Here is a 288,358-nt window from a genome sequence, read left to right on the forward strand (position 1 = left end):
TTGCACTGGTTTTTAGAGAATAGATGTAAATGTACATGTACATCTTTTTTATGGTACTCATTCACATCATCTGTACATAATTCTTCCACAGTAACTTCAGCCCGAGTCTTTATCTTTGTAATAAGCAGTGTCAACTTTTCTTTAATTTTAACTTTGTGTCACAAAAGGTATTTTATCATGAAGCTGAAATAAATCATCTTCAAAAACAGCAAAGTATCAGTGTAGCTATGTATCATTTCTTCCAACTAATTCTCCAGGTAGCAGTTTTCTGCGCTCTTTCACCAAACACTAGCCAATTATGTTTACCATAGAAGCACTCCTCACTAAAGACACCATCAGTTGTTGTCCCTATACCACGCTATTCCAAAAACTGGGGCACATAGCATTTATTTTGATAATTCAGCTTCCATGTTGGCTATGTAAGATGTCATCCGCCTCAGCAACAGTACAAGATTTTTCTTGATGAACACTCTTCAAAGCGTAACTTTAAAGTTCATTTTCATCACAGGATACAGAAAGTGCAATATTACTTTTAAAAATACTCAATATTGTGAAGGAAAGTTGCCACTCACCATACGGGGGAGATGCTAAATTGAGGATAGGCACAACAAAAAGACTGCCAGAAATAAAGCTTTTGGCCAGTAAGACTGTAGTCAAAAATATATGACAGACACACACATACAGACACTCATGCAAATGCAACTCATGCACGCATGACTCACTGCTACTCAGCATCTCTGCTATATGGTGAGTGGCAACTTTCCTTTTCACAATATTGTTACATTACATCCTGGATTTTCCGTTGTTTGATTTTAAAAATAGTCACAATTTGCCATCATTTTCAGTTACTAGAACTATTTTCTTTTGTGCAGCTTTTTCAACAGAAAATAAGTTACAAGATCCATCTGAACAAAATCAATCATCTTCCAAATATTGCTTTATTTATTTCTGTCCATTGAATAGCGGCACATCAGTTCTGACCTTTATCAAATGCCGCAGCTGTACATCATTTTTCGTACTGTCCATCTTCACTGACGTTACAATTGGGTAACATGTTGTGTACCAATCATGTCCATTTGTTATATGATGTGTTGCACTACTGTCAAAATGCGACTCGTCACAGTCCAGTTTGTTTATGCCTACAGAAAAATTGGTGCATCCCAAGATTCAAAGTTTCTTCTGAGTTTTTAAAATGTGCATATGGTGACCATTTCTTGAACTTTCTGTTCAGGTGTCACAAGTTGGCAACATAGCACAGTCTTTTCTTTCATCCATGCTATGCACTCATTTGATCGTAAGCCCTTTTTCTTACATCTAAAAGAAACCTATCCTGTGTTGCATTGTTTTCATAAGTAACAAAATTTGCCGCGTGCAGAGCATTTTCTATCTTCATTCCTTTTATAATGAGGTTTTTTGTGATATTTACTTCAGCTGCAGTTTTATTAGGCCTTCATTGTTTTTTACTAACTTCCATTTTCAACTTCATTCTTATAGCAACACTTTCATCATTATGATGTGTTATTCTCAACTCATACGCCTGAAGTGAAAACCTGTAATCTAATTTTTGAGGCTCATGAATAACATAAATTTGTGTAGTGTACAGTGTGTTAAGTGATTTAATTCTACTTTTAAGTGTGTAACCTCTGTGGTAATGTGTGATAAGTGTGGATGATGTTGTAGGATAGTCAGAGAGGGAGTAGTATATGTCAATTGTGGGTTGGAGCTTCACTTGGTTGATGATTATGGGGAACTGATTGGGGGACTTAGTGAGGCTCTCCCATGGAACTGTATGCTCTGCAAGAAAGTCAAGAGAATCACTGAAGAGGAGGCAAAGATTTGTGTCCTCCAGGCTGAATTCAAACATGTGAATTTGGAACTAGATATGTTGAAGGGGAAAAAATCATTGGAACTGTGTAAAAGTAAAAAGGGAACAGCTCCTCAAATTCTTCATCTAAATTTGAGCTTACAATATCAAATAAATTGGACTTGTTACCTCATAGTAGAAGGGTAGAGCCTCATCCAGCTGTAGGTCACAGTAGTGGGTTGCAGAGTTTTAGCAAAGACGAAAGAAACTAAATGTAGGTCAGTACCAAAAAAGAATAGGAAGGAAAGAGTATTGCTGCTAGGTAGTGGCCATGGGAGGGGTGTAGCCCAGCTGGTACAGGATGTATTAGGAACATGGTGCCAGGTCACAAATATTGTGAAGCCCAATGCTAGCCTTAGCACAGGTAACTGAGGGAAATTGGAATATGTGCAAAGATTTTGACAAAGGATCAGATTACTGTTGTAGATGGAGCAAGGAACAAGAATGGTAATTGCAGCATTAGGGGCGACCTGGATGAAATAGGAGTAACAACTACACACACTAACATGAGTTTTGTGGAGGTCCTAAAGCACCATGACCAGCCCTGGGTAACAATGCTGTGAACCACGTGAACTCTGAGTTGAGCAGGCTGCTGCTGATTAAAATGAAGTCCCATATGAATGCAGTGCCTTTTGCTACAATTGGGAGATGGGATATAACTAGACTAGACATATTTTAGTGTAGACAAAGCTTACACTAGAACAGGAAAGGGCAAGAAAGCTGGCTGAGTTTCTTGCTGAAAATGTATGGAACACAGGGAAGGGGGAGTGGGGGGGGGGGGGGGGGGGGTGGCAGTGGCATCCTCACACAAAGCAAGATCCCTGTGGTTACTGGTGTCAGAGAAGCACCTTTTTTAGGTTATAATCAGGATTCAGGCACCCTGCTTTGAAAGAAATCAAAGTAACTGAAGAAGCCCACAAAATGCTTAAGAATGTACAGAAAAGTAAGGTCACCTTATTTAATTAGAATATTGGAGAATTGAGTAACAAGGTGGAAGAGCTTGATGTCCGCATGGAAAACTTAGAGACCAATAAAAAAATAGACATCCTGTGCCTGTCTGAGCACTACATAACCATAGGGTTAGATAAGTGACACCTAGGGGCAATAACCAGTGATAATAGTAACACATGGTGAGGACATAGTACACAGAGCAGAAACTTTAAATTTGTAGGTGTCCATAATGATGAGGCTTTAACCTGGAAAAAGAACATTTTGGAACTCCTAAAACCATTTAGTTCTGCCACGTTTGCACTTGGAATAATGGCAGATTTTTGGGAGAGACAAATCAGTGACACATTTTGCATATTTTCATTCTTAATGAAGCTCCTTGGGCTCCATAAATTGTGTACAAAGTTCGCCATCATCAATTGACATATGTAACAAAGACAGCTGAGTTTAAATATCATCAAATTTGGCTAGATGATCTTGGACACCACACTGCACTTCCCACAAAAATTTGGATAGATAAAAAAGCTACTCAGCAAGTGCTGAAAGGAGAATACATATCTAAAAGGTTATGTCAGAAATCAGTAATTCCAACAACAGTATGTAGTGAAACAAGAGATGGACAATCAGTTACTGAATAGGATAACATCTCTACTGAACTGAATGGAAGGACTTTAAATGAGTCACACATGGTATATATTTCATAATTGTTCCAGAAATATATAGAGAGGACAGTTACAAACAGTGTAAGAGAAAAACCACAGTAGTATTTTGAAAAATCAGTACCATAAAATTCAATAATATGAATCTGTTGCCAACTTCTTCTTTCAAAAACTAAGTAAATCACATGTTTTCTCAATAATAAAATCTCAAATGGATTTGATGGCATTTCCAATTGAGTGCCAAATATCACAAGTTCTGTCTTATCTGAAATATGTAATGCATTACTAATTCAAGGCATTTTTCCAGAGAAACTAAAAGCTGTCATTGTTAAAAACCTCTTTAAGATATGTGATTGGAGAGATGTCAATAACTACCAACCCATTTCCTTACTGACATCATTTTCCAAAATATTTGAGAAGCTGACATATTCTTGTATAGTATCTCACCTGAGCAACAATAGTATACTCAGCAAATCACAGTTTAGATTTCAGAAGAGTTGCTCTACTGATGACGCCATTTACATGTTCACTCACCAAATGTTACAAGCATTAAATAACAAAACAGAGCCGGTTGGTATTTTCAGTTATTTATCTAAGGCCTCTGATTGTTTATCTCCAAGATAAACAAAAGTTTTATGGGACTGATGGCACAGCAACCAACGGATAATGCCATATCCCACCAAAAAAATGCAGAAAGTTGTGCTTAGTAATTCAACCACGTGACTACATGGCTGAATTACTAAGCACAATTTTCTGCATTTTTTTGATGATATATGACATTATCCATTGGTTGCTGTACCATCAATCCCATAAAACAGGATATTACTCTAACTGGGGTGGAATCATATATAGGATTCCCCAAGGCTCAATCTTAGGTCCACTATTGTACCTCATCTATGTAAATGATCGTCTGTCTAATATGCAACAAGCAGATCTTGTTCTTTTTGCAGATGATATGCCTATTGTAATCAGTTCCAGCACACATACAGCAGCAGAAGAATTGATAAAAAAGATTCTTGAAACTATCATTGACAGCTTTCTGTGAATAGTATCACACTCAGGTTTAAAATGACACAACGTATTGTGTTTTGCACATCTATAGGCACTACACCAATGATAAAAGTAACACATGTTAAGGAGAAGGCAGGGGGAGGAAGGGTTAAAGAGGAAGGAAGAAGGGTGAAGGAAAAAGGTTGATGAGGTCTAGGAAATGGGGAGAGTTCAGGAAACTCACCCAGAACACCAGATCATGGGAGACTTGCTGGACGGGACAAGAAGGAGAGGCTGATTGTTGAAGAATGCTCCAGATGAGATTTGAAAAACTGAGAGCTTATACGAGGAAGGTAGGGTAATATGGAAGACAGAAATTACTGACTAAACATCATGCGCAAGTTAATAAGAGTGGCAAGGTACAGGCCTTGTATGTGGTAAGAGATTGAAAGGGGGGGGGAGAAGAGGGGGGAATAGACAGGTCATAAAATAAAAGGTATATAAAACTAACAGGGCATGAAGAAAGGAATAGTTACTAACAAGAAATGCTGGGACAGAAGAAATTAGCATAAATTAAGACCAGGTGGGTGGTGGGAACCAAGGACATGTTGTAATACCACCCAGAGTTCTGAGGAACTGGTGTCTGGCAGAAGAATCCAAATGGCAAGTCTGGTACAACAGACACCAAGGTCACGACTGTCATGCTGTAGGGCATGCCCTGCAACAGGATATCGTATATTGCCAGTATGCACACTCTCTGCCTGTACCCATTCATCCTTAATTATAACTTGGTGGTAATCATACCACCAACATAACAGCTGGTACATGGTGTGTTGTTTCACAGGTGGCTCTCCCTTTGATGGAATACGTATTGCCAGTTACAGAACTGGTATACGTGGTGGTAGGAGGATGCGTAGGTCACATCTTACAGTAGCAATCCTCAGGGGTAGGAGCCATAGGGTAGGAAAATGAATGTAGAAGGAGCACAGGATCTGACAAGGATATTGTGGAGATAGGGAGGTCGACAAGAAGCTTTTCTAGGTCTCATGCACAAAATGTTGGACAGAGTGGACCTCATTTCATGTCATGATTTTAGGAACTCCCCCAATTTCCTAGATTTCACCAGCCTTCAACCGTTCTGCCAGAAGAAGGAGCCTCTGAGTCCAAAAGCTTACAAATTTTGATACCTTTTTCATGTGTGTCCTCCTGCCACTGCTTGCGCTGTGGGTTTCTTACCTGTTGAATTACACTGTATAGTTTCAGAAATTGATTACTTTCATTCACAAAATATTATGAAATTTGTGTCAAAAGAAACCAATGCTTTTCTCCCAGTGAACATCATAAATTTTATGCAGTTTGATCAAAATATCTCTGGTGTCAAGATGGTGGCTTGATGTCAAGGAACAAAATTAGGCATTTATTCGCTTTCCCATTATCTTTCTTCCATGCAGCAAGACTGGTTTTCTAATTCTTAGAATGTTGTCCTGGTTTAATACACTCATTACACTCTAAGACTGTGTTTATTATAATTTGCTAGTTTCTCCCACTTTCTTCACCAGGCAGTTTTTAATTTTTTAACTTTTTGTCTGCCACTGCCCCATCTTTTGTACTTCTATAACATCAAGTTCTCATCCAGACCAGTGACGACTGTCACATTGTACGGCTGCAAACTTTACCAGCTGTGCTATGATGTTGACAGAATTATTCTAAAACCTCAAAAGTGTGATGATAGTGAAAAGTTCATCGAATATCCAAAGCTCATCTAACTGTTTCTATGATGTCATGTCACAACCTAAAACAGTATTAATATACACAATAATATTGAAAACACAAGTACTTTCACAGGTTTGTATAGGCTTAAACACACGCTTTTTCTTAAGGTAAAAAATTTTCTGTTTCCAGGTTTTGTGACCACTAGTCGAGACCTCTGCCCTGCATTAAAAAAACAGTAACAGAATTTGTCTTTGTATATCTTCTTTCCTGCTTCATCATGCAGCATGAAACAAAATTTTGTAATAAGTAATTGTAATTGAAATAAAGCACTTTATTTAAAAACTGAGTGTTTTTTCTCTCTTATTCAATGGGCATCTATAACTGCCGCAATATGAAGCTAAATTTGACATTTGAACTGTTTATTAGGTTTTCACAGTATGACTGATTAATGGTTGGAGTCCAGGCAGTGAGAACTATCACCAGAACATCATAGACATCAACATTTCTTTTTGTCAAATTATTATGGGCTGCAATTCTTAAATCAACAGAAACATACTACAACATAAAGAAATGTTTCTTGGGAGACAATTGGTGTCAGGTTGGCGGAAAAAGAAAATGTATTCACTTTATGACAGTAATTAGTCTGTAATGAGGTCAACATTTTGTTATTAGGTGCACGGAAATGTGTATGGTCAAAATGTGTCATCAAAATGCGTGCTGCTTTTTCAGTAATCTTATTAATATAAAATGGATACTGTGTATCACTGTGTGTGTGTGGGGGGAGGGGGGGGGGGAGGCATAAATGGAACTGAGAGACACTTTGAAATGTAAATGTTTCCACTGTGTAATCAACTGATGGGCAAAATTTGTTGCATTCAGTTGTGCTTCTTTAGAGCCCTTGATGAGTGAAAAGTTTTTCAGGTTTCTTGTTAACTACAGACTGGTGAAGTGAGTATGATTTATTTATTAATGAATGTGAAAAATAAGTCTCTAATTTGAGACATAAGTCCAGGATACTTGCATAAGATTCCAAACTGAAATGGCTGTAAAGAGGCGGTATCAATTTGTTGCAAAATTGGAGCTATGGACAAAAAGGAAATACAATGGAATCATTTACTCTCAGAGTTGGCTGGGCCCAATGTCCCTTATCCCAACTACAATAACTAATAATTGTAACATGCATATACCCAATGTCTTTAATTTATAGACTGTTCTACCATATGTCCTCTAAATTAAGCATAAACCTTGGTAATCATTATCACTTGGATAACATTATTTTACTACACTCAGTTACATTTTGACAATAATAGTCATAGGAAGTACAAATTTTGAATTAAGTATCCAAATGAAATAATTGAACTGTTGGTGAAAACATTATCATGCCAATATTGAAAACTGTACTGTGGAATGAATGATAAAAAGTGGAATGGGTAGAGAATGTTTGGCACCCGTACTCAAAGCTCCTTAATTCAAAAATGAAATGTGTTAGGAAAATGATATGGAAGAGCTAGAATGGCTACAGAGATAGCATTGAGTAGAAGCCACTTGAAAGCACCAATATAAACAGTAATGTTGTTGTTGTTGTTGTGGTCTTCAGTCCTGAGACTAGTTTGATGCAGCTCTCCATGCTACTCTATCCTGTGCAAGCTTCTTCATCTCCCAGTAACTACTGCAACCTACATCCTTCTGAATCTGCTTAGTGTATTCATCTCTTGGTCTCCCTCTGCGATTTTTACCCTCCACGTTGCCCTCCAATGCTAAATTTGTGATCCCTTGATGCCTCAAAACATGTCCTACCAACCGATCCCTTCTTCTAGTCAAGTTGTGCCACAAACTTCTCTTCTCCCCAATTCTATTCAATACCTCCTCATTAGTTACGTGATCTACCCACCTTGTCTTCAGCATTCTTCTGTAGCACCACATTTTGAAAGCTTCTATTCTCTTCTTGTCCAAACTAGTTATTGTCCATGTTTCACTTCCATACATGGCTACACTCCATACAAATACTTTCAGAAACGACTTCCTGACACTTAAATCTATACTCGACGTTAACAAATTTCTCTTCTTCAGAAACGATTTCCTTGCCATTGCCAGTCTACATTTTATATCCTCTCTACTTCGACCATCATCAGTTATTTTACTCCCCAAATAGCAAAACTCCTTTACTACTTTAAGTGTCTCATTTCCTAATTTAATTCCCTCAGCATCACCCGATTTAATTTGACTACATTCCATTATCCTCATTTTGCTTTTGTTGATGTTCATCTTATATCCTCCTTTCAAGACACTGTCCATTCTGTTCAACTGCTCTTCCAAGTCCTTTGCTGTCTCTAACAGAATTACAATGTCATCGGCGAACCTCAAAGTTTTTACTTCTTCTCCATGAATTTTAATACCTAATCCAAATTTTTCTTTTGTTTCCTTTACTGCTTGCTCAATATACAGATTGAATAACATCGGGGAGAGGCTACAACCCTGTCTCACTCCTTTCCCAACCACTTCTTCCCTTTCATGCCCCTCGACTCTTATAACTGCCACCTGGTTTCTGTACAAATTGTAAATAGCCTTTCGCTCCCTGTATTTTACCCCTGCCACCCTCAGAATTTGAAAGAGAGTATTCCAGTTAACTTTGTCAAAAGCTTTCTCTAAGTCTACAAATGCTAGAAACGTAGGTTTGCCTTTTCTTAATCTTTCTTCTAAGATGAGTCATAAGGTTAGTATTGCCTCACGTGTTCCAACATTTCTACGGAATCCAAACTGATCTTCCCCAAGGTCCACTTCTACCAGTTTTTCCATTCGTCTGTAAAGAATTCGTGTTAGTATTTTGCAGCCATGACTTATTAAACTGATAGTTCGGTAATTTTCACATCTTTCAACACCTGCTTTCTTTAGGATTGGAATTATTATATTCTTCTTGGAGTCTGAGGGTATTTCACCTGTCTCATACATCTTGCTCACCAGATGGTAGAGTTTTGTCAAGACTGGCTCTCCCAAGGCCATCAGTAGTTCTAATGAAATGTTGTCTACTCCCGGGGCCTTGTTTTGACTCAGGTCTTTCAGTGCTCTGTCAAACTCTTCATGCAGTATCTTATCTCCCATTTCGTCTTCATCTACATCCTCTTCCATTTCCATAATATTGTCCTCGAGTACATCGCCCTTGTATAAACACTCTATATACTCCTTCCACCTTTCTGCCTTCCCTTCTTTGCTTAGAACTGGGTTGCCATCTGAGCTCTTGATATTCATACAAGTGGTTCTCTTCTCTCCAAAGGTCTCTTTAATTTTCCTGTAGGCAGTATCTATCTTACCCCTAGTGAGACAAGCCTCTACATCCTTACATTTGTCCTCTAGCCATCCCTGCTTAGCCATTTTGCACTTCCTGTCAATCTCATTTTTGAGACGTTTGTATTCCTTTTTGCCTGCTTCATTTACTGCATTTTTATATTTTCTCCTTTCATCAATTAAATTCAATATTTCTTCTGTTACCCAAGGATTTCTATTAGCCCTCGTCTTTTTACCTACTTGATCGTCTGCTGCCTTCACTACTTCATCCCTCAGAGCTACCCATTCTTCTTCTACTGTATTTCTTTCCCCCATTCCTGTCAATTGTTCCCTTATGCTCTCCCTGAAACTCTCTACAACCTCTGGTTCTTTCAGTTTATCCAGGTCCCATCTCCTTAAATTCCCACCTTTTTGCAGTTTCTTCAGTTTCAATCTGCAGTTCATAACCAGTAGATTGTGGTCAGTAATGTATGACTTCTTAAAGCATGGAACACAAGTAATTAAACTCAAAAACAAATCTTACACTTTTGTCATGTTAAATATGTGTTAAATGGTAAGAGGTGATTAGCTAGTTCTACAAATTATTATCTGTCTGCTACTAGAGAAAACTCCCTTTCTGCCTCTCCATAATTTTTCATTTTTTCTCATCTTCCTGTCACTCTCTCCTTTTATAGCATTTGTAATTCACTGAAACTTTTTAATAAGTTTCAGCATAAAAGAGAACTCACAGTTTTATTGAATAAACTTGTGAAACAATAAATGACTTCAAATTATTTGAATGCAATAATAAAATTTTTATAAATATGTGCAGCAATGTTTATTTTTTTTATATATATATACAAAACAAATTCTTTTATATACACTTCTGTTACTTTGTACTATGAAGATATGCCTGAATAGAACTACACCGAAGATTCAGGCATGAAAATTAAATTATTTACATTCTAACAGAAGTTAGTACATTTTTGCTGTTAAAGGTATTGTCACATGAGATCAAAAGCAAACTTTCATGGCAGGATTACATGGAAGTACATCCACATTATGTGACTACCTTTACACAGTGCAATCATAATAATTACAAGCAAAAATGCTGACTCAAAAACAGTCTTGTATAATAGAGTGAGAAAAGCTATCAGCTGCTTGACAGAAAGTCAACCTGAATGTCGACACGATTCCCAGAAGCAATATCTGTTGCACTAGCGGTTACTTCAGTTCCTCCAAACACCATGCAAATCTGAATTTCTCTTGCAGGTCTCTCGGTGTGTGAAAGATCAAGTTTCAGTGTTCCACATCGTCTCACACCTGGCTCTGTCACATACTGGGGGAAAAAAAAATAAAAAAAAATTACAATACACTGCAAATGCTTGCATTACAATAAAATTGGCTGAGAAACAATCTACTTATATGCTTTTTTCTGCTTAAGGCAGCACCTCCCATAATGAAAATGATCCACATATAAGTTATTGTAGCAATAAACTGTAGAAGCACTGGTGTTTTGATTACACTCATCAAAGTAATCCACTCTGTAACACTGTGTCAACAGAAATAACATGTATTTTGGAACACCAGCTACAAAAATCAGAGGAATCCCCCCCTCCCCCTTGCCTCCAAAAACAGGGGAACATAATTACCTTTTTGGGAAGGAGGGACGGGCACAGAGGTCATTGGTCTGGTTTGATGTCACCTGGCAAGAATTCCCCTCTTGTGCCAACCTCTTCATTTAACAGTAGAAATAACACACAATGACTTCAATTATTCACTTGGTGTATTCCAATCTCTATCTTTACCTACAGGTTTTGCTCTCTGTTGCTCCCCGTAGTAACATGAAAATTATTTTCTGGTGCCTTAACACACATCCTATCTCCCTGTCCCTTCTTTCATACGCTGATTAAAATTACTTTGTGACAGACAGATTGCAGTAGCAGGGGGCAGTGTTGCCATTGTGTAGCCAGCCACACTCTACAAGGCACTGCTCATACCTACAAAACAGGCAATACAACAAACATGTATGACTCAGGAAAGGCAGGTGGCCAGTACCACTTGACTCACTGAAACTTCAAAACAAAGTAATTTTAATCAGAGTACAGTCAGTGTTTTGCACATATTCCTTTCTTGTCAATTTTGTGGAGTATCTTCTCATTTCATGTCTTCTAATTCAACTTAATTTTCAGTATTGTTCTGCAACACTGCAAACACTTTGATTATCTTCTTCTGGTTTTTCCACAGGCCATGATTCATTTCTATATAATGTTGTGCTCCAGATGTGCTTCCTCAGAAGAGTATTTCTCAAATTGAGGCCTATGTTTGATACAAGTAGACTTCTTTTAGTTCCTGTGCTAGCCTACTTCGTATCTCTAGTTATGCATTATTTTGCTTCCAAGATAGCACAACTGCTCCACTTCATCAACCACTTTCCCCTCAAGTTTTATGTTACCTTTATGGTTACTGCAATTTCTGCAACTCCACATTCTATCTTCAGTTTACTTAGTCCACATCCTGTGCTCATTGGACTCTCCATTACATTTAACGTGTCAGTACCAAATCTTATCATCAATAAGATGGATGGGGAGGCATTGGAGAGAATTAGTCAGAGATGGTACATGGGTAAGCATTACACCTGCTTCAGATCCAGAGATAAAGATAGTAGTTTTTCTCTCTTAGTCAATAAGCTTTTTCAGAAAAGTACAGTTTTTAATCACACCTAACATAGAGAGGGATATTAAATATGTATACAAATGAACACATAGTACAGTTGATTATACAGGGAGCTCTAAAATTGCCCTTACAAACTTCTACAACTTGTGGTGGGGACTGTGCAGAGAATATTCTGAATTGGAATTCATGTCCAGAAATGTATCATTTCTGTGCAGCAGCCATTTGAAAACATGTTTGCTAGATAGGCATGCAGCAGGGTAGTCATGGTGGGTGACTGCTTATGCCAGATCACCTGATGCCATCTGACATCTATCCAATTTCTCTGACCTGGTTTGAGCCTCATTCACATGTATTTAGATGCCTGTGAGCTTAGAGTAATATGGTTGAATATATGTTTTCAGAATAAACCAACATGACCTTTCTGCATGGCAAAGCTCACGCTAATGGAAAAACAGCTCGTCGTCTTTATCAAGATCATTACAGACAATATCCAGCTCCATCACATACCCTTTTCACCACAATTACACAGATGTTTTAATGTATTAAACAATAGACACTCTAGGTAGGAATATCATCAATGTACGAAAATACTGATTGCTACATTCCATAAAGAAGACACGTTAAGTTGCGGACAGGAACAATTAAATGACACTTACATAAAGCTTTTACTCAAAGCCTTCATCAGTAAAAGAGAGACACACGCCATCCATGTACATAAGCAAACACACCTCAGGCACACATGACTGCCAACTCCAGCATCTTGGGCCAGAGGGGGTGGGGAAGGGGAAGAAATAGTAGTGTACAGCTTTGGAGAGAGATGAACACTGTCTGGCGGTGTGTGCAGGGACTAGAATCCCAACAGGTGCAGCATTGTCAAGAGGTTGTGGGGCAGGGAGTGGAGGAAACAAGGAGCAAAAGAGGATAGGAGCAGGGAAAGATGAGCAGATGCATCGGCAGAGAGTGCCAAATAAACAGGCTGAGAGATGACAATGGAGAGGAGATGAGAGAACAGTGGTGGTGAAAACTGTTAGATGGAGGATGTGGGGACAGTATGTCACTGTATGTTGTGAACAGGATAATTATGGGAGAGGAGAAGGTGTTATAAGGATGACTCACATATGCACAGTTCAGAGAAGCTGGTGGTTGAGGGAAGGATCCAGATGGCTTGGGTAGTAAAGCAGCCATTGAAATCAAATGTGTTATGTTCAGCTGCATGTTGTACCACAGCGTTGTCTACTTTGTTCTTGGCCACAGTTTGGTGGTGGCCATTCATCCTGGTGGACAGCTGTTTGGTAGACATACCAATATGAAAACTGTGCAATGATTGCAGCAGAGCCAGTAAATGACATGGCTGCTTTGACAGTTGGCCCAGCCCCTGAGGGGGGTAGGATAAACCTGTGACAGTACAGGAAGTCCTGGGTGGGTGGATTGGGCTGGTTTTGCACTTGTGTCTTCCTCAGAGATATGATCCTTGTGGTTAGAGTTTGGGATTGGGAATGACGGAGGGGTGGACTAGGATGTTGTGGAGGTTGGGTGGGTAACAGAACACTGTTTTAGGAGGGGTGGGAAATATATTGGGTAGGATGTCCCTCATTTCACGTCACGATGACTGGTAATCAAAGCCCTAGCAAAGGATTGGTTCAATTGTTCCAGTCCAGGGTGGTACTGGGTAATGAAGGAGACACTCTCTGGTGTCTCAGTCCAACAATCTGGACAGCTCGCCACAAGTCATGAACGAAGATGACAGCCACTAGGTGAACCCCCTATAATCTTCGAGTGCTGCTGTCACCACCACAGTGCAGTGTGCGGGCCACGCCTGCCATTCCAGCGTATTGGCACTCAAGGGGGCTCCATAAAGCCGCCAGTGCATGGGCTCTGAGTCAGTCATGTTCTGACTGTGCTCTTATCCTCTATACCGTATGCATTGTTGTTGATTCTTGAATCTTGATATGTCTCAGCCCTCAATCTGGTTTACTCTATGGACTTGTCTACTGCCACATCTGTTCATGGTTGTTGTTGTTTTCATCATTTGCCATATCCATTTATGCTTGTTATTGTCATCCTTCATTGTCTTTCTGTGGGTTTGGGCAGCTCACCGTCAATGCCCTAAGCTGGTCGGCCTGTAGCTCCCGATCTGATTACAGTTACTAGAATTGGTGATGAGGTAAAAGGTTAATAGTGCATTATAGATGCGGAACTTGTACAGCTCATGGAACAGCAACAGCCACTCCTGGAGCAACAATTGCAACAGCAATTCCATCAAAAGTTCCAGCAGCAAACGGACCTTTTGTGTCAGGAAATTTAGCTACTATCTGACCGATTGCAGGTACAAAGTTCACAACACGCATTTGCAGCGGCTGTAACAGCACTTTTGCCACTTTTTGGATTTCAGATGACTCTCCAATGGTCAATCTTCCTCTCATGGGCTTCCCCAGAGATGGTTGGCTCCCCTTTCAAACCTGGTTGCCCTCACTTTTGAGGAAATGTGTCTATTGCTGTTGACCTACAATTCACAATGGTTCCATGTGGTTGCATCATGCCTTGAGTTCCACCAGTAACACAAGCAAGCTGGCCAGTCTTATCAATTGTGGGTGATGGATTTGCAAGGTCTGAGCCGTTGTTGCAATGTCGTGGTCCAATTGCCTCCTGATCCAGATGTTCCTCTGCAGCCCTCAAGCTCAATAACCCCCCCCCCCCGGGATGACATACTGAAAATCGTGCACTCTTTCAAGATTGCACAGGCAGAAAATGATCTCTGAGCAGCTAGCCTAGCCACGTCGGCACAACCAGTGGTATCTGCCTTCTTGTCCTGACTGCTTTGTGAGGCAACAATGGGCAGACTGCCCTGATCAAGGGCACACTGCACCCGTTGTGGCGAGGATGAACATCTCCGAACTGTCTACCGTCAGCTGTAAGGTCAGAGTAACCCTACTCCTAACTTGTGTCATGGGACAGTGCATGAGCTTCAGGCCATAGTTCCCCAGGGCAATCTTTGTTCCCCCAAGTTATTTATTCATCTCATGATTTTTTGTCAGGACATTCGTTTTCAAGTCGACATTTTTGGCCTGGATGCTTTCTCGCTGTTTGGGTTCTCCATCATGGACAAAGTTCAGGTCTTCTCTGACAGGGTTCCCTTCCAGGAAATTGGTGACCTTTGTGCCTCTTTCACATATTTTTGAGCCAGGCTTGGGCTGTGTCATTGATTTTGAGGCACATATTTCCGCATGTCCACATAAATTTTCTCAGCATGTTATAGTCTTAGGCGGAGATTTCAATTTACCAGATATAGACTGGGACACTCAGATGTTCAGGACGGTTGGTAGAGACAGAGCATCGAGTGACATTATACTGAGTGCACTATCCGAGAATTACCTTGAGCAATTTAACAGAGAACCGACTCGTGGAGATAACATCTTGGACCTACTGATAACAAACAGACCCGAACTTTTCGACTCTGTAAGTGCAGAACAGGGAATCAGTGATCATAAGGCCATTGCAGCATCCCTGAATATGGAAGTTAATAGGAATATAAAAAAAGGGAGGAAGATTTATCTGTTTAGCAAGAGTAATAGAAGGCAGATTTCAGACTACCTAACAGATCAAAACGAAAATTTCTGTTCTGACACTGACAATGTTGAGTGTTTATGGAAAAAGTTCAAGGCAATCGTAAAATGAGTTTTAGACAGGTACGTGCCGAGTAAAACTGTGAGGGACGGGAAAAACCCACCGTGGTTCAACAACAAAGTTAGGAAACTACTGTGAAAGCAAAGAGAGCTTCACTCCAAGTGTAAACGCAGCCAAAACCTCTCAGACAAACAGAAGCTAAACGATGTCAAAGTTAGTGTAAGGAGGGCTATGCGTGAAGCATTCAGTGAATTCATAAGTAAAATTCTATGTACCAACTTGACAGAAAATCCTAGGAAGTTCTGGTCTTACGATAAATCAGTAAGTGGCTCGAAACAGCATATCCAGACACTCTGGGATGATGATGGCATTGAAACAGAGGATGACACATGTAAAGCTGAAATACTAAACACCTTTTTCCAAATCTGTTTCACAGAAGAATACCGCACTGCAGTTCCTTCTCTAAATCCTCACACAAATGAAAAAATGGCTGACATCGAAATAAGTGTCCAAGGAATAGAAAAGCAACTGGAATCACTCAACAGAGGAAAATCCATTGGACCTGACGGGATACCAATTCAATTCTACACAGAGTACGCGAAAGAACTTGCCCCCTTCTAACAGCCGTGTACCGCAAGTCTCTAGAGGAAAGGAGGGTTCCAAGTGATTGGAAAAGAGCACAGGTAGTCCCAGTCTTCAAGAAGGGTCGTTGAGCAGATGCGCAAAACTATAGACCTGTATCTCTGACGTCGATCTGTTGTAGAATTTTAGAACATGTTTTTTGCTCGAGTATCATGTTGTTTTTGGAAACCCAGAATCTACTCTGTAGGAATCAATATGGATTCCGAAAACAGCGATCATGTGAGACTCAACTCGCTTTATTTGTTCATGAGACCCAGAAAATATTAGATACAGGCTCCCAGGTAGATGCTATTTTCCTTGACTTCCGGAAGGCATTCGATACAGTTCCACACTGTCGCCTGATAAACAAAGTAAGAGCCTATAGAATATCAGACCAGCTGTGTGGCTGGATTGAAGAGTTTTTAGCAAACAGAACACAGCATGTTGTTCTCAATGGAGATACGTCTACAGACGTTAAAGTAACCTCTGGCGTGTCACAGGGGAGTGTTATGGGACCATTTCTTTTCACAATATTTATAAATGACCTAGTAGATAGTGTCATAAGTTCCATGCACCTTTTCGCGGATGATGCTGTAGTATACAGAGAAGTTGCAGCATTAGAAAATTGTAGCGAAATGCAGGAAGATCTGCAGCAGATAGGCACTAGGTGCAGGGAGTGGCAACTGACCCTTAACATAGACAAATGTAATGTATTGCGAATACATAGAAAGAAGGATCCTTTATTGCATGATTATATGATAGCGGAACAAACACTGGTAGCAGTTACTTCTGTAAATTATCTGGGAGTATGCGTGCGGAATGATTTGAAGTGGAATGATCATATAAAATTAATTGTTGGTAAGGTGGGTACCAGGTTGAGATTCATTGGGAGAGTCCTTAGAAAATGTAGTCCATCAACAAAGCAGGTGGCTTACAAAACACTCGTTCGACCTATACTTGAGTATTGCTCATCAGTGTGGGATCCGTACCAGATCGGGTTGACGGAGGAGATAGAGAAGATCCAAAGAAGAGCGGCACGTTTTGTCACAGTGTTATTTGGTAACTGTGATAGCATTATGGAGATGTTTAGCAAACTCAAGTGGCAGACTCTGCAAGAGAGGCGCTCTGCATCGCCGTGTAGCCTGCTCGCCAGGTTTCGAGAGGGTGCGTTTCTGGACGAGGTATCGAATATATTGCTGCCCCCTACTTATACTTCCTGAGGAGGTTATGAATGTAAAATTGGAGAGATTCGAGGGCACACAGAGGTTTTCAGACAGTCGTTCTTCCCACGAACCGTACGCGACTGGAACAGAAAAGGGAGGTAATGACAGTGGCATGTAAAGTGCCCTCCACCACACACCGTTGGGTGGCTTTCAGAGTATAAATGTAGAATGTAGATGTAGATGTATATGCAGTGTGCCTGTTCTGTCATGCACATCCTTTTCTAGTCTCCTTATGGGCGGCCATTAAGCTCGAACCTGATCGCCTGCAGATGCTGGGGTCCTATTACCAGTCAAAACTAGTGCTTGGGCCATGCCTCTGGTCACAGTCTAGAAGCCTAATATTCCCTCCTGCTTTGTGGAGATTTTAAGTTGATGATCGATGCCCAATCTCTGGTGGAACCTATCCCCTACCACGTCAAGACCTCCTCTCAAAACCTGTTGAAGGTGAATGTTTTTCTACAATAGAACTTGCTGGTGCTTACTTATAGATTCCACTTGATGAGGAATCGCAATGCATTGTTGTCATTAATATGCCTTTTGGCTTATACAAATACAAGCGTTTGTCATTTGGGACCTGCTCCAGCAATCTTCCATAGATACCTGGAACAGTTAACAATGTCCATCCCAGCTTATACCAATTACCTGGATGACTTAATTGCTACTGGTGCTATGCGCAAAGACCACCTGCGTAACCTCTGTACCCTATTTACTAAGTTGCGTGATGCAGAGCTCAAGTGCCACTTGCACAAATGCCAGTTTTTCCAGGAACAAGTGCTCTACCTGGGCCACTTGCTCATCAAAGACGGGATTTAGCCCACTCACCATAATATTTCTGCTACTGACTCTCTCCCACATCCCCATAACCTCTAGGACTTTGCAGGACTTTTTTTGGGTGGAAAGTGAATTATGATTCTAAGATTCTTCTGTAAGCACCACACATTTTGCATTCTCTTAACCAATTGCAGAAGAAAGCGTGTTCCGTTTCAGTGGTCGGAGGCCTGTGAGCAGGTGTTCACACAGCTGAAATGCACATTATGTTCTGCACCTTGCCTTTCCCCCTTATCCCCATCATGCCCCCTTGCTTTGGTTGTGGACACTTCTCTCTATGCCATGGCTGCAGTGCTGGCACACCATTGTGATTATGGTATGGAGCAACCCATCAGCTATGTATCCAAAGCAATGACACCTGCCCAGTGCAATTACTCCCAGATCAAGAAAGAAGCATTGGTGATCATCTTTGCTGTGAATAAATATTATGTGTACCTATTTTGGTCTTAGTTTGCACTCATTACAGACCATAAACCACTCGTAGTACTCTTTGGGCCACTCTCTTGGCTTCCCGAGTGGATGGCTTAGAGGATCCAGCATGGGGCTCTTTTCCTTAGCTCCTACAACTACACCATCAAGTACAAGCCTACTGCACAACACACAAATGTCGATGCCCTCTCCTGTTTTCCCTCAGGGCCAGAGCCAGTGTTTGACCTTCTAGAGCTCTCCCGTTTTCACATCGACATGAAACGACAGCACACCTTGGATGGGTTTCCCATTACTGCTACTCACCTGGTGACAGACATGTGCCACTAATGTATCATTGGCCATTGCACACTATATCCTCCAAGGGTGGCCAGCTTATATTTCCAAGTTCGCTGCTCCCGAGCTCTGGGCCTGGGCTCGCCTCTCTCATTATGTGTCCGTCATCTCCAATGTGCTTCTGCTGGATGCGAGGACAGGTACCCACCGTGTTGTCGTCTCAACTACCTTATGCACTCACATCTTGGAACCACTCCAGCGTGGGTACTGGGGTACATCTCAGGTGAAAGCCCTTGCCAGGCAACATGTCTACTGGCCAGGACTGAACAAGGATGTGGAGGCTCAGTGCACCGCTGTTCTGCCTGTACTCAACATCAGGCTGTTCCACCCCAGTCTTTTCCCTCCTGGCCTACTCCCCATCCTCCTTGGGATTTCATCCATCTAGATTTTTCTGTCCGTTTCCTCAGCTCAATGTGGCTTATTGTTGTGGACACTTATTCAAACTACCTCTCCGTGGCCAGCATGGCGTCCCCCACCACTGCATTCACGCTCAATGCACTTTTACAGATTCTCACCATTGAAGGGCTCCTCCTCTCCATCGTCACTGATAATGCACCCCAATTCACTTCTACAGCCTCATACCCTTCTCCATCTCCTGGCACCCCAACCCAAGGAACCCCAGACCCAACACACTGGACGATACCCTCCTGATTCACTCATTTGGGCATGTTCCTATGGGGTAAAACCCTCATTGATGCCAGTTATGGTGGTGGCCAATCATGGGCGGCACCTTATGATGGTTGATACCCCAAGATGTTTGGAGTGTTGGAACACGAACCAACTCCGTCCCCGCCTCCAGCCTATCCCTCCAGCAGAGGATTACTCTCAGTTTCTCAGTTGGCGACCATGTCCTCACACATCCCTCCTCCTCGAGAGTACTATTTGTGCTCTAGCACACTGTCGGCAGCTCCTATAGGTGATAGGTGCATGTATGTAGTTTGAAACATCACCATTACCTCCATCTGCTCCATGGTCATCCACCATACTGCGGTTCCCCAGTGCAGTGCCTGATGACCCATGTTTCTTCTCCCAGCTGGCGGCTTCCATTGGTGGGACACCACATGTTCACCTCCCAAAGCATTGACCCAAGCATTTCATGCCCTATGCACCTATTTCAGGGGGGAGGAAGGGATATGCTGTCTTGGTCCAATAATTTGGACAGCCCACCAGCTGCTAGGCGGTGCCCATATAACCTGTGAGCACTGCTGTCACCACCACAGCACTGTGCATGGGCCACACCTGCCACATCAACCTAACAGCACTCTTAGGGGCCCTATAAACCTGGCAGTGCAGGGGCTCCATGTCAGTCATGTTCCAATCTGAGTGTGCTCTTGTGTTCTATACTATACGCATTATTGTTGGTTCTTGAATCTCGCTACGTCTTGGCCCATAACCCAGTTTATTCCGTGGGCTTGTCTACTGCCATATCCATTCATGGTTGTTGTTGTTGTCATCATTTGCCATATCCGTTTGTGGTTGTTGTTGTCATTCATAGCTGTTTATGTGTTGGTTTTGGCGACTCACCATCGATGCCCTTGGCATCATGGGTGTGTAGGGTATCACAGGGATGAGGAGGGAGATGGATTAAGGGAGATGTTCTGAGAAGAGCCTAAGGCTTTAAGCAGGGATTGGAGATTGTGTCGGACTTCTGGGTTGGGATCAATCTGGCAGAATTTTTATGTAGAGGACGCAGATTATTAGTGGAGGATATCTGCCAGGTAGTCACTGTGATTCATAACAACAATGGTGGAACCTTTGTCTACAGGTATGGTGATTAAGGCAGGATTTTTACCTTTTTGGTAAAAAGAAATGAACAGATAACTTTGTGTGTTCTTCAAAAAATTTGTAATTACAGTTTCATAAACTAATATTTACATATGTACAAACAGTAAAGAACATTCTTTATGTTTAACAGCCACAAAATAAAAGCCCATTGACGATGCTCAGGCTGCAGTGAAACATGTTTGGGATAGAAAACAAAATGTGTTTTGCTAAAGGCAGACCCCAAACAAAAACATATGTAGGGTAGTTCTGGCAGATAGATTGGCGGCAAAGAAATGCTTCCATTGCAGGGACTGGGAGAAGGAGAATAAGTCTTTGATAAATCCAGCAAGGTTAAATTTGGGTGTGGGGCTAAAGGTGAGGCTATTGGATAGGACTGGCACTTCTGTGGAGCTGAGGGGTTTGGTGGGAAGATTAACAACATAGGGTTGTGGTGGAAAGGTTAACACCAGTTTTATGGGAATATTTTGGCTCTGGATTTGGTGGAGAGTTGGTAGGGATTTTTTGGGGATATGGGCAAGCTGAAAAGGTCAACCATGCATGGTTTACCTGCTGGGAGGGGTGGATGAGGAGGAACACTGTGGGTATGATAGCGATTAGATAGCGGTGGCTTGAGGCGGCAATAGGATGTCAGCAGATTAGACAACTTATGGAGGTGGTGTCTCAAGTGCTCTTCCAGGTGCTGAAGAGCAAGGAATCCAATTTCAGAGATGTAATGTGTGCAGTAGAGATTGCAGAGTAATAGTCTCTTGCAGAGGGAACAGAGGTGGTTCTGGGATGCCTGTACCATGCAGATGCGGTGTTGCAGTACCAGGTATGTGAGGGTGAGACCATTTGGGGGGATTCCATGGTAAGGGCAGCATTTGAGAGACAGGAAGTAAGATTGGGTTTTAGCCAGGGAGTGGATACTTTTCTGACCTGGTGGAGAAAGATGGAGCAAGGGTCCACTGTGGCAGGAATTGTGTAAAGGAAACGTGAATGACACAGAAATGGGCAAAGTAGGTGTTGATGGATGTGAGAGGAGCTGGATAAGCGAAAAGAAGCGTAAAAATGCACAAAAATATGTGAAGACAGGTACAGATGCGTAAAATATGCACACATACGTAAAAATTCGCACTGATACGTAAAAATACCCAAAAATACATGAATCCACGTAAAAATATGCACAAATATGAAAAAAACATTAGATTACCTATCATCATGCCCAGAAACGAGTGACATCCTACACAAGATTTCCATTTCCTACGCTCCTAAAGTGATGTTCCATCGCTCACCCAATCTCTACAACATCCTAGTCAATCATTATGCCACTCTCATTCCGAGCACCTTGCCACAGGGATATGATCCTTGTGAGATGGGACTGCAACCCAGCTGCAAAACCTTCCCAATCCACCCACCCAGCAGTTCCTATTCCAGTCCTGTCACAGGTATATCCTACCCCATCAGGGGTCAGGCCAATTGTCAAAGCAGCCATGTCATTTCCTAGGTCTGCTGCAATCATTGCACACCTTTTTATATTGGTATGACTACCAACCATCTGTCCAACAGGATGAAAGGCCACAGCCAAACTGTAGCCAAGAGCAAAGTAGACCAACCTGGGGCACAACATGCAGCTGAACATAATACACTTGATTTTAATGGCTGCTTCACTACCTGAGTCATCCGAATCCTTCCCTCCACCACCAGTTTTTCTGATCTGTGCATAGGTGAGTTATCTTTACAACACATTCTCCACTTCCATAATTATTCCGGCCTCAACCTACAGTAACATACTTACCCACACCCTTCACCCAACAGTTTCCACCCCCTCTGTCCTATCATCTCCTCCCCATTCTCATCTCCCACTCTGTTTATTTTCCGTCCTCTGCCAATGCATCCACTTGGCTTTCCCCACTCTTCTGGTTTTTGCTCCTTTTTTTTGCTAACTTCCTGTCCCACAACCTCCTGATGCTGTGCCTGTTAGGATCCTGTTCCAAGCACACTCCACCAGACAGTTTTCGTCTCTCTCCCCACCCATACACTACTATCCCTTCCCCTTCTTCACCCCCTTTAAATTGCTGCGTGTATCCCGTGTGATGGTTGCATTCCGGCCTGACATGCTAGGGTTGGCTGTCGTGTATGCATGAGGTGTGCTTGCTTGTATATACGGATGGTGTGTGTCTCTATTTCACTGATGAAGACTGTGTCTTTTAATTGTGCTTGTTGGCAACTTAATGTATCTTCTTCACGGTTAGTAGCAATCTGTCTTTTCCCACGTTTTTTTAATCTGTTACTTATTTACTACTGAATGTATTCTCAATGCATTTTGCAGACACTATCCATAAATAATAGTGAAGGTATCTGCCAAATTATATCATTCTGTGGCACATAGTTTAGGAGAAATAGTGCCACAGGCATAAAGATGCACGAAAAACTAGCTTTTGAATTTAGAAACTGCTCATATATCTTGATGCCACAGTGTGGTCTCAGTAAGACAAATCACACATGTGTGTGTGAGTTGCATTTGCATGAGTGTGTACATGTGTGTTTGCCATCCAATTCTGACAAAGGTCTTACTGGCCAAAAGCTATATTTGTGACAGTCTTTTTGTTGTTCCTATCTACGACTCAGTATCTCCGCTATAAACTGATATACATTTCATGCTAGAGCAATATTCCAGCACATGTGAGACAGAAATCTTTTTCATAAATGAGCTGTGTTGTGGCTCGCGTTGGTGCCATTGGTAGGTTGGCATCATGTAATAGGGATAATCGCATCTCTATTTCTTCTTGTGTTTACTAGTGCCACTATGTTTGTTAGCGTTGTCTGTCTGCAAGTGGCAACAGCAGTGGTTATCGATATCTAGTACTGTGGTACTATCTTTTTAAGGACATCAAGTGTTTTCCAGGTTGGGTGTGTCATTAATTTGGTTGGGACAGAGCAGTAGTGAAGTCCGGCAGCTAGCATTATCTGTCTGTGAATGGCAGCAGCAGTGGTTATCGATATCTAGTACTGTGGTACTACCTTTGTAAGGATGTCAAGTGTTTTCCAGATCAGGTGTGTCATTAGTTCAGGTGGGACAGAGCAGCAGTGAGGTCCGGCAGCACGAGGACATGCCGGGACCGCTGGTGGCATGCAGGCACTAGCGGATCAAGGGGCTGTAGTTGCAAGGGCTACAACCTCATTGTCCACCGGACCCAGGATGTTTGAGTTGAGCGAACATTTTACCAGCAGTGAAACCTTCACTATTTTGAGATCATCCCATTTATTTGCACGTTGCTGCTCACAGGGTTGCTGAGATGAAGAGCAACGAGTGGAGTGATTGGAGTTGGCAAAATTAATTAGCCGTCCTCCTCTTATTATTATTAATCATTGAATTCCTTGTGTTTATTGATGAAGTTCAACCAGTGGTATTTTCCTCCTAGTGGCCGCTAATGCCCCAGTTACCAGCCCTGGGGATTAACGTATTTTCACAGCAGTGTACCTTTCCTCACCTTGCTGCTGCTGTCCAGTAAGGCATGTAGTTTGACAGCCTTTTTGATTGTGGTTCAGACATTTTGTTCTTTTGGACTACCTTGGTCATAGTGGTTACTTCTGCTTGTGGACATTGTAAACACCAGATTCTGAAGACGTAGATGTTAGGTAGAATTTGCAAGAGTGTTGGACTGCGTTTTAGCTGTCACTAGTTTTAGTTGCCATCCGGTTAAGTGAATACAACTCTTGGCTGCCTGTCTCATCAGTTACGAAGTTGAGCGACTTTCCCAGGCTGATCCTTGGAGCACTGTCTGAGTCCCACTTCTCTCTTGGTTTGATCAGATTATGACGATTGTAGTTTTTTTTTTCTAATATTTTAGTATGTCTTGGAGAAGTTTAACTGTTTTTAAGAATTTGCTATCCAGGCCTTCAATTGTTAAATTGTTTTTTGAGTTATTACTATTAGGGCCTTCAGCTGACAAATAATTTGAATTTCTGGTTGATAATGCCTTCAGCCATAAATGCTATTTGTCTAAATAATTTTCAATTAGTTATTGTCTCATAATAGTGAAATTATGATAATCATGTTTTTTAAAAAAATGTTTTAGAATCTCTTGGAGAAGTTAACTCTTCTTAAGAATTTACTATCCAGGTCTTCAGCCATTAAATCATTTTTTGAGTTACTACTATTGGGGCCTTCAGCCAAGAAATAATTTGAATTTCTGGTCAATAAGGCCTTCAGCCGTGAGTGCAACTTGCTTAAGAATTTTTTTATTAGACATTGTGTCTTAACAGTCAAATTTGGTAATAGTTCCTTATTGTCAACCTCATTTGCAATTGGTTCCAAATAAAGTGTACATGGGAAAAAAAGCCTTTCCCTAAGTGCCATATCTCAATAAGTGTACTGTAGTTTTCCTCAGTAAACCAAAGTTCACTACTTGTGTAACTAAATATTCATGATCACTCCTGACCATATATCCATGTATTACTAGTTTGAACAACAGGAAATCCTAGATGGAATAAGAGCAATATAAAGTATGATAGACTGTTACTCACTACATAGAGGTGGCCTAGAGTGGCACCATGCAGAGAGAAGATTGCTAAATATTATTGGACTAAATCCTTCATCAGATGTAGACAAAACACACACACACACACACACACACACTCACACACACACACACACACACACACACACACACACACACACACACACACCTCCACTGTCGTCTCCACTTGCTGAGACCCAACAGCAACTGCAGCAAGCAGAAATCTTGGCTGCGGTGGATAGTTTGAGTACAGAAAAACTGTGGGGTGAGAATGTAGAGAAACAGCTGGGTAGGTATGGGGAAGATGCTGTGGTGTTGCTTGTAGGACGTACAGGATGTGGCTGGGTCAGGATAGTTTACTGCTTGGTACAGTGTCAGAAAGCTCTGGCACCTGTAGATGACAGTAGCCTTGTGTGAGCATGAGTTACACACATGTGAATGTGTGAGTGTTTTGTCTACAACTGATGATGGAGTTAATCTGATAGTTGGTAATATCTACTGTCTCATTTCAATATGTCTGTCTGTTAATCAATACCTTCTCTATGTGATGGGTAGCACTATATCCTATTTTATATGTTATTAACCAATGAAAAATCCAGAATGGAGTGTAACAATATTATGGGAAGGGAATCTCCTACTCACCATATAGTGGAAATGCTGGTAGCAGATAGGCACAACGAAAAGACTCTCACAATTAAAGCTTTCGGCCATTAAGGCCTTTGTCAACGGTAGACACATACACACACACACATGCAATGTGTGTTATTATTAGTTCAAGTTATGACTATCTGATAAAAATTATCCAGACACCTGTTATTGGAAATTAATATGGGGCGTGTCCACCACTCATTTTTATGAAATCCTGAACTCTGCTGAGCACACTTTTAATAAGGTGTCTGATTGTCTGTGGAGGAATGACAGCCTATTCTTCCATATGATTCAAAACCAGAGAAGGCAGGGATGTCAGAAACTGATGTCAGGGATGAAGTCAATGCTGTAAATCAACCCAAAGGTGTTCCACTGGGTACAGGTCAGGACAATGGGCAGACCAGTCCATTTCAGAAATGTTATTGTCCATAAATTGTTGCCTCACAGCTGCTGCTTTATGACAGGGTGCATTGTCAGGCTGATGCAGTCATCATCTCTAAACTGTTTTTGTACTGTATTGGGTACAAAATGCTGTAAAGTATCTTCATATTATCCCACATTTGATGTTTTATTAAGTGCAATCAGGGGATTACACCCTAACTATGAAAGACACCCCCACACTATAACACGACCTCCTTTGTACCTCACTCTTGGTGCTACACATGGTGGCAGGGACATTCTCTAGTCATTCACCAAGCCCAGACCCTTTGATAGCACTGCCCCTGCATACAGTGTGCTTCATCACTCCAAATCACTTGCTTCATTTCGCCCATTGTATGGTGATATTGCTCTTTACACCACCTAAGGGTCATTTAGTATCGTTTACAGAAATGTGTACCTTATGAGTAGCTGCTTGACCATAGTACATCATTCCTTTTAACTTCCTACACACAATGTGCCAGCTGGATTATATTAACATCGTGGAACTCATGAGTGATTCCTTCCACTGATTTCATGTGATTTTTTACAACCACCCTCCACAATGCATCCAGTACATAAGGTCTGCCTGGTTTTGGTTTAGCTGTGGTTGTTGCTTCACATTTCCATATCACAATCACATAACCAACAGTCAACTTGGGCAATTTCAGAAGAGTCTAAATATCCCTGATTGATCTGTTACTCAAGGAACACCCAGCGACTAGTCCATGTTTGAAGGCATTGAGTTCTTCTAGTGACCAATTCTGTAGCTGCTGTTTTTCTAGAGACTAAACGATATTCCTTGCCTCCTTTTATACTGCTGGCTCCACTACTCGTGACATCTAGTGGTCAATTCTGCATTACATAGGGATTTCTAAATTCTTTTCACCAGACAGTGTACACCCAGTTTGACTGAATGTTAACCCTGTAGTTTTCACTAGAAACACCTTCTTTTTTTTTCTGGTAATCACGTGTGAACTTTAAACTTCCTACATTTAAAGGCAGTATAACTGCCAATGTCTGATAAATTATGGTGTAATATACATCACCAACAGTAGTGACCATCATCATACTTTCTTGATACACATCCACAGTTTTAATGTGAATATGCTGCATCAAATTCAGATAAAATTCCAAGCTTTTGATGACATACTCCATCATCATCATCAGGGACAAACTGAGCATCATGAACTGGTGAGGTATCCTCTTTTATATCCACAGCACATTCAAGGGTGGTGTCCACTACTTCCATAGATTTTGCTTGCGGTCTCTGTCTAACATTGCTCACAGCACTATCGATCGCATCAGATGGTGAACTCTGAAAAGTGTTCATCTGTATTTTATGCTTGTCACGTGCAAGCTTCCATGCATTTGTAAGTGCACAGATGGTGTTTCTATTGAAGCTGTTGTCACAAAGTCTAAGTTCAACTATGATGAGAGAAGAAGTTGAAATTAAACTTTGTGAAAACTTAAATAGAGACACCTGCTAAGCACTTAGTAATGCACAGAAGCGTGCATGTGACAAGAAAAAAACACATGGGAATACTTCTCACATTTCACTGCCCAACATGATGGATAGTGCTGCGAGCAATGCTAGGTAGAGAGTGCTAGCAAAATCTATGGATGTAAAGAGCACCGTCTTTGGAAGCACAATCATGACATAATGCAGCCCCTCAAGGTGTCATCCTGTGGGTATAAACAAGGGAAACTTGCCAGTTCAAGACAGTCGGTATTAGTCCCTGATGAAGATAACAATGGGCATCATCAAAAGCTTGGAATTTTATCTGAATTTGACACAACAAGTGAACCGAGAAAGTTTTATGCTAGGACTCTGCCTTGAAAAACTTCATAGCCATCAAGTGTGCATCATTTCCAATAACATCAGGCATCTCTTCCAGTTTAAATTCCTTACAAAAGGGATTGTGAGGGATACATGTGAAATGACTGAGCTGATAAACTCATCTGAACCAAAATAAATTAACATTGGAGACGCAGTAATAATTTTTGCTACATATTTTATTTTTCTTTTATACATGGAATAGGATGGGCAGGAGACGTGTATGTTTGCTATATATATTTTTGCTTTAATACATACATGCCATTAGGAGACACTTCCTATTTTTTATTGTGTCTGTCACAGCAGTATGAGATTATGGTTGGGAACAGCGAATTTTCATCACTCAGTATAACTGGCAACATATAAAATTAAAATATGGCAAACTACTACCATATCACTCTGAATAAATGCTATCAAATAATGAAAATTAACTGTTGGTTGGTCAGCCAATGCAGAGAAGCAAAGCAGAACATCTTCAATTTTCAGTATTAATTAATTTCTGTTTGCTTGTGACTTCGCTGTAGAAGTTGGTGGAATATGTACCGATACGTTGAAATCAGGTTTGGCAACTTTAATTAAACCCACACACACTTGTACTTGGAATGATGCTTTCAACAGCTTTTTTTAAATAAAGTAATTTGTGCTAAGATTAAAATCCCCAAGTCTAAGCTCATTAATTTTGGAAACAAATTGAATATTGGCTAAATGAAAACCAGAAAGAAATAAAGCACCAAACACTTAAATAAAATTCCTTGTGCAACCTGCTAAACAGCTTATTGTTTTGAGTGTGCTTCAGTAAATAACACAATAGTCAATATAATGCATTGCTTTTAAGTTATTTAGCATTGAAATTGGCCAAATACATCATTGTGCACACAAATTCAAGAAGCAGCCTGCCAGAGGTGGTGTTGCCAAATGTGTTCTTCATTTGGCTTCCTCAAACTGAACAAACATGGCTTTTGCTCACCTACCTTAAATTTAATTTATTGTTTCCAAAAAGGCACATTTTAACTGGTAATAAGTATTCCAATAAGTTGTAACTCATGGACCCAAAGATGTCTGTGCATTTCTGCTTCTCTTAACAGTTATTTCTCTGCACAACCTGCCGTGCAATGACTTTACAAGCTTTCCAGGCTTTTTCTGATCACCTTTATTTATAACTTGAACTGCATAATAGACTGGTTCCTATTTTCTTTCCCAAATTCAATTAAGCATTTAGATTCAGCTGAGAAATGGATTTACTTTTAAAGTAATAACACGCGTAACAATATGTGATCAAATTATGTGTCTTGCAACTGGGTTTTCACACAGGCTTGCTCATGCAAGTGATTAGCCTTACATGGTGAGAAAGATATTGTGGAGTGTGATGTTCTGAATTCTAACATAGCACATGTCAGTACAAGTCAGTACTCCAGCATTCATCGACTTAATTTCTAACTGCTGCCAACCTCAGTGATTTAACAGATGACACTATCATGCTGAAATCATGTTTTATGTGTCAATTGAGGAATAAATAATGTAATGGGTGTGTTTAAACATTAACATCTTTGTGATAAGCTTTCACAAAATTTGTTATTTTCATATGTAACTTATACCACAGTTCATGAGGCAACTATGTGTCTAAATGGTCACCACTGAAAGACAAACATAGCAATGTTCCCCTGGCACAACTGAGCACCACATAGTCCCTATCTTCCTTCTCCATTTCCTGCACTCCCTTAAGGCTGAACCTTCTCTTAGCAGTGACAAGTTAGAGGACTACCTGTTTTTGTAAATATGTAATTTAAAGTGCAAAGAAGGCATTTCAACAAAATTGTTTTTCTTTTTACAGAATTTGTACCTCCCAAAAAGTATTCTTGGATTCATGGTTAAATAGGGAAACTTTGAGGGAAGGAAGTTGTGGTAATTAAACTGATGCATCAACTATTTAAGAAGAAAAGGATACACAAACTGGTATTCCTTCAAAATATAATAATAAAGAAGATGTGAAAAAAAATCTGATGAAAGCTATTTGAAATCTGGATTCATGTGTACTGGCGAGTCAGATGCTCTTGTTGCTGTGTGTGTTTTGTGTCAAACAAAACTTGTGAACAGTTCTTTGATCACAGCCAAACTTCACGGGCACTAAGAAACAAATTGTGCTGATCACAAGGGAAAAAGATATTTACTTTTTAAAAACATAATGTGACTCAACAGAAAAGTCTAAACATCAAACAATTACTTTTTCAAAAACTGAAGATGTGACCAAAGCATCTTACTGTGTAAGTTACAGTACTGCACTTAATGAAGAAGCTTCTTCAATTGGAGAAAACCTTATTAAGGCAAATGTAGGAGACATATTACCATTGGTTATTAATTAGAGAAACACCAAAAAAAAGTGGTACATTTATATAACAATACTGTTTCATGATGCATCAAAAATCTTTTGGCTGCTATAGCAAAGGAGTTGATTTATTAACTTGGGCTTTGCAGTGAGTATGCACAGCAAACAGATGAATCCACAGAAGTTGCAGGACTAGCTCTACCACTAGTATTTGTACACTACACATCTGATAAAAGTATTGTGGAAGATTTATTCATGAGTGCATATTTATATGAAAAAACAACAAGAGAAGATATGTTGAACTATGTTAATGATTAATAAAAGAAGTGTTCTGATATTTGCTCAGATGGTGCTACAACCATGATCCAAAAAACCAAGAGAGCTGTATCACTTATACTGCAGGTAGCTACAAGAGCTGCCAGCAGCCACTGTACTTTGCATAAGCAAACTCTAGTAACAAAAGAATGACCACTGATTTAAATTATGTTATGGATGAAGTGGTCGAAATGATACAAGGTGGAATCCAAAATTTTTGGGACTGCTGCTGCCATCTGGAAAGTAGGAGTAGTAGATCTTTGCACTGCCAGGTGGTGAGAGCTGCATATCTAATGAGTCAGTGTGTAGAGTGACGTTCAGCTGGGAGGACATGTTGCGTGTCCACCGTCATTTCCATAATACTCTGTATTTGGTGTGTGGTGATTTATGATGGAAGGCACAGCATGTTGAAGTGGGCACAGACCTTCATCAGACCACATCTGATGTTCCAACCTTCTGGTCATGGGTTATCACCATCGACGAGAGCTGGATTTATGGTTATGACCCAGAGACAAAGCAACAATCGTCACAGTGGAAGAGCCCGGGCTATCCAAGACCAAAAAAATGTGAGACAGGTGAAGAGCAAAGTGAAGAACATGCTCATCATTTTCTTTGATACCAAGGGAATTGTACACAAAGAATTCATGCCACCCAACCAAACAGTGAATTCCACGTACTACTGAGACATTTTGCGATGACTCTGTTAAAATTTATGGCGACGACAGCCCGAACTTTGGTGTCAAGAGAACTGGCTGCTGCATCACGACAACACGCTCTGTCATACGTCCTTGCTCACCAGGATCTTTTTGGTAAAAAACAACATGGCAGTTGTACCCCACTCACGATACTCACCAGATTTGGCACCTTGCGACTTCGCACTATTCCCAAAACTGAAACTCATTGAAACGCCGTCATTTTGACACTCTAGAGGGGATTCAAGAACCATTGCTGGTGGTGATAAACACCGTCAAAGAACAGGACTTCCAGAAAACGTTTGTCCAGTGGCAGAACCACTGGGACCAGTGTGTATGTGCGGATGGGAACTACTTCGAGGGTGATGGTGACCATTAGTCCAAAGGTAAGGTTTTCAACAGATGGCAGCACCAGTCCCAAAAATTTTGGATAGCATCTTGTAAATTATGTAAAATTTCAACCACTGCAGGCCAGATTGTTTAAAATTTTGTGCGATGAAATGGGAAGTGAACACAAAACAGTTTTAGTACATACAGAAGCGTGATGGCTATCCAAAGGAAAAAGCACTAGTGGGGCCTTATGGACTTTGTACTGTGTTATTTACATTCTTTAATGTGCAAAATAACTAAGTATAATATTTTATTGAAGTTTTAATAAATCCTCTGTGGTTGATAAAACTCACATATCTGGCATCGTTATTATGGAAAATGGATTTTGAACCTAGGAATTATCCTGATTAATCTTCAGAAAATATTGCAAACAAATTTTTTCCAAGTCATGTAAATGCTCTTGATGTATTTTAAAATTTTCGCATAAATCAGGAAATAAATTTTCTGAAGAAAGCCAAAATTTCAATTTTCTCTCAAAAGATCCACTTTTGTCTCTTGTGTTAAGAATTATAACACTAGAATGAGATATTCACTCTGCAGCGGAGTGTGCGCTGATATGAAACTTCCTGGCAGATTAAAACTGTGTGCCGGACTGACACTCAAACTCGGAACCTTTGCCTTTCACGGGCAAGTGCTCCACCGACTGAGCTACTCAAGCATGACTCATGCCCTGTCCTCGCAGTACCTCGTCTCTTACCTTCCAAACTTAACAGAAGCTCTCCTGTGAACCTTGCAGAACTAGCACTCCTGAAAGAAAGGCCTGCGAAAGGCGAAGGTCCCGAGTTCGAGTCTCGGTCCGGCACACAGTTTTAATCTGCCAGGAAGTTTCAGATCAGTGCACATTCCACTGCAGAGTGAAAATCTCATTCTGGAAACATCCCCCAGGCTGTGGCTAAGCCATGTCTCCGCAATATCCTTTCTTTCAGGAGTGCTAGTTCTGCAAGGTTCACAGGAGAGCTTCTGTTAAGTTTGGAAGGTAGGAGACGAGGTACTGGCAGAAGTAAGCTGCGAGGATGGGGTGTGAGTCATGCTTGGGTAGCTCAGTTGGTGGAGCACTTGCCCGCGAAAGGCAAAGGTCCCGAGTTTGAGTATCAGTCCAGCACACAGTTTTAATCTGCCAGGAAGTTTCAATTATAACACTCTGTCCTTGTAAGGGCAAGTTAAAGTTTATGTGAAAATTTTAATATACATGTAGAGCATTTACATGACTTGGAAAAAATTCTTTTGCAATATTTTCTGAAGATTAATCAGGATAATTCCTTGGTTCAAAATCCATTTTCCATAATAACTATGCCAGCAGGCATAGTACAAGAGATTATCAAAAATAATTGACTTAGTAGGTGACTCTGATTTATAGCAAAAGCACAAAGGTCAGCCATAATGTAATTTCTGGGTGAATTTATCAGAAGAATAACTAAGCTTATCAAAACAATCTATTTTTGTTTTATTCTGTTTATCACTAAATATTTATGTGAAGCAGTATTTTCTTATTTTCCTGCAATAAAAACAAAGTTCAGGAACTGGCCTGACACTGCACGATGTATTAGAATTCAACTTTCTACTATTGTACATGATATCAAGAATATTTGCAATTTAAGGACCCATAATCACCAGAGCCATCATGGTCTCACTGCTATTATTTATGATTTAAAACTGAAGTAATCACTTATTAAAACATTTTTCGCATTTTTAAAAAATGTTATTAATTTCATTAACCTTCAAAATAAACAAGGTGTTTTATCAAAGTACCATGTTTCAAAATGTTCCCTCAGAGGCTAAGTTTAGGAACCTCTGTGCTTTGGTGAGTGGTTGTCTTTCCCTTATTTTATAATCTATATACATGTGCACTTTGCCAGAGATAAACACAGTTCTTATCTCAGGACTACAGTTGGCACAGTGCTTACCAATGAACCATCTCTAACCTCTCTCTGACATCTCCAACTTCTTCTTGTCCTCACTGCAGGTGGACCTCCTTCTTTCTGTGGTCCAATTGACCTGCCTTTCCTTTTTAACCTTCCCCATCCTATCCCTCTCTTCTCCCCAATGAAAGAACTATCAGTTCCAAGAACTAGGTAGTATGATCCTTTGACTTTTTTATGTCTTATTAGCAAAACTACACATTGTGCCTCCTGAAGGTAAGTAGTGGACATGAAGTCTGTCTCATAATTCTCACAAAGGAAATTCACAGATAGGCAACATCCCGCAGACTTAGTCCACAAATAGATTCTACATCTACATCTACATCTACATTTATACTCCGCAAGCCACCCAACAGTGTGTGACGGAGGGCACTTTACGTGCCATTGCCATTACCTCCCTTTCCTGTTCCAGTCGCATATGGTTCGCGGGAAGAACGACTGTCTGAAAGCCTCTGTGCGCGCTCTAATCTCTCTAATTTTACATTCGTGATCTCCTCGGGAGGTATAAGTAGGGGGAAGCAATATATTCGATGCCGCATCCAGAAACACACCCTCTCGAAACCTGGCGGGCAAGCTAAACCGCGATGCAAAGCGCCTCTCTTGCAGAGTCTGCCACTTGAGTTTGTTAAACATCTCCGTAACGCTATCACGGTTACCAAATAACCCTGTGACAAAACGTGCCGCTCTTCTTTGGATCTTCTCTATCTCCTCCGTCAACCCGATCTGGTACGGATCCCACACTGATGAGCAATACTCAAGTATAGGTCGAACGAGTGTTTTGTAAGCCACCTGCTTTGTTGATGGACTACATTTTCTAAGGACTCTCCCAATGAATCTCAACCTGGTACCCGCCTTACCAACAATTAATTTTATATGATCATTCCACTTCAAATCATTCCGCATGCATACTCCCAGATATTTTACAGAAGTAACTGCTAACAGTGTTTATTCCGCTATCATATAATCATACAATAAAGGATCCTTCTTTCTATGTATTCGCAATACATTAAATTTGTCTATGTTAAGGGTCAGTTGCCACTCCCTGCACCAAGTGCCTATCCGCTGCAGATCTTCCTGCATTTCGCTACAATTTTCTAATGCTGCAACTTCTCTGTATACTACAGCATCATCCGCGAAAAGCCGCATGGGACTACCGACACTATCTACTAGGTCATTTATATATATTGTGAAAAGAAATGGTCCCATAACACTCCCCTGTGGCACGCCAGAGGTTACTTTAACATCTGTAGACGTCTCTCCATTGATAACAACATGCTGTGTTCTGTTTGCTAAAAACTCTTCAATCCAGCCACACAGCTGGTCTGATATTCTATAGGCTCTTACTTTGTTTATCAGGCGACAGTGCGAAACTGTACCGAACGCCTTCCGGAAGTCAAGGAAAATGGCATCTACCTGGGAGCCTGTATCTAATATTTTCTGGGTCTCATGAACAAATAAAGCGAGTTGGGTCTCACACGATCGCTGTTTCCGGAATCCATGTTGATTCCTACAGAGTAGATTCTGGGTTTCCAAAAACGTCATGATACTCGAGCAAAAAACATGTTCTAAAATTCTAGAACAGATCGACGTCAGAGATACAGGTCTATAGTTTTACGCATCTGCTCGACGATCCTTCTTGAAGACTGGGACTACCTGTGCTCTTTTCCAATCATTTGGAACCTTCCGTTCCTCTAGAGACTTGCGGTACACGGCTGTTAGAAGGGGGGCAAGTTCTTTCGCGTACTCTGTGTAGAATCGAATTGGTATCCCGTCAGGTCCAGTGGACTTTCCTCTGTTGAGTGCTTCCAGTTGCTTTTCTATTCCTTGGACACTTATTTCGATGTCAGCCATTTTTTCGTTTGTGCGAGGATTTAGAGAAGGAACTGCAGTGCGGTCTTCCTCTGTGAAACAGCTTTGGAAAAATGTGTTTAGTATTTCAGCTTTACGCGTGTCATCCTCTGTTTCAATGCCATCATCATCCCGGAGTGTCTGGATATGCTGTTTCGAGCCACTTACTGATTTAACGTAAGACCAGAACTTCCTAGGATTTTCTATCAAGTCGGTACATAGAATTTTACTTTCGAATTCACTGAATGCTTCACACATAGCCCTCCTTACACTAACTTTGACATCGTTTAGCTTCTGTTTGTCTGAGAGGTTTTGGCTGCTTTTAAACTTAGAGTGAAGCTCTCTTTGTTTTCGCAGTAGTTTCCTAACTTTGTTGTTGTACCACGGTGGGTTTTTCCCGTCCCTCACAGTTTTACTCGGCACGTACCTGTCTAAAACGCATTTTACGATTGCCTTGAACTTTCTCCGTAAACACTCAACATTGTCAGTGTCAGAACAGAAATTTTCTTTTTGATCTGTTAGGTAGTCTGAAATCTGCCTTCTATTACTCTTGCTAAACAGATAAACCTTCCTCCCTTTTTTTATATTCCTACTAACTTCCATATTCAGGGATGCTGCAACGGCCTTATGATCACTGATTCCCTGTTCTGTACATACAGAGTCAAAAAGTTCAGGTCTGTTTGTTATCAGTAGGTCCAAGATGTTATCTCCACGAGTCAGTTCTCTGTTTAATTGCTCGAGGTAATTTTCAGATAGTGCACTCAGTATAATGTCACTCGATGCTCTGTCCCTACCACCCGTCCTAAACATCTGAGTGTCCCAGTCTATATCTGGTAAATTGAAATCTCCACCTAAGACTATAACATGCTGAGAAAATTTATGTGAAATGTATTCCAAATTTTCTCTCAGTAGTTCTGCCACTAATGCTGCTGAGTCGGGAGGTCGGTAAAAGGAGCCAATTATTAACCTAGCTCGGTTGTTGAGTGTAACCTCCACCCATAATAATTCACAGGAACTATCCACTTCTATTTCACTACAGGATAAACTACTACTAACAGCGACGAACACTCCACCACCGGTTGCATGCAGTCTATCCTTTCTAAACACCGTTTGTACCTTTGTAAAAATTTCAGTAGAATTTATCTCTGGCTTCAACCAGCTTTCTGTACCTATAACGATTTCGGCTTCGGTGCTTTCTATCAGCACTTGAAGTTCCGGTACTTTACCAACACAGCTTCGACAGTTTACAATTACAATACCGATTGCTGCTTGGTCCCCACATGTCCTGACTTTGCCCTGCACCCGTTGAGGCTGTTGCCCTTTCTGTACTTTCCCAAGGCCATCTAACCTAAAAAATGGCCCAGCCCACGCCACACAACCCCTGCTACCCGTGTAGCCACTTGTTGCGTGTAGTGGACTCCTGACCTATCCAGCGGAACCCGAAACCCCACCACCCCATGGCGCAAGTCGAGGAATCTGCAGCCCATATGGTCGCAGAACTGTCTCAGCCTCTGATTCAGACCCTCCACTCGGCTCTGTACCAAAGGTCCGCAGTCAGTCCTGTCGACGATGCTGCAGATGGTGAGCTCTGCTTTCATCCCACTAGCGAGACTGGCAGTCTTCACCAAATCAGATAGCCGCCGGAAGCCAGAGAGGATTTCCTCGGATCCATAGCGACACACATCATTGGTGCCGACATGAGCGACCACCTGCAGATGGGTGCACCCTGTACCCTACATGGCATCTGGAAGGACCCTTTCCACATCTGGAATGACTTCCCCCGGTATGCACACGGAGTGCACATTGGTTTTCTTCCCCTCTCTTGCTGCCATATCCCTAAGGGGCCCCATTACGCGCCTGATGTTGGAGCTCCCAACTACCAGTAAGCCCACCCTCTGTGACCGCCCGGATTTTGCAGACTAAGGGGCAACCTCTGGAACAGGACAAGCAGCCATGTCAGGCCAAAGATCAGTATCAGCCTGAGACAGAGCCTGAAACCGGTTCATCAGACAAACTGGAGAGGCCTTCCATTCAGCCCTCCGGAATGTCTTTCGACCCCTGCCACACCTTGAGACGACCTCCCACTCTACCACAGGTGAGGGATCAGCCTCAATGCGGGCAGTATCCCGGGCAACCACAGTTGTAGTCCGATCGGGGGATGCGTGGGACGAGCTGGCCGTCCCCGACAAACCCCCATCCGGAACCCCACAGTGATGCCCATTGGCAACAGCGTCAAGCTGTGTGACCGAAGCCAATACTGCCTGGAGCTGGGAGCGAAGGGATGCCAACTCAGCCTGCATCCGAACACAGCAGTTGCAGTCCCTATCCATGCTAAAAACTGTTGTGCAAAGAACGTCTGAACTAATCTACAGAGAGCGCAAACAAATCGACAAAATTTAAATGGTTATTAAAATACAAGATTGCCTAGTAAATGCAGTAATGCTGCTACTTGCGCACTGCTGACACACTGCTCGGTGGCGGAAGGAGACTACGTGATTTCACACTATTCAGGTACTAAAACGCGATGCTACAACTCTCAAATACTATAATACGCCAGAAGTTTATGAATTAAACAATGCAAGTACCAAAAACACGCAAAGAAATTAAGAATTAAACTATATAACAAATGAGTGAGCTAGGAGTATACGACTTGCTGCTGCAGCTGCTTATCCAACGGCGGCAGGGAGCACACTGACTGTGACCAACCGACACTGGCCGTTCAAAACAAAAACAGAAGACAAACGACTACGCGAATTTACACTATTCAGGTACTGAAACGCGATGCTACAACTCTCAAATACTATAATACGCCAGAAATTTATGAATTAGACAATGCAAGTATCAAAAACACGCAAAGAAATTAAGAATTAAACTATGTAGCAAATGAGTGAGCTAGGAGTATACGACTTGCTGCTGCAGCTGCATATCCAACGACGGCAGGGAGCACACTGACTGTGACCAACCGACACTGGCCGTTCAAAACAAAAACAGAAGACAAATGACTACGTGAATTTACACTATTCAGGTACTAAAACGCGATGCTACAACTCTCAAATACTATAATATGCCAGAATTTATGAATTAGACAATGCAAGTACCAAAAACACGCAAAGAAATTAAGAATTAAACTATGTAGCAAATGAGTGAGCTAAGAGTATATGACTTGCTGCTGCAGCTGCATATCCAACGACGACAGGGAACACACTTCTCATGGCATATACCTCCACACACCCAATCCGCCCACCACCCCCAAGAACCAGGTACAAAGAAGTGCCCCTTCATCACTGAGTACCACCCAGACTGAAACAACATTCTTTGTCAGGGCTTTGATGTACCATCATCATGCCCTGAAATGGAGGACATTCTGCCAAAGATGCTTCCCAGTCCCCCCAAAGTGGTGTTCCATTGCCCAACTTCCACAACATTCTAGTCGACTTTTATGCCATTCCCAATCTCAACCTGTTGCAAGAGGGATCATATCCCTGTGGAAGATCCAGGTGCAAGACCTGTCCAATCCACCACCCAGCACTTCCTTTTCCAGTCCTGGAATCATTGCACAACTCTTATGACTACCAACTAGTTGTTTAGAGGATGAAGGGTCACCACCAAGCTGTGACCAAGAGGAAAGTGGACCATGCTATGGAAGAACCTACAGCTGAATATAACATGCTCAGTTTCAATGGCTGCATCATAACCAGGCCCATCTGGATCCTCACCTCTGCCACAGTCTTTTAAACAAACTCTGTGGATAGGAGTCATCCTTACAAGTGCTGCCACAATCTGATACCTCCACACTCCACCAGACACCACTCTTCTCTCTCCCCTATTGTACACTGCTGTCTCCCTCTGTTCTCTGCCCCATTTCAGATTACTGCTTTCCTTCAAGGCATTGCTGCATTTTGGCCTGAGTGGTGAGAGATAGTGACATGTGCGCATGTCGTGTGCTAGCTTGTGTGAACATGTATGCGTTTTCTTTTCTGAAAAAGGCTTTGGCTAAAAGCTAAATGTTTAAAAGTCTTTTCAGTGTGCCTATTTGCAACTCAATGTGTCATTAACAGTAAACTCTTCCGGGCTAAGTTGCCGTGGTCGATCTGTAGAACTTCTTCTCCCTGATGTTTCGTTCTCAACTACGGAGAACATCTTCCGAGGTGAGTCAATGACTGGCTGCTAGGAGCTGGGGCCGCCGCTTATGTAGAGATCGTAGGGGGCGCCACCACACGTCACGTGGCGTTGATGTGCAGCTATCTCTGGCTATCGTCTGTTCTCTCGATTGCAGGCAATCGATTGTCACGTGATTGATGCAACGTCGACCGCCATATCTTATCCAATTTTAATCTTTCTTCTTTAAGATTAAAATTGTATTGATGTTTGTGGATTTCAATTGCCTCTCTATACATACGTGTATAATAGTGCGACGTCCTCGCTAGCACGCTTGTTTCACCAAATTTTATGTCGTGATCTCCATCCTTAAAAACATGTTCCGCTACTGCCGATTTGTCGATATGTCCCAAGCGACAGTTTCTTTTGTGCTACATCAACCGTGTATTGATGCTTCTTTTTGTAGTTCCTATGTAAACCCTGCCGCAACTACACGGAATTTTATATACCCCTGGGGTGGCTAGGGGGTGACGAGCATCTTTTGTTGATCTTAGGCATTCACTAATTTTCTTAGTAGGTCTAAAAATGGTCTCTACCTGAAACTTGGCTAGTACTTTTCCAATGCGATCCGTGATATTATGGATGAACGGAGGAAATACTTTTCCAGCTGATGGTTGTTGCTGTCTCCTATTTTTAGGCATTTTTCTATTTGGGTGAAGTGCTCGATTAATCTCGTTTTTCGTATAACCATTTTTCGCAAAGGCCATTCGTAAATGATTTAGTTCTTCTTGTAAGTAGCCTGGTTCACAAATATTATTGGCCCTATCCACTAGTGTTTTTATGATCCCCCTCTTTTGCCTAGGGTGGTGGTTTGAGTTCTTATGGAGGTAGCGATCGATATGTGTACCTTTCCTGTAGACCTTATGGCCTAAGGTCCCATCCGCCCGTTTGATAACTGATACATCCAAGAAGTTAAGTTGTCCATTCTTCTCCTTCTCCATAGTAAATTTAATCTTTGGGTTGATGCTATTTAAGTGTACCAGAAAATCATTCAAGTCTTCTTCCTCATGATTCCATATTACAAAGGTATCATCCACATACCGATACCACTTCGAGGGGCTTTTTTTGGCCAACTGCAATGCTTGATGTTCAAAATATTCCATGAATAAATTCGCAATTGCGGGACTTAGGGGGCTTCCCATGGCTACCCCATTGATCTGTTCATAAAATTCACCATCATACTGAAAATAGATTGAGGATAGACAGTGTTGGAACAAGGCTACTATATCAGTAGGGAACATATTGGCTGTATGGGAGAGAGCTTCATCAACTGGAACCATCGTGAACAAAGATACTATATCAAAACTGACAAGTATGTCATTAGGACCGACAGTAATTTCCCTCAATTTCTCAATGAAGTGTGGAGAGTGTCTTTGTTCACGATGGTTCCAGTTGATGAAGCTCTCTCCCATACAGCCAATATGTTCCCTACTGATATAGTAGCCTTGTTCCAACACTGTCTATCCTCAACCTATTTTCAGTACGATGGTGAATTTTATGAACAGATCGATGGGGTAGCCATGGGAAGCCCCCTAAGTCCCGCAATTGCGAATTTATTCATGGAATATTTTGAACATGAGGAAGAAGATTTTCTGGTACACTTAAATAGCATCAACCCAAAGATTAAATGTACTATGGAGAAGGAGAAGAATGGACAACTTAACTTCTTGGATGTATCAGTTATCAAACGGGCGGATGGGACCTTAGGCCATAAGGTCTACAGGAAAGGTACACATACCGATCGCTACCTCCATAAGAACTCAAACCACCACCCTAGGCAAAAGAGGGGGGTCATAAAAACACTAGTGGATAGGGCCAATAATATTTGTGAACCAGGCTACTTACAAGAAGAACTAAATCATTTACGAATGGCCTTTGCGAAAAATGGTTATACGAAAAACGAGATTAATCGAGCACTTCACCCAAATAGAAAAATGCCTAAAAATAGGAGACAGCAACAACCATCAGCTGGAAAAGTATTTCTTCCGTTCATCCATAATATCATGGATCGCATTAGAAAAGTACTAGCCAAGTTTCAGGTAGAGACCATTTTTAGACCTACTAAGAAAATTAGTGAATGCCTAAGATCAACAAAAGATGCTCGTCACCCCCTAGCCACCCCAGGGGTATATAAAATTCCGTGTAGTTGCGGCAGGGTTTACATAGGAACTACAAAAAGAAGCATCAATACACGGTTGACGTAGCACAAAAGAAACTGTCGCTTGGCACATATCGACAAATCGGCAGTAGCGGAACATGTTTTTAAGGATGGAGATCACGACATAAAATTTGGTGAAACAAGCGTGCTAGCGAGGACGTCGCACTATTATACACGTATGTATAGAGAGGCAATTGAAATCCACAAACATCAATACAATTTTAATCGTAAAGAAGAAGGATTAAAATTGGATAAGATATGGCGGTCGACGTTGCATCAATCACGTGACAATCGATTGCCTGCAATCGAGAGAACAGACGATAGCCAGAGATAGCTGCACATCAACGCCACATGACGTGTGGTGGCGCCCCCTACGATCTCTATATAAGCGGCGGCCCCAGCTCCTAGCAGCCAGTCGTCGACTCACCTCGGAAGATGTTCTCCGTAGTTGAGAACGAAACGTCAGGGAGAAGAAGTTCTACAGATCGACCACGGCAACTTAGCCCAGAAGAGTTTACTGATAAAGACGCCAGCCGTGAAAGCCTACATGGAATGATTCAATGTGTCATTATTTTTGCATTTTCATAATATTGCTTTTAATTTATTAAATGCATAAATTATATTGGCTTGGAAGTATGTGCAGGCAGAGATTATTCTTTTTATCTTTACTATTAAATAGTACTAACAAAATGATTTACCTTTGCATCTTCTGAATCTACACAATAAATATTAATTACTGCTGAAGACTGGTCAGATTTAGCAGGAGTATAGCGTCGAACAACTGCTTCTCCAACGTTGAGGGGCTGCTCTGCTTCAACAAACTTGTCCAGTACATCAGCACACCAACGGACACCATCCTTCTCAATGAGTTTTTCTATAAGGAAAAGCAGTTACATTTAAGCAAATGAAAATCACAACTGTATTTATTATTAAATAAAGAACAGACATATTACAAATATTGCAAAATTGTTATTAATGATCATATTCTGTAGAGACCAAGCACAAAATAATATGCTACAACAATTTTTGAACAAAATAAAAGCGTACATGGATTTGTAATGAGACAGTAAGAAACTTCCTTAGAGATATCATCAACAAATTACTTGGGGGGCATTTTAGGATCTTCCCATATATGGGCAGTGAGTTGGGTTCACACCTGTGTTTTTTAATCTACGAAAATTTCTATTTCTTCCTATTGTTTTCACCAAGCACTTATCCAAAGCTATTTCATTGCAAACTGATTTATAAATGCAATGAAAACTAAGTTTAATATTCCAAAACAGTTTCCAAATAAATACATTTTCCAAGCTGTTTGTATCATCATAAAGTTCTGTTTAGTATTTCACAGCATGCTTGAAGGACTCAGCTACTAATGTTCAAATGGATTAAAAAGTATTTCTTACATTGTTGTTCATATGAATATGAGGAACTGATCCCTCAAAATGAACTATGGAGCAATGAGTATAGATTTTAGTGTTCAGTTATTGAATGTGCTCTCATTTACTTTTGACTGTTGTTTCTCAGTCAGCCTAACATAATTTTTTGTGGCTTGCAATAAGTACCTTATGTAACAATCTTCTCAAACAGTTCTAGAAAAATAACAGTGATTCACAGGTTCCAGAAATAAATATTGTTTGTGTTTTACTATAGATGATGTGCCTTGCTGTGTAAAATTCACAAGTGTTCACACAAACAAAATGTAAATTGGATCAATACATTTAAGGATTGTTCAAAACCTCAGCTCAGGCTCCTTTGCAATTAGAAATTTGTCTCATTTTGTTGGCTCTAAATCAAACTGTGGTATATCAGGTCCAATAAACGTGTGAGCCACTGCAGCTGAGATAAAAGAAGTGTTTGATCAGGAAAATGTGCAATTTTGATAACCAGTTAGCATGCAGAGGACACCACAGTTCTAATAACATGGGTACATAAGGGAAAATTACAGCACTAGGTAAACACTGTCACAAATTGGTTTCTCAGTGCCACATCATTATGACTTGAGAGAATGATCCTATGGAAACAAAGAAATTGAAAGTGCAAATACAGAGTTGCAAAATATTTACAGGCAGTTTGAAAATGTAACATTTGTGAACATAAACAATTTGGGGAAAAGGTTCAACACAACACATGGTTTTCATCTAAATAGACATGGGGAAAAGTTATAGTAAAAAAAATTTTAGATGTAGTAAATAAAATCTCAAATGTGCAGTGTGATGGTACAGGAGTCATACCTCTCGTGGACAAGAAATGTGTGTTACCTGCAGACTCAAATTGTAAATCTGCTGTTAGTGAAGCTACAACCCTACAATACAAATGTGTGATTTTGATTTGTTGTGTAAGAGCAAACACCAGCATCAGAAGCAGCAACAGCAGCAGCAGCAACAACAACAACAACAGTAGCAGTAGCAGGGCCCGCAACAACTGGGGCAGCAGTACAGCACAGCTTAAGGAGGAAGCAAAAGCAAAATACATCTGTGTCACTCAATGACAGTTTTTTATGGTTTCAAGCCGGGAAAAAAATAAAATGTGAACAATCAGCCTGACAACTTAGAAGTAAGTCATAGTAACATCTTATTTCCAAACTTACAAGTAAAACAGAAAAATATGAACTTGGTTCTTTTTCATCAAAATGTACAGTCACTAACTAATAAAATAAAGTGAAATCCAAATCCTCTTAGTACACAAATTAAAAACTAACTCATTATTGTGTCTAACAGAATGTTGGCTTGATGAGGACAAGTTACATATTGTGTCCGTACCTAACTTTGTGCTAGGTGATTATTTCTGTAGAAAAATTCTTAAGCTTGGTGGCAGTTGTATATTCATAAGCAATAATATAACCTTTGTAAATATAAAATTTACTGTTGAACTAATGAAGGAAAAAGATGTAGAGCTGTCAGGAGTTGAGACAGTGGACACTAAACTAGCCATTATTTGTTTATACAGAGATCCAACTGGTGACATAAATACTTTCCTAAAAAGTTTAGAATGTTCAGTTAACATGCTAACACAAAGAAATAGAAGAGTTATTCTATGTGGTGATTTTAATATTGACTTTGCAAAGGACACCAAAGAAAAGAATGAATTACTGAATCTCTTGCAAACGTTTAACATGAAGTCTACTGTAGAAACAGCACCTCATATCACAAAGACTTCATCCACCATGATTGATCAGATATTTGTAAATTTAGAAATGAACTATAAAACAGAAACACTTAACACGGACTTTGGGGATCACACAGCTCAAAAACTCTCTCTGAGTACAGAAACTGAGCTGCAATTTAAACACTGCCTAACCACCACCAGTAAATGGAAATGAGCATTTGGCATCATTGGCCAGGAGGCCCCATACAGGGCAGGTTCAGCTGCCTTGGTGCAGGTCTTATTACATTTGACACCACACTGGTCAATCTGCGCACCAGATGGGGATGAAATGATGATGAAGACAACACAACACCCAGTCCCTGAGTGGAGAAAATCCATGACCCAGCCTGGAATCAAACCCGGGCCCCTTAGGATGGCTGTCCGTCACGCTAATAGAAAATACAGTAATGAAAATATAAATCACCTTCTCCATTACCTGATCACAGAAAACTGGGAAGAGATTTATAACTCCAAACACACAGATGGAAAATATAATAACTTTAACAGTAATTTTTCTACTATTTTGAATTGTGCTTCCCTCCAACACAGAGGAAAATATGTAAGTAAAACAAAAAATAAATGGATCAGTTTTGGGATTCCAGTATACTCAAACAAAAAAAGATTACTACACAGATTGTCCAAACAGCTCACGTAACCTGAATTTGATACTTATTACAAAATCTATAAAAAGATCTTCAAAAATGTTGTCAAACAAGCAAAAATAATGGCAAATTACATACATAAAAACTTCCACAAATAAGATGAGACCATATGGAACATTGTAAGGAAGGAAACTGGAGCAGAGCAGACAGATTTCCGTAATATTAACTGCCTAATGGAGAAGTCAGCTCTTATAACTGAACCTACAAAAACTGCAAATAAATGTAATTCCTACTTTACACAGATACCTGAATATCTTATAAATCAAAATTTACAGTGTACTCCCAGAAATCACTCCAGATGTGCTATAAATAATAAATCTATTTTTCTATACTCCACAAATGAAAAGGAAATACTTTCTATAATCAAAGAACTGAAGCCCAAATTCTCTGTTGGTACTGACAATATCCCTGACTACATCGTGAAGAAATGTGCTCCCCTCAGAGCTGGCAACTTGTTGACATCCGTAACTGTTCTCTATCAGAGGGGGTGTTCCCTGAAAAATTGAAGACAGCAAAATGAAAACCTCTCTTCAACAAAGGAATAAAAGCAGAAGTATCAAACTGCAGGCCTATTTCACTACTATCTGGTTTTTCCAAAATAATTGAAAAACTCTATTACAAAAGACTAATCAGTTTCATAGAAAAAAATAATAACTTCTCAAATACACAACACAGATTCCAAAAATCTAAATCTACTGAGACTGCTATTTTTGCATACCTAAATGAAGCCTTAAAAGCAATGGACAGCAAAGAACTTCTCTCAGCCATATTTCTAGACCTCTCCAAGGTATTTGATGTCATTAATCATAAGATCTTGCTTAAGAACCTTGAATCTGTAGGTATTAGAGGCCCAGACTATGAATGGATCAAATCATATCTCCAAAATAGATAGCAAGTAGTTGAGATTTCAATCCAAGAAGGGAACAAGATAAAGTCCTACTGCTCAGAAAAGCAGAGCATTAAGTACAGTGTACCCAAGGCTCCATTCTGGGACCAATTCTTTTTCTACTCTTTGAAAATGACTTGGGACCAAGTAGTCAAAACCATAACTACATAAAATTCGCAGATGACACAAATGTGATAGTAAAAGGAAGGACCAGAGAAGAATTTTTGCATGAGATTAAAAAGTGTACCACCCACATTATAGACTGGTTTTCGGGAAACAATTTAATAATGAACACAGAAAAAACAGTTACAATGTACTTACACACACTGCAAAATAAATGCTCACTAACACCAGACGTACAGTTGTTTACCAGAACCCTTGAAAATGTAAGCTCTACAAAATTTCTTGGAATATGGATCCAAGAAGATCTAAGATGGATCCAACATGCAAAATACATTACAAGTAAATTTAATACCCTATTTTACACTATCAAAATTCTTTCTGGTTGCACATCAAAAGAGACACTAAAAAATGTATACTTCACCCAGGTGGAATTGTTATTGCAATATGGCACAATCTTTAGGGGAAATGCACCTGCCAGCAAAAGTTGTTTTATTTGCCAAAAGAGAATTGTAAGAATCATAGAAAATTCTGCTGCAAGAAGCTAATGCAAGCCATCACTTAAGAAACATCACATCCTTTCACTAGCATGTCTATATATCTTACAAGTAATAATAATTGTTAGGAAAATCTTAGAAAATAGTAACAGTGTTGTATCGATTAACCAGAGTATCTATCTGTATAAGACGAGGAGAAAGCAGGATATACATGTTCAACATGCATATGCAACACTAAAACAGAATGGATCACTGCAAAGAGGAAACAGACTGTACAATAAGCTGCCTAATAACATTAAAACAATAAAAGACACTTCAAAATTTAAAACTGCTGTCCATAAATATTTATTGCAAAAGTGTTGTTATAGTATAGATGAATATCCTGGAACATAAAAATTTGTTCTGTCAATGTTCTGTACTTTGCATGTAAACCTGAACACCTTAACACAGAAGTGTGTCACCTTTTCTGTTTTACTTCAGTAATGGATATGGAACTTTTGAATTTCCATGTTATTTACTTATATGTTTATTTCCCTTAATAATGTGAACTTATTTAGAAATAGTGTGTAATTCTGAAATTTTCACAAAATATGCACCTATAGACTTTTCTCTTTCTTGGCATTACACATGTATTATGTGAACACTTGTATCATTATAAGATCACTGCCTTAATCATTTTAACCATGTATCATCTCATCTCCATTTTTGACTTGTCCTATATCACCATGTGTTTCTCTGCACACAATGTGTGATCTACAGGATTAATAAAATTACAACTACAAAACTACTTAGCAGTTCAAACTGCAGAAGCAGGCCATCAGAATGATGAGAAAGTCACAAAAGGCTCCACTGCATTAAAAAAAATTGGGTGTTCTGATATCAGGTGAAAACATTTTATTAAACTACACTTTTTATGAAGAAAAACATGGATCAATATGCAACGAACAGCTCCATACATTATCACCAAACCAAATACAGAAGTTGCTTGTACCTTGACAGAAAGTATAATGTTTTGACCCAAACCATTACGTTTTACCAATGAGTCAAATTGTATGATAAAATGCAAAAAGATCTCAAAAACATAAACGAACTACATAAATTTTAAAGTATGTTTAATAAAGATAGTTTTCACTCATTTAAAGAGTTAATGTAATAAAAATTATTACAAATAAATAATCAGGCTGATCAAAAACAAAAGAGACAAAAATTATATACTGCTTTTATAGATTAGAGGACCAATAAAAATATAATACAAAGAATGTTGGAACTATGCTTTTATGCCACGTAGGGGGGAAAACACACACACACACACACACACACACACACACACACACACACAGGGGGGGGGGGGGGGGGGAGAGGGAGAGAGAAAAAATTAAAAAGATTACAGGGATCTGATTGGAAACTCTTTGTTACTAATGACCTTAACATTGCTTTTGTGCCTGATTGTCCTGTTCAAGGGCATCTAAAGTTGTTGATGACCAGCTTTGCATTAGTTCTTTCAATAAAATTCACAGTAAGTTTAGAAGGCCATAGTCAACAGGAACCAGCTTTAAATGGTTACTCTAGGGATGTATACAATCATTTTGTTCACAAAGGGATCATGAGGATAAGATTAGAATAATTACTGCAAACACAGAGGCATTCAAAACAATCATTCTTCCCATGCTCCATACATTAATGGAACAGGAAGAAAGCCTAATAACTGGTACAATGGAATGTACCCTCTGACATGCACCTAGTGGTGGATTGCAGAGTATAGATGTAGAATAAGTTGCTCCTAATACCCAGAGAGCTTTGCTGCTTTAAAAGTAAAAGCAATAATAAATCAAACAATGGAAAATCAAGGATGGAATGTAACAATACCAAAGAAGGAAAGTTGCTACTCACCATATAGCGGAGATGCTGAGTCGCGATAGGCACAATAAAAAGATTCACGCAATTAAAGCTTTCGGCCATTAAGGCCTTTGTCAGCAGTAGACACACATACACACGCACACACAGCTTAGACTGCAGACATTTGAAAGCTTTAATTGTGTGAATCTTTTTATTGTGCCTATCATGACTCAGTAACAATAAATGATTTATCTGATCATGATGGTCAGTTCTTAACCCTTTAACTGCTCTGGACGTGTTAACGCACATGCCTTTGTACCTGTCCCTGTGAACTCTGAACGTGTTTACATGCTCCACCAGTCCTTCTACCTGGTACTCTGAATGTGTCTATGTGTAGACACATTCAGAGTACCAGGTAGAAGGTCTGGTGAAGCACGTAAACACGTTCAGAGTACACAGGAACAGGTACAAAGGCGTGCGTTAACACGTCCAGAGCAGTTAAAGGGTTAACAATAAATCACACCAACCAGATTGAGTCTTACAATACAAAATAAGTGCATAGGAAACATAACCACTGGCTGGGTAAGAGTATTTAGAACTCATTTATAGGGAGAACATTGGGAAGAGATTTACAAAGTAGACAGTGTTGATGAGTAATTTAACTGTTTCTTAAACATATTAGTTCAACATTTTCAGATGTGTTTTCCCCTAAAGGATAAAGTGTAACCAGAGACAAGGAACTGATACCCTGTGGTATTCAAGTTTACTTTGCTATCAAGAAAATTCTTCCTAATGCAGAGGGAAAGTTATAAGCAAAATTCAATACTGTTGCCATAAATATTGTAAAATCCTTCAGTCTATTATCAAACCAATAAAACACGTGTAATACATACAAAAATAAAACACTCACAGAACAATGCAAAAACAACTTGGAGGGTTAAGAGACAAGAAACAAACAAAACTGGCAAGGCAAGTAGCAAATGAGAAAATAATTAAATCAGTGGATATCAATATCAATGATTACGTCTTAACAGTCGCAACCCAACAACTAAATACAAATGCCTTGGATGTACATGAGAAGACACAGTTCATACAGTAAGAATATGTCATGATTTGTAAAAATTTGGCCAGGTTGAATCTGAAACCTGGATTTTATGCATTTTGTAAGCAATCACTTTAACTGTTTGGCTGTTGGAGCAGAACTATAAGCCAACCTCAAGCTTTCATTGTCACTGACGGGCTGTAATTTACACTGAGGTGATAAAAGTCATGGGATACCTCATTATATTGTGCTACACCTCCTTTCACCTGGTGTAGTGCAGCAACTCTATGTGGCATGGATTCAACAAGTCGTTGGAAGTCCCCGGCAGAAATATTGAGCCATTCTGTGTCTGTAGCTGTCCATAATTGCAACAGAGTTGTCAGTGCAGGATTATGTGCACAGACTGACTTCTCAATTATGTACCATAAATATTCAGTGGGATTCATGTCTGGTAATCTGGAGGGCCAAATCATTCACTCAAATTGTTAACAATGTTCTTCAAACCAATCATGAATTATTGTGGCCAGGTGACAGGGTGCATTGCCATGGGGATATAAAGTCCATGAATGGCTGAAAATGATCTCCAAGTAGCCCATAAACATTTCCAGTCAATGATCAATTCATCTGGATCAGAGGACCAATTCCATTACACATAAACACAGCCCACACCATTGTAGAGCCATCACCAGCTCGCACAGTGCCATGTTGGGTCAGTGGCTTCATAGGGTCTGCAACACACTCAAACACTACCATCAGCTCTTACCAACTGAAACTGGGGCTCATCTCACAAGGTCATGATTTTACAGTCTCTGCGATCCAGCTGATATTGTCACAAGCTCAGGAGAGGTGCTGTAGGTGATGTCGTGCTGTTAGCAAAGGAACTCAATCAGTCATCTGCTGCTATAGCCCATTAATGCCACATTTCACCACACTATCCTAACGGATATGTTCATTGTGCATCCCACATTGATTTCTGTGTTATGTCATGCAGTGTTGCTTGTCTGTTAGCACTGACAACTCTATGCAACAAACGCCACTGCTCTCATCGTTAAGTGAAGGCTGTCAGCCATGCATTGTCCATGTTGAGAGACACACTCTTAACACAGGATCTTGAAATACTAAAATCCCTAATGCTTTTCGAAATGGAATGTCCTAAGTGTCTAGTTCCAACTACCATTCCACATTCAAAGTCTGTTAATTCCTGTCATGTGGCCATAATGACATCAGAAATCTTTTCACATGAATCACCTGAGTACAAATGACAGCTCCACCCGCGAACTGCCCTTTTATACCTTGTGTACATGACACTACCACCATCTGTATATATCTATACCACTATTCAATGACTTTTGTCACCCTTCAGTATACAAACACTGCATCCAAATATTTCACCATTTGGGTGTGCATCCGTGACAGCAATATTTTATTTTCTGATCTTTCAGCTGCTAATTATACTGTCATCTTAAAGGTGAAAATAATACAATCCACTTATTTCCTATGTGGGAGTATCATCAATGGGGAAACAGATCTGGCAGAGGATTGTAGCTACCTTCCCACAGGGGATATATGACTTGAATTAAAATTGCTGAAATGAAATGATGTGACCAACTGGGGATAAAACCAAGGAAGATGCAATGACATGATATGGCATCAATGAAAACCACACAGAAACACTAATATGCAATGTGTAGCGTCGCAGAATAGTAAAGAGTTGGAAACGTGGAATATTCTCAAAGTTTCGTTGCCTATGCCGAGAGCCAGAGGCAGTAGGTAGGAGGATTGCACATATATCAGAATGTGTCGTCACGCAGGGGCAATGGCCTGATTACACACAACAGGCGAGAGAGAATTGCTTAGCACGCGGGTTTGTGTTAGACGGAGACTTTCGTAGAGTGCAAGACAGAGGTATAGCGTCAGCTGTATTGCATTTCACAACTTGGCGTAAGTCTGCCACAACAACATGTAACTCTGTCGCAAGAACACCTAAGGGGCGAGTACGACAGATAAGTCAGCACTATAAGTGGAATGAATGCGTTCATTACAAATGAGCATGACGTTAGGACGTCGCTAGTGCTTCCTTTAAATACGCCAGCTTTGATAGCAGCAAGGAACTTGCACTCACAGTTAGACTTGCAGTTAGATGTGTACTGGGTCGCTGCGTAGTGCTCAGCTCGGTGATCAACATGTTAATCTTTATTAAGGAGATGTTGCAGTAAAGGCAGCCCATCCAGCAGCAGACGTGAGGGGACAGTACTAGCTCTGGTCCTCTCTGCTGCCACTGTCAATCATCAACCCAGGATTAGCAGACATCGCGGCAGACTCGCTCGCCGCCAATGCTAACCACATCAGTGAGCCGTCGTCGAGATCGTGCGGGGCCTAGGCCCTGTGCATCCGCCATCACGACCGGGTGAGTCGACGACGCTGGGGGATTGGAGTCCGTTCCGCCTGTCCACCACGGACGAGTCACCAGGAGGAGCAGGGAAGAAGACGGGGTGGGATAGAGTACACTCCGCACTACGAGAACGCTTCTGGTGCTGACAGCGCCAGGGACTCCAACCCGGAGCCTCTTGCTGTCCGCAGCTGAGCCGCCGCCCAGCCGGGCGCCGCCAGCCACGCGCGACTGAAGTAAGAGCATTCCTCCGCCACGTCACAGCACACGGTGCTGCGCTAGCAAGACAGCGCGGTCCAGTTCTGGTGTCATCGCTACGAGTCAGCGAGGACTCGGGGAAGGTCGTTGATATCACCAAGCCACATTGTACTCGGCAGGAATAAAGTTGTTATGAATGAGTAGTGTTTCCTTGGCGTTTCTGACCCTTCTACAGCCATTTACTAGCATCCTGACAACTGGAGAGGTCACCGCTCGGCCATCCAGTCCACCGTAGGCAACCAGGACCACCGGGGCACCTACAGATTTGGTGTCAGTAGTGGTCGCGCCCACTGTCTACAGATTTGGTGTCAGAAGTGGTCGTGCCCACTGCCTACAAATGTTATGAATATATCATTACAAATTAATCCAAGTGCAGTTACAGGGGTATGCAATTAGAGTTGCCATTATTGAATATACTTTATACATTCAAATATTCATCATTAGAATGAAAGCAGTGCTGTAAACACAGTGCTAAAATTTTTCAAAGGATTTTACATCAGTAATTAGTTTTATATTTTCAGAAAGTTTGTAAAAAAAGTTTAAGTTCCACATGGAAGTGCCTTTTTGGCACTGGGATGTGTTAATATAAGTTAAATGTAGATTTTTGTTGTGTCTGATGTTACAATAATGAACTTAATAGTTTTCACAGTCTTCTATCCTTAACTACACATTTATTTTTAATAATGCAAGAGTCTCTGTAGTGTAGATACATGATAAAGGAAAAATAATTGAGATTTTAAATAGTGGTTTATATGAAACTTCACGTTTGCATCTTCTCATAATTCTAATGGCCTGTTTTACAGGCTGAAAGTACTGATTGCTATATTTCCCTAAAATAAGACCTCATGTTTTGGACAACAATGAAACTATGCATGACAAGCACTTTTTACTGTTGTATCACATAAAACAGTCACCCATCGTTTCATAGCCATCAATGAGTTTTTGCCACTAGAGGCACTCTTTGATTAGCACCAGCAGTAGTTTTGTTTATTCACACTCCATGGGAGTAGAAAGTGAGAATGCATTTGCTAATAGGCACATCATGTCTAGAGTTAATTTAGTGCAGTTAATAAGTCTCAAGCTCTTGCTTATTTTCAATATGTATCTGTAAGTAAATGTCTACTGTTCAGAATTATACAAGTATCAATAATTTGAGTGCTGTTATGGCTGATTACCTGAGCATATACAGAAGTAGTCTGTATAGTTACTGCCAAAGGCACTTCAAGATATTCAGCCTACAGAAACTAGAGAAAGAAGTATAAACTGTTGTGACCAACCACAGAATTTTAAGAAATTAAAATGAAGACTCCATTGGCACTGAAGGTTTGACAGTGTTACAACTTGCTGATGAATTACTGTCATTCTAGACTCACAAATTGGCACTCTGGTTTGTGCAGGTGGAAGTTAGTTTTCATTATGCAGGAATAACCACAGATTCTATGAAGCTTTCTCTAGTGGTCAGTCTGCTCAACCACCACTATATGGCCAAAGCAGAAGATGTAAGCACAGCACCGGATTTGTGCAGTAAGCTACAGATTGAGTTGATTTTCTGAGTGTCTGCATCACAAGAGGACTGTATGCGTCAAGTGTTAACACAAGAAGATGTTCCAGACAGGAAGTTATCGCAGTACCTTTAGCACCTATGCTGTGAAGTCAATGCAGGAACTGTACCTGACACATTACTTTGTAAACTCTGGGGTAGCCATCTTCCAGCTCAGGTTAAAGCCATGGTAACATCTCAGGCAGAAATTCCATTGGATGCTATCACATATCTGGCTGATAGGATTTAAGACCCAATAATTTTGCCATCAGTCAGTACACTAATGGCACTGTGCAACAGTACCTCTTGATTGGCACTGAGGCGGGTGGGTTATGTTTGGCTGTCAGATAAAGCAGATGCTCTGGCTAGTCAAATGACTCAATTGCTGAGTTGATGCAGTTACTGCAAGACTAGAGGTTGTTACTGCAGGAAGTCATGCATTTGTCCCAGAATGAACTCATCAGTTCTAATTTACACAGAGTAGTCAACTACAATATGTTGGTATCACTAAAAATTTGGGGATAAGGTGCACACATTCTCCTCACCTTGAATCTACACAAACACATACATGCATCCTAATGCCAGACAGTCTCTACATCCCTATGCTAGTGGGTGGAAGACCAGTTTTGAATATGGCTCAGACCTGTGCATTTTTCGAGGGATTTTTCTGTATAATTGTCAACCAGCTTTGTTCTGCCACTAACGGTCGATCAATAGCCACTTACGGAATGGATCATATTGAGCTGGACTTGGGGCTGCATTGTGCCTTTGTCTGGAATTTGTTATGAATGCCACAGAGCCTATAATTACAGCCAACTTCCTGGTTCAATGCCATCTTTACCTCATGCAGCAAATGAATGGCTGATCATCAGTGTCACCCGATTTTCTAGGCTGGATTCCAATGAAGTGCAGTGATTCACAGTGCCAACCTAGTGGGATAAGTCAGAACACTGTCCATTTTATCAAAACTACTGATGACCCCAGTACCCAAAAAGAGTGGTGCGTAGCACCTGTGTGGTGATTACCACGCACTGAATGCAACAGCAGTTCTGGACAGATGCCCAGAGCCAATACTGAGTGACTACAGTTCTGCTCTCAGCAGTGCAACTGTGTTTAGCATTCTGGACTGTGCAAAGGCTTTTACGCAAATTCCTGTAGCAAACAAAGGCAGTCCAAAGACTGCTATAATTACTCCATTTGCCTTAATTGAAAGTCTTTAAATGACATTTTTTTTTTTTTTTTTTTTGGGCAGTGCCAGTCAGTCATGGCAGAGGTTCACTGATTCTTTGCTGCAGGCACTGTCATTCTGCTTTGCATATTCGGATGATATATCTGTCTTTTCAGCCACAGCATTACAGCATTAGCAATGCCTGGAGGAGATGAGCAACACATTGTGGTGTTAACCACTACTAATTATGTGTCCAGTAAACCTCAGATCATCTGCAGGGTGATGACTGCTACCAGTGAAAGTGAAGATTCCATGGTAGGAAACCTTCAAGGAGCAATGCCGTTTCTTGGAGATGATGAATGTTTACCGTTGACATCTGCTCCACTAAGCTGACTTGCAAGAATCACCAACTTCAGCACTTACCGCCAAGACTAAAGGGAATCCGCCTATTCAATTGAAAGATGAAATGAACTCTGCTTTTAATGCAGTGATGCAAAGTCTAGCAAATGCTGCACTCCTGGTGCACCCTCCAGTTAACACACCATTCATGTTAATAGTTGATGCTGTTGGTGCAGTGATGCAGCAATAGGTCAATGGTGATTGACAACCATTTGCCTTCTTCTTCACAGTTGGAGGCCAGAGAATTTACAATATGTACCAATCACCCAAGCTGCTTATCTGTGGCTTCAGACAGAAAAACGACAAAATGTTCACCATGATAGTACAAGCACTTGGAATTTATTTTGCTCAATCCAGTACTGATATCTGCCACATTCTGAGTCAAAACAACATGGTCAACAAGTGTCTGTTGCGAGTTAATAGCATAACAAATTTTACTGATTTTGTTCAGCTCACAGACACACAATAATCTGATGAACTCACAAATCTGCTGCACAATGTACTGTCAAGCCTTCAATTACAACTTTCTGAAATTCCTAGCTCTGATGTTAAACTATATCTGACATTTCCTGTATATACAAATTGTAAGTGTAATGTAAACGTAATGTTGATGAGTCCCCAGCACATCAGATCTGTGATTTGACTTTGTATGTTATGGGATAGTAAAAATTCTGATTATGATTCTTTCCATTGGAAGATCTCCCTTGTTTCTGCCACCTGCACTCTGCATACATCCTTTAACAGCCTTCACAACCCATGCCATCCTGTCATTAGATCATTGACACACCTGGTGTCAAAACTTTTTGTCTGGCTTTGTTTGCAGAAGAATTGTCATCAGTGATGTTTTGAGTCCATATCCTGTTTCTAACAGTTAATGTTATCTACTGACTGCCATCAACTGTTTTATCCATTGGCCAGAAGCTATAGAAGTGCCTTCATTTCAAATTGCGTTTCCCGCTTTGGTTGTCCAGTACATATTAATACGGACAACAGCTGACAATTTGGATCAGTATTATTTAACCAACTAATAATAATAATAATAATAATGATAATAATAATAATAATAATAATAAAGATTTTATTGTCTTTAGGCCATTACAGCAATTGACAATGTCAAATGAAGTTACAATTTATAATACAGTGTGATAAGGTATTGACTACTGAAATATTTTAGCTTATATTACAATAAATGTAGAGTGGGTCATCTGTTGGATTACTGCATTTTACAGTCAAAGAATTCATTGATATCATAGAACGGGTGGGCAATAAACCATTCATGCAGTCTTTCTTTGAATGTATGTTCAGGAAGATCCTGTATAGCATGTGGCAGCTTATTATATAGTTTGTGCCCTGTGACTTCATAGCTATTTATTGATTTTGATAGTCTGTGGTAAGGCGTGTATATGTGTTTGATGCTTCTTGTGTTATAACAATGTACATTTTCTCTACGTTTCACATCTTGTAGGTTCTTCTTCGTAAAGATTAAGACATTGTATATATAGAGGTTTATTACTGTCATAATTTTTTGTTTAGTAAATGAGGGTTTGCAGTGAGCCTTATGTGAAGAATTTGTAATTATCCTAATGGCTTTCTTCTGCAATAATAGGATGTCATGTATATGACTACAGTTACCCGACAAGATAATGCCATAGGATATTATACTTTGGAAAAATGCAAAATAAGATGATCTGATGTATGTTTCAGGTACACAATTTCTGAGTTGTCTTAATAAATAAATTATTCTAGATAGCTTACTACTAATATAGTTTACATGTTGGCCCCAGGATAACGTTTTGTCTAAATAAACTCCCAGGAATTTAACAGAACTAGGGTCATCAGATAGTGAGTTTTATTTTCATTTAGCAGGAAACCATTTGCTCTGAACCAATATGCTGCATGAGTGAGTGTATTTTCAGCACAGGTTTTAAGATCATTAAGATTGTTACTGCTATGAAGAAAAGTCGTATCATCTGCATACAATACAGTGGTGGATCTAATAAACGAGGGGAGGTCATTGATCATCAGAAACAGGAAGGGCCCCAGTACAGATCCCTGAGGCACACCTACTTTAACATTTTCTATGTTTGACATTTCCTGACCAACACAAACTACCTGTTTACAGTTGTTGAGATAAGCTTTTAATAGTCTGAGACTGTTTCCTTTGATGCCGTAGAATTCTAGTTTCTCTGGTAGTGGCGTGTGCTCAACACAGTCGAAGGCCTTGCTTAGGTCACAGAATGAGACCTGAGCAAAGCCGTTGTTCTCAAAAACTTTGAGGATGTAACTGACTACCGTGTTGATTGCATCAATGGTCGACAGATTCTTCCTAAACCCGTATTGTGTAGCATTAATTATTCCTAGATTCTCAGAGTGAGATGATAATTGTTGGTACATGATGCATTCTATTACCTTGGAGAATGCGGGTACTATTAAAATAGGCCTGTAACTAGATGGAGAGTCTTTATCTCCCTTTTTGTATACTGGGACGATCCTAGACAGTTTTAACTCATCAGGAAAATATCCCTCAAGTAAGCACTTGTTTATGCAATGGGTTAAAGCATATGGAATGCAATCACACACTTTTTTTTGGCAGGTTGCATGATATGCCAAACTAAGCAAATTCTGTAAGCTCTCCATTACCAGACAGTCAGTTACCCCTCATCAAGCAATGACAGGGAAGAATGATGGCACTGTTCTTTAAAGGCTGCATAAATGTGTCATTCCATCAGCTGAGCAACAGTATTGCCTATGGTCTTTCTCATACTTTGCACTACTTACAAAATGGACTTAGATCAATTGGCAGTGGGGCTTATATATGGTGAAACCCTGCCCGGTGAATTCATTGATATGAGATCTGCACAACTACCGGATCATGATCCATCAGATTTGATTTATCACCTAAGGAACCACATGGCACACGTCCATTCACATGAAGCCTCCTGATATGGAACAGTACCTACCTTTGTGCATCACAACATGCAAGGTTATGTTGCATACAGACAGTTCAAACCATCTTCACAAACTTCATATATGAGCCCACATCTGGTTATCAGTGAAGGAGATCGAACACTGGATATAGCACAAAATGATAAAACTACTACTCTTTCAATAGACAGTAAAAGTAGTGTACTTATTTCCAGAAATGCTAACTACACTTGAGCCTCCAAACCATCCTCAGCCTCAAGCACAAGTTCTGCCACCAAAAACAGATGTACAATCTGAGTGAAGATGCATTCTCTTTGTCGAGTTCATCTTCCAGCAAGGTACATGGATGACAATCCACTTCTCCCTAGAGGGGTGGCGTAGTGAACAAAATTGTTGTCCACTGCAGTTCGTAGCCAACAGTGAGTTAACATGCCAGCAACCAGAGGCACTGTTTGTTTAGCATCAGTACTTGTTTCAGTTATTGATGGTAGACAGTGGGGGGTAGGCAATGAGAACTTCTTTGTTAAAACAGACACACATCATGCGTAGCATTAATTTATTGCAATGTATAAATCTCAATGTCATATGTATCTTTAATGAGTATCTATAAATAAATGTTTATTGTTCGGAGTTATAAGAGTTTGAATAATTTGAGTGCTATCATGGCTGATGTAGCTAAACACACACATTAGTAGTTCAGGCACTTACTGCCATATCTGCTCTGACACTGTTGACTCACTACAGCATAATTTAAGTGTCCAGACTGGTGGCAGATTTTGCTTAATTTTACATTCAAATATTCTATGCTCATTTCATTTTATTGATTTTCAGCCATATGCCTAAGAATTTAGTCTCTCTGCTGATATCAACTGGTTCATCATTGATACAGTAGTGGCACTGTTTACCTATTAATTCAGTTTACTTGATTTTTCACTTAGCAAAATTGTGATGTCACCAGCAAACATGATAGTTTTATAAACATTCACGTTTCACTTTATATCACTGATGTATAGAAGGAAGAGACATGGCCCCTTTAGTGATGCTTGTGTCAAGAAGACATATTAAATTAAATTATAGCCTGATGTGTAATAGTTTTAAGTTTTTTGTTAGTGTGTGTGATACTGGCTGCTTGTTTACAATTACTGTGAAAGAAATCAGTCCAGCTGTTAGACAGGCCTTGAATACTATATACAGTTAAAGCTTTGAAAGAAGAAGCTCAAATGATACACCATGTCAAAGGCTTTTGACAGAGCAGTAATATGGTGGACTTCTTAATTCTGAATTTTTCCATGGGCAGATGTGGACTCTGACCACAATTCACTGGTTATGAACTATAACCTAAAACTGAAGAAACTGCAAAATGGTAAGAATTTAAGGAGATGGGACCTGGATAAACTGAATGAACTGGAGGTTGTAGAGAGTTTCAGAGAGAGAATTAGGGAACGATTGACAATAATGGGGGAAAGAAATACAGTAGAAGAAGAATGGGTAGCTTTGAGAGATGAAATAGTGAAGGCAGCAGAGAATCAAGTACGTAAGAAGACAAGGGCTAGTAGATATCCTTGGGTAACAGGAGAGATATTGAATTTAATTGATGAAAGGAGAAAATATAAAAATGCAGTATATGAAGCAGGCAAAAAGTAATACAAATGTCTCAAAAATGAAATCGGTAGGAAGTGCAAAATTGCTAATTAGGAGTGGCTTGGGGACAAATGTAAGGATGTAGAAGCATATATCACTAGGAGTAAGATAGATACTGCCTACAGGAAAATTAAGGAGACCTTTGGAGAAAAGAGAACCACTTGTATGAATATCAAGAGCTCTGATGGAGAACCAGTTATAAGCAAAGAAGGGAAAGCAGAAAGGTGGAAGGAGTACATAGAGGTTATATACAAGGGTGATGTACTGAAGAGCAATATTATGGAAATGAAAGAAGATGTAGATAAAGATGAAATGTAAGATATGATACTGCATGATGAGTTTGATGGAGCACTGAAAGATCTGAGTCAAAACATGGCCCCGGGAGTAGACAACATTCCATTAGAACTACTGATAGCCTTGGGAGAGTCAGCCATGACAAAACACTTCAATCTGGAGAGCAACATGTATGAGACAGACGAAATACCCTCAGACTTCAAGAAGAATATAATAATTCCAATCCCAAAAAAAGCAGGTGTTGACAGGAGTGAAAATTACCAAAATATCAGTTTAATAAGTCATGTCTGCAAAATACTAACAATTCTTTACAGACAAATGGAAAAACTGGTAGAAGCCAACCTTGGGGAAGATCAGTTTGGATTCTGCAGAAATGTTGGAACATATGAGACAATACTGACCCTATGACTTATCTTAGAAGATAGATTAAGGAAAGGCAAACCTCAATTTCTAGCATTTGTAGACTTAGAGAAAGCTTTTGACAATGTTGACTGGAATATTCACCTTCAAATTCTGAAGGTAGCAGGGATCAAATACAGTGAACAAAAGGCTATTTACAATTTATACAGAAACCAGATGGCAGTTATAAGAGTCGAAGGGCATGAAAGAGAAGCAGTGGTTGGGAAGGGAGTGAAAAAGGGTTGTAGCTTATCCCCGATGTTATTCAATCTGTATAGTGAGCAAGCAGTAAAGGAAATGTAAAAAAATTGGACCAGGAATTAAAATCCATGGAGAAGAAATAAGAACTCTGAGGTTCGCCGATGACATTGCAATTCTGTCAGAGACAGCAAATGACCTGGAAGAGCAGTTGAAAGGAATGGACTGTGTTTTGAAAGGAGGATATAAAATGAACATCAACAAAAGCAAAACAAGGATAAGAGAATGTAGTCAAATTAAATCAGGTGATGCTGAAGGAATTAGATTAGGAAATGAGACACTTAAATTAGTAGATAAGTTTTTCTACTCAGGGAGCAAAATCACTGATTATGGTCGAAGTAGAGAGGTTATAAAATGCAGACTGGCAATAGCTAGTAAAGCGTTTTTGATGAAGAGAAATTTGTTAGCATCAAGTATAGATTTAAGTGTCAGGAAGTCTTTTCGGATAGTATTTGTATGGAGTGTAGCCATGTATGGAAGTGAAACATGGACAATAAATAGTTTAGACAAGAAGAGTATAGAGGTTTTTAAAATGTGGTGCTAAGGAAGAATGCTGAAGATTAGATGGATAGATCACATAACTAATGAGGAGACACTGAATAGAATTGGAGAGAAGAGGAATTTGTGGCATAACTTGACTAGAAGGTATCAGTTGGTAGGACATGTTCTGAGGCATCAATGGATCACCAGTTTAGTATTGGAGGGCAACATGGAGGGTAAAAATCATAGGGGGAGACCAATAGATGAATACACTAAGCAGATTCAGAAGGATGTAGGTTGCAGTAGGTACTTCGAGATGAAGCTTGAACAGAATAGGGTGGCATGGAGAGCTGCATCAAACCAGTCTCTGGACTGAAGACCACAAGAACAAGATGAGTCTAAAATAACTGAGTTAAATGTTTTCTTATCATGAGTCTAAAACAATCAAGTTAATCCTTTTATTGAATACTGTAAGTGTTCAACCGATTTATTTCATTCTACAGATGTTTTCTCCTGTTATGGGTTAACTATAATATCTATACAAATTGTGATGGTGGCTTGTGCCATATTCAAGTGTAACAACACATTTTGGGGTTCAATGAAAATCAAATAAAAAACAAATTGCTCCTTATGTTAACACTTTTCAGTGGAAACACAATTTGAAAGTGGAGGGTTATCAATAAAAGTGTTGAATTTTTTGTTCGATTTTTAATGCTTGAAAAAGTTTGGCAATTTTTCTTTTGTTTAGCATCTTATTGACATAAATTATATTATTCTGACTACAGCATTTGGTTAAAGTTCTTAAATAAATTCCATTCCCAATACTTCCTTTTACATTTGTGCTTAGAACTTGAACTAGCTGGTAATGAATACCACATTAAAATCTTTAGTGATGTGTTGAATGAAGCCTTCATAACTTGGAATTTATCTAAAGATATTACAGTAATGCATGTTACTAAGATAGAAACATCTGCTTCTGCTTTTATGTTGCATATTGATGAAAAGTTTAGAATGACATCTCTATATTTAAAACAAAGTAAATTTTAAAGTCTCCATAAAGTTTCAAAATAGGTTTCAATTGATTTAACAATATTAGGGAAGGGATAGACTTATATACTCCACAAAAAAGGCACACTGAATTACAGACAGACACAACACAAAGACTGTTACACATCTAGCTTTTGGCCAAAGCCTTCTTCAGACAAAATACACAAACAACAATGGAAAATCCATGATGGAATGTTTGCGTGAGTGTGTGTGTGTGTGTGTGTCTATTGTCTATTTTCAACAAGGCTTTGTTGGATGAAAGTTCATTTTGTGACACTCTTTTTGTTGTGCCTATCTGTGACTCATCATCTCTGCTGTATGGAAACTACAAGAACATTCGTACAAGCAAGCACACCTCACACACACACATGAGCAACATGTCTGGCAGCTCAGAACAGAATGCATTCCAGCCAGTCTGCAACTAACTCAACATATCATCTTTACAGTGAATAGCAATCTATCCTTTTCCTAATATTGTTGATAGTCCAACCTGGAGCTTCTAATGTTAAATTTCAGCAGATTTATATTGTTTGGCAGTTATTAAAATTATTCAAGAAAGGCTTAGTACACAGTAAACAGAAGCAACAATTAAGTTGAACTTCGAAATTTGGTTCACTCCTGTTCTTGGTCTATATAAATGATTTACTGGAACGTTAAAGGACTATCAAGAAACTTTACTGTTTGCTGAAGACACAATATACTGATAAAGGGCCCAAATACATACATGTCAGACACACTCAGGACAATAATAGAACACACTTACATCCGATTCACAACCAGGAGTTTAATCCTTAATCTTGCAAATCTCATGCTATACAATTTCAATCAAATAAATATATCTTCCAGGTGCCAAAAGTAGAGCATCCAAGTGTGAAGCCACAGGGCACCCAGATGGGGAATAAATTGAAGTGACACCAGCATGTTGAAAATTCAACCCATGAGCTCAATTTTTTCTGCTTTACACTCATAAACTTCTCTGTGTTGACCCTCAGACAGGATTGTTAGCACACTTCACATATTTTTACTCAGTTCTGTTCTATGGCATAAAGTTTTGAGGGATTTCAGCTAAGGAGAAAAATATATTTATTCTACAGAAACACAGAATAAGAATATTATGTAGAGTTAATAATCAAACATCTTGCAGAAGCCTCTTCAGGAATCTAGGGATTTTTCACTTACATGTCAATATATATTTTGCCAAATATTGTTCATGGTTAACACTTCGAGGACTGGGCAGCCAGGTTTTCAATCAACTGGCTGATACTGCACTTTTTCACAGTTTTTCTGAATTTTATGCAGCCACTTCTACTGCACTGAATTTAAGTAAGTTTATAACATTTGGAAGAATAGCCCTTTTTTTCTATGAAATACTGGAAAGAAACACTTACGCCGGTGACATTTTTTGTATTGAAATGAAATTTTGTTGTTTTAATTATAACTACAACTTTTTTGTCTTTCATTTAATAAAAGGAGATAGGATCAGAAATTGTTGGTGCTAAAATTAAAACTCTATGAAAACATAGTTTTGTTATTGAAAATTACTTAGTTACAATTGCCTTAGTATTTTCAAAGCATTTTGGAAGACCTACATGACATTTTTCACAATAGTACCTGATATCTTTTCTTGCCACTTTCCCAGATGTGGCATTGTTTCATTCTATGCAAACTTTGCATCTGCTCTATACTCATTTGAACATTTCGGTAGCCAGAACTAATTTACCAAAATATCTTCCAGTGAGTATGTTCACAGGTGAACTGTTTTGAGTGGACATTAACTCAAGTAGGTCTTCTTGTCTCTGCCAATTCGGTAATAAATTAAAGAGGATGTTTACTAGTGGCTCTCAACTTTTTTTCTGTAAAACATATGAATTTACAACTATCATCAAAAAATATGAAAAAAGTTTCTTCAGTCATGCTATTTTCTTCCTCTCAAAATGGTAGTAGCCCATTAGCTTGTTACTGTAGTCCACACCAGCCTTGTTTTTATCATAATTCAAAATACTGTAATGTTTCAGTGTTTTCATAATTCCTGACATAGTACTGACAGTGATATAGGATGCAGTCATTCTGTGTTTTGTCATCAAAAGAAATACATTTGTGTTGCCTTTCAATTTCACAAAAGCAAAAGGCCTCTTCTGCAAAATGAATGTCCATTGTTTTTAGCTTTTGGAGAATTAGATATTTTTCATTACTGAATCACAAAGTCATCTCGAAAATAAATACAAAACAAGTATCAGGTAACAACCAAGGCCCTTTGCACTTCATGTGACCTTGAGAGGCATTGTGCATGGTGATACGGAGAATGTGATAGCTGCAAAGCAAGTAACACACAACGTTGTCTGGATTCCTTCCTCGCCAAAATGAGGGACAACTGTGTGTTCACCCTCCCACCTGCCTCCCCCCACAGAGTATCTTTATACAGATGACAGATCTTAGACAAATGTTGTAACACACAAAGCTGAGAAATGGCTCACATTGGCCACATCACTTACCTTTTTGGAATATAATCCATGCAATGTAGGAGTATGATGCTTGTCTCCTAAGTGTTAATAATGAAAGTGAATTTAGGAATCAACTCTGCAGTTCACAACCACAATACTAGACATAGAAATAATTCCCATATAGAGAATGCATCCATCTCTAGGTCTCAGAATGGAGTTTTATACTTTGATCCACAAGTCTACAACAGGTTGCCAGAGGATAACAGGCAGGAAATTGAAAAACCCAAAAATTTTCAAAAACAACCTTCCCCACTCTGTAAGTTCTGCTTAGCTCAAATATTTGTATTAGACATATCACACCCACTCCCCTCCCCCAGAATATAGGCAGCTGATAGTGGTCTGTGTAAAGTTACATAAATGCTTTATTTGAAGTATTAGATAAAGATAGCAACTAAGTAGTACAGGAAGAGGAGCAGTGATATTTTTCTTAAAGCATACATATATATAATATATGCATATGTAAAGTAATATATAAGCAGTTACCATAATTATCAGTGTGACTAGATTAATGCTAGTCATAATTTGTTGTTATAGTTGAGTCAGAGTGAGTTGAGTCCTGATAGCTGCAATGGGCTGGATGCAGCAACTTGACAGGCCTACCTCAACAGATAATGTAGAGTGATTTTGTAAACACCTTTATGGCAATGCCTCAGTGTTGTTGCAGTTCTTTAGATGGCTACTGTTTTCACCTGCAGTCATTAGTGCTTTGCTGTTAAAAGCTGGCAACAGTGCTATGAACTGTCGGGGATTTACTTAATTGTCTCGGCTATAGTAGCCTGTACTTTGTAGAAGTAGCCTGTTAATGTATAACGTGACTCATTCCCCATACATGAATGGTTTCCTCCATGATGGGATTTACATAACATAATATGTGAATGAATGAATGAATCTATCAACCAGGTCATTCCCCTTTTGTAAATCACTACACCAGCCAGATTGCTACTTTTTTTCCAGTGGCAAGTACACAGAATGAAATTCATTATTTTTTTGAGCTGAACTGTTTTTGGATTAATGCAGTACTCTGAACTGTATACTACTAAGATATCCTTTAGATCATTTTTTTAAATTTTGACAATCTTATTGCCTGTGCCTGCCACAGCCATAAGAGTCCTTTTACCAAGAAAGTCCAAACTGATGGCCATCAGTTGCAACACATCCCTCCAGCTATGCACACTGTTGGGTACTGTGTTTGATTTAAGATTAGGCTACTCTAATCTAACATTTCATATTATTTAGATCTCCTTACAAATGACATCAAGCAAATTTCCTCATAGATAAATAATTATTGCTTGCGGATCAGATGAATGAACCAGCCAGTTGAAAAATCCTCTTTGGCCTTTCCAGTGTGGGAGAACATTTGTTTATGACCAGCTGTAGAACTCCAGAGATTTGATCTAAGTACTGGTCAAGCTGTTACAATATAAAACTTGCTTTACAGAAACAGACCACAGTGGCTGTTTTTTGCCTATTAATCCATAGCTTGTCTCATTACATCCCTGAAGGCTCTCCTTCATGAAGGGATTTATGGAAAATGGTATGTGTGTGAATCAATGAGTGAGTGAGTGAGCGAGTGAGTGAATGAACATGTTCCTTTTTGTACGAAATAGAATGACCTCTAATGTGTCAGGATGCAGCAATCATTTTGCTGAGAAAGTGTATTATATTTGTAATCCAACCAACACATTCAGCTTCATCGTAAGATATCATGGATATGGCCCAAGGAATACACACCTAAATAATCAAAATTTCAATTGTCTAAGCTACTAGGGATTGTTTAATATTGTAAACCAGTTTTTGTGGTTTGATGAGTCTCCTGTACTTTAAGTTAATGACTTGAATTGTATGTTATGAGACAATAAACTTCTACTTCTACTTCTACTACACCATGCTATGAGTGGTTCTAACTGTTGGCCAACACCTATAGGGCATAATGACAATTTCTTTTGAATTAATGACACTAGAGCCATGCAGCAAACATAATTGTAGTTCAAATCACTATGCACTCAGCTTCATAGCAAAAATAGTCATTGTTCTATTTAAGAAATGAGCACATTCTGCAACTAAAATAATATATTTTCCATTACTTCTGGAGTCACTGCATATGCTAACTTCATGATGCTGTTTGTTTTTACTTTTATTCTGTGAAAATTGCTTATCAGTTACTCACGTCATTCAGGAAATGTTTACTGTGATAGTTTTAGGTGAATCACATTTTGCACGCAAGATTAAGTAACACCGGTTTAGTTTTTACATTATCGAAAAACTATATAAAAAAATTACTGGAAAGAAAGCTTCATGTGTGTGTGTGTGTGTGTGTGTGTGTGTGTGTGTGTGTGTGTGTGTGTGTGTGTGTGATCACAAATGAGACAAAAATGCAGAAATCATTAATGTAGGCACAGATTCTGTAGCTATATTTCTGGTTAGAGTAGTTTTTAGCCCCAAATTATGTAAACATATCACCACTAGGAAATATTTACCTTTCCGATGTACTCCTGGTATAAATGGCTTCAGCACACCTATTGCATATGTCTGCTTTGAATATCTGACTGTAATTACTTCTGGATTCATCCCAAACAAAACAGCTCCTTTCAAAATCGAAAGTCCCATTTCCTTAAATAAAATAACATAGCAATTAATAATCAAGCAACTAATTTCTCAGTTTAATCAACACTTATAACTAACAAACTTCATACATCAATAATCTAGTTTCAAAACACTCATTTTTATTGAATAAAAATAGAAAGTAGATCATCATTTCTTATTCTATTTTTATCTAATTAGTTGACTTCAGCATAAATGGAACATCACTTATGGCACAAAATAGTGCATTAAGTGATAGAATAAACTCTGGTGATGGTAATAAGATCACATTGTGTAATGAAATCACTTGCGGAATTATACTTGATGCACGTTACATTTATTGCAAGTTACTACATTGTTTCATCTTTCTTGATGTATGCTGCCAGCACAACTGTTATAAAAATGATGAATTCTGCCACTGTACAGCAGTTTCTTCAAGGTGTTCTGAAAATATATTGTTTAAAGTAACTGATGCTATAATTGCAAATGGAAGCTTTTCCTTTGGTATTGTCAAGATCTAATGATGTATTGGTAAATGGCACCATTGCTTATGATTCTCACAGGACACTCAGAATGTACATGCAGTGCTCATCATGGAATGGTATTACAAATATGTTATATGAATTGCTGGTAAACCTGTTGGGACCAGCCCATATTAGCCTGGCTCAGCCACACTGGTTCATGAAGCATGAGTAGACTTAGTCTGGTTCAATTTGCCAGGTCCTACTCTACCCTGGTTGGCCCACCTGGCTTCACTTTACCAGGCTGGCATTGGCTGAAATAACTGATTGACTTGTTAGCCTATAAAGCTAACACCACACATCACCTTATGTGTACACTGGCTTGTAGTTTTGCTAACTTGAAATTAAAGTTATTCATCACCATAATTAATTGTTTTGTTTTGTTTTCTTACAAAATAACTGTTATCACACACTTTTTTGCAGTTCCTCAGATGCAACTGCAGTTTGGTCCAGCATGGTAGAAGAGCATTCTAATGATCAACCCAGGGGTGGAAATGGTTTTTTCTGAGTCACAGAGAAAATAGTACATCCACAGAGCTTTTTATCCATGTCAGATTAAGAATCTGGTAAATGAACAGAAGGACAAGTATCATTACAGTTGTGGATACAGAATCACTGCATGAAAAGAACTACCCTTCATTGTGTTCTTTTAATTAGTATTGTTTAATTTGAACTATTTTGATGTGGATGTAATCTAGTGAGAGCCACTAGAGTCACAGGGTGGTACTGTATGAATGCTGTGAACATGCTTCCATCTCAAATAAAATAATGGGAAGCTACTGAGTCTATCTTAATGTGTAACATGTGAACTTTTAGATAGTGAATGGAAAAAGTACTCAGAGGAACGAGGTCAGGAGGGAGACATATTTTTGGATAAAATGTTCTTGGTTAACTTTCCATGTCAGATTAGAATAAAATCTCAAGCTTTGATGTTTTAATTCTTGTACCAGTCATTTCACTTCTTATAAATATAGTTACCTGGTTTTAGATGTACAAAATGAAACTACACCAAAGAATAAAAGCCTGTAATCAAAGAAGACCATATTTGGTGACTGAGCTTCTGAGAATGCCACACTTGAGAATGTCAGTATGTGTTTTGAAGATAAGGTGAGACTGCACCAAAAGGCAAGCAAGCCAGACAGCTTTTCTGCTGGAAATCATTCCTTCCAAAAATTTATTGGTAGGCATGAAAGATTTTAGCCATTACTGCTGCTACTTTATTTTGAGAAATAAGTTCAGGAGCCCACACAAAATGTAAATGATTGTGATGACAATTAGACACCTTAGCAAAACTTACTTCACTTTTTTGTGAGCAGAAAACTTGCATTCTACATCTGCATCAATACTCTGCAGTCAACCTTACGGTGCTTAGTGGAAGGTACCCCTTACCATTAATAGTCATTTCCTTCCCTGTTCCACCTTCAAATAGAACAAGGGAAAAATGACTCTTTATATGCCTCCATATGAGCCCTAATTTCACATATGTTATCTTCGTGGTCCTTATGCTTAATGTATGTTGGTGGCATCAGAATTGTTCTGCAGTTAGCTTCATATGCCAGTTCTCTAAATGTTCTCAATAGCGCTTTTCAAAAAGTTCATCACCTTCCCTCCAGTAATTCCCATTTGAGTTCCCCAAACATTTCCGTAACACTTTCATGCTGTTCAAACATACTGAAAACCAATCTAACAGCCCGCATCTGATCTGCTTCAGTGCCTTCCTTTAATCCAACCTGGTATGGATTCCAACACTCAAGCAGTACTCAGACATGACTGTGTCAAGAGGGACACTATTAATGCTGTATCTGAACATTACAGGTTTGTTTTTTCTCCTCATCCACATTAACGTACATTTTTCTACATTTAGACAGCTGCCATTCATCATACCAACTAGAAATTTTGTCTAAGTCATCTTGTATCCTTCTGAAATCACTCAATTTTGACACCTTACCATACACCACAGCATCATCAGCAAATAACCACAGAATGCGCCCACCCTGTCCACCAAATCACTTATGTATATAGAGAATAACAATGGTCCTATCAACTTCCCTTGGGCACTCCTAATGATATCCTTGTTCCTGATGAACACTCGCCAGCAACAAAACCATGCTGGATTCCATAACTTAATAAGTCTTTGATCCCCTCACATATCTGTGAGCCTATTCCATATGCTTGTACCTTCTTTAACAGCCTGCAATGGAGCACCATGTCAAATGCTTTCCAAAAATTTAGAAATATGGAACCTGCCTGTTGCCCTTCACATTATATCATGTGAGAAAGGGGCAAGCAGAGCTTCACATGAGTGATGCTTTCTAAAACCATGCTGATTCATGAACATAAGCTTGTCAGTGTGAAGAAAATTTATTATATTTGAACTGAGTATATGTTCAAGGATTCTGCAGCAAACTGATGTTAGGGATACTGTTCTGTAATTCTGCAGATCCATTCTTTGGCCATTTTATACACAGGGGTCACCTGCACTTTTTTCCAGTTGCTTGGGACTTTGTGAAGGATGAGACAGCCACCATAAATGCAAGCTAAGAAAGGGCCAATGTTGTTGAGTTCTCTTTGAAAAACTGAATTGGGATTCCATCTGGACTTGGTGACTTATTTGATTTCAGCTCCTGCAGCTGTTTCTCTACACCAGGGATACTTACTAATATGTCGCTCATACAGGAGTCTGATGTTCAAATGATGACATGTTTGTATCCTTCTCCTTTGGTGTCTTCAACTGACGCACTACACTGTTCATCAAGTGACAGGATGGAAGCCTTAGACCCACTTAGCAATTTTACATAGGATCAGAATTTTCTTGGGTTCTCTGCCATATCTTTTGCTAAGGTTTGATGGTGGTAGTAATTGTATGTTTCACACACAGATCATTTCTCAGATTCACAAATCTCTATTAACCTATGCTTGTTGTGATCTGCATATTCTCTTTTGAACTGAGAGTACAGCAGCCTCTGTTTCCTCAGCATTTTCCAAATCATGTTGTTAAACCATGGTTGGTCTTTTCTTAATCCACTTACTAAGCAAATAATTCTCCAGAATTCCTCTATATTGTCCATAATTCCTCTATATTGATCTTACTGGAACCAAGTGATGTCACTTCACTGTCTAAGTAAAATGCTAACAACTGCTTATCTGCTCTTTCTAACAGAAACACTCTCCTAGCCTTCTTAACTGATTTATTAAAATTTTCCAGTGCAATATCAGGCCACATCCAGTGCTTCCTTCCTGTCAAGTTGTACGTCACCAAGTGTACACGTCATGGAGCAGCTGGGATACTGTAGAAGATGTTCCATGCCAGTACTAAAGACCCTCTTGTGGAATTTAAGTCTCCAAAGTCCATATCAAGCACCATGTATGGGGTGCAACTAATCAAAAGCATGATTAAATTTTTCTGTGTGTTCATACGCAGTTCTTTTGGAGTCATGATTTGAGAATCTGGCTACTTTACACAGCTTCCCCAGTAGTGTAGGTTTCATGCATCCTGCTTGTGTTATTTAGAGATATGACACGCCAAATCCTATGGGAGAAGCTCGGAATGGGCATCGTTGTAGAGGCTGTCCAGTTGATGGTCACTCTGCAGTTCCTGGTCAACATCCCCAAAGTTCACAGAAGCAGAGACAACCACACCAAACTCAGGACAAACAATTTGAGATGGTACTGTCCATCCCAGAAACATGGCGAATGTCTGTGGAGAACTATGAGACATATTCCAACTGGAGGGGCTGATGCGGCAAATGTTTGGTGTTGTTCATGTGTAATGCATGAATGATGGGCTTTTGGTTGGTATAAATAATGAAGGAAAGGGCTTCTACTGATGGGCGGAAGTATTTTACCTCATACACCACAATCAACTCACAGTCATAGGCACATCAAGTGTGCTAGCTGTAAGCTGGTTGCTGGCACCTTCTTATAGCTCCCAAGTGCCGCTCTCCAAGAGGGTATCTGTATGCCAGCTGCTTACAGGTTAGTGGTACTCTGGGTGGGCCAGTTTCTTTGCCACATCCACACGCTGTGTCCAGGACGTAGGACTTGCAGAAAGTAATTTACAGAAAACATGTCTGCACAATGAGACATTGCACAATATATGTGCTCAACACTGTTCCCAGGGAGTGTACACTCCTCAGTAATTGAGCAAAATGTCCAATCATGTAACTGCCAGAGAATGATGGCTGACTGAGCAAATGAAACTGATAACTATCTTCCCAGCCCATGGGGCACCGTGTACTTCATGGTCATGAAGCAACAAGATGGACAAATGGACAGCTCTGTCTTAATAATTCCTTGTGCATTGTGGGGATCTCACATTGAGTTTTAACCACATGGCCTGCATCAATTACCATTGCCAACTTTGGCCCAAGTAAAAAGATATTCGTCTGCATTGAGCTTCTTCTTTCTTCTTGTAGACAAAGTAAATGGCTTATCTGGAACAAGGGTCCCATAGGGAACTTTAGCAAGTAATCCTGTACTCTCTGCTATACTCCAAGTCTTCCAAGCCAAAATGTTGGTATCAGGGAAAGCTTCAAGGCCACCATAGCCACTGCCCCAAACAACGGCCATGGTCAGCCATGTACTGCCTTCAAAAACAGCTTGTATATCACGGGTGAACTCCATTCGTAGTCCATGAAAAACATTAGGGCCACCCATAAGCTGCTGTTTATTAAACTGTCCACTCAAATCAATGTCTATTGCTCTCAGTGTTTTATACACTGGAGCACTGTGTCACCAGCGATGATGATAGGCTCATTGCAAAGGCATTGCTGAGGCCAACTTTAGCCCAAATAAAAAGATAGTCATCTGCATTGAGGTTCTTTTTTCTTCTTGTAGACACAGTAAATGGCTTATCTGGAAGAAGTGTCCCATAAGGAACTTTAGCAAGTAATTGTGTACTCTCTGCTATATTCCAAGTCTTCCAAGCCAGGATGTTAGCATCAGGGAAAGATTCAAGGCCACCACAATCAGGTTTTCATAACATTTCTTATGTCAACTTTCTTCATTGAATGCCAAAATATTTCATTGTCTCCCACTTACACGGTGTGAAATGATCACTGTAATGAGGTAAGAGAAATCAGAGATTGCGCAGAAGGATTTAGGGTTCATTTTCCCCACATGCTATTTGAGAGCAGAATGTAGGAAAATAGTGTGAAAGTAGTTTTATGAATCCTCTGCTAAACACTTAAGTGTGAATTGTAGAGTAATCTTGTAGATGTGGATGTAATGCCTTGACAAAACCTAAATTCAGTAAAGCAGTTCTTTTCATAGAAAACAACTAAATCAAGTGTTCAAAATGTGAATGACATTCTAATTATACGTAATTATTTGGTCAGATTCTCAACAAAATTGTTTACTGTATAACTGTGTAGATTTCTATCATATTAGAGAATGCATACATAACTTTTTATTTTTATTTTATTATTATTATTTATTTTCAGGCTGATGCACAGAACTTACAAGAAACATAAGCTTCCTGATTCTTGTTTGTTGAGACTAATCGCTTGATGAGATATTCTGTGATAGCAACGTTTGCAATGCAAGTATTTTTCAATTATATAGTTGAACTTTCTTATAACAACATCAGTTACAATGACAACTTGGCTATTTCTATGTTATGGCACATTCCTCATAAGGAACATACTTCTCTTCCCTGCTTAATACAACAAATGTATATGCATGTACATCACATATAACATAATTTTCAGCCTCAGTTAGCAACAAGATTTACCAAGAATTAGTATACTGTAGAATGAAATCTGTTGTTGTAATATGGCAACCTGGTGTATTATTCTCTCCTCCCTTCTATCAACAATTGGCATACTATAGATTCCTTATCTCATTGTTACCCTAGCGCATTCATACTACAGTAGTGGTGACAATTATAGAACTCATCACCAGTGCACGTGATGTCAGTTACCATAGCAATTTGTTATGAAATGCACACATTTTAAAACAGCACAGCCCATAAAAGATAAGTTTTAATGGTGGGAAAAAAAGTGAAAGTGATTCATGAAATCAAGAATGGAGTTAAAAAAGGTGACCTTTGTCATCAATTTGGCCTTGTAAATTCCACAGCCCAAAGATTTGGAAGAAAAAGGATAAAATTGTTACTGCATTTGAAGAAAATGGACCCAAAATTAAGTGGTTACAAAAAGCTCAACAGAGGAATGTGGATGAAGTGCTGCTTAAGTGGTTTAAATAGCATTAGTGGACCTCTCCTTATGGTGAAAGCAGAGGAATTTGCCAGTAAATTAAAAGATGAGGAATTTTGTGTGCATCGAATGCTGGATTGACAGATTCAAGCAATGTCAGCACATTACTTTTGGCAAAATGAGTGGTAGAACCAACAGTGTGAATACTGAAACAATCCAACGATGGCTCACTACCATGTGGCCTACAATTCATGAAGGACATGTAGACTGCGACATCTTTAATGCAGATGAGACTGGCATTTTCTTTAAATTGACACCTAACACAACTCTGAAATTCAAGAATGAAAAATGTTTTGGTGGTAAGCTGTCTAATGAAAGAATAACAATTCTGGTTCGTGCTAACACATATGGAACTGCAAAGAAACAATTGTTTTGTGATAGATAAATTAAAAAATTCTAGGTGTTTTAAGCATGTAAAAAATCTGCCAGTACACTACAAGGTTAGTAAAAAGTCCTGGATGACCTTTGAGCTTTTTGAAGCCAAAATAAGGTACTAGGATCGGGAGCTCACAATTCAGAAGAGGAAGATACTGGTTCTTGTTGACAACTGTCCAGCACATCCTGTATTCTCTCGTTTGGAGAATATTAAGCTTGTTTTTCTTGCTGCAAATACAACAAGCTTATTGTAGCCCATAGACCAAGGAGTAATTAGGAGTCTTAAATGCCCTATCATGAGCTCATATTATTGAAAATGATACAATGCATAGCGAGAAAGCAGAATTATTCTACCACACTGATGTATCCAATCAGATGCATTACCACAGTCTGGAGCTGGATCACAACCCAAACCATCAAGAACTGTTTCTGTCATGGGAGGAATCACAACTGAAGGAATAATTGCCACCAAAACTGAAGACATGTTCAATGACTCTGATGTCTGCTGCTATCTGCATTGCTGCCAGAAATCAGCTGTGATATACTCAGTCAGTGCAACTACACTCCTGGAAATGGAAAAAAGAACACATTGACACCGGTGTGTCAGACCCACCATACTTGCTCTGGACACTGCGAGAGGGCTGTACAAGCAATGACCACACGCACGGCACAGCGGACACACCAGGAACCGCGGTGTTGGCCGTCCAATGGTGCTAGCTGCGCAGCATTTGTGCACCGCCGCCGTCAGCGTCAGCCAGTTTGCCGTGGCATACGGAGCTCCATCGCAGTCTTTAACACTGGTAGCATGCCGCGACAGCGTGGATGTGAAGCGTATGTGCAGTTGACGGACTTTGAGCGAGGGCGTATAGTGGGCATGCGGGAGGCCGGGTGGACGTACCGCCGAATTGCTCAACACGTGGGGCGTGAGGTCTCCACAGTACATCGATGTTGTCGCCAGTGGTCGGCGGAAGGTGCACGTGTCCGTCAACCTGGGACCGGACCGCAGCGACGCACGGATGCACGCCAAGACCGTAGGATCCTACGCAGTGCCGTAGGGGACCGCACCGCCACTTCCCAGCAAATTAGGGACACTGTTGCTCCTGGGGTATCGGCGAGGACCATTCGCAACCGTCTCCATGAAGCTGGGCTACGGTCCCGCACACCGTTAGGCCGTCTTCCGCTCACGCCCCAACATCGTGCAGCCCGCCTCCAGTGGTGTCGCGACAGGCGTGAATGGAGGGACGAATGGAGACGTGTCGTCTTCAGCGATGAGAGTCGCTTCTGCCTTGGTGCCAATGATGGTCGTATGTGTGTTTGGCGCCATGCAGGTGAGCGCCACAATCAGGACTGCATACAACCGAGGCACACAGGGCCAACACCCGGCATCATGGTGTGGGGAGCGATCTCCTACACTGGCCGTACACCACTGGTGATCATCGAGGGGACACTGAATAGTGCACGGTACATCCAAACTGTCATCGAACCCATTGTTCTACCATTCCTAGACCGGCAAGGGAACTTGCTGTTCCAACAGGACAATGCACGCCCGCATGTACCCCGTGCCACCCAACGTGCTCTAGAAGGTGTAAGTCAACTACCCTGGCCAGCAAGATCTCCGGATCTGTCCCCCATTGAGCATGTTTGGGACTGGATGAAGCGTCGTCTCACGCGGTCTGCACGTCCAGCACGAACGCTGGTCCAACTGAGGCGCCAGGTGGAAATAGCATGGCAAGCCGTTCCGCAGGACTACATCCAGCATCTCTACGATCGTCTCCATGGGAGAATAGCAGCCTGCATTGCTGCGAAAGGTGGATATACACTGTACTAGTGCCAACATTGTGCATGCTCTGTTGCCTGTGTCTATGTGCCTGTGGTTCTGTCAGTGTGATCATGTGATGTATCTGACCCCAGGAATGTGTCAATAAAGTTTCCCCTTCCTGGGACAATGAATTCACGGTGTTCTTATTTCAATTTCCAGGAGTGTTTTAAACATATGGAACAGTATGATGACATTGTTACAACCAAAGTGCAAACTGAAGACAAAATTGCAAATGAAGTGAAGAATCAGGTCCACAGTGACCTTGAAATAGGTGAGGGAGATGAAGAAGAAGAGGAAGAAGAAAGAAATGAAGTGCCTGTCCCTACTGGCAGGGACACTTTAGAAGCCACTAGAATTGTAAACATATTCTATGAAGTGAGGGGAGGAAGCAGTGAAACTGAAAATGAAATAATGAACATAGAACATAGAATGTAATTTTGAAAGTATGTATTGGGCAGAGTAAAATGACTGATTACTTTACTCCTAAATAAAGACGTTTGGTTAATATTTGACAAACTGTTGCATGTACTGTGTTCATGTAAGCTTAAGAGTGAATACTGTACGTAAAATAAAATAAGGCTAAATAAATTTGTTCTTTTCCATTTGCTATCACAATAGACTGAAAATACAAATCTCATTTACAACTACACTCATTTATATCAACATAATTTTCAATGTTGTCTTGTGACAGTCAGAGCGACAGCACCAGCAGCAGCGAGTACTGTTTGTATAAAGCGTTTATTTTGCATTTTGTTTACGACCTTCCACTAAGGAAGGGGTTCTATTTGTGTTTATCTGCTCTGCATAGTAACTAACAGTTCTTGATAAAACTTTACGTAGTTTTCGTGTTAGATTTCTTAGTGTTTTCTTGATCGTTTAGAACAGAAAGCGCCCTAAAACCGTCTTTTGTTTGTTTCGCGGCCGTTATCCACTAGTCACCTGAATCAGCAGTTGTCTTGTGACAGCCAGAGCGACAGCACCAGCAGCAGCGAGTAGTGTTTGTATAAAGCGTTTATTTTGCATTTTGTTTACGACCTTCCACTAAGGAAGGGATTCTATTTGTGTTTATCTGCTCTGCATAGTAACTAACAGTTCTTGATAAAACTTTACGTAGTTTTCGTGTTAGATTTCTTAGTGTTTTCTTGATCGTTTAGAACAGAAAGCGCCCTAAAACCGTCTTTTGTTTGTTTCGCGGCCGTTAGCCACTAGTCACCTGAATCAGCAGTTGTCTTGTGACAGCCAGAGCGACAGCACCAGCAGCAGCGAGTAGTGTTTGTATAAAGCGTTTATTTTGCATTTTGTTTACGACCTTCCACTAAGGAAGGGATTCTATTTGTGTTTATCTGCTCTGCATAGTAACTAACAGTTCTTGATAAAACTTTACGTAGTTTTCGTGTTAGATTTCTTAGTGTTTTCTTGATCGTTTAGAACAGAAAGCGCCCTAAAACCGTCTTTTGTTTGTTTCGCGGCCGTTAGCCACTAGTCACCTGAATCAGCAGTTGTCTTGTGACAGCCAGAGCGACAGCACCAGCAGCAGCGAGTACTGTTTGTATAAAGCGTTTTTGTACTTATTTGCTGCGCTTAGCTTTTAAATAGTTTTTCTGGGAAAACCTAGCGTAGTTTTCGCGTCTCGTATTTCAGTGAGTGTTTCTTGATTATCAGAGTAGCTCATCAGAAGATTATCTTGGGAATTTGTCACCGTATAGAGTAGGGTAAACATAGTCATGTGTAGGGGCTGTGGTTGTTGTGAGCGGACGCAAGGAGAATTGGCCACTCTTCGGGGGCAGGTGGAGGCTTTGTCTGTTAGGCTCATCGAGCTCGAGGCGCAGGCGTCGGCTCGTAGTGGCGTTGGGGAAACTGTGGTGAGACCTATGCCTACTTCGGTGGCCTTGGAATCACATGGAACCCCTGATGTCGCTGCGTCTTCCGGCAGTGAGCATCTTACCGGTCAGCCATCACTCCAGGGTGAATGGCGGACAGTGGTGGGCTCGCGCGTGCCTGGCCGAAAGGCGAAGGTGGGATCTGGCCGCGTGGCAGCTGCCTTACCCCTTTCCAACAGGTACGGGGTGCTTCCTAGTGGTGATGACATCGTTTCCGAGCCACCACAGGGTGCCTCGCCTGTTGGGCCAGTGGCCGATTCTCCGGCAAGGTCCCGACAGTCACAGAGGGCGGGCCTATTAGTTATAGGGAGCTCCAACGTTAGGCGGGTTATGGAGCCCCTCAGGAAAATAGCGGGTAGGTCGGGGAAGAATGCCAGTGTGCACTCGGTGTGCTTGCCGGGGGGTCTCGTCCGTAATGTGGAGGAGGCCCTTCCGGCAGCTATTGAACGCACTGGGTGTGACCGGCTGCAGATAGTAGCACATGTCGGAACGAATGACGCCTGCCGCTTGGGTTCTGAGGCCATCCTTGGTTCCTTCCAGCGGCTGGCTGATTTGGTGAAGACAACCAGCATCGCACGCGGAGTGCAAGCTGAGCTTAATATCTGCAGCATAGTGCCCAGAGTCGATCGCGGTCCTCTGGTTTGGAGCCGTGTGGAGGGTCTAAACCAGAGGCTCAGACGACTCTGCGACTATAATGGTTGCAAATTCATCGACCTCCGTTATTGGGTGGAGAACTGTAGGGCCCCCCTAGACAGGTCAGGCGTGCACTACACACCGGAAGCAGCTACTAGGGTAGCAGAGTACGTGTGGCGTGCACACGGGGGTTTTTTAGGTTAGAGGGACCCCCCCTTGGGCGAAACGATAAAATACCTGACGGCTTACCAGAGAGGACATTATCATCGTTGATAAAGAATGTCCGTCCTCAGAGACCAAAAACAGGAAAAGTTAACGTAATATTGGTAAACTGCAGGAGTATCCAGGGCAAGGTTCCTGAATTAGTATCTCTTATTGAAGGAAATAGTGCGCATATAGTATTAGGAACGGAAAGTTGGTTAAAACCGGAAGTGAACAGTAACGAAATCCTAGACACAGAATGGAATATATACCGCAAGGATAGGATAAACGCCAATGGTGGAGGAGTATTTATAGCAGTAAAGAATTCAATAATATCCAGTTAAGTTATTAGCGAATGCGAATGTGAAATAATCTGGGTTAAGTTAAGTATCAAAGGTGGGTCAGATATGATAGTCGGATGCTTCTATAGACCACCTGCATCAGCAACCGTAGTAGTTGAGCGCCTCAGAGAGAACCTGCAGAACGTCGTGAAGAAGTTTCGTGATCATACTATTGTAATAGGGGGAGACTTCAATCTACCAGGTATAGAATGGGATAGTCACACAATCAGAACTGGAGCCAGGGACAGAGACTCTTGTGACATTATCCTGACTGCCTAGTCCGAGAATTACTTCGAGCAGATAGTTAGAGAACCAACTCGTGAAGCTAACGTTTTAGACCTCATAGCAACAAATAGACCGGAACTTTTCGACTCCGTGAATGTAGAAGAGGGTATCAGTGATCATAAGTCAGTGGTTGCATCAATGACTACAAGTGTAATAAGAAATGCCAAGAAAGGAAGGAAAATATATTTGCTTAACAAGAGTGATAGGGCACAAATCGCAGAATATCTGAGTGACCACCATCAAACGTTCATTTCTGAGGAAGAGGATGTGGAACAAAAATGGAAAAAATTCAGAAACATCGTCCAGTACGCCTTAGATAAGTTCGTACCGACTAAGGTCCAAAGCGAGGGGAAAGATCCACCGTGGTATAACAATCATGTACGAAAGGTACTACGGAAACAAAGAAAGCTTCATCATAGGTTTAAGAGTAGTCGAATCATAGCTGATAAGGAAAAGCTGAACGAAGCGAAAAAGAGCATAAAGAGAGCAATGAGAGAAGCATTCAACGAATTCGAACATAAAACATTGGCAAACAATCTAAACAAGAACCCTAAAAAGTTTTGGTCATATGTAAAATCGGTAAGCGGATCTAAATCCCCTATTCAGTCACTCGTTGACCACGATGGAACCGAAACAGAGGACGACCGAAGAAAGGCAGAAATACTGAATTCAGTGTTCCGAAACTGTTTCACTGCGGAAAATCGTAACACGGTCCCTGACTTCAGCCGTCGCACGGACGCCAAAATGGAAAATATTGAAATAAACGATATCGGAATTGAAAAACAACTGCTATCACTTAGTAGCGGAAAAGCATCCGGACCAGACGAGATATCCTTAAGATTCTACAGTGATTATGCTAAAGAACTTGCCCCCTTTCTATCAGCAATTTATCGTAGATCGCTGGAAGAACGTAAAGTACCTAGCGACTGGAAGAAAGCGCAGGTCGTTCCCATTTTCAAGAAGGGTCATAAATCAGATGCGAATAATTATAGGCCTATTTTGCTTACGTCAATCTGTTGTAGAATAATGGAACATGTTTTGTGTTCTCGTATTATGACGTTCTTAGATAATACAAATCTCCTTCATCATAACCAACATGGATTCCGCAAACAGAGATCATGTGAAACTCAGCTCGCCCTATTTGCCCAAGAAATTCACAGTGCCGTAGACACTGGCGAGCAGATTGATGCCGTATTCCTGGACTTCAGGAAGGCATTTGATACGGTTCCGCACTTACGTTTAGTGAAAAAAATACGAGCTTATGGAATATCGGACCAGGTTTGTGATTGGATTCAGGATTTCCTAGAAGAAAGAACACAACATGTCATTCTTAACAGTTCAAAATCTGCAGATGTAGAGGTAATTTCGGGAGTACCGCAGGGAAGCGTGATAGGACCTTTATTGTTTACAATATACATAAATGACTTAGTTGACAACATCGGTAGCTCCGTGAGGCTATTTGCAGATGACACGGTTGTCTACAAGAAAGTAGCAACATCAGAAGACTCGTACGTACTCCAGGAGGACCTGCAGAGGATTAATGCATGGTGCGACAGCTGGCAGCTTTCCCTAAACGTAGATAAATGTAATATAATGCGCATACATAGGGGCAGAAATCCATTCCAGTACGATTATGCCATAGGTGGTAAATCATTGGAAGCGGTAATGACCGTAAAATACTTAGGAGTTACTATCTGGAGCGATCTGAAGTGGAATGATCACATAAAACAAATAGTGGGAAAAGCAGGCGCCAGGTTGAGATTCATAGGAAGAATTCTAAGAAAATGTGACTCATCGACGAAAGAAGTAGCTTACAAAACGCTTGTTCGTCCGATTCTTGAGTATTGCTCATCAGTATGGGACCCTTACCAGGTTGGATTAATAGAAGAGATAGACATGATCCAGCGAAAAGCAGCGCGATTCGTCATGGGGACATTTAGTCAGCGCGAGAGCGTTACGGAGATGCTGAACAAGCTCCAGTGGCGGACACTTCAAGAAAGGCGTTACGCAATACGGAGAGGTTTATTATCGAAATTACGAGAGAGCACATTCCGGGAAGAGATGGGCAACATATTACTACCGCCCACATATATCTCGCGTAATGATCACAACGAAAAGATCCGAGAAATTAGAGCAAATACGGAGACTTACAAGCAGTCGTTCTTTCCACGCACAATTCGTGAATGGAACAGGGAAGGGGGGATCAGATAGTGGTACAATAAGTACCCTCCGCCACACACCGTAAGGTGGCTCGCGGAGTATAGATGTAGATGTAGATGTGAATGTCCTTTGGATGTTGTTATGGCAATGCTCCACTGTATTTTGTAAAATCTCTTGCATGGAAATGTAAATGTACAAGTGACTATTTATGCTGTGGCAAAACAGCCCTTGCAGCTTTAGTTTATCCTACACACTAGGGAAGACTGCATGGAACATTCTGAAGTTTCAAGGTGTAGGTTAGATGGGCACTGCAGATGTAGTTCATGGAGTGAGCAATGCGGCCTGTGTCTGGTCCCGGCTAATGAGTGCAGTTAATGAGCAATGGATAGCCTGGTCTGGGCTAGCCTGGTGCCATGAAGGACTGACTGAGATTGTAGTGGGCTGCCGTGGGCTATCAGTCTACAATGTGTGGATCTGGTTGAGACCATGTATGTCAACAATTAGGATAGTGGGTGCATAGTGCATATAATTAAAACAGCGTACCTCATTTGTACTTTCAGTTGTTTATAGCTAATTATAAAGATCTGTTTTTACTTATATTATTCTGCAGTACATTTCCCATAAATCTTTATTTAATTTTTCAAGGAATTCAAAGGAGCAGCACTGGGTGACAAACACGCTATGACAACCAAGTCATATGTATCTGAAGAACTGAATTACTAGATATCGGTAGCCACTCCATGCATTAATTTTTCCATTCCTGAATAACACTATGTGTTGATAAAATGTGGAGAGAAAAGATTTATGCTTACCAAGGAACAGCAACAGGCATGGCACAAACTACAGTTCAGATGTATTTATTTAAACACTAGTTTCTAGATCTGAATATTTACTCCATGAACAACAGAGAGGAATGATGTTTGAACCCTAACACTGGTATCATTTTCCTTTGTGCTTTTGTTATATCTCAGTTTGAATAAACAAAAGCTTCCTCAAAGTTAAAAAATGTCAGGAGGATCCACTTAATGAAGCTGAAATGATTACAATCCAATGCCACATCCATTTTTCTTTCTATTCCTCAGGGTATTATTCTGTTAAACAGCATTCAGGCATGAGACACTGAAGTTAGTATGTGATAATTCAGTCTTTCATCAAGCAGAATGTTTGTTGATTTTTATCCATGGATCATGTTTTATAATGATATTATCATGTGTAAAGAGTACTAAGAAAAATGTGTAGATTGTTTGCTAGTTCAACGCATACACAGAAGAAATAGCTCTTGTAATAATAAAATGACTATAAATGTAGATTGATAAGCAATGGAATCAACATAAAGAACAATATATATCTTACAGAGTACAGACATTAACAAGATGGCGCTCGGTACACAGTACAAGATGGCGCCCGGTACACAGTGTAACGACACATCGCTCTGTCACAAAAAGGAAAAAACTATCAGTTCTCTGTGTAAACAGTGCAACAATCGTGTAATGAAAGGTATCTAATGCGTAAAGTGCAATTTCTGGCTGCACGAAAAGTGCGCAAAAGTAAGCCTAAAACTCATAAACGACGATTCTCCGTGGACGTGCCCAGTATGTTTACAAAGTGAAACAACCTACCTTGAAAATACAATCAAATCAAAGGACGAAATAATCAGACTGCTGCAAGGTGATAGTAAATCGCTTAGAAGTGAAATTATGTCACCTAAGGAAGTAAATGCGAAGTTACAAAGTGATTTGGCACCCTGTATTTGTGGGAATGAAGTACCAAACACGGAAAAAAAACTGTGAAAATTGTAGTGTGCAATCTACGAATCCTGTGCCTAGTGTAGAAAGGAACAGTGAAAATTATCATGGGCGAAATACAATCGAAAAAGACGCAGGGTTTTTAAACTGCGGAAAATCTGTAAGCAAATACAGCTGGAAAACAGTGACATATAATAAAAGGGTGAAACGTGAAATTGCCCCACAAAAGCAGAGTAACAAAAAGGAGTTCTTTGTTATTGGCGATTCTATATTAAAAAATGTAGTTTCACCAAACTGTGAAATAGATGTTCGTCCTGGTATCCGACCTCATCAGCTCAACAAACATTTTAAAAATCTCTTAAGTGCAAAACAGTTACAACTAAAAAGGGAAACGATCCAAAGACCAATTACAAAGGTGTTTTTATTCATTCTGGGGCGAATTCAATACGAAGCACCAGTCAGGGAGAAATTGTAAGTGAGACGAGAAACATCATTCTTTCAGCCAAAGCATTGTACATAAACTCAAGATTGGTTATAAGTGGAATTCTGCACAGAAGGTCAGTAAGCAATTCTTATATAAGCAACATAAACAGTGCAGTCAGGGAACAGTGCGACGAACTCGGGACAATATTCGTTGACCCCAACAAATTTTTAAGTGACAAATGCTTGGGAAAGGATGGCGTACATTTAAACAGACTAGGCTCAATGAATTTCAGTAAAATGGTTACAGACATCAGTAAAATCATCAAGAACAAGGGAAACTGATACCGTGTGGAGGGGGTGAAAATTCAAAAGTGAAAATTGAAAATAAAAAATATCATCCAGGCAGAAATTCCAATATAAATATAAGTACTAAGGCTAGTAAGTTTCAGAACTCGTGTTTAACTCCAAACTTGACGGTATTTCATCAAAATGTACAATCCCTATCCAACAAAGTAAACGAATTTCAAATTTTGTTGGAAAGTGACATGAAAAACACCTCTGTATTATGTTTTACTGAACACTGGCTTGACAAAGAGAAACTTCATATGCTATGCATTCCAAATTTTGTATTGGGTAGTTATTTTTGTCGTAAATTGTATAAACATGGTGGTAGTTGCATTTATGTTAAAAATAGCATAAATTTTAAATGTATGCCATATATAGAAAACTATCCATAGAGAAAGATATTGAGGTAAATGGAATTGAAATCACAGACGAAAAAATTGCTATAATTTGTTTATACAGGGCGCCAACTGGCAATATTAACATTATGTTAAAGAACCTTGAAAATATCTTACACAATACTACACAAAAAAATAGAAAACTAATTATATGTGGGGATTTCAACATTGACTTTGCAAGTGAGTCTAATCAAAAAACTGGTTTACTGAACCTCTTAGCAGCTTTCAATTTAAAGGCTGCTACAGAAACGCCAACACACATCACAAAATCCTCAGCCACAATCCATGATCAAATATTTATAAATGTGCCCTTGAAACATACAATAAAAACCCACAATACAGGCTTTGGGGACCACACAGCCCAAGAAATTAGTATAAGATTAGGAAAACCGCTTAGTTCAACTGAATGCCTAACTACTACATCTAGGAACTATAATGACCAGAATATACAACATTTCCTTAACTATCTGTGTAAAGAAACTTGGTAAGTTCAATAAATTCTTTAATAGTTTCAGCTATTATTTTGAACTTTGTTTTCCACTCCATAAAAAGACAGTCACAAAAAAGGATCTGAAAATAAAATGGGAACAACAGGGATACAAATATCTGTGAAGAAAAAGAGACTACGGTACTTCATGAAATATCTAGACAGCACACCACATCCTCAGAGTGTGATTCCTATATTAAGAATTACAAAAAGATTTTAACTAAAGTCATAAAAGAAGCAAAAAAATGGCAAATAGTTCCTTCATAGCAAATGCACAAAATAAAATGAAAGCCATATGGGAGATTGTAAGGCATGAAACAGGAGTAAAATGGAGAGAATACTTTAATATCAAACTGAATGAAAACACTTCTGTAATATCTGATCCCCAGCAGATAGCAAATAATTTTAACTCATATTTCTCTGAGGCAGCTGAGATTCTGGTGAAGCAAAACTTTCAAAATGCTGTCACTGCAAATCAGATTAAAATTATCCCTAGTAACAAGTCTCTCTTCCTACACCCAACATATGAACAGGAAATGCTAAAAACAATAGGGGAGCTAAAATCAAAATTTTCCAGACCATATCATTAAAAAATGTGCACCCTTAGTAGTTAAGCCCATGGTAGATGTATGCAATAGTTCACTTTCTCAGGGAATCTTCCCTGAAAGGCTAAAAATAGCTAAAGTGAAGCCATTGTTCAAAAAGGGTGAAAAACAGATATAACAAATTATAGGCCAATCTCTCTACTATCTGTTTTTTCTAAAATAATTGTAAAAATCTTTTATAAAATACTCGTAGATTTCATTGAAAAAAATAAACTTTTCCCAGCTACACAGCATGGTTTCCGAAAATGTAAATCCACTAAGACAGTTATTATCGATTTCTTAAATGAAGTTTTAAATTCATTAGATAAAAAAGAACACATAGCAGCAATATTCCTAGATCTTTCAAAAGCATTTGACATCATTAACCATAGTCTTTTGTGTAGAAAGCTAGAAAATGTTGGTGTCAGAGGCCCAGCCTAGGAATGGGTAAAGTCATGTCTACAAAACAGACACCAAATAGTTGAAGTCTTGTACAAAGAAGGAAAAAAATTAACTTCCTATCAATCAGAAAAACAGTGTGTTAAATACGGTGTGCCGCAGGGTTCCGTGCTAGGACCAATCCTGTTCTTGCTGTTTGTAAATGACCTGGAACCATCCAACCCTAACTATAAGTACATTAAATATGCCGATGGTACAAATATACTTATCAAGGGAAAGACCCAAGAAGAGCTCCAAAATGAAATAAAAAAGAGCACTACACATGTATCAAAATGGTTTGCAATGAACAACTTAATAATAAACGCACATAAAACAAACACTATGCATCTACACACAGTGCAGAATAAACAGCCTTTAACTGCAACCATAGAACAAGGCAAAAGACTTGAAATTGTAAATAGCACCAAATTTTTGGGAGTTTGGATCCAAGATGACCTAAGATGGCAGAAACACACACAACACCTATGTAGTAAATTAAATACCATTTGTTATAGTATAAAAATTCTTGCTGGATGCACATCTATGCAAGCCATAAAAAATGTGTACTATGCCAAAGCAGAATCATTACTAAGATATGGTTTAATTTGCTGGGGAAATTCAGCACCCGGCAAAAGATGTTTTATTGCACAAAAAAGAATTATAAGAGCCATGGAAGGCTTAGCACCTCGATCTTCATGCAAACCCCCATTTAAAAAGCATCATATTATTCCATTACCATGCCTATATATCCTAGAAACAATAATGTTTATAAGGAAAATTGTAGATGAAAATAACAAGATTGCTCCAAAAAACCAAAATATCCATTCATACAACACAAGAAATAATCAAGATTTACATATGCAGTTTTCACATACAACACTAAAACAAAAAGGACCCTTGCAAGCAGGAAAAAAACTGTATAACAAACTACCTAAAGAAATTAAGGCAATAACTGGCATGCATAAATTCAAAACTGCAGTGAGTGACTACTTGCTACAGAATTGTTACTACAGTGTTGATGAATTTTTATCTAAAATGTAAATATGTGAAAATTTAAATAGTTTATACAATTAAGGCCAAAATAAGAAATGTGTACATTAGATTTATCTGTGTATTATATGTGGTCTATTACATATATGTGTGTGTCTGTATAATCAAGGCCAAAAGTATGAAATGTGTGCATGTAAAATTTATTTGTGAAATGTTATTCCCATATGTTAGAGTTATATTGCTATATACTGAAAACCATACAACAGCTTTTTTCTATTAAACTTTATTGCAAATTATTTGACTTGTTCTATATCATTATGTACCACTGTACAGTGTATGATTCACAGGACCAATAAATATACAATACAATATGTCCTACTACATGATACACTAAGAAGCACAATTTACATAAACTGAAGGTACACTATTTTTAAGTGAATTAGCACTAAATATCAAATGTCCAATATTCAGTTTTACACTGAACTGTACATTCTTTTCTTCTTTCTTTTCAGTACCGTTATTGGTCTTGCTTTCAACACAACTTAGGATGCTGGTTCACACATGTGCATCAAGCAGAAAGCCAACAGAAATATTTTCATATAGAAACAAAAAAGCTTCACAATAAACAAAAATAAAAACATAGTACCTCTTGAACAGCACCCAAAGCCTGTGACAAGGAAATGTTTATTCAGTTTCCTAATTTTAATATACATTTTTGCTGTAGATTTGTCTGCGTGTATTCCTCCACATTACGCCAGCAGCCAGTGATCTCGTGATACACTTCCTAGTTTACATAAACACAGGGATATGAGGGATCCATCTGTTGTGCAGGTGATGGGAGTCCTCTTCCTCAAAACAAGAGGGTCCCTCTCATCCCAGGATCTGAGTGACCTGCTCTGCCTTCTTAACCTTTGCCAACTGACCATTCTTTCTTTATCAAAGAAGGAACAAATACTTCTGAAAGCTAGTATAGTTTTGTGTACTTTTATATGTGTCTATTGGCTGATCTCAATATTTTGCCTCAAGAAGTACTGGGAAGCAGTTCTGTCTCATAATTTTATATTGCAAGTAATGTTAGCTAACCTACCTACCTCTTCAGTTTCTATTTGCCCAATAATTTAAACTTTCTAACTTCTCACAAGCCAACTCACTGAAACTTAGTTTTATTCACCTTTCTCTTAATAACCTCCTACTCAGCATCTTCCATCTTCATGCATCCAGTTTGACAATGAGCCTACTTCTGGATGAGTTAACAAAGGAAAAGAAAAATGTGTGGAGTACATTAGCGATTGTGTCTCCAGTTATTATACTTTGACTCATTCAGTTTGTGTGATGTACTTTGCAGATATACACAGATGTGACAAAAGCCATAGGATACCTCCTAGTATCGTGATGGACCTCCTCCTCCATGGCATCTTGCTGCAACTCGACATGACATGGACACAACAAGTTGTTGGAAGTCCCATGAAGAAATACTGAGCCATATTGCATCTATAGCCATCCAAAATTGTGAAAATGTTGCCAGTGCAGGATTTTGTGCATGAACTGACCTCTCAATTATGGTCCACAAATGTTCAATGGGATTCATGTTCAGCAATCTGGATGGCCAAATCATTCACTCAAGTTGTCCAGACTGTTCTTCAAACCAATCATGAACAGTTGTGGCCTGGTGGCTTGGCACATTGTCATCTATAAGCTTTCCATTGTTGCTTGGGAACACGAAGTCCATGAAGGGCTGTAAATGGTCTCCAAGTAGCTGAATTTCCAGTCAATGATCAGTTTAGTTGGACCAGAGGATTCAATCCAGTCCTTCTAAAGACATCACACATCACTATGGCGCCACCGCCAGCTTGCACAGTGTTTTGTTGACAAGTTGGGTCCCTGATGTTGTGGGGTCTACGTCACACTGGAACACTATCATCAGCTCTTACAAACTGAAACTGGCACTCATCTGACCACACCATGGTTTTCCAGTTGTCTAGGGTCCAACTAATATGGTCACAAGCCAAGAAGAGGTGCCCCAGGTGATGCCATAGTCCAATAGTCCATTAATGCCAAGTTTCACTGTACTTCTAATGGATAAGTTTTTCATATGCCCCACACTGATTTCTGCAATTATTTCACTTTGTGTTGCTGGTCTGTTAGCACTGACAACTCTACGCCAAGGTTGCTGCTCTCGGTCATTAAGTGAAGGCTGTTGACCACTGTGTTGTCCGCAGAGAGAGGTAATACCTTGAAATTTGGTATTCTCAGCACACTCTTGACACCGTGGGTGTGGAATGCTGAATTCCCTAATGATCCCCGAAACTGAACGTCCCATGCATCTAGCTCCAACTACCTCTACACATTCAGAGTCTGTTAATTTCCACTGTGCAGTCATAATCATACTGGAAACCTTTTCACATGTATCATCTGAGTAAAAATGGCAGCTCTGCCAATGGACTGCCCATTTATACCTTGTGTACATGACACTTACCGGCATCTGTATACATGCATATTGCTATCCCATGACTTTTGCCACCTCAGTGTACAGTATAAAGTACAAAATATCAGAGGTACAGTGACTTCAGTTTTGACAGGGTTTGTAAAATGCAGGGCTTGCTCCTTCTAGTCCCTAAATTCCCTCAAAACTTGACGAAGAAAATGTTGAAGCCACGTCTACAATAATTAATTGTAGTGACAAAACAGATCAGCTAAAACACTTTGAGAAAAGCAGTGGCACAATTAAAATAATAAGAAGAATAAATGATGAAATGAAGACAACATAAGTATGCTGCTTTGATGCACATTAAAATTTCAAATATTAGAAGCTGTGAACCAACTGAGTGTTGCCAATGATAGTTCAAATGAATTACTTTTTTTTTTTACTGGTATGAAGTGCTTATAAGATCTTGTTTGTACATCTATCTCTCAGTGAATGCTCCCTTTCTATCATGACTGGCTACCTCTACTCATTCCATTGTTTTTACTTCTCATGTTTACATACCTGAGGTATGATGATATGAACTTTGCTTCCAAAAGACTGTTGCACTTCGTTCTGCAAAATTGGTGATTCAGCAAATCCTCCAACAAGAAATAAATATTTTATTTCACTCACAGTTGACTTGTCAAATACATCTTGAATGTACTGTAAGTAAAAAGAAACTGACAATTAACCACTAATATCTAGCTGATAACAAATACCATGTTATTAGCAGTTTTGTCACTTGTGCCTGTCACAGATGCTAATTACAATCTCAGGCAATGATGTAGAACAAGTAAGTTTGATAATTATAAATATGTGGAAATGTGCTGACCATTTACAACATTGTCTTAAACCACATTCTTTCTTTTTGATTAATACTTCAGTGTTCTCTCTCTCTCTCTCTCTCTCTGACACAGACACACACACACACACACACACACACACACACACACACATACACATACACACATGCAGAGTATATTATTACACATTCAGAAATCCTTCTGCGTATCAGAAGGATTGTCAAGCAAGTGTGATTTCAGTTTGCATTCAAAGTTAATTTAATTATCTATTAAAACTGTACATCACTGTGTACATAGGTGGGCAAAGATTTCTGTGCCACACTAAGGTGGAGTGAATGATAGTATACATAAACTGTGATTGATTTTTGATAACAAAGTAAAGAGGTATGAGATATCCTGTTAAGCTCTGCTCATCAATCCATACACCGCGTCAAGTTATACACTATTAGGCTGATGCGACCACTGCTGGTTACTATTGTGGCACCTCCCTAAATTCTAAAAATTCACGCATCCCACAGTCTGCTCCAGCAGACGACTCTCCCCCTGCAATCACACCTAGATACTCTCCAAAGCACCCTCTCCATAGTGGACACCTACTGACAGGAATATCTTCCCCCCCCCCCCCCCCCTCCCCACTATTGCAATCTGCCTACTGGGGCTTCTATCCAAAATTCCTGTCAGCATGGAAGGCAGGCATCCTTAAGTGCAAGTAGTAGATGGTCAATGAATGCAGCATATTAATGAATGCTCCATCTTTTGTTTGTGAACTAGTGCTTTTGCTTCAGAGATTTCGTTTGTGGACCAGAGCCTTCAATGAGGACACAAGGGTTGTTGTTTGATGGTTATTTCACAACTAATCTGGCGAGTTGGCCTTGTGCATTGCTTAGGACAGATAGCTGGCCATAATTCCACATGCAATGACAATTGTAAACACCTTGTGTATATAGTTGTGTAGGCTTCTGTGGCCAGAGTCAGTTAACATAAAAGTTTTCAGAGTATTGTACCATGCCATAATGTAAAGACCTATACTGGACAAACCAATGTTTTATTAAAACACAGTATGAGACTCAGAAATGTTTTACACTCTGTACATTGTACTGCTTTGTGTCAGCACTGAGTGTCCTCATGTATCATTCTGTTCAATTTTCACAAAGGTTTGGATCTTCCTTCATGTGCTACATTGTCTCACCACTGAGCCTCTTTTATTTTTATTCACCATTTACCATGGCCTCAGCTGGGACGAAATTTTAGTATTTTTGAACTTGTGTAAATCTTAGTGAAGGTTCCCACCTACGAACTTCTTTTATGTATGTTACTGTACAGGAACTGATGAACTGCTGTGCAAATCACACCTCAATTGTTTGTGTACAGATCATATCTTTCCCTTTATCTTTTTTTAAACAATACGTAGTAGTTTGTCTATCTAAATAAAATCATCCACAAACCTTTTTGTTGCTTCACTGGAAAACGTGTTCCATGTTGTTTCCTGCCTTCGCCTTTTGACCCCCTTAATTTTCATTGCTCAATAGCTGTGATGTGTTGTGTTGTGCAGCAAAACACTTATGGCACTGCCAGCATTACCACACTGGTGACCCTGACTTCAAGGATCTTCTTCTATCACCCCTGTTCCCTACATGCTCCATGCAGCACACCTTCCCTGTCAGGCTACCACACATGCACTTCCTTGTCACTTCACAAGTTCCATGTTGGTGTTTGGTCACTGTTTTCACACCACACCTGCACTCTCTTGTGTGTAAAGTGTACATCTTCCCCCCACCCCCTGGGCTGAATTCATCCTGCACTCATGCCAGAGATGCAGTCTATGTCAGGAAGCAGTCCCACCTAGCACACCCCTTAAATGTTGTTCATGGCAGAGACTGTTTTATCCAGTCAGGCCCCTGCACCTGTCCTGTTAAAACCACTGGCACAGGCAGACAGTTTAAATCAGTCCCTCACCCAGTTTGTACAACTCTTGAATGCTGGTGTGCCTCAGGTACTGGTCCCACCACCAAACCATCAGTCGAACAGACCCTCCACCCACATCTGTACATTTGACACCTGTGACCCATGCCCATGATTTCCCTCCTCAGAGGCAATCTTTGCTGGGTCCGTAATTATGAGCAACACAACAAAGTTCACCCTTATTGTTGCTGTGCTCAAGCATGCTGTCATGACTGAGGCTCTCGACATCATCACCAACCTTCTGCAGTTCAACAACAACTGTAAATTAAAAGAATGCCTAATCGTGCACCGAGCGAGGTGGCGCAGTGATTAGCACACTCGACTCGCATTCGGGAGGACGACGGTTCAATCCTGTCTCCAGCCATCCTGATTTAGGTTTTCCGTGATTTCCCTAAATCGTTTCAGGCAAATGCCGGGATGGTTCCTTTGAAAGGGCACGGCCGATTTCCTTCCCAATCCTTCCCTAACCCGAGCTTGCGCTCCATCTCTAATGACCTCATTGTCGACGGGACGTTAAACACTAACCACCACCACCACCTAATCGTGCGATTGGTATCATCAGAAATGCAGTGCTCCCAGGTGCTACTTTCTTCGTAGAAGTGTTCTGAGATGAGCCCTACCCAGCTCCTGCAACACCTTTATGCCCTAGCCCTAACCCATGTGTTACTGGACATGCTTTTATTCCAGAAGTGGAATTCTCACTTTCCTGCCGCAGTCTGTAGGGATATTGACACTGTCATCATTCTACCTGATCAGGTGTTTAACTCTCTATGTTACTGGCCACAACTGCTGTCTGGACGCCTTATCCCCCACACTCGACTCTGACCCTCTCTCGCACTGTGGCAATAAGACACCCAGCTTCCCTGAAGTGCTGCAGCTTGTAGTGGAGCCCCCATAGCCTGTGTCCAAGGGCACGCAGTTAGACCTAGCACATTTGCCCCAGATCTATACAGCCCAAGGACAACTACCAACATGCACGCCCATGCAGGCACATTAATAACTCCCCACCAAACCATCCAAGAGGCTGGAGAAACCACCTGATGCCAAGTACTTGTGCTGGTATCACAAGCGCTTTGGCAGTGATGCCACCAACTGTTGGCCGCCATGCTCTTGACACCAAAATGCAGTCAGCGATGGGCTTTAATCCAGCACTTTCACCAATTTCTTTTCCCAATGCTTGCTCCTCACCCCCTCTTGTCCTCCTCCTAGCATCCACTGCAAGGCGCACTATGATATGATGCAATAAACTTCAACCACTTCAGGCCCATCAATTCACTGCCACACCCATGCTCTATTGCTGGACAAGAACAGGTTTACACAGACAGAAACCAAGCCCTCCACTGGTGCTGGTCCTCCACACTTCATTTAGCACCTAAGAAGGATAGGATTTAGCATAGTTGTCGTGATTATCAGAGGCTCAATGCAAGAATTGTTCCAGACCATTGTCTGAACCCACTCTTGCATAGCTAGAGTGACAAAATTTCTGCCTCTGCTGTCATTAGTAAGAAAGACTGCACAAAAGCTTTCAGACACACAATGATAGCACAATACTACATTGATAAAATGGCTATCATCACATCTTTTGGCCTCTTTGAAAGCCTCTTCATGATCTTTGCCCTTTGTAATGCTGTACAGGGCTGACAACATTTCTTAGTCAGTGTCCTCCCTGGTGCTTGGACAATATTCTTATTTTCTCTCGAGGCATGGCCAAACACCATGAGCACTTCAGGGAAATTTCCACCTAATTGGAAAAAGGAGGGGTAATTCTCAACCTAGAACAATGCATTCTCAGGGTAACCAAAGCTGAATTCTTAGGGAGCACCATTTATGCTTCTGGCTCAGAACCACTGCCCAAGCAAGTCTGCACTATCTCTGAAATTCCACATCTCATGGCATTTAAGCATCTTTGCAGAATCCTAGATATAACTAATTTTCTTCACTGCTTCCTTAAAAATACGGCCTCTTAAATCATTGTAAGTGCCCCCCCCCCCCCCTCATCCACCCCCCCTTTCCCAAATAATAATCTTTGCATATATTAACTATGATGCTTTTTGTAAAATCACTGTGAGTACACTTCCATATTGTTATCATAGTCTTCAGGAGGTTCTTACAAGGAAGGAATGGAGCTGAAGTACATAGATGGCAAGGACAATTGGAAAGTAATGTTTCTCAAAGTCACTGTATAATTTGGTGCTAACTCTGTGTTAAAGAATTGTGATCGATAAAGATTTTGAGTTTAAATTAAACATCTTCAATATCATCATCAAGTGTGGAGTGAATGTGGAATGGTGAAATTATATCTGAAGGGGAGTAAACTAGCTTTGGTACTAACTGGCTAGTTCAAAATTGGCCCCACGACCAGGATCGAAGCAGTTTGGGTTAATAAACTAAGGTATTTAAACATGAAAAACATGGCACAACTCCATCGTCTTTGAATCCAGGCAGTCTTAGTCTACTCGCATACATGGAGTCAGTGGTGCCAGTGTACCATGCAGAAGCAGAGTCACACCTGCACAAGAACATGTCTTCATTGGCTTCTCATGGTATGCACACAGCTGTTTTGACATGCGGGGTGATGTGTTGGCAGTGCAGCGTACCAGTGTGTTGTTGCTCCAAGATTGGTCAGTATGGATGTGAAAAATGGAAATTGTTGTTTGGATGACACAGACCAAGGATAGGAAGTTATTATACAAGAACCAATAGTAGAGGATATTTGTAACAATGACAGTTTTGTCTATCACCTATCTAGATATCCTTGAGAACTTTCTTTTCCCATACATGGAGACTGATTCAAATGACTTCATTTGCCAACAGGATGGGGCACTGCCACACTGGCAGTGCAGAAATTTTTAAATCAAAGGATTACTGAACGATGGATCGCTTGCACTGGACCAAATGATTCAGCCTTACATTACTGGCCTCTAAGGTCACTAGACCTGACTGTATGTGTTTATTTCATGTGGGGGGGGGGGGGGGGGGGGGGGCGGGTCTATAAAAGGTTCTGTTTATGTGCCTCTGTAACCAACAACAATGAATGAACTGAGACATACATAACAGCAGATGTAGAAGCTGTAAATCAAGACATAGTCGCTGCAGCATAGGAACAATTTGAATGCTGCATCAACATATGTCATGCATCTCAGGGGGGGGGGGGGGGGGGTCGTATTGAACATCTATGAAAAGATATGAAAAAAAAAGTTTTGAGTTTCCTGCTCAGCAAACAACAAAATTCATTGTATATATTTATTAGTTTCAGAAATATAGAAGTGCCAATTTCTTCTACAGGTAGGAAAATAATTAACAATCTCACATTTATTTTGCTACCTTTGCTAAACTGGGAGAGGTTGAAGTTATGTATGAATTATTTTGTAGGAGGATTTCATGGGTAAATGTAGCTTCATTGGGAAGACTTACTTATTTGTTCATTTGAAGGGAATTTACACTCTACCTGTGTGGTTAAAGAGATCCAATTTGTTAAGTCTTTAGTTTATAGTATTCCCTGTACTAGTAACACTGTTTAAGAAATGTCTGGCTAGGGCAAGACAGGTTTCTATATACATTCCTGGAAATTGAAATAAGAACACCGTGAATTCATTGTCCCAGGAAGGGGAAACTTTATTGACACATTCCTGGGGTCAGATACATCACATGATCACACTGACAGAACCACAGGCACATAGACACAGACAACAGAGCATGCACAATGTCGGCACTAGTAGAGTGTATATCCACCTTTCGCAGCAATGCAGGCTGCTATTCTCCCATGGAGACGATTGTAGAGATGCTGGATGTAGTCCTGTGGAACGGCTTGCCATGCTATTTCCACCTGGCACCTCAGTTGGACCAGCGTTCGTGCTGGACGTGCAGACCGCGTGAGACGACGCTTCATCCAGTCCCAAACATGCTCAATGGGGGACAGATCCGGAGATCTTGCTGGCCAGGGTAGTTGACTTACACCTTCTAGAGCACATTGGGTGGCACAGGATACATGCGGACGTGCATTGTCCTGTTGGAACAGCAAGTTCCCTTGCCGGTCTAGGAATGGTAGAACGATGGGTTCGATGACGGTTTGGATGTACCGTGCACTATTCAGTGTCCCCTCGACGATCACCAGTGGTGTACGGCCAGTGTAGGAGATCGCTCCCCACACCATGATGCTGGGTGTTGGCCCTGTGTGCCTCGGTCGTATGCAGTCCTGATTGTGGCGCTCACCTGCACGGCGCCAAACACGCATACAACCATCATTGGCACCAAGGCAGAAGCGACTCTCATCGCTGAAGACGACACGTCTCCATTCGTCCCTCCATTCACGCCTGTCGCGACACCACTGGAGGCGGGCTGCATGATGTTGGGACGTGAGCGGAAGACGGCCTAACGGCGTGCGGGACCATAGCCCAGCTTCATGGAGACGGTTGCGAATGGTCCTCGCTGATACCCCAGGAGCAACAGTGTCCCTACTTTGCTGGGAAGTGGCGGTGCGGTCCCCTACAGCACTGCGTAGGATCCTACGGTCTTGGCGTGCATCCGTGCATCGCTGCGGTCCGGTCCCAGGTCAACGGGCACGTGCACCTTCCGCCAACCACTGGCGACAACATCGATGTACTGTGGAGACCTCACGCCCCACGTGTTGAGCAATTCGGTGGTACGTCCACCCGGCCTCCCGCATGCCCACTATACGCCCTCGCTCAAAGTCCGTCAACTGCACATACGGTTCACGTCCACGCTGTCGCGGCATGCTACCAGTGTTAAAGACTGCGATGGAGCTCCGTATGCCACGGCAAACTGGCTGACACTGACGGCGGCGGTGCACAAATGCTGCGCAGCTAGCGCCATTCGACGGCCAACACCGCGGTTCCTGGTGTGTCCGCTGTGCCATGCGTGTGATCATTGCTTGTACAGCCCTCTCGCAGTGTCCGGAGCAAGTATGGTGGGTCTGACACACCGGTGTCAATGTGTTCTTTTTTCCATTTCCAGGAGTGTATCTGTGCCAGTGGATTGATGTGTGCATCAGATACTAATGACAAAGTCATTGGTTGTGGTTCACATTCTTGGAACAATTGACAGGGTACTGGGCTGAAATTCATTGGTGAAGAAGCTACCAACACAATACTACTTATGCAGGGAGACAACTGAGGACTAGTGTGTGCCAGATGGACCATTTCATTGTATTGAGTGAGTAGAGTGCCATAATCAATGGACTGAATGTAACACTTTTTGATGTTTATTATACTTTATATTATTATCACTTAATGACTGTCTTATGTGGTCATGAATGTACATATTCTGTGCGCATGGTATGTGCAATTTTTAACTAGGTTAAGTATAAAGAAGAAAATTTAAAATATTGGTAGAAAATTTTGTGATGGCCAGTTTTAACACTCAGTTCTATTCAGTTATAATTAAGATGGATGTTAAATGGCACTGACTTTTGGCCATGTTATATTTGCAATAGTCCAAAGTAAAAGTAACTGGGAAGTAGTGAAACATTGCAAGTGCCTCCTCCATGCCAGGGTGGAGTGCTGACTGCCTCAAATACTCCTGTGCCCTCAACACTCCATTAAATTGTGAAGGCCTCAAATATGCCCTGTTCACTGATACCATACTAACTCAATTACTTCAGGACCCAAATACTGACTCTGGCAGAGACCTGCACATTTGGTGCAAAATCATTTCTGACCCCACACATAAAGATGGGTCTAAAGACTTCATCAGCACCTACCTTCCCCCTGCCTACTGCAAAACCAGCTTTTGACTGCCCCAGGACATCCTCTGCTCTTTTCCAGTAATCTTCCTTCTGGCCTGGCATCCAACAGAACTGTTGCACCTGTGTCCCATGTCAGTATGGTAAAGTAGGCTGTCATGTTAACATGTCCACTGCCCCATTTCCCCCTGTTGGGTACCGGTTCTCTCATGTTCATGCCAGCTGCTGCTATTGTCACATGATAACAGATCCTTTTAAGCACTGGCCAGAAGCCGTCCCAATCCCAGACATTCAGCCAAACTGGTTGCCGTGGCATTCATCAAAGCGTGGATTTTGGGTTTCAGTGGCTCCTGCTACATAACATCATATTGCGTGTACCAATTCACTTCCAGTTTATTCAGAACTGTGTCTGAGACTTGTAGCACTATTGTCCATTTTACTACTAGCTACCACCCTGCAGTCAATGGAATGGTAGAATGTCTCCAGTGTATATTACAATTCCCTCTTATCTGCTACATCAGGGAATGGTCCACCTCCCTGCTCCTGGTCCTGTTAGATTTTCAGGTGGCTCCCAAGGCTGACTTGGAGGTATGTGCTGCTGATATGGTACACAGGTAGCCCCTAGTCCTCCCATCCAATTTTATTAAGCCACAGCCTCTTCCCCCAGTTACCTGTGCCCAGCTTACATCCAGCAGCTTCAAGCCTATATTATACTCCTGCAACTGATGCCTCCACAGCACTATAGCGAGTATAAGACTTTTGTGCACCATGAGCTTGCATCATGCACTCACGTGATATTACACATCAGTACCTGCCAGCCACAGCTACACCCACAATACATTTTGTTGTAAAATGAGGTGACGACCTCATTTTGCAACAAAATGGCAAAACATTTTCAGTGCATCTCCACAGTGCCCTTTCAATTGTGTCCATTGACAAGTTAAAGCCAGCTTACACAAACAGCCTCAACAATGGCCATACACTGTTGATGCTGCTGATGCAGCCCCTATCCCTGAAACCACTGGTGCCGCCCCTGATTTTGCCCTCAGCAGTACTCCTAACATACTGGTTGGCACCTGGGACCCACTCACAGCCAGCACACTACACTTTGCTTTACCTCCTGCTCAAGCTTCTCAGCACACAGAGTCTAACACTGAGCCTGCAGTGACCAACACTGAGCCCATAACCTCACCACTGTAATCCACTGAAGTCACAGTCACCATTCCTCTTGCAGACCATAGTCACAACTGCAATTGCTAACACAACCTCCAGCAGGCCAGAGTTGACACCAGACCATGACTGCACAGCAGCACCTTACTAGGGTGTCTGGCAGACAGCAGCAACAACAGCAGCAGAAGCACTCACCAGTGGCTGCGCACTCTGATGTGTCCTACACAACATGTGGTGGCCACACAGTGCATAGCCATATATGTCCTGTCTGCCCGAGTACCAACACCCACCTCCGCTCAGTGAGACTGCACTGCATCTCAGCTCCTAGTGCTGTCTGATGCCTCCTCCACACACAACACTGTGCCACACAGCACCTCCTTTCTCAAGCTGCGGGTGCACCCACATCGCACCTCATCAGGCGTGCCATTGGCTGCGCAGTCCAGTGCACCTTTCTGTCAGTAGACTGTTGTATGTTCCAGACTGCTGCCCACCGCCATGCACAGCACACCACTGTTGTATGCCATCACCACTGGTGTTCCACCCTGGCTGTTGGCAGTGGCCAGCTGTTTTCCCCCACTGGATACCATACCTTTATGTGCTCCTGTCAACATGGCAGCTGTCAGGCGCTGTAGACCTCACCCACTGCCTGCCCACACCACTGTCAAGAACACTCACTCCCATGGCATCCGCACTAGTGTTTTACACTCTGGAGCTGCATTCGCTGTTGTTACCCTGATAGCCTCCTCTCACCGTCTGCCCTAGCAGATGTCTCCCCCCTTGCAGTCACAACTAGATGCTCTCCACAGCACCAAGGCCTTAGGGGATACCTTCCAATAGGAATGTTTATTCCCCACTACCGCAATTTGTCTACCTGGGCTTCTTCCTGTAATTCCTGTCCATGTGTGAGCCAGGCATCCTTCAGCATGTGCTTGTAGTGAATGCTCGATGTAGCATATGCAGGAATGCTTCTCCATTTATTGGTGAACAAGACTTCTTGTTTGTGAACCAGTGCTTCTGTTTGTGAACCAGGGTTTTCATTTGTAGACCAATGCCTTCAAGAAGGACCCCAGGGGCCACTGCACAGTTGGCCTTCTGTATTACTTAGGGCAGAGAGACAGTCATTAATTCCACAAGCAGTGACACATGTAAACACCCTGTACATGGTATTGCTTTATGTGAGTTCCAAGTGCTCACGTGGACCATTCCATTGAATTCTCACACGCTCTTGGTTCTTCCTTCATGCATGATGGTGCCCCATCACTGTGTCTCTTTTACTTTTATTCATTATTCCCCAGGGCCTCTGCTAGGGCCAAAGTTTTAGTGTTTACATTAAATTTTCAAACTTGTTTAAATCATTGTGAACATAACATGTCACTGTTCCTGTACCAGAAATGATGAACTGACAACCCTTGCTGTAAAAATTGCACCTCAGTTACATACAGATCATAACTTTCCCTTCGTATTTATTTGTTTCCCTTTAATTTTCATCATGATATAGATGAGATGTGGGTTGTGCAGTGAAACACTTGTAGTGCTGCCAATATTACTGCACTAACAAGAAATTATGACTAGTGCTAATCTACTCTAAGTGATAACTGTGGTAATTACTTCTAAATTCCTTTACATAGAGTAGCTATGTTAAAAAAAAAACAAAAAAAAAAAAAAAAAAAGCAACCACTTTGAGAAAGGCCACTGCATCTTCTCCTGGACTACTCAGTTGCTGTTTTTAGCTAATACTTCAAACTAACTAACTGTGCATCTTTACACAGACTTCTGTCAGGTGTCTGTGTACTGGAAAAGTCAGGATCTATAATGCAAATGTAGAATTATGCAGACTTTACATTGATGAGTTCACATATTCTGATAAACTGTAGGAGTCAGCAATGTATTCTTTTAGGATGTTTTTGAATATTTTTGGGGATTTTCTATTTCCTTCCTGATATCCATCAGTAACTTGTTTTGGGTTTTTTCACAAGAATCTTTATTCTGAATCCTACAGACAGATGCGTACTTCTATGTGGGAATTACTTCTACTTCTGGTATTGGGGTTGTAAATTGCTGTGTTCCTCCTAAACTCACTCTTTCTATTAACCAAAAATAATATTAGGGAGTTTATGTACTGATGTTTAAGTAAGAATCCCCACATGAGAAGAGTCTTCTATAATATGTTCAGTTTTCAACGTTAACATTAGCTATTTGTTGTGAGCTCTCAAGTTTTCTCAGCTCAAATGATTAATAGTGTGCTTCTGGGTGTTCTACAAAGTTGTTTCCATTTTATTCACAATATTTCAATGACCCAACCACCCACCTTCTACAGGTGTAGCGAGTTTTTCTGTTATATGTACTCACTGTTTGGATTCCAACCAGAATGTGAACCATTGTTGGTCCCAAGCCACTATTAATGGCTGAGTTGGATTCCCAGAACCTAATATGCCATTTGATACTATTTTGTTTTTCAGAGCTTGCACCGATATTCAACAAAATGTGGATTCTCTCAGTGTTTTCCAGTTCAGATTGATGTGATGGTAAGTTTTCTGTCATCTTTATTTCCATAGATTCCTTAAGTACACTGTCCCAGAAACCTGGCATCTGCGCCGTGATACTGGTCTTATTACATTTCATTTCATGATTATATTTGAGTCAGTGCTCATTGACAGCTGATTTGCTTGGCTGATTCAGTGGTGTGTCCTTGATGTTTCAAGCAGCTCTTCTCAACTGTTCCAATAGCCTGTCCCACATAAAACATTTTATATTCATTTGGAATGCAAACCAGCTTTTTGAGATGTAGCTCATTTTCAACATTACAAAGAAAACTTTTTATATCGGTTGAAGTGAGCTAAATACGCTGGATACAGTGTTTTGGTACACAGATTATCAAACTGAATTTTATGAGCACCCCATCTAATTGTTTAATGAAGGTTAAAAATTTTCTTTTGGGACCCTATATACTGTCTGAACAGTTAGCTTTTATGTTTCTGAGTCTGTTACTGAAGTATAGTGCTTGAGCCTAATACTGAAGTTCAGTACTCCAGGAGCTGGTGATGGCAGTAATCATTAACATCTATAGTGTGAAAAATTATTTTTGTAAATAGCCACTCCTCTTTCCCTCATATAATGCCTACAGCAATGTGCTGCCAACCTGTGGCCAAATAGGTTCTTCTGTTCAATTTCTGAGACTTCCAAATGATGTTCTGTTATGGATAGAACATCTGTAGAAATACATTTTGATCATTCACTGTCCTCTCTTGATACAGGAAGCTCATTTTTCTTATTCAACAGTTTTCTCATGTTTTAATGAAAAATTCCAAATGTATTTTGGCTGTTACTACTTGTATTGATCAAGCTAACATTTTTTGTTTCTCCTTTGATTGCTGCAACTGTGCCTATGGTTATTTGGCAGCTCTGTCTTTCAGATACATAGACTTTAAAAAAGGCAAAGTGAATAGACTTAAAATAACAATAATTGTATGGAGAGCATCCTGGTTACACTGAATGCTTGTGGACATTAGCTGTATGACATCATAATGTGAAGTTTCATATGTAGACCACACCACATATGGTGTAACTATGTAATGGGCAACATATCAATCAGAACCATAACTGACCTCCCTAAACTATTGACAATTCATGAAGCTTTGCATTTGTGTGTTCTAGAGAACATTTCATATAGATTTTGCTATGTCATTCAAGAGTGACAGTCTGTATATCCAGCTGTTTACTGGATTGTCTACAAGAGGTCATAAAGTGGATATCACATATTATCCTTATTAGACGCATTTGTGCAACAGACATTTTTGTTCTCAGTGACCAATCTCCAAAATGTATTGTCATAAGATGTTACTGAATGAAATTGGGAATAGTATGTCCCTTTTGATGACATTTTCATCTCCAAAATCTGATATTATGTGTAACATGAAAAGTAGCAGAGTTTAACATGTAATTTGGTGGATAAAAAATCTACTCACCAAGCAGCAGCAGAACACATATGTAAAATAAGGTTATAGTTATGCATGCTTTCAAAGCTAGTGGCTCTTTCTTCTGGCAGAATGGTTGAAGAAGAAGGAAGAGGGGTGAAGGAAAAGGATTGGAGAGGTCTAGGTAAAGTGTTTCCTTCCCATCCCGTCTGGTAAGTCTCCCCTGACATGCAGTTCTGGGTGACTTCTTCAAAATCTACCCCTTTTCCTAGACCTCTCCAGTCCTTTTCCTTCACCACTCTTCCTTCCCCTTCAACCCTTCTGTTAGAAGAAGGAGCCATTGGCTCTGAAAGCTTGCATAATTTTAACCTTATTTTATATGCATGTTCTGCCACTGCTTGGTGAGTAGATTTTTTATCTATCCAATTACCATATACTGTCAAAAATTGATTGTTTTCAGAGTTTAACACGTGTAATATGGACTTCCAGTTCAGGTTATTATTAATATAAACATCCAAGAATTTTAATATTCTGTTTCATTTATTGATTTATCCTAATGCATTAATCTAATGGTTTTGGTCTGGCTGTATGCAGTACAAACCTGCATGTACTGTATTGTATCTAAACTAAGTGACCGTACATTTGCAGAGAACCAATTATTAATTTTCAAGAAAATATTATCCACATTTTCAAGAACAACAGCAGACCCAATGTAGCACACCACAAACACACTGTAGACCCTTATTTAAACAACTAAAGATACTAACAATACCATCTATATAATTTTAAAATGCCTGGAAATGATCAATAAAAATCACTGTATTCTTCAAACCAACTCTAGCTACCATAATCACAATACAAGGCATTCTAAAGATGTCCACGCTTCCCATGTAGCAAAAATCAGATGTCAGAATCATGTGAACCACTTAGGAATAAAGCTTTTGCAAGCACTTCCATCCCAAATTAAGGAACTGGAAGAAAAAAGTAAATTCAAGCTTTAAGTAAAAAAATAAATGCATCTACAGTGTCAATGAATATCTGTCTGAGACAATAAATTGAAACTTTTGTTTGCAGTCAATAATTTAAATGAATTTAGATTTATTTTCAAATTATGAAATACAAATAAAAATTCTGTTAAATTCCCCCAATACATTTTTGTTTGAGGCACAGAAGTTATTATTATCTGTCTTACTATCTTTGTTGTAGAGGGACCTAAAAACAGTACATTTCAGGTTGTCTGAAAATATACCACATGGTAGTGATAATTTGCATTTGTGGCAGAATACATTACACTTATGTGAAGAACATTCATTTTAGTAATTCACCTGAGACATTCTCAACTTTGTCAGAGTTTTTGCTTTTGAGGAAGTTAATTGCATTCTTGATTTGTGGACAGTACAAGTATAAAGCAACAGACCACATGTAAGACTACATGTAAGAAACAATTCCAGTGCCATATAGCTTCTTACATGTAGTCTGTTGCTTAATCCTTGTACTGTCCACAGCTATCTTCTGAACTACTTCCAGGAACTGGCTGTTAACATTTTGTCTACCTCATGGCTATAATTTATTATTTGGCTGTTTTCCTTCTTGACTATAATTTATTGTTTGACTGTTTTCTTAAAACCAAAGTCCTCTCATTTCTTGAATGATCTCCTGGTATCCCTTATAATGTAGTCTATATAAATTTAACTTTTTGTCTGGAAGATAATGATGACATGTTGAGTTGCAGATAGGCACAATGAAAAGACACTTACGATTTAGCTAACAGCCAAAGTCATCTCCAGAAAAGGAAACACACAAAAATGTTCATATACACAAGCAAGCACACCTCACTCACATGACTGCCATCTCTGGCAGCTCGAACTGGAATGCATTCCAGTACAAGTTGCCAGAGATGGCAATCATGTGTGCAAGGGGAGTGCTTGCTTATGTGACTGTGTGTGTTTCTTTTTCTGAAGGAAGTTTTGGCTGAAAGCTAATTTGTAAGTGTCTTTTTGTTGTGCCTGTCTGCTACTCATCATGTCACCTTTATGATGAGCAGCAATCTGCTTTTCTTTATATTATTTACTGTTTTGTCTGGGTTATTAATTTCAGATATTACACAGATCTGAAACTTCCTGGCACCTTAAAACTGTGTGCTAGATCAGTACTCAAACCCAGGATCTTTGCCTTTCAGGGGCAAGTGTTCTATCAACTGACCTATCTAAGAATGACTTGCAACCAGTCCTCACAGCCTTATTTCCGCCTATACCTCATCTCATACCTTCCAAACTTCACAGAAGTTCACCAGCAAAACTCGTGAGACTAGCACTCCTGGAAGAACGGAAGAAGGATGGGTTGTGATTCATGCTTGGGTGGCTTAGTCAGTAGAACACTTGCCCATGAAAGACAAAGGTCCTGGGTTCACATCCTAGTCTGGCACAGTTTTAATCTGCTAGGAAGTTTCATATAAAGCTAACATCACTGCAGAGTGAAAAATTTTGTGCTTTAAAACAGAACAGTCTTTCCTATAATATGAAATCAATTCTACTTCTTTGTTTGCCTAAATGATTTTCTGTAATTTCCTTTCCTTGCACATGATATTTAATTCCTTTTTTAATCCAAGACCTTTTAGAAAATCCAAGACTTTTTAGATTTCTTTTTTGTGCCATACTTCATTGTTTTCTTGGGAAAGTAGCTGTTAAAAATTGCTGTTAATACCATCAAAAAATATATTAAATTTGGAACTGACACCTATTACTTTATACACATCCGTCTATTCAGTATCCTATAAAGTTGACTTGGAAATTTTTGTTGCCTGCTCATTAATTAATCTTAATCTTTTCCATACCACATTGTTGTAATCAGGCAAGTTATAATTATTAATAATAGCTGTGCTTTATGGTCATATAGGCAATTCACTAATGGATAAACATTTATGTCACTGATTAAATGTTCACCTACAAATATGTTGTCTATTAATATCCAGTTTTCCTAGGAGATTCGTGTGAAGAAAATTAATAAAGCAGGTGTTAAAAGTGTTAAGTAATTTCTAAATCATTTATTTTCTCTGAATCTTTCATAAAATTAATATTAATGTCCCCAAAGACTATTATCTACTTTCTTAATCCTGCTAATTGGTATAATTATGTAACTTTTTCAAAATAACTTGAAAAACTCCCGGCAGATATCTGTATATTGTAATAATTATGAACAACTTTCCAGTAATGGCAGTTGATAAGCACAGGCTACCAGTTATTGATCTGAGTGGAAACTATTGGTTTCAACATTTTTGACCTTGGTAATACTGTTGACATTCATGACAACTCCTCCTTTCTGCATGTTTTCCCTCCAAAAATAGGTTGCTAGTTCATAATCCCCTACATTTAACATATGGATTCCAATATTTATGAGGTGCTCAAACAGACATAATACATAAACTTTATTTTGACTTTCTAGACCATGTAAACAGACAAGATGTTGAGCATGGACTACCTTGAGAATATTAGAGACAGTTGGCTGAAACAGCTCTCTCATGAGGCTAGCATTTATTCTTAGCATTCCTTGTGATGACCAGCTTATGTCTTTTCTTCCACACTTCTTGATTGCATGATCAATCTGTAAAAAGTCAGTGTATTAACTTTTATTACACAATATTATTCATAAACATGCAGGTACGACACTGAGATCATAAAAAAAGTGTGGTAGTTACAAATTATGAACATGATAGAAGTTCTCAGCAATAACTGCAAGCAAGATACATTGAAAATTATTCTGAAATACATATTTTATTTGGTTGTATATTCAGAGAGTAGTTTCCTGGGAGTTTGCTGAGTTTTGAAACGCATCCTGGAGGCCCTGGACAGGTTCCATAGCAATAACTGTCTGACTTCATGAATTTGCTCCCTGAATGTTCACAACTATATCAAATCGCTGCCCCTTCAACACAAATTTCATCTATGAGAAAAGTTAGTTTGTTTATGAGAACTACTTATTTTTGGCCAAGAGTTTTCATATGATGACTCTGAAAACACATATCCATTGTAATGGAGTATCTGATTATTTATGTGGCACTCTTTTTGTTCTTTGCCTCATAATACTCATGATATGTCATAGAACGTCACCATTAAGTTCTTTACTTATTGTTTGACCTGTCAATAGAGATCATTATGAACATCTCCTTACTTTCAAAAAAGCAAATCCATATGGTCTTAACTATGCTCTTCTTTTGAAAAGCTTTATTTTGGATAGCATGAAGAAGGGCTCTTTTGTGAAAATGGATGCTTAGTTTGAGAGTCATAGTCATAATCCCATCTGTCAACAGTTTAAAAAAATTGTGGTATCCCTTAAAACTATTGCTTAAGTTGCTGGATATGTACATCTATTTTACTTATGCACCTCATCACTGTGGCAGAAACTTTGTCACAATTCTCTGAGTTTAGTCCTGCGACAAAATTTGCTGACATGTTTCATGTTGAAGAGATATGGCATCTACAATCCCACAGGACCAGATTCCTCATGTCCCTCAATATTTTTCAGTGTAACAATCACCTCAAACATTCACTGTTATCAATAAATGTTTGGTCAAATTTTAAATTTCGTCAATCACATCAGGCCATATTATTTTTCCTTGTTTCTAATGATTTTGAGACATCTGACATCATTTCACTGAGTGTTACAGCAAATCAATTTAAACACAGGCCCCACTTTCCTAGGGAGTTTCAACATATCAATTTTTTTCGGTCTATGACAACTGCTCAGAAATGCAAATCGAATATGTATTAATAACCTAAGAAGAGAGAGTGTGTGAGAGAGAGAGAGAGAGAGAGAGAGAGAGAGAGAGAGAGAGAGAGAGAGAGATTGATTTTTGATTGAGATTTTTACTCATCCTCTTTCACAAGATACAAATTAACAGTTCTCTTTTTAAAAAAAAAAAAAAAATCAATTGTCTTTTTTTTAGAGTCCATACTCAAAGGTTCACAACTACTATCGTTGTGGGGATTGCTCGCCAAAGAGTTTGTTGCTGTCCAGCTGCACTTCACTTCACTTCACTTCAAGTACTTTTTTAATCAAATTTATATTTACGGTATTTATATACATTACTGAGCTTCTCAGAATAAAATCACACACAAATTAATTTAAAAAAAAGGGGCAGTGAGGCTCACATAACATTACAAGGGGTTTACTGTAAGAACTCTAAGAGCAGATACACTATGTGATCAAAAGTATCTGGAATCCCCCAAAAACATATGTTTTTCATATTAGGTGCATTGTGCTGCCACCTACTGCCAGGTACTCCATATCAGCAACCTCAGTAGTCATTAGACATTGTGAGAGGGCAGAATGGGGTGCTCCATGGAACTCATGGACTGCAAATGCGGTCAGGTGACTGGGGGTCACTTGTGTCATATGTCTGTATGCAAAATTTCCACACTCCTAAACATCCCTAGGTCCACTGTTTGCAATATGATAGTGAAGTGGAAATTTGAAGGGACACGTACAGCACAAAAGCGTACAGGCCGACCTCGTCTGTTGACTAACAGATACTGCCGACAGTTGAAGAGCGTCATAATGTGTAATAGGCAAATGTCTATCCAGACCATCAGACAGGAATTCCAAACTGCATCAGGATCCACTGCAAGTACTATGTCAGCTAGGTGGGAGGTGAGAAAATTTGGATTTCGTGATCGAGTGGCTACTCATAAGCCACACATCACGCCAGTAAATGCCAAATGACGCCTCACTTGTGTAAGGAGTGTTAACATTGGATGAATGAACAGTGGAAAAATGTTGTGTGGAATGACAAATCACAGAACACAATATGGTGATCTGATGGCAGGGTGTGGGTATGGTGAATGCCTGGTGAACGTCATCTGCCGGCATGTGTAGTGCCAACAGTAAAAACAGGAGGCGGTGGTGTTATGTTGTATTTGTGATTTTTTATGAAGGGGGCTTGCACCCCTTGTTGTTTCACCTGGCACTATTACAACAAAGGCCTACATTGATGTTTTAAGCACCTTCTTGCTTCCCACTGTTGAAGAGCAGTTCAGGGATGCTGACTGTATCTTTCAACACAATCGAGCACCTGTTCATAATGCACAGCCTGTGGCAGAGTGGTTGCATGACAATAACATCCCTGGCATGCACAGAGTCCTGACCTGAATCCTATAAAACACCTTTGGGATGTTTTGGAATGCCAACTTCATGCCAGGCCTCACTGACCAACACCGATACCTCTCCTTAGTGCAGCACTCCATGAAGAATAGGGTGCCATTCCCCAAGAGACCTTCCACCACCTGATTGAACATATCCCTGCAAGATTGGAAGCTGTCATCAAGGCTAAGGGTGGGCCAACACTGTATTGAATTGAACATATCCCTGCAAGATTGGAAGCTGTCATCAAGGCTAAGGGTGGGCCAACACTGTATTGAATTTCAGCATTACCGATGGAGGGCGCCATGAACTTGCAGTCATTTTCATCTAGGTGTCCAGATACTTTTGATCACATAGTGTGTATTCCAAGAAGAGCCAGGTAAAACATATTGCTTCATTCCACATGTACCTTGGCCGAATAACCTTGATGGGAATTAAAACTAATAAGAAGGTTTACCAGTTCACACCCATTTGCTAATGTAACAAGTAAGTGGCAAATGACAATGGTGTCAGAAGTGTCCTCCACAACATATCATTGGGCAGATAATGAGTATGTGTGCATGGATGGGAATTAAATAGTCTAATTGATTGATCTGAATAATAAAATAACCTTTGAGAAAAAAAGGTACTATATGAGGACTCATCAACAAAGACAGGCTGATTTTTTCACAGATGTTTATTACTCATTTCAATGTTTACATGATCTTTTTCAAAGCACTCCACCCCTACTTAAATACACCTTTTATAGTGCCTCTGCTAGTCCTTGAACACATTTTCTGTCAGGTCCTTGAGAATTGTCTCAGTTTTCTTGAGCATTGCTTCAGAGAGAAATGCATCCCTTCTATCAGCAAAGAGGCACAAAAAAATATCCTTCCTTCGTATCTACCCAACAATTTGCAGTGTAGGGTACTTCTGCTGCAACTGTCATTTGCCTCTTATTTGTTACATTTGCCTTCAATAACGGGAATAAAAAAAAAGCACAGGGTGCAAGATCAGGGCTATAAGGCAGATGATATGGTACTCAGGTAAAGTTGAACTGAGCCAGGAGATGCATGACTTGATGTGCGACGTGAGGCTATGCATTGTCATGGTGAAGTCGCCAACCAGTACAAGACAGTTCTGGTCACTTCCTTGCAATGTGCTTCCTCAGTTAAGCCAACACTGACATGCAATATGCTGCTGTAATAGTAGTGTGAGGGAGAACTGCATGCTGGTAAATCATTCCATGATAGTCAAAAAATGTGATCACCATCAGTTTCCCTGCAGGTGTAACAACTTTCCCCTTTTTTGGTGTTGGAGAACCTTGTGATTTCCACACTGTACTGACTCATTTTCCTTCAGGATCATAATAATGCAGCCATGACTCATCACTTGCAATAATCAATCTGAGAAATGCAACCTTGTATCAGCAAAAAGAAGTAACACCTCATGGCTTGTCTCCATTCATACAGTCTTTTGTTTCGGAGTCAACAGATACAACACATTACAGGCACAAACACAAGTCATATGGAGATGACCAAGCATAATCATGAAGACTCTGCCATATGAAGTTCTCTACACTTCACTGAGGTTACATAATGTTATCTGTTGACCCTTGCAGACAATGACAGCAGCTGTCTTGAAGTTGACTTCAGTCACATCAGAAGGAAAAATACTAGGCCCACCTTGATTAACACAGACAATTCAGCCTTCTCTTAAGTCTTTGAACTAGCTAAACATTGTTGCATGGGTTACAGGTCTTATTCACACACACACACACACACACACACACACACACACACACACACACACACACACACACTGAGCACTGTCTAACTTGTGGATACACACTGTGATGCATTACTTTAAGTTACCGGTACTTAACATTATAGATAGATTTATTGTGAATGTTACACTCTAATTAGATACAATACAAACAAACTGCCTAATTAAAGAACTGCCTCAAGAAACAGTAAGTAATATAATAAATCTAATTAAGGCTGGGAAGATACATAAAATGTTACCACATTCTCTTGCTTTGTAATTTTCTTTCTCAGTTCTGTGTTCTACACACATGTTATAGCTATAGGAGAAAGGAGGCAACATAAACATTCGTACAGAGAGAGTCAAAAAAGTAGAACTAACAGAAACATAATACTGTTTCACTGGTAAAAGATGTTGCAAACACATTTTTTGTTGAAACTTTCTGGCAGATTAAAACTGTGTGCTGGACTGAGACTTGAACTTGGGACCTTTGCCTTTCACATGCAAGTGCTCTACTATCTGAGCTACTCAAGCATGACTCATGACCCCACGTAACAGCTTTAATTCCACCAGTACCTCATCTCCATCTTCCAAACTTCACAGAAGCTCTCCTGCAGACCTTGCAGAACTGGCACTCCTGGATGAAAGGATACTGCAGACACACAGCTTAGCCACAGCCTGGGGGATGTTTCCAGAATGAATTTTCACTGTGCAGTGGAGTGTGTGCTGATATGAAACTTTCTGGCAGATTAAAACTGTGTGCCGGACTGAGACTCAAACTTGGGATCTTTGCCTTTTGCGGGCAAGTGCTCTACCATCTGAGCTACCCAAACACAACTCACCAACTGTCCTCACAGCTCCTCACTGGTACTGGCAGAATTAAAGCTGTGAGGATGGGTTGTAAGTCAAGCTTGGGTCGCTCAGTAGGTAGAGCACTTGCTCACGAAAGGCAAAGGCCCTGAGTTTGAGTCTCAGTCTGGCACACAGTTTTAACCTGCCAGAAAGTTTCATATCGGCACACACACTCCTGCAGAGCGATTCATTCTGGAAATTTTTTGTTGTGATTCTCTTTACAGATGGAAGAGCATCCTGCATTATGTTATACCCCATTCTTCCTTTGCAGTGTCTCAGATGCAAAACTGTACATTAATTCTGGCACAAAATATTAACCAGAAAGTGAGGAATAACAATTACATAATGCTACACATAAAAACTGTAATAAGGCCAATTCTTAGTTTCAGAACGAATGGGAAAAATCCATTAAAAATCATTTTTCACTGCCAAAGCGTGCTCGGGTAAGCAGAAAATATGGGTTCAACATAGAGTACACTTATGTGTCACCTGAACCATACCATGCAATGAACAGATAGCAATAAAAGATTATCCTACTTTTGAACAACAAATAATATTTTCAACAACCAAGATAAAGTTGTTAGTAAAATATTGTCTGTAATGTTACTGAGGAAAATAGCCCTTCATGCCCCATATAACATCTATAGAACTAAGAGAAATGTATCAATGTTTAATGTACTAGTTTTAGTCCCCATGCTTTCTGACATCATCGTAAAGAATTAAGTGAATTTAATTTCAAAGCAAGTGATTTTTCTCTGTCTTCAGTTACTATGCTCCTATTGACATGGCATTTTCTGCCTCCACAGCTGAGTGGTCAGTGCATCTGATTCTCCTGTGGAGGACCTGAGTTCTCAGTACTGCCATAAATTTTTCCTCATAAGAGGACTGGAACATATTCCACTCAGCCTCATGATGTCAACTGAGGAGGTACTTGAAGAAGAAGTAGTGGCTCCAATGTCTGCAAAGCCTTCATACCACATCCAAATGACACGAATGGCAAAGGATGACAAGGTGGTCAATCAGTTGTAGTTGGCCTGTTTGTAGCCAGAACAGTGAAGCTTAATTTTTTCACTTATTGGGACAGTGAATTTCATTTACATTATTGTTACCTGTTCACTAAGACTGATGTCATTTCTCTTTATCCTTGGATGTTTTGTTTTATTTTTATGCATAGCTTATGCTTTCTGTATTCTGTGTGGTGCAATGGACTTCATTGTATTCTTGTAAGAGCAATCTTAATTTTTGCTTATGGTTAGGCATCTCCTTCTTTTCCTTTACTATCAAAGATAACTGTCTAAGAAGTTAATCTGTGTAGAGATAAAGTATAGTTCTATGATCCAAGCACAAGATACACTTGTTATAGAAGGTACTGTGCTCTTTATGTAGCACAACATTTAACTGATTATTATTGAAAATCTGAACATACCTCTTTTCCTTTGTACTTCCTGTAATAATCAATAAAGGAGAAAGGTGGGAATATGTTAAATGGAGTTTCTCTGTAAGGACTCGCCACACGCTTTCGTGCCTCAAAACTGACCATCAGTTCCACAAAAGCTGCTGGCCTTTTCAGTTTGAACTGTTCCATAAACTCCTCACCAAATACTTCATCCAACAAAGCTTCAAATGCACGATCAATTCCTGGAAGAGAATTTATTTTATGACGTGTACACAGAAACTGACACAACACTTGGAAAGAATATCAGCTATGATAGTTATTAGTAAATGTTTTCTGTTAGTTACACCTGTGATCAACAGACGCAGAATGAAATTTGATAGAACATGTAACTAACTAATGCTTACATTTAACTTGCTAATAGTAGAACAGATTTCTTCAAATACAGTGTTGTGTAGCATGGTAACAGTTCATTGTAGATTGTCCATATTTAGAGAAGAAAAATAAGTGAGTATTTTGACAAGTAATTATTTTTGAGGATGTTCAGTTCTGATGAAATATTACCTTTGTGTCTGTTTAAGCTAAATTAGTTTTAGAGAATAAAGTTTTTCATCAAATTTCTGCACATAAAGGCAAAGAACCAGTTTTGAAAACTGATCCAGCATGCAGATTTTATCTGTCATACTGATCTACATTTACGATAATTGAATTATGTCCACTGCGTCAAAAATCCACCATTGAGTTAACTAAGCAGCACTATATTAAAATGCTTGACACATAATCCTGAAGAAGCAAACTAATAGTTTAAGTTACCTACTGCTTGACAATGTCAGGCATATATGATTAGCTACTGAGTTTTACATTTTCTTTAGATTGCTGAAGAAATTCTGGTGGATCCCACATAGACTCTCTATCTTATTTCACCTTCTGCCTCTCTTACTTCTTGAAGGTAAGTTGAGCTTCTGTCAATGAGAACGTTTGCATCAATGTCATATTTAACTGGAACAAAATCAAAATGCTATCTTGTCTGAAGCAGAGAATGTCATTCAAGCAAAATCCTGTTTCATTAGTGATGTTGATCTTCTAGAAATAACAAACATCTTTAACAGGTATTATATAGCTGTACCAGATAAATTGAGAAGACTCAATAAAATGGATGAAGTAAGTAGAAGTCCCCAAAAATTCTCCATATAAATCACACCATTCAGCTCAGTGTTGCAACCCTGTTGTCTGAACACTCATAATCAAATAGTGTGCAATGCAAGTGCCTCCAGATTGACCTAGGGAGGTTGCCTTAAACCTGGACAGATGGCACAGCAAGTGCTGTGCCTTATGCACAACAGCCCAATATAAGGCTGGCATGCAGGGCTGTCAATCTCACTTACACTTACTTGCTTATTGTATGCTCACCTACAAGACTGTCAATTGATGTGTTGTATGATTATGAGATGTTGTACTGTTCTATACTTCATTCAGTGTTATTGTGGATCTTTTCATGTGGAAGGAGAATAAAACTTGGTTGGTTACTTCTGATATTGTGTCTGTTCAATGTTACAACATACTTGGTGACAAATGCAGTGTTCTACTCCATGTGTTTTGTTTGTTTGATTTGATATACAGCCAACATGTCAGTGGAAGCAGGTCTTCAATCTCTTATTGAACAACAATGAGCTCTCGCCAACCAGCATCAGGATCTCTCCATGGCACTAAATAATTTGGCAGCATTGTTAGATGCGGGAGGTTCTACTGCCATTGACACAACTCCCACCATTTCCTCTGTGTGATGATTCTTTAGAAGATTGGGATGCATATGAAAAATATCTTCAGAAACATTTTCAAGCTTTTGGTGCAAAAGTGCGCCATCTAATTAATCAAATGCAGCTCTCTTCATGCTTTCATCCAAACCCAGTGCTGTTTTCCTTTGTTACTATTTTATAATGCATTACTATACTCAGTGTCCATCCTTCTTTCTCTTCTTTCCTGTGTTTCTCTTGTTGCCTTACAAACCACATTGTACACTCTACTGAGTCACATTGTATCAACCATCTCAGCTGCACACAACAGATGGCTACAAGACCACACTGATTGTTCGTGCAGCATCTTATGTCCCACATTGCACCTTCCAATATCATTAAATCTATACCTTCACATTGATCACTCTCCCTGTGTTACCCTCGCATATTTTCAAATGTTATTTCCCGCATCTTTCCGGTGCCACACAAACTTGTATCTCATTCTACCAACACCCACCCACCCCCACTCCCTCTCTTTCCCCTCTCTATTCCATTTCACCTAATCTAGTCACTTCTGCCATCCTCCTTTTGACACATATCCACCCATAGGTTTACAAACCACATTATAAATATTTTTGTTTTTCTATTTATCTCATTGTGACTTCACATCAATTTCAGTTGGTTTTCACCTTTCACTATCAGCCTACTCCCTCTGATTTCATCTTGTTTCCTCTTATTTCATTGATTTCTTCTTTTGTAATTTTTCCCACATGTTTTAAGGTATTTTTGTGAATTTATTTGGATGTAATTTTACGTTATTTATGTATTTTTATGGGTTTTTCCACCACCATGGATTCTTGCTTCTTCCATCTCCATCAATACAGAAAATGTTCCTTATCCCTAGCCAGAACCCAGTACGATGTATTGTTCCTTCATTGTTGTTTAGCTCATGGAATCCCCCCAAATTGCCTTAACATCAAATTACCCATTTCCGGCTGCCACCCTTCCTTCCACAAAACCATATCAATCAGGCCGAAACCTCCTTGCAATACCTACTCTACATCTGTGATATTTCCTGCTTTGCAATCCCAAATTTCTGAATCCCATAACACACATTGAAACTCTTGTCCTCCAGGAACTAAAGTAACATGCAGAATGCCACCTCAAATAGTTCTCCAACCTGGTCACTTCCTAGTCTAATCTTGGACTACTACTGCCCACCACCCCTACAGCCATCTCCAAATCTCCCTCACATCCCCTCATAGCTGACAAACCCTGTCTCGCAGACATACTACATCTACCCCATCCTCTAAAACTCTCTCCCACCACCACATATAATCCAGAACGTAAACAGACCCAAAGCACAGTCTTGAACATTTCTTCCAAAAGCCTTAGCCTTGCAGAAGTATTAGTCCTTTCCAAAGGCCTCACCTTTTGCCCCACCCCCCCAAATTCAGTCATGCATGACTTGTTAAAGACTGTCTCTCCTTTTCCTGGTCACTACAGTGGAAACTCTTTTTTGCCACCGACCCTACCAATCAGACTCAATGCAAGACCCTGTCTGCCTCAGTTCACTCCTCCATCCAGCCATGATCCACCCCTGCTGCCCTCAAATCACCCATTGTTAACTCTGCAGAGTTTCTTAACATTGAACCTTCCCTCATGATCACTCCCCAAATCCCTTAACATGCAAACTAACCTTACACTCACAAAAAGATCCACAATTCACCGCCTAAAAACTGATCCTGTTCTTATAATACTACCTGCTGACAAAGGCTCCACCAGTTTTGTTTTGAACCTCAAGGATTACCTGGCAGATAGACTCCACCAGCTGTCAGATTCATCCACCTACAAATCCTGCCACAGTGACCCCATTCCAGAAATCCAGCAGTCAGTAATAAGGTATGGTATTGCGTTTTGGGGTAACTCAAACCATATGCGTCGAATACTAAAACTTGAGAAAACTGTCATTAGACATACGCACAATGTAGGGCGAAGAAAATCATGTTGCCCACTCCTAAAAAATCTAAGTATATTAAGTGTTCCCTCACTATACATATACGAGCTGATTATCTTTGTGCACAGTAACCCTGATATATTTGCAGCAAATCATTTTCAGGATGTTTACAACACCAGAAATCAAAATAATTTTATGCCGCCCACCAACTGTTTAAAACTTTACTCTCAAACCCCACATTATATGGGTATGAAAATTTATAAAAAAGTGGAAGGAAGAGAATTGCTCAGCATAAATTTAGAAACACTGAAAAAAAATACTTATATGAGAAACTAGTGCAGAAATGTTACTATTCAGTAGAATAATTCATAAATGATGATCTGAAAATTTGAGTAGGAGAGAGCAAATACTTAGGACTGTTAATCTTAAAACTTTGTTACTTTTGAAGAAAAATTATTAATTGCTTAATTAATTAATTATTCAGTACTGTATATTATATTACTGGTATTATAAGGAAAATTGTAAACCAGTTTTTGCATTTTGGCAGACCTCCTGTACTTTAAGTCAATGGCTTGAAATTATTTGTTACGAGACAATAAACTTGTATTTCTATTTCTCCAGTCTCTCCTCAAATCCTTAAGCCTAGCACAAAATCTCTCCCCAGGATCCATCTCTCTCTCCTCAACCCTATCATTCCCCACACTCCTACCTTCTACATGCTTCCTGAAGTCCATAAACCCAACCACCCAGGATACTCCATTGTGGCCAGTTACTGTGGTATTCTGCCACTCACCAAATGTACACAATATCCTCTTCCATCTCTATACAACCCCTGCTCCCCTTGCCTCATGCCTCATATTTCTGTAATAGACCTAGATGGAAGATCTGTCCCATACAACCTCCCATCACCACCTACTCCAGTCCTGTCACAAACATCACCGATCCTATCAAAGCCAGGGCTACCTCTCAAACCAGTCATGTAATTTACAAGCTAAGCTGCAAACACTATGCTGCATTCTATGTGGGCATGACAACCAACAAGTTGTCTGTCCACATGAATGGCAGTCGACAAATTGTGGCCAAGAAACAACAGGACCACCCTGCTTCTGAGCACACTGCCTAACATGACATCCTTCATTTTAATGACTGCTTCATGGCCTGTGACATCTGTATCCTTCCTACCAACACCAGCTTTTCTAAATTGTGCAGGTGGGAACTCACCCTGCAATATATCGTATGTTCCTGTAACCCTACTGGTCTCTACCTTCGTTAGTCATTGTTCTTGCACTTCACCCACTTCCCTGTCCCCATTCCAGCACTACACAGCCTTCTATTCCACAAATGCACCCAATCTTTTTACTTCTCTACTTTTCCGCTAGGAATGAGATGGAGAGTGGGGCAGCTAGGTGCAGTTGGAAGGCAGAGAGCGGGGGTGAAAGGTGAGGTTAGCAGAAAAGAAGTAAAAAGATTGGGTGCATTGGTGGAACAGAAGGCTACTCCCAGCAGCACTTTACTGACCCCCACTCCTACACAGCTATCCCTCCGTCTCCTTGCCCCAGCCTCCTCCTTACCCCCACCCAATTGCCTCTCCCATAATGCCCTGCTGCTCGCAGTCTGGCTCCAGCTGCCAGAGACTGTGGTCATACGTGTGTGAGTTGCATTTGCGTGAGTGTATGTGTGTGTGTGTGTGTGTGTGATCTATTTTTGACAAAAGCCTCATTGGCTGAAAGCTAACTTTCTGACAGTTTTTCTGTTTTGCCTTTCCACTACTCAACATCTCTGCTATAAGGTGAATAGCAACTACCCTTTTCAGTATATTGTTCTCTTCATGCTTTTTCATGCAGATGGTCCATAACTATAATCACAGTTCCAGACAAAATCCTGTATTTTCTGCTTATTCTTTTTAATGTGCCTAAATAGTCTGCATTCCAATACCATAATCAGCACTTAGTTTTGCAGTAGTTTCCTCATTCTCAAATCTTTGAATTAATTCTAATTTTTTAAAATTTCAACACATTTATTTTGTTTCTCCATCATCTCTTTAATGAATTTCTTTTAACTTGCTTCATTGATACTGTTATGTGAGTTGAACATTTACTAACGATTTTCAAATCAATGTTAGTTTGGTACTTACTACAGGGTGATTCTAAAGTCATTATACATTTCAGTGGTATAGTAAGTCACTATACATTTCAGTGAAATTGTAAGTCACTGTACATTTCAGTGATATAGTAACAGAATATTTGTTTCTTGCAGGTTCTACGATAGAATGCTAACCAAATAGAAACGAATCACTGTTGTTTATGCTCATCTTCGTGGAATCATGGAATGACGTATGAACAGGTGCGGACAGACTTTGCCCATTGATTCCAGAAAACAGGCCCCACCAGTCTTGCTATCAAGACCGAGTCAAATAAATTCCAGCTTACTGGTAGTGTCGCAGGTGAAGAACATCCAGGGAGGCTAGCCATAATGCCAGACACCGTGCAAACTGTGCAGGATGCGCTCACACGTAGCCCTTCTGCATCTACCAGGAGACTTAGTAGGAAGCTTGGTATTCCTCAAACCACTGTATGGAGAGTTCTTAGTTACAAGCTGCATAAACATGCATACCATATCCAGTCATACATAAGCTTGAAGCAGAGGACTACACAGCCAGACAAGCTATTTGTTATGATATGCTACAAGCTGTGGAAAATGATAATTTGATGCAAAATGTCTTATTCAGTGATGAAGCTACATTTCATACCTGTGGACATGTGAACAGACACAACTACAAGATCTGGGCAGACGAACAACCAAGTGTGCTGCAGGAGTGGCAATGGGACACAGCAAAAGTGAATGTGTGGTTAGGGATAACGAGGTCAACAGTGTACTGGCCCTTCTTCTTCGCACAACAAACCATTACTGGAACCACATACCTATATATGTTAGAACAGTTTTGGAGCCCCAGTTGATACCTGATGGGATTATGGATACTGTTGTTTTTCAACAGGATGGTGCACCACCCCATTTTGCCCTCATTGTTCAGGATTATCTGAAACAAGCATTTCCTGGCAGATGGATTGGTCGTGCCTCTCCACGGATGTGGGCACCCTGCTCTCCTGACTTGACACCCCTAAACTTTTTTGCATGGAGGTTTATCTAGTCAAAGGTATACCCGGTGAAGATCTACAGCACTGAACACTTAACACAGTGGATTCGAGCTGCAGTTGCTGAGATTACACCAGATATGCTTGGGCAGGTTTTTCAGTTTGCAGTGGAGCGCTGGGGGGTGGGCCAGACATGCAAGGTGGTCACATTGAAATGTACTGAAATTATCTCCTATTGTAACATAAGTTGCAGTGCCATTACAAATTGGTTAATAAAATTTGTTTAAGTATGAAATGTACAGTGAGTTTAGAATCACCCTGTATTTTGTTATCAACATGCCAAATGTTCACAAACAGGAGAGTGTGGTGGTGTTCTGGCAATATCAGTTTTTCAAGAGAGGGAGTCAGACACAAAAACTGAGATACCACGTGAAGAATGGCTGAACTTTGGCAACAGTCAGAAAAGAGCAGATGAATCATGATGGGAGGCAGAGAATGAACTGGCTGTGGCTGTCTTTGCATACAACGCATTGTGCTCCTCCTGTATTTTATGCACAGCACTCTTAGACAATTGTTCTTGCCACTTCTTAAACTAATCCACTAACTTCTGGAGAGCTTTACTGAAAGTTGTTATAGAATACCATTGTAGTGAGTGTGTTGTGTGTTAACCGTGGGCCTAGAAACGACGGAGAGGCTCCGTCCCCGCCGCAGCCGTTAGTGGTCCACAACACCACGATGATTACCGCAGTCCACTTCACCCCTCCACTGCCCCACACCAAACCACTCTTTCAGGGTTATTGTGTGGTTCAGCCCCTGGTGGATCCCCGCAGAAAACATCTCACACCAGACGAGTGTAACCACTATGTTTGCATGGTAGGATAATGGTGATTTACATGTACGTGGAGAACTTTTTGCACAGCAATCACTGACATAGTGTAACTAAGGCGGAACAAGGGGAACCAGCCCACATTCACCAAGGCAGATGGAAAACCACCTAAAAACCATCCACAGACTGGCCGGCTCACCAGACCTCGAGACAAGTCCGCCGGGCGGATTTGTGCCGGGAACCAGATGCTCCTTCCCAATCCGGAAAGCCATGTGTTAGACCACACGGCTAACTGGGTGGGCCTAGAATACAATAGTGTGCAAATTAACTAGGGCAAGTTCATATTTTACAAGTAATTGAAGTTGGTTAGCTCTAACCATTTTTATGTGCCCAATTGTTGGACTCTTGCTGGACTGCTATTGCCTTGACTGTGAACAACAATTATAGGTCTCCTCCAGCTCAGTTGAGTGCTCGTATGTGTAGCAACGGTGAGTATTATTTCTGTATTCTTGACAGGAAAACTTTGTATTTGTATTAAAATGGACATTCCACCTAAGAACTAGGCAAAAATAGTTGTTCTTCATGAACACACATCTATGACTATAATGACTATAAGAGACATTGCTTCTGTTGTTGATGTGGAAAAATCGAGGGTTTCAAGACTTATTAGGGCATATACTGATATTATTCCATTGTCTCCAAAGAGAAAAGGGAGATATAGATAAAAATGAAAAGCCACCCCTAGAACTGGCAAAACTCTACGTATAAACAATAGTATTAATCCTCACAAGACTCCTAGAGACCTTCAGACAGATTTATTGGCTACTGATGTTGAAACTGACTCATCAATGGTATGTTGTAATCTTCTTGAATGTGGGCAGAAGGCACAGAAGTTAATAAAGAAACAGTTGTTAACAGCTGCCATGAAGAAAAAAAGGTTGACTTGGCCAAAATATATGTCTTCGAACTCTAATGACTGGAAATGTGTAATTTTCAGTGATGAGTCATGCTTTGTTGCTCAAGGGTATAGACAAGAACTATCAAGTGAAGCACCCATGGTGCAGTGAGAGCTGAACATCTTGAACAGACTGTAAAATATGCTCCCAAAAAAAAACAACATTAGTGTGCTTCAGTAGCCCGGTAATTCACCAGACTTAAATTCTATCAAGAATTTGTGGAGTATTGCAGAAAGGCATCTTGATAAAAAGGACTGTTCAACAAAAGAAGTCAAATCTATGCCACAACATATTTAGAAGCTCATTAAAACAAAAGGAGGTCACATTAGTTATTAATAATCAGTAAGCTACTAACTGTAGCATACATATAGTAATAAATGCACACAGTTGAAGTTTAATCATCTTGTCTAATTAATTTGTGCACAACTGTATTTGGAAACCAACACATCTTATCCATTAGGCTGTCTACATTACTTTGAGCAATTTTTTAGTATTTTCAACCAACCATAATTTTTCGTTAATTTCTCAATCAGGCAATATTTCTAGTATTGAACAAGAACTCTACACACTTGATATTATATATGATAAGCAAAAATAGCCGTACTATATCCACCCTGGTTAATGGAACAAATAATATTTCTTTAAAATGTCCTCCGTTTTCAGATCTACGATGGTCCTACTCCTATACATACTCTTTCCATTAGTCAACATTTGCCTATCTACATAGCCACTCAAACAACCCTTCAACATGAATTCATGTTAATAATAAATGAAAAGCACCAGTTTGCTTTTGTTCTACATATTTAGAAGCTCATTAAAACAAAAGGAGGTCACATTAGTTATTAATAATCAGTAAGCTACTAACTGTAGCATACATATAGTAATAAATGCACACAGTTGAAGTTTAATCATCTTGTCTGATTAATTTGTGCACAACTGTATTTTGAAACCAACACATCTTATACATTTTCAACTTATCTGGCAGTTACAAACAAGTTATATCAAAAGATCTTGACATGTTTGTGCTGTTTTACTTGTTAGTGTTAGTACCTATGTTATGTAATATAATGTATTGTGTCAAATAAAGCAATATTGTAGAACAAAAGCAAACTGGTGCTTTTCATTTATTATTATAATGTTGTTCTACCAAGAGCCAACAGAAGATTCTGTTAATATGAATTCATGTTACTTACATTTTGATATTTTAGTCTTATTTTATTTGATTTCTTCTTTACTTCATATTTCTGTTTTTCTTCTTATTCTACTTTCACCAAACTGGAGGCTTATGCCTACAATTTGATGTCAGAGCTCCTGACCTGATTTAAAGTAAGTTGTCAGTAAAAATTATCAATACTTATTAAATGCAGTTGATTTTAATTGCACAATGTCACAGCAGATTACTACTTTACATGGCAGTCAGCTGATATGAAGGGTCTACTGCACCATATTCTTAAGCATCCTTATAGACAGAGAGCTCATCAGGAACATCATATGTTCCAACATTCAAAAATGTTTTCCTCAGTTACATTTGTCTATAGGACAATTTCAACTACTTGTTGTGTCAGTGTAACAAACTCCAAGTACTTTGGGTGTTACTACTGTTATGTATTATTGAATTAAGTTATGGGCAAAATTAAATATATAAGACAAAAATCTTGTAATGTACTATCTGTCTCTCTTTGCACACAATGCATTGGCTCCTCCTGTGCTTCATTCACTGCACTTACATATTATTGTTTCATGAAATTCATATCTTTTCTAAAAAAGAAATTTCATTACTTACTACCATTTCCAATATGCTTAATTTGTCAGGATTCTATGTGGCTGACAATCCTTTGAACCATGAAGTTAATAAGATGTGCCATGATTATAAAATAAAAAGAAATCCTGATGTCAAACATTACATACAGAATTTCATGACAGAATAAAAATATGTAAAATACTGTGGTATGGAAATCTTTTCTTTATAGCCAAACAAAATTATAGATCTGCAAATTAACAAGATATTGTTTAAAAATGAAATAAACTTTTACCAGAATGAAAAATGCTCCTATCATAGCACAAAAATGGCAAATATGTTCTGGGCAGAGTTTGGGATCTAAAAGAAGGAAACTACCTTTTCAGCTTGTCTGGCAGTTACAAACAATTTATATCAAAACATGTTGACATATTTGTGCTGTTTTACTTGTTAGTGTTAGTACCTATGTTATGTAATATAATCTATTGTGTCAAATAAAGCAACATGATATATCATGTTGATGTCATGTCCTATGACACGATATATGCCATAATGTCAAGCAACATCACACCTGAGAAACAAGAATTAACTGATGAAATTGTCAATACTGTCTTTCAGAAAATTACTAAGTGGTTCCTTGTAAACGGACTCTCACTGAATTTTGATAAGACACAGTACATACAGTTCCGTACAGTGAATGGTATGACGCCATTAATAAATATAGACCTTAATCAGAAGCATATAGCTAAGGTAGAATATTCCAAATTTTTAGGTATGTCCATTGATGAGAGATTAAATTGGAAGAAACACATTGATGATCTGCTGAAACGTTTGAGTTCAGCTACTTATGCAATAAGGGTCATTGCAAATTTTGGTGATAAACATCTTAGTAAATTAGCTTACTACGCCTATTTTCACTCATTGCTTTCATATGGCATCATATTTTGGGGTAATTCATCACTGAGGAATAAAGTATTTATTGCACAAAAGCGTGTAATCAGAATAATAGCTGGAGTCCACCCAAGATCATCCTGCAGACATTTATTTAAGGATCTAGGGATATTCACAGTAGCTTCTCAGTATATATACTCTCTTATGAAATTTGTTATTAACAACCAAACCCAATTCAAAAATAATAGCAGTGTGCATAACTACAATACTAGGAGAAAGGACGATCTTCACTATTCAAGATTAAATCTAACTTTGGCACAGAAAGGGGTGAATTATACTGGCACTAAAGTCTTTGGTCACTTACCAAATAGTATCAAAAGTTTGACAGATAACCAACAAGTATTTAAGAAGAAATTAAAAGAATTTCTGAATGACAACTCCTTCTACTCCATAGAGGAATTTTTAGATATAAATTAAGAAAAAAAGGAAAAAAAACCAAAACAAAAATATAAAAAAAATTAAAAAAATAAAAATAAAAATAAAAAATAAAGAAAAACAAAAAAAACAAAAAATAAAGTTGTTATATTAATTTAAGTATGTTGTTAAATTAACCTAATTATGTCATGTATTGGAAAATTCGACTCGTTCCACATCATTACGAAATATCGTATTCATGATCCATGGAACTAGTATTAATCTAATCTAATCTAATCTAAAAAACATGGCATTTCTCACATCATGCAGTGTGGGACAATATGTCATTAAAGCTTAGGATGCATGCATCCCCACTCTGGGATACTTCCCAGTACAGATGCAACTCCATAGATGCATCCCACTCTCTAGAAGCATATAAATTTGTGTGTATCTGTTCTTACAGTCTTCACCATACATGTAAAAGGACATGGGCTTTGGTGAGAAATGTTATTTTCAGGGCAAAAAATCAACACCTCCGCCCCCCTTCTGACGCCAACACCCAGAAATAAAAAAATTGTTTTAGCATCCTCCCAGGATCAAATCCACTTCCAAAAATTTCACCCCCCCCCCCCCCCCCCTCAGAAAAACTTTCTTAGTTATTACATGTATGCTTGTATGCTCCTCAGCCATAAGATATTATGTATAGTTTACTACAGCTGGCAAATCTCCTGGATTTTGGACACCGGATCAGGCATGGATGTGTGTGATGTCCTTAGGTTAGTTAGGTTTAAGTAGTTCTAAGTCTAGGGGACTGATGACCTCAGATGTTAAGCCTATAAACCGCAAGATGCAAGTGTGCCAACAACTTGCAGCTAAGAGAGCTCACTGCACTGGGAAAGTAAGGTTAACTTATAAAAAAATGCAAATATGTCAAGATGTTTTGATTTAAATGTCTTTGAAGCTGCCAGATAAGTCAAAAAGCTAGTTCCCTTCTTCTACATCCCAAACTCTGCTCAGGACATACTTGTCTTTTTTGTGTTATGATAGGAGCATTTTTCATTCTGGTTCCCAACTTTCATTCTAGCATAATTTTGACATTAGACAGCCACACCTTGGCAAACAGTGAAGATTTTTGTTGACTTTGGCAATAATTGATCCTGTATAGGTTTTTTTTTATTGTCTTTCAAACCATGTTGCTTATATCATGACAATGGAAAAAGCTTTCACAAAACAACAGGGCAACTATTAATTATATGTATTTGAATCAGTTTGCACAAGTTTAAAACACAGAAGTGGCATGCTTCAAAAACCTTCCAGAAAAATGTTTCTTGTGTGTAAAATCCAAATAAAGCAAGTTTCTTTCAAATGGTTAAAACTTACCTTAGACCAAGGTCCAATACACTGGTAGAGCAAATTTGAATCATCAGTCTTGCTACAATCTGTAGTTTTTTAACAGCACATACAAATGGTCCCATTAGGTGAGCATTAATGTCAGCCAAATTAAAATCTTTTGCAAAAGAAATTAATCAGATTCTACAATTTACCTGAGTGCTAGATGTGGTTCATCATTCAAACCTTGCTTAATATAGCGTAACATAGCCACAGTAAGACAGATGTTCAAATGGCTATACAAAAGGCCACTGGTGCCGGCCACTGTGGCCGAGCGATTCTAGGCACTTCAGTCCGGAACCATGGGGCTGCTACAGTCGCAGGTTCGAATCCTGCCTCTGGCATGGATGTGTGTGATGTCCTTAGGTTAGTTAGGTTTAAGTAGTTCTAAGTCTAGGGGACTGATGACCTCAGATGTTGAGTTGCATAGTGCTTAGAGCCATTTTGCCACTGGCCTGGGGTAAGCCAAAAACTTTATACCCCATGTTACTAGCTCAAGTAGGAACCAAGCACCAAGAACCCCCCTCCCTCTCAAAACTGTGATTCTGCATACTTATTTGTTACAGTGCTTCTGTGCTGTAATGCTTAACTTGGTAAGATTTTGTTGTTTGGATTTTTTTTAAGAGAAAAAGATGGGTCTCCTTTCTTTGTTTGCTACAGCTTCATGTTTTGATTAGTTAGACAGCAGATGATATCTATGTAGTGAAGTTATTGTTACTAATTTTTCCCTTTCTTCGTTGCTCTGGTTTTGTACTTTTTTTTTTTCAAGCTGTTTTTCCTCCTTCTCCTCTTCCTTCTCCTTCTTCTTCTTCTAAATCAGCCACAGCATCTGTAGTGGCCCTTAAAATCTTACAATAAGTTACTTTCATGTTTCATTTCATTTTCTATGTCACTCAAAAATGAATATTTTGACTCATTCCACAACTTTGCATCATACATCCACAATGTACTTTTTTAATTTTTTAACTCCTCATTGGCTTTTAAGTCCTTTATTGTATGTAATGATCATTCATTTCCCAACAGTGAAACAAGAAGAAAAAGCTGCAAATCAACTCATGGCACTTAACGTGTAACCAACAAAGTGTTCCAACTCATCTTAAGCCAAGGAAGAGCTCTATTCTTTGGAGAGTACCACTAGTTGGCCAAGTTGAGACCCACCATCTGTCTCTATGGTAGGACACTCTGCAAAATACAGACTTGCATCCCAAAGAGGAAATCACACAAGGGCAACAACTAGAGTATAGTACATGGAGAGCACTGAACAGATTAAGAGGGAGTTGCAAAATGTAAAGTACACAGGGTTCAGTGGACCTACTCTGAAGATGACTAGTGCGAATGTGGAGAATTGCGATGACTGAACATTTACACATGTGCCCACATTTGGAGTTTGTCTGCACAGCAGAAGATCTATTTTTGTGCTATGACAAGGCCATTAAAGCTGCAGAGTTTTGGAGGAAGAGAATTTGCCCGGACATCTAAATTAAAATTTATTACTTAGAACTACCTGTTATCTGTCACTCTGTAATAATCAACAACAAACTTGGCAGTATTTATACTTTGTCTGCACATGACAAAATTAATGGAAACACTCTAAATTCACCAAATAATATTTGTAATTAGTGCATAGCTTTTTCAAATTTGGCAAAAGAACTTATTAATTCAGTGCTGGAAAACTGCTGGTTCTATGTAACTTATTGTATGCAAGATTCATTCAGGCGGAATTAGAAGCACACCCATCACTGGAATGGTGATCACACTGGAAATCCCACACTAATATAATGAATGTGGTAAATATAGAAATGGCCTGAAAAATGCCAACTGACCACACAACAGCTTCCACCTGCTTCAAAAAACCATTCAGTGTAACAATTGGTGGTAGGAAGCAGTTGAAGAATGACCATGTTATTGTTCGGCTGACACAGTCTGGTTTACTGGCAGGTCAAAAATAGAAGGAGGTGCTGATGCAGGATATATAGGGTACAGTCGAGACTACACAGTGCAGTCTCTTTAGGGAAGTGGGCCATGGCATCCCAGGTGGAGATATTCACTATCAGAGAATGCATGGATTAGAATCTACTCAGCTACTGCAATGATCAACCCATGCATCTGGATCAAAAATCATTGCAGAATGCCATGATTCCCTTGTGAGGCTATGGGAAAGCAACAGGGTAAACCTGTAGAGGGTCCTTGGTCATTCAGGAATTAATGGTAATGAACAAGCTAATAGACTTGTCAGGGCAGGATTGATAACTCCATTTGTTGGACCTGAACCTGTCTTGAAAGCAGTGGTAAAATCTAAACTATATAGCTGCATCAGGAAGTAGCACATAGAATATGGGACTAAGATCAAAAACACATACATGGCAAGCTGATGATCAGGTTTTAAGAAAAGTTATGCAATTCCCAGGCTTGAACAAGAGGCAGATTAAATTCATAGAAAGTTTAATGGCTGGCCATGGGGCTTTCAGGAAACATTTGCACTTGATGGATATAGAGAAAGAAGCCCATAAGTACAAACTGTGTGGTGAAGTCCACCTGCTTAGCTGAGTGGTACCATGTTTGCCTATGATTCAGCAGGCCCAGGTGTAGATTTTCTTGGCTCATGGATTGGGAATTGTGTTGTTCTCATCTTCCTTTCACCATTATGTGCAAGTCGCCCACTGTGGCATCATCTGAAATAAGATTTGCATCCCAGCGGCTGAACTTCCTCGGATGGGACCTCCTGGCCAACAATGCCACATGATTATTTAATTTCATTGTTGTTCTTCCAAAGTGAAGTACTGGACGCCAAAAAACCCAAAAATTTGGGCCATTAATTCATGAACAAATTATGTCTAACAAAGCTCTAGTAAAGGGTGTCCTGCTACTCTTCAAGAGGACTGATTGGCTTTATTAGAGAGTCAGTTAGAGAAATGCACAATAAATGTAGTTTTGGTGTGGGCAACAGGGGGCTAAGACCGCTGTTGTTTTGTCTCTCTGATTAAGTCAAATCAAATCAATAGACCTATCTGATGTGTGTCACCTTTGTAATAAATCAGTAACAATCCTTAACAATATTTATACTTTGTCTACCCAAGTCTGTGTTAAAGCAAACAATCTTTCTACCACTTAAATTAACTTTCAAACTCTCTAAGCAATATGTGTAATTAATGCATAGCTTCTTCAAATTTGGCAAGGGAACAGGTTAATTCATTGCTAACATCACTAGTGCTGTGTAGGTCATTCTGTGAAAGATTCGTTACAGCATTACAGAAAAAGGGTCATTTTTGTTACTTAAATTTATGGGCATGATATGCTGAAGTTTCCACTTTTATTTATGCAAAATAGACACAAATATTTTCTAAGGTGTAGTAATTATGCTAAAATGAGACATTTTTGTTCAACTGCAGACTATGTATCACTTCTGGCCAAAAAATTGAGTAAAGATATAATGACAAGGACAATACATAAAAAAATGTAAGAAATCAGTAACCTGAAGCAATTTGAAGTACACAGTACTTCATTTAGCCATTTCTGGCCTCAAGCATTAGCTCATCTTATAACAAAAGCATAAATATTTTGTCCAAATTATGTTAATGTACCCTTTGTTTTTTCTGCTTGTCTGTTCAGTACAAATTTTGCAATTGGTTTTAAACTAACTTCTCAGTAAACTAGTCACTTGAAACTTTCAACACAGCTCTGAACTTGATGGCAAAGCAATACTAATTCACTTTCTTGTATGATATGTGGTGCAGGGTACATTGTGTACCGCTGCTATTTTTCCTTTTTCTTGTTCCAGTTGTGGAAGTTTTTTAGTAAGAACAATTGCTGATAAGCCTCTGTGTGAGCTTGATTATCTCTAATATTTTACCTTCATGATCTTTCATGAGATATACGTAGGAGGAAGCAATATATTGGTTTACTTAGGTAAAGAGAAACTGAAACAAACCCGAAATTTACCACATGTCTGTTCTAACTCATCAAAATGTGAAAATAGATTGAAAAATTTCACACACACAAGACTAAAAAACAGAATATAATTATTTAAATAAACAACTTTTTAATATAACACATTTTTAAAACAGGCTAAAGATTATAAAGTAATTTCTCCTAATCCAACACAGATTCCTAACACCATACAAATAGTCCTGAAAATTTGTGACAGTAAACTTTTAAAAGTTATGACAACACCTGTAAAATTTAAAATGAAAATGTGGAGTGCATGTATTAGATGATAGTAAGGATTGTAGAGTGTAGCTGTCATTAAGAAAAATCACACAGCAGCTAATATTGTCACAGAAGAAGCTGAGTAGTACTGTGGTGTAGTGGTTATGACATTAAACTGAGAAAAGGAGGGTTGTGTGTTCAAAACTCACCTGGACTGTACCATTTTAATTTCTATATTCACTTCAAGTACATTCTAGAAGTACCCTCAAATGTCAAGAATGTTGTACTGGAGTGTTCTGTAGCTGTATATATACTGTATTTGTTCTGGCCAGAGGCTGTTTGCTCCGCACTCTTGTATGTGCACATGCTGAATAAACCTTCGTTAAGTGAAGTTAGTGTTTGACATTCATCTAATTACACCTTATTCTACATGAAAATATCATTTAAAGTATAATAAAACTTTTATTGACTTAGGTGAACTATTCATGAAGTAATTGTCTATTAGATGCACCCTAAATTTTTCATTTTAAATTTTACAAGTATAGTCATAGTTGTTAGACATTCACAAGCAAATATTTCTGGTATTATCTGTATGGGATTAGGAATCTGTATGTTCCCAGGAGAAATTATTTTACATTCTTTAGTTCATCTTAAAAACATGTTATGTTAAAAGTTTTTACTGAAATAATTATTGTAACATCATTCTTCGGTCTAAAGAGTTGGGTAGCTCTACAGCTTTCACGACTAAAATAGTAAGCAAACAAAATTCTGTTCCTGAAAAGGAACTGAACTGAATTAAAATTTGTGGGTCATGTTAATAATACTAATAAATAAACTTATGGAAACAATTTTATGGAATAAAATATTGTATTACAAGAAACTTTGTAGCTCATATAACTCACAAGCATGGACAGTAGTTTTAATTCATTAGTGACAGGTCTGTCACTTTGTTTTATTTTACACAAGAAATAACTTGAAATCATGTAATGTAATGAGAACTGACAGTACATATCCCTTACACTGCAGGTTGAACATCAAATACATCTGAATGCTTTGCACTGACTTCATGTTATCTTGTTCCATCACCGGTGATTTCATCCCCGTAGACATTCATTTCATTTCATAAATAATACACCTGTCATTATGGAAGCTAAGATATACAACATCTTTCTGGTTATGGAAATGATCTTGCTTACCTATGGATCCCCATGGACCACCAGTAGCTCTGTGCAGCTCACGCAAAGTCCCTCGACTTGAAGACAGTTCATGTACTGTGATGTCCACAGTACCCCCTCCACAATCCACCACCATGTAACGGGTGCCTTAAAATAATAAGTTAAGCACTGTTACATTTAAAAACTAGTTATGATCAAATTCACTTTCAGTTGATGGTACTAAACAAAACTCCTTGAAGAAAGGATACAGATTTTCTCATTTTTTGAATGATACTGGTTTCAGCTATTACAACTTCTTATATGAGTGCAAGTATGTCCATTTCATGCAGGATTTGTATGTGAGAAGTTTCAGCTAATTTTCCTTCCAGACACCTGTCTTTTAAGAGCAGACATGACTTGGAAGTGCTTAATTCACCTCCCCCCTCCCTACACCTTTAAATTTACTTTTAGCCCATGAATTTAATGTAAATATACATTCTCACAATGCCATTATGTAGATATGGGACAGATTTTAAAATGTACTTTTCAAAATTGTTAGCATTTTAAACTGTTTGCGCTGGATGGGAGTTTGTTATAACATATCCTTCTTATCTTTATCAGGTCCTTTCAGATCCTTTAAGGCTTTTACTACAATTGTAACTTTTGCTGAATGAAAGTCTTTGTTTAACAGAGCTGTACATTTTATAGTAAGAAAGAGGCTTATGTACAATGTAAGTGCCACTAATACTTTGAGTTCTTCAATTTTTTTTTGACAGACTTCTATGGTACATTTCCTTATGCATCTTTTGTAATTTGTAATTTTAAATCTCATTGAGTGTCCATGTGAACTACTGTGTACCATATTGGTATATGGTACAATATGTTTGGATAAATGAGCCTTTGTTCTTAATATTAATAATAATTTTTCAGTGTTGTTTTCTTGTTTGAAATTTAGTATAACTTGTTTTATTTTCATTGAAGTACATTTCCATCCTTTGATGCACTCAAAAGCATCCTTTTCTAGATATTTCAGTGTATTCATGCTTACAATTACATATATAGCATCAGTGTACATGACAACTGCCTTTTGATTAATACCATTAACTAAGCCTTAGTAGAATATGAGTGGAATAATAGGGCTCCATTTCAGTGTTTACGCAGTTCACATTGCATGAATGAGTAATCTTTTTATGTTACTTACTAGCACAACATTGATACAGCGTGCATAAGATGGATGATAAAAGAGACAGCTGTAACTGCAGTTAGTGGACTAAGTACATTGAGGAACACAACCAATGCAAAATGACCACTGAACCTCAACAGCATACCACAGCCCATACCACTGAGTACTGAATACTCTCCATATACAAAATAATCCCAATCTCAACACAGTTATGCCACAAACCATGTTCACACAACCTTTTTTCTAGTTTTGATATAAGCTAACATAATATAGAGTACTTTTTTTAAACATGCTTCGCCCATCACCATTCTCAATAAGGGATGCTGTTGAAAATTATTTATATTATATTACATTTACTAAGCCATTAAATAATGAATCCAACCTGAATCCTCAAGTTCTTCAAAAAGAGGCAGATCTGAGGATATTTCAACATGATGCAGTTTCTGTGTCCTGCAATATATAGATGCTGCTTCTGGTTCTAGTGCAATGATAAGACTCTCTGGATGTTCTTTGTCATAGATATTTGCCTGCAAGTAAAATAATTTAACTTTTAACAACATAGTACATATTAATTGTTTTTACTTTGTCATGAATAATTAAAATGACTCATTAGCTAAATGCTATGGTGATTACAGTGTGGATGACAAAAATGAAAGGAGAGCTTGATTAAATTTGAATGACAGAATCAATTTGATGTACACTTGTTGGTTTGCCATCATCTGAAGACTTCACTGTGAGTTTTGCATAAGAGTTTGTGTATTTTGCAAATGTTAGTGCTTAATCTGAAAGTCGTGTTTAGTTTCTTTCTTTCATGTTTCTGAGATGTGGAGTGGGCTACTAAGTGCACCAGCTGCAGGTGGCTGTAAACTGCAGATCATGTCTGCATAAATGATGCTTGCCACCTGTGTTCACAGGCCATCCTCACCTCCTACAGGCAACTGGCAGAACTCATGAAACCAGCAAGTCTCACACATGGGGTGGAAGCTGGGTGTTTCACTGCCTCATTCCCAAAACCAAACAGCATCCTCTGATTTGGAGCTGATTGGAGGGCTTAATCAAGAGGTGCAGACAATGTTGTGATGATCTCGGATGTTGTTTTCTTGACCTCCACTATCAAGTGGAGAATTGTAGAGCTTCTTAATGTATGATGTGCAGGTATGGGTTTTTAACTCTTCCATAGGTCTAATAAATTATGTATTGGATTTGGAGAGGCAACAATATTGTCCCCACTAATTCCATGTAGCAGCAGTTATAATTGCAGATCAGATAAAGAAAATGTTACTACAGTATTAGCTGCAAGAACATCAATGGAAAGGTCCCAGAACTAGTTTCACTTATGAACATTTATAATGTCCACTTAGTACTAGGGACATAAAGCTGGCTATAACCAGAAATGAAGAGCAATGAGAATTTAAATTCTGACTGGAGTGTATATTGCAAATATAGGCTGGTTGCCAATAGTAGAGGGGTATTTATAAATTGAAAATATACAATAATTTCTAGTAAGTTAGTACAAAATCCAATTGCAAAATAATTTGCATGAAGGTACACTTTTAAAGATGAATGAATCATAGTAAATGGGTATCTCAGCATCTGCTGTAGTGGAGCACTACAGGGCAAATTTGGAGAACATCACAGATAAATTTCCTGATCATGTTATAGTGTTAGGAGGAGATTTCAACTTTCCAGTTGTAGACTGATAGACTCAATTGATTAAGGTGTGTGGAATAACCAGGGACTTACGTGATAATGTTCTAAATGCCTTATCCAAAAATTACCTTGCCCAATTAATCAGAGAGCTGACTCATAAGGGTAATGGCTTGGATCCCCTGGTTACAAATGGGACTGACTTTTGGTTCAGGTAACCTACAGTGGAAAACTGGTTATCATAGTGCTGCTATAGCATCCCTGACTAAGAGTGTAAGTGGGAAAGTTAAGAAAGGAAGGAAAATATTTCTGGTTAATAAGTGCAACAACAAACAGTATTTAAATTATCTGAGCATTGAATGTCATTCACCTCTCAGACTAAAAATGTTTTTAGTGTAAATGAAAAAAATGCAAAAGTGTTTAACATCACAATTTTGGCAGCTACACACTGAACAAAGTTGTAAGGGGTGGAAACACTTGCCATGGTTTAACAACTATGTTATAAAGTTGCTTCAAAAGCAAAGAGAACTTCACTGGAACCAAAGGCTTGTTGACAAACAAAAGCTGAACAGAACCAAAATGAGAATAATGTGAGCCAAAATATTCAAAAACGAATTTCTATCTTTCTAACCAACACAAAATCTTAAGAAATGTAAGTGTTACATTAAAATAGTAAATGGGCCCACCCCATCTATTCAGTCACTCAGTGATGATACTGACACCAAAACAGAAGATGACAGAGATAGAGCTAAACACTGAATTCCATTTTCCGAAAATGTTTCACTGAGGAAGAAGTGTTATGGTTCCCCCTTTCACTTACTGCACTAACACAGAACTAAATATCAGGATAGAAAATCAGTTAAAATTTTTCACCACATGAAAGAAAGCTGGACCTGATGGGATATCTACATAGTTTTACATAGAGTATGTGAAAGAACTCACTCTTCATCTCACAGCAGTCTATCATCGGTCACTGGATGAATGAAGCATCCGAAGAAATTGGAAAATGCACAGGTCATTTCACTTTGAATAAGTGATGACAGACAGATGCACACTACTGTACTCCTACATATATCTTGTGAAAAGACCATAAACATAAAATTAGAGATATCTGAGGTTGTATAGAGCCTTACCAGAAGTTGTTCTTGTTCAACATTGTTCACGAGTGGAGCAGAAGAATTAAGCAGTAATAGAGGGCAGGTGGGGGTGGGGGGGTGGGGGGGGGGAGGTGTGAGTGGGGGAGGGTAACAGTTGTGCTCACCACAATATGGCATGCAGAGTAAAGTTGTAGATGCAGATTATGTAGATGTAAGATGGGGACAAATGAGTTGAGTTTTGTGCTGTTATTAAACATTTTTATTTGAAGTTGTTCTGAGAACTTGTGCAACTCTAAATCCATCTGGATGAGTTTAACATAAAATTGCACTCTGATCCAGGATGTGGGAGCACAGTGGTATCACCGATACCACTTTTACACATGGAGTACCTATTCTCACTAGTGCAATCTGCATAGGCAGAATTTGTCAAATGTAGGACCCAACACCACACAGGATGAGCCTGCACCACCTTATGCTCTGGACCCTTTCCTACATGTACTGATTTCAACTTTAAACAAGTATCATTATCTGATTGAGTGTAGAGTGCTAATTTAGCAATTTCTGTATTACTAATCTATCAGTGATGCAGTGGCTGTTGCAGATCAGCAAAGAAATTGTTGACAGCTAGTGTTTAATGTGATGACTACTACATCTCTATTAATGCAGATGATATTCATGTACAGTTTGTCATGATGGAAGAGTACTCAATAATTCATTGTTGGTTCATTACAGCTCATAGAATATTAGAGTATAGCATCTTCTAATAGAGATTTACAACTTCCTTGAGTCAGTTGGCTATCTAATTTAAATAAACAAATGGCACAAATATGGTGGTATTTTACCCTTACAACATCTCATAGCAAATTAATCTCCTTCACTTCAGAATTTCTGTATTTTTAGTCTGTTTATTTCTTGGGTATTAGCAGTTAACCATGTTGTTGCTTATATGGTTACAGTCCACATGCTATCAATGTATATTGGTGGCTGGGAATATTTGTCATCTGTCAGGATTACATATATTTTCTTGAAAATTTTGCTTAAATAACTTGTAGCAACAAGTGCAATTCACAGAAATGACATACCAGACCAGCAGCTTCCCTGAGGAGCTGCCTTGCGGGTGGTTGCCAAAGTGCAGGAACTGTGAGAACCCAGCGAACTGACTGTTGTGACATTTCAATGCCTGGCTGCTGTCGTTCAACCTCCCTCAGGGCCTCACCTCCAAGATAACGCAAGGCATGTGATAAGACAGTCAGAGCGGATACATACCTTCCATTAGCAGCTTTCACCATAGTGGAGCGATCTATTTTCTGTAGAAAGAAATTTGCAGTATCAAACAGTTATTTCGTATCACTAAGTAAAATGTACTATAAGGAATATTCTAGTCACTTATGCCATAAATTGGAAAATAACTGTGACACCAAAATATATCAAACACACAGTCAAAATGGCAGTAGTTCATTGGGGTTAATGGTACAGAACAAGGTGGAACAAATATGTGTGATAATCTGTGCTTTGTGTTAGTATTCAGTTGTTAATGCTGTTGTTGTTGTTGTTATCTTCAGTTAAAAGACTGGGTTGATGCAGCTGCCCCATGCTAGTCTAACCTGTGCTAGTTTCTTTATCTCTCTGTAACTGCTGTACCCTCCACCCGCTTAAACCTGTTTGCTTTACTCAGGCCTAGGCCTCCTATAATTTTTGCCCTTCACATTTCCTCCCATTACTAAATTTATTCATTTATGCCTCAGGGGGATGTATCCTAGAAATTAGCCATGCTGTACCAGAAATTTTGTTCCTTCCTGGTTTGACTCAATACCTCTTCATTAATTAGCTAATGTACCCATCAAAACTTCAGAATTTGTCTCTAGCACCACATTTCAAAACCTATCTTTTTCTCTGTCCTAAGGGAGGAACTAATAGTTCTAAAAGCTAGGACAGTGTTGTGCACTGTTATATGTGTATGAGGTTCATTCAAATGAAACCTGGTCAGTGCATCTACATGTAAGATGGCACCACATAATGGTGGGTATCGTGGTGCCATTTATTGGTAGAGAGAGTGATGCGTGTGCACCATTTGATGTTGCATAGCGCCAGTGTGGTTTCATGCCAAACAGAAGGTGGTCACACAAATTATTGTCCACTACTGAACTGCAGGAGAGTAAGCAGAAACAATGAGGAGTGATTCGATTGTTGGTGGCAGAGGAAGTCAGAGGCCTTGAAATGTATTGCTGGATGAAGGCTGCGTGTGGTGAGTACAGCCTGAGTCATTCGAGTGTTGTCCAATGGCATTATCCTCCTGCATGATAATGCCTGCCCACACATGGCCAACGCAGTGAAGATGGCACTGCAGCAGTTTTGGAGGGAAATGCTAGAACATCCACCGTACAGTCCTGAGCTTTCACCACGTGACTTTCATGTGTTTGGACCTCTAAAACAAGCTATTCACAGACATCAATTCTCAGTGAACAACAAGGTGTGTGACTGGGTCCAGGCATGGATCCAACAGTAACCTATTAGCTTATTCAAGGATGGAATCTACTGGCTAATGTCACAATGGAATAAATGTGCCAACAGTTTTGGTGACTATCTTTGAGTATGCGTATTGTGTATAATCTCATTTTGTAGTTAATAAAATCATTACCATTACTTTACATTAGTGACTGGGTGTCATTTGAATGCCCCTCATATATCAGCAGTACTAAATATCTTTCTTACCTAAGGTTGATACTGACCAGCAATTCTCTTTCATGGTTTTATTGCTTTTTTTAAGTTAATTTTCCTTTTGATACTGTTTATAAGAATTATAATTTAACATGAAAGACCGCCCTTTCTTTACCTCTATTATGGTCAGAAATTAAAACAAATGTACATATCAATACGAGATTACTGGTAGTAGACATATTTCACAATGGATCAATTGCTCAACATAACCATTAAGTGATTGAGATAACTCTCAAAGTAAATTATTCATTCATCCACACATAAACGTCCCAACAATACATGTAAAGCAAATGGGAATTGAATTGTTGACATACATTTGGTTTTCTTCATTTAATTTAAATCTAAATCTGGCTGTTCCTACATTATTCTACTTCACAGTTTTAAAAAATTCTCCATTTATCGTAATGCATTGTTTCAGGCCTTCTTTTGTAAATCACTTTTCACCAAGGCACAACTTTCATTATCTGTCCACATCATGTTACTGCAATGAACTGATCAAATTTCTCAACATTTTGACACTAAAAATTTTGGTATATTTTTATGATCTCACATAGTCTAAATCTGACAATATGATTTAATTAATGTATGTAGAGCTTCTGTTTTTGCAAATATGTTACCTGATTGTTGTGAAGGACCATCTTGAATTTATCAAAATATAACCATCTTTTTGCTTCCTGTGCATCTAGGTCATGAAAGAAGTCTCTTGCCATGAAACCAAATGAATGAAATTCTTCTTTAGGAGTAAGGAGAAGTGTTGTTGGTATCTTATGGTTACTAATTCCTGCATCACCACCTACAAAATGAGAATTGTAATGCATTATCTCTAAAGATGACCAGAAATTGACTTTCTGCATCTATCTCCCAATTTATAACTGCTGTAGGCCTACTGGCCCAAATACAAATCACTTATCCCTAAAATTCAATCACAAAAATAAGGTGCAGCATCTATGAGACCCTACAAATTCCAGTACAGTTCCATACCACAGGAACTTCTACCATAGTGATCGTCCCTTTAGCTCAAAATGAAGCAAAAATATTGTTAATGTTTGGAAATTAATAGTTGTATATAGGCTAACAATGTAATTGTCTTGTTGAGATTTCATTTAGATTGTGACTAATATTGTGCTTACAGTTCTGTTATTTTGCACAACAGGAAAGACACAGTTTTCTCTAAGTAAAGAGTCAAATTTAGTCTTGACCAATGAGTGGTAACACTGAAAGAAAACTGTCACCAAACTTCAGAATTTGATGCAGTTATGATGCAAATTTGAAACTCATAGTTATTTATTACACAAAAAGTACATCTAATAGAGAGCCTGGCAAAAAGTATGGTCCAGTCAAATCTAATGTCTACTGCTGGATCATGTTATGGCATAGAGTCTGTGCCGGCACACCAATCAGGAACAACAGAGAAGAGGAGGCTGTGAGAAGAGGTCAGCCAATTGCACACTGACCGACCTCCCTCCAGGATGACAATGCGACAGCAGCAGCCCTTAGGTGAAGAGGATATAAGCACGACGCCAGACTGGTGGCAGCCCACACTGATAGCAGCTTCAATGTTAACCACTTTGTTAGTCAATGCATCATAGCTGCGTCATTAGTATTCTCTATGTAGCACAGACTTGTGTTTGTCTATTCTGAAAAAGTCAGATTTTTTGTATGTTGCCTTTTCTTGTGACACATATATCAAAGTTAAGTATTGTAATTGGCTTGTTGTAATAAAACTCATTAATACAAGTTATTTGATTGTTTGTCTTGCAAACCGAGTACACAGGATTCATAGACGTAGCAAGATGGCAACAAAGTGAATGAACAAAATGGTGACAAAGATGTCCAAATGACAACCTGTTAATGTTCAAACACTGAGTCAACAGCTGCCACAGATTGCCTCCATTTTGTTTTGTCGTGGGCATTTGTGTTTTGCTGGTGCCTTAATTCTACCTTGTCATTTCTTTGCAGGGGTGTGTTTGCATGTTTAACAGTGTCTCTTATAGTGTTTTTTCACTTCAGAACTTTCAGGTGGGCACTACAGAAATTTTCTTTGCTTGTGTGCTTATTTTTCTTGCTTGCATTGTCTGTTTATTACATTTGCCTCTTTCAAAATGAGTAATCCACCTCTCCCACCCCCTGTTCAGGAAAATCAGCTGTAAGTGATAGATGCAATGCAGCTAACACAGATGTTTCAGTTTCATATGTAGCATATTGCAACCCTTCTAAACATGGTACAGCAGTTACTCACCAACCAAGTGACCAACACCATGCGCTTAACTGACCAACATGCCAAAACTGTAGCTCCGAGTGCCATAATGCCTTTTCACCAGTTTAACAAGAAAGAAGAGGAACAGCTTACATGGTTGCAACTGTATGAGGCCCACAACATTGCTCACAAAGTATTAGGTACTGTGAAGCTACATTACTTTTTGTCAATGGTAGGAAGTGCAATCTTTCGCCTCATTCAGAAATTGTTTCCTAACGACACTTTGAGTGAACTTTTCTGTGGTCAGGTTGAAGGTTCTATAACTAGCTATTATGACCAACAAGTGAATGTGGTGGCAGCTAGGTACCAATTCTTTCATTTCAAGATATGGTCAGAACAAACTTATAACAAGCAGGTAACAGATTTGTGTGGTATGATGAGGAAATGCAAATTCAAATGTGTTTGTGGTGATTTATATTCAGATGTTATGTTGTATGATGTGATTGTGTACAGTTTAACTGATGTCAACCTTAAAGAACAGATTTTGAAACAGTCAGATCCATCATTTCATCACATAGTGCAAATTCTATACTTGTAAGATTCAGGTGCCATAGCGGCCAATAAATTTGAGCAACCACCAATTTGTCAGGTTGAGTCATATCTTGCTCACAACCAGCCCAGTAGGCAGCAACAGCACGCATGCATCAAGCCATGTAAACAGTTCTCCAAACAGGCAGCTACATCAGTGAAAAGAATTAAGTCATGCTCACAGTGCTATTCATGGCGCAAATGCCAAGATTTCCCATTAAGCCAAGCACAGTGTTACACTTGTGGGAAGAAAGGTCATGTACAATATGCATGTTTGATATGGAACAAACATAAGAATTCCACCCACTCACAAAAATCTAGTCACAAGGCCCATGTAATCAATGCAATATATTCAAAGCCTGCTGCAGAAATTAGCAAAACTAAAAAGCAAACAGTTTGTTTGGTGTTACACCAGCCCAACAAATCTTTTGTTCAATTGCATCTTAGTGGAGAGCATGTGAAGTTTCATTTGGACATGGGTGCCTCTTTACATTGCTGAATCATACATAACACATGCAAGCTATTAGGCTCGCCATGCTTGTCTAAAACCAGCATGCAGCTGACGACTTATAATGAACAAGACATTCTCATTCTCAGAAAATGTACTTTGCCTACACAATTGTGAGTATATATTTGGCCTTGATTAATTTGATTTGTTTGGGCTTCAAATTCAGGACAATGTGCTGTCAGTAACCGCATTCAATGCCAAAGAACTCTTTTCTGAAGGTATGAACTTAAAAAAAATTGCAAGACAGCAGAGCTATTGTACCCATAAAAGCCAGTCAGTGGGCAAGTCCAGTGGCTTTGCTCACCATACCTTCAGGTCGCATTCACCTCTGTGTTGACTTTAAGTCTACAGTCAATCCGTTAACTGTTATTGATACTTATCCATTGCTGTGCCCAAAGCATCTCATGGGCAGATTAGCTGCTGGTTGCTACTTTTCAAAAAATTGATTTGCACAGTGCATATCTTCAAATGCCACTAGATGAAGAATCTCAAGCTGGCCGCTGTTCTAGGTGCTTCAGTCTGGAACCGCGCGACCGCTACGGTCGCAGGTTCAAATCCTGCCTCGGGCATGGATGTGTGTGATGTCCTTAGGTTAGTTAGGTTTAAGTAGTTCTAAGTTCTAGGAGACTGATGACCTCAGATGTTAAGTCCCATAGTGCTCAGAACCATTTGAAGTATCTTAAGAATCTCAAACCATGTGTGTTGTGAACACTCATTGGGGCTTATTTAAATATTTGCATTTTCCTTTTGGCAGTGCTTCCACACACACCATTTTTCAGTGGTATTTGGAACAGCTGACTGCTCAAGTACCAAACTGTTCAAACTATTTGGATGATGCTGTCATAGCAGGTCGTACACCTGAGGAAGACATTGCAAATTTATGAGCTTCGTTTTGTGTGTTATCTGATGCAGGACTGAAGTGTAGACTGGACAAGTGTGATTTTTTTCAACTAAACAGTCAAGGTGTACATCCTGTGCAGTCACATTTATTAGCTGTATGTGACCTCTCAGTTCCTCGCAGTGCCACAGAATTGCAGTCAGCCTTAGGGAAAATGAACTATTATATTTAGTTCATACTGAATGCTACACAAATCACAGCTCCATTGCATTGCTTGCATCACAAGAACATCCCCTTTGTTTGGACAGATGAGTGCCAAGAAGCTTTTCAAAAACTCGAAGATGCATTGCTCAGTGATTGATACTTGGTTGACTGTGATCCTGACAAACCAGTTGTGTTGCAAGTTGACGCTTACTCTTATGGAATCGGTGCAATGCTTTCACACAGATTTGGTGATAAAGCAGGCCTATTGTTTTCACATCAGAAGTGTTGTCCAAAGCAGGGTGTAACAATTCACAAATAGAGAAAGGATCTTATCTCAGGGAAAATTTAATTATAAGATCTAATAGAGAAAGAGGCATTGGCTATTGTGTATGGTGTCACCAAAGTCCACCACTATTTGTATGGCAAAAGATTCAACTTAGTTATGCATCACAAACCATTGCAGTCTTTGTTCCATCTGATGAAGCTGGCTCCTGTATGAATCACACAAAAATTGCATATGGGCTTTTTTGTTGTCTCAATACCAGTATGATATTGTGTACGGTCTGACAGCTCAACATCGTAATGCGGACTGATTTTCACATCTTCCAATTGGCCCTGATACAGACTGTGATGCTTCTTCTGTATCTTGTTGTCACATTGATGGTCACGATTCTGAATTGCTTTAATCCTTTCCTCTAAACTATAGGAAAATTCCACAGACCATGGAAGCTGATTCAAATTTGAAGATTTTCCTAAAATACAGTCTCACATCTTGGCTTTGCTCACTGTGCAGCATAAAGAACTCTGTGATGTGCCAATACTTCGCACATCAGCATAGCCTCACTATACAGCAATGTGTGATTCTTGTTCAAAATGACAGTGGACAGTCCTGTGTATTGAATTGATCCCCAAAGCTTTGCAAAAAGAAGTGTTACAGTTACTTCACCAAGGACCCTGGGGGATTGTTCTTACAGAACAGTTAGCACATCAACACTGTCCTTGGTAGCGTATGAATACCCAAAGAGAACAGATGGCAACAAAGTGTCATGCATGTGTGGAAAATCAGTCCACTCCGCCACAAAAATTCTCTGCTTGGCCTAAGTCGAAATCACCAAGACAGCATCGGCACATAGACTCTGTGGTTCTTTTTGGAACATTCATTGGCTGATTGTGGTAGACTCTTATAGCAAGTTTCTACATCTACATCTACATTTTCACTCCACAAGCCACCCAATGGTGTGTGGCAGAGGGCACTATGTGCCACTGTCATTACCACCCTTTCCTGTTCCAGTCACATATGGTTCACGGGAAGAACAACTGCCGGAAAGCCTCCATGCACACTCAAATGTCTCTAATTTTACATTTTTGATCTCCTTGGGAGGTATAAGTAGGGGGAAGCAATATATTCGATACCTCATCCAGAAACACACCCTCTCAAATCCTGGACAGCAAGCTACAACGAGATGCAGAGTGCCTCTCTAGCAGAGTCTGCCACTTGAGTTTCCTAAACATCTCTGTAATGCTATCTCGCTTACCAAATAACCCTGTGATGAAACACGCCACTCTTCTTTGGATCTTCTCTATCTACTCTGTCAACCCGATCTGGTGTGGATCCCACACTGATGATCAATACTCAGTATAGGTGGAACGAGTGTTTTGTAAGCCACCTCCTTTGTTGATGGACTACATTTTCTAAGAACTCTCCCAATGAATCACAATCTGGCACCCACCTTACCAACAATTAATTTTATATGATCATTCCACTTCAAATCATTCCACATGCATACTCCCAGATATTTTACAGAAGTAACTGCTACCAGTGTTTGTTCCACTATCATATAATCATACAATAAAGGATCCTTCTTTCTGTGTATTTGCAATACATTACACTTGTCTATGTTAATGGTCAGTTGCCACTCCCTGCACCAAGTGCCTATCCACTGCAGATCTTCCTGTATTTTGCTGCAATTTTCTAATGGTGCAACTTCTCTATATACTACAGTATCATCCGCGAAAAGCTGCATGGAACTTCTGACACTATCTACTAGGTCATTTATATACATTGTGAAAAGCAATGGTCCCATAACACTCCCCTGTGGCACGCCAGAGGTTACTTTAACATCTGTAGACGTCTCTCCGTTGAGAACAACATGCTGTGTTCTGTTTGCTAAAAACTCTTCAATCCAGCCACACAGCTGGTCTGATATTCCGTAGGCTCTTACTTTGTTTATCAGGCGACAGTGCGGAACTGTATCGAATGCCTTCCGGAAGTCAAGGAACATGGCATCTACCTGGGAGCCTGTATCTAATATTTTCTGGGTCTCATGAACAAATAAAGCGAGTTGGGTCTCACACGATTGCTGTTTCCAGAATCCCTGTTGATTCCTACAGAGTAGATTCTGGGATTCCAGAAATGACATGATACGCGAGCAAAAAACATGTTCTAAAATTGTACAACAGATCGATGTCAGAGATATAGGCCTATAGTTTTGTGCATCTGCTCAATGACTCTTCTTGAAAACTGGGACTATCTGGGCTCTTTTCCAGTCATTCGGAACCTTCCGTTTCTCTAGAGACTTGCGGTACATGGCTATTAGAAGGGGGGCAAGTTCTTTCACGTACTCTGTGTACAATCGAATTGGTATCTTGTCAGGTCCAGTGGACTTTCCTCTGTTGAGTGATTTCAGTTCCTTGGACAATTATTTCGATGTCAGCCATTTTTTCGTTCATGCGGTGATTTAGAGAAGGAACTGCAGTGCAGTCTTCCTCTGTGAAACAGCTTTGGATAAAGGTATTTAGTATTTCAGCTTTACGTGTGTCATCCTCTGTTTCAATGCCATCACCATCCCAGAGTGTCTGGATATGCTGTTTCGATCCACTTCCTGATTTAACGTAAGACCAGAACTTCCTAGGATTTTCTGTCAAGTCGGTACATAGAATTTTACTTTCGAATTCACTGAACGCTTCATGCATAGCCCTCCTTATGCTAACTTTGACATCATTTAGCTTCTGTTTGTCTGAGAGGTTTTGGCTGCATTTAAACTTGCAGTGAAGCTCTCTTTGCTTTTTCACTAGTTTCCTATCTTTGTTGTTGAACCACGGTGGGTTTTTCCCGTCCCTCACAGTTTTACTTGGCACGTACCTGTCTAAAATGCATTTTATGACTGCCTTGAACTTTTTCCATTAACACTCAACATTTTCAATGTTGGAACAGAAATTTTTGTTTTGATCTGTTAGGTAGTCTGAAATCTGCCTTCTATTACTCTTGCTAAACAGATAAACCTTCCTCCCTTTTTTTTATAATCCTATTTACTTCCATATTCAGGGATGCTGCAAAGGCCTTATGATCACTGATTCCCTGTTCTGCACTTACAGAGTCAAAAAGTTTGGGTCTGTTTGTTATCAGTAGGTCCAAGATGTTATCTCCATGAGTCAGTTCTCTGTTTAATTGCTCGAGGTAATTTTCGGATAGTGCACTCACTATAATGTCACTCGATGCTCTGTCCCTACCACCCATCCTAAACATCTGAGTGTCCCAGTCTATATCTGGTAAATTGAAATCTCCACCTAAGACTATAACATGCTGAGGAAATTTATGTGAAATGTGTTCCAGATTTTCTCTCAGTTGTTCTGCCACTAATGCTGCTGAGTCAGGAGGTAGGCAAAAGGAGCCATTTATTAACCTAGCTCAGTTGTTGAGTATAGCCTCCACCCATAATAATTTACAGGAACTATCCAATTCTATTTCACTACAGGATAAACTACTACTAACAGCAACAAACATGCCACCACCGGTTGCATGCAATCTAGCCTTTCTAAACACTGTCTGTGCCTTTGTAAAAATTTCGGCATAATTTATCTCTGGCTGCAGCCAGCTTTCCATACCTATAACAGTTTCAGCTTCAGTGCTTTCTATCAGCACTTGAAGTTCCGGTACTTTACCAATGCAGCTTCGACAGTTTACAATTACAATACTGACTGCTGCTTGGACTTTGCCCCACACCCTTTGAGACTGTTGCCCTCTCTGTACTTGCCCGAGGCTATCTAACCTAAAAAATCGCCCAGTCCATGCCACACAACTCCTGCTACCTGTGTACCCACCTGTTGGGTGTAGTGGACTCCTGACCTATCCAGTGGAACCCAAAACCCCATCACCTTATGGTGCAAGTCGAGGAATCTGCAGCCCACATGATCGCAGAACCATCTCAGCCTCTGATTCAGACCCGCTACTCGGCTCTGTACCAAAGGTGAGCTCTGCTTTTATACCACTAACGAGACTGGCAGTCTTCACCAAATCAGATAGCCACTAGAAGCCAGAGAGGATTTCCTCCGATCCATAGTGACACACATCATTGGTGCCAACATGAGTGACCGCCTGCAGATGGGTGCACCCTGTACCCTTCATAGGATCCGGAAGGACCCTTTCCACATTTGGAATGACCACCCCCTGGTATGCACTCAGAGTGCACATTGGTTTTCTTCCCCTCCCTTGCAGCCATATCCCTAAGGGGCCCCATTATGCACCTGGCATTGGAGCTCCCAACTACCAGTAAGCCCACCCTCTGTGACCAAACGGATCTTGCAGACTGAGGGGCAACCTCTGGAACAGGACAAGCAGCCATGTCCGGCTGAAGATCAGTATCAGCCAGAGACAGAACCTGAAACCGGTTCATCAGACAAACTGGAGAGGCCTTCCATTCAGCCCTCTAGAATGTCTTTCGCCCCCTGCCACACCTCGAGATGACCTCCCACTCTACCACGGGTGAGGGGTCAGCCTCAATGTGAGCAATATCCCGGGCAGCCAGAGCCGAAGTCCGATCGGGGGATGTGTGTGACGAGCTGGTCGTCCCTGACAAACTCCCGTCCGGACCCCCCCCCCCCCCCCCCCCCCCCCCCAGTGATGCCCATTGGCAACAGCCTCAAGCTGTGTGACCGAAGGCAACGCTGCCTGAAGCTGGGAGTGAAGGACATTTCCACTGAATCCATTTCCCTTCTCACACCTATGACACTCTGCACACCCACCTTCTTCATGCTCCCCAAAATCCACAAACCCAACAATCATGGATGATCCATTGTGGTTGATTATTGTGTCCCCACTGAAAGAATTGCTGCACTAATTGCCCAACACCTCCACCCAACTCCCTGTAATCTAGCCTCCCATGTCAAAGACACCAATCACTTCCTTTACTGACTCTCAACTATCTTTCTGGATCCCTACTTGTCACTGTCCCTGCCACCTCACTAGATACCAACATCCTTCATGCCCATGGTCTTACCACTATTGAACACTACCTATCCAATGTCCTTCAGACTCCAAACCCATTACTTCATTCCTCATACACGCTACTAACTTTATCCTAAGCCACAACTACTTCTCATTTGAAGGGAATGTATATAAACAAATCCACGGCACAGCCATTGACACTCACATGGAACCTTCCTATGCCAACCTTTTTATGGGCCATCTAGAGGAGACCTTCCTAGCCTCCCAAAACACCAAGCCCTAGTCTGGTTCGGGTTCACTGGTGATATCTTCATGATCTGGACCCAGGGCCAAAAGACCCTATTTTCATTCCTTCACAACTTCGACACCTCTCCCATCTGCTTCACATTGTCCTTCTCAACCCAGTGTGACACATTCCTGGATGAGATGAACTCCTCCTTTCTGATGAGAGATGAGATGACCTCCTCATCTCTGACGGCTCCATCCAAAATGCCTCTGTCCACATTAAACTCACCAACCACCAGAAAATCCTTCCCATATAGCCTGGCTATCTGGGGATGGCATATTTGCAGTGAAAAAACCTCCCTTGCTCAGTGTTCTGCGGGTCTCACCTAGGGCTTCACAGACAGGCACTATCCCCCTGACATAGTCAGCAAATAGATCTCCCATGCCATTTCCCCTCAACCCCAATCCTCTCACAAACCCCCGGGAACCAGCCACAAAGGAGCATCCCCTTTGTCACCCAGTACCACCACAGACTGGAACAATATCCTTCATTAGAGCTTTGATTACCTATCATCATTTCCTGAAATGAGAGACATCCTACCTGAGATACTTCCCACCCCTCCTAAAGTGGTGTTCCATCATCCAATCAACCTCCACAACATCCTAGTGCATCCCTATGCCATTACCAATCCCAACCCCTTGCCACAAGGGTCAGAGCCCTCTGGGAGACCCAGGTACAAAACCTGCCCAATCCTCCCATACAGCCCTTCCTATTCAAGTCCTGTCACAGGTTAATCCTACCCCATTAGGAGCCGGGCCACCTGTAAAAGCAATCATGTCATTTACCAACTCTGCTGAGATCATTGCACAGTTTTTTATATTGCTATGACTACCAACCAGCTGTCCACCAGGATGAATAGCCATCCCCAAACTGTGGCCAAGAGCAAAGTAGATCATCCTGTGGCACAACATGCAAATGGCTGCTTCGCTGCCAAGCCATCTGGATCCATCCCTTCACCACCAGCTTTTCTGAAATGGGCAGATGGGAGTTATCCTTACAACACATTCTCCAGTCCCATAATTATCCCGGCCTCAACTTACGGTAACATACTGTCCCAATAACCTCCAGCAGTTTCCACCCCCTCTGTCCTATCATCTCCTCTCCATTCTTGTCTTCAACCCTATTTATTTGCAGCCCTCTGCCAATGCATCTGCCTGTCTTTCCCTGCTTCTCTTCTTTTTCGTTCCTTTTTTCATCACATCCCTGCCCCACAACCTCCTAACACTACATCTGTCAGCAGTCAGTCCCTGCACGCTCCATCAGACAGCATTCATCTCCCTCCCCATCTGTACACTACTCCATTTGCCCTTCCCCTCCCCCTCCAGACAGCTGCTTGCATCCCATGTGATGTTGCATTCTGGCCTGAGATGCTGGAGTTGGAAGTTGTGTGAACATGAGTTGTACTTGCTGATGTGTGTGTGTGTGTGTGTGTGTGTGTGTGTTTGTGTGTGTGTGTGTGTGTGTGTGTGTGTGTGTGTGTGTGCATGTGAGTGTGTCTTTACTGATGAAGGTTGTGGCCGAAATCTGTATATGAATGTCTTTTAATTGTGCTTGTCTGCTGTTTGACATATCTTGTTTATGGTAAGTTGCAATCTATCTTTCCCTATATTGTTGTTCAGTAAGAGATCTATGCAAGTATTGGACACCTTCAAGTGCTGTCTCAGACCTGAAGTAAGAATGAAGTTCCTGTACTGGAGACTGATCTGGAGATAGTACTTCAAAACTGCAGCTATTGATTTAAGAACGGTATCCAAAAACAGTTTTCTGATTGGGGTTTTGAAGGGATGATGATGCATTCACTCCATATGGCACGACTAAAAAGGTATCAGCCAACCTTAGGTATCATGCAGATTCTTTCTTCGCAGCTACAGTATCACCATATTCTATCACCAAAGTCATCCAGAAGTTTGTGTGTACAGTGCTCTGGCTGGTATCAAGGAAAACACACTTTGGGAAGAGAGTGACTAAAACACTGATAGTGATGAAAACATTAGTGGTGGCTAAGTTAACAGTGATATACACGAAGACTGTGATCAGAAGGCTGGCACTTCTGTATTATTTATCTGCATTATAACATAAAAAATGGATTAAGAGAGACCATACTGTGAACAGTTTTTTAAATGTTTATCATGAACAATTTATCCACTCAGTCCCCCCTCCCTCCCAGCCCCCTCCCCTCAACAAAGTCAAGGGTGCAGCTTATATTTAGTACCTATTTAGGTGCGGCTTATATTCATGTCAGTAAGTTCCATTTATTTAGATAAAATTTTATATTTTTGGAAAATCTTTAATAAAATGCCATAAATGAGAACATGTGACAATAATAATACAAACAGGAAAGGGAGCTATGAAAGAAACTAGAAAAATTAAATAATGACATTCCATAACACTTCACTTTGCCACAGTAACATACAATATTCTGAACAGTCTACATGATGTATAACATTCTGACAATACAGGTTCTGTATATATCATTTTTCATGATAATGGACAGCTGTAAATCAGACTTACCTTGTGGACGTCGCATGATGTGGATTCGTTTGGTGGGATCTGACCTGAAGCTAAATGCATATCCACTGTATGCAGTGCCCAAGTCAACAGCAATAATAACTTGTACATGGCAAGAATCTAATCTCATGCAGCATCCTTCTGATATAAGCATCTCTTCAACATGGTTGAAAGCCTCAGGTCCATCTTCCTGTCTGAAGGAGCCAGATGAGAGCACCATATGTGGGCTTTTCCTAATAACATAATGAAAATTCATTAAATAATGAGATTTATTCATTCATTCACCATGTTTCATAGATCACATCCAGGATGAAAACCTGCAGGAATGTAGAACAATTCAAGATATACCTTATAAAATGAGAAGAAACTGATAGAAACAAAATCTACTCACTGCGCTAATGGTAGACTGTCTTTACACAGCTCTGTACTGATTGAGCTTACCCATGCTAAGATTAAAATACTAAAACTGAAGATCTCCTGTGTAAACAATATGAAGGGGCAGTCAATGAGAAATGAAGTTATCACATGTAAAATGTGATATGTGATGTGCTTTATTCATATTAGATGATAGTTCAACAATAAACTGAAAAATGGCAGGTCTATTCTGGTATATTCTCACCAATAGCAACTCTGTCATTATGTGTGCATGTAAACAGTGGTAACTGCCAAAAACATGGTTTTCAATATTAGTAACATGTGCACTGTTATGCTAGGTAAATACTTTTCAGGGAATATTAGTGAACATATCCAAGGATGATTTAGATAACTATGACTCGGATAAAGATCATGAAACATAAATGTGTTTCAAAAATTGTTGCTAATCAAATATATGTGAATAATTATTTGAGTAAGTAAACAATGTTAAACTGTGTTCCTTACCAAGATTTACATCAAATTATGTGACAGTGTAATGGCAAATATGTTATTGCCTTAACATTTATATATTATAGAAAGGTGACAGTAAAATTAATTTTAAATTGTGGTATATCATAGATTAATTTTTGAGACTGCCATGCTTTACTATCACAAAAATTAGCAAAGCAAATATTAAGATGATAGAGTCTTTATGGTAATATTTCATTAACTTTCCAAGCAAGTAAACAGTGGTAAGCCAGTGCTAACCCAAGTTAAGTGCACTCAGTTTGCAAGTAAAATAATATGAGCTATCCTTTTGATGTATTTTTGAGAATAAAATTTTGAACAGAATTTATGATTTTAAAATATGTCATTGCTCTAGGAATAATTAGAAACAAAAACTTACCTGAATAAAAAAATCACAATGTATGTACTTAATGTAACTTTTTCAGGAGATTTTATTGAAACTTTACTGCACAACTCCTCAAAACAACCAACTTGTCTCTTACCATTGTTTACAACCCACATTGTCAATTAGTTAAAAATACTGCCAGTTTGAAGAAAAAAGCTGTTAATTCATAAGTTATATTAAATAGCTGCTGTTAATATGCATTTCACATTAATACACAGCCAGACACAGAAAGTGAAGCACCCAAAAGACGTGGTAGGATGTCAATGTAACTTCATACATTTATGATTCATTCCACATCATTATGATTTATCATGCAAAATGATCCATGGAACATGAAACTAACTAACTGCACACCAGCAGCAGGTATGTAAAAGATTACAGTTTCAATTCTCTGTGACAGGTAGAATAGCCACCAGAGTGCAGTACTTCTGTTTGTATTTAGTGTTATTACCAGGCAGGGTATGGCATAGAAAGGGGGCGGACAGCGTCAGATGTTGAGCGATCATTTTGAAGGACATGGAGATGCCACATGCTCATGCGAGATAGTGTTATCTGCAACTGATATAGTTTGAAACGGGTCACATTATGAGTTTACAACAGCTGGCTGATTAAATCATGCAATACCCAGATTTGTGGTGCACTTAGGTGTGACAGTGACCTGATGTTGGATTGCCTGAGAACATGAGGTCAGGCATACTCATTGTCAAGGTTCTGGTTGACTGAATCTGACTGTCATAAGGGAGGATCACAACACTATGCGTGAAGCACACCATACCCCTTCACGTCTGCATCTGCCATCCAAGAACATTCTGTGTCAACCCACCAGATTGGTCAGAGACTAGTAGCAGCTAGACTAATGAATTACCATCCCATGCATAGGCTGCCATTAACACCACAACACAAATGGCTGCATTTACAGTGGTGCCTTGAATGGGAAACATTGACTATACTGAATGGCACTCAATTGTGTTCAGTGATGAATCACAATTCTGCACTACCCTAGATGCCCATCATTGATGAGAATGGGGTGACGAGGGCAGAGAGACCATTCTTCCAATGTTTTGGAGAGGCACAGCATTATTACATCTCACATCTAGGTGTGGGGAGCCAATCAGTATGACTTCAGCTAATGGCTGGCAGTGATTGAGGGGACTGTAATGGGCTGATGGCACACTGGTACATTATAGACATCCTGCATCCTCATGTGTTGCCTCTCACATAACAGTATTATGGTGCCATTTTTCAACATGACAATGCTTGACCACAAATGGCATGTGTCTCTATGAACTATCTGCATGATGTTGAGGTACTTCTGTAACACAAAGATCACCAGATCTGTCCCCAACAAAACACGTGCAGCACCAGCTCTGACATCATGCCTGTCTCACTGACAGTATCTTTGATATCAAGGACCAATTACAACAGTTGTGGACCAGCTTCCTTCAGAGATGGATGCAATGGTTTTATGAGACTCTTTTCAACAAAATCAGTACAGGTATCCAGGCCAGTGGTGTGAAACTCCATACTTATAAGTGGGCTCATACTGTCAACTTCCTTGTAAATTTGACTCAAGTTTGCAATTACTGAAATAACACCACATTTCTTCCCAACCCATGAAGTTTCATTTTGTTTCCCCTTTCCTTCCAGATGTTTCACTCTTTTTGTCTGGCAGTGTAATTGCACACTGACACTGATATTTTTGAAAGAAAAAAAAACATTACAAACATTTGTAAATAACATTTATAAACACTTTCCTATTAAAAAACATGAAAATGGTGATTCCAATGTATTTCATTGTAGTTTCTAAGCTGTTATATATAGAACCAAATACAAATAATTAAAGTTATGAAAGTGAAAAATGATTTGAAATAGATGATTTTGATTGTATAGGAGAGCGCCAAATTTCCGGTTTTTTTGCTGCTGTTTCCACATCTACATCTACAGCTACATCTACTTGGATACTCTGCAAATCACATTTAAGTGCCTGGCAGAGGGTTCATCAAACCACCTTCACAATTCTCTATTATTCCAATCTCGTATAGTGTGCAGAAAGAACAAACACCTATATCTTTCCGTATGAGCTCTGATTTCCCTTATTTTATAATGGTGCTCATTTCTCCCTGTGTAGGTTGGTGTGAAGAAAATATTTTTGCATTCAGAGGAGAAAGATGGTGATTGGAATTTCGTGAGAAGATTCTGTCACAAAGAAAAATGCCTTTCTTTTAATGATGTCCAGACCAAATCCTGTATCATTTCAGTGACACTCTCTCCCATATTTCGTGACAATACAAAATGTGCTGCCCTTCTTTGAACTTTTCAATGTACTCTGTTAGTCCTATCTGGTAAGGATCCCACACCACCCAGCAGTCTTCTAAAAGAGGCCGGACAAGTGTAGTGTAGGCAGTCTCCTTAGTAGATCTGTTACATTTTCTAAGTGTCCTGCCAATAAAACTTAGTCTTTGGTTAGCCTTCCCCACAACATTTTCTATGTGTTACTTCCAATTTAAGTTTTTCTAATTGTAATTCCTATGCATTTAGTTGAATTTACAGCCTTTAGATTTGACTGATTTATCATGTAACCATTTGTAAATAACATTTCCTTTCAGCACTCATGTGGATGACGTCACACTTTTTGTTATTTAGGGTCAACTGCCAATTTTTGCACCAGTCAGATACCTTTTCTAAATCATTTTGCAATTTGTTTTGATCTTCTGATGACTTTATTAGCCAATAAATGACAGCATCATCTGCAAACAACCTAAGACGGCTGCTCAGATTGTCTCTCAAATCATTTATATAGATAAGGAACAGAAAAAGGCCTATAACACTACCTTGGGGAATGCCAGAAATCACTTCTGTTTTACTCGATGACTTTCCATCAATTACTACGACCTGTGACCTCTCTGATAGGAAATTACAAATCCAGTCACATAACTGATACAGTATTCCATAAGCATGCAATTTCACTACAAGCTGCTTGTGTGGTACAGTGTCAAGCTTTCTGGAAATCCAGAAATATGTACTCGATCTGAAATCCCTTGACAATAGCATGCAAAACTTCAGGTGAATAAGAGCCAGTTGTGTTTCACAAGAATGATGTTTTCTAAACCCATTTTGACTGTGTGTCAATAGACAATTTTCTTTGAGGTAATTCATAATGTTCAAACACAATATATGTTACAAAATCCTGCTGCATATTGACATTAATGATATGTTCCTATAATTATGTGGATTACACCTACTACCTTTCTTGAATGTTGGTGAGACCTGTGCAACTTTCCAGTCTTTGGGTACAGATCTTTCATTGAATGAATTATTATATGTGATTGTTATGTATGGAGCTAATGCATCAGCATACTCTGAAAGGAACCTCATTGGTATACAGTCTGGACCAGAAGACTTGCTTTTACAAAGTGATTTAAGTTGCTTTGCTACTCTGAGGATATTTACTTCTATGGTACTCATGTTGGCAGCTGTTCTTGATTCGAATTCAGGAATATTTACTTCATCTTCTTTTGTGAAGGCATTTCAGAAGGCTATGATTAATAATTCTGCTTTGGCAACACTGTCTTCGATAATATCTCCATTGCTGTTGTGCAGAGAAGGCATTGATTGTGTCTTGCCGCTAACATACTTCACATACTGCCAGAATCTCTTTGGATTTTCTGCCAGGTTTCGAGACAAAGTTTTGTTGTGTAAACTGTTTTAAGCATCTCACAATGAAGTCCATGCTAAATTTCGAGCTTCTGTTAAAGATTGCCAATCTCGGGGATTTTGCTTCTGTTTAAGTCTGGTATGTTGGTTTCATTGTTTTTGCAACAGTGTTCTGACCTGTTTTGTGTACCAAGGAGGATCGGCTCCATTGTTTGATAATTTATTTGGTATAAACCTCTCAATTGATGCCAATACTATTTCTTTGAATTCAAGCCACATCTGGTCTACACTTGCATTATTAGTTTGGAAGGAGTGGAGATTGTCTCTTAGGAAGGCGTCAAGTGAATTTTTATCTGCTTTTTTGAATAGGTAAATTTTTCATTTATTTTTGGATGATTTGGGGGTTACAATATCCAATCTCACTATGACAATCCCATGTTCACAAATCCCTGTATACATTTCGATGCTCATTATTAACTCAGGATTATTTGTTGCTAAGAAGTCAAGTGTGTTTTCACTATTCGTGTGGGCTCATGAACTAACTGCTCAAAATGATTTTCAGTGAATGCATTTAGCACAATTTTGGATGATGTTTTATGCCTACCTCTGGAATTAAACATGTATTTTTGCCAACATATCGAGGGTAAATTAAAGTTACCACCAACTATAATTGTATGAGTCAGGTATGTGTTTGAAATCAAACTCAAGTTTTCTTTGAACCTTTCAGCAACTGTATCATCTGAATTGGGAGATCGGCAAAATGACATAAAGAACACTCAAAAATGCCCAGAGAATGTACAGAAGACTGCAGAAGGGGAAAAAGAGATAGATTAGGTATTATGAAACATGCTTTGCAGCCTGGAGACCATCACATTTGATTAGATAAAACTCAAGTCCTGGCTACCATGAATGGAAGTGGGTGTAAAACAACTGAATGGTATCAGGAGTCCAGTGCTGAAATACACTGCCTGTAAAAAAAGGGCAAAGATACATAAGAGGAGGAAGAAACGAAATTAAGCTTCACAGGTTCAGAGGGTGTGTGACACTACTTAAGTGCTAACAAAATTGAATTAAATTTGCAAAGAATTTAGCAAAGAATTTATCAGTATAATGTTGCATCCTCTCTAGCTTGGATGCAAGCATTGATTTGGTTAATAAGGATGTCATAAAGCCATGTTATCCTCTCCTGAAGCAAGTTAGTCTACAGCTGTTGCAACTACCTCTTGATTTCCAGGATACTGGCACTGGGATGGGGTTGATGTTCAATCTGTTTGGAAATGTCTTGTTGGGGACAGATTTGGGGATCTTGCTGGCCACAGGAGTACCTCAACATCACACAAACAGTCCATAGAGACACGTGACATGGGAATAAACATTGTCCTGTTCATAAATGGTACCAAGATATTGCTGTATGAGTTGTAATACATAGGGGAGCAGGATGTCTGTGACATATTGTTTTGCTGTCAGAGTTCCCTCAATTTCTATCACCTGTAACCTGAAGTCATACTAAATGGCTCCTCACACTATGATGCCAGGAGCAACAACATTGTGCTCCTGCAAAACCTTGGTAAAATGAGATCTCTCTCTCTCTCTCTGGGTCATACAGGGCAGTACAGAACTGTGATTTATTGTTGAACAAAATGCAATGCCATTCTTCAGCAAAACATTCTCCCCAGATATGGTATAACTCCAAATGCAGCCATTTTTACTGTAGTAGCCTATGCCTGGGCAAATAATTCCTTAGTCTGGCTACTGCTAGTCTCTGACCAGTGATGTGGGATGACACAAAATGTTCCAGGGAGGCAGGTGCCAATGGAAAGAGCTTAATAGGTGCTTGGTGCACAATATGGCAGTCCTCTCCTGTGTTGCTCATTCATGATCGACCGGAACATTGACAAGTGTGTCTGACTTCATGTTCCTACACAGTCAAACATCAGGCCACTGTCACATCTGAATGCCCTGCAAATCTGGATACTGCACAATTTGACCATGTAGCCAACTGCACACCCCAATGAGGACCCTTTGAAATGCTGTCAGAAGCTGATAACACTGTTTCACAGTAGAAAACAGCCTCTTCCCATCCTTCACAGTGATCACTCAGTATCTGACAGTATTCATTTCCCTTATATACCCTACCAGGTCTGGTAACAACACAAAACATGAGCAACACAAGTGCACTCTGGTGTGTATGTGTACAAAGTTACATTGACATTCGACCATGTCTTCTGGATGCTTCACTTTTCTTGTCAGGGAGTGTAGATGTGTACCAATATTCAGATGGGGAACAATAGCAATAGTGGATGACAGCAACCAACAACAGCAATTGCTCTACAGTTTTGAAAACATGTTTCATCATGTTAATGCATGGGAGCATGAAGAAAACTGAGTTGATAGTGAGTTAGGATGTTTGTCTCACATTCACAGATGCTACAACTGCCACTGAAAATGTCCTCTGCAGATGAGGACAAAACTGTATACTCCTGTAAGAAAATAATTTAATCACAGCATAACATCCTAGAATATCTTAACAAGGTGCCATTTCTGATTATGAAAATTAGTGTTTTACACACACAATAGGATTATACCTGATGAAGCACTATGGTCCTCACAGCAGCCTTTGGCTATCAGCAAATTATTTCACTTCAAGTTTGACAGTAAGTGTTCTCTTTTAAAAAATCCCAAGGGCCAGCAGTTGTTTCTGGTTCATGGCTGCTCATATTTCTGTCAATCCTCTGAGTTAATCTTTCTTGTATTTGTATTATCTGAATTAACTCAATTAAAAAAAAGATCAAATGGAACAAGTTTCCCATTGTTTTCTATAGGTGTGCTAAATAGTGAGTACAGCAATAACTTCCTGTTGTATGTATCACTGAAATCAAGGAGCATTTTGGTGTTTTTTATTTATATAACTATCAACACAATTGTGAAAATGGTGTTCAAAGATTTAGAAAACAGAGTCATTTCAAAGAAAGATTATCCAGTTATCAGTCAAATTATTTTGGGGGATAAAATACTTAATCAAGTCATTAAAAACACCATGTCCTTAAGAGTAACTTATTTGATTTTCACTGTCAATACATGAAGGGTACAAATATGATAAAAATAACAATAATAATAGGTATGTTACTGCCATAGACTCAAATATTGCAATAAGTACACAATACATATACAAATTAGACTGAATGTTTTTCATAACTGCTCCAAAAATGGAAACTTCTCAATACAATGCAAATAATAATTGGAAAGCCAGATCACCAAATACTTTCAAGGCAAAGTAGTGTTTGGTCAATAGGTGCATAAAAAATAAGGGTAATCGTCATTCCTCCAATCTTTCATGCCTCTTCAGAAGAGGAAGTTTACAGTACTCACACTTATAATAACACTGCATTACTGGTTTTTGCCAGTGATCTAGAATGAGGAGATGTAGATGAAAGGAATTGTGAACAATGGGAAAAGAGGGGTAGAAGCTTGCATAACATATACAGAGTGTAAGAAATGCAGAGAAATCATCACAGTCTTCACATATAAGTTGCAGGATATAATTAACAGTAATTCTGGATTTTTGGAATCAGAACAATTAGTTTATTATCAAAGGAGAGATTTATACATGGCATGTGAATTTTTCTAATAATCCTACATCATAAACAATGAGGAAAGATTTTAGGAAAGTATATGGCATTGGATTTAGGGCCAAGATAGCGCATCTGTCCAGAAAGAGTTAAAAGGAACAAGAAGCCACCTGAGTCTTCTAGAAGCACAATCACATTGCAACTGTGTCCTGTGAAGAAAAAAAAGAAAATAAATGATGTGATTTAGGAGTAAGAAACATGGAGAAAAGGGGGAATTGAGGAAATAGTAACCAGTAATTCCTTGTGTACAATATTACTGTTAGTAATTGTTATTATTATGATCATTATTGTCCCAATTATAAAGAAAAACAGCAATAAAATGAATAGCAGCAAATGATGATAGATACAAGTGAGGTTTACAAAGTTTGAAATTATCAGGTTACTTAGTTAGTATATCACAAATTTAAATGCTTGGGGATGTGAACTGAGGAACTGGTGACAGCTGAAAGTGTGAGGTACACAACTATTGGAAATCAAAATGGAAAAATTCAGTCAGAAAATACTCATATGTCTTTATTTTTATCTGTGAGCTGTCACGGAAGTCTCATCTCCTTGTCCTGATACACCTCCTCCCTTGTTTTATACAATCTTCTGCTGTCTTCCAGCAACTCATACTGCTTATGTAATCACTTGTGTCAGTGATGGAATCAGAAGTATGAGCCTCACCTTTGCAGCTGTAGCATGCAGCAGAAAGAGATTTTAAAAGCTTAGCAGCTGTGATATTATTTTACCTGTTTGACACACAGCACTTCACTTTAACAGTGAGTCCTGGTCTGCCCTGTCAATCATTACTTGCTGTAACTACTCTTTTCTGATACCCAGATTTATCATTAGTTATGGCCTATTCTACAAATTGTTGTTATCAACTATTTGAGTAAAAGTAATTTAGTAATTTTGGGTCAGAATTTAGCAATTTGCTGAAAATACACATGGATTTTAAAATGCTTCCACATGATTGCAGTAAATGGCATTAACCTTCTAATGATGAAAACCTGTCATTTTTCCAAATAATAGTTACATTTTGCACCATATAAATAATTTAAAAGTATTGTTCTTACCTCACAGGAGTTAGATCTTCTTGAACACCGGAATCCAAAGACTCATCTGTACATGTGCAAACTTCATCTGCACAGCTGTCTTCTGGACCACAGGCTGAAACAAAGTTATGTCTTCACTTTCAGCGATTTCTCTTAAATGTTAGTGATTTTCATAAGCCCATGAGCAAATTATGTTCTGCTTTCCTACATGATTTATTGAATATTATTACAGAGTATCTAACTGTTTATCACATCCTGTAAGAGTGATTTTTCTTCTGAGGAGGTAAATATGAATTCTAACAACTTTCCAACTCCAGCTAAACACTTTAAAAGTTTGATCTTTCTGGAAGATTTGTCATGAAGAGTGTTAAAGCTCACATAAAAATGGTAAATGAATTTTGAGATTGCAATGGAGTAACTGCTAGAAAAATGAAAAATAAACCATAATACACAGATACTAGTCCAAAAGCATTAGAAACAATTTGCAGTAATAAAGCAATATCCTGAGAACTGTGCTGTAAGTACTGTGTCAATGAAAAGTAAACATGAAAATTTTCTTGTGTTTCATCGCAGCAGAAATTAAATTTGGACACCTGCATCTAGTAGATTAAATTAGCAAAAAAAGTTTTGTTTTGCCAATGTTTTCATTAATTACTATACATATATGTGTATACCTATAGTAAAATAATAATATATGTGCTAAAATTGTAATTTATCCTGTAACTATAATTGCAAATGTATGCTGATGTACCCAGTATTGCTCTGAACAGTGATTAAAGGATGAATAAATAAATAAAAATGCATAATAGTTCAGACAGATAAGAATGAGTTTAGTCACTATGATTAGTGGTTGTTTTTTTCGAGAGGTTGTCACAGAATGAATAGTCAGTATTCAGAAGTATGACAGGAATCATCACTTGAAGGGAAAATCTTCATGTACATATGCCCTATTCTCAATGGTTTCAGAGATGGAACACATTTAATGTACATTGTCATTTATTTTCTGTATTATTCAATACACTGTCATTCTTTACAAGACACCACATTAGTGTAGTGGAAGTTGAGACAAACAATTTGATGTAGGTGGAGACGTGGATACAGGAGATTTGTGTTATATTAAGTCAGAAAACTACATCAAACTGGCCTACAAAAACTACCTAAGCTACAGTGCTTGCATCTCACACAAGATTTTCAACTTTCTGACAATATTATGATATGGATAGTTGCTACTCACTACACAGTGGAGATGCTGAGTCACAGGTAGGTATAACAAAAAGGTGGTCAAACAAGTAAGCTTTCGGCCAAAAAGGCATTCATTGGAATGGCTGAGTCTAGCCTTTGCAGCCAGCAACTGCTGCCATGAGTGTGGGAGTTGCATTTATGTCAGTTTGAGTGTATGTTGTCTAATTTTGATGAAGGCCTGTTTAGTCAAAAGCTTTGTTTGACAATCTTTTTGTTGTGCCTATCTGCAACTCAGCATCTCTACTATATGGTGAGTAGCAACTATCCTTTACATAATATCACAATTATTAGATTCTGGATTTTCCATTGTTTGATTTTCAATATTCTCTCACTCTATTCATGCAAACTATAAATACTAGAAAAAATGAATAAGACCCTTCTCATAGAAAATTTAATGTAGGTTAATTTTGTAATATGACATTTTCAGTAGAGGCAGTTTTTAAGTTATTCAAGAAAAATGCACAAAAGTGACATTAAATGTGTTCTACCTGGGAAACCATTCAGAACAGAGCATATGTCTAGATGAAGATTTTTGCTTCAAATGAGTATATCCATAAATACTGACCATCATTTCTGGGATACCATTTATGTTTCTATTGCCTTCTCTCTTCTTACCTGTTTTGTTCTTTGTTGTGCTTTTAGAGCCATATTTACAAATTAATTTACAATGTGAATATAAAATGATTTGTAACACATCATTTATCATGCAAATGATCTATGGATCATGAAACTAAATAACCAACCTATTCCCCTCCAGCCTTCCCCCAATCCACTTCACATAAACTTTTCCACATTGACTCACACACCCTACTGTGAAATTATGGGAAGCTCTTGATTTAAGCTCTGATGATCACCATTTGAGTATTTTACTTATGTTAACCCCTCCCCTCCCTCCACTGCAGCCACCTCCCCCACCTTCACACGTCTGTCATAACTTTCTTTTGGTTCTGTGCCACCTTTTCTGTTAATTGTTTGTTACTTTAATTCCAAGAGAATCCTCTCTTTTTCCTCCAAATTTATTGTTTGGACACTGTTCAGTTTCATTTCAGTTGGAATATTTTCTATGTACATTTCTACAGGACTTATTTTTCAGTCAGTGACATATTTAACAGATTTTGCAATTGTTTCGCTTCAACATTCCTGTAGCAAGTGACTCACTGTTTCACACAATGGAGATCTTCTTATGAAACAGTGCCACTGATAAGGCACTTTCAGTCATCACATAACTGTTATACTGCACTAATCACCACATTTACATAATTATTATACATATAGAAGTACATGAAGAGCAGCCAAAAGGTATAGTTAGGAAAAAAATAATCAGAATTTAATAAAATTTCATTTTGAACTGGCTGTCAGAGACTGCTTGTTTAAGTGTAGACCAAAGAGTGGCAAGAGCCTAATACATGATGATAGTTATTTTTTGTCACAACCAACAACTTCTGTACATGAGCCATCTTCAGCTTTATTTAAGCTTCCAAGCACGTAAAAATACCGAAACAGCAGTAATGTGCTACACTGAACAAATAATCAAAAATCTGGAAAAAGATTATAGTGTAGTAGGAGTAAATTTACACCTCTCCAAAGCTTTTGACATGGTGAACCAGGACATTCTCTTAGAAAAATTGGAATCGTTGGGTATACATGGGATAGGAAAAAAATTGTTTGAATCATACCTAAAAAACAGAACACAGGTTGTAGGACTGACATCAACTTACTCCAACCACAAAATAAATTCAGTATCAGAGGCAAAAAATGTGGAAATAGGAGTACCACAAGGCAGCATCTTAGGGCCCATATTGTTTCTTGTCTATATAAATGATTTTCACACCTCAGATGATGCAGCCAAAGCAATAATATTTGCAGATGATACTAGTGTGATAATAAGTGCACCAAAGCAGTTACTACCAACAACTGCTGATAAAGTACTAAATCACATCCACTCTTGGCTCAATGCAAACAGGTTGACATTGAATGTAAATAAAACAAATTATATGCAGCTTGGGAAAAGATGTCAAAATGTAAATCTTGATCTGGTGTGGGGTGACAAAGCCTTAGACAGAGTGACATCCACAAAATTGCTGGGGATTCATGTGGATGAAAACTTAAATTTTAATGACCACGTACTAAAACTTGCACAGAAACTTAATTCAGCCTGTTTTGCTCTCAGAATAATTGCAAATGTTTGTACCTCAGAGGGTGCCAGAATGGCATATTTTTGCTATTTTCAATCTCTTGCTACATACGGAATAATATTTTGGGGTTCCACAACAGGGCGCCTAAAACAAATTTTTTTGTTGCAGAAGAGGGCCATCCGAATAATAACTCACAGTCATCCACAGACACACTGCAAACCCATATCAAAAAGCTTAGAATACTTACTATACCATCATTATACATATACAAATATGTATTGCATGTCAGGACCCACATTGCAGATTTTCAGACAAATGCCGACTTTCATAACTACAATACCCGTAATAGCGCAGCACTCCACACTCAGCGAACAAAAAGAACGAATACACAAAGGCATGTGAGCCATATCGGTGCGAAACTGTACAAAGCACTGCCAGTCAACATCAGGAAGTTAGAAGATGATGACAAATTTAAAACAGAATTTAAAAAATTTCTAGTAGAACAATGTTTTCATTGTGTAAATGACTATGTAGCTCAATAAATATTTTCTGATGATATTTATAAAAGCAAAATGGAAAATACTCAATATGTAGGCCCTACTTAATCATTCATTACCTAATCATTCATTACATTACATACTTAAAGGACAGCTGTTGTGTGATGTAAATATATACTTAAGCAGTGTGGTGTATATAAGGACTTGCCGTTTAGGGAGGACAAAACTATAGCCTTATGAAAGACAGACTATGCATTTAAAATAACAAGCAGTGATGTATATAGGCTATATTACTTACATTGTATTATTATTAACCTCATTGTATTATTTTGTTTTGTATTTTTTTACGTATATATTGTTTGTGTCCATTTCTTTGAAATGGCTTGACAACATCCATACAATATTTATTGTCAACGGATGGATAAATAAAATAAATAAATAAAATAAATAGCTGAGAAGCAACTCAGAATTCCTATTGACTACATCCCATGTCAGACATTGAAATAAAATAAACTAATTTACAAGTAAAAAAAAAAACATAGCAGCCATTTCAGTTTGTTTTTGTATAATTCAAATACAAAAATGAAGTAAGTATGTCCCAGAAAGCTAGACAACATTTCACTGCTTTGCTTTGAAAGTGGCACAACTTAAAAAAACTCGTTTGTGTGTTTTCTGTAAAAATAAAAAAAATAAAAAAGAGGAAAAAAGTACTTCCATACCAAAGATTTATCACGTCAGCCGTCATATTTCTGTTGTTTGTGGTTTGCCACTAGATGGCACATGTGCCATTAGAATATGGCAATTATTTTAAGAATGAGTTTGCATTATATTTGTTTCTTTGAAAACAAGACATTTCAAGTTGCACTGATGTTCATGGTAAGTTCTATCATTTCTTATATCATATTTTATCATTAATAAAATATTATTTTGAAATGCGCCTCTACCAATGATTAAATGAAAGTTTTGTTAGGATCATTTTCGAGTTGTACCTATATATAACCAATTAATTTGAGCTTAAATCATTTACTATTTTTCTTTTTTTTATATTTTGATAGTGAAAGCATGTAGTCTTCCCAAGCAAGAACACCATTAATATTAATCCTTTGCAAAGTCTCCAGTGCAAATGTACCAGATGACAATGTAAATATCAACGAAGCCTGGAAAAATGTTTGTGAGAACAATCTGGCAGGTAAGTGTAATTTATCTAAATAGTTAAGGATAAAATTATGTAATTATGATATGCCAGAAGATAATTTTTTCCTCATATCAATTTTGTTAACAACCATTTGAATTTTTACACAAAGTGACAATAGTTTTAACATTGTTTATTTCATTTTTAGTTGGGCCAATGGATGTGGGAGTAAATAAGGTAGAAGTAAACAAGGCAAGCAACCCGCATAAACACTTGGCAAATGAGGAACATTATGAATTAGTATTTAATTCAGATGATACTGACACTGGCACCAACTATAAGAACAGGAGCACTAATGAAAATTCATCAGTATCTGATAATGATCCCAGGCACAGGAATGGTAACAGCACTGAAACATCAACTGCAATGAAAGTAGGGAGAAAAAGAAAACAAAAAATATGAACAATTGGTTAAGTCATTCTACCAAGAAGCTTACAAATACTGGTAAGCTATACATTTCCCACAGAACTAAGAAAGAAGTAAGGGACAGTGAATTAAAAGAGGCTTGCCCTGACATATGTAGACTGACCCTAGGGAAAAATTTACCGAAGAGGAAAGAAGAAGGATTTTTGATAATTACTGGCACCTGTGGGACTTATATAGAAAGTGAGCCTTCATAGCTCTGAGCATGTTTAAAGCCATGCCTACATATCGATTGCCTACTTTCTCCACGTATGTGTACACCATAATTAGCCTATCATGCAAACATTGGGGTTACATGTGAGACGTTTTTTTTGGGAGGGGGTGTGGAGGAGAGGGGGAGGGAGCTACATGTGGGCCAAACTGCAAAATAACTCTGGGTTCAGTGTGGGGCGGCAGAGGGGTGAGTGGACTGCTGTAGCTTGTTTTGGGGTTGTGTACCACTGAGGCTACAGCGAGGATGAAACCCTTGCATTGTTTCAAGGTCCCCACTTCAATGCAATACAATACCTGGAATACCTTGCAACACACTGTTCAGGAGAGATCTCCACCCCATCGTACTTATATGGATTTATGGATAGCTCTGCAGGATTCATGGTGTAGCACTACTTCAGACATTAGTCGAGTCCATGCCACGTTGTGTTGCATCACTTCTGTGTGCTCGCAGTGGAACTACACAATATTAAGCTGGTGCACCTGTTTCTTTGGCTCTTCAGTGTATGTTGCAACACATTTCCAGTTACACTGCGAGAATGTCTGAAAAATAACAAACGACCTATGGCTTTTGCTGTGCCTGTGGTTTGACGGGAGCCTACAAACCATACAGATGACTGCTATTTCAGCTATTTTAGCTTGAGTCTTCGATCTGCTAATCGACCCATTCTGAATTCAGATAGTTTACCAGTTCCTACACCACCCAAAAATTTTGTGTTTGAAGTAGAAAATGAGGACAGAGTGCAACAAGAAAAAGAAGCAGAAGAAAAACCAAACAAGCCTTCCGCAACCCATGATTCTGATTTTTAGGGAAAAGATGATAAACTGCATACACTGAGTCGAGCGGAATTGAGTGGTCTCATTAGAGACCTTGACTTTCCAAAGAAGGCAGAAATTTTTGGGCCTCGACTAAGGCAATGGAATCTCCTCGAAAGTGATGTCACAGTCTCACAGTACAGAAAACTTCACATGGAATTGCTTCCCTTTTTAGAGAAGGAAAACAATCTTGTTGTTTGCTGCGGCATAATGGCTTGATGAAATCTTTGTTTCTGAACCATGATCCAACTGAATGATAAATCGTTTGAAAGCTGTGTTGCTTCACAATGGCAATGGTTTTCCTTCTACTCCTGTTGGTCATGCTTTTCACATGAATGAGACAATGCAGATATGACAACCCTCTCGGACTCAATCAAATATGATGAATACAAACAGAAAATCTGTGGTGATTTAAAAGTCATTGCCATACTCTTAGGAATGCAACTGGAGTACACAAAACATTGCTGCATCTTATGTATGTGGGACAGTAGGGATAGGAAATCTCATTATATTAAAGCAGACAAAACTGCAAGAAATCTTAAACCTAGCGAGAAAAATGTCGTTGCCAAGCATCTCGTGGACCCAAAAGACATTCTTCTTCCACCCCTGCATATCAACCTGGGTTTGATGAAAAATTTTGTCGAAGGTAAGAACCAAGAATGACGGGCCATTAAGTACATAAGAGAGAAATTTCCGAAATTAAGTGATGCAAAAGTTAAGGAAGGTGTTTTATCGGGCCACAATTTGAGAACTTGTAAAGGATCTTGCATCTAACCAAGTTTTGTAGGTAAAGTGAAAGGACGCTTGGGAAGCCTTCAAGGGAGTTGTTTATGAATGTTTAGGCAACAAAAGAGATGATAACTACACTCAGTTGGTGGCAGTGCTCCTGCAACATGTCCCTTGAAATTCATTTTCTCCACTACCCACCCGGACTTTTTCCCTCCTAGTTGTGGAGCTGTCACTGATGAAAATGGAAAAAAATTCCATCAGGACATTTCTGTTATGTAAGAAAGACATCAGGGCCATTGGAATTAAGCAATGCTTTCGGATTGCTGTTGGTCTTTGTGTAGGAATGCTTCACAACTCCGTTGCAAGAGGCAAGCTAAAATATGACGTTCTCATGCAGCCATCACATAATTCTCTTCAGACCCAACCCTCAGCAAGGTATTCTTCCAGCAATTTAGAGCTCTTAAAACGTAAACCATCATTTAGAAAAATTCAAATGTACTTTCAATGTTGTTAGCATATGTAATTAATATGTTTCTTTTCCACTTAATCCATTAATATGAAATATTTACACCTAGTGTGTGTCACAGAAACTAAAGCAAGGAAAATTTTTCATTGTCATATTTGTTTTTCTCTACCCAAAATTAGTAAGAATTGACTCATAAAGTTGGCCAGTGTAATTGTAAAGGGAACTTATGCAAAGGAAAAATAAGGAAACTCGATTTATTGAACTCCAAAAAATAAACGAAATTAATTAGACAGACCTGGGAATGAGGAGGTTTCAGGGGGGCTCAACCTAAAAACAGAACCACAAACGTGAACACAAAAAAAAACCTAACGAAAGTACCAAGAAAACATAATGCAGTACATGAAAATGAGGAAGAGAATGCCAGTGTTACCCACGAGGGAAAAAGCAACTGACCAAACATCGGCATCACCAACGGTGAAAAGAACAGCATACCTAACATCGGTATCGTCTTCTTCAGATGACCTACATAAATCAACTGAACGGGATACTATATTACCAACAGTGAAATGAATAACATATGCCTAATTTAACATTAGTATCCTGTACACAGTTGACCTATGCAGGCAGTAATTGAAACCAGTAATAGTGAAGTGTAAAAGTTTGTGAGATCAAGATGGACCTTTGAAATAAAGTGCCACAACACGGTCACGGACTCATTTTGAGTCTTTATGTCTTCAATTGAGAGCTATATAGGTCAACTGAAAAGCAGGATACTAGTTTTACTTACATAAAAGAAAACAACATACCTAACACTGATATCTGTTTTTCTGTAGATCTGTGATTACCTGTCGTGAAAAAACTGCAATTCTTACATTGGTCTCCTGTACTTCAGTTGACACGGATATTTCCTATTGCAGAGAAAACAACACCACTAAAATTGGCATCCTTTGTTTCAATTGACATATATATTACCTAGTGTGTAGAAAACGACATGTGTAGCATTAGTATCCTGCACTTCAGCTGACCTGTATAGCTCAGCTGGAAAATAGGACACTAATATTATCCATAACGAAACGCACGACACACCTGACACTGGTATCCTACCTTTTTAAAGTTATAAGATTACTAACTTATATCTAAAACGTCATCTATTGAGTAGGAGGAGCTGTTATTCAGAAATTCTTTTAAATTGTTTTTAAATGATGATTGGCTCTCTGTCAGACTTTTGAGGTTATTAATAGCAAATTTCATAAGTGAATGTATGCATTTCGAAGCTACTGTGAATATCCCTAGCTCCATAAATAAATGTCCTTTGGGCTCCAGCTATTATTCTGATTGCACACTTTTGTCCAATGGGTACTTTTTTCCTTAAAGAGGAATTACCTCGAACTATGATGCCATACGAAAGCAGTGAATGAAAACAGGCATAGTAAGGTAATTTAATTCTATGTTTACTGTCGAAATTTGCAATAACCATTATAGCATAAATAGCTGAACTCTAACTTTTCAGCAGATTATCAATGTGTTCCTTCCAATTCAATCTCTCATCTATGCACATGCCTAAAAATCTGTAATACTTTGCCTTAGCTACAGACTTCTGTTCAAACTCTATATTTATTAATGGTGTTGTGCCTATTACTGCACAAGCTGTATGTACTGTGTTTTATCGAAATTTAATGAGAGTCCATTTGCAGAGAACCATTTAATAATATTCTGAAAAGCATTAATTACAATTTCCTCAGCTAATTCTTGCTTGTTGGGTATAATTACTGCATTTGTGTCACCAGCAAATTGTGAATATACTGTAGAGTGGCAAGTCATTAATATATATTTAGACCTAACATAAACCTTGTGGGAACTCTTTCTTGATACCTCCCTAGTCTGAGGAATCTGCTGAATTTTTTCGCGTTATGTAAACTGTTTATTTCAACCTTCTGTAATCTCCTAGTTAAATATGAATTAAGCCATTTGTGCACTGTCTCGCTCATACAACCATACTTAAGCTTATCTAGATAGCATTTTATGTTGAAAAGCCTTTCTGAAAACCAAATCAGCATTTTGTTAGTACTTTATTTTTACAAATATATGAAGCTACTCTTGAATATATTACTTTTTCATGAATTTTGGATAAAGCTGTCAGAAGTAGGTGGCAGCTGTTGGCATTCGACTATCTCCCTTTTTATACAATGGTTTAACAATAGTATATTTCATTCTATCGGGAAAAATGTCCTGTTTCGGTGAGATATTACATATGTAGCTGATAACCCTATTTAATCGTTGGGAACAAATTTTTAGAACTTTGTTGGAGTTTCCATCGAAGCAATTGAAAGACAGACTGTTAGATTTGCTACCGGTATGTTCGAACAACAGTAAATGTTGCGGAGATGCTTCGGGAACTGGAGGGAAGTCGGCGTTCTTTTCAAGAAATACCATTGAGAAAATTTAGAGAGCCGGCATTTGAAGCTGACTGTCGAAAGATTCTACTGCCGGCAACATACATCGCGCGTAAGGACTACGAAAATAAGATACGAGAAATTAGGGCTCACAAGGACGTACAGACAGTCGTTTTTTCCCTCGCTCCATTTGCGAGTGGAACAGGAGGGGAAATGGCAAGTAGTGGTAAAGGAGACCCAAACCGCCAAACATCGTCAATGGCTTGCGGAGCATCTATGTAGCTGTAGATGTAGATTCCATCAGTTCTACGCGAGCTTTTACTTTTGACTGAGTTTATTATTTTCCTAACTTCAGAAGGAGAGGTGGGTAGATTTTCAACTTTATCAAATCGCGTTGCCTCTTCCATAAACAGCTTTGCCTCTTGTAATGAACAGCTTGATCCTATTTCCTCCACCTTCAAAAATGATTATTGAAATTATTTTCAACCTCGGTCTCATTGGTAACAAACTTTTCATTCAGTTTGACGGTAATACAGTCTTCCTGTGCTCTTGGTTCCCCTGTTTCACTTTTAATAACATTCCAACCTATCCCAGCACGACGAAGACCGTCTTGACAGCTTTACTTCTGCCAGTACTTCATCTCATACCTTCCAAAGATAGGCAAAGGTCCCTAGTTCGATTCTCGGTTCGTCACACAGTTTTAATCTACTAGGAGCTTTCATACCAGCGCACACTCCGCTGCAGAATGAAAAATTCAACCTAGAGCTTTACAAGGCCCTCGACAGATCGACCCGTGGCGCAGACGTAACGGAAATTAATAGCTCGTTAACATTAAAATTCCTTCAGAAGAGGATGGAGAAACAGTTTTATCCATAGTGCCATTATGGGAAAGGTGTGCATATTTACCCTATCTGCTACGTCTGCTATTGCAGAGGCTGCTTGCAAGTTGGGACAAGTGAGCTTTGATGAGTGTCATTAACGCAGATATGTACACCTCCTTTAGCTGCTTTCCACTCAGATAACGTTCCGGCGGAGGCTAAAGATTTTCTAATACAGAAACATCACTATAAAATGTGTGTGTTAAAGACATAGCCGCTAATTGTTTCCCTGTGCTTACAGGGCTGGTTAGTCTACATGTATTCCGAACCCTTTGAGGATCCATTGCAGTGCACAGGCCATTTTGTCGATGAGATTAGTCTTTCCTCCGCTTGCTGTCAAGACTGTAACTGTCTGGGAGTTGAAGCGTCAAACGAGATGCTGGCAGGATTCCTCTGAAAGACGTCACAGTCCATTGTTCCTGTGACTCTGAGCACTATGGGACTTAACTTCTGAGGTCATCAGTTCCCTAGAACTTAGAACTACTTAAACCTAACTAACCTAAGGACATCACACACATCCATGCCCGAGGCAGGATTCGAAGCTGCGACCGTAGCGGTCGCGTGGTTCCAGACTGTAGCGCCTAGAACCGTTCGGCCACTCCGGCCGGCAATGTTCCTGTGGACTGGTCCTTTTCAGACTTAGCAGACAACACGAGTGTCTAATGGCTATGTCCGACCTCTTTAGGTTTTTGATGGCTCGTGGAGAGAAAACAAAAGCATGACTAAAGAAGTCATTTGGATTAGAATTACTGCATGATATTCCGCTTTATCAATGATCAGTGCGAAATTGTTTTCGCTCCTCTAGCGATGTGGTACGGTACCGTGGCGCGGGGAGGTCAAAATACCTCAATTCCGACATCTAGTGTCACTTAAAACACGATGTTTTAATCATTTTTACTGAATTAAAAAATCGACGAAGACATGGCAGTAACTTGCCTACATGAAATTCGATTACAGCTTTGTAATTCTCTGATCAAACGGAACCGTTTAACGCACATCAAGATAAGATTTTGATTTTTAATTAGTAATTTTTGTAGTGATTTTTGCTTTGTACGTTTTTAGCCATTTTCATGCGTTTCAAAACAGCTCAATGAGCTATTTATAAACTCAATTTGCATATTATCAGAACCAACAATTTGTAAGGGACTCCCAATGTGACCTGGATACGCTGAACAATCTGTGTAGTTAGCCCTCAATATAACTTAAGTTTATACAATGCTTCATTTGAATCACTACCCAAGTCGTACTTCTGACGTAGGGCGTATCTGCCGCCATGGGAATTACGTCAGTATCAACTAGAATAAAAACTACAACCTCGACTAAAATTGGGCACCTTTTGGCAGAAGCACTTATGTGGTCTCTACATCTACATCTACATCTACGTGATTACCCTGCTATTCACAATAAAGTGCCTGGCAGAGGGTTCAATGAACCACCTTCAAGCTGTATCTCTACCGTTCCACTCTCGAACGCCACGCGGGTAAAACGAGTACTTAAATTTTTCTGCGCGAGCCCTGGTTTCTCTTATTTTATCGTGATGATCATTTCTCCCTATGTAGGTGGGTGCCAATAGAATGTTTTCGCAATCGGAGGAGAAAACTGGCGATTGAACTTTCAAAAGAAGATCCCGTCGCAATGAAAAACGCCTTTGTTTTAATGATTGCCACTCCAATTCGCTTAGCATGTCTGTGACACTGTCTGCCCTATTTCGCCATCATACGAAAGGAGCTGCCCTTCTTTGTACTTGTTCGATGTCATCCGTCAGTCCCACCTGATGCGGATCCCACACCGCACAGCAGTACTCCAGAATAGGGCGGACAAGCGTGGTGTAAGCAGCCTCTTTAGTAGACCTGTTGCACCTTCTAAGTGATCTGCCAATGAATCGCAGTCTTTGGTTTGCTCTACCCACAAAATTATCTATGACATCGTTCCAATTTAGGTTATTTGTAATTGTAATTCCTAAGTATTTAGTTGAATTTACAGCCTTCAGAACTGTGTGACTTATCGCATAATCGAAATTTAGCTGATTTCTTTTAATACTCATTTGAATAACTTCACGCTTTTCCTTATTCACGGTCAATTGCCACTTTTCGCACCATACAGATATCTTATATAAATCATTTTGCAAGTCGTTTTGATCATCTGATGATTTTACAAGACGGTAAATGACAGAATCATTTGTAAACAATCTAAGACGGCTACTCAGATTGTCTCCTATGTCGTTAATATAGATCAGGAACAATAGAGAGCCTATAATACTTCCTTGGGGAACGCCGGATATTACTTCTGTTTTACTCGATGAGACGGTTATTGTCGTGAGGGTCTTGGCAGACGCTTTAGCAGGTGACATACGTGCCTATGTTTCCAAGGTTGCACTGCACAGCATTTTCTTATGGTGACGGTGGCAACAATGACTCGGGAAAAAAGATATTTCAGTGCGTCTATTCCATTGTTTATGTTCAGAACAATAATAAACCGAGATTATTCCAAGTTTATCTTTGTCATTCATAAAGTTAAAAGACCACCTCAAATATACATATAAAGCCACAAAAGTACTTATAAAGCCACGGTCCTGCAGTCCTGGACAAGAAGATAAGTACATCCAAGGAAGTCGAGTTTGGCAATCTATGTTATCAGCTGGTGCCCGATTTAATGTCATTTAAAGCAACTGGGCGAGCGTAATCGACACCTACGCATGCGGAACCTCTTTGGGAGTTCGTTGCTTGGCTACAATTTCTCTGGTGGCTCCTGAAATGGCGCCTTTGCGTCGGCTTGAGTGGCATTTAAGCGCGCGCCCAACTCTATCATTAGTCTGTCTGCTGGGGGTTGAGTAATTTGGAAGGATCTGGCCGGACCACGGCCCGGGCTTGTTAGTCGCGGACATCCACTCACCGGGTATGCTTCATGCACGTTTTCTTTGGACTGCTTGCGTACGTCTACTGCCGGTCGGGGTGGCCAAGCGGCTCTAGGCGCTACAGTCTGCAACCGCGCGATCGCTACGGTCGCAGGTTTGAATCCTGCCTCGGGCATGGGTGTGTGTGTGATGTCCTTAGGTTAGTTAGGTTTAAGTAGTTCTAAGTTCTAGGGGACTGATGACCTCAGCAGTTGAGTCCCATAGCGCTCAGAGCCATTTTTTTTTTTGCATCCCGGTAATAAGGGCGTACCGGTGTTAAGCAGTTACTAGATTGCAAGTGAGCTTGCATTTTATCGTGTTCTGTTTGCAAGATCTTTGATGTATGCGTGCACTGCGGGCGTGTACAGTTTTCGGGTTTAAGTTTTTCTTAATATTTTTCATTGCCAATTAAGGTTCAAAAACCACCTCTCTGGTGTTTTTATGGTGTTCTGGAAATTCTGCTTTTTTTTAACCACAAGTACTTGCAGGTAAAAGAGGCTCAGTTGTCTCCTCTCATTTCTTCTGTTATGTTTGGGGCCCGCTGGCTATTTCCCATTCACGTGATGTAAATTTGGTGGCTTTTTCGGTGTAGAACCTGAAACAAACGGGTGACTGCCTGGGGCGTTGGCCGAGTTCGAGACGATTACCGTGTTGTGCCTAATTCATATGTTTCAACACCTTTATTGCCTTGCATTTTTTTGTTCTATACTTAATTGGTAACACATGATGATTTGTCTTTGAACTCTTTCGAACTTTAGACGTCACATACTCGATTATCTCGTGGCCATTGATCTTTCTTTCATATTGTGAAACTGTTGTTTAATTCAGTAAATGCCTCTGGGACTATTTTATAGTGCTTATAGAGTTTAAATAATTCGCCTGGTATTGATTTAAAAAAGGAATTGTGTTCTGTTATAGAAACTGTTGTTTAAAGTTTTGCTCACTGATGTGGAGCATTCCTCTGAGCTTATGGTTCGTCTCATTGGCGAATAAGCGTTGGTTGTCTTTGTAATTTAAAATTTGGCTTCTGTGGTAAATAAATAAAAATGTTTAAAGATTATTTTCTTTATGCTTAGCACTTTACCAATCCCAGATCCTAGCTCCCTACCATTTCAGTGAAACTGTAAGTAGATCTCAACACCGCCGCAGTTGACGAAAACTCCTCGAGAAAATATGAAAGAAATATTACATGTTGCACGTCCTGCAAGAGTTGCACATATAAAGGCTGAGAGAAAAAAGAAAAAAAAGTCACAGTTTTCAATTGGTGCATCAGATCGACCACAGCGTGTTCTTTCACACATATTACAAGCACACTGAACAAAATTAATCGTCCCAGCAGATATCACGCTAATACGGTGCAACACCCCCTGCAGCCTTGATAATGGCTTCAACTCAGTAAGGAAGAGAGTCCATAACTTCGTTCAGGTATACCACATCCAGGTGAACACACTTATTGATGATTATATCCAGGAGAACTAACTTACTGCGTGGATGATGACTGCTATGCTGCTTAGCTGTTACAAACAGCCTGAGACGTTTCGGTAGAAGCGTGTAAGGTGCCTATTCGTTCGTCAAGTTAAGGACGCAAGTGTGCATCCCCTTGAACTTCGCTGTTGTCACCTTGATAGGCGGCAGCTGTGACAGTATACCCATCATGACGACGCAGAAGAAAGGGCAACAGATGGTCAACGAGAGTGTAAAAATAAACACCATGATTCACCTGCACGGTAAACTGAACGAGTGGGTTCAAAATGGTTCAAATGGCTCTGAGCACTGTGGAATTTAACTTCTGAGGTAATCAGTCCCCTAGAACTTAGAACTACTTAAACCTAACGAACCTAAGGACATCACACACGTCCATGCCCGAGGCAGGATTCGAACCTGCGACAGTAGCGGTCGCGCGGTTGCAGACAGTAGCGCCTAGAACCGCTCGGCCACCCCGGCCGGCTGAACGACTGGTACTGGGTCGTGGTACTGAAACACCCTGAAGTATTCGCCTTATACTTTGCTGGTTAACCCGTTGAGAGCCAACAATATGAAAAAAAATACAATTTTAAGATTTTTCACAAGATTAAGCTTTACCATCACAGTAAACAACGAATACAAGAAGAATTCGCCAAAAAGTAAACAATTGTTTTAAGGAGGTGTTTTCAATTTGGAATATAATTTAAAAATTTTTCACAAAATTAACCTTTATTGTCATAGTAAGCAAGTATTACAAGACGAAGGTTATAGAAAGTAAACAATCAGTTGTTATAGGAAGGGAGTCGCTCTCTCTCTCTCTCTCTCTTTCTCTCTCTGTCGTGTGCTGGCCTCGCTGATGGATGCAAGTCTTTTTATTCGAAGCAATTTAGGCGACTTGCACGTCACTGATGATGAAGACAACACAACACCCACTCCCCAAGCAGAGAAAATGTTTGCCCGACTTTGAATCGAACTTCAACCCCTCCAATTAGTGAACTGCCGCACTGACCCAGCAGCTACCGAGTGGGTTTTGTGGAGGTGGTTTTACTTTGGAAGTACTGGGACACACAATTTTCAACTAGCCATGATTTCATATGATATATTTTCCATTTTTCCTAGACGAAATCCTACATTGCAGAACTACCATTAACTCATAATGCCTAAAGTAAATTATAATCCTAAACAACAAACAAAAGTGGTTCTAAAATTTAATAATTTATATAAAAAATGTAACGGACGATCAAAAAGTTTCTGTTCGAAGGCCCTTCAGCCCAGACTCGGTATGCCAGTCAGACAAAATCGCTGTGAGCATTGAGAAAGTCATCCCACCGCCGCATCCCGCTGAAGATAAACCGTTTGATAAAACACTGTGTTCTGTTTCGCGAATAAGTCCGTAACTACCTGCTGCACATTCTCGTATGACAGGAATCACCGACCCATCAAGGCCCTTTTTGAAGAGACCAGAGGCGTGATAGTCGTATGGGAAGCTATCAGGTCTATAGGAAGGGTGCTAGAGAGTCTCCCAGTTGAGTTGGCGTTAACTTTTGCGTTACGACATTTGCGATACGGGGACTTACGCTATCACGGACCTTGACGCACTATTCTCAGCAATGATAACATGTTGCTCGATACACCTTCTTAATGCTGCAATGGATGTCTACCAGTGTTTGTCTTCGGCACCAAAGGAAAGGATGATTGCACGTTAGTTTTGTTTGGACGCATTTGGTAATAACGTTGCCATAGTTCACATTTCCACATTTACCGCATACCTATCGGAAAGACATAAGTGCCAAACTAATCTCTTGCCTACATGTCGGTGCTTATATACCGGCATCGGAGTTATGCAACGTTGCATATACGCTACAGCAACACCCTGAAACGGAAACTTTTTGACAATCCGTTTTACATACTGCCCAAGTGGTTCCATTTCGAAACTTCTCATAAAAGCAGTAGTATAAATTCAGATTTGCATTATAGTAACTTAAGATGTACTTACTTTCACTACCAATGATCTCCTCAAATTGTTCACTATAAAAAAAGAAACCCTCATTCTACAGTCAAGTAGCACCATCTCCGCGCCGATTGTTGCTTTGAACACTGCTAAGTGACTGATACAATGCACTAAATTCGTAGAAGTACCACAGTTTACCTCTAGATGTGTCTGTCTCACAACAGTATCGATGGTTTCATGGAAAAACACTTCTACTTCAAAGTAGAAATAATAAGATGGTGGTTTGAGGCAAAAACCACGTGTGCTCAGAGGGTTGAACTCCTCAATGGGTGCACTCAGCGGCTTGTATGATTTAAAAAGAAGCAAAAATCGAGACTCATCGGATTGCACTATAAACGTGCAGTCAACTACTGGCCAATTTCTGTGTAGTTTGCAGACGAGCAGTTTTCTGTACCGCTGTGAGACAGGGCCTGTTGCGAGATATCCATTGCAAGCAGTTTCATTCGTAATGTTCACTCGGAGACTGGTTAAGAGGGACATACATTCATTGACACCGACTGTCATTGACAATGCATGACACTCGTTTCCAGTCACAGTCGCGTAGGTTCTTTTTACGACCACCTGTCAAATGTTGACGACTTAATTTCTTGTACGTTGTTACGCTTAAGGCTGTTGGGAGCCATTAAGGGCGCTTCACGATAGGAAATCAGTGACACAATGCAGAGACCTGCAAAAGTTGTAGCTTTTAGGTTATCGGAGCTAAATGGTAACATTAGAGCCCTAGAAATTGCAGACGCTCTAGGCAGCTGTCCCAGGGGAGAAGTTTCACTTCAGAGAATTAACTGGTAACTTCATCCACCGCCTAAACGCTGCTGTAAGGCGTCACAGTAGAAGACGGCCAAGAAAAGGGACGTCTTAGCAGAGGCAGCAAGCATGATACTTGCTCCTAAAAACAGCAACATCACTGGGTTTACACAAGTTAGAGTGATCTACGGTAGGCTCCACTCACAAAGGGACGGAGGACGGGCCCGAGTGACGTAAAATACTTCTGTTGCTGGTCATAATAGCAAAGTTGAAATTTGTTAATGCAAAATCCAGAAGCATCTCTACCTACCGAGTAGGAGAAGGGGGGGAATTTAAATGTGGTCTTCCAGAGGCACCCTTGAGGTGCAGAGTGACTCACCAGATTGGCCGAAGGTTGTTAAGTGCCGGTGGATTGGTGGGTCGACTATAGGTAGGGAGAAATAGTGCACCTCCACGGTTCTTTAAAAACCCACGTTTTTTATTAAGAGAGAGTTCTCAGGCAGATCTCCGGGGCGCCGACTTCGTGTCGCTCCGTAAGCTCCGACGTGTCTGTTTCTCTCACTTGGAGCGATGCTCTCAAGTTCGTACTGAACGTGCTGCTACTGTTCGCTGCTTCTGTTAGCAACAACCCCCCTGGCTTCAGATACTGACTTTGCTGTGGCAACCAATTGGCTTCTTTGCTTTTTCTAATATTTAGAATTAGCTTTCAGCGTAGTAGCTAGTCTGATCGCAAATTAGTAGTGTTAATCAGATCCCCGAATTCCATGAGTCTCCTGCTGAAAGTATGCTATCGAGTCCCAGAATCCGCGCTTCTCGTAGATGCCTCTGAAAGTGTTTGGCGCTGATCCAAGTCATCAGCCTCCCTTCACTGGGAGTTCATCTTCCAGCATTTGTTCCTCACCGTTCGGAAATTGAAGACTGATCTCAAACCCCCTATCTTCCCTCTATCCTGTCAGGACAGGACTCATCGTTCTTATTCCATGTGGTGTGGTTGCGAGTGGTACACCATTTCTTGTAGTCACGTTAGAATGTACACGTTGATATGTCAACAAGTTGAGCGACTTTATTTACGCTGTGGTCATGGGCACATCCGAATACGATATACACTCCTGGAAATTGAAATAAGAACACCGTGAATTCATTGTCCCAGGAAGGGGAAACTTTATTGACACATTCCTGGGCTCAGATACATCACATGATCACACTGACAGAACCACAGGCACATAGACACAGGCAACAGAGCATGCACAATGTCGGCACCAGTACAGTGTATATCCACCTTTCGCAGCAATGCAGGCTGCTATTCTCCCATGGAGACGATCGTAGAGATGCTGGATGTAGTCCTGTGGAACGGCTTGCCATGCCATTACCACCTGGCGCCTCAGTTGGACCAGCGTTCGTGCTGGACGTGCAGACCGCGTGAGACGACGCTTCATCCAGTCCCAAACATGCTCAATGGGGGACAGATCCGGAGATCTTGCTGGCCAGGGTAGTTGACTTACACCTTCTAGAGCACGTTGGGTGGCACGGGATACATGCGGACGTGCATTGTCCTGTTGGAACAGCAAGTTCCCTTGCCGGTCTAGGAATGGTAGAACGATGGGTTCGATGACGGTTTGGATGTACCGTGCACTATTCAGTGTCCCCTCGACGATCACCAGTGGTGTACGGCCAGTGTAGGAGATCGCTCCCCACACCATGATGCCGGGTGTTGGCCCTGTGTGCCTCGGTCGTATGCAGTCCTGATTGTGGCGCTCACCTGCACGGCGCCAAACACGCATACGACCATCATTGGCACCGAGGCAGAAGCGACTCTCATCGCTGAAGACGACACGTCTCCATTCGTCCCTCCATTCACGCCTGTCGCGACACCACTGGAGGCGGGCTGCACGATGTTGGGGCGTGAGCGGAAGACGGCCTAACGGTGTGCGGGACCGTAGCCCAGCTTCATGGAGACGGTTGCGAATGGTCCTCGCCGATACCCCAGGAGCAACAGTGTCCCTAATTTGCTGGGAAGTGGCGGTGCGGTCCCCTACGGCACTGCGTAGGATCCTACGGTCTTGGCGTGCATCCGTGCGTCGCTGCGGTCCGGTCCCAGGTCGACGGGCACGTGCACCTTCCGCCGACCACTGGCGACAACATCGATGTACTGTGGAGACCTCACGCCCCACGTGTTGAGCAATTCGGTGGTACGTCCACCCGGCCTCCCGCATGCCCACTATACGCCCTCGCTCAAAGTCCGTCAACTGCACATACGGTTCACGTCCACGCTGTCGCGGCATGCTACCAGTGTTAAAGACTGCGATGGAGCTCCGTATGCCACGACAAACTGGCTGACACTGACGGCGGCGGTGCACAAACGCTGCGCAGCTAGCGCCATTCGACGGCCAACACCGCGGTTCCTAGTGTGTCCGCTGTGCCGTGCGTGTGATCATTGCTTGTACAGCCCTCTCGCAGTGTCCGGAACAAGTATGGTGGGTCTGACACACCGGTGTCAATGTGTTCTTTTTTCCATTTCCAGGAGTGTATGTTTCTGGCATGTTGTCACCTCGCCATTTTGCTTCATCTTACTGCACTGGTGCCATACAGCCGACTGGCCCTCGCACACCACTGCTTCATTGCTATGACTTTTATTGCCAGTGGAAGATCACCTGGTACCAGGACAACACCAGCTACAGATCTCCATTCATGGGCTGAATACATTTTTTTTCCGGTGAGCTTTCATCCTTTTATTTAATCGGCAAGTTGATAAATTCTTTTGCGACTCTAAGTAAATGTGAAGCACTGCAGGCTGCATTTCTCTCCTGCCAAGAAGAACTGAGCAATGGTCGCGCGTTTCTAAATTCATCCGACGCCTATAAGAACCATACAGACGTGAAGCTAACGAACTTTCGTTGTATTACGTGTTTTTGGAACCTACACCACGTTGTTAGCGATGGGTCAGATACAAGCATGGGCAGCGCCAGGTCTTATCTGTCTGTCTGTGTGTATCTGCGAGCTGGCGTGCCTCGCGCAGTACCGAGGTCGAACCAGCAGGTAGGAGTTGTAGCGTGCGATGCGGGGCAATCGACCCACGCGGCTGCAGGCGCAAAGGTCGCGCGGCGCGCCCGCGACATGCGATGCAGCGGTTACGACTGGTGGACCCTCGTCACCACTCCCACATAGAGGTCTGTGTTCATTTCCCGTATCTGGTGCTGCTTATCGGAGTCTAGGTGGGCCATTATGCACCTAATAGCACTCCTTGGTAATGATTAATGTATGTCTGACCTAGAAACTTATTTTTAGAATCCACTGTCGTTTGTTGGCTGCAATTATCTCACTCCATCTTATACATAGCCACAAATCTTCCGGGAAATTTGATGCGTTTTTCCATCTTTTGTTCGTTTAGTGATAGGCTTTTATCATTATACGAGGGCTTTTTATTTTCATTTTCAGCCTTCGACCGGTAGCGAAATGGAAACCACAGCTAAAATCAAAAATGTTTTATTTACAACATTTAGCTACACCTTCCAGCTACTTTCCTACATAGTCGCCGCTCCGTCTTAGACATCTGTTGTAGCGTGGTACCCACTTTTCAACACCTTTTCAACAGAAGACAGCCACCTGTGATTTTCGCCAATTCCCTACGCTGGTCTGCAGCTTGTTGTCTGCGTAAAAATGCTGTCCTCACAGCCTGTGGTTCATGTGAACAAAGAAATGAAAGTCAGAGAGCGCCAAGCACGAGCCGTATGGTGGGTGATGAAACACCTGCCACCGAAAACGGTGCAGGAGCGTCTTTGTTGCCCCTGCACTATGCAGCCGAGAAATGTCATGAAGAAAGAAACGCATGGCAGTTACGTTATGTGGGGTGCAGGCAATTAGGCGAAATCCCTCAGCAGGACTTCACACTTCGTCGGGAGACACTATTTTCTAGGAATCTTTACAAGCTCACTGTGCGCTCAGAGTTGAAAAGTGCGACGTGATGCGATAGATGGGCATAGTAGAGATACTGCGCAACGCTACTGTGCAAAGCTTCACGGGATTGTCACTGTGGTCTTAAATTTGCGACCGATCGGAGCTTGGAAAAAGAGAGAGAGAGAGAGAGAGAGAGAGAGAGAGAGAGAGAGAGAACAATAGCCCTCTTATACCTCTACCACGTTGAGCACTTCAGCTGTCACTAATGTTAACGATTAATAGAAACCACTTTAACAGAGTGTTAATATTCATTACTTATTACTCATTAATAATACAGCTGAGGTGCTTTTCATTATTGATGAGTCTTGTATACCTTTTACACACCAATTTAGTAGGTAATGGTTGCAAAATATTAACACGAATCCGAAGAAATTTGACATCATAAAACTAGAGTACGTGATCTATTTGAAATACACCCTTTTAATGACCGTGTTTGGTAGTTTCATGGCAGTTGACTGGTTTTGATTCTAATAAGTCATCCTCAGAAACAGTATCTTATTACGAAAGTAACATGTTCTCGTCTTGCGCTCATTTTCGTCACTAATCAGTTGATGTTAACCGAGGACGGTGAGCGCTAGATGACGACGTGCTAGTTTCACGACTCTTTAGAGTCCATACCGATTAACTGTCATAAACCCACCAAATGCGATTAAGACGTCTGCGAATAACTGACTGTCTAACGCGAATTATTTTCTGAAGGTTAAAAATTGCACCGTATTATACACAGCTGCTCTTTTTTACTTCTATTAAAGACCATCGATTTAGGTCACGAATCTGACCGTCCTTGGGTCACAAAAAGGTATGCAGCAAAAAGGTATGCAGCTAAGCATTGTACAATAAAAACATTACATTCTTAATGTAGCTGCATCCGTGTACCATGACACGTAAACACTGAACATGCTTGTGCCAGCTCTTTTTCACGCACCTTGAACCAAATAAGGATCTCCTTGAACAAAATAGTGCTGCACAAGCTTGTTTAATGTTTACATGACATAACTGTTACACATGGGCTGCTATATTAAGAATGGAATATTTTAAGAGTTTCATTGAGCATTTCAGTTGTGCCGTGCATAGCTGAATAACTTTTTGTGATCCCTAGATGGTCAGATTCATGCCTGAAATCTATAGTCTTCAATAAAAATAATGAAGTACAGCTGTGTATTCTACGTCGCAATTTTTAACCTTTATCAAAACTGTCTAGCACCGCATACACAAAACATCTCTTATTTTCAGAAGAACGGAACGACTGATAGAGGCTGAACTTTGGGGAGATCAGTTTGGGTACCGGAGACTAGTAGAAACACTTGCCGTAAATCTGAAGACAGATTGAAGAGAGGCAACGTAAATTTACAGCATTTATAAATTTAGGTAAAAGCTTTTGATAATGTTCATTGGATTACACTTTTTGAAATTGTGAAGGCCTTAGGGATAAGAGTACGGGAGATAAAGGCTATTTAAAACTTGTACAGGAACCAGACCGCAGTTGCTGGAACCTGCGGACATAGAAGGGAGGTAGCACTTAATAAGGTAGTGAGACAGGACCGTAGCCTATCTCGCATGTTACTCGTCATCCACTTTGGGCAAGTATTAAAGCGAACCAATGTTCAGGGAGAATATTATAAATTTACCGAAGACGTCAAAGAACATGGAATAGTAGTTGAACTGTATGGACGGTGTATTGAAAAGACTTTATAAGAGGGACATCAAAGAAAGTGAAAGAAGGGCAATGGAGCGTGGTTGAATTAAATCGAGCGGTGCTGAGGGAATTAGATTAGGAAATGAGACACTAAAAGTAGGAGACGAATTTCGTTATCTGGGGAGCAAAATAACTAACAATGCATCAAACAGAGAGGATATAAAAAGCAGATTGACAATAGTAAGAACACCGTTTCTGCAACCGAGTTAGGTGGCGCAGTGGTTAGCACACTGGACACGCATTCGGAGGACGACGGTTCAAACACGTGTCCGACCATCTTGATTTAGGTTTTCCCTGATTTCCTTAAATCGCTTCAGGCAAATGCTGGGATGGTTCCTGTGAAAGGGCACAGCCGATTTCCTTCCCCATTCTCCCCTAATCCGAGCTTGTGCTCCGTCTCTAATGACCTCGTTGTCGACGGGACGTTAAACACTAATCTCCTCCTCCTCAGTTTCTGAAAAAGATAAATTTTTCACACTTGGTATAAATTTAAGTGTTACGAAGTCTCAAAACGTACTGCAAGAAGCTTACACTTTTCTTCATCGTTAAGGGCAAGTTTTGAATGAAAGTGAAATGTTGGCGATAAATAGTTGGTTGGTTAGTAGATTTGGGGGCGGGACCAAAGAACGAGGTCATCGGTCCCATCGGGTTCAGGAAGAATGGGGAAGGTAGTGCTCTTTCAAAGGAACTATCCTGGCATTTGCCTGAAGCAACGGTAAATAGTTCAGACAAGAAGAGAATATAAGCTACTGAAATGTGGTCCTACGGAAGAATGCTGAAGATTAGATGGATAGATCGGATAACAAATCAAGTGGTGCGTAATCGAATCGAACTGGGAAGAAAATATATTTACGACACGACTAAAAGAAGGAATTAGTTGACGGGCCACATCCTGAGATATCAAGGAATAGTCAATGTGGTAATAGAGGAAAGGGTGGGGATGTAAAACTGTATAGAGTTACAAAGGCGTGACTGCAGTGAGCAGGCTCAAGTGGATGTGGACTGCAATAGTTATGCAAAGATGAAGAAATCTGACTAGGATACAATAGTTTGAAGAGCTGCATTAAACCATTCTTCGCAAAGAAGAGCACAACAACAAAAACATGTTATGCGTCTTTGAAAATTTGATATATTTGAACAAAGTCTTGCTCTATAACTTTTCCCATTCGCTGCTTCTTCCAGTCCCTAGTCCTTATTACCTCGATGCCTTGACGCATTTTACTCCAATATTTTCTTCTATTTGGAAGATTTTGGTACACTTCTCATCCCACTTATTTTTTTCTGGCTGTTTATTGTTTTACATTCTTCTATAGTTGCACATATAAAACTGCTGTTACGATGGCGGGTTATCAATATCAAGTGAGTTTGAACGTGGTGTTATAGTCGACACACGAGCGACGGGACTCATGATCTCCGAGGTAGCGATGAAGTGGGATCTTTCCCGTACGACCATTGCACGAATGTGCCGTGAATGTCAGAAATCCGGTAAAACTTCAAATCTCCGACATCGATGCGGTCGGAGAAACATCCTGCAAGAACCGGAACAACGACAATTGAAGAGAATCGTTCAAAGTGAGAGAAGTGCAGCCCTACCGCAAACTGCTGCAGATTTCAATTTTGGGCCGTCAACAAGTGTCAGCGCGAACCCTTCAACGAAACATCTTCGATATGGGCTTTCAGAGCCGAAGGTCCACTCGTGTACCCTTGATGACTGCAAGACGCAAAGCTTTACGATTCGCCTGGAACCGTCAACACCGACGTTGGGCTGTTGATGACTGGAAACAGGTTGCCTAGTTGGATGAATCTCGTTTCAAATTGTATCGAGCGGATGGACGTGTACGGGTATGGAGACAACCTCATGAATCCATGGACCTGGCATGTCAGCAGGGGGCTGTTCAAGTGGGTGGAGGCTCTGTAATGGTATACGGCGACTTCATTTGGAGTGATATGAGATCCCTGATACTAGATACGACTCTGACGGGTGACACATATGTAAGCATCCTATCTGATCACCTGCATCCAATCATGTTCATTGTGCATTCCGACGCACTTGGGCAATTCCAGCAGGACAATGCGACACCCCATACGTCCGAAATTGACATATCGTGGCTCCTGGAAACACTCTTCTGATTTTAAACTCTTCAGCTGGTCACCCAACTCACGAGTCATGAACATTATTGAGCACGTCTGGAATGCATTGTAACGTGCTGTTCAGGATAGATCTCCACCCCCTTGTTTTCTTATGGATTTACGGACAGCTCTGCAGAATTCATGATGTCAATTTCCTTCAGAATTACTTCAGACATTAGTCGAGTCCATGGCACGTCGTGTTGCGGCACTTCTGCATGCTCGCGGGAACCCTACTCGATATTATGCAGGTGTACTTTAGTGTAATAAGTGAGTGTATAATAATAACTGAGTTTGTAATAATAATAATAATAATAATGAAATCTAAGTGGAGGTGGGTGGGGAAGTTAAACAGACGAATTGAGCGGAGATGGACTGCTTTAGAAAGGTTGTACGCACGTCAAGATGACATCGAAGACACAATTCGTTTGGTTTTGTCAAGATTGTACGATCGTTCTGAAAAAAATGCCAAGATCATCCGACATGAGGTATCTCAGTGTTGGTGTCGCCAGTGGAAGTCAGGTTCACATGCTGGTCTTCCTGTTTTCGTATGCAGGCAACATACAACTCGGAGCTGGACCGCCGCATAGAAGAGCAGCATTTGGTGATCGCAAGGAGACCAAAGCTCAGATTATGGCGGTACCGTAACCTTAGTGTGAGCTGTGGCCATGAGGAACCATTTATTGGAAGCTTTGCTTCGAGCAACTGCGTCGCATGCAGAGCTTACTCACACATCAGCGTGCAAACCACCTGTGATCGTATAGTGACAGACGCAATGGACGGTACGAAGTTTTGTTTAGTGATGAGAGCAAATTTGATATAAGCGTAGCGAAGTACTTGACAAATAAAATAAGGCATCCGGTAGACCATACAGCGTCGTATGTTTGGGATTCTGGGCGCTTCGTTGAACGCTTAAAGTGTCTACCGAACTTTCTCAAAGACTTAATGATGGTCTTGATGTCAAATCCTTGTCTACCAACGTACCAGTACAGGGCACGGTGAACATTTTATAGGGAACTGTTCCGCCGGTCACGTGACATCTAGTGCGGCACTGTCTGACGTCCCCTTACTTCAGGTGGAAAGGCAAGTGTTACGTTGTGATTTACTAACCGCGAAAAAATACTAAGCAGGTATCGTAATATGCTTTCAGTATTCCTAGGACCGGAGGTGCGAGAGAGAAGTGGTAACCTCTAATAATTTAGGAATATATAAACTTGATGCACATAGAACTCACTATTTGGGGATAAATTACTGTAGAGATTGAATAACCCTGATATTCTCGGGAATGGTAGTGAGGAGTGGAAAAGGAAGCATAGTATGTCAAAATGCTTTCGAAAAGGACTGTCATAAGCATCTCTTAGTTTTCGGAGTACTGAGAGTAATTGGTGACAGTCACGAAACATTTCATAAGAGAATGAATATGAACTAGATTAGTATAGATAATCGAGAAAGACCTGCGTGTCTAATCCATAGTTGTCAGGTCGCCAGAGTAACTGGTGAGAGTTAAAACTAAGTTCCATCGCTAGGATTGGGAACAGGAGTGAAAATGAGGTGTGAAAGTTGTCCATTTTGCCCATACACCCTCATTGTCATGCGAGAAACTAAAATTATAATAGTATTTTGTTCTACCAACAATTCTTCTCGTCCAGTAGCATCTTTGAACGTAACATTAGCTTAACTGTCCGTCCCTGGTAGCTGAGTGGGCAGCGCGATGGAATGTCATACCTAACGGCCCGGGTTTGATTCCTGGCTGGGTCGGAGATTTTCTCCGCTCAGGGACTGGGTGTAGTTTTGTCCTTATCATCATCATTTCATCCCCATCGACACGCAAAGCGCCGAAGTGGCGTCAACTCGAAAGACTTGCACCAGGCGAACGGTCTACCCGACGGGAGGCTCTATCCACACGGCATTTCCATTTCCATCGGCTTGAGTGAAGATCTCCTTACCTTTGGTTATTTAGTTTCTGCTCTCCGATTCTCCCGTGTTGCATGTCTCTTTTCTTTGCAATAGCCCATAGGGTCCCCACAAAGAAAGCTGGTGGTAGCTGGAGTTGTGTGCAGCAAGAGTCCACGGTTTCCTCTCTCAGCGGTCCTGATGTTACAAACTACTTGATCCGAGTTCAGATTTCGGCAGTCTGATTGAGTAGTCCTAGATGATCTATCGTGGGTAAAGAGAATCTTTGGGTGTATCTTGCATAGGGTAATGGTCGTTTCGCAACAATTCCCGCAAATCTGACGTCATTTGGACATCACGTGCAGTATCGACGACGGCATGATCGGCTATCGATTTTATGATAAGAAATAATATGAATATTATTGTTCCTCGATTCACTCGGGGCAATTTAAGCTGTCCTCTTGGGTTGCTGCCTGACCATACACTCGGAAGTCGCTACATATTCGGAAATAAAGATACAAATATCTGTGAGAAGAAAAAATACAAATTTTATTGCAGCTTGTTTTATTCGCTGTGTTTAAAGCTGTACCCTTAGGTTCCTGCCTAACCATAGCATTGGAAAACATCACACATTCGTAAATAAACAGCGAAATGTTTGCGAGAAGAAGAATATGAACATTAATGTTCCTCATTTCACCTGCAACAATTTAAAATGTCCTCTTAGGTTTCTGCCCAGCCACACAATCGAAAGGTGGCACATATTTGGAAGTAAAGACTCAAATATTTGTCAGGAGGAAGAATATGAATTTTATTGTTGCTCTTTTCAGTCGCACAAATATAAGCTATCCTCTGGTTCCTGCCTAACTGCGCACTCCTAAATCGGTAAATATTTATTTCATACTTCGTTCTCAGATCAGATTGAATGTAAATAACATCTAACATTGCAGCATATGCTTTTATTACATTCATAAGAATGTAACAGAAAATGTTCCGACGCTAATATGAAAGAAAATAATTGCGTGTAACGGGATGCGAACGACCAACTTTCGACTCCAGAAACCAGGACTTCATTAACCATGCGATGTTTGACTCCGGTCTTGATTATCGTATGCTATCTTGAAGGCTTGTATCGTTGATGTATTATTAAGTGACATTTAATGATAATGGTGATGTGTTTGTGATAAATTTTCAGTGCTCCTTACATTGAAGGGGCATACTGCAAATTATAAAACAAGTATGTTTGTTGTTAATTTGAAAATTATTGACGATAATGACTCAGTCCTAAGAGAGCTCTCTTATATGAAAGCCTTAATCGTCGATAAATCAGTACGTGACATTTTATCACTGCAACAGTTACAACAAATCATTCCAAGAATTACAAATTTTGAATAATTTCCAGGATGCGCGCATGAAATCTTGTGAGAGGCCCGTATCGAATGCTAACGAAAGTTGATAACCGATCATGCGGTTGTCGATATTGCCGCGTGGCGTCAAAATGACGTCACATTTACGGGAATTACTGTGTTAACTCCTTGCAGACCCTCAATGCAAAGATAGAAAGTCAGAGAGGTCGAAGTAGACAACCGTAGCTAATAAGGCAATCGCTACGTTCAAAGATGCGTCTGAAGTGGGAGAAAAATCGTCTTCGGAATAAATAAAATATTATAATTTTCCAGTTATGACTGAGAGCATGTACAGATGAAGTGGTAACCTGCGTTGTCATAAAAAAAATAAAAAATTAAAATAAACAAAAAGTATCGAAAGGAAGAGATACACATGATGAAACCCTAGTTCCTAGAATCACTAGAATCATTGGTATCAGTCAAGATCACATTTATGTTCACTGTTAATCGGAGAGAACATAGGCCATATACAGGGTGGAGAAAAACTGTGCCACGAAATTTTAACCCTGGATAGCTTTTGGTAGTAGGAACCAAAATTACTAATGTGGTGTAGATCGACAACGCACAACTTTTAAACTATGGATACTTGGCGCCACGCATTCCGATTGGTCGCGGGATCGCCCTGTTGCCAGATGCTCTGGACAACGCATGGCCGCGAATGCTTTGCCTGCCGGATATCGCAATGTATCCAAGGCGGCCAGCACGCTCGGTGGTAGCGCGCCAGCCTTCCACTCTGGGGGTCTGGGGACTGGGTCCCGACACATCCATTGTAGTTTCTTGATAAGACGTACCGAGAACAAACCTGTCAACAGCTGTTAGTTCGCGCACAGAAAGTCTTTTACAAATTGTGTCGGCCCTGAAAAGGGCCTTTTTTTGTAGCTAGGACATTGTTTACTTAAAGCAGGTGCTCGAACTGGCGACCCTCTGACGCGACATACGTTTGGTAACGTCGAATGGTGTTTTGCCGGACTCTTTCAAAGATTCCTGGCAGTGCCGTGATGTGATTGGCGGCATGGTGAATGTGATCTATTAATTCCTCTTCGTTTCTAGGTGGTTCTCGTCCAGGTGGGTGAACTAGAATCTTGAAGAATCTCCACAGGTGGCATGAGGTCTGGTGATCGCGGAGGCCATGTCCTATGAGCACCTCTGCCAATTATCCGGCCGTCGAAGAGTTCATTTAAATATCCGCGCACAGTACGACTGTTATGCGCTCCCCATCATCTTGCAACCACATGCGTAGCCGTATGCTCAGGGGAATTCAAATGGTCACCCACAATGCCTGTCCAAATGTTGAGCGAAAATCGTTCTGGTGTCCGTGGACGTATGTGATATGAGGATTTCCCCTTGCCCAGTAATATACGTTTCGAGTGTTGTAAAGGCCATCCCAATGGAAGGTGCACTCGTCGGTATATAACACAATGGCGGGGAAGTCAGGATCTCGAGCAACACGTCGCAGAAACCACCGGCAAAACCATAGCCTGTGTTCATAGTCCACCAGAGGATTTAGGTCTTGGACAGGGTGGAAACTAAATGGGTGCTGGCCGTCATCCCTCAAATCCTCCGATGAGTGTCCCCCATGTCGTAGGTGCTCCCTCGAAGTACTCGAGAACAGTCTTTTCAAATGCAGCATCGCGTCGTGTTCGAGGTTTTCCATCGTCACCATGATGTCCCGCTAACGAGCCTGTTTCGCCAATTCGCCGGTGAATTGCTGTAAACGTTTGCGGGATGGATGGCGTCTTGCTGGGTACAGTTTCTCATACAACCGTCGATCTTCGTGCGCATTACCGTCGGATAGTCCATAAACGCTATAGATACAGCAATAAAGAATAGCGCAGTAGGCAGTACAGTTGAAGAGGAATGGACATCTCTAAAAAGGGCCATCACAGAAGTTGGGAAGGAAACATAGGTACAAAGATGGTAGCTGCGAAGAAACCATGGGTAACAGATGAAATACTTCAGTTGATTGATGAAAGGAGGAAGTACAAACGTGTTCCGGGAAAATGAGGAATACAGAAATACAAGTCGCTGAGAAATGAAATAAATAGGAAGTGCATGGAAGCTAAGACGAAATGGCTGCAGGAAAAATGTGAAGACATCGAAAAAGATATGATTGTCGGAAGGACAGACTCAACATACAGGATAGTCAAAACAACCTTTGGTGACATTAAAAGCAACGGTGGTAACAAGAGTGCAACGGGAATTCCACTGTTAAATGCAGAGGAGAGAGCAGATATGTGGAAAGAATACGTTGAAAGCCTCTGTGAGGGTGAAGATTTGTCTGATGTGATAGAAGAAGAAACAGGAGTCGATTTAGAAGAGATAGAGGATCCAGTATTAGAATCGGAATTTAAAAGACCTTTGGAGGACTTACGGTCAAATAAGGCAGAAGGGATAGATAACATTCCATCAGAATTTCTAAAATCATTTGGGGAAGTGGCAACAAAACGACTATTCACGTTGGTGTGTAGAATATATGAGTCTGGCGACATACCACGACTTTCGGAAAAGCATCATCCACACAATTCCGAAGACGGGAAGAGCTGACAAGTGCGAGAATTATCGCACAATCGGCTTAACAGCTCATGCCTCGAAGCTGCTTACAAGAATAATATACAGAAGAATGGAAAAGAAAATTGGGAATGCGCTAGGTGACGATCAGTTTGGCTCTAGGAAAAGTAAAGGGACGAGAGAGGCATTTCTGACGTTACGGCTAATAATGGAAGCAAGGCTAAAGAAAAATCAAGACACTTTCATAGGATTTGTCGACATGGAAAAAGCGTTCGACAATATAAAATGGTGCAAGCTGTTCGAGATTCTGAAAAAAGTAGGGGTAATCTGTAGGGAGAGACGGGTCATATACAATATGTACAACAACCAAGAGGGAATAATAAGAGTGGACGATCAAGAACGAAGTGCTCGTATTAAGGTGTAAGACAAGGCTGTAGCCTTTCGCCGCTACTCTTCAATCTGTACATCGAGGAAGCAATGATGGAAATAAAAGAAAGGTTCAGAAGTGGAATTAAAATACAAGGTGAAAGGATATCAATGATACGATTCGCTGATGACATTGCTATCCTGAGTGAAAGTGAAGAAGAATTAAATGATCTGCTGAACGGTATGAGTACACAGTACACAGTATGGTTTGAGAGTAAATCGGAGAAAGACGAAGGTAATGAGAAGTAGTAGAAATGAGAACAGCGAGAAACTTAACATCAGGATTGATGGTCACGAAGTCAATGAAGTTAAGGAATTCTGCTACTTAGGCAGTAAAATAACCAATGACGGACGGAGCAAGGAGGACATCAAAAGCAGACTCGCTATGGCAAAAAAAGCATTTCTGGCCAAGAGAAGTCTACTAATATCAAATACGGCCTTAAATTGAGGAAGAAATTTCTGAGGATGTACGTCTGGAGTACAGCATTGTATGGTAGTGAAACATGGACTGTGGGAAAACCGGAACAGAAGAGAATCGAAGCATTTGAGATGTGGTGCTATAGACGAATGTTGAAAATTAGGTGGACTGATAAGGTAAGGAATGAGGAGGTTCTGTGCAGAATCGGAGAGGAAAGGAATATGCGGAAAACACTGATAAGGAGAAGGGACAGGATGATAGGACATCTGCTAAGACATGAGGGAATGACTTCCATGGTACTAGAGGGAGCTGTAGAGGGCAAAAACTGTAGAGGAAGACAGAGATTGGAATACGTCAAGCAAATAATTGAGGACGTAGGTTGCAAGTGCTGCTCTGAGATGAAGAGGTTAGCACAGGAAAGGAATTCGTGGCAGGCCGCATCAAATCAGTCAGTAGACTGATGACCAAAAAAAAAAAAGTCCATAAACAAAAACTATATCTCGTTGTTCTTCAAACGAATGCTGTGTCGCCATGCTTACTGTATGACTAAATCACAGGTAAAGTGTGTGTGCTCCGAATCGGAGGTTACGTGTGAATGCCTATGACAGGGGGTCGAGACAAACAGCAAGGTGTATTCGACACGTGAGCGTATGACGCTGGGTCAGTGGCGGGGCGAGGGACGTTTGTATGTGAGAAACGACAACCATAGCGCTGTCCGTCAACTGACGAACGGCAACAGGGCAATCCCACGGCCAACTGGAGCGCTTGGCGCCAAGTTTCCGTAGTTTAAAAATGGTGCGTTGTCTACCTACGCAACATTAGTAATTTTGGTTCCTACTGGCATCAGCTATCAAGGGTTAAAATTTTGTGACCCAATTTTTCTCTACCCTGTATAAAATACACTGGGCCTGTCCCTATCTCTGCCATGTTAACGCTTGAAACGAACAACTAAGTCACGTGACTCGGGGCAGAAAGCCGAGTTCTTGTCATTAAGCGCTGTGTGAAGTGGAGTTGACAGTTACAGTTTCTCTCATTTATAGCTGAAATTAAGCACTAATTTTGACAATTCAACAAACTGTAGTACTACTAGCATGCATTCAACGCAGTTTCTCCGAAATTCCTGATAATAAGCCGTGGTTATTGGTTTTACATGTGGTCAAGTTGAAACGTATTGACAGTTCTTTTAACATGCGTCAGAATGACTATTTCTTTGTGAATATTTACTTTCTTTTTTGCACTGTGTATTCCTGTAGTTCGTCACTTCCACTGGAGTGAAAAACAAAATAACAATTTCGAACGCAGCATTAGTTTTCTAACGTTTCCACAAGAATATATGCGAAATGCTCTCGTAAGCTTTTGTAAGAAAGGAAGTTCGTTTATGAGCACAATGTCAGGTAATTACACAAAATAGGCATGTATATTTTCTGAATTTTGATTAATCCATTACAGATACCGAAACGACATGAAGATAGGAAGCGTAACATATAACAAAATGTTGATTATACTGGTTAGTGAGCTAGGTATTAACGATATTTCGTCTCAAATCTTAGTCATTCACCAAATTTTTACATCCAAGGACCAACATCCATCCTAGCTTTCAACTTACGGAAATAACTCTGTAAGTGTTTTAAAGTAATTCACTTAACACAACTGAGATACTCGTCACTTTACCGAATTTGAAGGATGAAAAACAAGACTAATCTGAGCATACATAAAAGTGTTTACTTCTACATCTAGTAAAAAGCATAACATTTGATCTCTAACAAAAATGTTCAGACGGCTCTAAGCACTATGGGACTTAACATCTGTGGTCATCAGTCCCCTAGAGTTAGAACTACTTAAACCTAACTAACCTAAGGACATCATACACATCCATGCCCGATGCAGCATTCGAACTTGCGACCGTAGCAGCAGCGTGGTTCCCGACTGAAGATTAGATTAGATTAGATTAGATTAGTACTTGTTCCACAGATCATGAATACGACACTTCGTAATGATGTGGAACGTGTCAGGTTAATAAAAGGTGTCTATACAAAATATTACATTAGACAAAATATTACATGACACTCAATATTTTTAATTTTTTTTTTACTATTTTTTTGGGGGGGGGTTGGGAAATTACCCACTTAATATACCCAAAAATTCATCTAATGAGTAGAAGGAGTTTCCATTAAGAAATTCTTTTAATTTCCTTTTAAATGCTATATGGCTATCTGTCAGACTTTTGATTCTATTAGGTAAGTGACCAAAGACTTTTGTGGCAGCATAATTTACCCCCTTCTGGGCCAAAGTTAGATTTAACCTAGAGTAGTGAAGATCATCCTTTCTCCTAGTGTTGTAGCCATGTACACTGCTATTGCTTTTGAATTCGTTCGGATTGTTAATAACGAATTTCATAAGTGAATATATATATAGTGAGGCTACAGTGAAGATTTCTAGCTCTTTAAATAAGTGTCTGCAGGATGATCTTGGATGAGCTCCAGCAATTATTCTCATTACACGCTTTTGTGGAATGAACACTCTTTTACTCAATGATGAGTTACCCCAGAATATGATGCCATATGAAAGCAGAGAATGAAAATAGGCGTGGTAAGCTAATTTACTCAGATGTATATCGCCAAAATTTGCAGTGACCCTAATAGCACAAGTAGCTGAGCTCAAACGTTTCAGCAGATCCTCAGTGTGTTATTTCCAGTTCAACCCTTCATCAATGTATACACCTAGAAATTTTGAATATTCTACCTTAGCTACCGATTTCTGATCGAAGTCTATATTTATTAATGGGGTCATTCCATTTACTGTGTGGTACTATATATACTGTGTTTTGTCAAAGTTTAATGAGAGCTCATTTGCAGAGAACCACTTAATGATTTTCTGAAAAACATCGTTTACAATTTCACCAGTTAATTCTTGTCTGTCGGGTGTGATAGCTATACTTGTATTATCAGCAAAAAGTATCAGCTTTGCATCTTCGTGAATATAGAATGGCAAGTCATTAATATATATTAAGAATAGCAGAGGACCTAAGACCAAACCTTGCGGCACCCCATTCTTGATTATTCCACAGTTTGAGAAATAACCAGTTTTTGCATATTAAGTGAACTGTTAATTTCAACTTTCTGCACTCTTCCAGTTAGGTATGATTTAAACTATTTGAGCACTGTCCCATTCATACCACAGTGCTTGAGCTTATCTAGAAGTATTCCATGATTTACACAATCACAAGCCTTTGATAGATCACAAAAAATCCCAACGGGCGACTTACGGTTACTCAGAGCATTTAATAATTCATTAGTGAAAGTATGTATAGCGTTTTCCTTTGAAAAACCCTTCTGGAAACCAAACTGACATTTTGTTAAGACTTTATTTTTACAAAGGTGTGAAGCTACTCTACAATACATTATTTTTTCAAGAATTTTAGATAAGGCAGTCAGAAGAGAGATTGGGTGGCAGTTGTTGACATCAGTCGTATCCCCTTTTTTATGCAGTTATTTAACATTGGCATGCCCTGCTTCAGAGAGCTATTACATAGCTTCTTGGGAACAAGCTTTTATTATCCTGCTGGAAATGCCATCAATTCCATGTGAGCTTTTATTCTTGAGAGAGCTTATTACCTTCCTAATTTCAGAAGGAGAGGTGGGTGGAATTTCAGTTGTATCAAATGGTGTGGGTAAGGCCTCTTCCATTAACTGCCTTGCTTCTTCTAATGAACATTTAGATCCTATTTTCTCTACAACATTTAAAAAAATGATTATTCAAAATGTTTTCGACTTCCGACTTGTTGTTTATCAAGTTTCCATTCGGTTTGATGGTGATGCTGTCATCCTGTACTCTTGGTTGTGCTGTCTCCCTTGTAATAATAATCCAAATTGTTTTGATTTTGTTATCAGAGGTATTAATCCCAGACATGATGCACATGCCTCTGGACTTTTTAATAGCCTTTCTTAATGTATGACAGTAGTTTTTATAATATTTGGCTGTTTCTGGGTCATTACTCTTTCTTGTTGTTAGATACATTTCCCTTTTGTGGTTACAAGATATTGTTATTCCTTTAGTAAGCCAAGGATTTTTGCATGGTTTCTTATAATTAGATTTAACTACTTTCTTGGGGAAACAGTTTTCAAATTCTCTTACAAGTGTATCATGAAATAAGTTATATTTTAAATTAGCACCAGGTTCCCTGTACATCTCATCCCAGTCTAACTGGTGAAGATTTTCTCTGAAATTTCTAACTGTTGAGTCATTAATTGAAAGCATAACTTTGGAGGGTAGTTTCGAATTACTGAATGGACCTATGTCATATAGTGTAACTAGCTGAGCATCATGATCAGAAAGCCCATTCTCAACAGGACATGGATTTATGTTTTTAAACCTATCTTGGTCTACAAAAGTGTTATCTATCAATGTGCTGCTGTCCTTTACTACCCGAGTAGGAAAATTAATGACAGATGTCAAACTGAAAGAACCGTGCAAGACTTCCAGGTCATTCTTCCTATTACACTCTTTCAGTGAATCAATATTGAGGTCCGCACAAATAATAATTTGCTTTCCCCTATCTGACAGATAGCACAACAAGGCATCCAAGTTTTCCAGGAATAAATGAAAGTTACCTAAAGGGGACCTATATAGTGTTACAATTATAAAAGAGCCCTCCTTCAGTTTAAGTTGAAAGGCACATGCTTCTGTATGTTGCTCTAGACAAAACTTTTTTGTATCTAAGCTTTCTACACAGTGATCACTTTTGACATATATGGCAACTCCTCCTCTCACCTTATTATCTCTATTCATATGTGCAGCTCGTTTATAACCACTGATATTTACCTTTTCCATATCAGACACAATGTGATGCTCAGACAGGCATAGTATATCTATTACACTATCAGATTCAATGTCATCTAAACAAACCAGGAGCTCATCTACTTTATTCTTCAATCCCGGAATATTTTGGTGAAAAATGGTAACATTATTTTTTACTCTACTTTTGTGAGGATCTACTTTTTTCTTTAATCCACCAATATTTTGGTTAAATATGGTAACATTATTATTTACTTTCCTGTTGTGAGAATTTTGTGAGTTTTGGACTTCTTTAGCACCTGCCTACCTGAACTTCTCATTGGACACTGATATTAGTCTAAAAAAGAAGTACATCCATGAGTACTAGTGTCCCCCCTTATGGATTTCGCTAACAACCCTGCCAGTTTACCTTTCCCTTTCTTATTGAGATGTAGGCCATGCCTTGTGAAATCCCCCCTATCAATAGCCTCTACAGGAACCAGACCAATGTCTGACAGAGTGACCGCCCTTCACAACTCATACAACTCCATATTTACCCTCCTGACAGAGCGGTTCAACTGGGGCTGATCATAACCCACGAAAGCAGGCACCAGTCCAACATTGATATGGGTCGTTGCCGATGCTATTTTCACCAGGTCACACTCAATGCTGCAGCCCTGATCCCTGTCAATACTGTTTCCCACTCCACCCACTGAAGCGCCTAGAAACGCTCGGGCGTAGCGGCCGGCAACAAAAATGTCATAAATTGTTTACCATAAAAGCGTAAGGACATGTTCGGCTTCGTGCCCCGTGCCACGTGCCTTAGATGTTGGTTTCAGTAAAATGATGCCATGCGCAGTCTATGTTATGTATGGTCTACGGGACAGAACGACCAGAACTTTGTAATCTTTGGAAAAATTGTAGAAACTAGTAGAATTTGTAGAAAATTAAAGATGAACCTAAAGTGCAAGAGGTAATATTCCCATGGCTTCCTGCGGAAGAATAAGTAATTGCACAAAGTCAAGTAGCGAATAAAACTTCATTTTTGTGGGAACATTGGTATACAGTGTTTACATGTCATTTTCCACTGTCGTACGTTTGCACTATGCTACGTTTCGAGACGCAGACACGGTAGCGCTCGTATTGCCTGTGTGGGGAACCACGTTTTTCCTCTAGCCGTGGCAGAATAAAATGCGCTGACGGGAAGCGTTAGCTGTGCTAGGTGAGAGTGTCAGGACAGGACGCGGGCAGGAAGTGCGGTCGGTGCGCGGCGCGGCACTCAGCGCCGGTTGCAACACTTTGCTCCGCTCTGGGGCACCTCCGCTCCTCCCCAGCAGCCACTACGCTGGGTAGCTGCGAACGGGACATCTTTGTCCTCCAGCAGGGAGCTGCCTCTGTCTATGCCAAGATACGAGGGCTGTTTTCATGGTTCCTTACCCCAGTCGGTACAAACGGAACTCTTGCACACCGTCCAGTCATTGTTAATGTGGCCACTTGTCAAAAGTCTGAATACCCACCTTCTGCAGCACACACCGCTGCCTCAGACGTACAGGAAGGTACTGACAGGGATGTGGAGCCATGGGGACACCAGTAACGCGGCCAGCTGTGGTAGGTTTTTCGGATGAGGATACATGGCGCGCTCAGCCCGATCAAGATGGTCCAACAGTTTGTCGAATGGGTTTGAAATCGGGGGAGTACCGTAAATTCATCCTGGTGCTCATCGAAACAAGCAGGTACACTGTGAGTTTGCAGTGTCCTGCTGGTGGATGCCATCCATCCGAGTAAAAACGAACTGAATGTAGGGGTCTACAAGCATAGATGCATACTTGTGTTGATCCACAGTGCTTCTCAGAATGATGAGATCACTCAGCGTACCACGAAAAAATTCTCCAGACTATATCTCTCCTTCATCCAGTCTTCACCCTTCTGACGATTGTTGCAGAGTGTTTGCTTTCAGACGTTTCATCTACATCTACATAATCTACACTCATGCTCATAAATTAAGGATAATTGCAGAATGTGGTGCCACACAACGTGGCACTACACAAAACTGGCGCTAATAGCTTAGGTTTCATAGGGAACACACACGACACAGATCTGTAATTCCATGGTATTGGTGATAAGTTGAGAAAACCGTCCCGAAACATGTGCTACAAAACGCCACTGTTTCCTGCGTATGTACCCCGACATCAATACGGGATATGTTCATTATGCACACGTACACAAGCCGCACAACGGGTTGGCATAGTCTGGATCAGGTGGTCGAGCGGCTGCTGGGGTATAGCCTCCCATTCTTGGACCAGTGCCTGTCGGAGCTCCTGGAGTGACGTAGGGGTTTTAAGACGTGCAGCTATACGTCGACCGAGAGCATCCCAGACGAGCTCGATGGAGTTTAGGTCTGGAGAACAGGCAGGCCACTCCATTCGGCTGATATCTTCTGTTTCGAGGAACTCCTCCACGTTGGCAGCTCGGTGGGGCCATGCGTTATCATCCATCAGGAGGAAGGTGGGACCCACTGCACTCCTGAATAGGCGGACATGTGCAAAATGACGTCGCAATACACTTGACCTGTTACAGTTCCTCTGTCAAAGACATGCAGGGGTGTACGTGCACCAATCATAATCCCACCCCACACCATCAAACGACGACCTCGATACAAGTCCCTTTTAAGGACATTAAAAGGTTGGTATCTGGTTCCTGGTTCACGCCAGATGAAAACCCGGCGAGAACCACTGTTCAGACTATACCTGGACTCGTTCGTGAACATAAACTGGGACCACTGTACCAGTGACCATGTACTGTGTTCTTTACACCAGGCTTTACGGGCTCTCCTGTGACCAGGTGTCAGTGGAATGCACCTTGCAGGTCTCCGGGAGAATAAACCACGTCTGTTCAGTCGTCTGTAGACTGTGTGTCTGGAGACAACTGTTCCAGTGGCTGCAGTAAGGTCCGGAGCAAGGCTACCTGCAGTACTCCGTGGCCGTCTGCGGGCACTGATAGTGATATAGATACGTGATATAGATTCGTTGCCTCATGAAGTTGCTCCTCTTTTAAAGCTTCAAATGGCTCTGAGCACTATGAGACTTAACACCTGAGGTCAGGAGTCCCCTAGAACTTAGAACCACTTAAACCTAACTAACCTAAGGACATCACACACATCCATGCCCGAGGCAGGGTTAGAACCTGCGACCATAGCGGTAGCGCAGTTCCAGACTGTAGCGACTAGAACCGCTCGGCCACCTCGGTCGGCCACTATGACATGCATCAACACACCTCTACATATGTGGACTTGCTGCCAGCGCCACCGTGCGACGACCGCAGGTTAAATACACCGCATGTCATACCTCGAGGCGATTTAAACCAGCAAACTGCCCACCAGAGCGTTGTTTCACCATGTGTCAGCATTATCCTTTATTTATGAGCATGAGTGTACATCATACTCCGCAAGCCACCTAATGGTGTGTAGCGGAGGGTACTTTCGGTACCTGATGCCTCCAACCCTGTTCCACTCACGAATAGTGTGCGGGAAGAATGATTATCGGTAAGCCTCTGTATTTGGTCTAATTTCTCGAAGTTTCTCCTCGTGGTCAATACTCGAGATGTATGTGAGGGGAAAGCAATATGTTTCCGTTTGCTCCGGAGAAGTGCTGTCCCGAAATTTCAATAGCAAATCTCTCCGTGATACACAACGCCTCTCTTGTAACGTCTGCCAGTGGAGTTTATTTAGCATCTCCGTAACGCTCTCTTGCCAGCTAAACGATCCAGTGACGAAACGCGCCGCTCTTCGTTGGATATTCTCTATCTCCTCTATCAGTCCTACCTGACAGGGATCCCAGATAGGTGAACAACACTCAAGAATCGGGCGAACAAGCGCCTTATAAGCCACTTCTTTCGTGGATGAATTACATTTCCTTAACATTTTTCCGATGAATCTGAGTCTGGTGTCTGCTTTTCCGACAATCTGTTTAATACGGTCATTCCACATAAGGTCGCTCTGGATAGTCACGCCTAGATATTTTACGGCAAACGCTGTCTCTATTTGTTTGTCATCAGTACTGTAGCTGCACAGTAGTGGATTTGTTTTCCTATGTATGCGCAATATTTTACATTTATTTGCGTTCAGAAACTGCCAGAGTCTGCACCATTCATCAATTCTCTGCAGGTCGTTCTGCAAATTCTTACTGTCTTCTGGAGTTGTTACTTTGGTATAGACAACTACATCATCTGCGAATAGTCTTAAAGAGCATCCGACGCCTTCTACTACATCATTTACATACAGGGTGTTTCAAAATGAACATACCGGTTTTAAGGCGTTGTAATATTTATTACGTTCTACTTACGTAAATAACACACCAAATCAAAGAGCAACACAAACAATTTTGTTTGTATACCTGTGTGCAATGGGAAGAGTATGGGATGACAAAGAGTGACTGAAAAACGTGTTGAAAGAGTTCGAGTCTTTCACGCTTAGCCCCAAGAAGTATCCTCGCGGAAAGTTTATGGGCATTTCTTTCTCGGTGAATCAACTGTAACTGATGATCCTTATCTTGACGTGCTACAGCTATGGCCCATGCCTCAATGTTGGGAACAAGATGGTTCGCCGCCTCACTGGCTTAACTCAGTACGCGACTGGTTAAACGACGTTGTATCCGACCGGTGGATTGGACGCGAGGGGCCGGTTGACACAGCGTTTTATGCATGACTTCCAAATTCACACACGATCTGACGCGATCATGTGTATGTGACTCCGATACCAGCTGATCTATCCGACTTTAGAAACAGAAACTTTAGAAACAACGACTCAATGTGTATCGGTGTTCACTTTGAATAATTGCAAGAAAAACTGTTTGTGTTTCTCTTTCATATGATACGTTATTTATAATTGTAAGGTGAATGTAATATGTGCTACAAGCCTTATAACCCGTATATTCATTTTGAAACACCCTGTATGTTGCAAACAGCGACGGTCCTATCACAGTTCCCCGTGGTACTCCGGATATTACCTTTACATCTGTCGATTTAGTTCCTTTAAGAGCGATGTGTTGAGTTCTATCTGCAAGAAAGTCTTGAACCCAATCGCAGGTCTGCTCCGATTCTCCGCAAGCTATATCACGACGTACGCACCAATGCTCATCTTCCGAAGCTTGACTCATACCGAAAAGGCATTGCTTGCCTTCAGCTGATGTTCAGTGGTATTGCTGTGCTAATTACAGTCAGTATGAGTGCATGAACTAGACTCCTATTGTGGAGGCCCATACGCGGCAACGTTCGCTGAACGGACGTTGAGGAGACACTGTCGGTAGCCCGTTGATTCATGAGTGCCGTCAATTGCTCAACAGTTGCACGTTATTCGCCCCTACAACATTCGCAGCCGTCGTTCATCCCTTATCTGTTGCCCATGGTGCACCACAGTTGCCGAGGCGCCGGATTTGGATAGCACCATTTTGCCACACACAGTTTACTTTAAACATGTCGGCACGCGAACAGTTTACAAAGATAACTGTTTCGGAAATGCATCTACCCTTGGCCGGAAAGCCAATGAGCATGCCCTTTTAGACCTCTGATAAATCGCTCCGCTTCTGTACTAAGACGAAGACTGCGCTGTTTTCCGCGTCCCCCGACACGGTTTGCACAAGGTGGAACAAAAATGTAGGGAGCAAACTGCACGACACATTCCTCATACATAGACAAACAAATTATGTTACATGAATATGGGTTTGGAAACGCTTTGTTTCCATGTTCTAACTCATTTTCTCCAACCAGGTAATCTTGGGGAACACGAACAGAACGCATCAGCCTATCACACGCACCTCATTTTCACAGGAGATGTTGAATACGCCCTCCGTGGGTATTGATATATGCATCAACCTGCCGTCGTCGTCAAGCCAGAACGTGCTGATATATGCCTGGAGTATTGCGTATCGTTTCGCAGCCATCCATGATACATTCATGGAAACTCTGAACACCTTATACTGAGACTTGAAACTTCCTGGAATCTTGTACTGAGGTTCCATACACAAGAGCTTTCAAATGCCCCCTGAAATAAAAGTCCAGTGGGTTTAGCTACGGAGAGCGTGGAGGCCACGCAATTGGTCCATGTCTACCTACCCATCTGTCACCGAGTCTGATATTTAGAAGCCGACGGATATTAACACTGAAATGAGCCTGCATCGTGCAAGAAGTACATGTTTCGTCGCACAACTAGAGGCACATCTGCTAACAGCTCAGGTAGAACATTTTCCATGAAATTATGACAACTTTGTTCGTTGAGTCTGGGTGTAAGATAAGCGAGCCCCTACCAGACAGTCACCAACAATGCCGACCCAAGCATTGACAAATAATTTTTGTTGATGACTTGCTTCAACACTTGCGTCCGCCCCCGGTAGCTGAGTGGTCAGCGCGACAGACTCAATCCTAAGCGCCCTGGTTCGATTCCCAGCTGGGTCGGAGATTTTCTCCGCTCAGGGACTGGGTGTTGTGTTGTCCTAATCATCATCATTTCACCCCCATCGACACGCAAGTCGCCGAAGTGGCGTCAAATCGAAAGACTTGCACCAGGCGAGCGGTCTACCCGACGGGAGGCCCTCGTCACACGACATTTCATTTCATTTCAACACTTGCGTGGGGATTGACGTCTGCCTATATATACCGACTGCGAAAATTTACGAGCATCATTTCCCATGATTAAGGAGTTGGAAAAAATGACATGTATCGTGGAAAAAAAACCTTTACAGACCCATGTTCACATAGCATAATTTCTTCGTTTACGTGTGAGGCATTTGCCCTGCAATTTTCACCTCACGTTTTTGTATACCCGTATACCCTGAACTGCTAACGCTGTCACCGCCGCCCTAAAACCCTAAAACCATAACGCTGTCACCTGCCGTCTGTGAGTGGTTACTGCACGTTGACGTCAAACATACGTGGTGGTCACATTTGGGCGACTGAACCGTCTAGGACCACTTTGTTGTCCGGATGTCTGTTTGTCACTCTGTCCGACTGTTAAGAACACTTTTTCCCAGGAAGGGGTAGAGGTGTGAAGTTGAAATTCATGTCAAACTCCGAGGTCTGTGGTTCCTTGGCGGAGTAAATAATTTCAGCTTCTAAGTCAATGCAATCAAAATATACGGCCATATATGTCACATATATTGATACTTGAAAACTCATTCATCAGGACCTATAGGTCAGGGTGTACAGATTTTCTAGTGCTGCGGGCCACAAACCCCGCACTGTGGCTATGTAAGGGCCGGAAGAAAAAAAGAAAGGAAGAAAGAAAGAAATAGTTCACATTATTTGTTTCAAAAATATTCACTTTATTTAACAAATGAAGTTACAAACATGTATTTTACGGAAATATTATTTAGACAATTAATTTGAGACATGACGCTTCACTTATTGTACAATTGCTGTGACGTTTGGCTTAATGTTTGTCACTTTACGAGAACGAAGGCTAAAGGGGTACTTTGTATATATATTTCGGGTCTGATGTTCCAGAGGTAATGCGTGTGCCTGGCATCCGATAGAGCGTGGGATTGAATCTCAGACGGACCGCGGATTTTTCAATCTTCGTTTCACTGTAGCTTTCACCTCTCAACGACGTGATGAGTCTCCAGATACAATACCTGATTCGGATTCCACGTTAAACTATAGGCCCCCGTTCCCCTCTTGGTTAACTGGGATAATTTAGCGACTGGCAAGTAGCTGAAGTGCACCAGGTCATTGAGCCAAATGAAATTATTGTCATTACGTATATACATTCTCTGACGAGTCTGCTTAATAGCATGTTTGTCCGTCTTTGGAACGAAATACATCACTGAATCCGTGGATCCGACAGTTTGTTGGTAGGTTTGTGGAGGTATGTGGCATTAGGTATCTACACACAGGTTATGTAATTCGCGTAGATAACCGACCGTTAATTTGAGTGCGCTTCGGTGGCGTCTGATAACGACCCAAATGGGTTCCATGGGATTTACATCATTCGAATTTGGTCGCCGGGACATCAACATGAGTTCACTGTATTGCTTCGCAAACCACTGTAACACGGTGCTGGCTCCAAGACACGGGCAGTAATACTGCTGAAAGATGACATCATCGTCGGAGAAGACTTCAAGCGTGAATGGATGCCGGTGGTTAAGTCAGCGTGTCTTTGATTTCTACCACAGGCCCCATGCAAGCGCAGGAGAATGTCTCGCGCAGCATAATACTGCTCCCACCGGCTTTCGTCCGTGGCGCGCTGCGCTGCACGTTTCGAGCCGCTGTTCATCTCGATGACGGCGTTTGTGGAGTCGACCACCGACCTAGTGTAACAAAAATACGGTTCACCCGAAGAGCCGACATGTTTCCATTGATCGACGGTCGAATCCCGTTGGTCCCAAGCCCACTGCAGTCGTAATCGACGATGTCGTTGGTTCAACACGTGAACACGTAGGGGTAGTCTACTGTGGAGCTCCACGTTCAACAATGTATGATGAACGGTGCGCTCCGAATCACTTGGGAGTGTACCAGCATTGTGCTCTTTCGGCAGAGATGCAACAGATCACCATGTATTCCACTTTATAGAGCAGGCAAGCATCTGGACACCACATTCTGTGAAGAGTCGTGGACGTCCAACCGTTTAGCGCCTAGTGGTAGTTTCACTGCCATTCTCCCTATTTTCGTAGATGCTCACGACAGTGGAGACGTGAGCATTCGACCAGCTTCACCGTTTTCGAAATACTCGCTCACAGGCTCTGCGTGATAATAATCTGCCCTTTGTCGCTTATCTCAATGGCTTTTCTCATTTGCACCCAATATCTTCTCTAGGGTCTAAGGGTAGCGTCTTTCACTCGTAATAAAAACGGGTTGGGTCCCGGGTTCGATATCAGCCATTGCTTAATTTGTGAATAAAATCATCGGCAATGGCAGCAGCAGACTTTTGGTGCACTGAGTCACCTTCGCTCTGATAACGGGCCTTTTCGAAGAGGATGGAGGACCAGACAGAGGTGCAGGACACCCCCATGTCCTTGGGGTAGGAAACTACCCCCAACAGGTGGCAGAATAAGCAGTGGTCAACGGTATGAGGAGAAATCAGTGGAAACCATTGCATTAAAAGCGTGTAATATATATCCAAGGACAGGTGGCCAACAATTTAAAAATGTGTCATAATAATTTCTCCATCAGCAAAATATTCTATACTAATCCCCTTTCGAATGTGTGGCAAAGGACAGCCAAGAAGTGACAACGAGAAAAAGATAGAACAACCAACAAAGAATAACATTCTAGAAGTCGGAGTAGACTTTCGAGGAATGGTCACATCCTTCCCAGTTACTACAGGGGCTCATGTCTTGATGGTTGATTATTCTGGCCTTGTAACTTATATTAGCCAACATGGCCAAACATTCTTTAATTTTTGGTATGGGTCTGAAAACAGTTTCCACATCGTACTTACTTAAAATTTTTCCAATGCGATCAGTTACCTTACTTTTTAAAATCCACAAAAGATAAACGACATCTTATAGCTACACCAGATGTCTATAAAATTCTGTGCAGTTGTGGAAAGGTCTATATAGACACAGCAAAAAGAAGCGTCAACACCCGTCTGGGTGAATATAAAAGGAACCGCCGCCTCTGACATATTGATAAATCGGCTGTAGCGTAACATGTGTTTAAGGAAGGTGATCACGAAATAAAGTTTAGTGAGACGACCGTCACAGCAAAGACGTCACATTATTATGCGCGAATATACAGAGAGGCCATTGAGATTGTCAAACACTGCAATAATTTAAATAGAGAAGATGAAGGCATTAAGATGGATAAGATATGGATGTCAACCTTGGAGCAACAGCGTCACAGTCGATTAATTTCAATTGAGAAAGTTGGCAGTATCAGACATCATAGCACAGCCGACGTCACGTGATTGACAGCGGCGCCCTCTGGACGGCTTATACACGGCGCTCACTCGTGCTCTCGTTGCAGTTCGCCGATTGTCCTCGGAGGATGCCTTCCGCAGTCGAAGGCGAAACGTCAGGGGAAAGTCTTATGTATGGACCACGGCATCTCACCCCGGAAGTGTTAAGTGATGACAACACATGCCGTGAAAGCCTTCATTCCACATTCTTAATTACTCATCTTTTATAAAAGATTGGAAGAAAGGATTTTTTACATTAAAAAACTTTACAAATATTTTTTCGTGTTTATGTGTCTTATGCTTCACGGAACTGCTCGTGAAACATACCTCTTTGCTTAAAACTCTATCATGGCCACTCATCGAACACAGCTGCCCACATGGTAGAAGACCATTCTGCCACAGAGCCACACAGCTCCTCGAAATAACGACCTGCCTTTAGGATGTAAAAACGACCGAAAATTTCACAGTCTATTTTAAGGAGAATATTGATTTGGTTTAATAGACCGATATCCCCCCATGAACCATGGACCTTTCCGTTGGTGGGGAGGCTTGCGTGCCTCAACGATACAGATAGCCGTACCGTAGGTGCAACCACAACGGAGGGGTATCTGTTGAGAGGCCAGACAAACGTGTGGTTTCTGAAGAGGGGCAGCAGCCTTTTCAGTAGTTGCAGGGGCAACAGTCTGGATGATTGACTGATCTGGCCCTGTAACACTAACCAAAACGGCTTTGCTGTTGTGGTACTGCGAACGGCTGAAAGCAAGGGGAAACTACGGCCGTAATTTTCCCCGAGGGCATGCAGCTTTACTGTATGATTAAATGATGATGGCGTCCTCTTGGGTAAAATATTCCGGAGGTAAAATAGTCCCCCATTCGGATCTCCGAGCGGGGACTACTCAAGAGGACGTCGTTATCAGGAGAAAGAAAACTGGCGTTCTACGGATCGGAGCGTGGAATGTCAGATCCCTTAATCGGGCAGGTAGGATAGAAAATTTAAAAAGGGAAATGAATAGGTTGAAATTAGATATAGTGGGAATTAGTGAAGTTCGGTGGCAGGAGGAACAAGACTTTTGGTCATGTGAATACAGGGTTATAATTATAAAATCAAATAGGGGTAATGCAGGAGTAGGTTTAATAATGAATAGGAAAATAGGAGTGCGGGTAAGCTACTACAAACATCATAGAGAACGCATTATTGCGGCCAAGATAGACACGAAGCCCGCGCCTGCTACAGTAGTACAAGTTTATATGCCAACTAGCTCTGCAGATGATGAAGAAATTGATGAAATGTATGATGAGATAAAAGAAATTATTCAGGTAGTGAAGGGAGACGAAAATTTAATTGTCATGGGTGACTGGAATTCGACAGTAGGAAAAGGAAGAGAAGGAAACGTAGTAGGTGAATATGGATTGGAGGTAAGAAATGAAAGAGGGAGCCGCCTGGTAGAATTTTGCACAGAGCATAACTTAATCATAGCTAACACTTGGTTCAAGAATCATGAAAGAAGATTGTATACATGGAAGAATCCTGGAGATACTAGAAGGTTTCAGATAGATTATATAATGGTAAGACAGAGATTTAGGAACCAGATTTTAAATTGTAAGACATTTCCAGGGGCAGATGTGGACTCTGACCACAATCTATTGGTTATGAACTGTAGATTAAAACTGAAGAAACTGCAAAAAGGTGGGAATTTAAGGAGATGGGACCTGGATAAACTGAAAGAACCAGAGGTTGTACAGAGTTTCAGGGATAGCATAAGGGAACAATTGACAGGGATGGAGGAAAGAGATACAGTAGAAAAGAATGGATAGCTTTGAGGAATGATATAATGAAGGCAGCAGAGGATCAAGTAGGTAAAAAGACGAGGGCTAGTAGGAATCCTTGGGCAACGGAAGAGATACTGAATTTAATTGATGAAAGGAGAAAGTGCAAAAATACAGTAAGTGAAGCAGGCAAAAAGGAATACATACGTCTCAAAAATGAGATCGACAGGAAGTGCAAAATGGCTAAGCAGGGATGGCTCAAATGGTTCAAATGGCTCTGAGCACTATGCGACTCAACTTCTGAGGTCATCAGTCACCTAGAACTTAGAACTAATTAAACCTAACTAACCTAAGGACATCACACAAATCCATGCCCGAGGCAGGATTCGAACCTGCGACCGTAGAGGTCACGCGGTTCCAGACTGAAGCGCCTTTAACCGCACGGCCACACCGGCCGGCTAAGCAGGGATGGCTAGAGGACAAATGTAAGGATGTAGAGGCTTATCTCACGAGGGGTAAGATAGATACTGCCTACAGGAAAATAAAAGAAACCTTTGGAGAAAAGAGAACCACTTGCATGAATATCAAGAGCTCAGATGGAAACCCAGTTCTAAGCAAAGAAGGGAAAGCAGAAAGATGGAAGGAGTATATAGAGGTTCTATATAGGGGCGACGTTATTGAGGACAATATTATGGAAATGGAAGAGGAGGTAGATGAAGATGAAATGGGAGATACAATACTGCGTGAAGAGTTTGAGAGAGCACTGAAAGACCTAAGTCAAAACAAGGCCCCGGGAGTAGACAACATTCCATTAGAACTACTGACGGCCTTGGGAGAGCCAGCCCTGACAAAACTCCACCATCTCGTGGGCAAGATGTATGAGACAGGCAAAATTCCCTCAGACTTCAAGAAGAATATAATAATTCCAATCCCAAAGAAAGGAGGTGTTGACAGATGTGAAAATTACCGAACTATCAGTTCAATAAGTCACAGCTGCATAATACTAACGCGAATTCTTTACAGACGAATGGAAAAACTGGTAGAAGCCGACCTCGGGGAAGATCAGTTTGGAATCCGTAGAAATGTTGGAACACGTGAGGCAATACTAACCTTACGACTTATCTTAGAAGAAAGGTTAAGAAAAGGCAAACCTACGTTTCTAGCATTTGTAGACTTAGAGAAAGCTTTTGACAATGTTAACTGGAATACTCTCTTTTAAATTCTGAAGGTGGCAGGGGTAAAATACAGGGAGCGTAATGCTATTTACAATTTGTACAGAAACCAGATGGCAGTTATAAGAGTCGAAGGGCATGAAAGGGAAGCAGTGCAGTGGTTGAGAAGGGAGTGAGACAGGGTTGTAGCCTCTCCCCGATGTTATTCAATCTGTATATTGACCAAGCAGTAAAGGAAACAAAAGAAAAATTCGGAGTAGGTATTAAAATTCATGGAGAAGAAGTAAAAACTCTGAGGTTCGCCGATGACATTGTAATTCTGTCAGAGACAGCAAAGGACTTGGAAGAGCAGTTGAACGGAATCGTCAGTGTCTTGAAAGGAGGGTATAAGATGAACATCAACAAAAGCAAAACGAGGATAATGGAATGTAGTCGAATTAATCCGGGTGATGCTGAGGGAATTAGATTAGGAAATGAGATACTTAAAGTAGTAAAGGAGTTTTGCTATTTGGCGAGCAAAATAACTGATGATGGTCGAAGTAGAGAAGATATAAAATGTAGACTGGCAATGGCAAGGAAAGCGTTTCTGAAGAAGAGAAATTTGTTAACATCGAGTATTGATTTAAGTGTCAGTAAGTCGTTTCTGAAAGTATTTATATGGAGTGTAGCCATGTATGGAAGTTAAACATGGACGATAAACAGTTTACACAAGAAGAGAATAGAAGCTCTCGAAATGTGGTGCTACAGAAGAATGCTGAAGATTAGATGGGTAGATCACATAACTAATGAGAAGGTATTGAATAGAATTCGAGAGATGAGGAGTTTGTGGCACAACTTGAGTTGAAGAAGGGATCGGTTGGTACGACATGTTCTGAGGCATCAAGGGATCACCAATTTAGTACTGGAGGGCAGCGTGGAGGGTAAACATCGTAGAGGGAGACCAAGAGATGAATACACTGAGGAGATTCAGAAGGATGTAGGCTGCACTAGGTACTGGGAGATGAAGAAGCTTGAACAGGATAGAGTAGCCTGGAGAGCTGCATCAAACCAGTGTCAGGACTTAAGATCACAACAACAACAAGACCGATATGTGAGTTCCGAAATTCAGGTATCATAAATATTTAAAAAATACAAAAATCGGGCTGTCGTGTCATCGGTCGCCTTGGCAACTATTAATAGCGCCGCGGAACCAACAATAGTTCACGATCTGGTTGGAGTCCAGGAAACGAATAGGCCCACAAATAATAGAAAAATTCGCAGCACCTGAAGAGGACAGTTGTGTCGGTCGTCGAAATATTATCTCGGAAGTACACCCGGAAGCACACATTGATTACAGTAATAATACATTTTCGTTGTATTGCTAATAGGCAGGTGGAGTCGGGGAAGAAAGTGATTAGTTGCAGATGTCGTAGCAACCGTCTACTAAAATTTCGTTTGAGAAAAGGACAGAAACAAGCCATTGGAGGCAGGGGATAAGCAAAAGATTTCCTTTCATGACTAATTAGACAGCAGCTGTTTTTCTTTCGTTGGTAATAATATAATTTCCTGCTTATGTGCGTAGAAGGGTTTCTGGCGGAACTATTGTTTAGTACTGTTTCATATTAAGTTTTTCAGAGCTGCTAACCCAGCAGGAACAGGAAACCTAAAAATGATCAGTGCAGTGTCTTCTTCTTGTTAGTTCTACGATTTAGTGGACCACCCAGGATGCTGTTGGCAAAAGCCGATATAAACAACATGATTCGCTTACATTAGATGTGGCGACATGAAGGGCATCCGGCCACTTCATTGCCACTAACATTGCCACATCCAATAATTAACACGCGACTCCGTGAAGAATCGGGACAGCGTCCAGCAAAAAAAGCAACGAAGAATAAGCTATAACTTATCGTCAAAAGAGAATGCGGTACACATGAGCTAATTCAGACGTTATTAAATGGTTACGAACAGAAGATGAAATTCATGCGTGGCATAACCGTTATGGAGTATTGACAAGCTCAGATTGTGAATCCCAGCAGCTGTCGATGATTCTTGCTTAAGCGTCGTAGATAGAACTAAATGAAGTTTCATTCTTGAAGATGTCATACAGTACCACAATTACAGTAATTTTATCACACCCAAAGATAGATTCCGTTATTTTGGAATAGTCGAGGAATCTGTAATACCGACGTTTCTCCTCTATTAGGCGCTGCTGTCTCGTAGGAGAATCGTACGCCTTTTCACAGTTGTCCCATGATACCTGTAATGGTTGTCGAGCGCTAAGAAGCATTGCCTTCCTCGTTGTTCAAGAAAGTTTGTGTTCCAGTTTTCGCGAAATTTCTGCAGGTAAGTTTTCAAAAATTTATATCAACTATCAGATGCATGTCTTAAACTTTGAGATTCAGTGTAATGTTAATCTTTTGGATTTGTGGTTCTTGTAATTCTTTCGCGTTTGCAGTTAAAATTATGGGCTATAGGACCCGCCTTTAATGCAAGACACTGTTTTTTTCTTGTTACCCAAACATGTTTCAGTACCTCTGTGCCATCCTCAGTGGGTTTTCTTTATTGGTCAGCTGTAAAACTGATTTTAGGTTGTAACTGTTCTAACAAAATGAAGCCTAAAGACTGTTCTTGTTCGCTTTTGTTCTTACCTTGATTTTACATTATATGGTTTTCCAGGACTATCTGTATGGTGTCCTACACTGATAGCTTGCCATCTGAAAACCAAACGATGTAAATGTGAATTTTATTATCGAGTTAACCTAAGCCCTGATATTCTAAAAAAACGTGATTTCGATGTGGCAACATGGTTTTTGCACTTATTTGTTATTACTCACATTTTTTGTGACTGATCCTCCTTCTTTCTCGTTCGGAGAACACTGCACACACATATTCAATGTACTTTGCGTATTTTCGGTTTTGCAATCGCCTTTTCACTTCGCAAAACACGTTGTACAGCATGTTGTGTGTCCTAACCCCGTCGGCGTTCATTTGTTCCCGAGTGAATTTGGCGAGGAATTTAAATTTTATTTGCTGTTTTCTCTCTCTTTTGTATGCGTGTTTGTGTGTGTGTGAGTGCGTGTGTAAGCTACATTAGCTGTAAAGTTCCTGTAGCTGACCACCTAATAGCTTATAAACTCCATCCAACTACAGTGGCAACAGACTTAAAAACACTGAAACCCAGCCACAGCCTATACCACAAACTAACAATAGAAGAAAACTTCCACATACAGAAGGCAAACAAGTTTTAAATGAATACACTACACTCTGTAAGGGCACATTATTTAAAACATTAAAGGAACTTTACAGAAAAGGCAACATAAACAGCTAAAGGAGCTTACACACACACACACACACACAAGAGAGAGAAAAAAGTAAAAAAAAAATTCAAATTCCGCGACAAACTAACTCGGGAACAAATAAACGCTGGCGGGGTTAGGACACATAACAACATCGTGTACACAGTGTTTCCCGAAGTGAAAAAACGATTGCAAAACTGAAAATACGCAAAGTACAAGTAATATGAGTGTGCAGTGCCCTCGGAACGAGAAAGAAGAAGGATCAGTCACAAAAAATATGAGTAATAACAAATAAGTACACAAAACACGTTGCTACAGCGAAATCACGTTTTTAAATATCAGGGCTTCTGTTAACTCTCTTATAAAATTCACATTTACATCGTTTGATTTATAGATGACAAGCTATCAGTGCAGGACGCATACAGATAGTCCGGGAAAACCATATAATGTAAAATCAAGGTAAGAACAAAAACAGAGAAAATCTGTCTTTAGGCATCATTCTGTTGGATCAGTTACAACCTAATTTTTTTTCATTTTTACAGTTCTCCAATAAACAAAACCCACTGAGGATGGCACAGAGATACTGAAACATGTTTAGGTAACAAGAAAAAACAATGTTTTGCATACAAGGCGGAACCTATAGGCCTATACCATAATTAAGTGTAATGCGCATTCAGAGAGTATTATTTTATTATGCACAGACCAGTTTTTAGCTAGCAACTTTCTCTTTATCAGCAGAAATTACATTTTTCCGAGTTAGTGTGTTGGGTTACATGGAACATCTAAGAGTTCTAAGGCAACTGTTCTTCTTTCTTCTAATTGTTCTTATGCGTCCGCTCCTTATCCACTAAAACTTTGATTCCCCTCTCAATAACCTCCACCGAAAAAGAAGCTGTCCAGGTGGGACGTCATCTATACGAATATGTTGTCCATGAAGAGTCAGTTAGAGATCGGGCTAAGAGTTAAGTAACCCGAAGGCAACAAAGGTTCTAACGGCTACAATCTAAAACGCAAGAACTCAGAAACCTCTCAACAAAAGAAGAAATAAAACTCTTTGATAAATTACAATTTATTTCGGGAGGTGACTGAAGAGGTGATGATGAGTCATTCCATTCTGATGTTTGCACATCGTATCGTCTATTGCACTGTGAGTCAACTATGCGGAATATCTCTTCTGCGACGGAAAATGTTTCGAACAGGGAGATATCTGTGTGCTCTGTTTGGCTTGCTCTCTGTAGGCCCATTTCGTTTTTACTGTCACAGTGAAGGAAGACTATATTTTTGGTATATGTAAATGAAAGAGACAGGTTTGGCTTACTAAACACCAAAATTATATGGTACTATAAGTAGTATATTGTCTAAGCCTCATTACATATTTTTTACCAAATGTAGTTTATTTATTATATTTTTAACCGACTATTAAATATTGCCCAAGTATTTCATATTACCATCCATTTGACACATATTTATTTCACTTCTTTTTAAAAAGAAAATTCTTTGAAAATTACTGTTGCTCGAGATATATGAGCGGACTTCATAAGGTAAGTAACACATTACTGTATTATGGTAAGCCAACCAACTTTTTTTGAACACTGCATTACACTACAAAGTGATTCAGATACATCACACTGTTTTCATCGTAGTCGCCAAGTCTCTGTAACCTAGGGTCGGAACCATGTACCAATAGTTCAATTCCTCGACGATATAAATCCACTCATTGGTTACAGTGCCATTCGACAACCGCTATGTGAACGTTCTCACCATATGAAAATCTCTTCAGTCCCCCTCCCCCCATCCTCCACCCCGATTTTCTTTCAACTTGCTGGTTGTCTGGATATTGCCGTCTGCGGTCGGTGACAATGGTCTTGCTTACCGATTGGCAACACTCACGTCTATGCTGCTTTGCTCAAATGACCATTCACTAGGGTGAAGCCGACATTGTATTTGGTCCACGCACCGCCACAAAGTGAATCTGTGCGCAGTTCAGACACTTTGTTCACAAAAATCGTGCTGTCCCGCCTACTTCATCTTTGGAGTGCGTTTCTAGTTGCCATGCCATTTCACTCCCGTACTGTAAACCACTTGTTATTCATAACGCAGCACAACTGTGTCTGCAGGAAACACAGAACGTGTAGGCCTACTCTCTTCTGGCATTACGACATTCTCGTTGCAAAATGGTCTTAGCGTGGAACAACATGTGTAACTTACTTTCTGAAGCCCCTAAGTAACTTACTTGAGTAAGCAACAGTCGTTTATCGTTTTGGTTTTGGGCATTTTAATTATTGTGGTGGTAAATCTTGCTCACAAATGTATATGGTATTCTGCAATACGCAAACACCTGTGTGTTTCACCTAAATACAGTAGATCCACTCATGCTTCCCACAAATCACCACCGGGTGTGTGGCTCTCGTCCAGTTCGAGTGTGGGTGGAACGCCTCTTTGCGACTGTTTCAGCACAATTCCAGCGTGGGTCCTATTTTTAATCAAGCTAAGACTGCTCTGGAAAGGGGTAATGTTCAAAAATTTGAGCAACCATTGTTAATAATCGCCAAGATTTCTCCACAAACAAGAGTTTTGCTGCCAGTAGGAAAGAATCGAAGATCAGAGTTTAACACCACGCAGACAACGCGACCGTTAGAGGTGGAGCATTGGTTGTGAAAGAATAAAGATGAGGAAGGAAATCCATTTCAAAGGAACCATTCCGGAAGTTGCCTTTAGCGATCTAGGACAAGCACGGTAACCCCACATCTGCATGATTAGACGGAGAACTGGACAGATGCTCTGTAAAATAGAAGTCATGTGTACTAATCACTGCGCCCCCGGAAATGAGTACTCCCTTCTTCGGATAAGTGTGTGATTCAAACTTACGAAGGTGCAGTACATTTCACCCATTATGTCTCAATGCTGCTTGCAATCAACTTGTAAGAAGAGCACAGAGTGTCGGTTAAGTTCGTAAAGTCTTGATGAGCGAGGGAGAATCCTCAAATTCTTTGATGCAGATCCGACTCATGCATCGGCTTCTGCAGCATTTGATATGCTACGAAGAATCATTTCAGAGAATGAGATATTCACTCTGCAGCGGAGTGTGAGCTGATATGAAACTTCCTGGCAGATTAAAACTCTGTGCCGGACCGAGACTCGAACTCGGGACCTTTGCCTTTTGCGGGCAAGTGCTCTACCAACTGAGCTACCCAAGCACGACTCACGCCCCGTCCTTACAGCTTTACTTCTGCCAGTACCTCGTCTCCTACCTTCCAAACTTTACAGAAGCTCTCCTGCGAAGGAGAAACTGAGTGTGTCTACGCGCAAAACAGAGAAATTCTCTTACATCCATAGTAGAACAGCAGACACAATGCAAAGCCAGATTTCGGATGATCTGTAACCTTAGAAGTAACAAATCTGAAAAGGAGAACGGTCCATCTGAGTGATAAGAATATTCTAAAGTGAACTCGTAGATATAGCCACGGAGAAATGCTATCATCTGAGCTCCAGTATCCTTTGTAATGAAGCAAGAAGTAACATCAACCCTTAATGAAATATTTCCACACAAGGAAATGCAACTCACTGTTATTTCTAGAAACGGAATTGAGAGACTGAAAGTTTTTGTTTCATTCATTTAACTTACAGCGCTTTAGAGATAAAAGTTTGCAAAAGTATTCGAAAGTCAGGTAAGCGACTTCGATTCGGTAGGGAAAAATATGTGGTCGTTCAATACATGAAATACTGCGGCAATGAGAATGAAATTTCGCCGCAAGATGATACAGTGTGTACTAATGTGCCTCTGCGATATGAAATCCAGGGCATGGTCAGTGAGACAGCACGCAGTCTAAGGGATTGTGATGGCCTAGTTGTCCAATTTCTGTCGATTCAACGATCAACAGTTGTTCCTTATTACCATAAAAGTCCCGTGTCATTCGAGTAAAATTTTCCAGACCTAAGAATTTTACCACTTTGTTGTTTGCTTAGAAACCCAAACTTTTTTTTTCGTAAAATAATCTGTTTGTCAGAATTTCCATTGCTATGTATTTCGTCAAAAACATGGGAACATTTGGTAGTCTTACCAAGGAGTGTTTCTCTCTTATCACCTTGTCCCTCTTTTTGTACTTTCTACAAAAGTTACACATTTTATGTCGGAAGGAGAACCGCGACCACTGTGTCAAAAACTGTTTGTATTTATCGCTTTTGGATTACCGATCTCTTTCCGACTTCTAAAAATCCATCTAGAAACCTAATCTTTCTACTAAGCAACACATCCAACAAGAATATTATAAATACGAAACTAGCGATCCCGGACTGACAAATAAAATCTCTTATACTTTCGTAGGTTTATTGCTGGTTTGATAATTCTTTCAACCCACCGGCCTCCTGTTTTGATTGATCTTGTACTTGAACTATGTCTGCTAACAACCCGCAAAATGTTTGGTGCTACTTGACAGCACAAATAATAATGGTTGAAACAGTAAATTCGTATTCCGTTGAAATTCGTTTCAAATACGGTTCGACCACTCTCGTATAGGTTGCGCATAAATTCCTTACACCATTGAAAACTTAATGAGGGCGATTCCTCCTAAAAATAAGTGGCCGACTTCCTCCGTCGCTTTCGTGTAGCCGCCTAGATAACTGTGAGGAGGTAACCTATCTTTCCTTCCTTGCAAGGAAGCAATGGCAAAAGAGTCACGTAGAATTATAGTGGTGACGGGAAAAGTATGAGTAAACAGATGACATTGCCAGATATATGTAACCAACAGGTGAGAAAAGCTTGAGAAAATCGAAACGAAACAAAATCTGAAGAATCTAAAAAAGGAAAACTAATTGCTTTAGATAATCCAACAACAATAAAAGCTCGCAGATTAATATGATATTTGTACGGTACTGAAGATGTGTGTACAGACTAATATGCATCACACAAGGTAAAACACCACTGTTAGTTGTATCGACGAAATCTGAAAATATGAATTTCTGATATAGGAGAAACATGGTTTAACTTTTTAATAACTGAACGCTTGGTCACTTGAATAAGACCATAGTCACGTTCCTTCTTTTTCGAAAACGAGGACGCACGAAACTTAAGTAGATCGTAACAAAGAAAAAGAGACTATAGCATGGCGTCGTAACCAGTGTCAATATATGTAGCTGAACGAATTAGCCCGTCTTTTGTGTGACAACGCACAAGGTACGCTGAAAAGTAACGCCATCGAATCTTTTACATAAAAACTCTTTAAATAAAACAAGCGTTATTAATCTTCTACAGCAGTCCTCTACCGCTAGATGGCTCCGAATCGTAGCGTGTAACATGATGGTGTGTAGCATAACTATGTCGGCGCTTGAGAAACAGCGTGCTGCAATTGAGTTTCTAACCACAGAAAACGTTCGTCCATGCATGGACCATATTGTTCTTCAGCAGGATAATGCCAGACCACACACGAGCGCTGCAACATCTGCAACGAGCCGACACCTTTGATTCACTGTCATCGATCATCCTCCGTAAAGTGCCGACTTTTCCCCATCCGATTTTTATTTGTTCCCAAAACTTAAAGAACTTCTTCGTGGAGTTCACTTTGGTAGTGATGAAGCGGTGCGAGCAGGTTGTCGCTCCGTCAAAGAAATCAACAAGCTGCTCTCGCGTTGAGAGAAATACGTTCGTTGCCATGGTGACTATGTTGTGAAACAAATATGTAGACGTGAAGAATAAAGATGTAAAGTGTTAATAACGTTTGTTTTATTCAAAAAGCTTTAAGAGTTTGACCTTTAAAAATACGGAGACAAGGATTGCTTTCCATCACGCCGTCGTAATTGTCTCTTTTTTTAAAAAGTCGCTAGTTTAGGATAGCACAACAATGTAGAGAAAATAGTCAATACTTCAAATAGAACTAACACTGTCATGTCTGTAATGATCGTTGAAGATAACAAAACTATGAAATTCCGTAACTCTTTTGGTTTTTCAGTTCGCCATTTACTGGGCTCTCGGCAAAACACACTCAAAAATGTTTCGAAGTACAGCGCGTAATTTCTTGATGGAACATGAGTGACACTCCTTACCTGGTTCCTGTGGAGGTGGCGTGGACACCAGGCAGAAGTATCGGCCGTTGGAGGCAGCTTCCTCATCTCCTGTTGATGTGAGCTTATCCAGCGGTAGTGGGTACTTCTTCTCGTCGTTTGGAGTTTCAGATTGCACGTTGTTCTCGTAAACTCGAGGACTTTTCACTTCTTCGTACAGCGCAGCCGACTCTTGCTTCACCGTCTCCCGCTTTTCGCCCACCGGTACTTCGACAGAACTGTGCGACCTGTGACTCGAATGTGAACTGAGATTTTCGTTGGACTCGCCCTCTTCCTCGTGTATTATGCTCATCATCGGGTTGTCGTGAAACCACGGACGCAGCGTGTGAGGAGCACCGTCGCCGGAGTGATCGTTTTCCGGGAACTCCAGTGACTGGTTCGACCCGTTCGAAGAAGATTGGTCCGATCGGTTGCGCGAGTCATCCGACGGCACGGAACCCTCTTCGTCGGAAGTCTGCACGGCCGCGTCCAGGTAGCAGTGAGGCCCACGTCGGCCGTCGGCTATAGCCGGGTACGCGTGAGCTTCTTTCCACGACTGGTCCTTGTCTATAAACTGCAGCGACTCGTACAGGTTGTAGCCGTAGGCCTCTCGGTAGTCGGCAGTAGCTGGTCGAGTGTATTCGGACACATCTGCGATTCTTCCGGGGTGAGCAGCAGCGCGGTAGACCTCGCGCACTGTCGGGTCTGACAGACTGCCGACGGCGAAGCAGGTGGAGAAGCCGGCCACGGTGCCGAGTTTCCGGTGATCGGAGTCCTCGACGCCGGGTGGCGAGTCGCTGTCGCTGCTCGCGCTGCCGGTCGTCGCCTCTGCGCGGTGGTAGGGGTGGTGGTTCCTGGGGTAGCTGTACAGTTCCTCCATCACGGCCCGGACGCCGGTGTAGTCGTCGAGCGACTGGCGCGCGCACTGCCCGGAGGCTAATATATCCTCGAGCGAGCCGTCCCCCGGCAGGTAGAGGCTGCGCGGGCGCGCGCCGGCGGCCACGCACAGCCCCTTGTGCTCCAGCGGCGCCGGCCCCTCCTCCTCCTCTTCGGCGCCCTCGGGCCAGCGCGTCTGCAGCGGCATGGCTGGCCAGGCGCCGACTGACTGGGTCTGTGGGCCTCGCCGCCCGCGGGCCGACCGTCACGCGCCACGGCGCCGCACCGTCCTTATGTAACTGACCGCCTTTCGCGCTCTGCCTGCTCTCTTGCCTGCTGTTGTTTTGCTGGACCATCCGCGCATCCGCCCCGGCCACGCCGAGACACGCGAGGCTACTGCGCAGCGCAACCAGTAGCGCACTGCTGGAATATTCGAGCTCTTTCTCCGGGTCTCTGCGTATGTGACGCCTTGTGGAGGGAGGACAACGGGACAAGTCCTTCTGCGGTCGACGACATTACTTCTACCTCAGCTTCGACGACGTGACGGACTGGAAGGGGTAGCGTAGAGGTTAGCGACTCGAACTGTGAATAGGATACACTCAGAACGCAAGACAAAAGAAGATCGCGGAACTAGGTGCGCCCACGGTGTTACCCGCGGATAAAGAGTTACTTATAAAGCAACTAGCCGACTACCTGCCGTTGCGCTGGTATATATTTATCCCATTCTCCTGTTAGGCCATCTACTCCTCTCCCCCCCCCCCCTCTATGTCAATTTGCTCCTCCCCTTTTGTCCATCTCTTTTCTCACTCCTTTAATACCATCCCCTCCTCTGTCTCTGTCAATCTCCTCCACCCTCTCTGTCAATCACCTCCTCCACCTCTCTTCGTCCATTTTCCCACGCCTCTCTGTCCATTTCCTCTCCCTCTTCATCTCCTCCACTTTCATATCTGTGCCCTTTCCTCCCCTCTTTCTGTCCATATTCTCCTCTCCCCCTTCTCTGTCCATTTCCTACTACCCCTTCTGTCTGTTCATTTCCTCCTTCCATATCTTCGTGCCTAATCTCTTCCTCCCCCTATCTCTGTCCATTTCCTCTTCCTATTCATCTACTCCACTTTCATATCTGTGCCCTTTCCTCCCCCCTTTCTGTCCATCTTCTCCTCTCCCCCTTCTCTCTCCATTTCCTATCCCCCCCCCCCCCAATTCTGTCTGTTCATCTCTTCCATATCTCTGTGCCTAATCTCTTCCTCCCCCCCCCCCAATCCCTGTGCATTTCCTCCTCTTTCCTTTCTTTGTCCATCTCCTCCATACCCCTCTCTCTGCCCATTTCCCACTCCCCTCCCTCTGTCCACCTACTCCACCCACACTCTCTGTCCATAACCTTCTCCCCCCTCTCTGTCCATCTGCTCCTCTCCTCTCTCTCTCTCTCTGTCAATCTGCTCCTCGCCATTGTCCATCTGCTACTTCCCCCTCTGTACATCTCCTTCTCCCAGTCTCCCCGTTCATCTCTTCCACATTCCTTTCTGTGTCCATCTGCTACCTTCTCCTCTCTCTGTCCATCTCCTCCTCTTCTGTTTCTCTGTTCATCTCCTCTCTCCCACCTCTCTATCTATTCCTAACCCTGACTTTGTCCATCTTCTCCTGTTTCCTTTCTCTGTCCATCTCCTTCTATTTCTCCCCTATCTCTATCTCCTCCTCCTGCTCCTAGCTGTGCCTCTCTCTGTCCATCTCCTCATCGCCCTTCTCTCTCAACGTTATCACCCCACCCCAACAGGAGTTTGGTGCTTGTTACACCGCAGTATTTGTGTCCAGATTATAGCTAATATGTGTACCAAATTTGGTTGAAATCATTCCAGGGGTTTAGGATGAGCTTTCCACCCATGGCTTTGCCGGCTCACGCACATATTTCACATGTATTTAACTTATTTCATGTATATTGGTACACAGATTTGACATGTCTCTCTAGTGAATTCCGCGCTGCAGTTTCATTTTCTCGCAGCTCAACATTTATGATGTCATACCTCCTGAACTATGGGTCGTACAATGATATAATTCTGCAGGTACATCTACTGGTGGCTACTGTCTGTGAAATTCGTTTTGAAAAGTGTTAGTTCTAAAGAAGTGAGGTATTTAAATTTTATGCATCATGTGGCAACTTTTCACGCATCTCAGTATTTGATATCATATCTCCGGAACTATGTGTCGTACAATGACATATTTTTGTAGGTACATTGAGAAACGTATATGCATACTATCCGCAAAGCGTGTTGCGAATAGAGTTAGTGGCAAACAAGTAATAAATTTGAACGTCATAAATGATGTGGCAAATTTTCAAGAATTTCAGTGTTGATTACTTTATACCTCTTGAATTATTTGTCGTGCAATGATGTAATTTTTCTGATGCATTCAGAAGTATATGTGACTACTGTCTGTAGAATCTGTTCCGAATACAGTTTGGATGTAAGAAACTTATGGTCAGAAATGTGTGTTAAGTTTAAACAGAACTATGCCCATTCTACGCATTTAGTAGACTAAATGAGACACCAGAATGCTGTAGTTTGAAAAACTTTTATTAACAGTAGAGTGCAATTTTATAATTTGAGCTACACTACTGTGGAGTAAATATTCAATATGACAACCATCTACTTCATTATACAGGGTGTCCCAGCTATCTTGTCCACCCAAAATATCTCTGGAACAATAACAGCTATTGGAAAACGACTTTCACCGGTATCAATGTAGGGCTGGGGCCCATGAATGTACATATTTGGAAACATTCTAAAACGAAAGCATATGTGTTTTTTAACACAAACATATGTTTTTTTAAATGGACCTTCTATATTTTTTCTTCTGCAATCCATAGCATGACAAAGCACATACACAATGGCGTTGATTGCATCGCAATATTCCCATTACATACCGAGATATTGAGACGCGAAGTTGACGCTTGAAACACCCGACATGCGCTGCTAGCGCACGTCCTGAGGCTCAGGCGTGAACCCCGTGCTGCCCGTAATCGCGATGTGATTGACATGCGTAATCACACTTCCATACTTATCAAGAGGTCCGAAACGAATAATACGGTCTGCTGCCATCTCTGTAAGATTGCACAGTCGTATCAAAAACTTTAAAGATGCGCAGAAGAAGCTCAGGTACTATTCTTACTGGCGCTGACTACACAACGGAAAAAGTCAAGAGGAGCAAGGTCAGGGGAGCGCGTTGGTCAAGGGATTGGACATCCCCTTCGAATTCATTAATGTTCACACTAATCATGTATACATACCCTGGAAACTGAATCGTTCCAAAGCATTTCAATAAAAGAATCGGTCAAATGATGTATGAAACATGTAACTAATAAACTGTTAATGTTATTATTAGTATGATTAATATCTCAGTGAAGCGCTGTGGGTCATTTTGTGTGTTTATGTTACCTTAAAACATCGATACATATGTATTAGACAATCGCTCTTCTGGAGCTATTGACTCTTTTAACATATAAATTGTCATTCATAAGTACCTCCAAGGTTTCAGAGGATGACTGGACGAAAACTGTAAGACATACAGAAGAATGACACGAATGGTTCAAATGGCTCTGAGCACTATGGGAGTTAACATCTGAGGTCATCAGTCCCCTAGAACTTAGAACTACTTAAACCTAACTAAGCTAAGGACAGCACACACATCCATGGCCGAGGCAGGATTCGAACCTGCGACAGTAGCAGCAGCGCGGTTCCAGACTGACGCGCCTAGAAACGCTCGGCCACAACGGCCGACTAAAAATGACACATGCCAGTGGACAGAGCATTACTCCAAGTTTCGATCTGCAGTACGCGCCAGTACGTAGTTGCACTGGCGGGTCGTCTCAGAATGTATAGGCATTAAAGGGGTGGACAAAAGTATGGAAACATCAAAAACACAACACATTTCCATGTCTAATACGGTGTAAGAAAGCCGTTGGCATTCAATACAACTTCCAGTCGTCTCGGAATGGGTAAATACAGGTCCTGTATGGTTTTCGAAAAGAAACGCATACCATTCTTCCTACAAAACAGGGCCAAGTTCAGGTAACGATGACGAAAGTGCATAGCGGTCATGAATCCTTTTCTTCAAAGTACATCATAAGGGCTTAATAATATTGAAAACTGGTGACACCTTTAGCGGAGATGCGACAACTCATCCTCTTGCTCACTTAACCAGTCCTGGGCGATGATAGATGTGTGAAGAGGGGGTCTGTCGTCTTAGAACACAGCATGACCATTGGGGAACAAATATTGTACCACGGGACGAACCTGACCAACCAAAACGGTCACATGACTCTCGGAAGTTATACGACTTCTCAAAGAACCAATGAGGCCCATGGAATACCACTATATGGCTTCCAGTTCATCACCGAAACCTCGCCCTGTTTCACTCTTAGGAAGTAAACTCGGCCAGAAATTGTAAACAGCGTGCACCAAGAGTCATCCGACCAAATGACTGTGTTCTATAGCTCCACGGTCCATGTTTCCGTCACCATTTTCTCGTGTTACGGGATTTTCCATCGCTGATGAGTAGCTTTGTGATTCCAGCTCGCCTTGCAGGTTCCTGCTTATGGAGCTCCCTTCTCGTTAGTTTGGTACTGACACGGGTCGCGAGTGCGACATTCACGTCGGCAGTGACTTTTACAGCTGATGTTCTCTTACTTTCCTCACAGTCCTCTTCAATGACGGTTGTCACGACCACTTGACACACACTTTCGTCCGCGTTGTGACTTATCGGATGATGTTCACCCGCTTTCCCTGTATGCGGTATAAATCTTCGATGTGATGCCTCACTTCGTCTACTTTCGGAAATAAGCATCCACCATACAAGCACCAACAGCACCAACAATTACTGACACTTATCAAATGGGGAATTTGCCCGGGAATTCTCCCAAAGCAGTCTTAAATGCCCAGAATCTGGACATTTATAAAAAAAAGTACTTTTCAGATCTTTTAATGCTAGAATGTACAGTGAAGCGCAAAAGAAACAGCTATAGACAGGCGTATTCAAATACCGAGATATGTAAACAGGCAGAATACAGCGCTGCGGTCAGCAATGCGCATGTAAGACAAGTGTCTGGCGCAGTCGTTAGATCGGTTAAGTGAGTTTGAAAGTGGTGTTATAGTCGGCTCAAGAGTGATGGGACACAGCGTCTCGGAGGTAGCGATGAAGTGGGGATTTTTCCGTACGACCATTTCACGAGTGTACCGTGAATATCAGGAATCCGGTAAAACATCAAATCTCCGACATCGCTGCGGCTGGAAAAAGATCTTGCAAGAACGGGACCAACGACGACTGAAGAGAATCGTTCAACGTGACAGAAGTGCAACCCTTCCGCAAATTGCTGCAAATTTCAATGCTGGGCCATCAACAAGCATCAGGATGCGAACTAGTCAACGAATCATCATTGATATGGGCTTTCGGAGACGGCGGTGCTCGTTTACCCTTGAAAACTGCGCGACACAAAGCTTTACGCCTCACCTGGGCCCGTCAACACCAACATTAGGCTGTTGATGACTGTAAACATGTTGCCTGGTCGGACGAGTCTCCTTTAAAATTCTATCGAGCGGATGGACGTGTACGGGTATGGAGGCAACCTCACAAATCCATGGACCCTGCATGCCAGCAGAGGACTGTTCAAGCTGTTGCAGGCTCTGTAATGGAGTGAGGCATGTGCACTTGGAGTGATATGGGACCCCTGATACGTTTAGATACGACTCTGAAGGTGACAACTATGTAAGCATCCTGTCTGATCACCTGCGTCCATTCATGTCCATTGTGCATTCCGACGGACTTGGGAAATTCCAGCAGGACAATGCGACACCTCACACGTCCAGAATGGCTCCAGGAACATTTCCACTGTCCGCCAAACTCCCAAGACATGAACGCTATTGAGCATATCTGGGATGCCTTACAACGTACTGTTCAGAAGAGATATCCTCCCCTCTTAATCTTTCGGATTTGTGGACCGCCCTGCAGGATTCACGGTGTGAATTCCTTCCAGCACTACTTCAGACATTAGTCGAATCCATGCCACGTCGTGTTGCAACACTTCTGTGAGCTCACGGAGGCCCTGCACGATATTAGGCAGGTGCACCAGTTTCTATGGCTCTTCACTGTATAATTTATCAGTTAAAATAACGGATGGGATGATACACCTAATATTGAAAATTAGTAAATGTTTACACTTATATCTACGTAATTCATTCATTGTCTTTATTACTAAGAACGAAAAGAAAGAAGAGAGCAGATTTCTTAAAACTAGAATTCCAACTTGACGTAGATAAACATTGTCCTTACGTCATTGCTTTGTAATGTAACACACTTTATAATCCGTGCCAAATCTCTGAATATTACTGAAGAATGATTATTAATAACAAAATTACTACAGAGTGTATTAAACATCTAGCATATGTTTCTTAATGATAAATGTGTTCTTAAGTGTTTATCTGTTTTCAGTAAAAAAACAGCTTTAGTGTCAGATGCAGCGACATTTGAGTCAGATCACAGTTTCCTGTTCTGCTCCTTTCTTTATCTACTTCCATATGACTGCAGTGCCGTGAAAATAAAATTGACCCCATTATATATATATATATATATATATATATATATATATATATATATATATATATTTTCCCCTAATTATTCTCCCCTGACTCTCAACCAGATTTTGCAACTTGATTATCCAACCACTAGACAAGTAGGCTGTTCAAAACAAAATATCAGCGTGAAGTTTTGTATAAGCGTCACTTATCAGTTAAACTATAAAATGCACAAATGCCCGGGCATTGATGAATTTGGGGCATTTGTCCAAGAATTTATTCCGGACATTTGCACCAACTCGTAAATGCCCAGGCAGTTTACACCACTACACTTGCAACGTATTGAGCACATTGCACAGGTGCCTTCGTGGTGAAATACAACACACTACCTGTAGCCTTGGCTATCGTCTGCATTTATATTCAAGCACGTGTTTCTCGCAGTTTTTCCATATTTTTTTCCCAACCCCTGTATCGTCAGTCCCATGTTGTTTTGCGCGCCTACAGATAGGTAATCCAATAACCAGACGTACGAAGTGCACTGCTGTCGCCCCTTTCTGGGGCAATTCATGTCATCGACTTCATTGAACTGCAGCACGTATTGACGTTCACAGCATTACAAACTGTGCCCTACTGAGTACTTGTAATGTCAGTTAGAAACTTGAAGAGATGTTCCATCCGCTGACATGAATGTTCTGAATGTCTTGTTGTTTTCATGCAATCCTTCTTGAAACCCTATATACGTCGTTAGCTCAGAGCGTGCTTACGTTAGCGACAGATATACATGTCGCTAGCATTTAAAGGGTTAATGGGTCAGGGAAGATTACACAGCCTTTGCGTGCAGTGTGGCGCTTACAGGTGTTTTTCATTATTAAATACGCCACCAGAAAAAAATTAGTACACCCATTTAGAGGTTTCCAATTCACTGGCCATTTATTGTTGCAACGGTGCATGTAGAGTATACGAAATTATTACACTTACAGATCAATAGCACAAACAGTTCTGAGGTACCAGGTATCGATCGACCCATGCTGAAATCCCTATACTAGTGCATAGAGTAGACTCCATGGGCGGCAATGCAGGTGCTATCTCTGGCATTCAGTCGATCGTACAGATGGCGAATACTGTCCTAGGATACGTCGTGTCACACTTGCTCAACCTGTCCACGTAGTTCTGTAAGAGTTCTGGTTGAAGGGTCGCACGAGTCGTTTCTCGTCCCATTATATCTCACACGTGTTCGACTGGGAACAAGTCCGGAGATAGTGCTGGCTAGGAAAGTTTCTGCCGTCTTACAGAGCAGGTTGAGTGTCACGGGCAATATGTGGAGGAGCATTATCCTGTTGGAACAATACTTCACCTTCCTGTTGCAAGGCCGGCCGGAGAGGCCGAGCGGTTCTAGGAGCTACACTCTGGAACCGCGCGACCGCTACGGTCGCAGATTCGAATCCTGCCTCGGGCATGGATGTGTGTGATGTCCTTAGGTTAGTTAGGTTTAAGTAGTTCTAAGTTCTAGGAGACTGGCCGGCCGGTGTGGCCGTGCGGTTAAAGGCGCTTCAGTCTGGAACCGCGTGACCGCTGCGGTCGCAGGTTCGAATCCTGCCTCGGGCATGGATGTGTGTGATGTCCTTAGGTTAGTTAGGTTTAATTAGTTCTAAGTTCTAGGCGACTGATGACCTCAGAAGTTAAGTCGCATAGTGCTCAGAGCCATTTGAACCATTTTTTTTCTAGGAGACTGATGACCTCAGAAGTTAAGTCCCGTAGTGCTCAGAGCCATTTGGACCATTTGAACCTCTTGCAGGAGCTGCAGAAGAACGGGTCTAACATCATTCTGCACGTGCCGACCACTGGATAGTACGAGATTTATGGCTTGTCACACACCAAACCACAAGATCTGCGATGTGGCCAGTGTGTCTTGGTCGAATGCACTCTACGAGATAGCGCTAACCATGTTAACGTTGATCGTCAGTTACGTGCTGGCGGGATCTGCTTTCATCGTTGAGGACCGCGGTGTGCACGTCGTTGCTGTGGCGTGACTGAAAGGCGGGCTAGAGGTGTGTCTGTAGTTCCACTGCTAATAACCGGTTTGCAACACTTCGTGTTGACGCGTCGGGACTCAACAGTCTTTTTATCTGTGGTGTGGTCACTGTACAATCTCCACTGCTGCCCTTACAAGATGACGATTCTGGCGGGCGTCAGTGCTGCATGGACGTCCAGAACCTCGTCTACGGTTATGAATGTGATCACGTGACCACTGATACCAGCATCGTTGCACAGTTGATGCAGCACGTTTACATTGTTGGACAGTTCTCCGAAAGGACCATCCCGCTACTTGGAAGCCCTCAGGTTGACTCCTTTCAGACTCGCCCAGTTGGCTGAATGTAGCACGAATGCGTCTCCGTGACATGATTACCTGCAAGCTTCACACGTTTGCACCACACAGTCCCTTGTGGCTGTGAGTATTCCCTATTAAAGGGTAGACACAGATGGCGCTTTGGTAGCAATGCCACTACACTACCCGTTGGCAGATGACGTTGAAACCATTATCAGTAAGTCTACTATCCCGAATATGGCGTATGCCGTCATCTGACCAAAATCGAAGTCGTCTTTCCAGGTATAGTAATTTTTGTATCCCTCCTGGATAGCGGTGCGTGGATCTGCTCCGAAAAACTGGAGGGTAGGCCGAATGTAGGAAGTGGGTAGGAGCAGGGAAAGGTGAAATGCTTCGGTACTGCGTTTAACTTAACATTTAATAGCGAATATTAGTCAATGACATACGTAACTTTGCACTGAAGATGAGCACGTAGGTGCGAAGCTGTACATGTATCAACGCTAACAAAATTTACACAGTCAAACCTGTAGTGGCTCGCCCACTATGAAATACAAACAATGTTGCTTGGTCGTCTGCTCGGCGTCAAATGGGTAGAATCTGGAGCGGCGCTCGTAGAGTTGCACAGCGCCGGCTAGAGGGCGCTGTCGTCTGTGTTGGTGTCGTAGTGCCAACCTACGAACTTGCACCTACGCCGTGGCATCGTAGCTATCGATACCACACTAATTTTTTTACGGCATTGTATTAGCGAGGTGTCTCTGTGATTAACGCACTGGTATTGCATTCGGTATGGCAGTGTTTCAGATCCCAGCCCATAAACCAGATTCCCTAAACAGTGAAAGCAGATGCTACAATAGTCTCTTCAAAAATGATTCCGCCGATTTCATTACCAAATCTTCTCCAATCTTCCTTTCTTCCTTGCTATTCAATAATTATATCATTCTTATGCACAACCTATTTTTGCCGTTTCGTGATATAAATTCACGCCATAAATGATGATAATCTTGAATGGACATTACTGTTGTCAACAGTAAGTACGCGAACGAGTGCAAAAAGTTTGCTTGCAAACAACACACACAGTGTATATTGTCGACATTTGCACATCGTCATCAATATAACAGAAATACTTACATATATGGGGAGAGGGGGTAAAAATCAACGAAATAAAATCACTCTAATCAACCTATGGAGACCACGGTCCTCTCAGATCAAGATCTCAGGAAATTGAACAACCTGAAGAATTTTATCAGTGGAATTCAAAATCACCAAGCACACTCTAAGAACGAAAAAAAGACGCACCACGAAAGAATTACCCGAATAGTACGAAATCGGTAGATGTGATGTATATGTGTAAACAGATTACAATTTGTAAGCTCTTTGTATGTATCAAAACATGTGGTGCGTGGTAGAAATCTTCTCAGTGACAAATTTAAAGTGTTTAGTGAGAACAATTTGCGTGTGCAACAATAAGAATGCAGTGGGAATGCATTTACATCTGTTGGACGAATGTTATAGAAACAAACATACCAAACCGACGTTTCACGAAAATTAATCTGTAAAAAACACACAACATGTCATAAAGAAAGCGTGTAAACCGTCTGAGGATGAATCACAACGATTCGAAACCGGTAACGGTGCCCATTGAATAAAGGAACTGAAAGTAAATTTGTGCCTGGTTGCTGTCCTAACACCATCAACATTTGTCTTCAAACAACAGCCACGGTCTCCATCATGTTATCATATGACAAAATTGCAAATTCAGAATGGGTGTATGGTATGGAAGTATTTTTTTTCTTCATTAACGTGTTCAAGAAACCAATCTAGCATATTTTTAGCATTGCATGTGTGAAATTATTATCGTGGAAGATTAAATTCCATGCTAGGATCAGTACCTGCATTTTACTGCACACTATCAAAAACAAAAGTTCCACTTTATTTCAGTTGGAAGAAGATAGTCTGGATTAGACGCATCGTTTGGTGTTATTCGTAAGTAAACACGTGAAACAGTACAGAACACAGTAATATTAACCCCTGGATGACAGTACACGGCTTTATTGTTTTTCCGGTCCAAGTTTTATGCTCCTCGCATTATTAAAGCTTCTTGCTCCATTCGTGTGGTTTACAATAAATATAGCAACAGCATTTCTACCATTAATAATTTGTTATACGCACCCTTTCCGTGGACATTCTGTTCTCAAGATGCATTCTAGGCACAGCTCTGACTTCCGCAGCATCTATACCTGCAGGGTGACTTAACTGGAACTTACCACATAGAATTTTCTCTTTGACATCTGCAGTACCTGAGAGCAGCCTGAGATTGTTAACTAACACTTTCCGCTGAATCATTACTGTTTAATATGAACAGCAACGAAAAATTCACAGTCCCGTGAGGCGCACTAGATTTACTTCGCTGTCTGTAGATGACTCTTCTGCAGCCTGCTTGTCACGAACATGACTCGATATCCTGTACGAAGGTATTCGTATCAGTGGCACAGTATTTGTTGGGGTACTAACAATCGTTGTCAATGGTTACTCGGGATCACACGTTCCCAAATTGGTGTTCATAGAAGGGTCGCAAATCACCTATTAGTGCGAGACAATAAAATCGTATTTGGACTCAGATACACATAAAACACTGATTTCATTGCAAGAGTTGGAGTCGTATCAGTCAATAACATTCCACGAAAAGACTTTGTAAGCGGTCTGTGTGTTGTTTAAACTCGAGTCTGCATAAGAAAATTTCCCTAATTAAAATGCCACTCTGTGTCTATGAACACTGACCCATGAAAGTATTATTGAAATGCGATCTGACTTCTTTTCAATATTAAGTTAACACAGGTATCACATACTTTTTGCACTGCTTAATTAATGGGCTTATCCGATTTCCTGCCAATGAGTCCATCACTTGATTATGAAAAGTTTCAAATGCTTCACCCCAAAGACGGAGCACGTGCTCCGAACATGCTTGGCTCACAATTGTAATTTGAACACTTTTCTGCAAAAATAATGAAAATATTGAATAACAAAAGACGCTGAGCGGAGGTTGGTGTAACATTTGTTGCTCTTACAATCTCGACGGAGATTTAGCTTCCAGAGCTCCAAGGAACCGTACGAAAATGCGCTAGTAATATTATGCTGAGTGAATGAGTACAGTCTGTGCAAAACAAATTTCTTTTGACAGATAATCTTGCTGAAAACTTATAATCCATGACCACATAGTTCATGGAAAAGAATAATATAAATGCTTTCAATCTGATACTGGCGAGTGGTAAGTGTTGGGCCTTTTGAGGCGCAAAGAGAACACAACCCAGGTAAACAATGTAGAACAGTTTTGTTGAAAAGTACACAAACCAGAATATATCTTCGTTGGAGAAAAGTTAAGCACTGCAATAGTTTGTGAAAATTCTGGATTAACACTGAATTTACACTAGTCGGAACTAAGCCTGGAGGCTGTAATGACTTAACAAAGTTAATATTGATTAGGAAGGAGAGCAAAATAATGTTGTGAATGTCGAAGGCCGATAGCAATTTCTTGGTTGTCTCCAATGCAGAGACCAAGCCCTGGTGGTGGTGGAGGCAGTCTGACGGCTCCCTCGGACGGAAATGGCTGCCGCGACATGGCGTCGTACGTAGCAAAGGTTCCGATCAAGACAGTGTGCATGATTGAAGCTGTCATCTGATGTAGCCCCTTTGAGGTTACACCGCTGGTACAGCATTGCTGTTAGTAGAGTTGCCAGTTGTAGCAGCCTGTAAACAGCAGCCCTATCCCCCCCCCCCTCCCCTTCCCACGAAGGGTGAGTGGGGGTGACATATCTAAATGTCCAAGGAACTTGGGGCCTCTTCGTTGGCCGCCAGTGGAACTGGTGACCCTGAGGGACTGAGATCGATGTCCATCGTAGATGGTGTCTGGATTGACGACAGGTTGTTCTTGCCAGAGGTCGGAGGATGTGAACCCTGAGGCTGCTGTGGTTGTTGTATAGTGTGTGCAAAGTCCCAGAAGGGGGGCTGTCTCATTTAGGAACCGAGGGCGCACCTAGTAGAGACGCTTGAGACAACTGGAGACTTTGTGTAGTCGTACTTTCATCGTGGCCTGTCCCAGTAAATGGGTGTCCACTACCAGAAACTACTGAAGGCCATTTGTGGAGAAAAATAACGCCCGAGTCATCTTTGACGGAATAACGATGTCATCAAAACTGCGGTTGGGGAGACGGCGTTCTCGTAGGATAGATAGTTTGCAGCGGTTCTAGCGACACCAACGTGCACTTCATCTTCTTCTTCTCTTTTACGGTAGTCTCCGTTGTCAGGATCTTTCTCTATCTCTTCGTCCTTGGCACTTATAATTTCTAGTCTCTAAGGGCAGTCTGTCACTACCTATTCTTCTAGGTGCTCGTTCCATTTTCTCCTATAATCTAGAATTTTACGATTTAGACAATAAGTTCTTAGTCCTTCTCTAATATATCTTGATCCCTTGTTATGCCTTCCATTGTGCAACAGTTAAATCGTCTCAGGAATTTTATTTCTTGAGACTGAATACGGCTTTCTTGCTTTTTACTAATCGCCCAGGTCTCACTTCCATAGAATAGCGTGGGGACTGCAACTGTTTTGTAGAATTTAATTTGAATATCTTTCCTGCTTTTGTTTTTGATGTTTCTGCCAAATGTTTCACATACCCGAATGAATTTACCGAGTCTAATTTCTATATCTTTGCTGCAGCCATATGTCATATCACATCCTAGGTAACTGAAGTGGTTTACGTGCTCTAAAATCTTCTGATCTATCACTATTTTGGTTCTAATGTGTTCTTTCTGCATGAAGGCCATTGTATTAGTTTTTCTGCTGATTGATTAAAAGAAAGGCGTTTATCGTTGCGACGGAATCTTCTCACGAAATTACAATCACCAACTTTCTCCTCCGAATGCGAAAATATTTTGTTGACACCGACCTACATAGAGAGGAACGATCGCCACGATAAAATAAGGGAAATCAGAGCTCGTACGGAAAGATATAGGTGTTCATTCTTTCCGCGCGCTATACGAGATTGGAATAATAGAGAGTTGTGAAGGTGGGTCGATGAACCCTCTGCCAGGCACTTAAATGTGATTTGCAGAGTATCCATGTAGATGTAGATCTCCATCTCATGCAAATAAATTCCTTTCTTGAAGGTCCTCCTACCTAGGTATATATATTCCAGAAATTCTGCTTTCCGTATAAGCATTATTTCATGTACGTAAATCTTAAACAAAGTTGGTGAGATATAGCAGCCTTGTTGTATTCCTTTGTCGGTTTTTATCTCATTAGTCATTTTCCTTTTGAGATCTAGAGTGATAGACGTGTTCTTATACAAACTTCTTATCACATTTATTACATGTTTCAGAAATTCGCGATTCGTCATTATCTTCCAAATTATCCGTCTACTGAGATTGTCAAAATCTTTTCTTAAAATCGGTAAAAGCAATGTGTTTTCATTTATTATATTCTCTGCGTTTTTGTATTACGTATTGTAAAATAAAGACTGCGTGTATCATAGAGCGTACTTTCCTAAAACCCTTTTATGTCTCATGCGGTGCTACTTCCTTTATGTTTTTAAGTCCTGTGTTTAAAATCGTAGTATGTGTCTTGTATACCGAATCAAGTAAACTCATTCCTCTGCAGCTGCTGCATGGGCTTTTGTGCACTTTTTTATAAACTGGTACCACTCTAGCAAACTTCCAGTTTTTGGGATACTCTTGCTCCTCCAACATTCGTTTAAGAGATGCAGCCGTCGTAGATGTAGCCTCATTAATCCATAATTTAGCAGTTAAGCATTAATACCAATTCTTCCTGTCACTTTTCTTTCCCTAAGTGATGCTAAGGCAGATGTTATCCTGTGAGACTGTATTTCATGCAGTCCCTTGTCATCTATTGTTTCAATTTCAGTTTATTGTTCTGCAACGTCATAACAGAATCCTTTGTAATAATTTACCCATTGTTCTTCTTCAGCACTGTTTATTTGCGTCTTCTGTTTTTCTCTTTTGTTTAAAGCTTTTAGAACCTTATAGGCCATTTGCTGACACTCGTGGATGTCATTCTCGGCATTAGAAATAAATCTATTCCAATTTTATTGATGTGCTTTTCGTACTACACATTTGCCAATACTTTTTCTCTCCTTACACAGTTGCATTTTTTCAGCTTTGTGGTTGCTTAAATATTTTATGTTTGTATCCTGTGTTCCTTGACAGCTGTTCTTATATTTCCATTCCAAATTTTTAGGCCATTTCTATTCCTTACCTTTTTTCTTTTTACCGAAAGTTTCTTCTGCTATGCTTTACATATTTAGATTTTGCGATTTTTCGCCTATATTATCTCTAGTTTGCAAGTTTGCTAGCACTTTATTTAATCTGATTTGGTAAAGAGGTTTGATGGTTTCTTCTTCAAGAATTTTTAAATAAAAATGCTTTGATCTTTTTGGTTGCGTATTTGTTTTGTCATTTTCTTTCATTTCGCAAAATGATCTATTCTGGAGATTACTATAAAATGATCTGATCGCATATCTTCGCATATCTTGTCCTCTATAAATTCTTGCATCCCTTATTTGACCCGCTAGCTTATCATTTACTAAAATGTAGTCAATCATTGATGTAAGACCTCTACTGGCCCAAGTATGTTTAATTATATCTGTTTTCTTAAAAAGTCAGATTGTTATTTTTGGAATATTGTAAACGGCAAAATCTCTAACTATTTTACCATTTCTTTACATATCGGTTCTCCGAACGGCCCTGTAACATTCGTTACTGCGATACTTCCTATTCTGTCATTGAGATCATCCATTATGATAATCTGATCAGTAGCACTGTATTTATTCAGAGTCTTCTGCAGTTCTCCTTAAAAGGTTCTAGACTCACCATTTTCTCCCATCTTCTGGTGCATAAATGTTTATAAAGCTGGCGTTGCCTCTTCTGAGTTTCAGTCTGACTGTGAGAGAACTTATGTATGTGCAATTTTTGCAGGAGTAACGCCACACCTTTGCTTGCTTTTCGTTTTGTTCCGCTGCACTATAAAGCATAATGTAATCGCCTACATATTTATTACCTCTCATTTTGAGCGTCAATATTCATGTCTTTTAGTATATTTTCTAGTTCTATCTCTTTTTTGGAAATTGCTGTGCTTTCCAGGTTGCTACTGTGATATCACATTTTTGTTCGTCATTTTTCGGAGCTTCGTCATTAACCTTTGAGACTACCCTTTTTCCGAGGTACTAGAAGTATGCGTGTTTTCCGAGAGTTGGTTACCTGACATCTGCTCAACCGCCTTTCTAGGAAGACCAGATCTCGGGGTTAACTTCCTTAGCCGATAAGTTCTGGTTAGTTAAAGGTGCCAGAAAACTCGCAACGTGCACTTGAGAGTCGAAATTTTCTAGTATTCAAGCCTTTAAGCGGTCCTTTAGCGAGGGCGTGGGGCTCCATATCCTTGTTAAGTTGCCGCAGTAAATGATAAATTTCCGAGCCTGTAAAGGCCAAGAAGAATGCGCGCTGCTGCATGCCACCTGCGATGCCATGGGCCAGGAAACGTTGCCCCATCGTGGCTACGTCGTTCGCCAAGGTCTCTATCTACTGGTCAAACATCTGGAACGGCGCTCCTCTGAATAATTTCACCAGTGGATCGATGCGAGACAGCCGGTTGGACGGCTCGGGGTTGGATGTGGTGATGGTAGTAGCATCCTGTCCACCACCGTGTGCAAGGCCTGTTGCATGTTTCGGGGTAGCAATGACACTTGGGTAGTAACATCCGAAGGGTTAGGCATGGTGGAGCAAAAATTCACTATCAAGGTATTCGTGACGTAGGAGTCACACGCACACTGGCACTCTCTACCCAGGGCATAAAACACGTGTGAAAATGTTGGTTCACAGAGAAATTCCACATCACCACTTGCTAAGTTTTTCGCCAGTTGAGACGCAATGAAACTGCAGTCCATATGAACAGTGTAGAACGGATTTATTGAATAGTACATAAACCAAAGTACTACGCTGGAGAAGCTTATCACTACAACAGTTTGTAAAAGTTTGGGATTAGCACTGAGTTTACACAAGTTGGAACTTTGAAGGCTGTGATGACTGAACAGTCGAGGTTAATACTTACTGCGAAGTAGAAGAAAATAATGTTATGAAAGTCGACGGCTGATATCGAGTTCCTGGTCCTCTACAATGTGGATGCGAAGTTCTGGTGATGGTGAAGGTACTCACTGGCTGCTCCCTCGGACAGCAGTGGATGGCGCGACAAGGCGTCGTATGTAGCAGAGGTTCCGATCGAGACTTTGACTACGGAACAACGGGTGCAGTTGGCACGTGGGCCAGAGCTCGACGGAAGGTGCCTCGGATCGTCTTTGCGCTGCTCTAAATACCCAGGCAGTGTAGAGATACTAGAGGAGCAAAGTGCGATCACGTGGACAGTGGACGCAAACAGGTCCAGCGATCTCTGGCGATGCTCGCGCTGCTGCCTGCTGGCCGAGGCAGGGTGCGTGATCCGACCTCTGTCGTCTGTTGATGAAATCCGTTGGAGGTTAGACCACTGGTATACAATTTCTGTTAGAAGGGTTGCCAGTCTGTTGTGGGTACAGCTCGTACGCAGCAGTGAGGAGGATGAATGCTTCCAGAACGTTTGCTTACCAGTTATTGATCATTTCAATTCAAAACGTATCTCATTTTACATGGAAGAACGTAGTTAAAGTTACATGGAACGCATGGTATCTATACCACTGGACGACAAAGACTTAATTCACAAAGTACTACCGAGCGAGGTGGCGCAGTGGTTAGACACTGGACTCGCACTCGGGAGGACGACGGTTCAATCCCGCGTCCGGCCATCCAGATTTAGGTTTTCCGTGATTTCCCTAAATCGCTCCAGGCAAATGCCGGGATGGTTCCTTTCAAAGGGCACGGCCGACTTCCTTCCCCGTCCTTCCCTAATCCGATGAGACCGATGACCTCGCTGTCTGGTCTCCTTCCCCAAAAACAACCAACCAACCACAAAGTACTCATGAAACTAATTAAATGCTGGGTTTCGTCAGAAGAATGAAAAACGGATTTATATACACTCATGCTCATAAATTAAGGATAAAGCTGATACATGGTGATACAACGCTCTGGTGGGCGGTTTGCGTGTTTAAATCACCTCGGGGTATGACCATGCGGTACATTTGACCTGCGGTCGTCGCACGGTGGCGCTGGCAGCAGTCCACATACACAGAGGTGTGTTGGTGCAGCGAGTACGTGTGCAGACGTTTTCAGACGTGCTAATGGTGACAGCGTCTTGAAATAGTTCAAAGAACACATACTGATGACGTTGTGAAGGGTAGAATACTAGGGCGACTGGAGGCTGGTCAAAGACAGCACGGGCCCTCCGGTGTGCCACAAAGTGTGATCTCAAGATTATGGCAACGATTCCAGCAGGAAGAAAACGTGTCCAGGCGCTACAGTACAGGACGTTCACAGTGTACAACACCACAAGAAGACCGATATCTCACCATCAATGCCCGCAGACGGCCACGGAGTACTCCAGGTAGCCTTGCTCGGTATCTTACTGCAGCCACTAGAACAGCTGTTTCCAGACACACAGTCTACAGACGACTGAACAGACACGGTTTATTCGCCCGGAGACCTGCAAGGTGCATTCCACTGACCCCTGGTCACAGGAGAGCCAGTAAAGCCTGGTGTCAAGAACAAAGTACATGGTCATTGGAACAGTGGTCCCAGGTTATGTTCACGGACGAGTCCAGGTATAGTGATTCTCGCCGGGTTTTCATCTGGCATGAACCAGGAACCAGATACGAATCCCTTAACGTCCTTGAAAGGGACCTGTATGGAGGTCGTGGTTTGATGGTGTGGAGTAGGATTGTGATTAGTGCACGTACACCCCTGCATGTCTTTGACAGAGGAATTGTAACAGGTCAGGTGTATCGGGACGTCATGATGCACCAGTATGTCCGCCTTTTCAGGAGTGCAGTTGGTCCCACCTTCCTCCTGATGGATGATAACGCATCGCCCCACCGAGCTGCCATCGTGGAGGAGTACCTTGAAACAGAAGATATCAGGCGAATGGAGTGGCCTGCCTGTTCTCCAGACCTAAACCCCATCGAGCACGTCTGGAATGCTCTCGGTCGACGTATCACTGCACGTCTTCAAACCGCTAGGACACTTGAAGAACTCCGACAGGCACTGGTGCAAAAATGGGAGGCTATACCCCAGCATCCCCACCGGATCCAGAGAATGCCAACCCGTTATGCGGCCTGTGTGCGTGTGCATGGTGATCATATCCCATACTGATGCCAGGGTACATGCGCAGTAAACAGTGGCGTTTTTTTGAAGCACATGTGTTTCGGGACGGTTTTCTCAACTTGTCACCGATACCGTGGACTTAGAGATCTGTGTCGTGTGAGCCTATGCTATTAGCACCAGTTTTGTGTAGTGCCACGTTGTGTCGTACCACGTTCTGTAATTATCCTTAATTTATGAGCATGAGTGTAGTTCGCTTACAATTCTAATGCATACAATAACGAAAATGAATTCTGGCCCACATTAATCGAGATGGATACCACACAGTACATATCATGCGTAATAGTATCAACAGTGGCCCAGTACAGATGTGAATACTTCGTAGCAATATGGCACGCCAAGCTGTGCATTACAATGTTACCTTACTACTCGTCGATCACGAACAGAGAATGCAGGACGCAGTTCTCACTGTTAAGTTTTACATGGAAACCGAAGTTGCAACCGGCTGCCTATCGCTCACTCTACAAATACATCAGACCAGCCATAACTCTCCATCTTACACCGAAGACACCACAAAACAGAGTCGAAGGGAACCTTTGTTCCCTGTTCGACTGGCCCCGCACTGGCAGCGTCGATTTCGAGCCGCACCGCTCCCAAAAGAACGCCGTAAGGAATATCCATCACAACTGATAAACGACTGCTTGCACCAAAGATATCGACTAGTGGGCACAGAATGTGGTAGCAAAATTGTTCGCGAGTTACGGGTGCGGAAAACATGGGAAAAAGGAAGATGATAAATTTTACAGGTAACTTCGGACTTCACATACTGTGGAGACGCATACGGATAATGCAGGCCTAGTATACGTCACGAAGACCGTGTCACCAACGAAACAGTAAGAAACACAGCCGAATCGCCGTAATGTAGGAAATAATGAGCGAGGAGAGCTGGTATCGAGTTTAGGACGCAGCTGATAAGGAACCCTGAAGCGGGTATTTAATCCCACCTACTCCGGTAAGCGACCGCACTAACACTTTCTTGTAAGCGCGGAGAAAGGCACGAAACTCTTGGAAGTTCAACTTACAAACGCGGTGAAATCAGGTGACATGGCTCACTGGTTAAGACACAGGGTCGGGTTTAGAAGGAGTGGGATTCAACTCACTGACCGGTCATTCAGATTTAAGCTTGACTTCCCAGAACATATGTTTTCCGGAATGGATTTTCCCCATCACTATCCAAATAGAGTTTTGGCTCCATCTGTAATGGCCTTGACATTGACGGTACTTGTAACTCTATCTTATTTCCTTTATTTCGATGAAATGGAACGTACAAAAGTGGAGGTTCAACGCAGAAACGCTGATCCAACACTGCTGGGTAAATACTCAGAAGGAGAAGAAGTTGTATCAAAAAGGATAAAGAAATGAACAGTCTGCTTGTGGCTAGTAGGTATTCGCCGTACCAGAACTCGAAGCTGGACACCTAGTTTTCGAGAGCAGTCTGCTGTTAGTTGATCGTCATGGAAACCGTTCGTTGACTGCCTCAAAGCTTAAACTTACCTCTGAATGTTCTTCACCCATTTTAAATTCCACATAGAATGTCTCACAATACGGTGGAGCTAGCATCTTCAACAACATCGATGTAACAGAGTTTAACTGATACAGAATTCTGGAGCTATAACCAGTATGAAGCACTGATTCAGTCAGAGAGGTCTAGCTGGTATACCACATATCTCAGAAGGGTAGTCTAGACTCTAATCCGGCACGCAACTGTATCTGCTCACATACAGAAAATTTCATTAGTAGGAAGAGTTTTCCATGTACGTCTAGTACTTCCTTAAGCTGCGTAGGTGCGAAAAATAAAGGGTCATCATAATCTTTCAGTAAAACCTACAGCACCAGCTGATGGAATATAGTACAAGGGGAAAACCACATGAAATCTTTGTCAATTACATTTAAACAGGAGGAAATGCAACTAAAGGGAGCCAAGAGTAATTATGGCGTAATTGTTTGCATTTGTTTGATATTCAGTCGATAAGGATTAAAGTATAGTGATTCATACTCAGTGGAATAATTAAAAAATCATACTCTCATGAAGTATTCAGAGAAGGCGTTGCGCGGCTGGTGGGAACGTTGCTAGCGAACGCAGTGGCGTCATAGGCATTCAACAGGGCGAGTCTATTCGTTCGCTTCCGGGTGTCGAGTTCCGTGAATAGATGAGCAATTGTACTCAGAGTTCACTGCCGGTGATGCAACTGCTGTTACCAGGGCAGCCGAATCATCTTTTCACTGTGGGCACACCCTACGCTGATGCAGCTGAGCTTTATACAGAGTCCTCCCAAACTGTTACGAGAATGATTTTACTCCTGGCGTATAAGCGACGTCGGAGCGGTAACTACGGTGGTAGCTTGGACTAACACTTGTAAATAACAGATCTGCATTCAACCAGTCAATTATCAGTAGGCAGTGTAAAGTGGCGTATTCGGCCGTAGTGTTGTGTCACAAATCGCAATGGAGCAACATCTCTAAATCAGTTGCTAAAAAAATATCCAGAATGATTTGAAAAAGACAAGAGTGTGTGCAAAGTTTGCCCTGTGCACTCGACTCCCGAACAAAAACGACAACGCGTGGATTCCTGCCGCGACTTGATTGAAACGCAAATCGCGGACAGTTCATTTCTGGAAAAAATCGTTCCAGGTGACGGGTCTTGGTGTTATCAGTATGAACCGTCCACAAAAACGATAAAGTGCGGGTATTTACAGGAGAGGTCAACACTTTGACAATATAAAAAATGTTTTTAATTGTATTTTCATGAGTAGGACTGAAACATGTGTTTACTGATGTTAACACTAATTATGTACACGTATCCTGAAAGCTGACACGTTCAACATCATTTCGATAAAAGAGTCGTTCAAATAATCTGTGGAGCATGTAATTAACTAACTACTGACATCTAAGACACTGTGATACGCGAATTGAGCAACACAACATTAAGGAGGAGTTTTCTTACAGATTCAGTTTGTTGTATGAACATTCTGTGCATTGTGTTCAAGTAGCAGAACACTTCGTAGAATACCTGAAGTATTAAAACCACCATGTTAACTTTTCACTGCAAGGTCCGCAGCTCGTGGTCGTGCGGTAGCGTTCTCGCTTCTCGCGCCCGGGTTCCCGGGTTCGATTCCCGGCGGGGTCAGAGATTTTCTCTGTCTCGTGACGACTGGGTGTTGTGTGGCGTCCTTAGGTTAGTTAGGTTTAAGTAGTTCTAAGTTCTAGGGGACTGATGACCATAGATGTTAAGTCCCATAGTGCTCAGAACCATTTTTTTCTATTTTTATCAATCTAGTCTCGAAACTTCTTGGACTGATGGGGTACAATGACATACACAGAGAAATAAATTTGAAATGAGCAGTTTTTAAACAGATGCGCTACTCAGCCATTGTTAAATCATATATTACACTGTTACTTGTCATAATTAAATATGACTTCGCTTACTTTTTGAAATTACACAATAAGGAAACAAAGAATTATGAAGCAGTGATCTGTGTTAACAGTCCGGGAGCGTATGCTCTATAAATTTCAAGCTACACATTACTTCTACACAAATCTCTCGAAATGATTATGATAGTAAAATCAGAGCAATCAGAACTCGTACAGAGATCTGCCTACAGTCATTTTCCTGAGCCCCAATTGCGAGTGGAATACGTAAAGAAAGTTACGCTGCTGATACATAAAGCATCCATCCAATGATAGTTTGGTGAGTTTAGAAGTACGTTTCGACTAGGCACAATAAGTATTGCTTGTATTAATGTTAAATTACCGTACATTCACTCAGGTAAGTGTCGGAAAGCTGTTAGGCTGAGGAGAGCTTTCCTCAAACTTCAGTCTAATGCGTATGTACAAAATATAATTTTTTATGCTGTTAAGTATCACGGTATTCTAAGAGTTGCGAAATTATCGCAGCAAAAATCCGCAGTGACCCAGGAAAAGTTTCGTTATATTTATTTCGGTTACGAACGGCTCATCGGCTGTTTCTTAACATTATTAATTTAAGCTTTTCCGTGAGGAATGAAAGAAAAAATCTTTTGTAAACTTTATACAAAAACTAATTACGTTTACAATTCAATCTAAGTAGTTTCGTAGTACCGAGGCCAGAGAAACAAAACAACCTAATTGTTATTTTTATGCTGTTAAAATTCACAGTATACGAGGGTAAGTCAATTATTATCCGCAATTTAGTTACGGTTTTGTTTATTTTGGTAGTACTGTCGTGTTACGTTGATCACGCATGCTTTGTTTATTTGTTGTTATATCTTTGCAATTTTCAAGCCGCTGGGTTAGTTTCATTACCGCTGCCGTGCTGTTAATCATGGCTGCTCCGCTGTCTATTTGCACCAAAGAAGAGCATCGCGCTTGGACATCTACAAAAAACATTTGGCTCGCTATGGTAACGAAGGGGACAACTTCTTAGACAGGATCATTACTGGTGACGAAACATGGATCCATCATTACGAGCGGGAGAGTAAACGGCAGAGTATGGAATGGAAACATCCAAATTCGCAGTGCAAGAAAAAGTTCAAGACCAAACCGTCCGCAGGAAAACTGATGCTTACGGTTTTTTGGGACGCACAAGGTCGAGTACTGGAACATTATGGTGAAAGGAGCACAGCAATAAACAGTGTACGTTACAGTGAGATGCTTACTGCCAGGCTAGAGCCTGCAATTCGAAGCAAACGTCGAGGATTGCTGTCAAAAGGTGGTGTGTTGTTGCGCGACAATGCCCGTCCGCATACTGCTGCCCACACTGCTGAAACGCTCCAGAAACTCAGATTTGAAGTACTGGATCATCCTCCATGTAGTCCCGATCTTGCCCCTTCTGACTATCACTTGTTTGGTCCACTCAAACTGGCATTAAGGTACCGTGGATTTGCCTCGGACGAAGCAGTGAAAGAAGCGGTGCATTCCTGGCTCGCAGCTCAACCGAGAACCTTCTTTTATGAGGGCATCAGGAAGCTTGTACAACGATGGAACAAGTGCGTTGAAACGCAAGGAGACTATGGCGAAAAATGATGTTCTTGTAAGTTTCCTATTTGATTACAATAAATTTTTATAGCTACTTTGCGGATAATAATTGAGTTAACCCCGTATTGTGGTAAAATTTGCGTAACGGTCAACTTTACCTTTTTTAAGTGCACGAGCAAGAGGTTTTTTAAAACTCAAGAACGGGTTTAGCCAAAATCTCGAGCGGCGTACATGCGCTCTGGCTTAAATGGCTTCTTAATCCAATTTGAAGCTATTTATCGGCTTTATAGACGTCAAAACGTTTGTCTCGCCTTCAGTTACACCATTGTAGTACTTTGTATACAGTTATCGTTTACACTCTGTGTATTTCGTGGCGACTAAACCATTTTGCGTGTATTCTTGGCAAGCTGTCTCGATTAAACATCTTGGTTCCTTGTCCGGCACTTCCTGAATGCTAACCATACTGTGTGTGGAGATAGCAAACACGTCGTTCAGAGCATCTGAGGAAGATGAGTAGGTCGGTCTTCGAAATTTTCTACGTAAAAGAGTATCTCAGCCTTTTTTGAAATCAATACATATTAAATATATCTTTATCAGTATAAATTTCGTTAAATTACTTCCTTCATTATGTAGTCAGTTTATCACATTATACTAGGTACACAAAAAGCTCAATAAATTAAGCGGGTGCTCGAGAAGTCAGATGGAACGAACTTTCTAGATGATCCACTGAGCGAGGTGGCGCAGTGGTTAGCATACTGGACTCGCATCCGGGAGGATGACAATTCAAATCCGCGTCCGGCCATGACAATTCAGGTTTTCCGTGACTTCCCTAAATCGCTTCAGGCAAACGCCGGGATGTTTCCTTTGAAAGGGCACGGCCGACTTCCTCCCACATCCCTCCCTAATCCGATGAGACCGATGACGTCGCTGTTTGGTCCCTTCCTCCAAATCAACCATCAACCAGATAATCGCAGATCGGAAATGCACCATTGCGAAGCTTGGACCGTTAAACGACAACAAATCACCGACGAGCTCGAAAATTAACGCCAACTAATGCCTGTCACGCTGCAGAGCGCAGTTAATACTTAAATTAGCTTAAGTTAAATGTTCAAGTTGTACATATGAACTGAAGCAAATTTTATCTTCCCATCCGTTAGTAGTTTCTTCAGGCGCTGCTTTCCTATGGTGTTTGCTGACTAAAGTGCGACTGCTGAACCAGTTACGCTAATAGTACCGTATATGTTAAAATAATGGTCTGCACTACAGAAGCAAAGCTACAGTGAGGTAATCCATATGCGAGATTGTAAGGTGTAATGTTTTTAATGAAGCGACTCGAAGGACGCTTGTTTAATGTCTGCAAATGTAGTACAGAGATCATGAATGAACTTTTATTCCAGCATGCAGAACAGTAAGTGTAAGCTTGGACAACGACGAAAAAGTAAACAGAAGTATTAAACACTTTAATTATCTCAGACACTATTGTTACAGAGAATTCTCAAAATTTCTTCCTGCAGCGCTGGTACAAAACTGACAACTTCGAAGGCTCAACCTCTCAAAATATTCTGGCCACGCCGGCGGCTGTGGCCGAGCGGTTCTAGGCGCTTCAATCCGGAACCGCGCTCCTGCTACGGTCGCAGGTTCGAATCCTGCCTCGGGCATGGATGTGCGTGATGTCCTTAGGTTAGTTAGGTTTGAGTAGTTCTAACTCTAGGGGACTGATGACCTCAGATGTTAAGTCCAATAGTGCTCAGAGCCACTTGAGCCATTAATCCTGGCCGCGGAACACGAGTGTTGGCTTCCGTGCACTTATCGCTGATTAGCTGACTTTTTGCGGCCGTAGCTCCAAATGGCTCATATCCGACTGTGGTTTGACTTCGATTACCATGATACGATCTCATTAACAGGTTTTTATCTGAATCCTGGATACGTGTTCAGTCAGAGATTAGGTCACTACCTCTTAGGCTTCGGAAGAAGTATTTGCTTCGAAGAAAGAAGTGATCAGGAGTTGTGTGGGAGGAGTGTAGTACTGAGAGTGTGCTGAATCAACGGCATGGCTAACTGGTCTGCAATTTTTCTGTGATAGCAGCTAGAAAGGAAGAAACATTGGGGTTTAACGCCCCATCGATGACGAGATCATCAGAGTTCGGGAACGAGCACGGATTTGTGAAGGACTAGGAAGGAAATCGGCCGTGTCATTTTCGGAGAGAACATCCTGACATTGGGATTAAGCAGTTTAAGGAAAGCATGGAAAGTCTAAATCTGCATTGCCGGAGGGGATCTGAACAGACAATCTCCTGAATGCGAGTCCGTCTGCGCCATTTCGCTTCGTGGCATCTGGAATCGAAGGTATGGGAACACGGAGTCGCTGTATCATCAATATACAGGGCACTATGCTGCTTCACCTGAAGTTCACCTAGTATAAAATTACGGATATTTACGGGTCTTGCACTGGAGATGAGGACAGAGCTCGAATACTGCGTCTTAGAAACTGTAGAGTGTGGATATACGTGAAGTGACACGAAGATGAACAGGTAATTGCTGAATGGTTTGCATGTTATATACAACTAGAAGCTATGTCCATTAATATGTGACTTTTTAGTGACGAGCAGATAGACAATTTGTGACCGGTTTCTGCATGGAGCGTGAGTGAAGGCGAATCTGCCGTAGAGATCAGAAATGAGATGTGTCTTCTCGATTTAAACTCGCCAGCGAGCCATATGGTGTTATAACCTAATTCGACGTCTCCGTACGATCGGCGACTAACGTCACTGAAAACTCGTCACTTGAGTCTATTGTCGGGTACAAGTGACCTAAACTATCGTAGAAAGGAGAGAGAGAGTACACGAGTTTGCAAGGAGAACCGAGGACTCGCTGCATTGCCGTTACATGCGCAACCATTGGGATTGGCGCTTTTTTCTGTACCAGTACAAAGACTGATCGGTTAGCATTGAGTAGTGTTCCGTTTATATATACATGTATATAGATGTATTTGTATATGTTTGTACGTATATACAAAGGCGCGTTTGATAAGTTCGGTAAATACTCTCAAAAAGTAGAGGAAACAAGAGTTACAAACAAAATATAAGGGGCAGCAAATGGAAACGAGACGGCTGTTCAAATGTGTGTGCAATCTTATGGGTCTTAACTGCTAAGGTCATCAGTCCCTAAGCTTACACACTACTTAACCTAAATTATCCTAAGGACAAACACACACACCCATGCCCGAGGGAGGACTCGAACCTCCGCTGGGACCACCCGCGCAGGCCATGGCTGCACCGTCTTAGACCCCACGGCTAATCCGAGACGGCTGTAGTAAATGAAAGTAAACTCTTCATTACTTCAAAAGTAATTACCATAGTTAATACATTTATCCCACTGTGAGACAAGAGGATCAATATCTTCATGGAAAACTGTTTGCTATTGCTTAAGCAATACCCAGGAGTACACCTCATCGTGAGAAGCAAGTCGCGCACCACCAAAGTCATAGAAATCACGTGGGGAGAGATCGGGTGTGCATGGAGGACGTGTGAGGCCTTCCCAGCGAAACTTCTGGACCGTAGCAGAAACAATTTTGGCAACATCTGGACGGGCGTTATCCTATAACAGACTGATGCCATCCATCAACAATCCTGGACGTTGTGGGCTCGTTGGCGTGCTTCAATTTTTGTAAAGCGTCCACGTAATTGTGGCGCCATGTTCCAGAAATTCAAAAAACAGAAAAACAGCTGACTGACGCATGGCATCATTCTGTTGCAGGATAATGCTCGCCCGCTTGTTGCGAATGCTGTTTCGATTATACTGCAGAAATTTCGCTGGGAAGCCCTCACACATCCTTCATATCTCTCTCCGTGCGATTTCCATATTTTTGGAGCCCTGAAGAAAGACATTCGTGGCGTCGATATACTTCAGTGCACGTCGTGGTTCCGTAGGCAAGAGAAAACGTTTTTCCTTGAAGTAATTGAGCGTCATGTCTCACGGTGGGATAAACGTATTAACAGCTACAGTGATTCCTTTTGAAGTAATAAACAGTTAACTTACTTTTTTCCATATTTGTCGTTTTCATTTGACTACCCCTTATGTCTTTATTGGCCTTTAAAGTAATCTGTCGCACTCATTCGATGGTGTCTGGGATCGTGCGTATTGCGCCGTACGCAGCTCATCCTCGACACAGTCCTTTCCGTCTCGAAAGCGTTTAAACCGCACAGACACACACTTTTTATTCATGTTTCAACTCCGTACACCTGCACTAACTTTCCGTAGTATCATCGCCGTTTTCCCCAGTTTAATGCAAAAAAATCATGTTAACGCATTGCTCGTTTTGCGCTCCGTTTTACAATGACACCAGTGCGTCGCATGACTGCGGATATCGACATCTTTCTTTGAGAATGAGAGCGGACGGGATGAAGATAAGCACAGAGAGTGTAAACACTGTTGTCCACGATCATTCACAGACGTTGCTGATAAGATGGTTAAGATTGTTCCTAAAGCTTTACAACCGATCTCGGAAGGGTGTTGTAGATGATAGTGATTATTCTGAAGGCCAGTAAACCTTTTTTTCTTTTTTTTGGAACTCCCCTTTCCTTTATATATGTATGTGTGTATGTATATGTATAAATGTCTGTAAGTACGTATATGTGCAAAACTTTTTCGAAGATCGCTGTAAATTTGTAGAATGAAATTTTCACTCTGCAGCAGTGTGTCTGCCGATATGAAACTTCCTGGCAGATTAAGACTGTGTGCCGAACCGAGACTTGAACAGGAGACCTTTGCCTTTCTCAGGCAAGTACTCTACCAAGGCAAAGGTACCGATTTCGAATCTCGGTTTGACAAGTAGGTTTAATCTGCCAGGAAGTATCGTTACTGTAAATTTATTTCAATGTTTAATAGTACAAGAAATCAGGACACGAGAATGAAGAGTACTGTTTCAATGGTGATAAATTATTACAATAAATTTACAGAAAACTTCGAAAAAGTTACACAACTCGCTATTAGCCCATAATCGAAGGAATACATATGTAACGCACTTTTTGGTCCCAGGGACCTAACATTGTCGTTGCTCTGTGCCCATTTTTCGTTCGACGGAGCACATAAAATTATGTTCTCTCATGGTGGAGGTGCAATAAACAAGAATTCAACCTCTTTGTTTACACTAAACGAAATAGGTTTGTTCGTCATCTGAAGTGTGCACTGTAGCATCAAACTTACAATGCATCACACCTCCTCTAATGAAGCGTATTTGCATCACTTAATTTTCGTCTTACACCCTCCAAGTCCAAAACAGAGCTTTGTTAGAGGCCATCTGATCCAGATTATCGGTCATTTTATTCTGTCAGTGCTACTTTACAACAGCAAGATCGTGCACTCAACTACCGTACTAAGTCGCGACTAGCCTTAAACTCTTGCACGCTTCAGTAAGAGAGAAAGAGTTTATCAGTGAGAATCAACTGCAGCACTATCATTCTCAGACTCGTCATATTCTTGGAACTACAGCGGGAAGGAAGGAAGACAGTATAGCACTTTCGTAACAGCGGCGCCTTGATTCTAAGGTATGCAACCCTCAGAAACAAGTTTAGCGCCTGTGATGTGTGCAGCCCTCCACATTAGATTCGTGCTCGCCCCGTTTTCTGTTCTCTAAGAGTCCGCCGGTGGGCCTACCTTGATGGCGGTCGGGTTCGCGTGTGGCGGCCTGAGCAACTGCAGTACGTGTCGCCCGGACGGCGATCAGCCCGGCACTGTGCGGTGTGGGGCGACGCGACGCGACACGACGCCATCGGCGGCGGCAGAGGCACAGGCAGAGCAGAGGCCACACGTTGCGCAAATCGACGGCGCGGCTTCGCACGTGGCCGGGTCACCTTGGGCGGCGCGCCGGGCATCTTCACGCGCCACCTCCCGCGAACAAAACGCCAGCAGCCCGCTCCTCTGCCCCGTACTGCGTTCCCTTCCGCGTGTGGTGTCGCCGCTTCCGTACGCTCCGATATGTCGAAGGTGGGCCGCAATACGGCACTGCCACTCGTCTGATGGAGCCCTCAAGTCGCTGCTGGCTAGCTTTTACGTAGAGCACGAAATCTGTCTCGGTGGCACCCGTGACCACCGTCAGAGTGAATTCGCACGTCGTCAGATTTAATTTAGCAGTGAAATTTACGATATTTACTGCTACCTGAAGGTAAAATTCCTACAAAACCTTCAGCTCCACTGCAGTTGTTTCGGCTATTAGAAGCAGTCATAGGGTGCCATGGTGGTAAATCCACAGCAGTCATATACACTACTGGCCATTAAAATTGCTACACCACAAAGATGACATGCTACAAACGCGAAATTTAATCGAAAGGAAGAAGATGCTGTGATACGCAAATGATTAGCTTTTCAAAGCATTCACACAAGGTTGGCGCCGGTGGCGACACCTACAACGTGCTGACATGAGGAAAGTTTCCAACGGATTTCTCATACACAAACAGCAGTTGACCGGCGTTGCCTGGTGAAACGTTGTTGTGATGCCTCGTGTAAGGAGGAGAAATGCGTACCATCACGTTTCCGACTTTGATAAAGGTCGGATTGTAGCCTATCGGTTAATCGTATTACGACATTGCTGCTTGCGTTGGTCGAGATCCAATGACTGTTAGCAGAATATGGAATCGGTGGGTTCAGGAGGGAAATACGGAACGCCGTGCTGGATACCAATGGCCTCGTATCAATAGCAGTCGAGATGACAGGCATCTTATCCGCATGGTTATAACGGATCATGCAGCCGCGTCTCGATTCCTGAGTCAACAGATGGGGACGTCTGCAAGACAACAACCATCTTCACGAACAGTTCGACGACGTTTGCAACAGCATAGACTATCAGCTCGGAGACCATGGCTGCGGTTACCCTTGACGCTGCACCTCAGACAGGAGCGCCTGCGATGGTGTACTCAACGACGAACCTGGCTGCAAGAATGGCAAAACGTCATTTTTTCGGATGAAGCCAGGTTCTGTTTACAGCATCATGATGGTCGCATCCGTGTTTGGCGACATCGCAGTGAACGCACATTGGAAGCATGTATTCGTCATTGCCATACTGGCGTATCACTCGGCGTGATGGTATGGGGTGCCACTGGTTACACGTCTCGGTCACCTCTTGTTCGCACTGACGGCACTTTGAACAGTGGACGTTACATTTCAGATGTTTACGACCCGTGGCTCTACCCTTCATTCGATCCCTGCGAAACCCTACATTTCAGCAGGATGTTGCACGACCGCATGTTGCAGGTCCTGTACTGGCCTTTCTGGATACAGAAAATGTTCGACGGCTGCCCTGGCCAGCACATTCTCCAGATCTCTCACGAACTGAAAACGTCTGGTCAATGGTGGCCGAGCAACTGGCTCATCACAATACGCCAGTCACTACTCTTGATGAACTGTGGTCTCATGTTGAAGCTGCATGAGCAGCTGTACCTGTACATGCCATCCAAGCTCTGTTTGACTCAATGCCCATGCGTATCATGGCCGGTACTGATTTCTCAGGATCTATGCACCCAAATTGCGTTAAAATGTAATCACATGTCAGTTCTAGTATAATATATTTGACCACTGAATACCCGTTTATCATCTGTATTTCTTCTTGGTGTATCAATTTTGATGGTCAGTTGTGTACCTGGACGGAATGTGCCACAGCCGTTTACTGTTATCTGAAGACTGGTTTGATGTAGCACACCATGCTACTCTTCTCTGTGCAAGCCTCTTCAGTTCCTGATAACTACTGCAACCTAAATCCTTCTGAATCTGCTTAGTGTATTCATCTTTTGGTCTCCCTCTACGATTTTTACCCTCCACGCTGCCCTCCAGTACTAAATTGGTGATCCCTTGATGCCTCAGAACATGTCCTACCAACCGATCCCTTCGTCTAGTCAGGTGGTGCCATAAATTTCTTTTCTCCCCAATTCTGTTCAGTACTTCATCAGTTGCGTGATCTACCCTTCTAATCTTCAGCACTCTACTATAGCATCGCATATCAAAAGCTTCTATTCTGTTCTTGTCTAAACTGTTTATCGTCCTTGTTTCACTTCCACACATGGATACACTCCATCTAAATACTTTCAGAAGACACTTCCTTACTCTTAAATTTATATTCAATGTTAACAAATTTCTTTTCTTCAGAAACGCTTTTTTTGCGACTGCCAGTTTACATTTTATGTCCTCTCTACTTCAGCCATTCAGTTATTTTGCTGGCCAAATAACAAAATTTATCTACTATTGCGTGTCTCTTTTTTTAATCTGATACCTTCATCATCACCTGATTGAACTCGACTATGTGCCATTATCCTTGTTTCGCTTTGTTGTTCAAATGGTTCAAATGGCTCTAAGCACTATGGGACTTAACATCTGAGGTCATCGGTCCCCTAGACTTAGTACTACTTATACCTAACTAACCTAAGGGCATCACACACATCATTGCCCGAGGCAGGATTCGAACCTGCGACCGTAGCAGCAGCGCGGTTTCGGACTGAAGCACCTAGATCCGCTCGCGCTTTGTTGTTGTTTACCTTATATCCTCATTTCATGACTGTCTATTCCTTTCAGCTGCCAAGAACTTTGCTGTCTCTGACAGCATTACCATGTCATCGGCAAACAAATGGTTCAAATGACTCCGAGCACTATGAGACTTAACATCTATGATCATCAGTCCCCTAGAACTTAGAACTACTTAAACCTAACTAACCTAAGGACATCACACAACACCCATTCATCACGAGGCAGAGAAAATCCCTGACCCCGCCGGGAATCGAACCCGGGAACTCGGGCGTGAGAAGCGAGAACGCTACCGCACGACCACGAGCTGCGGACTATCGGCAAACATCACAGTTTTATTTCTTCTCCCTGAACTTTAATTCCTACCCCAAATTTTGCTTTCATTTCCTTTACCACTTGCTCAGTGTACAGATTGAATAATATTGAGGATAGGCTACACTCCCGTCTCACTCCTTTCGCAACCACTGCTTCCCTTTCATGTCCCTCGACTCTTATAGCTACGGTCTTGTTTCTCTACAAGTTGTAAATAGCCTTTTACTCCCTGTATTTTATCCCCGATAAGTTAAGAATTTCAAAGAGGATGTTCCAGTCAACATTGTCAAAAGTTTTCTCTAAGTCTATATACGTCATTTTGCCTTTCTGTCACCTATCTTCTAAGATTAGTCGTAGGGTCAGTATCTCCTCAGGTGTTCCTACATTTCTTGGGAATCCAAACTGATCTTCCTTCTACCAGTTTTTCCATTCTTCTGTAAAGAACTCATGTTAATATTTTGTAACCATGACTTAGTAAACTGCTAGTTCGATAATATTCATACCTGTCAGCACCTGCTTTCTTAGCAATTGGAATTATTAAACGTATCTTGAAGTATAAGAATATTTCGCCTGTCTCATACATCTTGCACACAACGTGGAATAGTTTTATCATGACTGGCTGTCCCAAGGCTATCAGCAGCTCTGACGGAGTGTTGTCTACTCCTGGGGCCGTGTTTCAATTTAGGTCTTTCAGTGCTCTGTCAAATTCTTCTCTCAATATCATATCTCCCACTTCATTTTCACCTATTTCCTCTTCCTTTTCTATAATATTGCCCTTAAGTACTCCGTTGTATGAAACCTCTATATACTGCTTCAGCTCTCAGCTCTTCCTTCTATGTTTAGGACTGGGTTTCCTCCTGAGCTCTTGTTATTCATGAAGCTGCTTCTCTTTCCTCCAAAGGTCTCTTTAATTTTCCCGTAGGCAGTATCTACCTTACGTTTGTCCTCTAGCCGTGCCTGCTTAGCCACTTTGCACTTCCTGTCACTCTCATTTTTTAGATGTTTATATTCATTTTCACTTGCTTCATTAATTGCACCTTCATGAAGTGCAGTTTTATATTTTCTCTTTTCATCGGTTAAATTCCATATCTCCTGTGTTATTCAAGGATTTCCACTTGGCCTTGTCTTTTTATCTGTTTTTTTGTGTTTAACCTATCCATTTTGCTTTTTAAGTTTTCTAACCTACCTGCCCGATTAAGGGATCTAACATTCCACGCTCCGATCTGTAGAACGCCAGTTTCGTTTCTCCTGATGACATCCTCCTGAGTAGTCCTCGTTCGGAGATTCGAATGGGGCACTATCTTACCTCCGGAATATTTTACCCACCGAGAAAAATTACGGCTATAGTTTCCCATTGCTTTCAGCCGTACGCAGTACCAGCCCAATAAGTCTGTTTTGTTATATGCTAAAAGGTCAGATCTACCATGCAACTACTGAAAAGGCTGCTGCTCTTCTTCAGGAACCACACGTTGTGGTTGCACCTATGGCACAGCTATGACCGCTGAGGCACGCAAGCTTCCCCACCAACGGCAAGATCCATGGTTCATGGGGGGGGGGGGGGGGGGGGGGGGGAGGGGGGGGGGTAGGTTTACTGTACAAGTTAATAAAATTTAAAATTCCTTCAGTATGTAGTTGGTTCGTATGTTAAAGGCCGAACTTTAAGCGTATTCGTTAGTGATGGTGCTTCTCGTGTCGACGCTACAAGCGCCGGAGAACCACAAGGTTCCCTTTTGGAACCTACGTTGTTTAACACACAAGGGGCGATAGGAAAATTTCCTTTTGAGTGCGTTGCTGTAGCGCTTATGCAACGTAGCGCGCACTCCGATGCGGGTATATAAGCACCGACATGTAGGCAAGTGTTTAGTGTGGCGTTCCTGTCTTTCCGACGTTCGTGCGGTAACTGAAGAAACGAGAACTATTGCAACGTTATTACCAAATGCGTCGAAATAGGACCAACGTGCTGTTATTTTCTTAGCTGCTGCCGATCGACAAACACCAGTAGATGTCTAACGGGTCATGAGGAATGTGTACAGTGCAACATGTCTGTCAAGAACCACCGTTGTGGAATGGTACAAGACAAAGGGTGTTGTTGCTTCGTGATAACGCACGACTCCATATCGCAAGCGTCGTAATGCGGAAGTTACGCCAACTCAAGTGGGAGACGTTCGAGCACCCGCCCAATAGTCTTCGTCTCTCCCTATGCGATTATGACGGCTTCGGTCCCTCAAAACAGGCCTTGAAGGGCCGACGATTCCTGTCGGACTAACTTAAACTGTTAGGTCTCTCGGAACACCGAAACAGGTATTTTACACTAATCCATATTTTACTGTGAGGATTTCTTAAACCGGTAGAGGCAGTTTTTTCTGGATGACAATTAATTAATCTATCAAATTCTGAGGGGTTTATGGCTCAAAGCAAACCCTTTTTCTAACGTGTTTCGCTGTGAGAACAAATAATAAGATAAACATGTTTTAATTCTTTATTACCAAGAGGCAACAACATTAAAAGAATACAATTACTTTAGTTGCAGTAGAGGTTCAAGAATGGCTCCATTGACTTGTAAACAGAGGTTACACCGTTGCGTCATGTTCTGTGAAACACTGGAGAAAGACTGCAGAAACGTCCTTAATTCCTACTGCTGTTGCCACTATCCGGGCAACCAGCAACCACACCATCTTCAACAGGGGATTTGTAAAGATGACTGAAATGTTCTGGCGCCCCGTCATGTTGTAAGCACACACGCTGTCTTCTAGCGAGTGGCACGACATCCAACAACACTATCAATGCTCTGGGGAGGAAGATGTCATAGTGGCTGTTATTTAATAGCCCGGGTAGGAGATGCGGCCTAATTAAGCAGTCACCAACAGCACCTGCCCACACATTCAGACGGAACCGCAATTGATTAGCGCAAGTAAACGTGGCATGTGGATTAACCTCACTCAAATCATGCGAATTGTGAATGTTGAAGACCCCATCGTATCTGAATGTTGCTTCATCTGTAAGCAGCACAAAGGACGGAAACGTCCTTTGCGGCTACACGGGTAGCAGGGGTTGTGTGGCGTGGGCTGGGCGGTTTTTTAGGTTAGATGGCCTTGGGCAAGTACAGAAAGGGCAACAGCCTCAACGGGTGCGGGGCAAAGTCAGGACATGCGGGGAACAAGCAGCAATCGGTATTCTAATTGTCAACTGTCGAAGCTGCGTTGGTAAAGTACCGGAACTTCAAGCGCTGATAGAAAGCACCGAAGCTGAAATCGTTATAGGTACAGAAAGCTGGCTTAAGCCAGAGATAAATTCTGCCGAAATTTTTACAAAGGTACAGACGGTGTTTAGAAAGGATAGATTGCATGCAACCGGTGGTGGAGTGTTCATCGCTGTTAGTAGTAGTTTATCCTGTAGTGAAGTAGAAGTGGATAGTTCCTGTGAATTATTATGGGTGGAGGTTACACTAAACAACCGAACTAGGTTAATAATTGGCTCCTTTTACCGACCTCCCGACTCAGCAGCATTAGTGACAGAACAACTGAGAGAAAATTTGGAATACGTTTCACATAAATTTTCTCAGCATGTTATAGTCTTAGGTGGAGATTTCAATTTACCAGATATAGACTGGGACACTCAGATGTTTAGGACGGGTGGTAGGGACAGAGCATCGAGTGACATTATACTGAGTGCACTATCCGAAAATTACCTCGAGCAATTAAACAGAGAACCGACTCGTGGAGATAACATATTGGACCTACTGATAACAAACAGACCCGAACTTTTCGAATCTGTATGTACAGAGCAGGGAATCAGTGATCATAAGGCCGTTGCAGCATCCCTGAATATGGAAGTTAATAGGAATATAAAAAAAGGGAGGAAGGTTTATCTGTTTAGCAAGAGTAATAGAAGGCAGATTTCAGACTACCTAACAGATCAAAACGAAAATTTCTGTTCCGACACTGACAATGTTGAGTGTTTATGGAAAAAGTTCAAGGCAATCGTAAAATGCGTTTTAGACAGGTACGTGCCGAGTAAAACTGTGAGGGACGGGAAAAACCCACCGTGGTACAACAACAAAGTTAGGAAACTACTGCGAAAGCAAAGAGAGCTCCAATCCAAGTTTAAACGCAGCCAAAACCTCTCAGACAAACAGAAGCTAAACGATGTCAAAGTTAGCGTAAGGAGGGCTATGCGTGAAGCGTTCATTGAATTCGAAACTAAAATTCTATGTACCGACTTGACAGAAAATCCTAGGAAGTTCTGGTCTTACGTTAAATCAGTAAGTGGCTCGAAACAGCATATCCAGACACTACGGGATGATGATGGCATTGAAACAGAGGATGACTCGCGTAAAGCTGAAATACTAAACACCTTTTTCCAAAGCTGTTTCACAGAGGAAGACCGCACTGCAGTTCCTTCTCTAAATCCTCGCACAAACGAAAAAATGGCTGACATCGAAATAAGTGTCCAAGGAATAGAAAAGCAACTGGAATCACTCAATAGAGGAAAGTCCACTGGACCTGACGGGATACCAATTCGATTCTACACAGAGTACGCGAAAGAACTAGCCCCCCTTCTAACAGCCGTGTACCGCAAGTCTCTAGAGGAACGGAGGGTTCCAAATGATTGGAAAAGAGCACAGATAGTCCCAGTCTTCAAGAAGGGTCGTCGAGCAGATGCGCAAAACTATAGACCTATATCTCTTACGTCGATCTCTTGTAGAATTTTAGAACATGTTTTTTGCTCGCGTATCATGTCATTTCTGGAAACCCAGAATCTACTATGTAGGAATCAACATGGATTCCGGAAACAGCGATCGTGTGAGACCCAACTCGCCTTATTTGTTCATGAGACCCAGAAAATATTAGATACAGGCTCCCAGGTAGATGCTATTTTTCTTGACTTCCGGAAGGCGTTCGATACAGTTCCGCACTGTCGCCTGATAAACAAAGTAAGAGCCTACGGAATATCAGACCAGCTGTGTGGCTGGATTGAAGAGTTTTTAGCAAACAGAACACAGCATGTTGTTATCAATGGAGAGACGTCTACAGACGTTAAAGTAACCTCTGGCGTGCCACAGGGGAGTGTTATGGGACCATTGCTTTTCACAATATATATAAATGACTTAGTAGATAGTGTCGGAAGTTCCATGCGGCTTTTCGCGGATGATGCTGTAGTATACAGAGAAGTTGCTGCATTAGAAAATTGTAGCGAAATACAGGAAGATCTGCAGCGGATAGGCACTTGGTGCAGGGAGTGGCAACTGACCCTTAACATAGACAAATGTAATGTATTGCGAATACATAGAAAGAAGGATCCTTTATTGTATGATTATATGATAGCGGAACAAACACTGGTAGCAGTTACTTCTGTAAAATATCTGGGAGTATGCGTACGGAACGATTTGAAGTGGAATGATCATATAAAACTAATTGTTGGTAAGGCGGGTACCAGGTTGAGATTCATTGGGAGAGTGCTTAGAAAATGTAGTCCATCAACAAAGGAGGTGGCTTACAAAACACTCGTCCGACCTATACTTGAGTATTGCTCATCAGTGTGGGATCCGTACCAGGTCGGGTTGACGGAGGAGATAGAGAAGATCCAAAGAAGAGCGGCGCGTTGCGTCACTGGGTTATTTGGTAACCGTGATAGCGTTACGGAGATGTTTAATAAACTCAAGTGGCAGACTCTGCAAGAGAGGCGCTCTGCATCGCGGTGTAGCTTGCTCGCCAGGTTTCGAGAGGGTGCGTTTCTGGATGAGGTATCGAATATATTGCTTCCCCCTACTTATACTTCCCGAGGAGATCACGAATGTAAAATTAGAGAGATTAGAGCGCGCACGGAGGCTTTCAGACAGTCGTTCTTCCCGCGAACCATACGCGACTGGAACAGGAAAGGGAGGTAATGACAGTGGCACGTAAAGTGCCCTCCGCCACACACCGTTGGGTGGCTTGCGGAGTATCAATGTAGATGTAGATGAACGTAGGATGCTTCTGACACTGTTCCAGGTACTACTGCGAAAACTGTGCCCTGAGTTGATAATCATCTTATTCCAGGTTATGCACACGCTGACAGTGAAAGGACATTTCTTACATTTGTCCGGTTCGTACCCATGTTGTGCGCAATTGCACGAGTGCTGAGAGCGATTACGTCCTCTATCGGATTTAAAAAATGCGAACGGGCAATTACGACATTAGAGAAAAATGTTTGTTTTGGTGTCCCGTGCAACCTCCCTGGGTTCGTCGGTTGAAATACACTCCTGGAAATGGAAAAAAGAACACATTGACACCGGTGTGTCAGACCCACCATACTTGCTCCGGACACTGCGAGAGGGCTGTACAAGCAATGATCACACGCACGGCACAGCGGACACACCAGGAACCGCGGTGTTGGCCGTCGAATGGCGCTAGCTGCGCAGCATTTGTGCACCGCCGCCGTCAGTGTCAGCCAGTTTGCCGTGGCATACGGAGCTCCATCGCAGTCTTTAACACTGGTAGCATGGCGCGACAGCGTGGACGTGAACCGTATGTGCAGTTGACGGACTTTGAGCGAGGGCGTATAGTGGGCATGCGGGAGGCCGGGTGGACGTACCGCCGAATTGCTCAACACGTGGGGCGTGAGGTCTCCACAGTACATCGATGTTGTCGCCAGTGGTCGGCGGAAGGTGCACGTGCCCGTATGCGTGTTTGGCGCCGTGCAGGTGAGCGCCACAATCAGGACTGCATACGACCGAGGCACACAGGGCCAACACCCGGCATCATGGTGTGGGGAGCGATCTCCTTCACTGGCCGTACACCACTGGTGATCGTCGAGGGGACATGAATAGTGCACGGTACATCCAAACCGTCATCGAACCAATCGTTCTACCATTCCTAGACCGGGAAGGGAACTTGCTGTTCCAACAGGACAATGCACTTCCGCATGTATCCCGTGCCACCCAACGTGCTCTAGAAGGTGTAAGTCAACTACCCTGGCCAGCAAGATCTCCGGATCTGTCCCCCATTGAGCATGTTTGGGACTGGATGAAGCGCCGTCTCACGCGGTCTGCAAGTCCAGCACGAACGCTGGTCCAACTGAGGCGCCAGGTGGAAATGGCATGGCAAGCCGTTCCACAGGACTACATCCAGCATCTCTACGATCGTCTTCATGGGAGAATAGCAGCCTGCACTGCTGCGAAAGGTGGATATACACTGTACTAGTGCCGACATTGTGCATGCTCTGTTGCCTGTGTCTATGTGCCTGTGGTTCTGTCAGTGTGATCATGTGATGTATCTGACCCCAGGAATGTGTCAATAAAGTTTCCCCTTCCTGGGACAATGAATTCACGGTGTTCTTATTTCAATTTCCAGGAGTGTAGTTTTCACCATGTATACTTGTCAAGCGAACTTTCGGTGTGTAGCGGACGGTACTTTATGTACCAGTATCCCTTTCGCATTTTCGTGTTGCACTCGCGCATGGTTCACGGGCTCCAAACAGCAGCACCCACCAAAATCCAGAGTCCAATCTTAGAAATGATAAGGCATTACAGTATGGCGAAGGGGTTGGGAGGGGGTAGGGATTGGGAACATGTACCCTGGACAATGGCAAATTAGAACTTGCAATGTGTAGGTTCTGTAGATGCCATCAAACTACAAAATATGTACGAACCTTCCTTGCAGATTATTCAAGCTTTGAGGTACAATTATTCATAACAGCTGTGAATAATAGCATAGAACGAAAATATTACGTGGTGAGTCTGAGGAGACTAAAAAAAGCGTATTTCAGGCTTGACAAGTATAGAACTGTCCTTTAGCTGGACAGAGTTTCACCACATAAAACTTGATGTATATAGGTTCAAGTCATATTCTGCTTTGGAGGGCTGTGCGTACATAGGTGTGAACCAACTTGTACTACAAGACAGAAAAATGTATAAATATGTATAAGAGAGTAATTGCACATAAATAGGAGTAGGTGACCTACCACAATAAAATTGTGCAGTACATATTATTTATGTTATGCAGACGGTAACAGGAATGCTTTTTAAGGTTGGATTATTTAGGATGAAAAATATTTCTAAGAATAAAGGTCTCAGCAAAGTGGCAGCTTGGAGTGCAAATTATTTCTGCAGTGGGTAACTGTAGGAGTGCAACTAAAGATCCAACATAGAAGTACCTTCACTTTTGTGCAAAAGATCTCAGACATTATAAAAACATAAACTACAACCATTTAAGACAAAAAGTTACAGCAGATCTTTACAGTGGGTGATATGTGGGGTAATCGCAATTTTATAATACAGGCAATAATATTATGGACGCAAGGAGTTGGTGCATACTCTAAAATGATGATATAGCAACTCTACCTGTATGCAAAATACTTTTTTTGTAAACCATGGCACTGGAAGTCACAAAAATATAATAATACGATAATAAGGTTATAACAATCCTTACACTGGAAATATAAGTTAAGTACCTATTATACTGAAACACAAAGAAAGATTGGCTTCATGCTAAAATGAGATCCGCACAGGTGAGCTGTCATCAAGTAAGCCGGCCGGTGTGGCCGAGCTGTTCTACGCGCTTCAGTCTGGAACCGCGTGACCGCTACGGTCGCAGGTTCGAATGCTGCCTCGGGCACGGATGTGTGTGATGTCCTTAGGTTAGTTAGGTTTCAATAGTTCTAAGTTCTAGGGGGACTGATGACCTCAGATGTTAAGTCCCATAGTGCTCAGAGCCATTTGAAACATTTTATGTCATCAAGTAAGGAACAACAAGCACAAGTATGAACCACGTGGTGCCGTAGAAGCAAAGAAAACGGACGCAGCGTTAAGAGAACACAAAATAACATGGTAAAATAGTATAAATCAGTGCACTTGAAACCAACACGTCACTGTTGGAGGTATTAGTGACAAGTTAAGAAACCACAAGTATTAAATTTGTCCTTTCCTTGGACAGAGTTTGAATTCATAACAGTTCCTATAGATAGGTGCAAGTAATACTCTGCTATGGAGGGTTGTGCGTACACATAGGTGTGACCCAAGGTTTTTTTCCCCCCTACACTTTGTCCCAACAACAAAAATGTGGAGTATACGAGGTGTGACAATAAATTAATGAGACTATGTGAAAAAAATGTTGCTTACCGTTTTAGTCGAGTTTAGTGTTGTCTCCTTTAAAGTAGTTGGTTCAGATTGCACACACTTTTTCCAGGGCTACTGCCATTGATGGTAACATTTCTGGAACTCATCATCTGTAATATCCTCCAAGACCCTCGTCATAGCTTTTTGGACATCTTGTGTTGTTTGAAAACGGTGTCCCTTGACCGCCGTTTTGACTCTTGGAAATAGAAAAAAGTCGCACAGAGCGATATCTGGTGAATAAGGTGGCTGTCGTAGTACTGAAATTTGTTTTGAGGTTAAAAATTGCTGTTCTGACAGAGCAGTATGGGATGGCGCATTATCGTGATACAGAATCCAACTATCAGCAATGTTGGCACGGACACGAAGAACTCTTTCACGAAGTCTTTTTAAAATTTGTTTGCAGTAATATTGGTTAACTGTTTGTACAGGAGGCACCCACTCTTTATGAACAATCAATGAAGCACATAAGCATGCATTTCACTTTTGACTTTGACATGCGAGCTTTGTTTGGTCTGGGTGATCCCTTTGAGCACCATTGCGAAGTTTGGCGTTTTGTCTCTGGATCGTACTGAAAAAAACAACTTTCACCACCAGTGATAACACGGCTCAACAATTCTGGATTGATTTCCGTTTGCTCTAGCAGATCGGTTGCCACATTTTTCCGTGTTTCTCGCTGTTGTGGTGTGAGATTTTTGGGGACCATTTTTGCACAAATCTTTCTCATACCAAGATCTTCAGTTATTAGTAGAGGAACCGTTTCTCGATTGATGTTCAATTCTTCTGCAATCTTTTTCACGGATAATCTTCGATCAGATCGTAGAAGTTCACGCACAGTGGCCAAGTTGACATTCGTCCGTGAGGTTGACAGTCGTCCACTGTGGTCTTCATCTTCAACATTCATTCTGCCTTCACTAAACATTTTATGCCAACGAAAAGCCTGAGCTCTTGACATAACCTCCTCTCCAAAAACCTTCTGAAGCCTACTGTAACTTGTTGTCACGTTTTCATCCAATTAAACGAAGAAAGAAATGGCATAACGTTGCGCAATATTATGCGGTTCCATTTCCGTGACGAGAGACACAAACACGTGTTAACTTATTATAGTACAACTCACGACTGAGCAGTTGCATCGATTTGCCGTTTGGACTAGAAGCAGCTTATAGACCAAGGTCAAAGATATTGTGCCTACGCAAGCCTGCAGGGTAGCCACATCTTGCAAAGAAAATCAGTCTCATTGCTTTATTGTCGCATCTCGTATATTATTTATGTCATGTAGGCAGCAACAGGGCTACTTTTCAAGGTAAGCGTATGCAATAGCAATCATATTTTTAAGAATAAAATTCTCAGCAAAGTGATAGCTTGGAGTGTAAAACTCTTTTTGGAACAGGTAACTGCAGGAATTGTGACTAAAGATAACAACATAAAAGTGCTATCATTTCTGAGCCGAAAAATCTCAGCAAATTCAAACATCAAAGTTCAATCACTTAAGATAAAAAGTCTCAGCAGAACTTAACACTGCGCGAAATGTGGGTACTAGTACTGACAAATGGCCTATACGTGTCTGGATTCAGATTCAGTATTGTTCTTAATTTCTACTGTTTCGAGGATTGATTTCTTGTGTACTTATGGACGCTAGTCATCTGCTGTTTCATGATCGCACAATGAGCCTAAAAGTTTTTATATCTTAAATATGAAATATAACAAAGCAATGGAGGAGTCCATTTAGTAATCGTCTGTTGTTAGCGGTTATCCTTCTCGACAGTTTTTACAGAGCTTGCCCTGACATCCCAGACAGGTAACATTTTCACGGCACTGGGATTTAAACTGAAAACTTTCTAAGTACAGACCGTGTATAGCATGGATCCTTACGTACTTACAGGTTGGACGCTGAAGGTGTTGGATAGGGGAAAAGAGTAATTATGGGATATATTGTGAGAATGGAGTTATAAACATGAACCGAGAGCAGCCTTGTGAACCAGGGATAGATAACATCTACAAGGTGCATCAATAGGGAGGTGAACCAGAGAGTGATAATATCTACATAAAAACACACAAAGGAGGTCTAAAGCAAACGTATGGAACTCTAGTACTCGGCCTTAGAGTGTCCATGAATAGTTTATACCTTGCCAGAGAGGTAGTACTGAAGCGCCGAGATCGACTTCAGGGCGACAACGAGAGTGGTTGTGGTGATTGCTTATCACATGGGTGGCGCTGACGGCATTCGATCATGCCGTAGTCACTCATGCAGAGTACAATCGCTGACACCTGAGCGCGAATGACATCGGAGTGATGAGCAGGAATACTGGAACAGCTGCGAGGCGGCAGTGTTTGGAGTAACGCGCGTACGCATCTGCAGCGTCTACCATGAGACGATACGGATGCAAGATAACGACTGAGATCAAGAGGGTGGTGACTGCTTTAATGGTACTGGAGACACTCCACTTCACTGGGATTCCTATTCTACAAAATAGGCCCACTGCTAACCACAGGGGGCCGGCCGGTGTGGCCGTGCGGTTAAAGGCGCTTCAGTCTGGAACCGCGTGACCGCTACGGTCGCGGGTTCGAATCCTGCCTCGGGCATGGATGTGTGTGATGTCCTTAGCTTAGTTAGGTTTAATTAGTTCTACGTTCTAGGCGACTGATGACCTCAGAAGTTAAGTCGCATAGTGCTCAGAGCCATTTGAACCATTTTAACCACAGTAGTCTGACCTAGTCAAAGACTACCTGTTGCGCCATGAAGAACTGACCACATCTTTTGCAGACAGAGGTTTCCCATTCTGCCTCACTTCCAACCGTCGAAATCGGTTGTCCTTGTATCTCTACGCTCCCAGTCGGCGGAGAACAAGTTTAACGATTGCCACAGTTTTGAATAAGTTATCGACTTTTCTCTGAATGGCGAAGCTGTTACTCAACCGATAACCGAGAAAGATTTCGTCCGCATAATTTGCTGAGAAAATTTTTATATGTAAGACTTCAGGGTAAATAATGATAAATGCGCAAATATCCTTCTATTTAATTATTAGGCAACATATATCACTAATTTGAGGTTGAAGCTCCACTGTCCGTGTTTTCTTGCTAATAGATTTGTTTTTGGAGGGGTCCGCCTTGAGCAAAACAGTATTTTATCTTTTCTATTATTTCCCTGACACGTTTCGCTGGAGTTTCAGTGTCATCAGTGAGTTGTTATTTTCTTTCTGTTGAACAGAAAAACTGCGCTTTATTACTTTACCTACACAAATTTGAAGCGCAGACAAAGTTTTGCATATACAAAGTGAATCACCTAAAACTTGTACCGCAAATATTGGGGAAATATTAAAACTACGGTATCTCGCAAACGACTCGCACTAGAGTCCCGCAACGAACACAATTGACATTCCAATTTACCGAATGTTTAGTTTGTTAATGTCAACAGGCATTGTTCCATTTAAACATTGTATGTTTGCATAAAAAATGCACTTCATAAGTATTATTACAATTTGTTTATTGGCTAATGATAGGAGCCCCTCACTACCAATGCATTCTGTGAAAACCGCACATCAATAGAGCACTTTTCATTAGGTGTAATTATACAAACGCACACACACACACACACACACACACACACACACACACACACACATATATATATATAAGGGCGGTCTTGTGCGGAACAAATTTGGAACCTGAAAATGATTTTACAACACAAACAGAACCTGATCATTACCTTTGTTGACTTCAAAAAGGCGTACGACTCTATCGACCGGAAAACTCTCTTCAAAATTCTGGCAGAATACAAAGTAGACAACAAAACACGGGCTATCATAGAGCAAACTTTAACCAACACGACCTCCAAAGTAAAGTTCTGTGGGGAACTATCAGAGCCCTTTGAAATTCGCACAGGTGTCCGACAAGGTGATGGCCTCTCACCTCTCCTTTTCAATCTGGTGTTAGATAAGGTCATAAAAGAATGGGAAACATCACAACAGGGGATAACCTTAGGAAACCTACAGATTAAATGCCTGGTTTTTGCAGACGATTTGGCGATTGTCACGAAAGGTATAAAGGAAACAAAAGACGCTATTGAAAAACTGCACGAAATCGCTTCCAAAACTGGACTACAGATCTCTTACGAAAAGACACAGTTTATGAGCACTCTCATCTCTGAACACAAAGTATGGCACTATTTACAAAACAGCAAACTTCAAATACCTCGGTGAAACACTACAAATGAGTGGACATAACAGAGACTCAAACGAAGAAAGAAAGACTAAACTGGACAAGGGCATACAAAGTAGTGTGGAATCATTACAACAAGAAGTCTATCTCACAAAAAGCCAAATTACGCCATTACGACACGGTGGTGCTCCCCGAGGCACTATATGCAGCAGAGACCACACTAATCTTAGGCCATACACGTATCAGACAATTAGAAAAAGTAGAACGGAAAATACTTAGGAAAATATTTGGCGCAACTAACAACAATGGAATATGGATCAAGAAACCTACAGAGGAACAGTACAAACATACGGAGACAATCACAGAAAAGATTAGAAAACGCAGACTACAATTCTATGGACACCTATACAGAATACCATCACACAGGCTGACCAAACAGGTCTTTGACTGGGTAACCACTAGAAACAACAAATGGGTGGCAGAGGTAGAAAACGACCTGAACCAGCTCAACATAACAGCAGACACAATAAACGACAGAATAAAGTTCAGAAACATCATTAAGAACAGTAAACTACATGAGATACAATGCGACAAACGAACAGGCATAAAATGGACCGAAGAACGCAAGCAAGATCACAGCCAGAAGATGAAAGAAACATGGGCAACCAAAAAGGCAATCAAGATGAAGCCGAAGACACAAAGCCGACAAGAAGCATGGACAGAGGACCGGAAACAGAAACACAGCGAGCGAATGAGGGAAGTTTGGGCAGCAAGGAAGGCAGCAAAAGGAACTGGCCATGTAGTTTAGTCCAAATGCGCTCTTTAAGGGAGAAACACCAATAATATATATATATATATATATATATATATATATATATATATATATATATATATATATAAAATGTGTTTGCCTCTGTAAGTTACGAAAATATTTATTGTCGTAGGTCACCATAAGAAGTGTTACACTGTCTGCGGAGCTATGAACATAGTTTATTGTGTTATTACCCGAAGAGTTACAGCAAAAAGATGCAATTTTTTAAATGGAACAATAGCTGTTTCTATCTAGAACTGAAATCAGTAACACCAGCTGTGTATACTTCATTTTAAATTACATTCCTATCACTTTTAGTTTGGGAGCTACAACCCTTCAATGTTTCAGGGGCAGATACCAAACACGCTGCGCATAAAGCGTAACGTCGCCAGTGTCACGGAGCGAGAAACTTTCTCGATGCGCTGTTAGACTGCCGACTGTCGTCGCACACGGCTGTATACCCGACAGTTCGAGCCACACACACACAAATGGGCCGGCCGAAGTGGCCGTGCGGTTAAAGGCGCTGCAGTCTGGAACCGCAAGACCGCTACGGTCGCAGGTTCGAATCCTGCCTCAGGCATGGATGTTTGTGATGTCCTTAAGTTAGTTAGGTTTAACTAGTTCTAAGTTCTAGGGGACTAATGACCTCAGCAGTTGAGTCCCATAGTGCTCAGAGCCATTTAAACACACAAACGGGGCTCAATATACCACAGTTACTGACATCAGATGAAGATGGCATACACGAACAACGAGTACTTTGACATGTTGCTGATGCTCGGCGAGTGCCAACACGATGCCACTGAAGCAGCCATACATATACACCTCATCTAGGGCGATAGTCGTCTACACAAAGCTGCTACTTGTTCAGTATAGTATTCCGAACATAGATGGCTGGAAGTGGAACGGTGGCATTCTATTAGTAGTAGTTAGGAAAGCAACACGTCATCCTGACATACGGGTACCACACATTGTAACAATGGTGCTTATGTAAGCAATAAAAACATGTGTATACTTGAATATTTGCGTATGGAATACGAAAGAAATGGATAAATATTGAAAAAAATATGTGCCTTATCTAAAACAGATCCTTGCTGAAAAAACCACAGACTTCTTGAGTATCGTGATATGACAAATATGTCACAGTTAGATGCCTGCACCCATATCTCAAGTCTTACAAACTTTTATATATTATCTATCAGCCAACAAACATCTATCTGCACCCTACGGTTTTAATGTTTAACTATTGTATTTGGCAGTAGGCGTCTGGTGACAGGCAGCTGGCGTCAGACGTCAGATGTCAGGCATCAGACGTCGGGCGTCAGGCATCGGGCGTTAGGCGTTCTGTGTACTGTGCTTAGGGTGAGTGCTGAGGGCGCACAAATGGGCGTGGTCACTTGCTGTGTGGGCGTATATACTAGACTGGTTGCTTCTGCAAAATATCATCATGTAGTCCACGACAAATTTTTTTGTAAACAGAACTTTGTATTTATTTATTCGCTTCCTATTTTCCACATCCTCCCTTACTGGCTTCTGAAGACTAGGCGAAATAATTTTGGGACATCGTCAATACGACGATCAAAGCGGCAACGGTCGATTGACTTGCATCCACGGTCTTTTGAGAGCCTCTCTGTATATGGTAAAATCTCAGTCGTCCAATACGTAAATTGATGTCCACCCAGTGTCTGAAAAGTGAACTCGCTTCCTGGCCTTCGTGTCTTCAGCAGACGCAGCACAACACTGCTCCCAAGTGGGAGACCTGCCTGTTGTGTGGCTGCACCAGTAGGCTCCAACAGGCGACATGCCAAGTTGTCGGCTCTCAACTTAGGTTGATACCAAGAAGAGCCTTACAGACCTGACCTGTCTCTCTAGTTGCACCAGGGGCATGGCAGGGCTGCGTTGAGTCGTCAGTACTGCAATTCCACTGGAGCTGCATATGGTGCGGTAGTGTGCATTGCGAATGCAGTGCACAATAGTTACAGATCGATGGTGATCATGTAATCATCCAGAATCAACGCATCAATACAGTTCAGTTGAAACCGTGCCAGGACCTGTGGCCTAAATCCAGCACTCAGGGGCCTACTTTAGCATCTGTAATGGTGATGAAACCGTGTGTTCTCACTGCAGTGGTGGGTTGAAGCATTAGCATGAAAAAGATGATCCGTGGATAGCACACGGTCGATGGTTTTCCGGATGTACACTCCTGGAAATTGAAATAAGAACACCGTGAATTCATTGTCGCAGGAAGGGGAAACTTTATTGACACGTTCCTGGGGTCAGATACATCACATGATCACACTGACAGAACCACAGGCACATAGACACAGGCAACAGAGCATGCACAATGTCGGCACTAGTACAGTGTATATCCACCTTTCGCAGCAATGCAGGCTGCTATTCTCCCATGGAGACGATCGTAGAGATGCTGGATGTAGTCCTGTGGAACGGCTTGCCATGCCATTTCCACCTGGCGCCTCAGTTGGACCAGCGTTCGTGCTGGACGTGCAGACCGCGTGAGACGACGCTTCATCCAGTCCCAAACATGCTCAATGGGGGACAGATCCGGAGATCTTGCTGGCCAGGGTAGTTGACTTACACCTTCTAGAGCACGTTGGGTGGCACGGGATACATGCGGACGTGCAATGTCCTGTTGGAACAGCAAGTTCCCTTGCCGGTCTAGGAATGGTAGAACGATGGGTTCGATGACGGTTTGGATGTACCGTGCACTATTCAGTGTCCCCTCGACGATCACCAGTGGTGTACGGCCAGTGTAGGTGATCGCTCCCCACACCATGATGCCGGGTGTTGGCCCTGTGTGCCTCGGTCGTATGCAATCCTGATTGTGGCGCCCACCTGCACGGCTCCAAACACGCATACGACCATCATTGGCACCAAGGCAGAAGCGACTCTCATCGCTGAAGACGACACGTCTTCATTCGTCCCTCCATTCACGCCTGTCGCGACACCACTGGAGGCGGGCTACACGATGTTGGGGCGTGAGCGGAAGACGGCCTAACGGTGTGCGGGACCATAGCCCAGCTTCATGGAGACGGTTGCGAATGGTCCTCGCCGATACCCCAGGAGCAACAGTGTCCCTAATTTGCTGGGAAGTGGCGGTGCGGTCCCCTACGGCACTGCGTAGGATCCTACGGTCTTGGCGTGCATCCGTGCGTCGCTGCGGTCCGGTCCCAGGTCGACGGGCACGTGCACCTTCCGCCGACCACTGGCGACAACATCGATGTACTGTGGAGACCTCACGGCCCACGTGTTGAGCAATTCGGCGGTACGTCCACCCGGCCTCCCGCATGCCCACTATACGCCCTCGCTCAAAGTCCGTCAACTGCACATACGGTTCACGTCCACGCTGTCGCGCCATGCTACCAGTGTTAAAGACTGCGATGGAGCTCCGTATGCCACGGCAAACTGGCTGACACTGACGGCGGCGGTGCACAAATGCTGCGCAGCTAGCGCCATTCGACGGCCAACACCGCGGTTCCTGGTGTGTCCGCTGTGCCGTGCGTGTGATCATTGCTTGTACAGCCCTCTCGCAGTGTCCGGAGCAAGTATGGTGGGTCTGACACACCGGTGTCAATGTGTTCTTTTTTCCATTTCCAGGAGTGTATGTTTCTGATTCGTGTAAAGGGCACTTACTTTGTGGATACTATCTGTCGAACGAAAAATACGATAGTTACAGTAAATGATGTGTTAAATATTAAACTTGAGGCAGATGTTCAGTTCAAAACAGCGTCATGTGAACAGCATGTGGCTGAGGGTCCTAGTCTCTGTATGATTTGCTTCCTGCACGAAGTGGGTGCAATGATCCATCCATGTGGAAATATTACTTTTTTTGCCTGGTTTGATGCGGCCAGCCACGAATTCCTCTCCTGTGCAAACCTCTTCATTTCAGAGTAGCACTTGCAACCTACGTCCTCAATTATTTGCTAAATGCATTCCAATCTCTGTCTTCCTTTACAGTTTTACCCTTTACAGCTCCCTATAGTAATGTGAAAGCCGTTCGCTGATATCTTAACAGATATCCTGTCCCTTCTCCTTGTCAGTGATTTCCACATCTTCCTTTCCACTCCGATTCTGCGCGGAACCTCCTCATTACTTACCTTATCAGTCAGCCTAATTTTTAACATTTGTGCGTAACACCACATCTCAAATGAAGTGTTGGCAGAAGAGCCATCACCGTGTTGCTAGAGGAGGCCGAAATGCACGCTTTTAGCTCACGCAGGCTGGCGTGAGGTCTGGAACATTACAAAGAAATGAGAACTTAGAAAAACGGACGCAGTTGCTGTAATACTTAACTTTAATCCACAATTGTAGAACATCTCTCTTGACTGTACATGCTTTAAGATAAATATCAAATGCTATGGCGCCTTGCTAGGTCGTAGCAAATGACGTAGCTGAAGGCTATGCTAACTATCGTCTCGGCAAATGAGAGCGTATCGGTCAGTGTAGCTTCGCTGGCAAAGTCGGCTGTACAACTGGGGCGAGTGCTAGGACGTCTCTCTAGACCTGCCGTGTGGCGGCGCTCGGTCTGCAATCACTGACAGTGGCGACACGCGGGTCCGACGTATACTAACGGACCGCGGCCGATTTAAAGGCTACCACCTAGCAAGTGTGGTGTCTGGCGGTGACACCACATCAAATATTTCGATTCTCTTCTGTCCCGATTTTCCCAAGTCCATGTTTCACTACCATACAATGTTGTGCTCCACACGTACAGTCTTAGACATAAAACCTGACCGCCGGCCGGCCGCCACAGAGACTAAGTCCGACTCGTTCACTTAAGGTGGCCAATAAAACTGACCGCCCCTGACAACTCTGTAAGATGGGTAAGTGTTAGGAGGAAGTGTTGTCTACTTCCGAGTTGATATTGATGGAGTGACCCCGTGGTCTTGCGGTAACCGTCGTGTATTCTAAACTTAGCGTTTCCTCGCGCTGCAGCGGCTACCGGCCACCGGCCAGACGCCACCCGCCGCCTGAAATCCGGTGCCGCCCACGTGAAGGCGGCGCCACGATGTCAGTGTATGTATCAATGCCATTTTCGAATTTGAAGTTCTAGTTATCATCTTGCAGTTAAGCATTGGATTTTGCATAATTGAAAATCATGAACTACAGTTAAGCGTTGTAAAATTGAGACGCAAATGGAAAAAGGAGTAACATGTGCAACACAACGTTTACTTTTGGTATAACAGCGGGGTGAATGTAGAGGAGGCAGCTAGAAAGATTTGAACTGCGCGTGGAGCGAGTGCCTTTGGGAAAAATACGCCAGAAAAAGATATTCTTGTTTCATCAAAGATCGTTCTGGCATGAATGATTTTGCACATTAAGGAAGTCTCGACTACTGATATATGTGACAGATTACCATTTTTCCATCATGCGACATTTGCATTCAACAGGTAAACTTCAGAAGTCTGGTGTAGGAGTACTGCAGGCTCTAATTCGAAACAACAAAAATCAACGGAGTGACTATTATTGAACGTCATCAGGTCGCTCATTGAGCATTCCTATGCAGCACTGTTACTGGTGACGTGTTATGATGCCTTTATCGTTAACTTCCTAAGAAGAAATGAAAGGCTGAGCCCCACCAAAAGACGTAGACTAGAGTAAAGTGTAGTGTGAACATAATATTTTCCATTTGATAGCTCCGTAAGTGTCTTTTGGACTCGAATTCTGCCCCAAGGGGTGTGTGCAACACAGCTGGAATTTGTTGTCAACAACTGAGACACCTTTCGGTCGCAGTGTAAGAAAGTCGAGCAACAAAACTACATCACCTGTGCTACTGCATGATAACTCACTCTGTTGATTTGAGAAACATAACTATCCAGGAGATTGATAGGAAAGTCGTCTCTCAGACACTTGTATTGATAGGGAAGTCCTCTCTCAAGCACTTGTCCCTCTCGTCATATATTCGAAAAATATTACCTTTCCCGCTCTTGATCGATCAACCGTCAAGGCAATTCATTTCTAGACGAAAGTACTCTTAAAACTGCACTGGTTTAATGACATCGTTAAAACAAGTAGGTTTATACGGGCGTAGAATTTGTAAACAACTGTTGCATTGTCAGATTGTTGTAGATATCGTGAAAGAAAATTCAGCTGCTGATTAATTTCTCTTTGACGATTTCTGTTGCGTTTAGCAAACTAATGGAAAATGCAAATAAAATATTCACTTTAATAATAGAAATTAAATTCAGCTTACTACAGAAACATCACGACGGCAGTCTATCTTAATAAGGCATTAAGTTCAAAAATGGTTCAAAGGTCTCTGAGCACTATGGGACTTAACTTCTAAGGTCATCAGTCCCCTAGAACTTAGAACTAGTTAAATCTAACTAACCTAAAGACATCACACACATCCATGCCCGAGGCAGGATTCGAACCTGCATCCGTAGTAGTCGCGCGGTTCCAGACTGCAGCGAAGCATTAAGTGTCTGTAAGACGATTGATCCTATTTTAACACGAATTAGTAGGATATTACCGACTTTTGACTTCGAAAAGATCTGCATTCACTTCATTTCCTGTATCATTCGCAAGTATTATGAAAATGTGGCATTTCATAGATAAAATTATCCATTCACAACAACAAAAAATATGTCGGCAGAAAACATAAGTGGCATTATGAAATTGACAGTACCGAAAGGTTTCCGCTCTGACACTAAGGGTTACTATAAGTAGCAAGCCGAATTTTGCTCGAGCGTTATCTTACGATTCCCTTATTGAGTTTGTATCTGCCTGCTTGTAGCTCAGCTACAAAAGAATTAAAAATCTGGCTTTCAGCGAGTCTCGAAAGGCGAACGAAAGCAGCTTGCACCTGGTAGCCAAGCATGTTACCTGAGAACTGGTTTTTTCTAAAGTGGGAAGACATCCTTTTGTAGTTGAATTGTTGGCAAATGTCAGTCAGACGTGTGCCGTTGGTCTAATCGTTTCGATATGATGAATTTGTACCAATGATTTTTCTACAGGTTTTTTCTGTTCCAAATCGAGAGTTGAAATCTCCCATTAGTATTTTCACGTCATCTTGGTGAATTTTGCTCATAGTATTTTCGAGTGTATTCCAGAATTTTTTGACATTTTTGGTGTTTTTCTTATTTTCGATGTTGGTGGGGGCATGTGCATTGATGAGTATATATTTTTTACTGGGGCTCTGAATGAGCATAGCCATAAGTCGATTGTTGATGGGTGTGATTTCTTTGACAGAGTTGATGATAGATCTGTGTTCGAGAAAAGCAATGCCGAAGATTGGTACGCCTTTCGCTACCTTTTGTTGTATTTTGCTCTTGAAGATGCAATGGTTCGTGAAGGGCAAGGATGAGAACTTTTTGTTGGTCGATTTCTTTTGTGAGATTATTTAGTTTTCGTGCTTGGATCAATGTACCGATGTTTAGTTTTCAAATTCATGTTTTCTGCTTGTAGGCAAATTTACCAGAGATCTTCGATATTCTCTGCCGTGCTAACCTGGCCTCCCCAGAATCCGAAATTCCAACTGCCGCCTGTCGACAATTTCCACAGTTCATGTTTGCTTGTGTTTCATTGATTTGGTCTGGGTGATTCCAGGTCCGGACAGGACCAGAGGGTGTTGAAGCCTTTGGGAGCAAATATTTTCAGCCGAGCTCATTGAGCTAACAGAGTGTGACCAGAGTAGCGGTGGTTTTCACTCAGACGTGCGTGGATTTTGAGTTCAACGGATTGAGTAGTCGTTGAGGATTGTGTTAGTATTTGGTTCACCCCAAGTATTTGATTTCCTTGGTACCACCCATATGGGGGAGGGTTTCCCCTATCGGCCCCACGGGATTATTATTATTATTATTATTATTTTCCATTATTCCCATTTAAGAGAGCGTTTGAACTTGAATTCCTTTATAATGATTGTTTATGTTTTTTCTGAGCCCAAATTTTCTTCATGTGTTCACTGTGTTGTTTCTTTCGCTCCGCTGTCCATTTGCATCCTGGTCTGTTCTGTGTTGTGGTGTCAAATTTGTGTTTTTTGATGATGTTCCTGAATTCAGTTCTATTCTCTGCATCGTTTACTGTTATGTGTGCTTGTCTGAGGTCCTCTTCAACTTCTTTTATCCATTTTGTTTTTCCCCTGCCTGAGTTGATGACTTTAAGAATTCGCTTTGAAATTCTGTTTTCATTCATCCTGTGGATATGTCCGTAGAACTACATTCTTCTTTTCCTTATTGTATCCGTAATATTGTCTGTGTATTTATATAATTCTGATGTTGGTCTCTTCTTCCAGATTCCTTGCTCTTATATCGGGCCAAAAATTTTCCTTAGAATTTTCCTTTCTTGTTTCTCTAATTCTTTGATTTTAGTTTTCCCACCTATTTGTGTTGTTTCAGATGTATACAGTGCCTCCGGAAGTACGACACTGCTGTAGTGCCTCAATTTTGCGTTAATGGATATGGACTTTTCGTTATAATAGTTCCACGTGAGTTTATATGCTTTCTGTAGTTTTTTTATTCTTTCCTCATTGGCATTTAGGTTGATCCCTGATGGCTGGATGATTTCTCCCAGGTACTTAAAATGTGGTACTTGTACGATTTTCCCATGGGTTGTCACAATAGACAATTTGTCTTGTGGCACTCTTTCTATGTACTGGGTTTTCTCATATGAGATTTGCAGGCCAGTTCTTTGTGCAATTTCGTGTAACTTCTCTATGGCGTTAGTGGCTTCTTTTCTATTATTTGTGAGGATTGCAAGGTCATCCGCAAAAGCTAAACACTTCACATTGAATCTATTATCTTTTCTAATGCCAATTTGGATTCCTTTGACTTCTTTTTCCCATGACCTGATGATTTTTTCAAGAATGATATTAAAGAGTAATGGTGAAAGTCCGTCACCCTGTCGCACTCCAGTTTGGATTTCAAATGGTTCCGAGATATCCCCCATAAATTTAACATTGGAGACTATGTCAGTTAATGTTTCCCGAATGATTGCTCTTGTCTTTATGTCAATGCTGAATTCTTCCAGCGTCTTGCAGAGCGCTACTCTGTCTATTGAGTCGTAGGCCTTTTTAAAATCTACAAAAGTGACCACTGTGTTTCGGGTGTTTCTCATCTGGAGAATCATTTTCAGATTCCAGATCTGCTCTATGCATGATCGTCCCTTGCGAAAACCAGCCTGGTATTCTCCTATATGTGGGTCAGCTTGTTCTTCTAATCTATTCATGAGAACTTTTGATAGGATTTTATATGTGACCGGTACGAGTGAGATACCCCTGTAATTATTTGGTTCATTTTTGTCCCCTTTTTTGTGGAGTGGATGGATGAGTGCGCATTTCCATTCAGAAGGGATCTGTTCTGTTTCCCAAATGTTTAATATGGTTTTGTGAATTTTTCCTGTTAATCTTTCATCATTTAGTTTCCATAGTTCTGCAATAATTCCATCTTCTCCTGGGACTCTATTGTTTTTCAGTGTCTTGATAATTTCTACTATTTCGTTGATGGTTGGCGGTTTAGTGTCAGGATTTGGTGTAGACGTCTCGTAGTGAATATCCTCTGTAGGTCTTTCGCAGTTGAGAAGTTTGTTGAAATAGTCTGCGAGGATTTGGCAGTTATTCTTCGTGTTAGTTTCTAGTGAACCACCCGGTTTCTTCAAGCAAAGATTGGGTGGCTGGTATCCTGCAATATGTTCTTTAAACGTCTTATAAAAATTCCTGGTGTTGTTCTTCTTAAAGTCTTGTTCTATCTCATCTAGTTGCCGTTTGTCATAATTTCTTTTTTCCCTCCGAATAGTTTTCGATGTTTGTTTTCGGATTACTAGAAATTGTTGCCATTTTTCTGATGTTTTGTGACTATTGAAGTTTTTCCAGGCATTGGTCCTTTCTTCTATTGCTTGGTCACATATTATATTCCACCACCTGTGTTTTCTCCTTCTGGGGGGTTGACCAAATTTTATCGTGGATTTGAGGACGTCCACAAGTTCTGTCCAGTTTGTGGTGTTTGTCTGACTAATTTCCTGTAAGATCTTTTCCTTGTTGAGTTTTATGTATTCGGGGTCTGGTCTCAGCACTTTGTTTAGTTTTGGCTTTTTCTATTGGGTTGTAATCTGGTCTTTATCTGTAGAAGATGGTGGTCTGAGTCAAAAAATCCTTTTCTCGTTTTCACATTCAGAATTTCTGCTGTGTTACTCTTGGAGATGGCCACATGGTCTATCTGGAATTCACCCAACATTATGCTGGGCGACTTCCAAGTATACAGTTTCTTGTTGGGTTTTTTGAATTGTGTTGACATAATTACGAGGCCGAAATTTTCGCAAAAGCTTATCAATCTTTCCCCCTTCTTGTTAGTTCTCTTGTGAGCTGTATGGATTCGGTGATTTTCCTGTATTTTTTCTCTTTATCTAATTGTGCGTTAAAGTCGCCTAACAAGATTATTACATGGTGTTTGGCAATTTTGTTTGTCGTCTCGTCAAGGTCATTCCAGAAGTCATCCACTTTCTGGCGGTTCTTCTTGTTATAGTTATTTGTGGGTGCGTGTGCGTTGATCAAGGTATATGCTTTGTTGGCCGATTTGACGGAGAGCGTATAAAATAAATAAAATAAAATAAAATAAAATATTAATTATTAGTTATGTATGATAGTGATTGGTTGTAATTAATATTTGCTTATCTGGAACGTGGACGTTTAATTATTTGGTATCAGACGCTTGACAATGGCTTTTTCGTAAATGCAATATTATTCGTAGTTGACCGTGAAATAAGACTCAAATAATCGGACTTCGTATTTAAATCGTTTCCAAAGACTGCTGCGGCAGGTGCGGACTCAAATCTAAATTCTCAATATTAGAGTAATTTTGCCAGCCATGTCAATACGTCGTACAGAGGTGACTGTCTACTAAACATAAAAAGTTTACACAGTTAGTTAAATCAGATATATTCAACCAATAAGCCTACAGTTAAATAATTCTACTTACTTTCATAAATATAAATTCTTTACAGAATCGAGTGCCTAGTAAGATTGCAACTCGCAGTGTTCTCATATAACATCAAATATGGCGGTGTGCCAGTCAATGAAATATACGTGCTTCCCGCACCACTTATCCAAGACCTCTCTTTCTTAATGAAACATAAGAGTATCGTAATTGTGTTTTTTGTTTTATCAGCGACATAGCGCTGCAGTTCTGTGCCATAGGCTTTATTTATTTGTCAGAGATTAATTATTTAATTAAGATTTCGCGTTTCCGAGGAAACTCACGCACGGCATGCAAATGGCCTTTATATTGCCCCCTGAAATGCGAGGCGAAAGGACACACCTGCAGGCGAGCAATTCACCTAAAGGCACAAGAAAATTTAATTTATCTACAACTATTTACATGACTTACATTATACTGTATATTATATACAAAATTTGAATGACGCGCGTGCGCCGTAAAAGTTCTTATGTTGGCAAAATAGAGAGCGCGCATGCGCAGAAGCGTCAGTATGACTCCGGGACTGCCGTTATATCGTAAATTTAGATCACGCGGCTCAGTATTGCAGTTCATATTGTTCGTGTGCGAGCGCATTTCATAGTCGTTGCACAAAGAAAATATTCCACCAAGATTACATATGAAGACTACATTCTGTGACAGGTAACTTAGTTTTAAAATTACAATATTTGTTATAATACAATACAACTTTAGATTGTTGAATGTTCTTAGTTACGTAGTATTGCACTTCAAAGAAAAATGTCTTTTTGTTTCAGGTGCGTTGACCTATACACATCGTGTCGTTATTACAGTTTATATTCATCTGCTGCACAATAATTTTTCACAGGTTAGTGTCGTCGTGGTAAAGTTTTTTTTTTTTTTTTTTTATCACAGTAACATCGCTGTATAACAACGTGATTGATACATAAGCATGCCCATTTCCTATTTCCATTATAGTCGTTGTGATGCAGTTCGTTGTGACAAAAAGCATTGTTTATTACAGATCAGACGTGACCCGTCGAGTAATTGGTCCATATGCAGTTTATTTTCGATATTTCGTGGAAGCTTGGTTGCAGAACCTCGGACGGCACATAGCTGGCGTCGATCCTTGGACAGTCCAGGTAAGTGTGTCCGTCACATTTTGAGAACATTCCATTCCCTGAAGTTCCAACCAAAATTCTTCCACTCGTCGTGTTGTTTTCTGGACAGGCACGTTGTGACCATTTAATCCAGTTAACATCTTGAAGTTAGATACTGTAGTAATGTCACTAGACGATGCACCAATTACGCACTTCACATTTTCAGTTTTTTTTTTTTTTTTTTTTAAATATAGCTCACCTAAATGTTCGTAGTTACTTATCGAAGAAATCGTTCATCGCGTTTACAAAGGTACGATGCATCATGAATGTCATTAACAGTTTCTTTCACATAGGTTTCTGCGTAGTTGCAGACTTAGTAATGTACGTTAATGTCCATGAACAGTGGTTCACAACGCATTTCTTTTTTTTAAGTTTTTTTTTATTTATTTTTTTCAACATTTTGGCACTCGTTATTGTTCAAATTTTCACATAGTAACAGTTACATTATACATCAGTTAAAAAAAAAACATAAGTAATCATACATATACACGTCACATATTTTCTTAGCATAAACATAATACAGTTGCACATAAACATGTTTACATCATCATTACATAGCTATAAATTATTACATTGTGTCACATTTGATTACATGAATTGCAGATATTTACGTCCTCTTTAACGGTTTTGCTGGGATTTTATCGATTTTTTTTTTTTTTTTTTTTTTTTTGTGATGTCATCTGAAATTAAGATAGGTTAGACACAACATTGGTTACATCAGTAGGCAAGACCAGGCGTTTTCACTACTCAATAAATATTCGAAATAATAAGAGACGGAAAACTGTTCGATTCCTCGCGTTTTGTGCGTGTGTGTATAGTGTCTGTGCGGCCTTTGCTACTGGTAGATGCTTTTCTTGCTGAGAGATGTGCGTCTAATCTATTTCTCGAAGTAAAAGATCGCTTCACAGATGACGTCTGTCGGTTCGTCAGGTGTCATACCAAGTCAGTGGTACCTACAGTCACAAATGTTCCGTGAAAAATTAATATATCATTCACTGCTACGTAATCATAAATGTTACTTTAATATTCAGTCTTCTCGGTGGTGCCGCGGCGTTGAAAGAAAAGTTCTTCTGTCTTCAACTGCGTCACTGGAACCGCTGAAATGAAAATTTTCTATACTACTTATTATCTGTGTTGTAGCAAACAGAGTTTTGCGAGTTGCTTAGCAATGTTTTCATGGGTATGACTTTGACATTATTTAGCATGAAATGCTCTAAGATCTCGGTGTGCGTATAGCCCAATAATTTTGTTAGTCCTAGGATGTTGTAACAGATACGCACCAGCATGCGGTATGTTAACAATTATATAAGGTCCTTCATATAGCAGACGCCACTTAGTATTGCGTCGTTTGAGTGCTACAGATTTATGATGAGTACGAAGTAGTACAAGCATTCCTACCTTGAATTTTTGTTTTCTTTTTATTATGTTTGTGTGATGTTTGTTTCGTATCTGTGCATGATGTGCCAGTGTAGTCAATACTTCTTTTATTTTCTGTTCAGGTGTGATTTCCTTGTCTGACAATTTCGGTAATGGTTCTATCCATTGATCGTTCTGTTTGCAACTGAACATGATCTCGTTAGGTGTGTAATTTGTATTGTAAATATTTAAGTTATTGTGTACGTCTTCGAAAAGACTTAGGTAGGACACCCAATTAGTATGTTTTGATGATATATAGGTCCTCATGAATCGGTTTAGTTCTCGGAAAAGTCTTTCAGTCGCGTTACATTGTGGACTAAACTTTGAAATAAATATACTTTTAATGTTATTGTCCTTCAAGAAATTTCTCCATTTGTACCCAGAGTAGTATGCTGCATTATCTGACAGAATTGCTTTAGGTTTTCCCACGTGCGTCAGGTAATCACTTGAGAATCTTCGTATTATAGCATTTGCAGTGGTGGATTTTAAAGCATAAAGTTTTACATGTTTAGAAAATATATCGTAAAAAGCTAAGATATATTTGACACCTCCAGAGCTTGCTGGATGCGGTCCACTGATGTCAGTACATAGAATTTCCAGGGGTTTACTCGGTAAAATAGAATGTAAATCTGTTTTTGTGGATAAATTCTAAGGTTTTGATTTTTGACATATGACACATGTTTTCAGTTCCCTGTAAATTTTTCTTCTCATATTGCTAAAATAACAGTATGTGCTGAGCTTTGCCAAACACTTTTTCGTCCCATAATGACCCCAAACTAAGTGTGTGTGCCAAATCAGATTACGTTCAGACTCTTTGGGAATGCATACACACCAGTTAGTAGCATTTGGATGTCGGCGATAAAATAACACATCATTGTGTAACTTGTAATACCTAGTCAAAGGATGATTGTGTTTTTCTACCAGTAATGTTATTATCTTATACCAGTGAGGATCAGATTTTTGTAATTTAGCCATGTTTCTGCACATATCAATATAATATTGGTGATACTGCTTGTCTTGCATTAAGAGAATCCTGTAGTCATTTATATTTTCTAAGTCACTGTTGGTTTCATTCATACCTTGTGGAAGTCTAGACAAAGCGTCGGCAATGGTGTTGTCCTTACCTTTTATGTACTTAATTTCAAAAGAGTAGTTCTGAAGTGCAACTGCCCATCGTGGTAGTCTAGGATGTACAAGTTACAAGTGAACAAAAATGTCAGGGCCTGGTGATCGGTATAAATTACTGTATGTTTTCCAAATAAATAATAATTGAATTTCTTGAATGCCCAGACTATGGAAAGTGTTTCTAACTCAGTAGTGGAGTATGTACGCTCACATTCAGTTAGAGTACGACTTGCAAACCCAATAATTCTTATCTGTTCCTTTTCTTTATTCTTTACAACTTGAAATAAGCAACAGCCCAAGCCAGTACGTGAAGCGTCACAAGTCATACAAAAATCTAAATTGAAATCTGGATGGCTCAATATGTTTGCATTCACTAAAGCATGTTTAATTGTGTTAAAGTCATTCTGGCACTGTTCCGACCAGATCCAAACTTGATTCTTTCTGAGTAGATTTAGCAGATGTTTACTGTTCAAAAGTGGTTGTGGTAAAAAACGTCTGAAAAATGAACATAGCCCAAGGAATGATTTTAACTGCTTTTTAGTTCGAGGACTAGGAAAGTTTCTGATAGCATCTAATTTACTGGGATCAGGACGTATGCCCTGTGAATTAATGATATGTCCTAAATATTTTATCTCACTGCAACCAAATTTTGATTTTCTAAGATTGGCTGTGACTCCAGCTTGTGCAAATTTTTCTAAAATTTTTTGAAGTGTGTCAACGTGTTCATTCCAAGACTGTGTAGCTATCAGTATATCATCTACATAGTGTGTGACTGTCTCAACTAAATCATCGCCAAGCACGGTATCCAGGGCTGTAATGAATACCCCAGAACTGACATTCAATCCGAAGGGTAGAACACAAAACTGATAGGTTCGCCCCCCGAACATAAATGCAGTATATTTCCGAGAATTAGGAGTGATACCTACTTGCCAAAATGAATTAGCGAGATCTATTGTGGAAAAATATTTTACATCTAGAAATTTCTGTAATTGCTCTTCTAAATTTTCGGGTTTTGTGTGAACCGGTAAAATTATTTCATTAATTGCTCGTGCGTCTAACACCAGCCTAATGCTACCATTTGATTTTTTGGCAACAAGAAGAGGACTACAGTAAGGTGAGGTGGATGGTACAATAACCTTCCAGTCTAACATTTGTTTTAATTCTTGCCACACAGCAGGTCTTTGAGATAACGGTACGTTATATGTCTTGTGGTAGAAGATCTTGTGAGGCTTAACTTCAATCTTGTACACATACGTGTTGATAACACCTAATCGTTTGGTAAAAACTTGTAAATATTTGGATAACACTTCCTGTAGTTTTATACGTTCATGTACACTGAGAGCTGTAGCTTCATTTATCTTATGATCAAGCAATGTTTTCAAGTCCATTAGCTCTGTGTCAGATGAGTGTGTGTGCGTGTCTTGAATGTCATTGTTAAGTACTAACTGAACCTTGTACCCTGTACAGTGTTTGTCATGCTTTAGAGTTCTCCTGTCCAAATCAATAATAATTACACTGCCTTTATCATTTAAAATGCATTTACCTTTGGAGAAGCCTATAATGCAGTCCTTCTCGCTCATAATATCTATTCCTAATATGCAATTTGTCACAAGGTTTTGTACAACCAGGAATGGCCATTGTACGGTTCCATTCCCTATTTTAATGTTTACAAAAACTTGCTTCGTAACCCTACATGACTTATTACCTAGAGCAGTAGTTATTTTACAGTTTTAGGCAGGAAACTCAGGCACAGGCTCCAATTCACACATCTTTTTTATAGAAATTAAAAGACAAAACGCTCACAGCTGCACCTGTATCTAAGATAATAGTAGTTGGAATCCCACCTACTACACCAGTAGTAGATGCTAAAACAATTTCATTTGTGTTTGAACGACATTGTGTACTGTCTTGCAAAAGTTCATCTGATATATTGTCATTGTGGTTGTATCTTATAAATAAAACAGGTAGTTTTTGTTTAGAATTATTAGGCATATCAATATTTTGTTGTTCAATTGTGGTGTCAAATAACTGATTAACATTGAAGTCGCCCCCCAAGAATTCTTCAGCCACGACCCGGGGCATAGAAGTGACTGTTTCTAGTTTGTTGGATTAGCATTTGTATTAGGTACTGACACAGATTGAGGTTGTGTATCAGGTATCATTTCTATTATATTCACATTCTGATATTGCCTGTTGTGATCTCCAAACTTTTGCGGTTGTTGTTGCTGTTGCGCATTATAACTTACCTGTCGGTCGTAAGGTATGCTCCAATTTTGTCCTGGTGGCTGCTGTGGTAAAGCAGTGTTTGAATGAAAGTATTGATCGCTACGAGTCCAGCCTTGATGCTGTCTTGGCTCGTAGTTATTATTATTTCTATTTCTGTTTGTGTTTTTGTTGTTACATTTGTATCCGTTGTTACCGTTGTTGTTATTACCGCGGTGCCTTTTGTATGGATTGCCGCATGGAGTGTTATTACTGTTGTAACTGTTGTTCGTATTGGAATAAGCGTGTTGATTTTGATTTCCGTATTGAGACGGCATGTGACTTTGCTGTTTTTGCTGTACCGCGTATCTAACTGTGGGCGCGCCAGAATTGAGTTGGCAAGCCTGCATGTTTTGCATACCACTAGTATAAACATTGTGGCTGCTGTTTTGCCGCGCGAAGCGCTGATCTTTAGTAACATGTCGACCGAATCTAAAGCTGTTAAAAATAATCTGAATCGTCATCCGGAATATGTAAGAGGTTTTCTTTAATGTTGAAAGGCAATTTGGCCTTCAACGCACGGAGTATATCACGTGTTGCGACTGGTTCGTCTAAAAAATGTCCCATGTTCAAGTATTTTTCAAAATATCTGCGTAAGTTACCATTTTTACTGCTAAAAGTTTCAGGTTCTAAAATTTGTCTCCTGAGTCGCTCCTGGACGGGTTGCGACCAGAAATTGTTCAGAAAGGCACGCTCAAACTCACTGTACGTGGTACATACGTCAGCTTGACTGTATGCCCAGACAGCTGCATCGCCTTGGATGTAACCGATAATATATGAAATCCTTTTCCGGTCACTCCAAGTGCGTGGAAATGCGTTACTAAAAGATTTAAGAAAAATCACTGGATGAATGGTTCGTTTTTCTGGGATAAAAGCCTGAAATTGCCTGTGTTTTATTAAGCTTTCTTCTTCCTTTGCATTATGATATGGATTTCTTCCACTGTAATTACTGCAATGTTCAGCTGGCGAGTAATTACGATAATGTTGCTGTGGTTTACCATGATAATAGCTTGTGTTTGTGGTTGCACGTCGTGGTATGTGTTGTAGTCGTGGTGTGTTTTGTTCTTGTGTGTTTGTCGTGTGTGGTATGTGTGCGTCATACTCGAATGTATATTGGTTTCTGAACTGTACATTTTGACTGATATCTTCGTTACATTCAGACTGTGGTTGATCGGTGAATTGTCTCATGGGTGCAGTGACGGATTGTACTGCGTCACTAATCAGCTGTTTGTTATTAGTGATGTATTCCGCTACGGAGACGTGCACAATTGTTGGTAAATTTTCACGTATGCATCTATCAAAATGTTTGTCTTTGTTCTCTACCCAATCATGAAATTCTTTATTAATATTTTGAAAATGAGCTGTGGCATCAGATTGTAAGATGTCAGTCAGGTGTTGTTCAACATCGTCAAATTTATTCTGCACGTCAGTAATTCGTTTTTCAAGGTTGTCGTGTACTGAAGGATATGTTTGAAATTGTTCAGTAAGAGCTTCACACGTGACATTAAGGTTTTTTAATTGTGTCTGTAAAAGTGCTACGTTATTTGTAGTCTTTTCTTGTATCGTATTAAGCTTGGAAAATTTCGTACTGAGCTCAGTCATCTGTTTGGTCAGTGTGGCGTCTATAAGTTCTACACGTTTACATAAAGTGTCATTACCTGTCTTGATTGCTATGAGATCAGATTTAATTTCGTCATTTTGTGTCTTTAACTGTGTCTTTAAGGTTGCCATGTTTTCCGAGTTCTGTTTCATTAGCATTTGTAACATGTTGGCAATGTTTACTGTTTGCAAGGTCTCTGCCCCCGCCGCGTCATTAGACGTGACGTCATGTATTAACATGGGCTCTGACTAAGACTTTGAAATTTTTGTGGTGCACGGCCTATTGTCAAAATTTCCGTTAACACTTGCGTCAATATTTGATGAATCGTCACTACCGGTTGCTGTCGTAAAGTCATTTTCTAACACTTGTCTCTCGTCCGAGTCGGATTGCGTCTGAATAGTATGTCTTTGCTCTTCCATCTTTGCGTATTGTTTTCTAGTTATGACCATGCCATACTTGCGTCAATATTTGATGAATCGTCACTACCGGTTGCTGTCGTAAAGTCATTTTCTAACACTTGTCTCTCGTCCGAGTCGGATTGCGTCTGAATAGTATGTCTTTGCTGTTCCATCTTTGCGTATTGTTTTCTAGTTATGACCATGCCACACGTGATATATGTTTCAAGAAAATAATGTTTGACACTGGTTTTAAAATAAAATGCAGTTGAGCATGAATCGCTCGTAGCAACAATGGCTGTTTGTTAATTTAGAAATGTAAACTGAATATGGGATTATTGTTAATGGCTGCTGTCCGTGTTACAACGTATCGTACAGAAGTCGGCCATATTGTACACTCGTGTATTGGTATTGTTGCAGAAGTTATTGTTTAAGGAAAAGTACTGAGAATGAAATTTATCACTGAAAACTGCTACGCGCGAAAGAAATACTACAGAATCTACTGAAGAGCTAATACACTGAATTATGCGTCTGGTCAAGCCTGCCAATGCAAAGATGCTGCGTCTTACCTTATTTTGCTGGAAGCTTCATTGCGTCTTCCCGCAAAATTTTATAATTGGCAAATATCTTCAGATTTTTGTTATTTCTCATATAGTCAAGTCCAGGTCCAGAAAGTTGATTTTTCACATGAAACAAAGAGAACAATGTAACAAATGACAAAATAACAAGTCCGACACGCAGTCGCCAATATAAAATAAATAAAATAAAATAAAATAAAATATTAATTATTAGTTATGTATGGTAGTGATTGGTTGTAATTAATATTTGCTTATCTGGAACGTGGACGTTTAATTACACTCCTGGAAATTGAAATAAGAACACCGTGAATTCATTGTCCCAGGAAGGGGAAACTTATTGACACATTCCTGGGGTCAGATACATCACATGATCACACTGACAGAACCACAGGCACATAGACACAGGCAACAGAGCATGCACAATGTCGGCACTAGTACAGTGTATATCCACCTTTCGCAGCAATGCAGGCTGCTATTCTCCCATGGAGACGATCGTAGAGATGCTGGATGTAGTCCTGT

The 288,358-nt window shown here is 40.9% G+C and overlaps 1 protein-coding gene and 1 non-coding gene across 2 annotated transcripts; both read right to left on the minus strand.

Moving 5' to 3' along the window:
- Positions 1-10,333: 10,333 nt before the first annotated feature.
- Positions 10,334-221,590, minus strand: LOC126455096 (heat shock 70 kDa protein 12A-like). The gene is made up of 13 exons (XM_050091149.1): positions 220,510-221,590; positions 161,101-161,194; positions 151,496-151,725; positions 139,757-139,932; positions 137,504-137,728; positions 134,060-134,204; positions 132,537-132,662; positions 114,232-114,443; positions 107,553-107,675; positions 91,048-91,188; positions 68,122-68,254; positions 42,857-43,032; positions 10,334-10,774 (listed from the first exon to the last, which is right to left on the minus strand). The coding sequence occupies exons 1-13, from the start codon at positions 221,588-221,590 to the stop codon at positions 10,589-10,591; spliced, it is 3,048 nt and encodes a 1,015-aa protein (XP_049947106.1). The 3' UTR covers positions 10,334-10,588.
- Trnal-caa (transfer RNA leucine (anticodon CAA)) lies at positions 217,594-217,668 on the minus strand. Its single transcript has one exon. It is a non-coding gene; the product is annotated as a tRNA-Leu (tRNA).
- Positions 221,591-288,358: the final 66,768 nt, after the last annotated feature.

The sequence above is a fragment of the Schistocerca serialis genome, chromosome 1 (assembly GCF_023864345.2).
Source record: "Schistocerca serialis cubense isolate TAMUIC-IGC-003099 chromosome 1, iqSchSeri2.2, whole genome shotgun sequence".
In the NCBI taxonomy this organism is placed as follows: domain Eukaryota; kingdom Metazoa; phylum Arthropoda; class Insecta; order Orthoptera; family Acrididae; genus Schistocerca; species Schistocerca serialis.

Excerpts from the sequence above, each read along its gene's own strand:
- LOC126455096 (XM_050091149.1), bottom strand. The coding sequence starts at position 221,590 with ATGCCGCTGCAGACGCGCTGGCCCGAGGGCGCCGAAGAGGAGGAGGAG. Across the intron at positions 151,726-161,100 it reads GAAGATCTAACTCCTGTGAG|GAAAAGCCCACATATGGTGC; the intron begins GTAAGAACAATA and ends TTATGTTATTAG. Across the intron at positions 68,255-91,047 it reads TTCATATCATCATACCTCAG|GAAATGGGACTTTCGATTTT; the intron begins GTATGTAAACAT and ends ATTTTATTTAAG.